Source organism: Equus przewalskii, chromosome 25 (genome assembly GCF_037783145.1).
Source record: "Equus przewalskii isolate Varuska chromosome 25, EquPr2, whole genome shotgun sequence".
Classification (NCBI taxonomy): Eukaryota; Metazoa; Chordata; class Mammalia; order Perissodactyla; family Equidae; genus Equus; species Equus przewalskii.
Window position 1 is genome coordinate 33982776 of NC_091855.1, and position 255946 is coordinate 34238721.

Consider the following 255946-nt stretch of genomic DNA (forward strand, 5'->3'; position numbering starts at 1 on the left):
TTCATCTTACTTGTTAACATAAAAGAAATTATCAACCAACGTTCATGTTGGAACTACACTCATTCCTCAGTTGCAAGCATAGGTTGGCTATAAAGACACAAGTTTGGCAAAAATAAATGACAGCCTTCTAAGAGAATCAATTGGTTGTATGGATTTTACAGTAGAAAGTATTACATATTTTATTATTTGTAACTTATGTTATCCATACTTTATATCAGTAAAACTTTATTATACATATTCCATCCCCTCCCCTCCCCCTGGTTGGTTGATAAACTGGCTGGATGTTTAACGTTGGCTGGATGCTTCCCAAGGTTTGTCCTATGCTTTCTAATTTTCTCTTTAATGTTCTGCCCAGGGTGAGCCTCTCTTGTCCCACAGGTGATCCCAAATCTCTCCCGGGCAGCCCTCACTCCTGAGCTGTGGGCATGAATATCCAGCGGCTGCTTGGGTATCTCCCAGACACCAGGTCACACATCTCCCAGGCCAGTGCAGAGAGGGTGGGGCCCTGGAGCTCAGGAGGGACATGATCTGGGACGCCCCCTCAGCAACAGGACCCCGGGGTACTGCTCAGGATAGGACATGGGGAGGAGGGGGGGATGTTGCACATATAAGGGGTTGGGGGAGGATGGTGAACTGTGGGTTGAGTTGGAGGTGTCTTTGGGACATCCAAGCTGGAAAGACAGATCTGGAAGTTCTGGGAAGAGGCTGGGGCTAGACGTATTTGGAGCCTTCTGGGAACACACTGTAATTAAAATTGTGGATGTGTATGAGCTCGTCTGGAACAAGAGGAGGAAGTGATAAGAGGGCTGGTGAGCCACGCAGAGAGGACCTAGTCCGCAAGGGGATGGGTGTGGCCAGTGTGGAGGCAGACGCAGGGGAATGTTTGAAAAGAAAGGTCACCTGGGGCCATGAGAGCTGAGAAGTTGTCTGAGGCAGGCAGACTGGTTGGCAGGCTACTTCCAAAACCCAGGGCTGTGTGTGTGTGTGTGTGACTGATTGGCAGGCTACTTCCAAAACCCAGGGCCAGGTGTGTGTGTGTGCGCGCGCGTGCGTGACACCTAGGAGGGGAACAGGTGGCCAAGGTGAGGGGGGCCAGATTCCAGACACGTTCTCAGGTCAAGGATGTGACCTGTAAAATGTGGGATGTGCAGAGATGGGGGGCTCAAGCCCGCATCACAGGCTTCTGTGATTGTGAGACAGCGCTGTCCTTGGATGAGCTGGGGAGCCTGGAGGAAGCCTGCAGTCAAGGCACGGGGGTCTGACGGGCAGCTGTGACTTCAGGCCTGAAGCTCAGGAGTGGTCAGCGCTGAAGGGGTGCACGCAGGGAGGGGCAGCCTGGAAGCTGGAGCCTAGGACTTGGCACACAGGAAGCTTTCAATGACCGCTTGTGGAAGGACTGAGTGAATGAATGAAGAGCCGCCCCAGAGGGAAGGGAATCATGAGACAAGAGGCTGAGAGTTCAGTTCAGCTCAAACCATGGTGGATGGCAGCTCCCGCTGAGGGGTCGGATACGACAGATGGCAGAGCCTCGGGAAAGGACTGGCGAGGAGGCAAGAGGAGCCTCTTTTAAAAAAGAAGTCTGATGAGTAAGGAGGCCCTGAGGCAGCTGGACAGAGAAGCATTAGAAGAAAGATTTTGTCGTGTGTGGAAATTTATATGCCTCCCTCTCTCCCTCCCTTCTGATCTGTGGCCTGAGATCTAAATTCCAGGTCTGGCACTTGCTAGTTGAGGAGCCTTGGGAAAATACAAAGGACCACTTTAAGCCAAGCTCCTGTCATGATATGAATCCCAACTCAAAATGGGATTCAACTTATACTAACTTAAAACACATGCAAGTCTGGAGCAAAGTTGTTGTAACCAGGAACCTGGCTCTCACATTCTCTGACATAGTGGCACAGGGAGCTGTGGGTGCCAACGACCGGGGATGACTCTTTGGGGCGCTGAAGCAGGGAGCCTCGAGATCCCCCTGACGGCCTACTCAAGGCTGCCAATAACGTGCACTGAGGAAAACTAGGACTCGCTTCGACTCCACTTCACTTTATTACAATCCCGTCCTTGTGTTCCAGCATGAATGGCTATTTAATACACAGCTCACAGCACGGCTAAAATTGATCTTGTTAACATTCCCATTTCTTTCTCGGTATATTAAATCAAAAGGAGAAAAAATCTTAAAAAACCAAAATCACCAGGTTTAGTACATCTCAGGAAGAGCACCTTTCCTAGAGAGCAGGAAACCAAGTGTCAGGAACGTGACCAAACACAAAAGCAGCAGGTGCGGTTCCTGACGGCAGAGAACGAGTCCCGGCGGAACATAAATAGATCCCTCTCAAAGGACGCAGACTTCACACGAGTGTGGACATAACATGTGTAATATATTAAAAGAAATTTGGTTTCTACTGCAAGAAGTTATTCAGAAATAATAACATCTCATCGGAGATGGGAGAAGTCGGGGTGCAGCGGCCACATGAGAATCAGGCCCGCACCTCACTCTCGCACACGCCTCCCCTCTGTACACTATGTACACTTGCCGGGAGGGGGCACGGGCTTCTCTCTGCCCCATCCCCCCAGGCCCGGCAGATCCAGTGTTTGCACAGAAGTGAACCAGGGAAGGCAGGTCCCCGTGTGGCCCTGGAGCCCAGTGTGCAGAGCCCAGGAGCCACACACGGGGGAGGAAAAAGCCCGGGGCCACCTGCCACCTGCCTGGAAGGCCACCCTGGCCCTGGGGTGAAGGGAAGTGCTTGGGACCCCAGGAACGGCACAGCAACGCTCCTGGTTTTCTGGTTTTTAACAGCGATCTGACCCTGGGGTCCACCCAAGGCCCCCAAGATCTCTGTAGTTTGGCCAGTCTGGGCTTCTCCCAGGGTCAAATGGCTTTGGGGAGAGGGAGTAGAGTTTCCAGACCCACTAGGGGTCAGCCCTGTGTGTGTGTGCTTGCACACGTGTGCACACACGCAGGCTTTAGTGGAGGTCAACAAGTTGCAACAAGTGTTCTATAGGGGCACGCGCAAATAGTGTCTGCTTTGGGGTACATCAGTTCTGTCACTGCATTCTGACTATCCCCACGCCAAAGTGGATTTGTTCAAAAGATATCAGTCGCTGGAGGCTACAGATACGGAAGACACGTTCCACACCTGGGCGTGTAATCCTCTTAAGGCTTGGCACAGTGTTCTCATTAACAAAACAAACAGGAGAGGTGCATGGGAACCTCTTTGCTCATCCTAAAACCCTTTCCTGGCACCACAGGCAGACAGGAGAAAAGGCCACCAAAATGAGGAGGCGCGTCAGGAGTTTGAAGATTCAGGAGGGGCTGGCCCAGGAGACAGTCACACGCAGCCGTACTCGTACCACACCGTCTGCTGGTCCCCACCTGGATCTGGGGACGCCGGTGTGCTCTTTGAGCCGCTCCCACGACCGAAGTCCTCAGGGCCCCGGCTGGCGTGGGGGGCCACATCGGGAGACCTGCCCGGGCTCTTGGCAGGGAGCCCCTCACCGTGACCCTGCCCTGGGACCCTGTCACCCTCTGAGAGGCTGAGCCCCACCCGGACAGGGGCCACGGCGGCCACCTCTCCCGAGTATGGGGGAGTCTGGGTCTTAGTCCTGGCGGCCGGGGCCGCAGCGGATGAGAAGTGCTGCAGCTGGGAATTGCTTCCGCAGCCACCGCCACCTCCAGCGGCAAGGGCAGGGACCGTGGCTGACTGCTGTAGGGGGGCCAGCCTCTCCTCCTTTGGGGGAGCCAGTGAGAAGCGTCTCATGTCCAGTGGCCGGCTCCGGGGACCTGGGCCATGACAGGAGCCACTAGCCTTTCCCACAAGTGGGGTCCGCTCCCGGGCCAGGCTGTGGCAGCTGGGGGGTGTGGGGCTTTGCAGGGTGTGGCTGCCTGTTTCTCTGCCCCCCGAAGCCTCAGGACCCCCAGGCTTCTGAGGGGACTCCTGTTTGCAGGCCTCTGGCCCACTGGCCCGGAGAAGGTCAGCTGAGGCCAGGCTGAAGGCCCGGCTCAGGGACGCGCTCCGGCTGGCAGGTGTGTGGGAAGTCGAGGGCATTGTGGCCTGCCGGGGTCTGCCCAGAGACAGGCTCTGAGGAGGCTGGGCCTGCCTCGGGGGGGCACTGGGTGGGGCCTCGGCCTCAGCAGCTCTGAAGTTTGGCTTCACACACTGCCCAGGCTTCAGCACCTTCCCCTCGGAGGTGTTGATGGCCATCTTAATGGTGGGGGCCACAAAGCTGGTGGGCATCTTGGCTCCTTCTTTCCTGGTAGGTGGTCCTGACTGGCCTCCGATGGCCGGGAGCTCAGTGGCCTTTCTGAAGTAGTCACTTAGCAGCTCATCCCGGCAACCAGGAGTGTCCTACAGAGAAGAGAGGAGGGACTGAGAGCCAGGTGGGTCCGGGGAGTCCCCCTCCCACCCAGGATGTCTGTCCCCTGTGCAGCCCCTATGGCCAGCACCGGTTTCCCACTCCTGCTCGGCCTCTGCAAGGCATAATGTTGCCCCACGACACACACCACCCCTGGGTCAGGACAGTGGGGGGCAACATGCGGGTCATCAGGGAGAGAACCCCAGACGCCACACAGGCAGCCCCCTAACTTTGCAAGAAAACAGATCCAGAGGAGACAATGACTTCCCACAAAGCTCCTCCACTTTACGGAAGCTTTCAGCCCTGACCACAGCCAACTGTTTCTGTGTCGCACTTTCCCACCAAGCAGAACAAGAGGCAGAATGCTGACTAGTCAGACCGAACCTCCTTTCCCTTGTCTGTCCACCATACTCAGCCATATCACAAGCAAGGGCTTTATCGGGGCCACGGAGAGGAAGAGAAATGAGACCAGCTTCTGAAAAGCCAGAACCAAGCGCACTCAGGACCCTCCGTGCCACTCAGATCTTTCTCCTGATGGAGAAAGGGAAGAAGCAAACACAACGGGGGCGGGGACCAGAAAGGTGGACGCCCAGGAGAACAGCGAGGCTGCACGGGGACTGGAATACACCTGGTGGCCCAGCCCACCAGATTGTCCCCTCAAGCAGCTGCCCTAGCCAGGCTGAGCTTTCCCTGGCCAGGGCACCTGTGTCCTTTGCCACCACCCTGGGGGCAGGCAGAGCCACCAGAAGCTGAGGTCTATGGCCTGCTTGGATAACTTCTGCCTTCTGCCAGCACCTCACAGCCCGGGAAGCCAGGCAGAGGTTTCTCTGGAGGCTGCCAGACACTGCAAAAAGGAAAGGAAGTGGGTTCACGCGGGAGATGAGAGTCAGGGCCTGAGAGTTGATGCACTTGGACCCCCACCCGCTGTGACCTGTCGGGGGTCAGTCTGCAGGACGGGTCAGCAGCTCAGGAGCCGTCTGCACCTGCCATCAACTCCTGGCCCGTGAAAACAGCTGGATGCTCTCCTTGACAGAGATGTGACCTGCTGTTTCATGCTAGTTTGAAGCCACAGGTCTTGGGTGGGTGTGACGTAAGACCTTCGGTCATTAATATCCACAGGAACCCTTACTGAGGGCTTCCCATGTGCCAGGCACTGTGGCAGCAACCACAGATGTAATCACACACACACACAAACACCCCACCTAAACCTCATTTGATTGTTAAGCAATCTTGCAAGGTTGTGTGAGGTTGTATTAAAACTACCTCTACAGGGCTGGCCCTGGGGTATAGTGGTTAAGTTCGGTGTGCTCTGCTTTGGCAGCCCGGGTTTGTGGGTTCAGATCCCGGGTGTGGACCTGTACCACTTGTCAGCCATGCTGTGGCAGTGACCCACATATAAAATAGAGGAAGACTGGTACCTATGTTAGCTTGGGGTGAATCTTCCTTGGCAAAAAACAAAAACACCCCAGCTTTCCTAGGTAAGGAAATTTAGGTCATAGAGGTTGAACAGGTCCTATTTCTAGAGAGTGGTAGATTGAGGATTAAAACCCACAGCTGTCTGACCCTGGAGCCGTTTTCCACACCACCTGGCTCCTTTCTGCACACTTCTGAGTCTCTGACACCCACCTTCAGGAGCCACCCTCCCTGCCACCCAGGGAACCCATCCTGTGACCCCCTCCCAGCATTGTCAACACTCAGGGAGTGGACACATGGCGGCGGTGGGGGGCCATGTGACTTCTCCAGGCCTGCTCAGGGGAGGGTGGGAGATGGCACTGTGTGGGGTTAGCGGGGTGGGCACCCTGGGCTGACGGAGAGGTGCGGTGGCTTTCAGGGGCTGAGCATCAGCTTCCAACAGAAATTGCTGCAGCGAGACAATTTTGGTCTTGTGGAGGCTGAAAAGGGACAGGTAATGATACAGAGCGTGAAGAACGGTGACTACGATGACAGGTTTGAGCTGGGCAGGGAGGGGCCCTGCCCCTTGCTCAGGCCTTGTCCCCCAAGATCTGCAAAGGGAAAGGAAGCCCACTGTGACAGGCATAGAACCAGAAAAGGACTGAGAAGGAAAGCCTTCCAATTGCAGGCACCCTGACTTCTGGACCGTTCTCACTTATTCCATCAGATCGTGCCTCTCGGTGTGTGACGCCTGCACATGCTGACAGCAAGGGCATCATCTGGAAACTCAGTAGAGATGAACATTCTCAGGGAGCCCCCCTCAAACCCACTGAGTCAGAAACTCCGGGGTCCGGCCTGTGTCCTGGCAAGCCCGCCAGGTGAGTGAGGCACGCTGGCATCTGAGGACCAGCGCGTCAGGCCGCAAACTTCTTGAGGGCAGGGCTTCATCTTTCTCAGCTCGGTTTCTTCAGCTCCCAACACACAGTAAGGTGCTTGGGAGACAAATACAAACGAAGGGAGGGCGGGGACCGTGTTTTTATTTCCTTTCGGTGCCAACTCCAAGACTAGGCACCTAGCAAGGATGTGACACAAACCTGGCGACTCACTGGTTTGCTTTTTCTCAAAAGCAGGCACCATGCCTTCTGCAACACACAGCAGGTGTTAAATTAATACCCACTGAACCAATGTGCTGTATTCTGTGTCATGGTGGGCTAGGAATGTGGGTCAGCATTTCCCATACGGCTAGAGAAAGTTCAACTGTGTTTATTTAAGGGGAATGAGATGGAATCAAAGCATTAAAAATCCTTACACAGTCTCAACTGCAAGACGGTGTCCTTGACCTGCTCCAGAACCCAACAGCGGATACGAATGAATTCAGACAGTGCGTAAAAGGCGCACAGGCAGCTTCAGAAAAGCTAAACTGAGACACTGGAAAGGTGACAGAGGAGGGGACCCCAAGACAGGTGACGTTGGGGGGTTAGAGCTCAGAACAAGGTCAGCCGATTAGAGCTGTGGGCCGACTCAGGCTGCTGCACGTTCTTGTGTGGACTGTGGGCTAAGAATAATTCTTACGTTTTTAAACGACCGAAAAACATTTTTTAAAAAGAATAACCTTTTGTGACGTGACAATGGTACGAAATTCGAATGTCAGTGTCCACAGGAAAATTCTATTGGAACAGTCAAGTCTGCTCACTGACAGAGGGTCTGAGTCCACTTTCCCACTAAAACGGCAGAGCTGAGTAGCTGCGACAGCAGTTGCAGTCATGTGGCCCTGAAAGCCTGAAATATTTACTATCTGGTCCTTTCCAGAAAAAATTTGTGACCTCTGCAGATGAAGGCTCAGGGTAAGGGGATATTCCGAGCTCTGCCACGAAACCTAGTGTGAGATCTAAACCCTGCAAGTCGGGTGCTGGCCACACTGTCTGGAGAAACGCCCAGTGTTGCTTCTCCACCACCCCCACCCTCCATGTCAGCAACAAATTTCCGCCCGCTTGCTTCACAGATGGAGAAAACAGCCTCCGAGGTCTGGGCTGGCCGCCAGCACCTGGTAGTTTGCTGGCTACTGGCTATGCTCCCCCATGCAAGCCAGCTCTGCACCTAGGCCACGCCACGCCCGCCCCCATCCTTTTCTGTGACTTTGCTGCCACGGCCCCTGCCTACAGTCCTGGTGCGGGGGGGAGAGAGAGAGAGAGGGAAGAAGCCCACCACATCTGAGCCCTGGGCCACTCACGGGGGTGGGGGAGCTCCGGTTGCTCTCCTCTAGGAACTCCTCCAGGGTGACCATCTCGCTGCTCGGGGAGGCGGAGCAGGGCCGTGCTCCGGCATGCGGCTGGGCCACGCCCCTCTTCTGGACGCCCTCCTGTGCAAGAGGCCCGTTCCGGGGTGGGGGGTACTCATGGCGGCCGAGGGCAGTGCGTCCCGGGGCGCTGGCATCCCGTGGCTGAGTGGCTGTGTCCCTGCTGGGGATCAGGTCTTCACTGCTGAAGCTCTCGGACCTGCCGTGGAGCTGGTCGGAGGAACCTGGGTGTTGCAGGGCCGACATAGAGGAGCACACATCAGTCCCCCCCCCACCCCCGCTCACCTGCTCCAGGGCTCTGCACTGTCCTGCACTGACCGCAGAGAGAACCCTGGCTGACAACACAGGGCGTGCTTCTCCCAGGCGGGATTCTGGATATTAACGGCATTTTGGAATACTTCAGAATTGTACTTTGGCATTTAAAAAAAAGAACTAGAGGTAAAAGTGGAAATCTTCTGCTAAACCTAAATTATTAACAGCTGTAAGGCACACACGTCATCCATTCATGTATTCAAGGTCTCTCTAGAACCTGCCACATGCTAGGTGTTCTTCTAGGGGCTGGTGTGTGGACGCTAAGAAGAAAAAATCTTCGGAAGAGTTTACGGTCTTGGGACAGTACGCACATGCTTCTCAAGTGCACAGGAAGCATTCATTAAATAGACAGGCCATATTCTGCCCCGTAAAACAAACTTAGAAACATTCAAAAGAATCAAAGTCATCCACTATGTTCTCTGACCACAACGGAATGGAACTCCTGTTACTGCCCCCATTCCAAAGACGAGGGATCTTGGATTCAGAGGATGGGTGCCTCGCCCAGCGCCCAGAGCTGGTCAGTGTGGGTGAAGGGGGGCGAACACAAATCCCTCCAAACTCGCAAGCCTGCGCCTGAAACCGCATGCTGCGGGCTCGGAACGCAAACGGACAACACGCTGGGGGCTCTTGTGAACTGTATTTTTTAAATTATAAAAGTAATATGAGCCCAGAGCCAAAGATCTAACAACACTGAAAAGTGCCCAGAAGGAAAGGCCCACGTACCTTTGAGGTTAAGAGGGGAGCTGTCACTGGACGCATTTCTGCTGCTCTCCAAGCTCCCCGGCCGGGACGCTGAAAGAACACGACCACATTTAACCTGAAGGGCCGAGGACCTGGGACACCCCGGACGAGCGCATCTAATCTGAGACAAATCATGTAACCGGGTAACCCTGTGCCCAAGGCAAGGCGAAGGCCCTGAGGAAGGGCGGACTTGCGATTCTCTACACGCTCCCACGAGGACGCCAGGCTCCACCAGCTCAGTGCAGGCGTAGCACACAGCAGGCTGCCCCGAGATCACCATCTGTGTTAGCTATTTCTATCAGGTCTAGGGCCGGGGCTTAAAACAATTTTGTTAATGAAAGAAATGTCATGCAGAACTCCAGTAGAGAAAGCAGACAAGAAAAGGGTGGCTCTTGGTCAGCCAGTGGTTGGGGCGGGGCTGCCCACACCTATTACTACATAGAACTTTCTGGAACATGCAAAAACCCCCTGCCTAGACCACATCAGTGCAACCTGACGAGGGTGGGAGGGAGGAAACAGCAGTGTGTGCCACACGTGTACGAGGGAGCACGTGCAGCTTCACTCTGGTGAGCTGTGGGAGGGCATGTGGGGACCCTCAGGAGGAAAGGGAACACTCGCTCTTCCTGGTTGTTTGCTGTCCTGCAGCTTCTGTGCTTGCTCATCTCGAATTTACATCCGCCCCAAAGGGAAACATCGACCTTCACGGTGACAAGCGCTGGAGGAAACGAGTCCTCCCAGCCTCGGTGTGTGTGGCCTGAGGGTGTCTGCGGCCACTCTCGGATCAGACGGTGAGCACTGGCTGCAGGACCGGGGGCCCCACCCCTGCAAAAGGCAGGCCGTCCCTGCAAGGCCTGCAGACCCACCTCTGCTGGTCCACGCTTCCAGCAGCGCTCAGCATCACGGCCCTCGCCAGCCTCCCCGTCTCAGTGTTTGTCCTGCTGCACCATGAACCCCCGAGGGACAGGGACTGTGTCATCTCTGCATCCCCCCAGCACACAGCTGGTGTGGAGCTGAACGGCACTGAGGACTGGAGACACACTGGGAGACGCTCTGCTCCTCCCCCCTCCCCCCGCCCCCCAGGAAAGTCTGTCTTGATTTACTGGGTCTATAGGGCAGCCGGTTCCCAAGAGCTGGTATGCTGCAAATAGCAGGCATCTGGAAAAGACCTGTTAGCAAACGGGGGCTGCAGACGGGACAACAAACACTTGGTTTTCGTAAACAGTGTAAAAGCAGAATGAATCCCCTCTTTGAGATGGGAAAATTTGAAATAAAAAACACATCTCTCTCTCTCTAAAAAAAAATAAGGGGCCAGCCTAGGGTCATGGTGGTTAAGTTCACGTGCTCTGCTCTGGTGGCCGGGGGTTCACAGGTTTGGATTCTGGGTGTGGAGCTAGCACTGCTCATCAAGCCACACTGTAGCGACATCCCACATAAAGTAGAGGAAGATTGGCACAGATGCTAGCTCAGGGCCAATCTTCTTCACCAAAAAAAACTTCCACTAAAAGAAAATTGTGATACAAATCAATGGGATCCCAAAGCAGGTTTATTCAAGTCCTGCATTGAAAACCCCTTTGTCTTCTTTTTTCTGATAAGAGAAGCTCGAGGAATCAGGATACTTAGGAAGAAAATCTCTTTGGTCAGCTGACTTAAGCATAAATCTGGCCGCTCAGTGACTTACCAATGCGCAGCAGACGCCTCCTGCTGCGTTATCCTTCACTCCCTCGTGCCAAACTGTTTCACCACAGAGCCTGTCTTTACTCATGGAAATTGTAAATGTCTGCATTTGTGTGAATGGACGTAGCATCATGAGACTTTTTAAGACACTGGACAGGGCAGGAGACAATGCTGGCTCCTACACTGACTGCTGATGCTTCAGAAGTAAACTGAATTTGATGGAAACTTTCTGAGTTTGTTTTTTTTTTTTAAAAGAATTATCTTCCCATCCTTCTAGCATTTTTGTTTCTGAAAAACTACAAAAACCCAAAGCAGCTTTTAGTTTTTGAGAAGCCTGGTACAATTCACTGTTTCCCTTCTACAGAAATTGACACCATGCCTAACTCAAATGGCAAGTGTTTTTAACAATTGCCAGGACTAAATACAGTTTGGCGCTACTCTGGGCAACTAAAATCCAAGTGAGGACAGTGAGAGACCTTCCCGCAATCCATGCTCCCTGTGTGGGTCACCAAAACATCCAGGCAAACCTGTGGGGTGCTTTAAAGCAAGGGGAATCAGAGCCTGTAGAAGTAGGATGCTTGATAGGTAGTGACTTCCCCATCACTGGAGGTATGTAAGCAGAAGCTACATGCTGAGACACCTGGGGAGGGCAAGGAAGGTGGCTGGAGGAGCTGTGGGGGCCCCCATGTTCACTTCAACATAACCACTCCACTTTCACCTGTTCTGTGTGTTGGATTTCCACACAGGACTCAGACTGAAGGAAAGGTACCGTGCACAAAAACAAGTCTGAGACCCCACGCCCAAGGGCACAATGCACTGACCACTCACCGTACTGCCTGTGGTTGGTGAACTCGAGCTCCAGGGACGGCTCGCAGAGGCTGTCATCCGAGTTGTAGCCTACCAAGAAAACAAGGCTGGTGAGTTAGGGGTTCCAGACACCCATAGGGAAACCTGGGCCCTCTGCCAGACGGCTACTTCTGACCCTTGCCAGGCACCTGCGTCATGGCAGTGTCCAGCTTCGGGGGTGAGGGAGGGGCATGGGGACAGTGCCCTGAGGGTCTGCCTCTACCATCCCTCCCTGTTTCTCCTGCTGGAACAGTGCTCACATTCCCGACTCCTATCGATTCAACTTTGAATCCCACTTCTGCCTGTGCAGTCAGTGAGACTCAAGACTACAGCTGTGTTCTGGCCTAAGGATAATGCAGCAAACAGAGCTGAATATTTAGTACCCCGGGGAGCCCCTTCCAAGCTCAAGGGCCGGCCACACTAAAAGCAAAGGGCCGTGAAGCAATTCTCTCCCAGGGGCCGTGCTGTCTTCAGGAGGCGGGAGGAAGGAAAAGGGGAGAACGCACCAGCTGAGCGGTGATGGTGAGCCCCAGGAGACTACAGTGCACACCAGCAGCTCCTAACCAGGAACGGACCTGGGAATCCACGGGCCACTGGTCAACCGCCCCCTCCCTGAGAAAGAGGGACTGGGAAACGCCCTGTGCCTGAAGCCTGCTGCTTCCCCTCTTACAGCAGGCTCTGCGTCCCCTCCAAAACGACAAGAGGGTTTCCATTCTGAAGACATACATCCACTGGCAATGAATGCCCCGAGCATGAGAACTGGGCTCCTGGGAACTCGCCGTGAACAGTGCTGGGTTTGCAGTGGTGACACACCCTCAGGCAGGCTCTGCAGGAGTACAAGCCGCCAGTGATGTTTCTAGGCTTGGGCTCTGGCTCAGTGACGCAAGCCAGGCTGAAACAACCCATGGGTTAGCCTAGAGGGTCGGGCCTTGAACCACACAGGCTGTTGGAAGTTTGAGAAGAGATGGTGCTCCCAGCTCCTTCCCGAGACCAGGCAGAGCTTCTGCACCCCAAAGCCTGGGAGCCTGGGGGAGACTGCTGACTGCCTACAACGAACACCCTTGCCATGCTGGGCTGAGCATGCCTGTCCCAGCCAGCACATGGCTCAATTCCTGACATCCAACAGTAAGTGACTGCCACTTTCAGTGTCTGGCCAGGAGGGGAGAAGGACCACCTGGCTGCCCTGTGCCCACTCAACTCATCTTTTCCCCAGGGTGTTTCCTGCTTGTAAGTAACTGGGACAAGTCATGAAGCTAACCCAGGCGCACGATGAGGACAGGGACCCTGTCTTTGCTTTGTTTTGTCTGTCAAATCAAGGTTATTTAGGTATGCCCATGGTTTCAAGAGCTGAGTGGGTGGTGTTATGAAAAATAACCCATTCCCATTCTCTCCAATTTCTAACACCCCCAAAGGCGAGTGCTTTCAGCTCTTTCCACTGCTTCTCTGGATCTTTTTGTATCTCTAAATCATAAGCAGAACGTCTTTTTTAGTTTTAAATTCTATCTTTTCTTTTCTGTTTGCGTGTTTTAAATTTCCAAGTGTTCTCCCCCTCACTGCTCCTTTTTACAGCACCCTGTTCTTGTTTCATGGGTACAACAGCTTTTCGCTCATCCTTGACTATATTAACGATGGGCATTTTAAAGCTGTCATCTGTTTAAAGCTTAGCGTCTGTCTGCTCTGTTGCCCCTCCCACTGCTCCTGGTCTCTGTCTGCTGTTGGAGGCTCTCCTCAGGTGTCCGGGGACCCCTGAACTTCCACGGGCTTCCCCTGGCAGGATCTGACTGAGCCGTTCTGCTGGGAATTTCTCAAGCTAATCTTATGGCGTGAATATCTTAATCTTGAGTCTAAAGTGTGAACATGCATGGTTACTGGCATCCTGGGAGACATTCAGTTTGTGGACCCCTCACTGAATCCCCTGTTTTTCAGTTTAGGACACCTGCCCTTCACTCTACCACTGCCCTCTAGGTCAGAGACCCCCTCACGTATCCTCTCTCGAGAATAAACCCCAGACTTCTACAAAGTGGGGTGAGGGAAGGTGCCTACTTTTAGCCCCAACTCTGGTTCTCAGCTGCACCTTCACTTCCCCCTGGAGGTACCTGGTGCCACATTCCTGAACGGTGGTGGCGGCGGCACTGGGTTCTGGGGCTTTCCCATTAGCAGCTTAGGATTGGGCCTCCAGATGGGCAAGCTCCCCGCCCAAAGTCACCCAGCCGGCAGGCAGAGCTGAGGTCTGTACCTGCATCTGCAGGATGCCTAGGGTTGCCCACAGCTTGACCACTCTGCTCATACCTCTCAGCCCAAGAGACCCCTCCTGCCTCTGAGAGCCCAGGGTCTTCAGGAGGACCCTGGGCCCCAGATGCTCATCCCCCTTGGCTCTGGAGGGCCGGTGACTCACCTTTGGTACGGCCTGGGTGCCGGGAGATGGGGGTGGAGCTGGAAGGGGTTGTAGTGATAGCTGAGGTTGAACAGGTCCGGGAGCCCAGCTCCAAGGGCCAGGGCTTCAGGGTCAGGTCAGCGGACGCATCCGTGCGGTCAAGGCTGCCACCGTGCGGGGACCCTCGCTTTGGTTTTGGGTCCCCAGGGCCTGGAGCAGAGAAGGACATTGAGAAATGGGGCTGTGCAATCCTGTGCCAAGGCTGGGCTACCACACTGAGGCCTAGAAGCAGGGGCAGCAAGGCACACGGACCACGGGACAAAAGCTGGGTGGCCGCGCCTCCCGGGCTGTGGTTGAAAGAGGAGGGGCCCTAGTGGCAGGCCGGTGTCGGAGGCCCGGTGAGGCTGGCCCTGGCTCTAACGATGGGTCACACTGTGAGCCCTAAAAGGCTGGGAGAAAATAAAGGGAGAACCCAAGAGGACAAACAAAACGTTGGTCACTGTCCAACATAGTAACTACAGGGCACACTAGCTGTCTGTGCAACACTATCTCTAACTCCAATCCCTGATTTAAAAAGATCCTCACAGATGTCTGCTCAGGATTACCCTGGACCTGCAGCCGAGGCCCTGAAGGTCTGGGATGTGCAGCCTCCAACTGGCTTCACTTATGATTCGAGGAAGAGGGTTAACCAGCGCCCTAACACTAACTTCAGAAGCCTCATCACACGGTGAGGCTGACGGCAAGAATAACTTTTACCTCGTAGCTTGTGTTTTTCCACAATCTCTAAATTTTCTACCAGGAACATATACTTTTGTCAAAATTAAATAAAATCCTACATAAAAACATTAAAAAAAAACCAAAACCCTAACTCCAACTACCTAGTAGGAAAAGGGATGGGCTCTCCAAATACAGGATAAACACTAACGCGGCTGGAATTCCTAACAGCATTAGGGCAGTGCTGTTGTGCACAGCGTCCCGCTCCAGGCTCCCCGAGGCTGTGGACGTGGAGACTTCAGCCCTTCTCCACGCTCTCCCACGGACCTGCCCCACCTGCCCCCGCAGCCACTCAAAGTCTGGACTCACTGTGAAGTTCTAGATGCCCAAATCTTACGACTTGAAATCAAGGGAAAATTTGGATTTTGAAAGATAACCTTGATGAGAAGCAAGACTCAAGTCTGGTGGAATGAACTGGGACAGGCATCCAACAGGTGGAGTTAAAATGAGCAGCAGAGGGGAGGCGGAGATGAGCAAACAGTTAGCACGGACGGCAGAGGAACAGCACGATCCCAACAGCATGCTCTGAAGACAGAGGCCCGGAGGCCCAGGGTGCCTGAAGCGCGTGCACGAGATGAGGTCGGCGCCACGTCAGCCGACTTCAACATTGCCGGAGTTCTGGATTAATTTCTACAGTTACCTTGTTTTTATGGTGATACTGGTTTTCCATTTACAGTACTGACAATAATCTTTCCTTTTAAAATAAATTTAAGTGGAAATGGTGAGTCAATTCAAGAGAAAATATGTAAGTAATCATACAGGTGATATAAAGATATGGCAAACATCATGAAGATGGTACACGAATGACTGGAGAGAGAAAATACGGCAGTAGCTAAAGGCCTCTAGCGACCCGCCCTGGGTGTCACCGTGTGCTGACGTTCTCTTTGTCCACTACTGTATTAACGGCAGCATCCAAGAGGTCAGAGACCTACAGCACAGCCACAAAACTTCATTCTGGGCTGAACTCTGGCTCAGCAACATTGATTCATTTATTCAAAATGCTTGAACGGAGCAATAAATCCTTCCAGACACAGAACACATCTAGAAAGGGCCTTATTAGCAAAAGCCAACAATTCAGTGCTCTGACAAAGAAAGAGGAGAAAAGGGCAGCAGTTTTAAATTTAGCTGCTAAAAAATAAGTCTTAAAAAAAACCCAATCTCACTTGAGAGGCCGTATATTGTAGGCAGCGAAGCGACAACGGACCAGTTCGGCTTTACACACGGGCATGACATAAGCCTGCAGGTGCGAGAGGGCGGGCAGCACACGGCCCCTGGACTTACTTAGCACGGACATCCTGGCCCAAGGACCTGTGCATGGATGTCCCGAGGCTCCCCTAATACTGTGCTGCGCTGGAGAAACGGTCCAGAGGGTGTGACAACTCATCTTCTCTTTTGAAATGAGAATCCACGCTGGCTACTTTAAGCTTGGCTTGGAGGTGGGGTCGGGAGAAGGGTCCGCTACAGTGCATCTGGCCTTTAGGTACTGTTTTTGGTTTGTCTGAGTTTCAGAAATGAAGGAGGACACAGGATGAAGACACATGGTAAAGGGAAAGGACTAGAAGTCTCCAATCTCTGAGAAAGGGACAGGCTCGTTAGGAGAGGATGGGATGTCAGAGGAAGACCAGAACCGCAGGCGTTTAGAGAGAGCCGGGTGGGCCGTTGGAGACTTGTCTTTGTCCTTGCTTTTGCTTCTCAAAAAGGGACTCTTTTTGCGCTGAGTTGCTAAATTGTTATCACCCGGATAACCCAAAAGAGGAAGGAAAAAAAAAAACAACAACAAATAAATGAAATGAATAACAACAAATGACTCTAAATCAGCTACACGCACTTAGGGAATCAGAATCCTGTCCAGCCCGGGAAGGATGGAAACAATACCCAGGACAAGGCCGGAATCAAGACTCGGTGAATCATTTATGCTCAGACTCAATTTAATTAATTTAGCGGCATCTTAGTGTCAGTGCTTTACTTACTCAGCTTGTGAGGAGAATTATCTATGGCTAAAGGAGCCAACGGCTTGGACTGTTTTTCAATTTAAATGTGTTGAATTATTAAGTGAAAATGTTTATTAATTTAGGACCCGGCTTTTCTTACTCATCCATTTTAATGACAGGCTCCCTGACAATTCGGCTCCCACACTCCTCCTCCTCCTGGTTCTAGGACCTTGGAAATACTTAATGACGTGTTTCTGGCCGGCTGTAATGAAATGGTCTCCCTGAAGTATTTGCCAATAATATTTGTACATCTAAAATAACCTCTTTTGGCAGGATGAGTTTAAAAATAATGAAAATGCCTCTTTTTCATACCAAAAACCCCTCAACACCAAGAATTACATCCTTTAGACTTCCTACGCATCCTCTACTACAATCCTACACTTCACGGCCTTCAAATTAGAAAGCCTTATCAGAGCAGATAATTGGTCTAACTTGCTGAATGTGTCAAACATTAAGCTAGACGATTTATCCAATTTCGGATTGAGGATTAAAGCTGAGATCAGAACCTCGGTTATTCCTTCCTCCACAGCGCCACCTGGTGGCCGTCACTCACACCACAGAATAAGGGACGGACTTAAATTCAACGCAGACCTGTGTTCGGATCTCAGCTGTACTACTTAACGTATCAGCAAGCGCTGAATCTTGTTGAACCTCACTTTCTCAGCTCTAAAGAGGATAATTATCACTTCACAGGATAGTTAGGACTAAATGAGACAGATAAACCATGTAAATTAGTTAAAAGGGTGCCGAGCCCAGAGAGCCCATCCAACACATGGCTGCTGTTATTAATAATTATCACTGATGTGCTCATTCACGGGTTGGTGCGACAGTCTGGACCAGTAAATCATTTTTTTCCTCTGAAAAGTCTTCCCAACTCAATTAGGCTGCTTATAGTTAATTAAAAAAAGTGAACGTAAAGAATAATTCAAGTTGAGGTGATAAATGTTAAAAAATTTAAATAGCTGATACGAAAACCCGAGGCAAGAGAAGCCCTCCAGGGAAACGCAAATGCTAAACTTCATCATCGTTTACCTGCACGAGGCTTTTCCCTAACTTCATTCCCCATAAAGAATAGGAATGCAACCATGCCTCCCCGAAAATGTGTGCTCGTGACCATATTTCTTTTATGCATTTGAAATGACAGGACAGGATTTGAAGTGGTGAATGTCACCCCTGAAAGGCTTGTCACAAGTCACACTCAGAGGGTGGCTCTGTCACTGGCTCTTAGTGCTGTAACGTCAGCCCCCAAGAAGACACGCGTCTCAGGTATAAGTGATCTTCAGAAAGTCCTGGCGTCCTTCATAAAAATTTAAATTACTCAGGGTGCAGGTTTGGCATAAGTAATCCATAAGCAGCATTTAAAAAGTAAATTTGAAAATTTAACGACATTTAAGGCATCTGCTGTGTTTAATCGATTCTAAGATGCACATTCCCCCCATACCTTAACATCTCTGAAATCAGGACGCAGCTTTCACGATGTCTTACAGTGACCGTTGGCTGGGTGGCAACTGTGACAAAATTGTCCCTGTCACACCAATTTATTCTGCTCATATTTTCCTTTTGTGTGTGTGCACAAAAACCTAATTTGGTCTTTTAGAAGAGCTCTTCAACAAGAGGCCAATAACAGTTCCACGGGGTGCACACTGCATCATTTGCCTGCCAGTGTTTTCTCCCTAGTGAAACGTGAAGCAATTGTGCATCTTATATTGACAGCCTCTTAGATTCCATGAAATACACCACATACAACTAGAAATCCATTTCAGAACCTCGGGCAAACCCCAAATGACAGCCCTAAGTGAAAAGGTAAACTGCGCCCTGTGGTGGGAGGACCTAAGCCCAGATCAGGTGGGAGAAGAAAACCTGACCTGCCTTTCAAAGTGATCAAAAGACGAGAGCCACAAAAGACCTGCTGAGGATCCTGCGTACGTACAGGATGTATAAAACCACCAGGATCTCCCTACAGAAAGAGCTTACCCTACATCTTTGACACACACAAGGAGACCCCAAAACATACGCTACTGAGCTTGTCTCTATGGTGCCTACGTGGCTATCAGCTTTGGATATTTGAGTCCCAACCACATCCACGTGAGGAGTGATGATTGTCGTTGTAAAATAACAAAATGGTTATGGCATGAAGCTGCCACAACACTGACTTGGATGTATATTTTCTACTTGGTTATTAACACACCTAAGGAGACAGATGTGCATGTATGCAGTACACCCTCACGCCCTACACACACATGTGCACATCCACACCCCGTCGCATCCTACCCAGTCCAACGGGGGAGTCCTTGAGATCGTCCCCTCCACACCCTGACTGCGGCCAGGCCGGCCCCCCTACCTTTCCCCACGGGCCCGTTGTGGGGGTCACGCTCTTCTGCACCATTTGAGCCTGATGGGCCGGTCTCGGGGTTCTCTGACTGCGATCTGAGAGGCTGAGAAGCAGACGGTGAGGCCGGGTCTGGGGACTCCGACGGCCAGGGAGGGCCATCTGTGGTTGACCTCAGTCGTTCTCTGGAACCCTCTTTCTTTGGTTTGATAAGCTTGACTAAGGCTTTGGCTCCAATCCAGTGGTTTTTCCTAGTGAGACGTAGATTTTTAGGACACAACCAACCCTCACTGCCCCCTCCAGCAGGTCACTGGGTGCCCTAACGTGGCCTGAGGTTGCCATCACCAGCCTGGGAAGCTGGCCATTAACTTGGGGTTCAGAATGATGGTACTCTCCACAACCCCCATGATCACTGCAATGGGGGCTCAGGAGGTGGAAGGTAATTCTCAGTTACACACAGGCCGAGGGATGGCAGAAGGGTGCATCGTGGCAGAAACGCACACTAGTCTCTCAGGAAAACAGCTTCCAATAGGCCCGTTAACTCTTGATTATCTTTGCGAAATAAAGGAGGTGGTACAGTGCTAATCGGAGCTGTGTTTGTGGGCAATTTTTCTGTCAAAACGCCACTTTCAGGAACAGTCACTGACCTCCTCCTGTTCTGCTAAAGTGAATAAGTGCGTAAGCTGGCATTCGTTGACTGCAGCCTGGCGCTGAGGAATCGGGCGAGGGGAGGGGAGCAGGGGAGAGTGAGTCATCTGAATTAAAAACGGCGAATTTAGAAGGTAAGTGATGAAGCTGTAGTGAACTGGCAAAGGGAGGCATTCCAACGTAGCGAGGAGACCAGCCCGGGTTCGAACCCTGGCCCTGCCACTGCACAGCACTGCGTTTCCACCCATCCCTCCCTTTCCTCACCCGGCTCAATCTCTCTGTAACAGAAGGCAGAGGCGGAGGTTCTGAGATTCTGTGGTTCTGGGATTTCCACAGAGAGGCCTTGAAGGATTCATGGTGATTTTGACTTTGGGGCTGGGCTAGAACAGGACAACCTGAAGGGCCAGTGCCTGGGCTCAGAGGAAGCCCTGTTGGACAGATGCCGGTTGTCTCTGGGGACAGCCAGCCCACGACCCAGGGCTGCTGCTCTCTGGGGAAGGGAAGGAGTCTGTGAACCCGCCCCAGGGTCCCGTGAATCCAGAGGGATTTGTGTAAGGCCAAAAGGTTCCTGTGTTTGAAGACAGTGGGTCCAGGCGTCCTACCCAAGCTTCCTTCCCAAAACAGGAATGTGGCTTTCTACATCCTGTTAAATCCTGAGACAAAACCTGACAAGGCAACCCTTCCATCCTGCTTTAATGGCTCCAAAACCACGACTCTCTGCCCCTTAAAGGGTTCGCGGCTCAATTAGGCCTTGGTGTCATGGGGTCAGCTGTTACCTGCCCTCCCTCCCAGGAGGGGCTGGAGTATGGAGGGCAGGGCTTAAAGAAATTCTAATCTCTTTTTGCTGTGGGAGATGACCTCCCAGGTAGTGGAGGATACGGGCCCTACAAGCTGGGCACTGCTCTGGAAGGCTACAGATTTCCCTCCATTCCTGAAAAAGGAAGCTTTTCTGTTCTGTGTTTATGTCCCTGAAACTTAAATCAACTCACTTCTTTGGAGCAGGATCGTAGAACTTGTACTGATCCATGATTTTTTCTTCCAGTTTTTCCTTTTGTCTCCGTAAGGCATTTAATTTGTCTCTGTGAACAGAGCGGAAAGAAAAACAATCCAGTTTTAAATAAAACAAGTGAATTGACTCATCAGCCCAGCCTGGGACCCGGCCCAGGGGAGACAGGCATTTTTCTGGGATTCAGACGTCACGTGCTCATGACGAGCATGATCACTGAGTTGGGAATATGTGAATGGAAGCATCCAGCACGGCTCCAGAAAGGTTCAATACCTCGAGGAGACTTACGAAAGATCTAGGATCTTCTGTAAGGGAGCAAAGCCCTGACCACCTGGGAACTCAAGCCGGGAAGCTCCAAGGACTTTCCAGCCAGGTCATTCAGGACACGGGGCACTTGGGGTCAGACACTAGCACTTGGGCTAGCTCCTGGGGTGCTCAATGACAATATCTTTGGTCGGGGGGAGAGGTCTGCTCTCAGGGAGTTGGGTGGGCACCAAGGTTGAAAAAAATCAGTTCAGCAAAGTCAGACCTCTGACCTTGACCCATTCCAAGGTTGAATTTCTGATAACACTTCCACAGGAACAAACTCAAAAGCTTTCAGGGGACAGCCAAGAGATAAGGAGCAAGTGGGCTTGGAAAGACCAGAGGGAGTAGTGGGGACTGTGGCAAGGTCGAATGCATGGTGCCAGTTCCAGCAGATGGCTGCCACATGGGAGGGAATGCAGACCCGGTGGGGGCAGATCTTCCGATTTTTCCAGAGAAGCCAGAAACCTGGGCTACGAAGTGAAATCTCCTGATTTCTAAATGTTGGAAACCACTTCACATTTTCCGTGTATTTCACAAATACACAGAAAGGACCAAACAGAAACCTCTTGAACCTTGGGGCTGCCCGAAGTGCGGCACCTCTGCTGACGGGGAGATTCTGGCCTTCCTGATACGAAGGGTGTGTTTTTATCTCAGGGCATCATGGGGGTGGTGCACATGGTAGACTCTATACAACATGCCGTCAGGGCCACCAGACTCCTGTCCTGCACCCACCTCTTGCCACCTGTGTGGCCTTGACAGCCCAGACTCCTGGATTCCTTGTATGAAAATGACGCCTCTGGACGAGAGGCAATTGTTCAGGCTCCTTCAGGTGTGAAGCTGCTGCAGCTCCACCCAAACCGAGGACTTTCCCAAGAGTTCCCCATGAAGTGAGCGCCTCATAAAAAGCGACAGCTTCACGAAATACTGGGGCCCCACCACCAGCCTTGCTCTGCTCCTGGCTCCCCTGGCTTGACATCTGTGTTGTTACTCTGTGCTCACAGCTGTGCTGCTGGGCCTCACGCTTCGTGGTTGTGTTTGGCCCCACAGATGCACACAAACTCATGGAGTGTAGGCGCCGCACCCCTCCCAGCACCCGGTGCTCCACTCGGAGCAGGCTCCGGGAAGCTTGCCAACTCCCTGGCCTTCTGCAGACACTCTCTAATGCAAAACCATCATCCAATCACTCCCCAACCCCCAGGTGCCAGGCTCCTACTCGTCTAGTTAGCACCTGCTCAACCTCTACTGGCAATTTTTATCAGCTGGATTGCAGAAGGCCAACTTGGAGCAATGGTCATTTCTAGCCCCAAATGACAGCGTGGTTTTCAATGTAAACCATCCTTTGGTGGGTGGAGAGCCAACTCTAGACGAGCAGATGGAGCTGGGAGGAGAACAAAGGAGCACTGTTACATCGGAGAAAGCCAGGACAGTACGCCGGCATCTGCTGTGTCCACGGCCCTCTGCCAGCGGGTCTGCTCTTCCCCAGCCTGGCCAGCCACTCCTGGTCACGTGGAAGGACAGTCCAACCAGCACAGCGCGGAGTGGTGAAAACCACTCTGGATCCACGAGATGCACGTTGGATTACTCGACTTCCAAACCACGAAGTTTCCAGCACCACGGCTCTTCCTCCAGACCTCTATGTCTGGCAGCTTCCTAGGCCTCAAACACTTCCCAATGAACCCAAACTTGTTAGCCGGGCATGGAAGCCTTCCACACTGAGCGCTGGCCTCCTTCTCCGGCCTTCTCTCCTGACGCTCCCTGCACCCTGCCTGCACCCAGACCACTGCCGTGCTCCACCACACGTCCCTCCACCTGGCCTGCCTTCTCCCCATCCCGTGTCTGCTCAGAACCCCAACTCCCACCACCACGCTTCCTTCCACACCTCCGTGTGGCTCCTGAACATCTGTCTGGTATGGACACAGCTGTGCTCCACATCCCACCAGCCCTATTCTAGTTCCTGGCCATCAGGGGACTGGTTCTGTGCACCTCCCAGGGCCTACGCTGAAGCCAGCACTCCATAAATACCAGCTGAGGGAGGACAAGTGTCACATCAATAACCCACTCCCCAGGTGATCCAGGGGAGAACAGACACAGGAGATAGAAAGAGATAGGTTACAGCACCTAAGCTCAGTCTTTGATTTGAATTCTTTCCCTAAGATACTTCTCATTAGCACTATCATATTTTTAGAAGTGAACTTAATTCTTTTGTTTTTTTTTTTAAAGATTGGCACCTGAGCTAACAACTATTGCCAATCTTCTTTTTTCCCCCCCCACTTTTCCTCCCCCAATCCCCCCAGTACAGAGTTGTATATTTTAGTTGTGGGTCCTCTTAGTTGTGGCATGGGGGACACCGCCTCACTGTGGCCTGATGAGAGGTGCCATGTCCACGCCCAGGATCCGAACTGGCAAAACGCTGGGCCACCAAAGGTGGAGCAAGCAGACCTAACCACTTGGCCACAGGGCTGGCCCCCAGAATTCTAAAATTCTAAAAGCAGATTAAGAAGCTTCTGGCAGTGGGCAGTGTCTTTGCAAAGCAAGCAAAAACTAACCACTACCACCTGCGGAAATCTAGAACCATTCCAGGGAAACCAAGAGAAGGATGAGCTGGTAGGATGGTCTGTCCCCTTGCCCTCAGGACGCCAACGGGCCCAGGGACAGTTCTTTGCCCAGAACATCACCGGTCTTGGTGTGAGGTGGGGAAGCCAGGACCCCTCTGTCGACAGGCATCACCCCCAGACCCCCTTACATGTACTGCTTCTGCTCCTCGTGGTACTGCTCCTTGCTCTCCATGTTCTGCTCGAGAAGCATCTGGTTCTGTTGGCTCAACAGCTGGATCTGGCTCAGGAGGTGATGATTTTCTTCCTCCAAGTTCCCCTTGAGACGGGCGAGCAGCTAAAACACAGATCAACAACGTCTCAGACTGTGACCCCGTGGTTCCACTGCTGGGACTCTAGCTTCTAAAAGAAGGGAAAGGCCACGTGCACAAAGATGTCCATCTCAGTATTACCTACACTTGGAAGGCCCAATACAGCCCGTAACACGGGAACAGCTGAGTTCCCTCTGCACCTGCCCTGTCCAATCCGGCAGCCACTGGCAACATGTGGCTGCCAAGCACTTAAAACCCAGCTACTCAAAACTGAGATGTGCTACGAGTGCAAAACACACAACAGATCTGAAGATCTTACTGTAAGAAAAAAAATATGAAATACCTCATTAATAAGTTTTTTGGGGTTACATGTTGAAATGGCAATATTTTAAATATACTGCCTAAATAAAATAAATTAATCCCATCTGTTTCTTTTTTAATGTGGCTACTGGAAAATTTTACATTATGATTGTGGCTTGCGTTGTATTTCTATTTTTTTTTTTTTTTTAAAGATTTTTTATTTTTTCCTTTTTCTCCCCAAAGCCCCCCGGTACATAGTTGTATATTCTTCGTTGTGGGTCCTTCTAGTTGTGGCATGTGGGACGCTGCCTCAACGTGGTTTGATGAGCAGTGCCATGTCCGCGCCCAGGATTCGAACCAACGAAACACTGGGCCACCTGCAGCGGAGTGCGTGAACTTAACCACTCGGCCACGGGGCCAGCCCCCGTTGTATTTCTATTGAACAGCTCTGCTCTAGAACAGGGTCAGCACGCTTTTCTGTAAAGAGCTAGACGGTAAATATCTGAGGCTTCCCAGGCCAGACGGTGGTCTCAGTTGCAACCACCCAGCTCTGTGGCCGCAGGAGGAAAGCAGCCACAGACAACAGGCAAACGCATGGGTGTGTCCACGTCTAAAAACAACCTTACTTATGGATGCTCATTTTCACTTGCCACAAAATATTATTCTTTTTTTGATTTTTTCCCGACTATTAAAAAACATAAAAGCCATTAAGTTCACGGCCGTATAAAAACAGGCACTGGGTGGGATTAGACTTGTGGGCTGAAGTTCACCCCTCCTGCTCCAGAGAATGCCACCATGGTTGGTGTGGTGGGAAAATCACAGGCTCTGGCTTCAGACAGACGGGTTCCAACCCACTATTGTAGGCCCTGGTCCCTGTGACTGCACAGCCCACGGTGGGAAAGGCATCCTCTCTGCCTTTGTCTCAGCCCGATCTCCTCTGTGTGTGTGCACCAGCCCTGCACGGCCTTCAGGTATCTTGGCACCCCAGACCTCGGTTTTCCCATCCGTGTTGTTCCACAGAGCCCCCTCAGGCTCAAAGGAAAAGGCTTCTCAGAGCACTTCTCCATATCAAAAGGTGAGAGGAGCTGTGTCCCGGGGTGGGTGGGTGGCTGTCCTCAGGGCATCTTGGGGCTGGGGTGGGACCTGGCTGCTCTCCCCTGCCTGATCCATTTTGCCCATCTTACCTGTCCTGGGGTCTGCTTACGATTTCCTCTGAGAAGTTCTGCTGCTTAAGAAGATACTTTCTAGCCTAGTGCCCCAGAAGGGACAGCCCTGCCCCTCTGGAAACCAGGGGACTCCCAAGTAAGCTCCATCCTGACTGCCCCAGGATCCAGAACCAGGCAGCGAGACCCAAGAATGGGGGCAAATTCATGCCGTTTCTCCAGAACAGCGCAGCTAATGACAGGAAAGAAATGGAAGGCAGTGCAGACACGGCAGCGAGGACAGAAATAAAACAGCCGCTTCCACGCGCCTCCCCTGACCCTACAAGAGGCAAAGGTCAGACGGGAAGTGTTTTCTACCGGAGCCCTACAATCGTGGTGCCCGCACCCCTTCCACACGTCTCTGGCTTCCTCTTGGCCTCCATGCCGCCCTCACACCCAGTCTTCGAGCAGGCAGCAACCAGGACCCATCACCACCCTGCTGAGCCCAAGCCTGTGGGCCCAGGGGCCTAGCCCCCGTGTCCTGAGGCCCCGCCCAGCCCCAGGCCTCACCTCGCAGTGGTTGTCCAGCTTGGTCAGCGAGATGTCCATGCTCTGGTGCTGCTCCTTCAGCTCGTCGAACCGGGCCTGCCAGCGGTTCAGCTCCAGCTGCGAGTTGTTCAGCGAGGTTTTCAGCTCCTTGGTGTGGGCGTGCAGCTCCTCGTACTCCCCCTTCAGCTGGTGGTGCAGGAAATTGACCCTGCGGGGTGGAGAGCCATAGGGCCAAGGGGCTGAAGAGAGCTCCCAGGCTCTGTTCCAGCTGTGCAACCTTAGACAAAACCACAACCTCTCTGGGCCACAGTTTTCTCACATGTCAATGAGGAGGCTGAACAAAATCGGTGGTTTTCAAACTGTGTTCTTGGGGGTTCTATGGGGGTACCCCTGGTGTCCCGCGTGGAACCAGGGGAGACAGAACAGGCAGGCTCAGCCACCCACTTCAATAGGGCATCACTGTTACGATCTCTTATATTTAAGGCTTTGAGATACTCACCTACTTGGAAAAAAGGGTTCTGCTGTTAAAACATTTTTTTAAAACATTGAACCAGAACACTTTTGCTCTAAAACTCTACGTCTATGCCCAGCTCTTCTCCCTAATTCCAAGCCCTTTTCTAATTCCAACTCCCGAGATAAATAAAACATGAGCTGCTGGGGTATTACATAATCCACTAAAATTATCACCATCATCATAACTATTATCCAATTGGGGTTTCCCAGGGGAACATTTATATCAGAAAGCTCAAATTACCAGAGGCTCACAGACTCAATTTGGACACAGAGGTATCGTTTGGCCTGCATAGTTTTTTTTTTTTAAATGAATTAGTTTGTCAATATTTAAAAATTGGAAATTTTCTCATCAACATTCAGATGTCCAGCTTCTCTTAAGAAAAAAGCATAAACTAAAGGATGACCTGGAAGCCCCAGGCTGGCCTCCCAGCTGACGACCTTTAGACGTGTGTATTCTCCATGTCACTGTCTGGTCAGTCGCTGGAACTCTCCCCATGTGCCTGACCTGCCTGGACACTGGAGGCACCTGAGTTCGTGGCCGTGGGGACACGTCAACACAAGGACCTGGGGAGCAACCAGCTTCATATGGTTGTGCCTCTGGGATGAGTCAAGACCTGGATTCAAATCCTGACTCTGCCATTAACTAGGAGCACCAACCTCGAACAAGTCAGTTAATCTCTCTGAGCCTGTTTCCTCATCTGAAAACAAAAAGGGGGTAATAACAGTCCAGTTGATTCTCGTTATTCACGGCCGTGACGTTCTGTAAAGCTGCTGTGAACAAGCAATTAGTGACAGTGAACCCCTGCTTGTAGGGAAAACACAGCAGGAGATTCCTGTGAGTCTGTGGTCACAACATTCCTGTCAACTGATCAAGACATGGCTCGTTTTATGTAGGTTTCTGTTTAAAGATACCTAATGTAATAGACTCATGGCCAACAGCACCATCACTCACGCCCGAACAAAGCTCACTGTCTACCACCCGTGTTTGATCCATACGGCATATCACAGCCTTGCGCCTAGGACACCAGACAGCCCTCCAGCACTCCACCTGGGGCCACTTTAAATAGCAAAATCGCCACCAAAAAGCACAAAAATACAAAAACCACGGCAATAAATAGACCGCGGAAAGGATGTTTGTTTGTAGAATGAGGGCTGAAACAAGGCAGAGGGTGAGCGCCTGTGCAACCTCAGCTGCAAATGCGTGCATGGAAGACGCAGGTATCTCACCACTCTGGGCATGTTCAGGACTGGTTTGGGGGTTGCAAATACATTTCAGCAAGTGAATTCACAACTAGGGAATCTGTGAATAATGAGGATCGACTGAACCTCCTTCAAGAGATCACTGTGCAGCTTACTTTACATGATGAATGGACCTGTGCCTGTAACAATCGTCATCATCACGAGGGGGGATGTGAGTGAGGACCGCCAAACTTAGACAAGGCACTGTCCCAGGTCCCTCCATCCCAGCCACCAGCTGGAGCTCCCTTCTACCTCACCACTATCCCTGTTAACATGACAGCATTTGTAGAAACATACAGTTATCAGGGGACTCATCTGACCCTCTCTCAGTGGGGCTAAGTGAGTTAGTGTGAATGGACGCCTGGACAGCAGATGCCGCCGCACGCTTACCTGTCCAGCTCTCCTCGCAGCCTCTGGTTCTCGCTCGTGGCGATGGCGTTTGTCCTCTGCTCTTGCTGCAGAGCCTCCCTCTCCGTGTGCAAAACCTTCTCCAGCTCGTCCAGCTCTGCCTTGTGTTTCAGCATGTCATTGTGCCTGTTGGTGGGGACACACCCGCTGGGAGCTTGTCCTGGGCCCTCTTTTCCTACAGGTAACACACACCCCAGAAGACTGCAAAGCCCCCCACGAAAAAACAGGGTTCCTCAGGTGGCTTCTCTCCGCAGAGCTGAGGGGGATGGGCAGGGAGTGAGGCTGGACAGCAGTGTAATGGGAGAACGTGGCTGGGAAAGACATATGGGCCAGCTCTTGGGGGGGGGGTCTCCCCAGCCCTGGAGCCAGGAGTCTTCTTCCTCCCACCCGACACGTCTCCATGGTCCCTTCGATTCCCTGTCAAAGCAGCCTTCCTCCTTGAGCCACCTGGGAATGCCATGACTGTTTGCTGAGATCCACACCCGTGTCTCAGGGAGTTATAAATAAGTTACAGGTGGTTCACTAAGCACAAATACATCTAAAAGAAACCACAGAATAAACAGCTGAACTCCACTGCACGGAACAGCGAATACAATAGCTGATCGAGCCTCCTCACCAGGGGCTGCGTAAGCCATCCACCCTCCCCTTAGGAACTGAATCTCCCTGTTCTTGGTCTGGCTTTGCAGGAGGGACAGAGGCTTGCCTGGTGGGGCCAGAGCAGCTGTCAGCGGCCAGTTGTTCACCCCTCCTCTCCTCCCCCAACACACAATTTTTCCTCAAGCCCTCCCACCCAGTCCTTACCCTCCCCCACAGTTTTCCCCCTCCCCCCGGCCCTTTGATTTTCTTCTCTGTTCTCAATCTTTATAGGTTACTGCACAGCCGCCTCTGGAGGGCAGCAGAGCACAAGGATGGAGTCCCTGACAACCCCAGGCTGTTCCTCCCACCTGCTGGAACCTTCTGTGTTCACGGACGACTCCCAAGCTCTGCCAAGTCCAGGCTGTGACTGAGGCACCACCTTTCAATCTTCCCTATTCAGGCAAATCGCTCTCTCCAGACCCCCTTCCCGAGTTTTTCACACTCAGAGACAGTTTGACAGAGACCGCCCAGCATTCCAGCTGTCCAGGCTTAGGTCTTCAGACCTTCTCCCTGCTCCCCCGACCATCACGCCCACCCCTGGCCCCCATATCAGCTGTATCCGCACCATGTGACTGAGCCAAGACTTGTAGGGAGGACGTTTGTGCAGTGTTAGCCACAGGGCAGAGGCTGCCCCAGGGTAAACCTGGGGGTTGGGGGCTCTGCCAGCTTTCAGGGCAGTGACCTTTCTCATCCAGGTTAATGATTCTGGAAAAAATCACCCAGGTTTGACAAATGAGGGCCACAGGCTGACCATTAGGGTTCCCAACTCCTGCTTCCCTGTTGGAATGTCTTGGAAAAGCACACTGGTGAAGCACACCTCCAACCATTAGCAACCACCCCACCATAGGGCGGAAACCGTGCGAGTCTTGCTCCCCACTGAATCCCTGGTACGAGGCACGGCGCTCAGTCAACATGTGTTAAAGGAAGGAATGAGTGCGTGTCTCATTCAAGTCTCCAATGAAACGCAGTAAGAACCATCATCCCTGTGTTCCAGGTACCTACACTTCCGAACCCGCAGCCCTCCTGCAGACAGACCAAGGGAGCCTCCGGTCATATGTCCTACCAACAAAAAATCCCGAGTACTCCAGGACACTGTACTGGGCAAGGAATCTAGGCAAAACAACAGTGAACGCTTCCTTCAGAGCCAGGCCAAATTCCACCTGCCAAAACCTTCCCCCACTGAACGGAACTGAGAATATCAAAAGACGTTATCATGTACAACAGGATGGAACGAGTCAGACACAGAAGTGTGTGCCAAGTGTGGGCATCACGCTAGTTTCAGAGTTGTGTGAACACTTTTTTTGCTCTGCGTCTTTAGTCCACTATCCTGGACTATCCCTTGCCGTGTCTACACACAGCACCACAGGTACAGTAGACACTCACTAACTGTTGCATGAATACAGGTCGGGTGCAGAAGGAGACAGATGAAATGCCAAGAGGCAGAAGAAACAGAGTAGACAGAGGGATCAGCAAGTCTTATAGGAGCAGGAGTCTCAGCAGCCCCTGAAGGATGGAGATCTGGGTGGGTAAAGGGGGCAGAGGACTCTAGACAGAGGCCAAAGGAAGTCTTGCATGAGTGACTGAATGAATGTCATCACCCCCGAGCTCACAGCACCATCAGATGCCCTCAGGAGTCTTCACTGGGTCAACCACCTTCCTGGGTCTCTGTGATGGCAATGCCCTGCACCTCAGCTGCTCCCAGCAAGACATGCCGTTTGCTCAGCATCTTGTGGAGGCTGAGTCAAGGGGAACACTGTCAGCAGGGACAGCTCCCAAGCCCAGGAAGGGGTAACCACTCCCCCATGCCACGCCACGTGTTTGAGAGCCTCTCTCCCCTGCGTTAGAGTCACGTGCAACCATACCTCCCCCCAGACTCTGGGTCCTGCCACACCCGCCCAGGGACCTGGCACAATCAGAGATCTGCCTGGACAGCAGCTCAGACCATGCTGGCTGCCTGAATGCGTGCAAAACCTAGGTCGCTGATTTGTCAAGAGTGCAAAGGTGAGATTTGTGCATTTCAATGTATGTAGATTTTAAAGGAGCGTGGCGGTGGAGAGTGGGAGGTATAGATGGAACTTGAGGATGGCAGAATATCGATAACCGCTAAAGCTGGGTGATGGGCACATGGGGGTTTCACTATCCTGCTCTGTTTACTTTCCATATATTCAAAAGTTCCCATAATTAAAGGTCAAAAAACAGCAAGCAGCAGCCCAGACCTTGATAGGGAAGAAAAAGCCTGGGAAACAAAAACAAAGCACATCATTGTAAACTGGCAGCAGGGGTGAACTTCCTCCTGACTCTTGGCTTGGAAAGGAAAGAGAGGGGAGGAGGGAACCCTGAGGGGAGCAGGGACCGGCCGCGGTACCCCCTTCTCCACTCAGGGCCCTCCTGCCTCTCCAGCTGCACAAACCCCAAGGCGCTGAGGGTGACGTTTGAGTTACTTCCCTTCGGGAAAGTTCAGGTGCCCCAGACAATGCAGAGCAGTGGGCCAAGAGGAAACGCGGAGGGAGCAGAGGCGGGGACAGGGGCCCGGGGGAGCCCTCCCACCCCACCTCTCCGAGAGCTCCTTGTGCTCCAGCTCCAGGTTCCGATGCAGCGTTTTCAGGCAGCTGTGCTGGCGGATGAGGGCCTCGTACTCGGCCGACTGGCGCTCGTGGAGTGCGCCCAGGTGCTCGTGGTCCTGAAGCAGGGCCTCGTAGGCGGCCGACATCTGCTCCTGCTGCTTCTGCAGGGTCTCGTTCTCGCTCTCCTTTGCCGTCTGCTGGTTCTGGAGCAGCGTGTACTGAGCAGTGAGCGAGGCGCTCTGGGAGCTCAGGGTGGAATTCTCCACCTGCGGAGAGGCAGAAGGAGATGCCCCCTCACTGTGTGCAGTGGGCAGGCCCCAGGGAGCCACACCAGGGACCGGGGCCAGGTGCTGGAGGCAGACGCCGAGATAACAGGGACTCTCAGGGTGGCCAAACCCCACTGGGAGCACAGTTCTCCCAGAATTTAAAGAACAGCTCTGGGAAGGGGCCGAAACAGCATAAAGGGACCAGCAAATGGGGCTTGAGTCCTGAGCCGCTCTGCACAACAGGACCTTTTCTGGGCAAATTATATTCTTTCTCTGGATAAGCTCCCTGGGTACCCTCTTTGAGTCCTTTAAAAGCCTATTTTCTAGAACAACTGGAGAGCAAATCAGTAAGGATATAGAACCTGAACACTGCCAACCAATTTAACCTAATTAATATTTATAGAACACTCACCCAACATGCAAAATTGTTAGAAAACTGGAGAGATGATTCTTCCCAACTCATTCTGAGGCCAGAATTAGCCTGATACCAAAACCCAAGACATCACAACAACAAACCAAGAAAAATAAACTGCAAACCAATATCCTATTTTTTTGTTTTAATAGAACAAATCCCAACCTCTCTGCCAAAAATTTCCTTTATTGTCCCTGACTCCTCAGTTATATATTTTCAAACACTTTTCTCAGAGACTGCCTTAATAAATGATAATTCATTTTCCTACAATCTATGAGCCATAAATAAAAACCAACATCCTAAAAGAGGTGGCACAGACCACTGGTTTTGCCAGATGCTCTCAACCGCCTGGAAGTCACTTCGTACCCCACTGTCCCCATGGAGATAAAAATTCACAGTAGCTTAAGAAAGGCTCTGTTGAACCAAATTTATTTGATCTCAGAACCTCTTTTCCAAGTCATTCCTTAGAACACCTCAAGGAAGATGCTTTTGGGAAAGAGACAAGACCACAAGTAAAAGCAGAGATATGACGTTTTAGCCCCTGCAGGTATAGGCTCCATCACGTAAACAGCTTATAAACCACCGTCAAAGACCCTGAGGCTAGGAACCCTGTTCACATTGAGCCTATTAAAGATAAAACAGAACAAACCCCCAAGCTCTCCCACGCTTTGTCCAGCTCGCCTGAAGAGTCCGAGAGCTCCCGGCTGGTCTCCAGGAGACACAGAGAAACATCCCCCCCCCCCCCCCGCCCCCCGCCACCCCCCGGGCTCGGGACCCGCTGGGCCTGCGAGCCGAGCCCTCACCTGCAGCTTGGCCGTCTGGGTCTGCAGCGCCGTGTTGTGCTCCTGCAGGAAGGCGCTCTGCTTCTGCAGGGTCAGGATCTGACTGCTGAAGGCCACATTCTGGGTCTCCAAGTGCTGCAGCTGGTCCTTGAGCAGCTGCTTCTCAGCCTGCAGGGCCGCGTTCTAGGGAGAGAGAGGCATGAGGTCGATCAGACTCCGGCTCGGGAAACACTAACCGGCCACAGGGACTTGAGCGGCAAGGAAGGCTCAAGAGGTGACGCTTGGGGGGCCAAAGACAGAGTCCGCCAGGGCAGAGAAGTAACACATCCCTTTCTTGGAAAAGATAATCAACAGAGGTGGAAAAAGAAAAAAACCCAACTTTTTTTTTGTATGTGCTTTCAAGATAGAAATGAATACAAATAATGGAGAAGCTGCATCGAACCTGAGTGAATGAGTGTGAGCCACAGGCAAGCTGGAGTTAAAGCCGCCTCGTCCTTTCTCTAATGCTTCCCTTTGTTTTCTGCTGAACACTCCCAGAACGTATTTCTGTGGGATTCTAGCACAGGACAGGGAGTCAAAACCTGTGGCAACAGCCTCACCCTACTCAGGAGTGACAGCAGGTGGAATAAGGCAGTTCATGTTCCATTGGACTGATGAAGACCGTGTAAAATATGCCACGAATTGGGCTGGGGGCCAGGACACGGGCTTGCAGTCTGTGCCACCCCTTACTAGCAGGGGACTCCGGGTCAAGTCTCTCAAACTCTGTCTCAGCTTTCTCATCTGTCAAATAATGAAAACCATCACTATCTACTTCATAAGGTTGTTGGGAGAGTCAAACAAAATCAGGGGTTTAGACACGCATCGGCAAACTTTCTCTGTAAAGGGCCAGACAGTAAATATTTTTGGGCGTGCCAGCCATGTGGTCTCTCTCCCAACCACTTACCTCCACCAGCACAGCGGGAAGACAGCCCCACACAATACATACACAAAGGGCGTGTCTGTGGTCCAATAAAACCTTATTTACAAAAACAAGTGGCAGGCTGTGGTTTGCCAACCCGTGGTACTGAGCACCGGAACACAACACTGCAGAAATAGAGTGCTGGTGTACAGGCTACAGGCCGAGCCTGACGGGTAGGCAGCGAGGTGCCGGGGGAAAATGTCCAAATACCCCTTTATGTTAGAAACACTGAGGGACCTCAAATGAAAAGGAGCTCAGAGGACTTGCTGAGACAACCCAAGAAGCAGTCAACTAGATCTGCATAAATCTCAACAGATTCTGACATCCCGTATCCTTTACAGTAATGGCGTTCTATGAGTGGGACATTAATAGGATGGTCTCTCTCTCTCTCTAAGTGACCACGGCTGGGGCAGCCACTCACATTCCGTTCCAGCTCGATGACCCGGTCCTTCACTCGGAGCAGCTCCATTGTGGCTTCCTTGTGGCTGGGCCCCCAGGGCTCCTTCCCTTGGTGACCAGTGACCAACGTGCCCACAGGGTGCTTGAACGAGTTCTGCAGGTGCGTCCCCTCTTGCTGGTTCTGTCTGAGCATCTCACACTCCTTCTTCACCTGCAGGGATGAGAACATGGAAGTGGGCTTGGGGCAGGAAGAGGCCAGCTCAGAGCCCCACATGAGTGGCCAGAGAACAGCCCTTCACCAAACCCATCTCCTCAGCAACACCCACGACTGCTGACAAGCCACACACTCGGCTTCTGCTTTTGGGGGAAGCATACATAACTTCTGTCCTGCGTGTTTCCCCTCCTTCCAGAGATGACAGAAACGGCACTGGCCTGGGACCCATCTTGCCTCAGTCCCAACTTTAGCCACGTGACTGTGGCAAGAACTTCTCATTTCCCTGAGCCTGGGCTGTCCGCTCCATAAAACGGAGGTAAGCCTCAGGAATACGGGCCAGGCGATGTTATGAAGCCCCTTCTAGCTCTAGGACCCCCTTTGCTCTAAATTCCTTCTTCAATCACGTAGCCAAGAAACACGTGCCAAGAATCTGAAGATGGGAGATGGAAAAGTACCTGTGGAAAGCACGTGTGTGGAGAACACACATGTGGAGGGCTCGTGTGTGCAAGTGTTGGAGGACATGTGTGTGCTGAGAGCAGACACGTGCACATCCTTGCAAGCCTCTGTGCACCTGTCTCTGTCCCATCTGAGGTGCCCATGAGACTCTGCAGGCCTCTGCTGGGTGCCCAATGCTCACACTTTCATGCGGGGCTCTCAGCACTGTCCCCAGATCCCGCCCAGCACACTCGGCACTGCTCTGAGCTCCCGCCTCCCCTCCCCCAGGCCTCTGAGTCTCACTCTGGTTCTGTCCAGCCCTGACATGTATGGGTCCGATGGTGGCTCCCTCAGTACCCGGCAGCTCATCCACACCTGCTCCAGGAAACCAGCATCCAGGCCACCCCCTGCTACCCAGGTGAGGGGCTGGAAAAAGCGGGGCAGGGACCTCGCAGCTGGGACCAAAAGCCTGTCCCTAAGGGGCCAGCTCTTACCACTTGGAGCTCGTTCTGTAACTGGTGATTCAGGTTGGCTTTCTCTTCCACCTGAGCTTCTAAGAACGCAATCTTTTCTTCTTTCTGGGCTAGTGTTGTTTTTAAAGCTGATTCATTTCTGCCCTCCAAAATCTTGTATTTTCTGAAAAATACAAAGATACAGTATCATTTATCTGCCTCTTCTACCCACAAGCTCCTGATCTCCCAGCTGACAACACATCCCTCCCGCATCAAGCTGGTTCCTTTCATCACTCTGCAGCCACTGGCCCAGAAGAACTACAGGAGCCAAAACGCCATCCAGAGCCCTCTCCCACGCAGACCCGCTGGAGGCACCTTCAAATGAAACATCACGGCTGCAGCTTTGCAGCCATCGTCTTAGGGAGGTATGACTATGGCCCTCTTGCAGATGGGGGAACTGAGTCTCAGAAAGGTTAAGCAATTTGCCCAAGGCGATAGTGCTACGCTAGCTGGTAAGTCCATGTGGCCTTTTCACCACACCACAAAGGTGTCACGTTATCTGGTATGTGGAACTTGTCAGTCACAAGTCCAGCAAAGTGCAAGACATTAGATTTCCTTGAAAAATGAGATCATTTAAGAAAGCAGTGCAGGCAAAGGCTGCAATAGTTAAATTAAAAAAAAATTAACCGGCTGGGGTGAGGGAGAGAGGGAGCTAAAAATAGGTGGAACAGAGGATTTTTAGGCAGTGAAAATATTCTATGTAACGGTGGATACCCGTCATTATACATTTGTTCAAACCCACAGAATGTGCAACACCAAGAGCGAACCCCAATGTAATCCATGGATTTGGGGTGATGATGATGTGTCAATTAGGTTCATGGAGTCTGATAAGTGTACCACGCTGGGCGATGCTGACAGTGGGGGAGGCTATGCACGTAGAGGGGAACCCTCTGCATCTTTCCCTCAATTTTGCTGCGAACCTAAAACTACTCTAAAAAATAAAGTCTGCTTAAAGAAAAAAAGAAGGCTTTTTTTTATCGGAGAAAAGAATCTCTTCCCACTCTTCCGTGGGAAGCTCCAGGAAGAAGACCTGGAACATCAAGGACAACAGGCCCTCAGCTGTGAGGAGAGAACGGAGCTCTCAGCTGAGGGCGTGGAGCACGTGGGCCACGGGGTGTGAGCTCTAAGAGCCTGCAGACCACACAGGGGCGGGAGGTCTCACGTGTCGCTGTTGCTGTTGTCATCCTGCAGCAGCAGCTCCTTGTGGAGGCCGACTTTCTCCAGTTCCTGGCTCAGTTTGTCCAGCTCACTGGTCAGCTGCTGGCTCTTCAGCTTCTCCAGCACCAGGTCCTGCAGGGACAGCGAGAAGATGCGTGTGGGACGGGATCCCAGCAGAAACCACAGGGAGGGCAGGCCACAGACCCTCCTCAAGGCCGGGCAACTGTCTTCTCACGTCACAGCTGACTCAGGTGTTCTGAGGGCTGAGCAGGTGGATCGATGGGGATGGGTGGATGGAACGTCTTCCAAAGGGAAGGGATATATGTACTTTTCCAGCCCCCTGGAATTGTGTCAGGATGGATCTAATGTGCTCCAAACACATCCAAAACGTGTGTTTAAAATACAGTTTTGCTGACCTTTGAGTAGCGGGTTTGATTTGTGATAACATGACTGCTGTTTCCATGGAGTAATGTAATTAAATGCTCGTTGCAGAGAATTTGAAACAGAAAAAAGTATAAAGTGGAAAAAGATTTTATTTTAAACTCTGGTTTACTTTGCAAAAGTGGGTGTTGATCTCATGTAGGTGGTTCACGTACTCTCGTCCACTTTCCTTCCATACCTCCGTGGCTTTCCAGGTAGTGACCACTTTGTGCCTGGTGTCTAGTCACACACATGCTCACCCCTACCAAGTTGTCAGGCCTGGAATGGCAGTGTGACAGACAGTGGTGCTCGCCAAACATTCTGTCCCTTCCCCCTAAATTTCCCAGACATGCTGCAGTTAGCAGAAGCCAGATGACTTGTTCTGGCCAATGGGCTATGGAAGCGAGGTGGGTCACTTCCTGCCTGCAGTTGGTGTGTAACCTTGAGCTGCCTGTCGCCTGCCATAGCAATTGCCCAGACCTTGTGTTGAGATGGTGAAGCCATAAGTTCAGAGAGTCCAGACTGCTGAGTCACAGCACAGAGGACAAGCTCCCTGGAGAGTCACCTGGACTGTCATAAGAAGTGAGCCTTTGATGTAGTAAGCTGGCGGGCTTCCGGGGTTGTCTGTTACCGTGGCATATCCTAACCTATGCTTACAGAGGCAGGGGCTATATGGGTCATAGTCATGTTTTCTCTCTCTCCCCCACAACAAGCTGACCCGCCTGCACTGATAATCTTTGTGGAACATGGAGACCTCTCAGTGTTCACCAAATCTATTTGCCTGTCTTCCTCAGCACCCAGCTGGAACAAACTTCCCAGCCTCCCTTGCAGCTAGATGCAGCTGTGCGACTGAATTCTGCCCTGCAAAGTGCGGTCCTTCTCATTCATTCTCTTCCTTGTCCACCTGCCACGTGCAGAGGAGCCACAAGAGGCCTCCACTATGGGATGGCTGAGCCACAGGATGGAAGCAGCCAGGTACCTGAATTATTGTGCTTAAGGTGACCCATGGACAGCCACACAGATGTCCCACATGTGCAAGACACAACTTCTGTGCTGGCTACTCAGGTGCTGAAGTTGCTGACTAGAAGAGTTATTCATCCTCCGTACTGAAGGAATGCCAGATGACCCATGCAGAAAGTACCAGGGAAAAGGAGGACACCCATTTAGCAAGAAACTGTAAACCGTTCATATCTCATAAAGTGATCTTGTAATTCTACTTCTGGGGTTATATCCAAAGGAAACAGATATACTCATGAAGGTGGATGTGTGCAAGGATGTCTAATGTTACTTAAAATAATGGAAAGAACTGGAAACAGCCCAACTACCCAAAAAATAATCAAAGAACCTATAGGATTAAATACCTTGCAGCCATTAGAAATGGTGGCTTTGAAATCTCTTTAACGTAATGAGAAAAGACATAAGTAAAAAATAGAACAGGATTAGGGTGTAGAAATTAGGATATCAAGCATGTGTAGACACAAGCAAGGGGAAATGATCGAATAAGACAAGCAAACCATTGGTAGTGGTTATCTCTGGGCAGTAAGAGTATTATAATAGGTGATTTTCACTTGGTTTTTCATACCTGCAGGCATCATTCTGTTTAGAATCAAGAAAACGTTCACAGAGGACACACACATCCCTTCTATTCTGGGAGCACACACTATGCAGTGCCCGGCTTCTGCAGGCAAACACACCAACCCCACCGTTTGCCCGCAGAGGCGCTGCCTGCACCCAGCTCACCTCTCTTAGGGTCGTCAGCGTCCTCGTATGCATGGTGACTTGCTTGGTGAGGTCCCTGTTGTCCTTCTCCAGCTCCTTCAGCTTGCTGGCCGCGTCCCTGCAGCGGGCCAGCTCCTTGTCCAGGGCGCGGCTCTCCTTCTCGGCGGCGGACAGCTTCGCGGTGCTGTCATCCAGGACCGCGTCCTTGAGTTCCACCTGCTGCCACAGCCGCTTCGTCTCCTTCTCCAGCAGCTTCTTGTCTTTCTCCAGCTGGGCCACCTCCTGCTCCAGGGCCTTCCTGTCCTTCTCAGACCTCTCCAGCTGCTTGTTGGAGAGCCGGAGGGCCTCCAGGTCCCGCTGCAGGACCTGGTTTTCCGCCTCCAGCTCCCCGAGCTCCTGCTCAAGGGCCTGCGCCTTCTGGCCGCTGCTCTCCAGGCTCTGCTGCAGCCGAAGGTTCTCGGCGCTCACACTCTGGTAGCTGAGCTCCAGGCGCTCGGACTTCTTGCTCAGCGCCTTCAGCAGCTCCACGTTCTTCCTCAGCTCCTCCTTCTCCCGCTCCAGCTCCTGGTTCTCCCTCTCGATCTGAGCCATCTTGGTGCTGGTGAAGCGCATGGTCTCCACCATCCTGCGCAGCTCCAGGTTCTCCTCGTCCAGCTGCTTGTTGTCCCGCTCCAGACCCTCGAGTTGCACAGACACGTTCTGCAGGGTGTCCAGGGACTTCCGCAGCTTCCGGTTCTCCAGCGCCAGGCCCCGGCTCTCGCGTTCCAGGGCGTCGACCTTCTCGGTGGCCGTCTTCAGGGACGTCACCTTCTTGGCCAGCTGCTCGTTCTCCTTCTCCAGCCGGCGCAGCTCCCTCTCCAGCTCCTCCGCCCGCTCCACCTTCTCCTTCACCTGCTCCAAGTCCCTGTGCAGCTGCTGCTTCTCGAACTCCAGCTTGCTGAGTTTGCTGCTGGTCTCCGTCACCGTCTGGTGGAGGACTTTGTTCTCCTTCTCAATGTCTTTCACGCGGGCCTCGCTGCTGACCTGGGACCTCTCCCGCAGCGACCACACTGTCTGGTTGAGATGATCCTTTTCTTGTTCAAGATCTTTGATCTGCGGGAAAACAGCAGGAATGACTCGAGCTGCTGCATGAACATATTTCAGTGGTTTGGGTCCAAATGGGAGACTAACATTTAGGCCCCGAAAGACCATCCCACGGTACACCCCAAAACCGTCCGAACATTTTCCAGAGGCCTGATGCATAAACAGGTGAAGTGCACGGAGTCAATACTTAGTTCAAGTCAAAACACATTCAGAGCCAGCATGATTGAGAAACGTAAACCACATCTCTCCCTCTTCCTTAAAACAAGGAAACTGATGTCCCTCGGTACTTCGGTACTTTTTATCCTGCCGGCAGGACCCCTATGACCTGGCAGCCCATCTCTGTGGCCTCCCCCTTACCCCACTTTCCCCCTGCAAACATTGCACATGGACTTCCCTTGGCCTCACCACCCTCCACCCTGCAGCCTTTCGTATCACTGGCTCCTTCTCATCCTTCAGGGCTCAGTGTGAGCATCAGCTCCTCAGAGAAGGCTTGCTTCACAACTAAAGCACCCTGCACCCAGCAGGATTCTCTCCCTGGGCACCACGTTTATTCCCTCAATAGCAGAAGTCTGAAATCACCTTGCTTGTCACCTGTCAGAGTACCTTCTAGACCGTAAGTCACAGCTGGGGAGGGGTCCTGGCTGTCTTCTCACCATCTGTAGCACCATCCCAACTCCCTGTGCTCTACTTCAGAAGCTGAAAAACTAAATGCTTGGGGGCTGGCCCCGTGGCCGAGTGGTTAAGTTGGCGCACTCTGCTGCAGGTGGCCCGGTGTTTCGTTGGTTCGAATCCTGGGCGTGGACATGGCACTGCTCATCAAACCACACTGAGGCAGCGTCCCACATGCCACAACTAGAAGGACCCACAACGAAGAAATACAACTATGTACCAGGGGGCTTTGGGGAGAAAAATAAAAAATAAAATAAAATAAAATCTTAAAAAAAAAAAATTGTCTAAAAAAAAAAACTAAATGCTTGGGTATCAAACACTTGATACCCAGCCTCTTTTGCAGCTAGGGGTGGTCATGTGGCAGATCTGGCCAACGAGATGTTGACAGAGGGTCCTGTGGGGGGCTTCCCTTGCCCCTTTGCTGTCCACCTTCTTCCTGTCCATTCCTTGAGCATTTTCAGCAGCCGCTGCTAAGACTGGCAGAGCAGGAAGAAAAAGGCTTGTCTCCTGGCTGGCATCACTGCGCCACTGCACCAGCACTGGAGTGCCTGCCCAGGACTGCTGTAGTGTGAGGCAAATCAACCCTGGGGGTTGGCCAGGGTTCTCAGAGTGACACCACAGATGTTTGGAGCTGGATCACTCATTGTCCTGTGGGGCTGTCCTGTACATTGCAGGATGTTTAGCAGCATCCCTGGCCTCTGCCCTCCACATGCCAGGAGCATCTCCTCTTTCCTCTCCCAAGTCATGACAACCAAAAACATCTTTAGGCATTGCCAATGTCCCCTGGGAGGCAAAATCCACCCTCCCCATCCCATTCCCTGACTGCTGGTTGAGAATTGCTGGTCTGAGCTGCAGCTAAGCTAGGGAACTGGTAAGCTACGTATCATTGATAAACCACCAGGAAATGGCTATCATCCTGGACTCTCTCTCTCCCCCAGGAGACGGCTTCGCTCTGGAGCACCTACCTGCCTGGCTCTGTCCGCCTTCAGGGTCTCCATGTCACTCTGTAGCTGTTCTTTCTCTTTGATCAGCTCCTCACTGAGGGTCTCCAAATCCTGGTTGCTCTGCTTCTCTCTCTCCAGCTGGGTCTGTAACTTTTCAATCTGCAGAGCCAAAAGACGCGCCCGTGCAAAAGTCAGTTCCACAAAGTAGCTTGTTTTAAAACAAAGCAAAAACCTGTCAGCCCCACAGAACACTTTAACAGGCCACTTCTCAATGTCCCGGTATTGCTCTGTAGTGACCTCCCCACACCCCTGACCACATCAACTCAGCCCACGACTTGCACTTCCAGCTCCTCAAAGAGAGGAAGGTCACAGGCACTCATCGGTCAGCCCCTCTCCCAGCCCACCTCTCCTCACCCTCAGCGCCACGTGCTCAACTGCTCCTGGGTCCCTTGCTTCTATCTCAGGCCTCGTCTACTTTCCTGAGGGTCAGACCACATGCCCCAGGGCCACCAGCCACCACCACTGGACGCCCTGTGTGGACTTGGCTTGGTTGGTGACATTCCTATTCAACCAGGTGCTCAGAGTGGTCTTCTGATCTGTCTTGCCTTCCTTTCACCCTCCAAGTAAACCTGTCACCAAGTCCTGTCCTCTCTACCCATTCTGCTCCCCTGCACCCCCAGTGACTCCGGAGCCAGAGAGTATCCTGTGTTCCTGGACGACCGCTCAATCACCTCTCTGACAGCCAGCTACTTTGGCTGGGATCAACCAGTGCCCAAGCTTCCTAAAACACGAACTACTCAGCTCAGTGCTTCTCTCATTTTGTTGTGCCTAACCCCTGGACAACACGGTAAATGCAGGTTCTGACTCAGTAGGTCCAGGGCAGCGCCTGAGACTCAGCTCCCAGACGATGCCCACGCTGCTGCTGTTTGAACTGCAAGGGCTTTAAGGCTGCTGCTGCCCCTTCCTGCTGACACCAAACTCCTTAGCACAGGGGACAGGAGCTGGGACAAAGGCATGACTCTGGTGTCAGAGGGACAAGAGCTCAGAGTCTGGTCCCTTGCTACTAACAACAAGACCACAAGCAAGTTTCCATAACTGACATGGGGCCAGCAGCACATACCTTCATGAGCTTTTGTCAGTGTGAAGTGCTCAGAACATGCCTAGCAGGTGGCGGGTGCGGCAATGTTAGCCGACCCTCCCTGGGAAAGTGCTGGGCCCACCCACCCCGAGAGTTTCTGACCTAGTCGGTCTGCATTTTGACATGGTCCTAAGTGGCCCTGATGTCCTGGTTCAGGACAACCGCTCTAAAAAGATGCACCTCAAAGATCAGATGGTTCTCAAAGAAAGCTTCAAAGATCCCGGACCTCAGGCTGCCAATCAGAACCTCTGGGGGTAGGACCCAGAGATGCGCAGTGATCCCAATAAGCAGCCAGAAAGAGAGCTTGCTCTACTCCAACCTGTCTGGGCTAGGGCCTTGCACGGAGAGGTTTACAAATCTCCTGGACAGGCTCCTGCTGAAAGCAGACAGCCTGCTTCTCCTCGGGTGAGGGCCGCCCCGCCTGCCTGCCTCACAGGTCCGAGCAATGTCAGAAACCTCCTTGGGAGGAAGCAGCCGGCCAAGCTTCCTCCGCCATCAGTGGGGAGAGCTGGGCCCAGTGGGGCTCACACTGGTGTTCTCACATCACACCGTCAGCACATCAAGCCCCCTGCCCCAACCTGGGGTCCCCAGGACAGGTGAGCCTCACCCAGCCGGGGCCAACAGGAAAACGCACTATAATGCACCACGTGTCTGAGTCTTTTTCAAAAGCAACAGCGTCTTTCTTATCTTTATCTGGGCCCCCTTCCTAGCACAAGGCCTGGGACTCAGCAGGAACCTCCTCTGAGGGTGGGGCCTGCGCCCGAGAGACTGGTCACAAGGTGTAAAGGCACTAAGTGGTTATTACTGACTATGGCACAGAGAACAGAGGGCCCAGAGGGGCTCGGTGCTTTGCCTAAGGCCTTTCAGTGAGGACGAGGCAGAGCTGGAGGCACACTGGTGGGCCGATCCCTAGCCCCGCTCCCTCTCAGTGTCAGGGGCCTGTGGTGTGACCTTCACTTAATACTTGACCCTGCTGCCCCTTCTTTTCCAGAGAAAGAACTGTTAACTCAACCGTGGCATTTCTGATCATTGTTCCTTCTAGTCTGAAGACGTGATTTCCTCATGTCCCACCCCCCACTGCTGGATGCTCCCCACCCCCCATCTTCCTCCTTTTCTGGTTCTTTTTGCTGTGCAACTGAAGCCCCTACTCCTGCCCATCCCTGAAGAACCTCGGTGCCCCCTGGGTGAGCTCGCTGGGCTGAGATGTGGGCTGGTTATAGCCCTTCTGGCCCTGGAGGGTTTGCCATCCTCCTTAAGGCACCTGGCTTGGGCTGCGGGCTCATGTGGTGCACCTCTGGGTTCCCAGGGCACGTGGGTGCCAGGGTCCTGCCTCTCTGCTCCTGGGCTGCTCTTGTCTTCTGATGAAAGGCCCCAAAAGGGCTGCCCCCACTTGCTCTGAAAATAAAGATTCTTTTCTTCTTGGCTCAAGGAATGAACTCTCAGGATATCAACGCAAAGTTACAGACACACGAGCGGGCAGCTTCTCTCAGGTCATGGAAGTTTTGTGAATTAGAGGAAAGGATACTGACTTTGGGGAACTATGGTCCTCACAGACACGTCAGACCTAAGCAAGCTTGCAGCCTGGGCTACGCTCAGGGAGAGCAGGCTGGCCCCAGGGCGTCTGGGCCTCCAGGCTCATGTGTCCTGGCTGACCCTCGTCTCTCCTTCTAAGACACCTCACAGAGTGGCTGGGTTGTTTAGACTTGTCCCAAGACAGTGTCTGTCCTTGTTCCAGGAAAGTCAGTTTTGAGGCTGACTGTGCCTGTCCTTGCTCCAGGAAGGTGTCAGGGCTGTGTCTCCTGTGGGTTCAGCTGGCCCAGGGGGTTCACCAATTGTCTGAGAAATGTCAGCTAGTGACCCAGACACACTACATGGGGAGGAGCGGGAGGAGTGGGATGGCTGAGGCTGGAGAAAAGAAATTCAGCATGAGCCGAGCTGGGTTAGAGTCAAAGGAGCCTGGAGTTGACCTCTCCTGCTGGTGCTGAGGTCTGCATCCATCGAATGTTAGGGAGCACCTGTCATATGCCAGCCTCTGGGAGAGAAAGCAAAACCATCTGTGCCAGTCATGACAGACCCAGCCAGGCCCTGGGTGGGCTGAGCAGGACAGGTTGGAGAGGCACTCCACTGGGCAGGAGGGCCCCATTCCCAGGGCTCCCAGCACTGGACACAGGACAGCTGTGCTCTGGGAACTGCGGCATTTCCCTTCTACTGGGGACTCTGTGCTAAGACATGGCCTTCCGAGGGCTGCAGCAGGAGAGGCTGGTGTCCCACCAGGGAAGCAGTCCAGAGAGGAAGCAGGATGTTGGGACCCAAGGCAGGGCGCTAAGGAGTAATGCCGAGCAGGCAGCACCCAGCGCCAATCCTGTCTGTGCAGAGGAGGGGCTGGAGTGGACCACACGGTGGGAAGAACAGCAGTGGTTACCTCTGAGGCCTGCCGGGAGCTGGGCCAGTGAGGTTATATTGCAGGCTTTCTGTGGCAGACCCGTGAGGACCCACGGAGTCAGCGGCTCTCATCTTTCTAAAGGCCAATTCCTTTTGATCTTGCCAGAGGTCAGGCTGCCATTTATAAACACATTTCCTGTGCCAGGCCCACATGAACCGAAAAACCAAACCGTCTAGCCGCCTTCCCCATGCTGCTCACATCGAGAGATGTAGCGTGAGATGCAGGGTTTCTATTGTCCTACAAAGAGAGGACAAACTATTTGGCAGCTAACATGCTACAGGGCACACAATGCTTCAAAGGGACGAGAAGAGTGAGTAACTGAGCCCGGGAGGTCCCAGGAGGGGACTGGAGAGACCACTTCACAGGAGGAGGCAGCTGTCCCACGCCTCGCCCAGAGACAGGACCAGCAGAGGCAGGATCAGTCTCATGCTGCAGCCCATAGTCCCCCCACAGCCAATGCAGCCTCAGCAAGTGACACTGGCAGGACTCATGGGCAGGCTGACAGGCACTCAGACACCAAAAAGTGCCAGTCCTGCCTGGTGGTCAGCAAGCAAGAATGCTGTGCCCTCTCCCTCGGCTGGAACCTGGCAGCTGACACGTACACAGCCCACAGCGTAACTGCTGTCCACAGTGTGGGTGAGGTGTACTAATGCCCTATGACCTGGAATAACCAAGACACGGAGACGATCCCAGCCTCCTGATGGCCCTTCCTGCACCTGAGACTGCATCCCTGTGTGAATGGGGGTCCTCGTAAACACGGAATGAAGACTGTTGGTAAGCTCTGTCTGTTCCCCCAGATGTCTGAGTTCCACTGTGCTACTGGGAAGACCCAGCAGTTGTCCTGAAGCAAAGACAGCTCAGCCACCTCTTCTTCCCCATCCCACAAACCGAGAAGGAGTAGAGAGCACTGGTCTTGTTTTACCACTGATGCCCTAAAATGGTCCATTAATGGTCACACACATATATGTGTGTAAGTCTTACACGATCGCCTCCTCTCCTGGTGCCCCATCCCATGCCTCTTAACAGTGCACTGCTCTTTTCTCATTGAACACTTACTATGCGTGATGAACTCTTTATACACATTAACTCATATAATCCTCATAACACTTGTTAGGTGGGTTCCCCATTAATCCCATTTCATAGATGAAGACAACAGTGCACACGGAGGTCAATCATGTCTGGGTCACACCCTCAGACAGCGGTGCAGGGACACACACGCTGCCTCCTGACTCTTCTCAACGATCACTCTTGTTCCTGTTATAACTAACTGCGGCTGCCCTGGATTCTGCGTTTCTCCCAGCTGGGCATCCTCACCGACACCTGAATGCTCTGCCGGGCCACCTACTTGCCTGGATACCGCAGACCAGGGCTGGGGGAGCAGACTGTGCAGCTCCCTGCCCTCCCGGCAGGGTTACCTTCTTGCTGAGCTGCTGGTTCTCCTTCTCCAGCTCCCCGCACTTGAGGCTGCTCTCCTCCAGCGCCAGGGACGCGTCCCGCAGCCCCTGGATGGTGCTCTGGAGGCTCTGGTTCTCCTTCTCCAGCTTCAGGATGCGGCTGGAGGCGCATTCATTCAGCTCAAACACAAACGACTTCCTGGAGGCTGAAGCACGAAGTCGGGTCAGAGTCTGGGTTCCAAGAGCCTCTGCTCCCTCTCTCTGCCCCCAGCCATGAGATGGGGCCACCGGCCCCTGAGCCCTAGGTTTGAGGGGCCTGGGAAGGGCTCCCACGGGTCAGCTGGGTGCCCCCCGACACCATTTAATTGGGTGCTGTTGCTGTCCATGCCCAAAGGTTCCTCAGGCAGTTATGGCCCCTCTGCTGGCTCAGCTGGGGTCTGCCAGGGGAGCCACCCAAAGCTTAAGAAGAAGGCAAGTTACGGTGGAGAAGCTGATGCAACAGTGAAAGATTGTGCCACTGCTGGGAACTGTTTTTCACCAAGCTGCTAACCTGACTGTAGAACTCAAGGACTGTAGAGACTAAACAGAGACGGCAAAGAGGTGACAGTTTCTGTGCCAGCTCTGAGAGCAGTGGGACTCTGGGTGGCTCAGCTGGGGCTGGGGGCAGATAACTGACTGGTTATGTGTGCCAGGGGTGGTACGGCTGTGTGGGTATGGATGCCTAACACTCGCTACCCCTGGATAAGGTCCTTTGGACACAGATTTCATTCTGTAATTTTGCAATTATATTGGAAAAAAATGAGATAATATGTAAATTGCTTTAAAAATTCTAAGTGAGATGAAAATATACGCTAAAGACAGACAAAGGTAAAGTATTTACTACGCTTTTAAATAGCTCGAATGCAAACAGAGAAGTGAGTATAGACCTGAGAGGCAGGAACAGGCGTTCTTGGCCCCATCCTGCCAGGAGCAGGTGCATGACTTTGGGTAAGTCATGGGGCTTTTTAGGGAGGAAAAAAGAACACATGTGAAAGCCCTCCAAAGAAGGGGTCGGGGTTGTTTGGTCCCTCACCTGTCTCACCACAGTGCCACCTACTCAGCTCCGGGAGCCTTATCACCCTGTACTACTAATACGGCTGCATACCCACCTGCTCCTCATTCGTCACCCCAGGGGCTGGAGGCACACGGGCTGGAGCAGGGCATGGCTTTCACAGCAAGCACATTAAGCTGGAAACCTGTGTTCAGACCCTCAGGGTGATCCGAAGGCCTCAAAGGCATCTGCACCCCGCTTCGAGTTCTCACCATGCACCAGGGACAGCAGTACAGAAGGTCCTAAGGACCCCAAGCAACAACAGGCAGCACAGCGGCGGGGGCGGATGGAGGGTCCGCGGGCCCGACCCAGTGCCAACGCTGACACACCATGAACACACATGCTCTCAACATACAAAAACACGCATGGAGGGCTTCGTCCCAACCGTGCTACGAATGCAACTAACCTAAACTAAAATCCCACTAATTCAGAGCCTGTGATCGTCCGGAGGGTACCTCTGCAGCATTCATGAAAAAAAGAACACTTTCATTTGTAGTGGTGAAATATACATTAAATTTATCATTTTAGCCATTTTTAAGTGTGCGTTCTGTGGCATTAGATACACTATGGTTCTGCAACCATCACCACCATGCACCTCCAGAATTTCTCATCATCCCAAACTGAACCTCTGTACTCACAGAGAATAATTTTGAAGGCTCTCCAAGTCAAACAACGGAACTGATTGCAAGCCTCAGTTCCTTTTCCACAAAAGCCAGTGCCTCAAAGGCTGTTACGATGACATAACAGTTTATTCCAAGACAGCCAATGGTTCTTTACTGAGTGCTACGCTCATTAGCACCCCAAGCAACCAGAGGAACTGGATGTGTTTTACTAAGACAAGAGCAGTAAGAGCAGCCGTCCTTCACTGACGCCCTGGGGGCCAGGCGCCGCGTAACATTCCTCTGTCTCCTCTCCCTGGGCACTCACAGCAGTCCTGGGAGGCAGCTCCATCACCCCTATTTTGCAGATGAGAAAACTGAGGTTTAAAAGACGTCACCTGGCTGACGAGTGGAGGAGTCTGGACTTAAGTCAGGTCTTTCTGACTCAAGAACCAGCATACCAAATGTGCAAAAGTACACTTAAGCTTTGCTTGCATTATGCCATCACTCAAACCAACGCTCATTAGCAACCAGCTAAGCGCTAGGAGCTGGCAACACCAAGAATAAATAATGGTCCCTGAGCTGAAGGAGCTCACAAAACATACTGACGGTCTGAATCGGTGAGGCTTTCTGACCCCATGAGCCACCCTGGCCTCTAATGGAAACACTTCTGGTCTGAGCCTGTCCCGGGCAGCCCCCATCACTTCTCCACTCCTCCAGGGGTCAGTGGTCCTCCCCGGTGGACCTGAGCTTCCAGAGCAGGCATCGCCGCACCTTCCAGAAACCCTTGGGCCCCAGCACACCGCCCAGGCAGCAAAGCACAGACACAACTAACCTCTCACACACACACAGAGTATTCGTTTAATGAACTGACTTCAGGTGCAGAACTGATGGGATCCCTCAAAGAGAAGAAATTTCCAGCTGCTTTCAACAGTCTTTTCACCATTCTTGGGGATGTTTCTCAGAATTGAAAAAGCCACTCCCACCCCAGCCGAAAGCGCAACCTTGCTCTGTAAAGCTCTAAGTAAACAGCGACTCGCACTGGCAGGCGCACGTGGGCTATTTCTGAACACAGGAACCGGCCTATTGTTTGCGGGGCCCTGAAGCTTCCTGCTGCAGTGCGGCTGCTGCCCCGCCCACCCTCCCCTGGCCACAGCTCCTCCCTGATGCCGGGCAGGGACAGCGGTGCAAGCACAGAAGGGAGAGGAAGAGGCCTGAGAGATGCAGCCACTTAGCACCCACCCAGGCAGACAGGGAACAGACTGCATCCATCTTGCCCAATTATGCAAATGAACGGAGGCAAGAATGCCCAGGGTACATTTATAGTGGGCATTAGTGACACTGGGGACGTCTCCTGCCATCCAGAGCTTTCAACCATCCATAGAGAGGCCTATGATGCCCTCTGGGTGTCAGCGTGCTATAATTTGGAAGCTCCTGAGACTGTCCATATGGGAACTGAGAAACCTGGCAACACTTAATTTGTATTTTATGTACTGACATCAAGGCTGCCAGACACCTCGTGTTCTCCTTGGGGAGAACTGCCATGAAACAGTTCCAAATGGCACTTGAAGGAAGGAAATCATATTTACTTGGGGTGAATGGATGGGCTGACATGGAAGGTCCAGAGCCAACGGCTCAGCTCCCTGGATGAGGAAGCAGCCGCAGCCAGGCTGGCTCCCGGGCACCAGGCGCTACCCACCGTCTGACAGCTCTGCATTCTTGGACAGCTGCTCCAGCTCCCAGCCGAGGTGGGCGGACTCGTTCATGCTCTGCTTCTGTGCGATCTCGAGGACCATGTTTTCTTCCAGCAGCTCCTCAATTCGCTTCTTATCTGTGTCCCGGTCCTAGTACAGGAAGAGAGGAACGAGGATGTGGCTGGGGGCACCCCCTGGACAGTCCCCGGCCCCCGTGCATCCACCCTCATTCCCCGAGGATGAAGGGACTCCATGCACCTGCTCACTTCCAAAAAAAAAAAAGCACAGCTGCACAGAAATGTCTCCAATACAGGGCCCAGCCACGAAAAGATACTCTGACCCAGCGACCTAGGTGATAGAAACGTGAGGTCTCTAACCAAGTGCTGTCTGAACAAAGTGATGTATCACACAGGGCTTTAAGGCAAGTACTACAGTGATGGGCAGCTTCGTGGCCCAAGAGCAGACCTAACACACCTTGAAAAGGCTGTAAAGAGCTCAACCTACACCATAGGCTCCAGGAAACACCTGCCTGGCAAAAGACACACGTGCACACCCATCCTTACAGAAAAGCAATGCAGCATCAAGTCCTATCTGTCTAGGGGTGTTCAGTGGGGCCACTCCAGCCCACTGAGCTTATTAGCAAGCTACTCTCCGCAGTCTGTGAATCACATGGTGGCAGGAGCACCAAACCCAGCAGCGAGAATATTGGAGGAGAGCACAGCATAAACCTGAAACCGCCCCAATCGGCTTTAAATGTAGCGACAACAGCCTACAGTACCAATTCCAGGTCGTGAAGCTTGGATTTCAGCTGCAGGTTCTCCTTCTCCAGCTCGTGAACTTTATCGCCCCGGGCCCGAGCAGCCGTCAACTGTTCCTCCAGCATGGCCTTGGTCTCAATTAAAATGATATTATCTTCTCGCAGCTCCTGGTCAGCAGAAACACACATGAGAACCATCAGATAGAGGCAGCCAGTTCATGACGACAGCATCCTAAGACCAAAGCTCCTCCAGGCACCTGGACCAAAGCGGCCTGGGGAGAAGGCTGCTGTCGGGGGAGTTCTGTCTCCACTTTTTAGCACCTCTGCCTCTTGCATTAGGCCAGGCCAGATGGACTCTCTCTACTGAAAGAAAAAATCCACCAATCAAGAAAATATTTAAATGCATGGAGGAGACACTTCCTCAGTGTCTACCGTATGCCAGGCACAGTGCGAAGAGGTTTGACATTTAAAATGTCATCTGGTCAGAGAAGTGGGCCCTGCTGATGTGTGTGTGGGGCCTCGCTGAGCCCCAGTTTAACAAGGAAGGACTGGGGTAAGACTCTATTCCAGGGTTGAGGGCCAAGTCCAGGCTTCTCAGTTCAGCATTCGTTCCACTGATGAGGGTCCTGGGAAAAAATGGCTACTTGGACCAGCCTTTGTTCACCACATAGTTCCTATGTGAACATTTTACACACGCACTCTTGGAAAAACGATGTTTCTCAGAAGTTTCCTGGAAATGGGGAGCCTTTAAGACAGTTAAGTCACAAACGAGTGTGAACCCCATAAATAAGTACCGCGAGCCTACTGTGTGTCAGGCACATGCTGGGTGTGTGGCTGTTCCCCTGAAGACTGCCCTCACGGTGAGGGGCCCGCGGGACTCCCAGCCCCGTCCCGGGCAGTCCAGCAGCCAGGAGGGAGGCGGCCAGCTCCTCCATCTCATCTCTGCTCCCCATCTTGTTAAGGGGCTGCTCGGTTTCTCTCCTCCCCTGAGCCCTCCCAGTGCCTCGAGGGGACTGATTCTCCCCCAAATGCCTTCACAGTTTGCGAACATGCACACACAGGAAGGTGTCCCTTTCTCTCTCTGGGCAGTTTTCTAAGGCTTGCCCCACTCACGGGTTCTAACAGCTGGAAGCAAGGCCAGCAGCTCCTGCTCACGCACCACAAGTTCATTTTCCCTGCATGGGCTGGAATCCAAGACTCCTGGTGGAGGGGAAACCACCCGCCTTCCGGTCAGCGGACACGGTTCTGATCAAAGCCTGGCTGCCAGGAAGAGTCCATCATTAAGGTTCTGGACTCACCTGGGTGCCCCTTGCTGCTGGAGACAGTGGCCACTATGTGGCTGGCCCTGCACCAGGCGCTTCCTCGTCCCTGCCTCACTCACTCTTCACAACAGCCCCAAGAGGAAGGCAGAGCCGGTCCCTTCCTACAAGTGAAGAGGCTGCCTTGGGTAAATCAAGGCAGGAGCCCAAAGTCACAGCGGCAGCAAGGGACGAAGCTGGGTCTTGAACTTGGGCCAGAGAGCTCTGGACCCGTGTTCTCTTCTCTGCCCTCAGCTACCTGCAAACTATTCTCAAGGGTATGACGCCCAGACTACCAATAACAACGGGAGCCAGGGCATGCAGAAGGGTTTCAACCAACAAGAAGGCCTGGCTCTCCCCATCTCTGGCCGCTGCCCCCACTGTTCCACTCGGTGTTCTAGCAGGTCTACCCACCAGCACTCACCAGTATCACCATCCTCTTGGGCCCTGAGCTCCCACAGCACATGCTGCCCCTTCATCCTCACAATGAACTTCTATTCAGCCTTCAAGACCCAGCCTGAATTGCCCCTTCTGAGAAGTGCTTGCAAATCCACTTTGTCCTGTCTGCTGAGTTGGGCACTTGGGCTCTCAGAGAGCCCTGGGCACACTGTGAGGCAGCAGTGAGCTGGCCTGTCCTCCTCCCCGAGACCACGAACTCCTGAGGGCAGGAGTGTTCCACTTCTGCTCTTGCGGGCCTCACAGAAGTGTTCCATAACACTTGTTGGCTGAATCGTGGCATGAGGGGGAGTGAGGGGTGGCACGTGAGTGGGGCCCAAGGACTCAGAGACTTCCGACAGGCATGGACGGACGAGGGTGTCCAGGAGCAGAATACAGCACGGAATATAATGACTTCTAAGCACTATCCAAATACATCTCTATTTTCTGGCAGTGTCACCCTCCACCACAGATGAGGGAACAGAAAGATCTCAACTTGCCTTGTGTACCCCACCACCTCAGAAGTGAGAAACCGGATCTCAAGAAGCCTTGCCCAAGCTCCTAAAGCAGGCCAAGGGCTCAGCCCGGGGGAGCGGGAGGCCGGATTCCTCACCTCTGGGCTGCTGCCCGAGGCTGGCCAGCCTGCCCCCGCACACCTGATCCCAAATGAACCCAGAGGCTATTTAAAGGCCTGATCCAGCCCAGCCAACAGCCAAGGGGCCACATTTAGGAAGTCACAGGCCAGGCCTGATGGCTGGGCCCTAAGTGGCTCAAGAGCTGCCACTACTAATCTGCCATGGTGACCAGGAACAGCGATTGGGAACGTGGGCTGACAGGCTCCAGTTGCCAGGCCTGCCACATGCACTATGAGCCATGGGACCCAAAGCAAGCGCATGTCCCTCAATCGTGGATCCCTCCTTCCTATGACAGGCACAAAAACAGGGCTGATGTGGGGATCAGACATGACGATGTATGTGAAATACCCACGTAGGGTGCCTGACGCCCAGCGAGGTCAGCTGCCACGACCATCATCTCTTCAAGTCCCTGGAAGACACTGCTCAGTCCAGCACTCACTGAGCATCCACCAAGCAACAGGCAAACACTCATTTCCAAGGGGCCCTCCTGACCCCAACAAGCACCAAAACACCAGAGGGGAGGCGAGGGGAGGGGAGGCAGAACCAAAGAACCAACTGGCTCCTCCCCACTGCCCTCAGGACCGCAGCCCCCAGTGGGTCTCTAGGGTCCAGAGCAACAGGAAGCCCGCCCAGCAGCGTCCTCAGGAGGAGGGAGGCTGGGGGCCACTCACTCCAGGCAGGCAGATGCCCTATGCACTCAGCACATCGCCCCCCGCTAAACTCTGCCTGCTCCTCCGGCTCTGCTGTGGTCTGTCCAGCTTCGCAGAAGACCCGCCTGTTTTTCAACTTCACCTGACTGGAGGAGGGTGGTGGACTGAACCGTGGACCAAACGTCAGGTCTGTCCTGCTCTAACTTCTGCATGTCCTGAATTTTATCTAAACTCCTTAGAAGTTATTAAGAAACCCAGAGAGACACAAAGTCCAAGCGGGAACGGAAGATCGAGGTACTCCAGGTGTTCCTAGTCAATTCCCCGAACTGTGATGATCCCCACTCACCACGTGACGTCTGAGGCCTCGCACGGCGCCTGCACAGCATCCAGGGCAGTGGCTGCCAGCACACCCCTCCCTCGAGGACCCCCATTTCACCTCTCCCTGCACCCCCTTTGTCTCCACGACCCCACCCCTTTTATTTCCTCTTTCCTCGTCAAGGCTGAGGTCCTGGAGGCAGACAGAAGTGTTCCAAAGCCAGATCCATCTCCTCACCAACTGGGATGCTGGACAGGTCATTAACTAATCCTCAGCTTTCCCATCCGAAAAAATGAAAGGAACAGTGGCTGCTCAACCTCGCAGGGCCACCAGGAGGCTTAAACGTGATGCAGCTGGAGCTTACCACAGTTCCCGGCATGGGGAAGCTGCTCCGTACACACATGGTTATTCCTGCTCGTTTAGCAACCTCACTGTGCACTTACCATGGGCCACATCATGGGTGTGTGAAGGGCCAGACAGTAAACATTGTTGGCTTTGCAGGTCCTAAGTCCCTGTCACAACTACTCAACTCTGCAGGGACAGCAAATCAGCCACGGACAACATGTGGATGGATCGGGGTAGCTGTGCTCCAGTACAACTCCACTTCTAAGAACCGACAGTGGGCTGTCTTGGAGCTGAACACGGTGCTGAGCACCGAGGACTCAAACTCGAGGTCATGAGGCACAGCCCGTCTTTAAGGAGCTCTCAGTGTGGGTGGGAAGCATGTGGGAAAATGCACCATCACAATGCCACGTGATAAGCACTGCCTGCGGGTAAGAAGGGGTCTAAAGAAGTGTACGAGAGGCTGGGGACACCGTCCGTAGAGCCTGGCCTGCCCACCCCTCATCCTGGCCCCACGATGGGGGAGATGTCCCTTGGAATATGACTCCTGAGCTATCTTACTGAACCTGAAGTTGCGAGCTGGGAGGAGAGAGCTCCACGGGGACCAGAGTAGGGTGAGTGCCAGATGAGGGGCAGAGTATGGGTTCTATCCCAAGAGCAATGGAGAGGAGCCTGAGGAGCTCCCAGAATGGCCACTCTGGCAGCAGGGCAGAGGGATGTGAATGAGGAGAGATGGAGGCAGAACGGCCAGTTCAGACGTTTGTGGAGGGCATTCTGGAATAATCATAATATTATTCCTGTGCAGGCACTGGAATGATATGAGCAAGCAACAGCAGAGAAGGCCAGCACAGCAGTGGCTCTCACTCACTCTACCACCTGCCTCGGGCCAGGGACATGCTGGGAGTGGGGAAAATGGGCCCTAGAGGAGGGGGAGTGCCTGGGGCTGGGCGGGGTGGGGAGAAAGAAGAATCAAGGTGGACCAGGCTCTGGCTTAGACACCTGAGTAGGTGGATGGTGACTCCAGTCTAAAGACAATACAGGCAGGTCTGGGGGAGGAAGGAGACCGTGGTTTTGGACACAGTGACCTTGAGATTCCTATGGACTATTCAATGGACTGAGGTCTGGACGGCAGGAGAGACTTAGCTTAAAGACTAAGATTTGGGACTTGTCAGTCCGGGTGGGTTCACTAAAGGAAGGAGGCAGGAGGCAGAGAAGCCATCAAGAGGGGAGAGCAGAGCCAAGGGCTGGATATCCAGGGTGGGCAGAGCAAGCTGATCAGAGAAGGCATAGTCAGAGATGCAGGGAAGCCAGGCCAGTGAGAAGAGAGGGGTGGCCAGAGGAGGAATTAGCCAGAAGTGTATGGAGGGCCACAGAGAGGGCGGGCAAAGGCACGCAACCCTGATTCTCCAGCACGGTTTTGGGCTGGGCGGGGGGTGGAGGAGGCGGGTTAGAGGTAAGACCACAGCTGGTATTCTCCTTCAAACAGGCTGGGCTGTGAAGGGGAGGAGGACAGGGTAGCTTGAGAGGTGTGGGGCACAGTGGGAAGGGTTTTGTTTTGTATTAATTAAAGGTGGGAGCATCTTGAAGATCCTAAAGATCAGACTGAAATCAACACACCTTTCTTGAGCACCTTTTCCTACTGAACCTGAGCACTGTGGGGGATGTTGTAAGGGTGCAACACGTGTGCGTGCGTGTGTGTGTGTGTCTACATACTGTACTCCAGGACCATAATTAACCCAGCTCCTAACTGCCTTGCCAACAACTCACCCCCACACTGCATGGATCGGGTCCAGGGGGTCCCCTCTCTGTGGACAGGGGCTCGCTGGATAAGCTCACTGAAATGTGATCCTAAGCCACACGATGCCAGGGCACAAGGGTCTCAGAGACCCCCAGACTACCCATCCTTCTACAGATGGGGACAGGGCTTGCCCAACACCCAGAAAGTGGCATGGCAGCTAGGACTGGGCCCTGCTGGCTCTCCATCTCTCAGACTACCGTTTATTTGAAGCCAGCACAGCCCGGAAAGCAGTAAGTCACAGAAGGGCGAGACAAGGCCCACCCTGTGCTCACCCTGCTCAGGACACACACAGCACCCACACACCTGCCCTTTGCTGCTGGGAATTCCAGCCAAAAATAAACCACGGGACAAGAGGAACCTCTAGGCAATCTCTTTCTGCCATTGTCCTGCCACCTCGCAGCCCTCTGGACAGCAACCCCCACAGCCTGGCAGCAGGGAGGTGGGACAACTGTTTGCAAAGAGAAGCCAAGGACCACCCGGTGCAACCCCCACACTTCCCACTGTCCTGAGGGATGCCCACAGCACTCTCTTCTTCTTGTTGTTTTAACTCTTATGTAAACTAGACTAGGAGCCACACAGAAGCTGCCAGAAGTTTAAAAACAAAACATGGAAATTTGTGTTCCATATTTTTCTAACCAAAATTAACCTCGCCCTAGCCCTGAACCCCAAGCCCTTTATCTTTTCCTCCCACGTGGCACTCACACACTCTCCCTTTCATGATATGCATCTATGTGTTTTTCAGTGGTGAGAATGGATAGGCTCTTGGGCCACCTGTCACTCCTCCTGTACCTAGAAAAGTGTCCCCTACACAGCACATGTCCACAGTGTGAGCTGGCACCAAAGTGACAAACACGCCCCTCTCTCTGCCCATCACAGCTAACACTGTCTCAATTCCGGAGGAGACAAACATCACGATTCGTCCCCATTCTTCCCCCCAGACCAGAAGTCTTTTCATTGCTGAGCGATGGGTTTTCAGTTGACTTGCAAGACGATTACCAAGTGCCTTGAGTCTGCCAGGCCCCGGGCACGCAGTCAAATAAGACCCAGTCCCTGCCATCAGGGGCACGAAGTCCACGCTACAAGCCTCTGGCCACGCTGTGCCCACAGCCCTGCATCAGTCCTGCAAACCACCCCCTTTCACAGGGGGAAGCCAGCAAGAAGGAGCCTCAGGAGAAAAGCACCCCATCCACCTCTGACTGTGGCCCTCAAGCTTGGCAGTGCATAAAAGCCACCTGGGAGAGAGCCTGTAGAATGCAGAGTTCCAGGGCCCACCCCCAGGGTCTAGGTGGGCCCCAGGAATCTGCATTTCGAACAGGCACCCTCAGTCATTCTGATACGATAGATACAGACCACATCCTGAGAAACGATCTAAGACTTCCAGGGAGCTGTTTCACGGCTTTAAGCTCATTAACATTTTCAACTGCTTCATTGCTAAATTGATGTTAATCAGGTATCAGCTTATCCAAAACATTTAAGTCCCCAATTACCTTTTCACCTGGGACTTTGTCCTCCCCCCAGTATTTGATCATGAAAAATTTAAAACATACTGAAAAGTTGAAATAAATATATTGTGAACATCACGTACATACCACCTGGATTCTACAACTAGCATTTTACTGTGCTTGCTTTATCACAGGTGCATCCATCTATCCAGCTCTCCATCCACTTTATTTTTTGGACGTATACACATCATACTTGGGTCTTTTCTCATCTAAGGTTTTATCACGTGCAGGTCAATCTCAATTCACAGACTCATTTCTGCACGGCACTGTGCTTTTAATTGCTTAGCAATGATTCCTGGAATCTTGCGGTGAATCCCTTGGAAACGTCGGTCAATACATCCCGGAAAATCCAGTTTTTCATATAAAGCTGGGCACATTTATTTCCTGAAACACAAACACGGGCCCATCAAAGTCACCTGTGCGTCAAGACAGTGCTGCCCCTGAGAGGGGTCCACTCGGCACTAGAGGGACTTGCCGGCCCAGGCCTGGGCCCCTGCGTCTGGGGCTGGGGGGGGGGGCACCTCAATCCTTGAAGGCCCCAAACACTCCCTTGGTCTCGTCCCAAAGCAACCTGTGTCTAGGTCTCTGAGCTGCATGCCAGGTTAACTCCAACCCACACCTGCATGCTCAGGGAGGCAGCTGGCCAGGGGAGGCCCGTGCAGGTTCCTGAGAGGCGCGGGCTCTGGCACAGCACAGCAGCAGCCGCCAGCTCTGCAAATGCTGCCCAGTGAGAACCCCAGATATAATCCCGCCAGTAAGTGTTTATCCAACACCTCCTACTGGTGGACGCTGCTCTAGGTGCTGAGAATGTGTCCACGGCCAAAGTAAACACAACCCCTGTCCCAGGGGGCCTGTGCCTGTGAGTGCAGGGAAGCTGCAGGAGAAAGTGAGGCTTGAACGGCAGACTCGGGGCTGCATGTGAAGCCGGGTGACTCTTGACGGTCAACCTGCCCGAGCTCAGCTCCTCCTCTGCATGGCAGGGAACCTCTACCTGGCAGGGCTGCGAGGCCAAACGAAAGGGCCTGCACACAGAAGGTGCTCTCCTGATGCTCAGCCCCTCCCAGCCCTGGGGCAGGCAGTGGGAGTAAGCTCAGTCAGGCTGACGGAGCAGGGCCTGCCCAGGCAGATAAGAGGGGTGCTGGTTCCAGGTGGGCCCTGGCTCGCTGGTAGACCGCTGCAGCCCACAGCATCCTGACACCCCTTCTGACCTGTTCCCCACAAGGCAACCCGAACAAGCTTTCTGAAATACAAACCACACCGCTCCCCTCATTAAAACACTCTCAGAGTTGGGGCCTATGACCCCCTCCAGACAGCTGGCAAGGCTGTTGAAAGTACTCCAACCTAAGGATGAGTGCACAAGCATTCCTGTCCTCCGCTGTCATCTGAGCCCTGATGTTACAGGCATCTGAGAAGAGCGTGCCTCATCCTCTCTATAGTGGCCTGGACTCTGTGGCCCAGGCCCAATTCATCAGCCTGCCTTGGCCACGAAGTGTCTGCAAACCCACGTGTGTCACTGCCTGCCCCCGAGGAAATGTTTCACGCAAACACATGCCATTCCTCCTGTGATTCATAAAACTCAAGCAAAATGTAAGGTAACTTTTCACTATGAAAATTATTAACCAATATGAAAAACATTGCTATTACTACACAGAGGCATGGAATTTGAGAATATGGAAGAGGAGTCCCCCTGGGGAAACCCCTCTAAAAGTCAGGAAGCTCCCTGAATGCAGGGAGCACGTCTCGTGTCTAGAGCCCCTACTCTGGGTACAGGGCCTGGCACCAGGCAGGTGTCTGCATGACCAAGCGAGTTTGCTTGGACAAGGCCAGGAATGAACACAGAGACTAGAGACTAGATCCTGAAACCCACCCCCCTCCATGGGACAGAGTACTGGGGTGAGATGTGGGAGGCGCGCTCGACCTGTGGTCCTGTCTGGGGGCTGCATAAGGTCCCGGATGTGCAGGAGGGGCTGCTGAGGCTGCAGGTGGGGGAAACTTGTGCATGACTGTCCCTGATTCTCCCGACTGTGGCATTTCCAGGAAGCGATGAAAAGCCCCGGTATGGGTCCATGCCCCAGAACCTGTGTGCACTGGGGATTTACACCTTTCTCCAACAGCAGGGCCAGTGGACCATTTCCAGGACAAAGCCCAGAGCTGGTCTCCCACCCCACTCCTTGCTGAGGCTGCTTTCTCGCAGCACCAAGGGCACCTTCTCCACAGGGAGTAGGGCAAGTGACCTGTCACTGACATTCCTAGGGGAACAGACACTCCTTGAGTAGTTGGAGGAACAAACAGACCCTGGACCACAACCTTCCCCAACCCGTCTCCACCTGGCCCAGGGACCCAGGGCCCACCTGCAGCAGGAGAGCACGTGGAGGTCTTCGGCCCAACAGCCCTCCCCAGGCACGCCTGCCAGCAGCTCGGCAGGAGGCCAGAGCAGGAGGGGGCAACATTATGCTCCCCAGCCCTGTGTGGAGTCCCCTTGAAAGCCTCCTGGCCGGTAAGACGACGTGGGGATGACTTCTCACCATCGAACACGCCCACTCGGTTTCACCCAGCTCACTGAAACCACCCCCAAACCTCCTGGAATTGGCAACAGGGGCAAAATTCCCAAATCCTCAGAAAAGAGGGTCCCGGAACCCATTGCTGACATGAGGCAGTTGAGGTAAGTGGTCAAAATATCATGACCCCCTGGGGTTTTGGTTTCTGTCCCTGCTTAGCCCTGATGCCCTTCCGTGCACCTACCCAGAACCTCGGTGTCAGAGCAGGCTACACAACGGAGGGCTTACTATGCGACTTGCCCAAATATTAGGTATTTCACCCCTTTCATCTTAAAACCTCACCAAGTAGTACAATTATCTCTGTTTTACAGATGAGGAAGCTGAGTCCTGGCAAGATTAAGGCACAGAAATGGCAGGAAGTCGGAAAAAAGAGATCCATGAACAGAAGGTCATCAGGGTGGCATGAAGTGGAAGAAGGAAAATCCTAGAAGGAATCAGTGTCCTTCTTCCCCTAACCACATTGCTTCTCCGCACCCACATGGACACCTCGGGATGGACGAGGAGCAGAGGGAGGCAGACGTGCAGACAGGCCGAGGTGCTGGGAAGCCATCAGCTGTGGGAACCTTGGGGCTCCTCTCCCCAGAAACCTCCGAGGGCAGAGCAGTCCCTGCGTCCTTCCGGGGAGTCCGCAGTCGCCCTGCCCTGCCTGCCCCCGGGCTCACCTCCATGCGGGCCTTGTAAAAGTCCACATCGTGCAGCTTCTCCTTGCAGCGCACCAGCTCCATCTCCAGCCTCTCCACGCGGTTCGCCTTCTCCCTCAGGGAATCCAGCTCGTCGCGATAGGCACGGGCAGACCGGGCGTCAGCCGCCAGCTGGATGTTCTGGGGGGTAGGCAAAGGCAGGGGACTGGCTTAGGGCATCCCTCTTGGGGAGGAAGAGAGAGCCAAGTGCCCACATTGTGGTGCTTCCTGGATGTCCAAGGAGAAGCCAGTTTCCAGTGGCCAAGTGGCTCCATGTGCAGGCCACTCTGTGGGGTCCCCACATGCTGTCACTAAGACACCTGGTCATCCCCACCACAGTTCTCAGGACGACTGGCTCTCAGGCAGCGTTGCTTTGAGCAGGAAGGAAACAGAGCTCTTTCCTGGAAGCTCCCCATGTTGCATTCCTGAACCTCCGGACCAGTTACCGGGGCATCCCAGCCGCCACCACCCCCTCCACACACACGCACAGGCCTTCGCGCTCACCTCCTGCTTGACCTTCTGCAGCTCCAGCACCAGCTGATCCACCTCATGCCTGGTGTCCACAAGCTGCTCTGTCTTCTCCTCCCTGGGGGTGATTCGGGGGACGCGTGGTGAGAGGGCTTCCTTGACGAGCACCTGGGAACAGCCCACCTTGCGAGACCACAGCCACGGCAGGCAAAGAAAAGGGAACCTGGCTTCTGGGCTGAGGAGGGAATCTGGATGTGGGGTTTGCAAAAATGTTCCCGACTCAAAATTTTTCCTGTTCTGTTTTTAAGTTTTCAATGACTGCCTCAAACTACCTCCACCAGACACCGGGTTTCCTTGTGAGGGTGCGGGACAGACAAGGAGACCCCAGGCGCAGCTGCATGACTCCACAGCCAGGCAGGCGCCAAGGCCCACTGGTGGGGAGGTGAGGCGGGCAGCTCCCGAGATGACAGGCAAAGTGACATTCTCCAGCTGCAGGAAAACGGGGGAACAGGCTCACCAGATGGGGTGAGCTGCATCCTCCCTCCGCCCAAGAAAACATACCAGTACGTGGTCACTTGAGGCCCAAACTGGGCTTGAGTGTGGACGGCAGAAGCCCTAAAGACCTGGTAGATCCCCTCCTCATGCAGGCTCAGGAGGGAGGTGACTAGCCCACGTTCAAACAGTGACGGAGCCCAGAGCAGAGCCCAGCTGACTCTGGGGCCAAGTCAGAGCTCTCCTGCTAGCGAACCACACGACAGACACATGTCTGAGACACACCACACAAAAGCAAAAAAAGCCAGCCCGGGGTCATCGGAGGACTCACAGCTCCTGCCTGACGCGGCGCAGCCTGGCCTTGGTGTCCGCCAGCTCCACGGCCAGGTGCTGCTTGTCTTCACTGGAGAGGCTGCTGGTCGGGCTGGGGGTGGACTCGGAGCTGGACGACTTGACGGGGCTGGGCGGGTGCTGGGCCTGGAGGTAGTCCCGCTCCTGAGTGAGGTCCACGATCAGCTACAGCAGGGCAGGAGAGAGGGCAACGAGCCGGGGCTCAGCAGTGGGCTCCCGTGCCCAGCACAGTGCCGACACTCAAACTCGGTGGAAAACGACCGAAAGACAAGAAGAAAGTAAAAGAGAAGACGTCAGCGAGACAGAAGTCAGGAGGGAGGCAGGAGAAAGGTGGTGCAAGTTTTCAAAAAGAGATGAACTACTCAGTGGGAGAGAAAGGAGCACATGAATGGAGGAGGGCCCCATGCCGGGCATTTTGAGGTGCTTCTTTCCTCCCGCAGGTGTCTCTGAGCAACGCACCTCCGTGCACTCGTCTCGCTCGTCGATGAGTCTCCGCAGGTGAAACACCATGTTCCTGGAGAGGGCCTCCAGCTCCTCCGGGGCCACGTCCGGGAGCTCCAGCCACTGCAGGTCAAACACGTTCTCCTGGTTGTGGGTCACCTGCGGGCGGGCACACACAGCAGGGCGCTTCAGAGGCAGGGCAGGGAGGGCTGGGGGCCCCGAGAGCACCCCCTCCACATGCCTGGTGGCGGGGTCCCAGCTGTCTCACTCCACTGACAGGATGAGCCCCTCACTGACATTTTCTGTGACAGGCAGGGGGCACCTTAAGCAAGCGCAGGCAAACCCTCTTCAGCCGGCCTCCACTAATACAGACCACGGGCTCAAAGAGGACATCGATGTTTTTTTAAAAACCAGAAAGCACTCCTTACAACAGAGCATTTCCCTTAACGGTCTGCAGATACGTTTACTGGAGCACCATCAATTTACAACACAAAGAAGGCAGCCCGGGTGGTGGGGGGGTGGGAGGGTGAGGAGAGGGACCTTATGTTATTTCTTAAAATAAAATCTAATGCAAATATGGCAAAATGTTAAAAATCTTAAGGCAGAATGTTGAGTACGTAATAATCTTGTTATTTGGGGAGGAAATATGTTATAATCTACAACAATTCTCATCTTAGCCTGTATCTCACTCCCACGGGCCACCTGAGCACCTGGTTTTCCCCTTTCTGTCCCCTGTGGGCGGAGGCCCGTTGCTTTGGCCACACTGGGCAGCCTCTTGATGGACTCTGCCAACCTCACCTTCTCAACTCGACCCCCTCTGATCTGCCATAGGGGGCAAAAGATCCAATTTTGAGTCCTCACCCTCTCAGTTTGGGAAGATAAATACTAGCAATACGCAGGCTTCAACAGGGAAAAACAAAAAAAAAAAACCCAGGGCTATCCACTCAGTAGGCACACCAACAAAGTTCGCAAATTTTTCAGTAAATGGAGGCAGAGAATAGCTAAAAAACAAAACAAAAAACCAAACAACCAAAGACAGGGCCCTTCCATTTCTTAGAGGACACTCACTTTTGACACAGGGATCATTCAACATCCGCAAGCCAATCAACATGATCCACCACATCAACAAAACGATGAATAAAAACCACACGATCATCTCAATAGATGCAGAGAAAGCATTTGACAAAATCAAGCGTCCATTTATGATAAAAACTCTCAATAAAATGGGTAGAGAAGGAAAGCACCTCAAGATAATAAAGGCTATATATAATAAACCCACAGCCAACATCATACTCAATGGGGAAAAACTGAGCATCATCCGTCCGAGAACAGGAACAAGACAAGGATGCCCACTCTCACCACTCTTATTCAACATAGTACTGGAGGTTTTGGCCAGAGCAGTTAGGCAAGAGAAAAGAATAAAAGGAATCCAAATAGGCCAATGAAGAAGTGAAACTCTCACTGTTTGCAGACAACATGATTTTATATATAGAAAATCTTAAAGAATCCATCAGAAAACTATTAGAAATAATCAACAACCACAGCAAAGTTACAGGGTACAAAATCAACTTACATAAACCAGTTGCACTTCTATAATAACGAACTAACAGAAAGAGAACTCAAGAATACAATCCCATTTACAATCACAACAAAAAGAATAAAATAGCTAGGAAGAAATTTAACCAAGGAGGTGAAAGACCTATACAATGAAAACTGTAAGACGTTATTGAAAGAAGTCGATGATAACATAAAGAAATGGAAAGATATTCCATACACGTGCACTGGAAGAATTTTTAAATACAGTTAAAACATCCATACTACCTAAAGTAATCTACAGATTCAATGCAATCCCAATCAGAATCCCAATGACATTCTTCATGGAAAAAGAACAAAGAATTCAAAATTCACATGGGGCAACAAAAGAGTCCGAATAGCTAACGCAATCCTGAAAAAAAAGAACAAAGCTGCAGGCATCACAATCCCTGACTTACAAACTCAAAAAAAACTACAAACAGCATGGCACTGGTACAAAAAGAGACACACAGATCAATGGAACAGAATTCCAAACCCAGAAATAAAACATACATCTATGGACAGCTAATCTTCAACAAAGGAGCGAAGAACATACAATGGAGAAGGAAAGTCTCTTCAATAAATCGTGTAAGAAAAACTGGACAGCCACATGCAAAAGAATGAAAGTAGACCATTATCTTTGGCCATACACAAAAATTAACTCAAAATGGATCAAAGACTTGAAGGTAAGACCTGAGACCATAAAACTCCTAGAAGAAAATATAGGCAGTACACTCTTTGACATTGGTCTTAGAAGGATCTTTTCGAATACCATGTCTTCTCGGACAAGAGAAACAAAAGAAAAAATAAACACGTGGGACTTCATCAGACTAAAGAGCTTCTGCAAGGCAAAGGAAACCAGGATCAAAATGAAACAACAACCCACCAACTGGGGGAAAATATTTACAAAACGTCTATCTGACAAGGGGTTAATCTCCAAAATACATAAAGAATCACACAACTGAACAGCAAAAAACCACCTGATCAAAAAACGGGCCAAGGTTGGGCCGGCCCACTGGCATAGTGGTAAGTTTGCATGCTCTGCTTCAGCGGCCCAGGGTTCACTGGTTCGGATCCAGGGCACGGACCTACACACCACTCATCAAGCCATGCTGTGGCAGGCGTCTCACATATAAAGTAGAGGAAGATGGGCACAGATATTAGCTCAGGGCCAATCTTCCTTAGCAAAAAGAGGAGACTGGCAGCAGATGTTAGCTCAGGGCTAATCTTCCTCAAAAAAAAAAAAAAAATTTAAAAAGGAAAGAGGATACGAACAGACATTTTTCCAAAGAAGATATACAGATAGCCAATAGGCACATGAAACGATGTTCAACATCACTAATCATCAGGGAAATGCAAATCAAAACTACACTAAGATATCACCTTATACCTGGTAGAATGGCTATAATCACCAAGACAAAAAATAACAAATGTTGGAGAGGGTGTGAAGAAAAGGGAACCCTCATACACTGCTGGTGGGAATGCAAACTGATGCAGCCACTATGGAAAACAGTATGGAGATTTCTCAAAAAATGAAAAACAGAAATGTCATATGACCCAGCTATCCCACTACTGGGTATTTATCTAAAGAACTTGAAATCAACAACTCAAAGAGATTTATGCACCCCTATGTTCATTGCAGCATTATTCACAACAGCCAAGACGTGGAAGCAACCGAAATACCCATCAACTGATGAATGGATAAAGAAGATGTAGTATATATACACAATGGAATACTACTCAGCCATAAAAAAGACAATACTGTCCCATTTATAACTACACGGATGGACCTTGAGGGTACGATGTTAAGCAAAATAAGTGAGAGAAAGACAAACATGGTATGATTTCTCTCATATGCGGAAGATAAACTAACATGGACAAGGAGAACAGTTTAGTGGGTACCACAGGGGAAGGGGGCTGGGGGGTGGGCATAAGGGGTGAAGGGGCACATTTATATATTGACTGATAAAGAATAATGTTGAGCTGAAATTTCACAATGTTATATAAATTATTATGACTGCAATAAAAAAAAAAAAGACACCCACTTTCTTAACTCTCCCCGTCTTACAAAGGAAAAGTTGGGATTCAGCTGATCTGGGATAATCAGGAGACATCTGATCCCATGGTACAGTGCACCTAAAGGCACAGAGCTAGGGCCTGCTCCACATCAATGCTTGGGAAAGGCCTTGCATGTCTCAGGGGGTTCAGGGGCGCAACACCACCCACACAACAGTCACCCAGGGAGCTTCTAATTAAAGGCTCGTGCCCTCCTCCCCTGATTCTGACTCAGTGTGTCTCTCTTGTGGGGCCCGGGCCGCTGAAGGTTTAAGAAACAGCCAACTAATTCTGAAGCCCAGTTCCCACTGCCAGCCACTGAATTTGATCATCACGTAGGACTCTTGGCTGCATCCCTTCTTGGTTGTTTTTTTTAAATCCTGCTGGCTGAGTAGCAAAGAACTGGCTAGTCTCAAGGACCTAATCCCCAGATAGATACAATTTCAATACACACAGACACGCAGGCAAAATGAAAAGGCAGAATGGCTCTTAGGCTAACAGGTGGCCGGTCACCGACAACGAACGGTGGAGAATATTTACTACAATATTGACTTTCTCCTGATGCCAACGTTGCTGGACCCTCTACCCACAACAAGCCACATCTACCTCCTGCTTCAAATCGTGAGTCAGAACCCACCACCCCACGGTGCGCTGGCGGCTGTGCAGGCCCATCAGCCTAGCCGCAGCCCGTCCCTGCACGGGTGTGAGAGGGTCTGTGTTCAACTGCCCCTGCCAGTTCCACACCTGCTCTTACGTGCTCCTGCTCACGTCCCTGTCATGCATTTATCCCCTCTGGCCAATCAGACTGAAGGCTGAACCAGATCTCCTAATTAAAACACACACGCTTCCTTTTGGAGGGAGGGTGAGGGCGGAAGTCAGCGGAGTAAATTTTCAGGTGGGTGCTTGCCCAGACAGGCTCAGTTTCCAGGGCAATCACCTTCTCAGTTCATACCACCGCTGCCAAGGTCAACGCCAGGGGCGCTGCCCTCAGTGCAAAGCCCTTCTGACCCCTCCCCCGGGGCTGAATCTCTGCAGACAGCCCCCTGGGACTTGTCGGTTTTTTCAAGTGGTGTCAGCTTGTCTCTCTGCCATGTCACTGAGAGAAGCAGAGACTCTCTCTCCATAAAGATCAACCATTCGAAGCAGGCTGACATTTGCCAGAATACATTTTCAGGGCCTGTAAATCAAATTCTGAGCCTAAATCACTTGACAGTTTTTAAAAATAGTCTCAGTCCATATTAGGCAAGAAGAAGCGGCAAGAGAAGACTTGATTGAGGTGTTTTTTTTTTAAATCTTTATTTTTACTCTCATTTTATTTTAGCTTGCTGGTGGCTACACCTTTCCAAATAGAATCAATTTTTCTGTGGAGTCTGAAACCCAAAATTAGCAAAATCGTAAAGGGGTGATGTATTCTTTAAACTTTTTGCTGGTGGAGAGAGCCTGCCAGGGGAGTGCCGCCCACAGCCAAGCCCACAGAGCCACACACCTACCTCCTGGATATGGGCCACGATGCCGGCTTGGGTCTCAATGTCCAGCTGTTTGATTCTTTCAATAAATTCCTCTTTCCTCTCACACTGTGGAGGGTCACACGTGTTAATCTTAGAAGCATTCTGCGAGTGAGGGCCACCTGTGGCCGCCACAGACACGCAGTTTCAAAATGAACCACCCAACTCACCCGGGGCTTTCTCCTTTATAACCGAGAACACTCTTGTCCTACCAGCCCTTCTACTGAGGTTTCTCTGGAGGTTGCTCAGACCGCCTACATCTGAATCACTGGGGGATTTGTTTTTAAAAAGCCCAGCGACTGAAAACACAGGGGGTGGGACACACAAATGTGCACTTTGAACAAGACCTCCAGGTGATTCTTGGACATGTAAAGATGGACAACACCTGGCTTAAGACAGGAGCGGCAAACTTCACCTGTCAAGGGCCACGTGGTAAATTTTAGACTCGGCGGCCATTCGGTCTCTGTTACAACCACTCAGTCCATTGCTGCAGTGTGAAAGCAGCCACAGATGAAACTTTACTTACAGAGATAGGTGGCGGGTCAAATTTGGCCCACAGGCTGTAGTCTGTTGATCCTTGTTTCAGATGTTCCTATACTGGGGACAATTTGCTGATGGCACGTTGGCCTGAGGGAGCCCCACCTGACCTCTTGCCCAGGTGCCCTGGTGCTAGAAAGCTAAGACGCCACCCTAGATGGTGGTCATTTCTCTCTTGGGAACACAGTGACCTTCTGTCATGTGGGGCTGAAGGCAGCTTCACTTAAGGGGCGTTTTATCCCCGGAAATGCATACACATGATGGCCAAGCCCCTGTCCAGCCCCCGGCCCCTACCTGGACGGCGCAGCCCAGCACCAGCAGCAGCACCTTCTTGATCTCCTCCATACTCTTCCCTAAATCAAAAGAGCAACGCATTTAATTACACACAACTGTTCATAAAATTTCAGCGACACATGTCTGCTGTGAGGGAAAAAAAATGATCAGATAAGCTAAAAAAAACATCTCTCTACCCAGTGGTATCCACTTAGGTATACACACGCCATCTGTTTTCTACATATGGGCTTGTTTACTTTTTAAACCAAGTGAGAATTCTGTACATAACTATTTGTGGCCTTTCCATTCAACAATATCAGAAATATCTTTCCACGATAATCAATGAACATCAGCATCTCTTTTTAGCGCGTGTGGTACACAAGCACAGTACAACAGGACGGATAATTCCCATAGGAAATACTGAGTCGACTCTAACACAAGGCTGTATACACATGTACCTCTTCCTAACACAAAATTTCAAACAGAGAAGGGAGAAGAGTGTCACGAACCCCCATACGCATCAGCCAGCTTCATGTTATCAACCTTCCGCACATCTTACTTCATCTCCCTGCTCCCTCTTCCTCAGTTTCTCTGTTTGGCTGGAGTATTCTAAAGCAAATCCCAGACAACGCATTCCCATCATTTTCGATGGTCCCATGTTTTGTACAAAGGCCACAAACTTATACAACCAATTCCCTTCCAGAGGTTCAGTTTTTCCATATTTTAATCTAAATGATGCTACAAAGAACATCTTGGAGGCTAATTCTTTATGCACACTCTTATTTCCCTCTTTAGGAAAAACTCATCTTTTAAGCTTTTCCTATGGCCAAATTACCATTTTACTCTCACAACCATTATACAGACAAGCCCCACTGCCACACACCCAGACCAACACCGTCCTACCACTCTTTCTCAGCTTTGCCAGTTGGATAGCCCAAAGAACTGTTTCATCATTTTACGTTGTGTCCCTTTGATTACACTTGAGGCCGAATGTGTCTTCATCAGTTTATGAGTCTTGACCACATAAATAAACAAGAGTCAGGATACCAGGGCTCCAGACCTGGCTTGGTCACCAGGAGCCCCATGACTAGGACAAGCCATACACGCTGTCTCCCAGCCTCAGTTTCCACATCCAGGAAATGGAGGCAGCTGGTCTGAGTGACATGCAGGACAGCTTTGAGGTGAAAAATCCTGTGGCTTTGTGCACTTTTCATTATATGCTGCTCTATTTGGTGGAGAAGGGACATGCCAGAAATAGCATCGTTTTCTCGAAACACTCGCCAATACCCACTTGCACTGTGTTAAAATGGCCCAGAGTATCACCAATGACCCCTGGGATGGAAAAAACCCAAAGTCATGCCCCAGACGCTAGTGCTGTGGTTCACTTCGGGTCCTTGGGTGTAAGGCATGAATGGAGTAACGTGTGACCTCGGCCTAACACCTCTCAACTGAGAAATAGCTAAAAACGGCTCTTCCTGAGATGATGACGGCACGGTCAAGTCTCAGAACGGGGACTGGGCATTCGCTCGACTGAAACCGCATCCCCCTTCCCGCCTCCCAGCCTGAGGGTGGGCGGGAAGGGACGGGGTGCTGGAACGCAGGGTCCCTGCAGAACATTCAGATCCCACGCTCTGAGGAATAAGGTTCAGTCTTGCGCATCAATCTACTGTGGTCAAACCCTTCCCTTTACTATTAAGTGTGGAGCATCATCAGTGTTTGAAATGCAAAAACTTCTGAGGTTTTTTCTCTTGAGGCCTTTTATTTGGCCCGAGAGGCTCTAATCCATAGACAGAAATACATCCCCACAACACTCACTTCTCGATGAACGCTGAGCTGACCATCAGCCACATTTTCAGATTTGACAAAAAGAAAAGGCAACGCCCATCTGAGTACTAACAGCCTCCAATCGGTCTCGCCAAAATCTCCGCCAGCCATGGCGCTCGCGCGCGCCCGCCCACGTGACCGTCCTCCCCTCAGTCAGTCCCCAGATGACTGGCAAGCGCGCTGAGCCCCCGGAGGACGGAATCGCTGCAGACCCCTCGGAGCGGCCGCCGCTCCTCCTCCTACCGCGCGGTTCACCTGCAGAGGCCACGCACCTGGGGCTGCAACCAGCGGAGCCGACCCAGGAGGAAGGCGCTGGAAGGGCCTCAGACGAGCCCAAACATCAGGCAGAGTTCACATGGTGAATTTTGTGCACTCCGTGCACAGCAAAGCCCAAAGGATCCAATTATATCATACTTTAGATCAATTTAAGCAACTGATGATCCATTTCCCCAGCTCACAGCAGATAAAAGAGCAAATTAAAAGTGGGAATGAGTGCTAGACAGGCCTGCTGCTAGTGGAGAGAGCTTAAGCCAGTTAAACCCTGTGAGCGCTCGCGCCTACACACATAGACACACACAAACACACACACACACACACACTCGCGCTCCAAACTACATTCTGAGGCTCTTCAGTGAAAGAACAAAGGGTTCTGCTCCCCCAGCACCCTGCAGTTACACACAATGACAACCGTGATTCATTCATTCATTCATTCATAAACACACATCCGACATCAAGGAAAAACTAAACGTGACCCAGAGGACTGCTCGAAAAGCATGGAATCCCTGTTTGCTAAGTTTTGCAACAGAGCAGGGAAAAAAGGTTTTAAAGGTAGGGAATTACTTTGAGAAACATTTTCATGGAGAAAGTTATTCAAAATAAACCTTTTGGGGATGAACGAGGTACTAGGAAATTCACCTCCGCCCTCCTTCACATGAAGCAGCGATGTACGTGCTGGTGCTCACCAGGCTAAGCGAACAAAAACATTTGCTGCTAACAAACGCATCCTGTGATTTTTACACCTACACAGATTCCTAGGAAACTTAAAAAAAAAAAAAGAGAGAGAGAGAAGCATAATTTTCCTCCTGTCTCACGGGAAGCTGATGCCCAATTTCTCAGGATTTCAGTAGAAGAACTTCCATTATTTTCCTAAGTCTTCCAGACTGCGGGTTTTGAGTAGTTTCAAAACATATCAGAAGATTCTCCGCTGGGTGCCTGCCATCAAGATCAGCTCAGGGACACAGTCAAGCAAGGAAGAAACAAACCCACAGAAACTCCCTCCCAAGCACCTTCTATGTGCTAGGTGCCTGCTGGGAACGTAACCGTAATCAACACAGGCCCCTGAGCTCAGACAAAGAAAACCAGCAACTGTAAAAGGCTGAAGACGCTACGGGAACGCAGAGGAAGGACGTCTAGTCTGCAGTGAGGATCAGGCGAGGCTTCCCCAAGGAAATGATCTCTGAGCTGAGGTCAAGGGTGAGGAGAGATGTGCGGGGTAGGTCAGCCAAAGCTTTTCAGGCACAGGGAACAGCACTGCAAGGCTAGAGGTAAGAGAACGTGGTGTTTGTCAAATTATAAATGCTTTGTGGTTAAGCTTACTAGAGCGGGTTTTCAGAGAGTAGGGGAGGGGAACGAGGCCCTGTGGATTTCTGCACTGAGTGAGTCACAAGCAACCAATGGGTCGGGGAGAGTCAAAAACATCAGACACCCTCCTCATCCACCCACAACCCCGGGGGAATCCCACAACGGCCTGAGCTAATGGTTGAGGCTAAGAAAAACCTTACTTACTTCAGTACCTGCTTCCTGGAGTCTTGACACAGAGAAACCCACGTCAGCCTTTCTTAGCAGAAATGGAATGCACTTACGCTGATCTAAGCTAAACATAAAGCTACGGATGTTTGCAGCCATCAGCTTCCAAAACAGAAGGGGAACTATCTGATATCGCACGTGTTAAGGGTAGACACGGGGATAGGAATGTAGATGGACAATTAAAGTAAACCAACCTCTAAAATGTGCAGGTTGGATTAGATCAGAGTTGGAAAATTCTCTGCCTTTCTAGTCTCGTGTCAGTGGCAGACACGGCTAGTCAATCACGACACTTTCTTATTGAGCCTGGAATGAGGCCTCAGAATCCTTCTGAACACAGTCCTCGATGGCCACTGCCAATCAATGGATGTTGGCCCATGAAACAAAACCTAGATTCCATGTCTGGTACATGATCTCTAGGGTCCTTTGTCGCTCTCCTCTTTGATTCTCTAAGATGTAGCCATCTGAATGTTCACAGTTCCTGGTCTCCGGATAAGGAAAATAAATCTTGACGTCCATAAATGATCACATAGGGATGAAGGAGGGGGTCCATGCAAAGGCAGGCAAACAGCCCTCCCTAAGAGGGAGCTCTTTCTGCCCCAGACTGTACACCCTCTGCCTTCCTGAGGTTGGAAGGCACAGTGATTTACCGTCAGAGCAAAGCAGTGACTGACTCCACTGTCCTGCGGTCTCAGCTCTGTACAACCACAGAGGCCCCGGGTCCCCAAGTTGCCACCCAGGCTGACGGGTTAAACCTCACAACCTGGAAGGACTGACCCAATTCAGCAATTAATTCGCCCAGCCCACGTGCCCTTCATTCCTCACATCATCACCACCCTCTAACATGACATGCTACCGCTGGACTGACTCCCCACGGCAATCCCCAAAGGACGGGACTGCCTCCAGGGCACAGACAAGGAGAGGCTCAGACAGGCCGAGTCGCAGAACCAAGACCTGATCCGAGGCCCGTCATCGAACGCATCTGCTCCCGCATAACTCAGTACCACCCCGTCCCCCGGAAACCATCATCACTTATTCCATTTCCTCCCAGGGCAGGCCTCGATCCTATGGAGCTTCTCATCCCAGCACCACAGTGCAGTTGTTTAACCAGTGTCTGCCGACTGAACAAGTGACGGCAACTGTCAGCATCAGGTCCCCGGGCAGAACAAAGAGAACCCCTTTCTTGTTGGGATGGAGATTTTATAGGTATACGTATATATAAACCATTTTTTCTTAATAATTCTACATTCTACTGACCTCTGACTTATGTGCCAGAGTCAACTACTAACTGTACTTTCCCTGGCTTCTTATTTAAAAACCAGTCATTTCATAAAGGTGACTATGGGGCTGTCTCATTGATCTGAAAAGAGAACTGCACTGAACACGACCCCGCTTCTCCTCAATGGGTGATGACACCCCAAGGCTCACCCACAGGGGTACAGCTCTGTGCGCCCTCCTCGGGGCTCTGCTTACACCCAGAACAGCTGGTTATTATTATTTTAACAGTCAGGATCACCTTGGGTTCCAGGGGCACTGCCAAGGAGCAGTGTGGACAGTGAATTCCTCGGGGTGGGCACACAGGGACCCTCCATCATCCCTGTCCCAGTCCATGGGATAAGAGGCTGGCACCTCTACACGCCACCTCAGCCTGGAGAGCAGCTCCTGTAAAACCCTCACCTCGATTTCTTACACCAAAAACGTTACAGATGTGGCCCCCACCAGGCATTAACATAACCAGGCACTCTCCCATTTGTTTAATTAGTCATTCAACAAACGTTTATGAAATGTGGACTTGGGCAGGCATCTAGTCACATATCCGTGTGAAACGGTGCAGGGGTTTTCCGAGTTCTCTCTTGACTTGACCAGTGGCCCCCTATCCTAGCATCTCTCCATCACCCGCACCAAATATGGCCCCACCCCCGGGAATCCCAGCACCGCTGTGCGTGGGCAACGGGAAGCCTGTGCCCAGACGACAGAAGGCAGCTCTCCCACGTTAAGTAGAACAATTTGAAACAGCCACCTCAAGCCCCTCAGACAGTGTTACCACCAAAAATGACTCATCAGCCTGCCCAGGCCGCCGACGCTGAGAGCTCATCCGTTCCCCGCCACCAAATAAGCAAAGAGCAGAAAAGATGAACCAACCACAAGAATTCAGCTTGCCACCCAGCGATGGCACCGACTCTAGGCAGGTGGTGGCACAGGCAGGCTGTGATCTGAGAAAGGGTCCCTCCCAACCACCAGGCGGAAAACTCAATGCCCCAGATCCCACCAGTGAACACAAAGACCTTTGACAAACAACATCTCGTCCCTCCTCCTCGGGCGGCCGCGGCCACAGAGAACAGTCCTGCCAGAAGCCATGGCGTGGTCACCGCAGCCAGGGGAGCGTGCTCTGTGTACAGACCATCGCTAGGAAGTTTACGAAACAGAGCCTGGTATCCAGGCAGATCCCCGGGCTGTTCAGGAGGCCGGCAGCTGGCCATGCTGGAAGGCTCGCCTGTGCTTGGTGTGAACCAAGCTTTTCACGGTCCCAGAAAGGCAAAGTGCTAGCTTTCAGCTCAGGGCCCGGCAACCCCCTGCATTCCAGATGGACTAGAAAACTCATTTCTGAGTCCAGCAAGCAGCACAGAAGGAAAGGAGCAGCCCAGAGGCCACGTCATTTGAAATAGCGTTTGAGAGCTACTTTTCAATTGAGGTAACAGTTTATAACTTTACACACATTTCAGGGGCACATCGTCATATTTTGATTTCTGTGCAGATTACATCGTGTTCACCACCCAAAGACTAATTACCATCCATCATGTGACCTGTCAGCCCTTTCATCCTCCTCCCTTCTCCCTCCCGCTCTGGTCAGCACCAAGCTAACCTCTGTACCTGAGTGTGTGTTTGTTGTGGTTCTGAACCTGCTCCCTCGAGGATGAAACAGGAAATATCAATAGGATCAAATGCCTGCAAGATTAGGTTTTCTTTACTTTTTCCCTCCTCATTCAAAGGACCTAGGGTTTTTGCAAATGCAAAAATAAAAATATATATCAACAAGATTAGAGCATTAAGGAGAAATGAAAAAAATAAGGCCGGGAACAAGAACACAAAAATGGCTCATCAACACCTCCTGGCAGCCCCTCGACCCACCACGTCCGCCACGGGACGAGCGGCAGGGCAGGGAAGATAGCGCTTTCATTTTTTGACAGAACAGCCTCAGTGGCATGAGGATTAAGACTGTTCCTGAGAAAGCAGGTTCTGTGCCCTCCTCCCCGGCTGCCACGGGGGCGGCAGCGAGCATCAGGCACGCCGGCCTCAGAGGTTCCCAGTGGGTCATCCAAAAGCAGAGCCGTGTGGCGTGGACTGTGAGGGACGGTTCCCACGGGACCTGGAAAGCACTTCAAAGAAGCAAGTAAACACCGAGAGGGTTAAATATTAAATTGCAAGGAGCGTTAGGAGTTTCCCTCCGGCCTTTGAAACCTAAACTTGAGCTGTGACAGAAGACTTCCGCCCTGCGCCCTGACCTGCCACTCCTCCTGGGACGCCCTGCACACCTCCACTCCTCTGAGCGTGACCCGCCTGGGACACCTTCCCTCTGCTTCTCTGAGAGTTCCTCAAGGCCTTGCCCGCACACCGCTGCCTCCTCCAGGAAGTCTTCCTGACCTGCCCCAGCTGAATTTGTCACCCACTTTGCACTCTGTGGAGCATGCGTACACCGCTTTTCATACCGGACAGACGCAGTTAACAGATGCTGTCTGTCTTCCCTGCCTGCCTCAACGCAGATTAGGGGCTTCTTGTGCCTATTCATCTCTGGGGCCGCTGGACCCGGGATGGTGGGCATCTGGCAACAAAAACTGGAAGAGAGGCATGGGCTGAGCTCCTCGGTGAGCCTCTGGCCAAGGGGCAGCCAGCTCGGAGGAGGAAGGGTGCGAGGGCATTCCGGCCTTCTGTTTGGGAGGGTGAGGAATTGGCTCTCTGGTTTCCTCAGCCAGAGCAGCAGACAGAACAGTGGCACTCAGCTGAGACATCGGAAGGACACCTGCAGCATCTGTGGGCACAGAACGCGCTGACTCCTCACGCTGGAAGGAAGAACGCGCTGACTTCTCTGTCGCTGCAAGTCCCTTCTGTAACCACCATACGAGGAAGAAAACCAAGGACTGAGGGCCAGCCCACTGAAGAGCAGTTAAGAAAATCCCCAAGGCTCTTCTCAAAGGCTCCAGCTGGGGGCCGGCCCGGTGGCACAGCGGTTAAGTGCACACATTCTGCTTCAGTGGCCCGAGGTTCTCCGGTTCAGATCCTGGGTGCGGACATGGCACCGCTTGGCAAGCCATGCTGCGGTAAGTGTCCCACATAGAAAGTACAGGAAGATGGGCACGGATGTTAGCTCAGAGACAGCCTTCCTCAGCAAAAAAAAGGGGAGGATTGGCAGTAGTTAACTCAGGGCTAATCTTCCTCCAAAAAAAAAAAAAAGCTCCAGCTGTCTTCACAGACAGGACCCTGTAGCGTGTGCATATGAGGTCAGCCCCTCCACGGACCTGGGAATCTTGCCTGACATTTAGAATGCAAGGAACAGCAGGCAGAACAATGACAGTGGCCTGTCCTCCTGCTGGGGACCAGAGACTGACTGCCTACATATACAACCATCTGCACAATTTATGATGATAAACACTTCTCTTACCCATGGGACCACATGCTGTGTGCCTCTGAATGAATTCCCTCCCTCTCTGGGCTGGGTTTCTGCGCCTATGTGGCTTCTTCCCTTGTGTTCTCAACAGCTGAGGTGGCACCAGCGATTTCCAAGTCTGAAAACCACTACTGCATTGGCTACAAACGTTGGAAGAAAAACCCTCGCTCTCTTCCAGCGTAACTGTTCTATGATTCATCGCAGAAATTAATTTGCTAACACCCTGGCTTCCTGTCAGACAGATCTAGTCTTCTCTGTGTGTGTGGCACAGTGACAGGCCTGGCTGCTGAGAAAGCAGAGCTCAATGGACCGGGGAGCTGGTCTAGTTCTGGGCAACACCCTCCCTCATTCTACAGGTGAAGCAGACATCGCGATCTCGTGGTTTCATACGACTTCCTATAGAACATACTCTCCAAAAAGCCACATAAAGATGTTTAACGGATGTGCCGCTGGCAAGATGGTGGGTGAGCACGGTTTTCTCCGGCCTAGGGGAGCCACACACACGGTGCCGGGCAGAGATCGACTCTTACTTGACCTTGACCACTGACACCTAACCTCTGTAGCTGTGAGAGCACGTGGTTAACACTGCAAGGAGCACTAGCTTGAAGGAGCAGGGAAGCGGGGAGAGGACAGAGAAGGAGACAGAGGTGGGTCTCCAGCACTTCTGTTACTTCACTGAGCGCCCACTATGTGTCAGGAACTACTCTAGACACTTGGAAGACATGGGCAACAATAAAAAAAGGAAAGCCAAGATTCCTACCCTCACGAGAGGTTACATCCTAGGAGGAGAATAACAAGCAATGCAACAGACATGAAAACATAAGTAAATTACATAGCGTACTGGAGGGTGATCAAAGCCACGAAGAAAGGGAAGGCCGAGCAGGATGAGGACTGCAGTCCTGAGGGACAGGCTGCAGCCGGAAACAGCAAGGTCGGGGGCTGCACTGAGAAAGCAAGCAGCATTTGAACCAAGACCTGAAGGAGCTGTTCCTGTGAGTATCTGAGGGACAAGAGTTCCAAGCAGAGGGAACAGCCAGTGCACAGGCCCTAGTGCAGGGAGGGTGGGGACAGAGAAGTGACATAATCTGACTAACTTTAGAAGAGCATTGCTCCAGGGTGCTGTGATGAGAACAGTCTGCAGGGGCAAAGGCAGAGCGGGCAGCAGGTCAGAAGCTACGGGGGTTCGTCAGCAGTAAAAGACGGCAGTGGCTGGACGCACGGGGGCAGCGGGGGCAGGAGGAGGAAAGAGCTCAGACGTCCTGAGGTAGAGCCTGAAGGATCAGGCGTGGGGTAAGAGAGAAGGATGAGATTTGGCCAGCAAGAAACAAAACAAAGGTCACCCTACAATACTCAGTGCTTGGAGCCTGCACACGGCCCAGCGACCAGGGAGCAGGCTTCCGGGCCAGTGCCATCATGTGAAAGTGAGGGAGGGGCTCAGAACAGGGTCCTGCAGGACCCCAGGCCTGGCTCCAGTAAGAGGGATCTGTAGTAATGAGGCAATGGACAGACACTTCCCCAGGATGGGGGGTCCAGTTCAGAGAGCTGAACCATGAAAATTCAGAGAGACGATCCGAGGCCTAAAACAGAAGATAAGAGAATGAGGATTTTTGACCCAAAGGGGTAGATTTTAAAACCAGGAGGAAAGGTTTAAAAACCAATTTAAAGTCTGTGAAGGGCTTATCTCCCATTCATTGATCTGTCACTGAATCTCACCCAGGGCAGAAAAAGAGAGAACATCCTTTTGTCCGACGGGTGCAGGAGGTCAGCAAAACATACAGAAAACCTTCATAACAGTACGAGTCGTGACAGGTCCCTATTTTAGATCAGAGGAAGGGGAACAAATGGTTGGCATCTCAGGATCTTTTAGTGTCATGTGTGTTGTGGGGGGGGGCGGGTGCATTAGATGTTCTCCTGGGATCTGTCCAGCCCCTGGCACCTGACTCCACTGTGCTTGCTGCATTTGCCAAGGCCAAAAAATAACCCAAAACTGTGAAACGTTATAAATAACAGGACAGTGTCAACATCAGCCAAAAAGAGCAGAGGCGTGCTCCTGAGCCGTGTATGGCAGAATTAGTTTAAAAAAAAAAAAAAAAAAAAAGGCAGCCTCCTGGCATTTCCAGGCAACCACACAAAAAAGAAACCAACTTTGTTCTTTATTTAAAAAGAAACCCAAGTGCTTCACACATCTATTTTTAAAATTTAAAACAGAAAACACTATTCCATAAATACGTCTCTCCACCTCTGACATTCATGTTTGCATCTTCTTGCTGGCGGATATCGCCTGCCAACATCCTCTGCTCCCAGAGCCCCCTAGGACCGCTGTCAAAACCCACCCATGCGTGCACCCAGCTCACATCCCTCCAGCCTTGACATCGCAGTGAGGCAGCCCCTCCCCTCTCTGCACAGCCTGCCGAAGACACTGCCAGTCAGGCCCTGCCTGGGCTCTCCGAGCTTGCTGTGATGGTGGGATTCTCGTCCTTAACCTTCCTGGTGCTCACTGTCTCATCTCTCCAACTTCTTCAGAGCTGGGGCCAGAACCTCTCTGATTGACGTGTATCGAGTCTGTATGATGCCGGGTACCAGGGGGCACTCTAGTCACATGTCACAGTTTAAAATCAGCTTCTTCACTCTGTTCTAAAACTGGATTATGGTGAAGGCTGCACAACTCTGTACATTTATGGGGAAAAAAAAAATCACTGAATTGTATGCTTAGAATGGATGAATTTTACGGTATGCAAATACCCCAATAAAGCTGTTAAAAACAAATCAGCTTCCACATCTCTGCAGATGTTTCTGTTCAGTGTCAGACCCGAGGTGGGGACCTGTGTTCTTTGCATAAGGACAGTCTCTCAGCCCCATGTGGTTCAGAGAGGCTGGAAGAGAGACTGCTGAGGGGAGTGCTGGAGCCAGGGTTCCAGCATGTGGAGGTGTCTGGTGGAGGAGGGGCCCTGGAGGGCAGGTTTCCAGATGGCAGCAGGAAGGTAGGACACCGACAGGGACAGGGAACTGACGGGGCACCAACAACAGGAAGGTGAGCAAGCTAAGCAGTACGATGGGGTGACAGGATGGCTGAGCGGGGGAAGAGGATGTGTTTAATATTCAATTGAAACATACGCCACCACCATTTGTGCAGGTCAAAATGGTTGAACACTGGCAACCACCTATGGTTCACCTAACACAAGTCGGCGTGTGACAGGATGGGGAGCCCGGCTCGGGTCGGAAGGAGCAGGCTTCCAGTCAGCCCCTCTGCTTGTAGGCTGAGTGTCTGAGGGCTTGTCACTTAAACCCTGTGAGCCTGTTTGCTCATCTACAAAGGGGATGGCCCAGCCGCACCCCAGAAGCACATTTTCATTTCCATTTTTTAATACATGCACAATGCCCAGCACACGGTGGGCTCACCAAGGGCTGTAGGAGGGAGCATCTTTCCTTGCTGCTCCTCTGCCTTCCTCTCATCACCATACACAACTGTCTCCAGAGCAGGTAGAATACAATAACTAAGCTCGAACCACCAGCCTCTCCAGACATCTCTCTCCTCGCTCCCTTTAACAACAGCCCCCCAAATAAATGAGAGGCAGCACAGCTCTGAACAGCAAAGCAGACCCTGCTTTCCTGATGTTACTACAGAAATCACCAGTCCCAACTGTCCCTGGGCTCAGGGAGGTGCCTGGGATGGGCTGCATCTGGTCCCATCCGCATCCTCTACCTGATGGAACCATGAAATGAAGCCAGGAAACAAATGGCCCAGAGGCAGAGCCGGGGGTAAGGTGAACCAAAGGCTCCCTCTCATGACTCTACAGAGTGGGACAGCGCGGCCATGGCCAGGAGCCGCCAGGAGGGCCTGGCTGGACTCCGCAAAGCCACCGTGCAAGACTGCGCATGCTCACGGGCCAGCTGTGCTGAAGACGCACGGGAAGTCAGGGAAATATCTTCCTCAAGGAGCAAAAAGGTGGACACATCAGCCAGTTGGAGCCTAGGAGGACCCCTACCACAAGCAAAGTGATTTAATGCTCAGCTGCACCTGGCCTGTACCCCCAGAAGCTGCTGCTCTCAGACCACGGCACTAAATGAGAATTGCTCCCCTACGAGAACAGTCAGGTGCTGCACAATGATGTTTCAGTCAACGATGGACCACACATACAACAGTGGGCCCGTAAGATTAGTACCATATAGCCCAGGTGTGTAGTAGGTCATACCATAGAGGTTTGTGCAAGAGCACTCCATGATGTTTGCACAACAATGAACTCGCCTGACAATGCATTTCTGAGAAGGTACCCCGGTCGTTAAGCAATGTGTGACTGCCATGTCCTTGATGGTCACTTGCTGTACTCTCCCTTTGGTCTCAAGGCAACTTTGGCTCTTGTCATATGGACAGGAACCAGGATGCTCCGACTCCAGTGAGAGCAGGGCAAGGAGATGCCAACAGAAGGAAGCTTCAGTCCCTTCTGCAAAAGCCTCTAATGTGTGGGATCCTTACCGCATTCCTTGACCCCTCACCTATTCCAAGGGGCCCCAGACCCACGCTAACAAAGTCTCCACCGGAACAAGGGGAGTGCACGCCAGTGAGGGCCTGTGAGCTTACATCCATGAGCCATAGATGCAGGTTAACGCACACAACGGTGGAAGGGAGGATCTCCAGTGCCCAGTGAGTTAACTGACAGGTGTTAATTAAGCTCCGACCTTCTGGAAGATGTCCAGAAGCAATGTCATTCAGTCTTTCAAAGTCACACCTGGTCCGAGACCAGGCCTTAGAATTCCTGCCTACTCGGGCCCCAGAGCCCAGCGGGAGACGTGAAAACAAATACATGACAGGACATGCTGGTGAGACCTACCATGGTGAGAATAAAGCATCACAGGGTCCCAGCAGAACACAGACATTGGTTCCCTCAAAAGATTCTTACTTTCTTTCCAATAGGTACCACACCCCATGATGGCATCATCACTTTCGTGTTTACTGAAAAGGAGAGACCCCATGGTAGTGTCATCAAGTCCACATTTACTGAGGGGGAGAGACTCCCGAGAGTTTGCCATACAGCTGAAGCCCCTAAGCCCAACAAAGCAGTGGCCTCGCTTGCCTCTGCACACGCATCCGAGAGGTCAGGAGCATTCATTCTTAAGGAAGAAATGTGTTCTTGGCGTAACGCCTCCGGGTAATAAACCTACCCTTTAAAATCTCACCAGAACGATCATGTGTTTCCACTGTGCTGGCTCCAAGCTAGCTGGCAGCCAGAGTTGTGTATCCAACAGCTGCCCAGAGCCGATGGCACTGCCCAGGCACCACGGGGGGCCAGGGGGCCGGCTTTCACTCACCAGACAGCGGGTCTCTGCCAATCATCAAAACATTGGGCAAATTCATTACGATCAGCTGCTGGAGAACTTCCTACAGAAACAAAGGGGGAAAGATCCCGTTAAGAACAGGAAACAAAAATAAAGAACGACTAAGAAAATTACAGTTTATCAAGCCACTGGATGAGCATGCAGCCATTAAACGGTAACTATGAAGATACTATATAACAGGAAGGAACATTTACGATATAAATAAATGTGAAAAGTCAAAGTGAATTGTGCTTCTGCCTTCATCGCTAACAAATAAAAATGATGTCTGCCTGTATTCAGAGACCTCGGGGAAAAAAAAGAAGATACGTGACATGCTAGGAGAGCGGATTAGGTGTAAGCTTCTTTTTAAAAGACGTCTTTAATTATTTTTTTACTGTATGGTTTGCTTGTGCAATTAAAAAAATACAGAATCAAGATTAAAGAGATACTCCTGAGTCGTCCTAATCTGATGATTCAGAATCCCAGTCGGAAAGGAGGGGATCTCTCTCATTTACAGCAGCAACTTCCGTGGGAGAGGATAAATGACAGCAATCTGTGCCCGTGTGAGAGAGGTGGAGCAGGGGAAATGGGCGGCCTCCTGGCCCTCACACCACAGGTCTTTGAAAGGAGGCCCAGCACCAGCCATCGGTCATGCACCCCGTCTGGGAGCCTTTTCCCAGCTCTCCTCGGAGCGTGCCAGCTCATATGCGACCACCACTTAGGCTTCCCAGAGCACTTCTCGGGGCAGGTCAGCCTTCCCTGCCCAGATGTGCCTTGTTTTTCACCAATCAGAAGCTAAAAATTCCGTTTTACAGAAGACAAACAAGCAAGCAGTTTTCCTAAGTATTCTTGGTCTTACGAAAGTGGTCATTATAGAAATTTACCAACGAAGCTCTTCTTACGCCTTTTAAGAAATGTTCCCACGCAGACATAGCTTTTTTCAGGAGTCACTATTGCATGTGTGAGGAATCTCTGCATTCAGTGTGCTACCAACTAGCACTGACGAAGCAAAGGGGGACAACTACCCGATCAGCTAAGCCCACAGGGCCCGGGAACATCTCAGAAATCTCTCTGAATTGTCAGTCAGAACGGAGGCCCAGGCCAGCACGCCAGGAGAGGCCAGCACTGTCAAAGAATATATAAAATGGTTTTATGCTCCCTCTTTATTATCTTTCTATGGCTCCTGTCCACACCAGAAACTGAGCAGAGGGGATGCTAAACCACAAGGTGGACCCCACTCTCAAACCCACTGGCCCCCTCTCCAGTCAATGTTGGAGAACATCTTTCTTTATCATCTGGGGTCACGTGTCACCGCATCAGAGATGGCTAATGTTTTCTCAAGCGTGACTCAGTGGGTAAATATCTGTGTGGGACAGAAGTCTGAGTTGCGTAACAGCCTCAGCCCTCCTTCAGGGCTTGGAAAAAGTCAACACGAAAAAATTATCTCTCGAGTGAATGCGTTTCACCAAAGGATTCCACGGTCCCACCCTGGGGCAGAACACACACCACCAGTAAAATCGGCGAAATCCACTTGCCAGCTCACTCATGCGGCCAAAGGAAGGACTCCCAGCCAGACGAGCCCATTGTCATGGAGCCCCTACCCTGCCCCAAGAGAAACTCAAGTGCGCAGCCCAACTTCCAGGTTTACTTATAGTCGCTGTTCCCTTTGGTCTTGGCTGGCTTCTTCTGCCACTGACCCAGTGTCTGGAGCACCAGCCCTCTGAACAGGGTGGAAGGGTATCCACCTTTATAAAGGACATACAGAATGTGAAATCGTTTTGAAGGTCTCTGCAATAACGTAGAGCGGTATTTTTATGCTAAATCATTAAGCAAAAGACCACTGGGAATATTGCTAGAAAATACTGCTAGAAAATCCATGAATTCCCTTTCCAAAACAGGATGCTTAATTTTGCCTTATCAGTACTTTCTAATTTTCCCACAAGAAATATGTGTCACTTGTGCAACTAAGAAATGATGCCTTATAAACAGATGATGATTTTTTTTTGAGGAAGATCAGCCCTGAGCTATCTACTGCCAATTCTCCTCTTTTTGCTGAGGAAGACTGGCCCTGAGCTAACATCCATGCCCATCTTCATCCTACTTTATACGTGGGACGCCTACCACAGCATGGCGTTTTTGCCAAGTGGTGCCATGTCCGAACCCAGGATCCGAACCAGGGAACCCTGGGCCACCAAGAAGCGGAACGTGAGAACTTAACCGCTGCGCCACCGAGCTAGCCCTGATGATGATTTTTTGATTTGTTTCTTTCAAAACACCACGTGTCTCCTAAAGACCTAATCCTGTGGCCACAAACAATCTTGAACCATTAACTGTTTCCTCTAAAAGACCATCAATCACATTTGCAGCAAAGGCGGGCTGAGAGCTGTGAGTGTGGACTGAGTTCCAAGCTGTCCAGGAGAAAAGCAACACAAGACACGCATATCAGATTTTCTACAGCCCCCTTAAGAAAAGGAAAAAGAAACAGGTGAAAATATTCTAACAATAAACTTTAAGGCATTATATCCAAAATAGTATCATTTCACCACATAATTGACATAAAATCATGAATGAGATATTTCACACGCTTTTTGCATACAAGTCTTTGAAATCCAGGGCGTAGTTTACACTCACAGCACATCTCAATTCGGATGCTAATTTTCACTGGAAACACTTGATCTGAAAAAGTACATTCGCATACCCAAGTTGTTCCAAACACACTTAAAAAGTTCTCCAATAATTGAATCAAGTATGTTTTTAAATTTAATTAAAATTAAAAATTCACTTTCTCAGTCACACTAGCCACATCTTGGAGCCCGGACAGCCACATGCGTCTAGTGGCTGTCATGCTCTCCAACGCTGGTGAGGAGGGGACTCAGTGGCCATTGGTCCCTGAGGAAAGGCAAGCAAACTTGTCCCCTCTGGGCGGTGGGGCCTCCAGGGCGACGGGCCAGGCCCTCCATCTCTCAGGGACGTGAGGAGGTTATTGATGAGTAGACCCTCCTGCTTGGCACTCAGAACAGAAAGCCACTGTGGAGACCGCAGCTGACACTGGCCTGCTCGGCGGGCACCTGGTCACACCCCGGTGGGTTGTGTGGGGTGGGACCAAGCAAGTCTGGGGAGTGCAAGCCCAGTGGTGTGCTCTGAGCAGTCCCCAAATTTGCCAGCGAGCCCCCCTGGTGCAACCTGGACCTTCACAAAGGCAGAAGCAAAGGCCACGGTCACACCTCAAGGCAGGGATGAGGGTCCAGGGCAGACGCAAGCCTTGAAGCAGCCTCTGTCTTGTCATCTGATCCTTGTGGCCTGAGAGGCAGGAGAGAAGAGTCAGGCTTGGGCGTGGCCCTCCCAGAGACCACCTCCATCCCCCTCCTCAGAGCATGCAGGGCTGGAGGAGTGAGGAGTATTAAACTGTGATCCAGGGTGGAATCTGCACCCCTTCAGGTTTGCTCTCAGATCCCAAAATAAGATGCTGGGGAAACGCCCAATTTCCTCTTCATCAATGAAACTGCACTAATTGCGTCCTGGAAGGATCCCATTGGTAGGTAACCGCTTTAAACAAACCAAAAGTCACAAAAACAGACCAGAGGAGGGTGGGTGGCTTTGGATTTTCAGCGGCAAGGGTGCAGGAAAGCACTCTGTAACGTAAAAGGGGAGAGAACCCCCCTGCCACCACCCAGGCCGCAAATCCAAGACATAGGTCTTATCCGTTCCAGCCTTCCCGCCAGGGCTGTCACCACATAAACAAGGCCCTACATGCATTTGGGCATGGGGTGGGACAGGCCAGGACACTCTCCAGGAAGCGTCTGTCACCCGAGTGGGAGGTCCCAGGGGCTGCATCTGTGTTTGCACACAGCATCAACAAACCCAGCGAGTTGCCTGCCCTCAGATTCTCAGCTTCCTGATTCAGACCCACAGGTGGCAAACTGAGGATGACATGGTTCATGGGGAGTACAGGGGGGCCAGTCTCGAGGCCTGTGGCATTGACTCTCAGAGGTCACTGGTGGAGAGAAGTTGTAAGAACAGAACCAGGAAGCTGAGTGGAAGGAAAAAGCTCCCTTCCTGTTAGAATCCTCTCATGCAAGCACAAATGTAGTCAGCGGGGAAAGATACAAGACACAGAGGGGGTGCCCCATTCCAGGCTTCCCAGGGAACTGAGCTAGTCCGCTAGCGCCAAGAAGGATGGTGGAGGAGGGTGGTGAGCAGATTCCAGAGGCACCCAGCTATGGCGCAAAACTCACTTGATTACAGTTGAGCAAGCAGCCTCAGTGGATGGCGGGACCTCTCGGCCACCCTACAGCAAACAAGACTGGCACCCAGGCGCATGGCTTCACTGAGCCCATGAGGCCAATCGCTTGTCCCTGCTGGCGGGTACTGCTCCGTGTCTCAGAACCCAACACGGGGCCCAGGCTGCAATTCTAGGTTGGCTCTCGGAGCACACTGGGTCCTTGTCATCCCCTCCTGTCACCAAAACTTTGCACAGGCCAGCCCCCCAGCCTAGACGTTCCTCCCCTCCAAAAAGTCCCTCAAACCTCCTTCCTCCCCAAGAAGCTTCAAAGTTTCCCAGGTGTCTGCACCTTGCAGGTGTGGGTGGTGCTAAGTCTCAGGAGAAAAGCTCTGGAGGGCTCAGTCACGGCCTCCTGGAGAGGCAGGAGGACAGCGCGAGGGGAAGGCAGAGGCCTGGGGCAGCACAGCCAGGGGATGGATCCCAGGATGGACATGGATGCCTCAACCACCTGGTCTGCCCCTCGGGCCAGACGTGACCCCATGGCTCCCAGGGCTTGTAGGTGAAACATTTTCTGCATTTGTCCAGTCACCTCCATTGAACTGTCAGGTCCCTGTGGGGGACACGCCTCCTAATTCCTTTTTAGCCAGTCTCTATCCAGGACTTACCAACAGTGCACCCACTCAACCACGGCAGCCCAATGTCCTGGGAGCCCTAAAGTGAGCCCATGCTTTCTCCCAGGCTTAGCAACAAGGGGGCTCAGCTCAGGCCTCTTAAACGACCCCCTGAACTCACCTGAGAGCAAGTGTGCGTACCCCAAACTCCCAGTAAACTGTCTACTTCACAGTAAATGCGTCAGCAGCACAGTATTAAACAGAGGCCCTAAAACATCCCTACCACACCCTCCAACCACGGATGTGAGCACGACAGGGGCGCGTGGTCAGTGAACACCACTTTGACATTCTAGCTGCAAACCGAATGGTTAGGTAACGAAGATACGGCCACCCATCCTGGTCAGGGAGACAGACAAAAAGTGCTTCAATGAATAAAAGAATACCTAATTGTACGTATAGTATTAAAGATAAGCTAAAAAAAGAAGAAATCCTCAAAGGAAATATACACAAATGACAGAACATTTTTTATTACAGTGATCGGGACAAGAGCAACTTTTCCCAACATTTTCTAAAGGTTCTATAATGTGGTTATATGACCTTAAAATATTTTAACGCTTTATGCACAGCTTCCTACACAGAGAACGTATAGTCAGTGGCATCTATTTACCAGACATTGAACTGTGAACGTGTCGGGTCCACTGAAAAAAAAAGGAAATTATGCTTTCCTCTGAGACAAGTCACCATGTATCCAAGATGAAGATGAAACAGATTACCTCTTTTTTTAAAAAACACTACCCCCAAAAAATCAAACTGCACTTGGGCATCCTCCATCAGGAGATGCAAAGCCTGCATCAGCTGGGAAGAACAGCCGCCAGCCAGCCCAGCCAGCCAGCCCAGCCGGGAGAACGGGCAGCTGAGCACAGATGGGGGAGGGGCTGACTTACAGCCTCAGGCCTTGCGCAGGGGCCCAGGTGGGAGGCTCTGCGGGAAGGGGTGGCGCCCGGAGCACCAGCCCCTTGAAGAGGAGGCTCAGGCATCCCAGAAAAGTTTCACTCACTGCTGAAGTAATGCAGGCTTCAGTGAAATGGCTTAAGATCCTGCCAGGGCCCATCTAGACATCCGTGGCTGCTCAAACAGAAAGGTCATTTTCTCCACTGGTGGAAGAGATATGAGGTCCCAGAGAAGTTACAGGGTGGAAACAGTTGCATGCCTGTGTGTGTGTGCATGTGTGTGTGCGTGCGTGCGTGTGTGTGTGTGTGTGTGTGTGTGTGTGTGTGGCAGAGGTTATCTTCAGTTTCCTTTGAAAACACTGGGGAGGTTGGATTAAGAACAATGATTTCGTGAAGAAATAGGAAGAATTCTTTTCCTCCTCCCAGATGAGACTGAATTTTATGACTCAATATTTTGCTGGAAGGAAAAAAATAAATGCTGCTAAAGGCCAAGTTTTTAGGTGCACAAATGACCCTCCAAAGCGGTCTGACTATGAGCTATTAATGCAGAGTAAATGAGAGGGAACTCCCAGAAAAGTTAAGCCGCTCACTCAGCAGAGGCATCCAGGCGGAAGACGATGCTCACAGCTGCCAAGGAGATCCGGACCGTCCAGACAACAAATGTGCCTTCCACAAGGCCAAAGAAACACAAAGCATGGTGCTGTGGACCTATCCACATTCTCAGAGTCAGCAATGAACATCAGAAACAGGAGTGATATCATCAGCTTTGAGTGTGCACCCAGTACACCCCTGGCACACCTTTAGACCCGGGGTTCAGATATTCAAAGAGACACACTGAGCACCACGCTGGGAGCTGAGAACTCTCAGCCTGGCTGGAAAAACAGGGAGGTAGACAGGCACAGCACAAATGGACAGGTGTCAGAGCAGCACAGCACAGGGAGCAGTGCCAAACTCGGCCAGGCAAGGCTGGGAAGGCTTCCCAGGGGAGGTGGCTTCTGAGCTGGGCTGTGAAGAATGGTTAGAAGTCCCACAGGGGAAGGAGAGAGCCCAGAAATGTATTAACTGCTAAATATGACCATCAAGTCAAGCCCTTGGGTACAGTGTACTACACAGCCTGCATTTCCTTTTGGGGCTCTCTCTCCCTCACACATCCCCAGCCCGGAAGATCAGCGGTCAGAACGCTACTCACTCTCCTAAGTTCACAGAAAATGCCACCTCCACCATGCAGCCACCCTTGATGCCCTTAATCACATGATTTCCTTTCCCTTGAACTCCTAATGCTTCATCTGGCCATTTCTGTGACACTTTCCCATTTTGCCTTGTCCCTCAACTTCCCACTGAGAGGCAGCACAAAGCTGCTGGGTTACTTCCTATGCCTCGAATCATGGCAAAATCAGCTGCCATGTGTCTTCAGATTTTGCAGCTTGTAGATGTTAACCAAAGTTAAAAACATTTCAGGGGCCGGCTCCGTGGCTGAGCGGTTAAGTTTCTGCACTCTGCTTTGGTGGCTGGGGTTTCACGGGTTCAGATCCCGGGTGCAGACATGGCACCACTCACCAGGCCATGCTGAGGCGGCGTCCCACATAGCACAACCAGAGGTACTCACAACTAGAATGTATGACTATGTACTGGGGGGCTTTGGGGAGAAGAATGAAAAAAAAAAAAAGATTGGCAACAGTTGTTAGCTCAGGTGCCAATCTTTAAAAAAAAAACATTCAAAGTGAATTTGTGATGCTGGTTTGAATACACCATGCTTTCCAACTGTAAAATCCCAAATGTCATAGTTTTAAGAGCAAACAAAACAAGGTTCATTTAAAATTCCTAAACTACAGAAGTGACTCCAACAGAAAAGGTACTCCATGAATTTCGATGCTTCCAGCGTCTATTCCAGTGCCCTAAGGAACGAGGCAAGACTTCCAGACCCCAGGGCGGTAACTGCACAGCACTAGCTATGGTTCACGCAGGCGAGATGCCTCTGGGACTCTGAAAGGCTGAGACCCTCGCAGGGCACGGCACAGAGAGGCCTACAAAGTCAGGAGGAGTTCTCCAGGGAGCCTCTGCACACGCCACGGGGTTATGCTCATGCCATCAACAAGCACTCCTCCACGTGACACCTGGAAACCTCTCAAGTGGGTCTGGCCGGGCAGGGTTCCCAAATGCCCTTCGACAACATCTTGGCCCAAACAAAAGCTGCCTGACAAGCTGGCCTTGGCAAACACACACCCAACCACAAGGAGGGTCCCACCCTGGGAGGGTCCCACCTCTTTCCTCCCTACAACACTCATGTGAGGTGGTCAGGATACTAATCACTAGCATTTCCAATCTGAGGGCACCGTGGCACAACGCTTAAGACGGGGTTTAATAGCAGGATCCAGCGGAGGGCCAGGGCTGGACGCTCCAGGTTGGTGAGCCGTCCCCTGTACTACGCTGACTTCCCGATGGCCCAAACCCGGGCACCTTCTACAGCTGATGCTGGCCTCATACCTTCCATAGTGACTCCTGGTACTTACAGCCTGCCGCCAGCCCCTCCCCCAATCGTGCGCCACAGCCCACTTTTTGGGATATTACGGCCAGGAGCGTGACTTTCTAATTGAGCTGCTCAGCGGAGATGTAAGCCTGACGATTTATCCCCGGCCGCCTGTTCAAAGCCCGGCCCACGGGCCACGTGCTTGTAATTCCATCTGGACAAGGGGCTCCGGTTTCTGCCGCGTTCCCGCCTCCACAGGGGCAGGGGGCCTGCGGAATGAAGTGCTTTCATGTTAAGAGGCTGTCACGTAAAGCTGCTGATAGACTCAATCCATCTGTTCCACCTCGTTTCAATTAATCCTGGGGTCCCCAGGGCCTGAAACCAGCTCGGATCTGCACCGGCTCCCCTAATTAGGCCGCATCGTGCCTCAGGACCCAGCAATGTAAGGCCACCAACTCAGGCTGTCCTCGGTTACCACATCATCAGAATGCCCCTCCCCCGAACACTCGTAACTGCCCGTCCGCACGGCTGTGTGCACAGAAGCAAACCAAGCCCTTCTTTGTTCACAGAAGGGAAAACAAATATCTCCTCTGAGCCGACCGAGGAGGAGCAGACCTGTGGGAAGGGGCACCTGGAACTCAAACACCACCATGTGAGGGCAAAGCTACTTGCTGTGTGGCCTCAGGCAACTCACAGTCCCTCTCTGAGCCACACCCTCATCTGTAACAGGACTAGGACCATCTCTAAGGGATGTCTGGCTCCTTCAGAAGGTGGGGAAGGGGGCCTGGAAAAGGAGACACGGTGCTGGCACAGAGGAGCACAGCACGTCTTCACGGAGGTACTGACTCAGGGCTGCCAACTCTGAAAACAGGCAAGTGCCCACATGTCCCAGAAGAACCGAGGGGAAACCCAACAGGGATGGGACTGGAGGACACTTCAAGCGTCCCCACAAACGCCTGTCACCTTCTTTTAGGGCTCGTACGATGCCTGGGGTTGCTCTGTGGGTGGAGTCGTCTTATCTGATGCTAAGAAGTGCCTGTTCAGAGCCCCTGGACCAAGCAAGGCGGTGGGGCAGCCCCAGAAGCACGCACAGGGCACTGTCTCATCTCTGAGAAGAACTCCTGCCCATAAACGGTACTTCAGAAACCATTTTACATGCTGCAGACAAGCCAGGCCCCCAGCAGCCAAGCGAAGGTGGGCTCAGGGGCAAGAACTGTGGTGATGTCATGAGCAACCACAGGCGCAGGAGGAGGGGGCGGGGACCCAAGATGGACTAATGGATGGACACATATCGTGCACAGGGATCCCAGCCAACAGCAGGGAGTGGTGAGACTCAGCATTTTAAAACTGGAAGAGCCTTACAGATTACCTACAGAGTGGGGAAACTGAGGCCCAGAGAGGAAAATCACACGGTGCGGCATTGCAGCCTCCTGGGACTCCGCCCTAGGGCTCGCTGCACTAACCAAGCAGCTCACCTCCACTCACCAATGTCTCCTGAGGGCCTCCCACGCACCAGGACCGAGCTCCAGTGGGGATTCTGGGGGAGGAGGAGGAAGGATTCTGAGGATTCGGGATGAGGAGGGAGGGGTGGCCCTGCCCTCACACCTTCATGCCTGGAGAGGCTCAGGGCTGCCCTGTCCTCTCCTCCCGGTTAAAACTACAGCATCCGTGTTGGGGTGGATGCCAGGAATCCTATGTGATGGTAGTGAGGGATCTTACAACTGTCAGCAGCTGTAGAGCCCCTTTCTTCGAGCTTCTTCGAGTTTTTGTTGATGGGCAAGCAAGGAGGGCATGGAGCTCAGGGGCAGAGGCGTGGCCTTCACGTCCCAGCAAGTAGCTGGGCTGGGGGAACAGCGTCTATGCAACCACTGTGTCCCACTCTGTTTCACCCCACCACTCACCCCCCAGGTGGGGCTGGGGTGGGCACCACACCCTGGCAGCCCTCACCCGCTACCTGACGGCAGGGCACTGGTTCCCTCACTCCCAGGGTACAAGTCGGAGCAGGAGCGACAGAGCGTGCCTGGGAGCCTCCAGCTGCAGGTGGCAGCCTGCCGGGACCTGCGAGGGCAGGGGAAGGCAGGCAGGAAAGCCACCACCTCACAGCGTGAGTGTCGCAGGACGCAGGGCATCAACGTTCCCGAGTCAGCCAGGCCTCCACATCCATTTCCCCAGGGCAGGAGGATGGCAGGCAGGGAGAACAGAGGGCAGCCATTCACTCTCTTATTTACATGTACACCGTATTTCCTGGGCTCCTACGGGGTGTCAGGCGCTGTGCTGGTTCGGGGGAGGGGGCACACACACAAGACCTCTGCCCTCAGATATAGGGAACGCAGACAGACAGGCAGGCTCAACCAAGGGAGCAGTGAGGGCGCCCAGGTGTGTGCATGGGGCAGGCCCCTGTCCTTGGGGAACCCACAGCCTTGCAGAGGACAGACCCACTGGCAAGTCCAGCACCCTAACAGAGTGGATGTGAGCCATCTGAGCTGGGGGACAACAGGAGCACACCAGAGCGGCTAAGCCAGAAAGGCTTCCAAGAGGAGGTGGCGCAGAGCTGAAACGAAGAGGAGCAGGTGCTATCCAGGTATGTGTGTATCGACCTGGGTCGTGCCGCGGCAGGAAGAGGTGGCAACAAAGGCAAGGGAAGCAGCAGAAGGCGTTCCCCCACCTCGTGTCTCCCAACACAGGTGCAGGAGTCACCCCCACTGCAGGCCCACAAGCAGCGAGAACCAGAATCTCTGCTCAGGGAGTCGGGGCCGTGCCCAATCTGGGCTTATCTCCACGGAGACAGCCGTGGCCTCAGAGTCCCCTAGCCAGGTCCACCACCAGCCTGTCGCTGCTGGGCCTCAGCTTAAACCCCTGCCAGGTGGCTGGGCGGGTGGGCATCACACCTAACCCACGGGAGCCCGAGGAGAGCACCTGGCACGTAATCAGGCCCCAGCGGGCACTGCTCCAGCTGCACTCAGGGAGAACACACAGCCGGCCTCCCACTGCAAGCGTCCCACTTAGAACAGCTGCGCGGTGCACGAGTGCAGGAGGCCGACAGTGCCCGAGTGAAGCCATCCAGGACGGCACCACAGCTACTTGGGGGTGGGGGTTCACCCTGGAGACCCCAGGAATGGAGAGATGCTCCCCACTCCCCGGCTCACCCCACACCACCCCTTCCCTTCTCTATTGCTCGGAGCTGAGGACCAGACAGGAAGGACTGAACAGGACCACCGGAAAGCCCCCTCCGTGCTCTTCCTTTCTTCTTTTCCCTCTGGTCTCAAGAGAGAAGCACACACACCCACCCGTACCTTGAGGGTGGCAGGGGTTTCAACTCCCAAGGGCTGGCGGGGTACTACACCGAGAATTCCAAGGGCAGGTGGGGGTCTGAGGGAAAGCGTGCACGGTTGATTAGTGACACCTGCCCTGGGCAGAGCCATGGAATTTGCCCCTCATCTGAAGGCAGAGGGACCTGCGAACTCTCCACAGAGGATAAGTGAGTGAGGTGAGACTGTCACTGCCTCCCTCGCCCCCACTCGCCCCTCTGAAAAAGCTGCAGATGAAACAGACGGAACGGGAGAAGAAATCTTGCAAAGCAGTCGCTTCTCATCGTTACGGGAGTTTGCCACAAATGATCAGACTTCATCTAGAGAGCAAGAAACTCTGGAAGGTTCTTTATTCTATCACCAAGAATTTATTCTATAGCAGGAAACTGGGGGAGGGCAACTCAGGACACAGCTGAAAAACCAGGGAGGAGGAGGGTTAAGAAACAACGAGTTTGTAATGACTAACATCTCAGCAGGAAGTGAAAATCTCAACAGATGGTATCAACGCCAAGGCAGCTGTCCACGTTGGGGGTGGGCAGGGGTTGGTGGTGGCCGACCCCCCCCAACACCTGATGCAATCCTCCCCACCCTGCAATGCTCACCTCCATCCCCTTCCCGGACCCAAACCCCTTAGTCGGAAATGATCACTTCTGCGTCTTTGCCGCTGGAGCCCCAGCCCAGTACTCCACATTCGAGGTGACTGGGAACCTCAGGGTTCTGGAGGGAGGCGCTGTGGCGTGCTCACCTCTGAACGCCCCCCAGGCGTCTGCACATGCTGCCCACAGCAGATGCTCACCAACTGCTGGCCAAACTGAACCGGCTGACCACAGGGAGGAAGGGTCTGGTGACAACAGAGGCCTCAGGACCTGGGACAGGCCACTGAACACACCCTCCCCCATCCAGAGTGCATCGTTCTTTTGAATGATGATATATCAGAGCGCCTAACAAGCCAGGGGCTGGGCTAGACACCTAGCGTGTATCATCTCATTTAATCCTGACTGGCAGGCGGTACCCCCCAGTCCACTAGCCATCTGCCAACACAAGATCCATTTGATCAACAAAGGTTTTTGACTGCTGGGGATACTGTAGTAAACGAGGGGGACAAAAAGGTAAAAATATGTCATATGAATGTGCCAGGAAGTCCTAAGTGCTTAGAAAAACAAAGCAGGGTCGGATGATCAAAAGTGATGGGCAATGAAGCTATTACAGACAGCGGGTCAAAGAGGGCCCCCCATGAAATCACAGTTGAACACACATGAGTGGAGAGAGGATGTGAGCCAAGTGGACAGGTGGATAAGAGAAGTCCAGGCAAAGGGAACAGCAAGTGGGAAGGTCTTGCAGCTGGAACATGCTGTGCAGTCCTACTAAGCACGACACTGGTGGTGGCCCAGCCTCACCTTTGAGGCCATTTCTAGCAGTGCCTGCAGTGGGCTCCTATGGTCAGATGGCCCATTCTGAAGCCTCGGGAGGCACAAGGAGCTCTCATGGGAGTAACTCATTATGATACCAGGGGTTCTAAAGAGGGCTCAAGCCTGGGCACCAGGTGACTGGTAGTGGCTATCTGGAGCACTGTGTTGAGATGGATTCTGAGGCCAAGTCTGGGCTCAGAGGCAGAGAGTGCCACGATCGATAAGTGATGTCTGCCTGAGCCAGGCATTAAGACATGGTGGCACTCCCTTGTGTAACAGAATGTGCTAAGCGCTGTCACACGCTTGTGGTATAAAATGTTGAGGGGTTGTGGGGAAGGGACCTGTAATCCTCTGCTCCTAGTTATAAAGCCACAGACGGAGTTTCCTCTGCTAAATGGGCTTCACTTTTCAAGTCTCCGTACCAGGCTGCGGGCTGCCAAGGGTGGAGAACCGGACCATCTCCCTCCCCACTGCTCCCAGGGGCCTGCGGCGGGAGGGGCTCCCTCCACAGTCGTCAAAGGAGCTAATGAAGGGCCAGGGCTGGTGCGTGGTTCACTGTGTGAACAGCCTGAATGTGGATCCTAAGGGACAGGGACAGAAACAACGCCCTTCAATGAGACCAGCTGGGCCCCCACTGTGTGAGGCTCTGAGCTGAGGACCAAAGAAAAAAAACCCCATTTTTCTTTTGAAAAAGAAAAAGGAAGCTTTTCTTCAGATGTGGGTAAGTTGCGTTGGGGGGGGGGGGGCGGTGAGAGGATCACCAGAGTCCAAGAACACGAAGGAGGAGGTGGGAAAGTGAAGGCATCCAGACTTACCCCGGGTCACAGGACAGGCCAGAGGGAGCGTATGCTCCAAGCAAAATGGAGGGACCGGCACCAGCTGTTCCTGAGCCCAAATGGAGCAGGGTGACAGTCTGTGCCCACTCTGCCACCATGGCAAGTGGACTCTTCCAGCCCGAGCCAAAACAAGATGAGAGAAGACTCAAAAATGCACATTAACTGTGCACCTACTATGCGTAAGGCTCTGTCAGGTAGGGGGTGGTGTGGTGCGGAGAAGCTCTCACCTGGTCCAACCCTTTCCAGTCTGTACACATCCTCTGATGGGCAGTGGGGCAGGTGCTTGAACTGTGCCTCCTTTACAAAGGAACAAACCAAGATGCACAAGAGGATGTGCCTCAGGCCACACGGCTACTCATGACCAAGCTGGGGCTGGAATCTAGATGTTCCCACGCTCGGACATCAGAGTGTGGTCGGCGAGAAGAGGCATGAACACTGCAGCCTGCAGCCCAAGGGCCAAGGAGTTAGGAGGAGGAGAGGTCCCTGGAGGCTGCAGGGCCAGGAAAGGCTTCACTGGTCACTCAGGCTGGTGCCCAAGGAGAGGCTGTCAATCAACACGTCAAGCTTCTTGCTCTGAACAACTCGTCCTGTGCTCTCAGAGGCTCAAGACACAGCAGTGCTTCTCTTAGGGCATCTGCACACCTGCCCTGTGGGAGGGTTCCCTGTTGCATCTGCCTCCCCAAACTCAGCCACGGCCCTCCATGCTTTTACACTCAAGCTGCCTCACTCTTATATTCATTTGTTCACTCACTCACTCAACAGGTCTTTACCAAGCCCGAGTCTATTCCAGGGGGCCAGGAGTCGGAGATGTGATGGCGAGTGAAGGCCGACAGGATCCTTGCCCTCCTAGAACTCAGACTCACAGTGGAGACGAGCATTTATCAACCACCCTCACTGGCAAGATCAGAGTCAGGAACAGGGCGCACATGGGGGTGGGGTGCCCTAAACAAACATTTCCTAAATGAACACAAAGAAAAGAAGGAATGCTGGATACCCAGCAGCTGGTCATCGTAAATCCCACTTCCCATGCAGGAGCAGAGAGGAAAGATGCAGGGATGTGGGAGGTGCTGTGCTGTCTCACCTGGGGCCACGGGCCTGAGGCGAGAGAGAAGCAGGCGGATCAGGTACGGCCCTAGGCCGCCGAGGTAGGAAAGGCCTTTTCTACCAATAGCCACACTGCCACGCCCTTGGCCACTGACACCCAGGGAAAAGAGGCCAGACGCCAGGCATGGTAAGGCTCTGCGCAGCCCGGCAGCCACTCTGGCTGCAGCCGCCCCACCACACAAGCTGCCCCGACTTACGCTAGCATCACCATTTACCCCTCTGCAGAATGGCTCTCACCTTGTGTCCACCAAGACACTAGTCTTTATTAGAGGAGAAAAAAACAAAGAGAAACAGAAGCCATGAGAAAGCGCCGCCACCTGAAAAAGCAAGCTCATCTCATCTCAGACTGTCTGCCTCTATCTTTCTCTAGGGAGCAGAGGGGTCACAGTGACCACGGAGGGCCGCAGCACCAGGCCAGGATCAGGCACCTTCAACACGCGCAGGTGTGTCACGGGGCCCCTAAGTCCCTTCCTGGGGAGCGGTGCCCTGCTTGGGACAGGCCACCAGGGGAGTTGACACCTCTGCAGTGGAGCTCCCGAGCTCGAGGGACTGCTGCGAAAATTACAGTTCACGCAATCGAGCACCTGGGGCGCACAGCACTGCATGGCTGACAACCAATGTGGCTCAAGGCTGAAGTCAGCAGACACGGTCCCTAACTCCCTGAACTAGTAGGGCTCAGAGGTCAGGGAGTGACCTCAGAGGTCACCTGCGAGTGAGTGGAGCGTGGGACCCAACGCCAGCAACTTGGAGTCCAGATGCCAACTGAAGATCCTGCTGCCCTTTTTAATCCACAGGCCTCGTGATGCAATCATGATGCACCCCAAATGGCTGAGAACCATGTGGATGCGGGGTGGTTATGTGATACATCCCTGAGAATTACAGTAATCTGTGAGCAACAAAAACCTGAAAAGAGTGACTTCCACAAGATTCAAGCTATCAGAAGACAGGCAGACCACGAGAGCCCCAACCCCAGGGTGTCAGGGACCGTGGCATCAGGCTGCATTCCGGGCAGTGGGGAGAGAGACGGGGAAGAAAGGCACGTGGCCACCTCCCTTCAGGAAGGCTTCCCAGAAGGAGCACTCGACACGGCCACTTCATCTCCCTTGGCCGCAGGGCCATGCCTAGCTGGAGGGGAGGCTGGGAGTGCTTTTATTAAGGAAGGAGGGGAGAGTGGACGGGAGCTGGGGAGTAATTGGCCACAGAAGAAGAGATAAAACACGACCTCTGGCCTCGGGGAAATCAGCATCTCGTTAGAAAGATACACACGTGTGGAAATGATTAGTGGGCAAGGCCATATTTAACAAGGCACTGATTGTGGGACACAGATAGGCAACAAGTAGTTAGGGAAGAGCAAAGCCACAAGCTGGTGCGGTCACTACAGTCACTACAGCCAGCAGGCACAGCAGAGGAGGGAGTCCTGAGCTGGATGGACAGGCGGCGGAGAGAGAGGCGGGAGGCAGTGGGCCGCTATGGGAAAGGAGACTCCACCCCACCCGCAGTGAACACTGGGCCATCACGGCCTTTGCTAAAACTAACTTGGCAGTGTGTGTGTATGCGGGGGGAGTGCTGGACCTGACATGCACAGAACTGGGTTAATTATTAATCATAATCCTTGGCTCATGATACTCCTCTGTGGTCACACATGGCTCACTTTCATTTAGTTACTTTCCACAATGGAATAACCACCTGCAAACCCACCACCCCAAACAAAAGCTAGGACCTTGACGAAAACCAACATGACCAGATGGTGCCCCGTCCCACCTCTGCCTCCTCCCACCCAAGACACCACCAACCTGAATCACAGGTGCACGTGCCCTCACTCCTTTTTTTACAGTTTTAATGCATCTGTAAATATTCCTAAAAAGAACAGTTATTTTAGTTGCTTTTAACTCGATAAGAAAAGGAATAGTGCTCTATGTAATCTCTGGGAGTACACACTCTTTTTCCCTAATATTTATGATATTGCTAAAATTCATCTACATCAATGCCCGTTGCCACAGTTAATTTGTTTGGACAGCTGTATAATATTCCATTGTGCGGTCACGTCTCGGTGCATTCATCCATTCCGCTACTGATGGGCATCTGGGCTGTTGCCAGGTTTTTGCTGTCGTGAAAAGAAATGCTGTGACCATTCTCGTACAAGTGCCCGGAGTCCATACGCAGGAGCATCTCTGGGGTATACACCTAGGCGTGAAACCACCAGGGCTGTAGGGTAGGTGTGTGGATGTTGAACTCCAGGCGTTAATGCCACACAGTTCTCTAAAGAGACTGCACCATGTTGCAGTCCCCCCGGCAGGGGATGAGAAACAGAACAGCGAACACTTGCTTGCAATACAGCAGAGTTCACCAAGAGCTTTGATCCTTCCAGCTCCCTGTGGCGGCCGGCGCCCCGTTCACTGGGAGCAAACATTACAACCCAGCAGCACCAACTAACGTGGAAGAGCTGAGTCTTGACCCTTAGCCAATGTGACTCTAAAACCCAGTGCTCCTCCCACCAAGGCCTCCCACCCAGCAGGCTCACTCTTGCCGGAGGCAGAGGGCCAAAAGGGCAGGGATGCAGGCAGAGGATTACATCAAGAAGGACAACGCAACAGGGTCAAGTTCAGGGTCAAGGGCTGAAACACATACACCCCCAGGCCAGTCGGTACAGGATCCAGCCTGTGTCTCCCAGGGCTAGGGAATGGGCCCACGGGATGAGCTGTTTTGAGGTCTGACTGGTCTTGCATGGCCAGCATCTTCTGTCATTTACGGCTCCTGACTCACAAGCCTCCTTGCAGCAAGCCCATGTGAGCAGGATGGTGACCACGCCACACAAGAATGGACTCCGGCGTGAGTTCGCCTCCTTCCACTCCATTCCAGCACGCACTCTCCTTGTTGGCTCCAGGGCCAGGTGACAGCAATGGCCTGCCACAGCCAGGTCTGGTACCTACACTGGTGCTTGGGCCTCCCACTGGAGCACCTTATTCGTTCCCTATTTCCAGAGGGCCTGCTTGAAACCAACACAAAAAAACCTGAACTTTCTCTGCCCTCAGAAGTTTAATTAGCGGAGAAAGGGTCTACCCTGAGAACAGGATGAGAAAATTTAAGGAAAGGCAAAGGGGTTTGGGGTTGAAAACAGCAGGTGTTATGGGATAGCAAAACAGGGCGAGATGGCTGGAGACTGGACAAGGGCACTGTGAGAAAGCACCTCCATGCTATGGGATGGGACCCTAAATGGACTCTCCTCCTCCCGGGGCCTTATCTATGGGCCTCTAGTGTGATCTTGAGACTGGCAGGGCCCCTCCCCCACATCACTCATTTCCTCTTATTTGTTTTGTCTTCACACATAGCTGCTCAACAAATGTCTGTCCAATAAAAACAAAACTCACATTCCTATTTATATAAGAGGACCCAAAAACTTTTGTAAAATATTATTGATAGAATTCTGGTCATCTTGGGTGGTTGAATGCCCTGCAACTTTTTGTTTTTGAGGAAGATTGGCCCTGAACTAACATCTGTGCCCATCTTCCTCTATTTTGTATGTGGGATGCCGCCACAGCAGGGCTTGATGAGCAGTGTGTAGGTCTGCGCCTGGGATCCAAAACCATGAACCCTGGGCCACCAAAATGGAGCATGCGAACTTAATCACTATGCCACCAGGCCGGCCCCTGCACTGCAACTTTTCAGAAAATATCACATAAAGCAACACATCCGTGTTCAACAAACAGGAGCGGGGAGCAAGGACAGAAGAGCAAAGCGCAGGCGTATGAGGGAGACACGCAGCTCGCAGCAGGTCAAGCGGTTTCATGGAAGAGCCCCAGAAATCATACACAGGCCAGAAAGTTTTCAGTAGAATCTGATACACTTTCATAGCATTTTTATTGTGAAAAATGTCAAATATAAATAAAGAGACAACAGTACAAGAAGTCCCCATACACCCATCACTCCGATTCAACAATGAGCAAGATTTGCTTCATCTCTTTTCCCTCCACGATAAAACCAAAAGAGTTTTAAAGCAAACTCCAGCACCATGTCCTTTCACTGCTCTGTCAGAAGGCATCTCTAAAGAATACTGGCATTTTCTTACATAACCACAAGGACATGCTTTAATTTTTTTTCTCTGTGTTTTTGGAGGTCAGCCCAGCAATGGGAGAGAGGGAGAAGGGGCGGGTAGAGCATGGATGCAGAATTGGCGTTGGTGAGACCTGCACAGGCTCCAGGAAGGGGTTCCAGGTCGTGTGCCCAACAGGTTTCCGTTTTCTCCTTTCTGTGACTCTAACCACGGGCCAAGGAGAATGTGAAATTGGTACAACACACACGGGTGTAGCACCCTGGTTGGTGGAGAAATCAAGCAACTCTTCTAAGTGCCTTGATCCACCCTTTGTTTAAACTGCTGCTCCCATCATGGAAAACATCCCACGTGCATCACAGTGCGGCTCCTGGAGGAGCACCTGGCTGGAGGAGCACCTGGCTGGGAGAAAGTTAATGCTGCAGGGGCTTCCCCGTGGGGAGTCCCAGTCTCCAACCCCACCAGTCCCATGAAGGGAGCTGTGACACACCAGACCCATGACACGTTACCAAAGGGGCCGCACAAGGAACAACCCCAAACCTCAAAAACACCAGCACACAGTGCTGGGGACACAGGGGGTGTGACAAATCAGCCAGCAAACCTGGGGAGAATCTTCTGGGTTTTGGAATTATCTTCTGTGCATTCTCTATGCCCATGGAGTTACACACTCTTCCCACTCCTGACAGACAGTGCTTTAAAACCTGACAGAGAGAGGTGAGGGTGCATGTTCTGCCAGGTGTAGTTTCTGAACAGCCCATCTTACCAGGGCCAGTCTGACATTTTTTCCTCATCGTTTCACACTTGTATGTCTGGCCCCTCTAGCTAGGATGGGTTCTTCAATGTCTGGGCACTAGAGAGAGCACCTGGTTGAGATTGAGCAGCCTGAGGTTCCAGTTCCAGACCGCCATTAAACACACAGACAAGTCACCACTGCTCTGGGCCTCAGTTTCTTTGTCTACAAAAGTAAAACAAACACTGTGTAGGGAACACTCCTATCCTCCCCATTCAGCTTCCACGGCAGACATCGCTAACCGATCAAAGCACTCTTTCCCAAAGATCCAAGTCAAGGCCTCCTAACCCTGCTCTGGGCAGCCACAGCTAATCCATCTGCACCCAAGAGTAGATCTATCTTCCACTCCCTGGACTAGATGTTTTTTAAGGACACTGTAAATGTGGTGGGCCCCACAACACAGCACCTAAGAGAAGACCGTGCAAAAAGCAGGAACAATTAATCCTTCCCCAATTTACCTGGCTCTAAACTGGCCTTCTTTGTTAGGAATAACAGACTCTGAACGGTTCCTCCAATCAAGGGTCAGCCTCTGCCGCCCTACGTCCTAAAGTATCCTAACCCTCAGCTCTTCCACAGCAGAGGTGACTCTGCCCATCCCTCCTGGGGGCGCAGGGCTGAGCCTGATCCACGCTGGGCCCTGAGCGAGCCATCCAGCAAGTGAAGGAGAGAGGACAGAGAAGATGGGGAAAGACACAGCCACCAGGTTGGGGGGTAAACTTAAATCTGACTGCAGCCTGAGGAGTGGGTGCAGGCACAAGTGGACACTCCTCGGTTCCACAGGCTGTCTGGTCTCCTACAGAAAATTCAAGGGGAGACCAGCCTTCCTGGACACGAGGCACAGACTCAACCACACCCTCCAAACCCCGCCCGTGCCGCCCGGTTTTAAATCCTGACTTCTCCAGCTCAGGATACACGGCATCACCTCGCTGTGCCTCTTTACCAACCTGTGGCACAGGCCAGAAACGAGGTGGCCACCACCGCCGAGGGGCCTGTCAGCCACCCAAGCCCCTCAAGGAGAGAATGAGGACCTCACTCCCGAAATCCCTGCCCTCTACCCGCCAAGGCTGGGTCGTCCGCCCTCCTGGCAGCTCCTCCTGATTCTGACCACAGACTCCAAGGTTAGGTTGAGATTCCTACTGAAGGACCCCAGGGACCCGGCTCCCCTGCTCCCCTTCTCAGCTCCTGTCATGCTCCCAAGCCCCAGGGCCCTCCTGCCAGGTCGCACAAAAAGCTGAAAAGCCCACAGCTGCCTTGCAGGAGTCCCCTTCTCTTCACCATCGGCTGCGAAGTTGGAGATGGGGTCAAAGATTTGCCCCGTGCCCTGCCTCTGCCAGGCCCCTGTGCCTGGAGCAGTCAGGCAGAAAGCTCATCTCCCAGTGAGGTTGCATAAAGCCCAGGCCAGCCTTGCTCCAGCGGGAGGGCCGGCCAGGAACCTCAGGGGGCCATAAGGGCTCCTGGCAAGACTGGCTTTGTTTGACCGGCCCTCTGCCCCATCACCAGGGAGGGGAAAGGCCCTCCCTCATTCTGCTTGCGCACTCAAGTGTTAAGGAGCAGGAGGAGGGGGCGGGGAAGAGAAGGTGAGGAGCCGGGGTCATTCTGCCTCCTCCAAGGCCCGCCCCATCCTAATTCCCTGAGGATACCCACGGAAGTATCAGTTTACTTTGCAAAACCAGTTCTTGCAGCTTAAGAATGGTGTGGGGCTTGGTGAATGGCGGCGGGGAAACCGGACACCCCTGGGAACAGCGCCGTTCTTGGGGAAGCGAAGCGCTGGGAAAAGACACAAGCACTCCCGCAGGTTATAAACCATTTTATTGTCAGCTCCGTGCTGGACAGGGACCTGGAGCCTCCAATGGAGAGGATGGACCACCGAAATGCAATCACCTTAACCTACAAGAGGCTCGTTTTTCTCACAGTGAGACAGAAACAAATTTATCTGTGTGTGTGTAAACTCTTCCAGTAACGGGTGACGCTGTGAAACCTGTACAAAGGCAGCATCCCTCTCCTTCCACTCTGAAGGCCAATTCTGCACCCCATGTGAGGGGAAGGCCTTCTGGAGACCCAGGCCTGGGAACTACAGTGCACTGCTGCATCCTGGGAAGACATTCCAAGGGTACCACACACCTGGAGATTTACTGTGCACTGGCACATCCTGGGAAGACGTTCCGGGAGTACCACACCTGAGGACTAAAGTGCACTGCTGCATCCTGGGAAGATGTTCCGAGGGTACCACACCTGGAGATTACAGAGCACTGGTACATCCAGTAAGACTGAGGTGAGAGAGTCAATGCATCAAAACCCAAGCATGAGGACCACCCGAATGTTCTCAGAAGGAAAGACCCTGACTTCCACTGCTGTGCTGTGGACGATGCACTGGCACAGGGAGGGAAGGGCAGCCTGCTATCCCCCACATCACACCTTGGACCCCCATCGGTCACTCTCTCCTGCACTTTTGGCTGCTCCACGGGCCAGCTGGTAAACCAGGCTCGTCAGTGTGATGCTAATGAACCACATGCTGGACTCTGGGCCCCGGCAGTCTCCCCTCCCCTCCCTCCAACAGACAGCCCCAGGTGGCTCCAGGCCCACTGGCACACCCTCGGTCACCAGATAAGCCCAGGGGAAGGACACATGGCTGCATCTGGTGATGCCCCAAACCTTGCCCCTCAAATCCACAGCATGACGGTGGCTCTCAGGTCATCATCCACCCAACAAAGGACAAGAAGGTCCCTACTCTCTAAAAACAACAAACTTGTTTCCTTCTTGTTTTCTCTCAAAGCAACTTCTCCCCATGAAGCAATGCAATGTCATCTTGTAGACCACCAACAACCCTTTCTAACGAGCTACATGGTGAGACTAGCACCCACAGATCCTCCTGTTCTGACACAGAAAGGGGTCACCAGGAGCACAGTGCCTTGGCTGGCTTTGCTTTAAGGTTTAGGTTTGCAGGTCTGCAGGACCCCAAGGCATCAGAACCCAGGTGAAAAGTGCAATCTGTTGGCCAGGGGTTTTATCTATAGGACTCTGGATATTTCTAATGATATAGGAAATAAAGAACTCTACCAATGAATGTCACCCGACCACAGTCAGGGTCTCAACATGGTTTTCTGTCTCTCTCTCCTATCCAGAGTGCTCTTGCCCCACTGAAACGAGTAACTTTACCACCAGAAATGCCCCTGTGGCTGCACTCCCGGCCACCCCTACCCCATCAGGCCCACAGCCCACACCGCCTCCAGTCCTGACCAACAGTGGTACCCAGGCACGCATCACGAAGGCGGGAGCCTCCCGCAGGCTTGATGAGAAAGGGAGCCAACGGGCAGGAACCAACAAGGTGCCAGGTGTCTTGTAACTTGCCCAGCCCTCTGAGGTGGGGGCTGCCATCCCCACTTGGCCCACAGGAAACCTGGGCTTGGAGACAGCCTTCAGGTCACCAGGTGATGGGTGGCTTTGAAGCCAGAAGCTGGTGCCCTTCCTGGATAGTCCAGAGTGTGCCAAACAGGGGTCTGAATATTCTGGGGTTTTAAAAGTCTGTTTTTGTCCTGGATGGGGAACAGGGCTCGCTGCTTATGGCACATCTCCATCGACTTCCTCCTCTCCTAGAAAACTACCCACATGTGTTTTTATTTCAGAGGCCACACAGCACAGAAGAAACACTGCACCAGGAACAGAAAGGCCTGGGTTCCAGTTTCAGGTCTGACACCCACTAACTGGGTATGACCCTGAGCAAGCCACTTAACATCCCAGGGCCTCATTTCCTCCTCTGTAAAATGGGGGTAATAATGACTGAGCCATCTACCTCATACTTTTTATAGATCCTTTGATGACTGAGCTCGCTCTCTCTGTCCGATGATGAACACACAACTAAAAAAGTAAATGCAGCCAGCAGACTCATATGAGAACCAGCAGGGTTTGTGGATGTTTGCACACACGTGCACACACACACACCCTCATCACGGTCACATCTCCATTCCTCACTGCTCTAGTAGCTGACCGCTTCTGTTCCAGAGGCCAGTCTGTGTGTTTCCTGCCCATGCAACCCGCATAGTAGGTTGCAGACTTCTTATGATGTTTGTATCACAGGGTGGGACATGACTGCTCAAACGGGACAGAACCTCGCCCATCCCCCAGGCTGGCACCCGCCCTCCTCATGCCCAGTGCTGCAATGCCCTGAGGGATCCACAGCTCTGCTGTCGTGGACTGTGAACCAGCCTAGTCCCCGAGACCACCTCAGGGGCCTTAGAACCGAGGACAGCACCTCTGCCAGAGAAGGAGGCCAGAACCTCCACTATCCAATGCGATAAAGGCCGTGACTGCCAATACTGACATACTAAGTAGCAGGCACTCCTCCAAGTATTTTAAATACACTGACTCATTTATCCTCAGTCCAACTGTGCTGTGATTCCCACCTCATAAAACACAGAAACTGAGGCACAAAGAAGTCGAGTGGCCAGGCCGAAGGTGAGAGCAGTTTTTGGTGCAACCGTTCGCATCAAAAAAGCACGGCCTCTAACACGAGGACTTGTGTGGGAAGAGAAATGAACGGAAGGGTTGGAAACACACAAAAGGTTGATACAAAGATCATTTAAGTCGTTTGTGGAATTTGCCATCAGATGGTTTGGGCCCTGAACCTGGTGACGGCATTTCCTTGGCTGAGTGATGTTACTGAACCTCTGAGCCCCTCAGTTCCTGCATCTGTAAAGCCTCCCGGGGTTGCCGTGGAGAGGGGGGGCACACAGTGGGCACTCAATGGAGGGAGGGCCTCAATGGAGAGGCAGCCAGCCTTGAGCTGAGTGGTGACTGGGGGGCGAGGTGCATCCAGGGTTATCTGACAAAGAAGAGGGTCAATGGGACCAGAAGCATCTAACACTCTGGAGGGCTGAAGCTTACAACAAGATAATTACACCATGCGGCAACCAAACCAGGAGCAATAAACTTGCCTAACACCAACCGGTGTGTCTTCCAGCTATACTGTTGGGGCTCTCGGACAGGCCAGTCAGGTTCAAAGGCCCCGTGGGGATAAGGCATGCACCTAGAGGCTATGCCTGGGCTCCCGACTTAACAGCTCCTTGCTTTCCTGAAGTTGCGCTGAGACCAGGCAGAGGAGGCCAGGCCCCAGCCCAGGTCACGTTTACAGCTCCACTGCTCCTTCTCCCACAGACCCGGCTCAGGCCAAGCCTCCCGGGCAGCATGCATTGTAGGAATCACACTCTAGACAAAACGCTCCCAGGACGGCGCTGACAGCTGCCACGTGCCTGCGAGTGCTCTCTATCTCCCCCACAGCTCCAAAGCCAGATGCAAACTGAAACACCGGAGCTCTCTTGCCCTGCCTTGTGAGGCTGGAAAGAGGCACGAGGAAGCAGGCTCAGGGTCTCCAGCTGGTCTGTGCACAGGAAGTACGCTGAGCAAGCGAGAGCCGCTCCAAGGACTTCCCACAGCTTTCTGCAGCCTCAAGAAGATCCCTGCCTGATGTCTGACAGGGAAATGGGAGGAAGTGACCTTAGGGGACAGGAGCTGAGACCTCAGGTCCTGAACCCACGGTGGCCGGCTGCCTCTGAATGGCTGAAGGGAAGAAAATCACTTGGGGCCCTATGCCTCTGTTTTCCTGTTTGCTAAGTGAGGAGCAGGCTGAACAGGATCAGTGGTTCTCGGCCTGGCTGCACATCAGAATCATCTAACTAGAAGCATCTAAGAGAGCTTTTAAGCTATACTGATACCCCCCCACCCCCAACCAGTTAAATCAGAATCTCTCACTTGGTGGGACAGGGTCCACACAGAGCATTTCAGGAGCTCCCAGGTGGTTCTGCTGTGTGGCCTGCGGACCACCCCACTGGGCCCCTCCTTATGTCCCTTCCTACTTTAACATTCTACCAGCCACACACCATCAGGACCTGTGAAACAACCCCCCATTAGGGTTACCTGAGCCTCACACCACAGAGGATCATCTGTCAAGGCTCACACCACAGAGAAACATTATCAAAGGGAACATTATCAAGTCTCAAGGATGTCCCCACCAAGCCTCTAGTCAGCAAGTGGGAGAGGATCGGGGTGGGGAGTGAGTCCCAACCAACGTAGGACCAGATTTCTGTCCTGTCACAAGGGAGCTGGGTTCCAGCTCTGCTATTAACTCATCGTGTGGCCACAGCCGAGCCTCTGTCCCATTTCCCCACTCCCCCACCTGTTTTTGTAAAATGAGGGAACTGGGCCTTGCAGCTCTGGGCCACCACGGCCCGGCTTTGCAATGCTCTTGATGCTGACTCTAACCCCTGGGCTTCATGCCCTCTGAGGTGTAGGCAGGTGCCAGGTAGTGCCTGCTCTGAAAACACCACAGGCTAAGGAGTCTGCCACGCCCTGCCACAGCAACTCTAGATCCCGCCTGAGGGCCCCAGCCTTTCCTGTGCGACACCAGCCATGGCAACCTCGAACAACAGACCGTGACTGCATCTGCTGCTGCCCGGGGCCTAACTCAGATGCTCAGAGTACGCTCCCGAACGGATCTGTAAACAAGAAATACACATGGCAGGCTGTCAGCCTCCTGTGAAACCCAAAAATGACTAAAAAAGGATCGAAACACTCCAACACGTGACGTTTCAACCAAATAAAGACTGAGATCTGTTCTCGCAGTGGGCTGTGCCTCAGAAGCACGCCTGGGAGAGAGATGTTGACTCCTCCCCTTCGGGGCTGGTGTAAAGGACTTCCTCGGGTATTAATAGCCCGCAGCTGTCCCCACGAAAGCCACAGATTCCCTTCCCAGGGAAGAGCCACAGGACATAGCCGGAAGGACAGAGAACTATGAGCCACTTTAACGTGCTGAGGTGGCAGGATAGCGGGGAACATCTGCCTTCTCTCTTTTTATGCAGTTTTATTGGATTCCTATCATTTATGTGATAAAAATCAAAGGCAGAAAAGCAAGCATCCAGGTTGCCAATTCTACACAGTGGCCAAGGTCTCCTTCACGGGGGGGGGAAGGCTCACTTTCGGATAGAAAAGGACCTCTCCCCCAGCCACTGTTCACCAGTCCAGGGCAGGATAAAGTCTGGATGCCAGACCAGCACCAGATCCAAGGAAAATCGAGGTTCGCAGGGAGCACCCCTATCATCCACCTGGATGAGGGTCAACGGAGTTTACTTTAAGGCCTCAGCAGCTGAAAGACAAGTGCAGTGGGGCCTTCACAGGCCAGGTGGCAGCAGGCAAGGTGAGAGAGAAAAAAATGGCTCTATATGCCCTCCCTCCAAGTCCAGACACTAAAACAGGAACAGAGGGACTGTGTGCTCCCTGACCTCGGCCACACCTCCCTCCTCACCCTCCCCGTCTTCATCAGGGGTAAGTCACCAACTGCTCTTCTAGACAGATGTGGTTCCAAGTTCAAAGCGGAAGTCACTGACCTAGACCCAAAAGACTTCAAGGGGAAAGAGATGCCTCCACGCCGGACAGTTTAATCTGGTTTGATTTAAGTATGAACTTCTAAGGAGTCTTCACATCCGAGGACTATCCATCAGCAACAGGAGTATCTTGGCGGCTGGGGCTTAAGATTAATTGCTTTGATGGGGAAAAGGTTTTTCCTTTAAAATAAACAAGAAAAGGAGGGGGAAAAAAAAGGAAAAGGAAAGAAAAGAAATGCTGGCTGATCTTACCCAACTAGCCACACATGGTCATTTAAGCCACGTAAGTTGGGCAGAGACACCACTTTTTAAGCTGGGGCTGGGGTTTCCAGCCTTTTCTGATTAACATCACATACATTCTTATTAGATGCTCTCTTCATTCCTTCCAAAAATATTTGAGATCAACGTCTGGCACATAGCCATATGTTCCACAAAAAGCTTCTATCTTCCTCTTAATGTATGCTTTTAGCATCACTACCTCATTATCAGGTTAGAGAGGGTGAGGACCCATCTAACTCAGCACAACACCCAAAGGGTGCCACGTGCTCTGTGCTAAATGCAGAAATAATATAAGCTGGCATCTCAGAGGTATCAGCGTTAATATAAGCCCCTCAACACAGAAAACCTTGGGGCTGTAATACAGAGGCTGTCCTGGGGCACTCCCTCCTCCAATCTCTCGGTTTTTCTATCTGGCTATTCTAAATTCTCACTGCCAGATGCCAGGAGGTAAAGGCCACCTACACCTGCTGCATCCTCCTGAAGGTGTCACCGAAGCCACCTTCCAGGTACCATATGCAAAAAGCCAACAGTGGTCTCATTCTATTACAGGGTTCCCAGGGCCTGAGTTAAAAAAAGTCCAAAACAACATCCACCATTCTACCTGCTGTCTGTATGATACTGACTGCTCTAGGCTCCTATAAAATATATATATATATATAAACATATATATATTTATATATATATAATTAATAATATATTAATATAATATATATAATTACATATATTATATATATATACACATATATGTGGAATCATACAGTATCTGTCTTTTTGTGATTGGCTTACTTCACTTAGCATAATGTCCTCAAGCTTCATCTGTATTACAGCATGTGTCAGAATCTCCTTCCCAGACTGAATAATATTGCATTGTATGTATGTATCACATTTTGTTAATCCATTCACCCACTGGTGGACATTTGGGCTGCTTCCACCTTTCGTTTTTTGTGAATAACTGCTATGAACGTGGATGTTGTTCCTTTTATTTTTTGCTGAGGAAGAGTGGCCCTCAGCTAACATCTGTGTGAGTCTTCCTCTATGTGGGTCACCACCACACGGCTAACAAGTGATGAAGGTGTGTGCCCAGGATCCGAGCCTGTGAACCCAGGCCACCGAAGTGGAGCACACTGAACTTAATAACCACTATGCCATGGGGCCAAACCTGGGTACTATTCCTTTTTAAAAGTCAAAGATGATTTATAGGGCGCCGGCCTGGCCTCATAGGTTAAGTTTGTGTGATCTGCTTCAGTGGCCCGGGGTTTGTGGGTTCGGATCCCAGGTGCAGACCTACACCATTCATCAAGCCACGCTGTGGCGGTGACCCACATACGAAATAGAGGAAGACTGGCATGATGTTAGCTCAGGGCCAATCTTCCTCACCAAACAAAAACAAGATGATTTCTAAAGTCAGGCAGCTTCCTAAAAGACTAAAAGTTGAAATTCCCTAAGTATACCATATTCCTTTTTTATTTTTGGCCTACTCTGGAGTTTAAAGTCTAGTTACCCTTCATACTTTCTAAATTCTTTCCAACTAAATCTGAACATACACTTGGATTTCAAAATCACATCAGCACATTCACTTTCCAGCTCCGTCTGTCTGCTCCCAATCCCCTGGGGGCTTAGGGCAGCAGCCACGAAGGCCACCACCACAGCTGCTCTCAGGGGACCCTATTCCTGCCAACCTGGCCATGTCCAGTGGCTCAAGCTCTCCTTTCCTGAGGTCATACCTAGGAGGTGTTCAAACACACTGGAAATTTAAATGACCTATGAACTCTGGCATCAAATCACCCCTCCCACCAGGTGCACCCCCCCCAAAAAAAACCCAACCTGGTGAATTTGGAGGTGGGGGGTGGTCATGGCCGTGGAACTCCAAGGTCCTGACTTCGACCTCCCAGAGCAGGGGAGGAAGGTTTCACTGGTCACATTTCCAATTTTTTTCTGTTTAAAAAGGTGGTTGCACCGATCAAAAAATGGGCAGGGGACATGAACAGACATTTCTCCAAAGAAGATATATGGATGGCTAATAGACACACGAAAAGGTGCTCATCATCACTAATCATCAGGGAAATGCAAATCAAAACTACACTAAGATATCACCTTACACCTGTTAGAATGGCAAAAATAACCAAAACAAAAAGTGACAAATGTTGGAGAGGTTGTGGAGAAAAAGGAACCCTCATACACTGCTGGTGGGAATGCAAACTGGTGCAGCCACTACGGAAAACAGTATGGAGATTTCTGAAAAAATTAAAAATAGAAATACCATATGACCCAGCCATCCCACTACTGGGTATCCTAAGAACCTGAAATCAGTAATCCCAAGAATCCCATGCACCCCTATGTTCATCGCAGCATTATTCACAATAGCCAAGACGTGGAAGCAACCTAAGTGCCCATCAACTGATGATTGGATAAAGAAGATGTGGTATATATACACAATGGAATACTACTCAGCCATAAAAAAGGATAAAATCGTCCCATTCACAACAACATGGATGGACCTTGAGGGTATTATGTTAAGTGAAATAAGCCAGATACAGAAAGACATCTCTGTATGAATCCACTCATAGGTGGAAGTTAAACATGTAGACAAAGAGAACAGACTGGTGGTTACCAGGGGAAGGGCGGGGGGGAGGGCACGAAGGGTGAAGTGGTGCATCTACAACATGTTTAACAATAATGTACAACTGAAATTTCACAAGGTTGTAAACTATCATAATCTTAATAAAAATTAAAAAAAAAAAAAGGTGATTGTGGAGTTTAACAGGACGAGATGAAAAGGCTCCTCAAAGTGGATTTGCCTCTGGAAATCGCTGTAGCCCACCTTTTGAGCCCCGGGGTTGATAAGGACCCAGGGTTTCGATACAGGCGATGCATTAAAGTAAGAATATTAGTGCAGCCCATCGCGTAAACCTGCCTGGACTCGGGCCGGGAAGGCACCGCCAGGTCTGCTGCCCTGCTTGTCAGACAGCTCCTGGGACCACAGCACCGCATCCAAGCCCAGTATGAGCAGGCCTTAGCCCTCAGCCAGTGTTTACTCTGCCCCTCGACCCGAGGGGGCCCAGGCCCCCAGAGTCCCCACCCTGAGGAGCCTGCAAACCAGTGCAGGACAGAGAAAACAGGTGAGAGCTGAAAGCTGTGACGGTGGCGGTCATGTACATTCCAGTCCAGAGCATCTGCATGGGCTTCCCAGTGGCTGACAAAGGGAAGGTGCTCCGGGCAGGAGAAAGGGCGAAGGCAGGACGCATGAGTGCAGAGGGGAGCAAAGACAGGACCACAGCCTGGTAACAAAACAGCCCATCCTCACCAGCTCCAGCTCTGCAGTGGGTAACACTCTAGGCATTTCACACGGACTCTCCCTCTCGGAACCATCACAACACTGGGAGTCGAGTTCAGTCATTATCCCCAGTGGACAAAGGAGCAGCCAGCTTGGAGGGGTCACAGCCCAGGTCACACCGGTGGGGGTGGGACTCCAATTTACGCAGGGGAGATGAGGAGCCCCTGGGGAGGCTGTGCAGGGCAGGGGATGGAAGACCCAGCTTCCTGCTGTGTGTGGAATGATGAGGAGGACCTGTCCTAAGGCCCCCCGGCACGCAGGTGAGGAGTAGACACGGTAAAGGCAGCCTGAAGGAGTGCACCTCCCACAGGAGGACACCAGGGTCAGAGTGGGTGATGAGAAGAGAGGCAGGACAGATCTAACCACCTCCATCCTCCCAGGTGACCCTCACCTCAGCGCCCATCTGCTTTCCTCTGAAAGTCTGGACAAGCTGTTTGGATTAACTGACCCAGGCAGCTAAAGCAGAGCCTGGAGTTATCAGAGACCACCAACTCTTCTTTCTTTCAGCATCTCAAGCCTGGGACATCCACAGAAGTCTGTTCACTTTCAGCTGAAAAATCCGATTTCGTAAGCCCGACTCTATAAAATTCGAACGTCACAAATTCTCACCCCGACAAAGTGGGGCAGGGTAGAACACAGCCTTAGCACAGAAAGTGCCCAAACTGCCTCAGAGTTTCTGATACCTTAAGCAGCCATAATTCCACAGTCTAAAGGAAAATAAACTATTCTGACCGGTCACAAGAACAGGAGGATGAGCCTGTTTGGTTATGGTGTGAAAAGGAGGCATTTATTTTTAAAGTTTTAAAGTCATTAAGCCTCAACACTGGAAAGCTCAAGGGAGCCAAGCTGGCTAGACAAAGTTGAAAACAATCAATTTCATTTCCACCCCCCCAGGGACTGAGCTCCTGGGTACCTGACATATGGCATTTCCATCAACAAAGCAAACGCCACATGAAAAGCCTGCAGGTTGGCGTGAAAGCAGCGGGGGTGGGACGTGGGGCCCCTAAGAGTGGGATTCAAAGGCTCCAGGGGCCTCCCCACTGCACAGCATCTCTGTCCTGGTTTGTCCCCACTGACCCCCTGAACAGTCAGGTCCTGAGTCCCTGCTATGTCTCAGGCACTCAAGGGAGGCAGAAGGAACAAAGTAGGGCCCTGTCCTCCAATTAGTCAACAGTATAGAAAGGGGCAACAGGGTCAGGGACCTTTGTAGGGTCATTTTAGCCTAGAGATAGGATCCCGGGCCCGGTGCAATGGTGTGTTGCCTGAATGCAATGACTTATTCTCTGACTCCATACTCCACTGAGTCATGGCTTCTATTGTTCTGAATCTTGTCACTAACCTATGCTGACAAGAGACATGTTTCCATGCTGGTGCGGTGAGAGACAAGGATGCAGCACCTGCTTTTGAGGCATTTCATTGTTGGTGGCAGTTCAAATTGTGAGGCTTCCAAGAGTCAGGAACACCTGTAAGATGCTCAGTACTGGAAGCACACAGTAAGCTAAAAATAAGATCATACAGGAGAAAAACGTGTAGGGCAAAAGTCGAGCACATATGTGCATACCTATTGGACTAATGCAAGCAAATGAGAGAGTATAACCCATAATCTGCTCACTAATAAATGAACAAAAAATGCCCAGAGAGGCGGGTCTGCCACGACCTCCTCTGCTGGACCCGTGGCATCTTACCCTCACCGCTGCATGGTACCTGTACAAGGCCCTTATTCATCCCCGCCTACAATCCTTGAGGCAGGCACCATTCATATGCCCACTTTTCAGATAAGACACACTCTGGAAGATGAAGTTACCCAAGGCCACAAATCTGAGTGGCGAGCTCAAAGGAACCTGCGCCTGCCTGCAGCTTCTGCCTCTGCATACCCTGCATACCGAGAGGCCTGAGCTCCATTTTCTTACTCTTTCTATCTGTACTCGGATTTCTGTCTCCTGTCTCCCAAGTCCTGCATCTACACCAGTGACTTGGCCCTTCCATCTGCAGAACCCAGAGTAAGAAGAGCAGGCCCTCAAAGCCGGCCAGGGAGCGTGAGCTTTCCCTATTAGTGTTCAGGGACTATGAAACTTGGTGTTATTCGAGTCTGACAATAACCTATAATATGGTATTACGTACGTTTTCAAGTGAAGTTAAATAACGCACGCTAAGTCACAGTGCTAGCAACAGCGACACACAAGTTTCCAGACCCTCAAAGAATTAAATGACCCAACCTGACCAAGCAGGGGAGCTCGCCCTTGTTTCTGCCCTCCCACCTCCCACCTTGTTTGTGCCCCTCCGGCTTCACCTTCCCGGCCTTCCGGGAACCAGAGGAACCCACCCACGGAGCTCACTCATGCACTCGCACCGGGCAGTGGCTATCCTCCTGCCCCCAATGAGCAAGCACACCCGACAACTCCCTCTGGAGCCAATGCCAGGGCCAGCCTGGTGAGGGAAGCAACGTGAGGCTCCTCCCACGGAGAGTCGCCCTATATTTTAGAACGCCATCTCGCTCCCCTTGACCTGCTGAACCCAATCCCAAAGCAATGGAACCTTTGGCGCACAGCTGGCAGTCCCTTTACCCTTCCGAAACCTCCACCTCCCCTCAAAATATCACCAACCAACTCAGAATCAAGGGTACACGGTGTGGCCTCTTCAACACCTCCATAGTCCTGGCTGAACCCACCGATTTAGGACAAGCACTTCCTCATCCTCATTACTTTGTCTTTCTCCTCATTACGAGAAAAACAGAACTGAAAACATATCGGATAGGACCGAGGCCCTGAATGCCACAGCAAAGTAGCAGAAACACTCTGCCTTTCCAAAAAGAACACTGAACAACACAAACGGTTATTAGCCCTGGACGTGAGCCACGCAGCCGGCTTTACAGAGGGGCAAAGCCTGCCCGGGCAAGTTCTTCCGAGTCCCTCTGACAAACCAGTTATAACATCAAACATGCTGATCTTGGCATTTAACACCAAACCCAAGGCAAAGGACAGACTTTTTTTTTCTTTTTAAAAACTTGAGAAATCCGTTTCCCTCCTTTTTGTCACAAGAGGAACTGGAACCTCTTACTGCTTCCCACCTCTCTGGTGTCAGGGTCCCATAACGTAAGCTGTGTTTCTAATTTCATTCGCCAACACTACTTGATGCTCATGGCCTGAACGCTGGTAACTACAGTTCTGAATATGCAATGACAAGATTTAACTGAAGAGGGGGCCAATTTGCTCTAACAAAAAGCAGCAGAGGGGGCCGGCCCCATGTCATAGTGGTTAAGTTCAGTGCGTTCCTCTTCAGTGGCCCAGGTTTGCAGGTTCAGATCCCAGGTGTGGACCTACACACCACTCATCAAGCCGTGCTGTGGTGGTGACCCACATACAAAATAGAGGAAGACTGGCACAGATGTTAGCTCAGGGCAAATCTTCACCAAAAAAAAAAAAGGCAGCACAGCTCACTCTGGGCATCTGAAGGTTTCACAGTCACAGTTTTAGCTGATATTCTGCTGGAAGCACAAATTCAGACCTCTTGCCCAATAATGGGGTGACCACCCAGCTTCTACCCCCAATACAGGCTTCCCATTCTCTTCTGTGCAAGGACCCTCTGGGAAAAACCCAAAAACACAATGCTTTTTAAATGAATGGCCATGAATTAGGAGAAAACCCAAGCAAAAGGGGAAAAAGTAAATACAGGGTGAGAGAGCACCTATCAGACACACAAGAAAGTCCAGATTTGTGAAAGTAAGGATTTGAGCAGGTCATTGTGTGAATCACGTCCCGGGCATTTGGGCTCAGTGCTGTGCAGAACAGATCCAAGCAAGGTGGCAGCCCACAGGGGCCTCGGGTGGCATTCTCTGCACCTGGGAGCAAAGGTAAGCCTCTGAAGGCAAGAGCTGCTTCCTTTCCGATAAGGGTCCGATAAAGCAAAGGCGAGTGAGGCAGCTCAGGGACAGAAGGGAAACCACGAGCAATTCAAGTTCTGGACTCAAGGCCAGGAGCAGGAGCCCACACAGACCAGAAAGATTGCGTCTACACACACAGTCTCTCTCTCTCTCCCTCCCTCCTCCCTCCCCTCCCCCCCCCATCTCCTTGCTTTAAGCCTCCATGGCTGAATTCCAGCTCCACTAATTACATCAGACCCACCTTTCACCCCTCCCACCCCCTGCTGCAATTAGCCCCATTCTCTGCTTCCTGCTACACAGGGAGGTGCAGGATAAAGTCTGGGGCCAGCTGCTCCCTCCACGTCAGTCCCACCCACCCACCGCCCAACCCCGGAAGTGCTGGTTTCAGAGGTGCCTGAAGCAACCCAGGCCCTCCCTCTGGGGCTCCCCGCTGGTGTGAAAATCTGGTTAACAAGGGGTAGCACGCCCAAGCAGGGGACCCTCGGGAAGCAGCAGTCCCAGCCTGGCCCACCACGGGGGCTTCTGGCCCAGGATCCAGCCCACCCTGCTGTCGGTGCAGATCCTGCCAACCTTCCCAGAAGGCAGTGCGCCCACAGGAAGTCATCTCCCCACACAACCGATTGTAGAAAGCTTGATTTTTAGAAAGAAGTTTCCCCAAGCAGCTGATGACTAAGAAACCCTGCAGCTCTCTGGGGCTCCTTCTTCATCTCACTCAATGAGCCTTGCTTTCCTCATCTGTCAAATGGGGAGAGCAATGTCTTCCTCACACTGACGGGACTAGAAAGCTCCTAACTAGAGCCGGGCTCACAGGAGGCACACAGTCATTCCTCTCCACCTTCTGATTCAGGCACAGAGCTCAGCCCCAAAGGCCCTGGTTGCTGTTCGACAGGCCTTGAGAGCGGTTCTTCTAAAAACAAAAAGGAGAAAAAAGAAAGGAAACCAAGTACAACTGGCACTTGGTCTCACATCTTGCAGAGACAAAACCTGCCTCTGGCAAGGTCTGGGACTATGGGCACCAGACCAGTGTCCTCAACTTGGTTTCCCCCATCTCTGGCCAGCAAGACACCAGGGTCACTGGTCAGGAGTAAGTCAACGCCTTCCTTTTACTATGGAAAAGGGAATTCTAGTGGTCCTAAAAGCTGCTGCGCTCCCACGGCCCCTGTCCAGCTGACCCGGAGCTGCTGCCACTCAAGCCCCATGGCCCTGCCCGGAAGCCTGGGGGGCAAGCAGATTGGCTCAGCTTTCCTGGGCCTGGGAAAGCGTTAACCCCGAGATGGTTGCTCTGGGCAGGGCACCCAGCAAGCTGCAGTCCACAGCCCCACTCGAAACTCGTCCCCTCTCTCCTCTGCGCCTGCCTTGGTCCAGGCCCCCACGACCCGCCCTGACTCCCCACTCCCTCCTGACACCAATCCATTCTCAATATGGCTGCCAGAGTTTTCTTTTTTAAACTTTCCCTTGAAAAATTCTCCAAAGCCTCCCCAGTCCTCCAGGATGAGTTCAAATTCGTTAGCATGGCACCCACCCTCTGGCAGCTTGCCATCTTCCCAGACTCACGTGTCACCACACCCCACAGACACTCCAACCCTCAGCCACCCCAACCCTCAGCCACCCTGAAGTGACTTCATCAGTCCTCAGGCTGTTTTCTGCCTCTATGGTTGTACAGGTGCTGCTCCTCTCCCAGGACACCCGCCAGGTACCCCATGTGCCGCCAGTCCAGGTCCTTGCCAATCCCTCAGGACCCAGCTGAAGTGCCACCCGCTTCGGAAAGCTCCCAACGAGCTTCGCTCATGCCCAGGCTGGGGAACCCCGTCCTCGTCCTGTGCACACACAGGTGTTGTCGTGGTTGGTTTACCCTCCTCTCTCACCCCACCAGATGTGAGCCTCTCAGCATGGAGAAGAAGAAGAGAAACAGAAAGCAACCGAACCAGGTGACCCCTGGCGAGTCACATCCACCACTCTGGGCTACCAGAGCTTTCTCATCCCACATTTCTTCACACTACGCTAGAGAGGTGGAGGGGACAGGAAGTGCGCAGAAGGAAAGAGGAAAGGAGGGGTCCACACAGACCACTGGCCTCCTCAGGCTCACTTCTCAACAGTCTGGAAGGTTCTCTCCTGAACTTTGGACTGACAGCAAACATTGACAGGGAAGCTATAAGCCCCTGGGTCAAGTTGGTGGCAGACACACGTCTCCGTCTCCCGCTGGTGATATGAGGGGCAGGGCCCTCTCTGATGATGGCTTCCCTGTCCTGGGGCTGCACCACCCGCGTTCTGTCACGCGTTCTGTCACCGTGCCACAATGGCCTGTGGCTGTCCTGCTGGAGATTCCAAACCAGCATCCAACGGTTCTCCAACACAAGGAAATTCGCCCAGGAGAACGATAAAAATAATCTCAGACCTTCACCCGCATGGCAGAGACACGAATCGTCAGCGTTCAACAGCAATATGGAACACTGCATTTTAACAGACACCTCACAACGGGGGAAGGGGGGGCACAAACGGGCAATTCAGCAAAGAGAAACAAAAGGGCTGTAAAAAAAGCAATTTTGGCAATAAGTAGCAAAAGTCCCCCATGTACTCATGCCCTTTGACCCAGGAATTCCATGTGAGGAATTTATCCTAAGGAAATAAGACAAGTTGTTGAAAGACTTATGTACCAAGTATATTCACGGCGGTACTGTTATAATTCTGAGACAGAAATAACTCAGTATCAGCGAGAGCTGATGAAGTGCCGTGTAGACACTAAAATTCATATTATGAAAGAATATTTAACCACCTGGGAAAATGCTCACGTCGCAGTAAATGAAGACAGAGGTTACAAATAGTATGAATGATATGCTCCACACCTTAAAACAAACATAAATGCAAACACGAAGTCAGAAAGCACAAATATCAAAATGTTAACAGTGTTACCCCTACATGAGATAATGGGCAAATTTTCTATTTCCCAATCTGCAATCAGAAGATATTTTTATAATCCAAAATAATTACTTTTCATTTCCTCAGAACATAGATAATAAGCTACAAAATCGAGACTATCCATCTCACAGCCCTCCTCCTTAAAGTCAAAAGTGGAGACAGTAATTTCTCCCCTGCGAATTCAAGACAATGTGTTATTCATACAGCAAATTCCACTTGGACCTGTAGATATGGCCGGAGCCAACTATAAGTTCCCTTGCTATATTACTACGTTCCCACCAACAAGGTCAAATGTACATTTCCTTCTATTCTTACTTTTGACAAAAGTCTTTCATTTTCCAAACTGAGCATGCACATTTCTAAAGATAATGCTAATTTTTAGTAGTCAGTCCATGCTTATCTAATACAACTGCCACAGAGAGCTACCAGATGTCAAAAACAAGGCTGAGTGGGCAGAAGGTACTGGTAGCATATGGAAGTTTTATCTAAAGATACCACACAAAACCACATGTGTGTGTGTATACAGATATACATACATATATACACACAGAGCAAAAGTATAAACCTGTCAACTAGATACTCACTAAATTAATGACAGGGCTTCCCTCCAGGGAGGACACAAGGGTAACTGGCCTCAGGGGAGGCATACTGAGGACTTCCATGAGAAAAAATTTCTTAAAAAAAGGTCTGAAGCAAATATGAAAAATATTCACATGTGTTCATATTCATTTTGAACAACAGAAATACAAGTGTCCATTATAACCATTTGTGTTTTTTTTGGTTTTTTTTGCTAAGGAAGATTGGCCCTGAGCTAACATCTGTTGCCAATCTTCCTGTATTTTGTATGTGGGTCACCACCACAGCATGGCTGCCAACAAGTGGTGTCAGCGTGGGTCCACACCCAGGAACCAAACCTAAGCCACCGAAGTGGAGCATGCCGAACTTAACACCCAGGCCACAGAACTGGCCCCTTGTATTGCTTTACTTTTAATTTTTCAAAGCAATGAAGGAAAAAAAGAGATTACAGAAGATAAAGCAAGCCCAGACTATTTCTTTGGCTGTTTCTTCTGAGATAAAGAACAATATTCTGGTCTGTTCTGGCATTCTGACCTTGGCGTGAGACCAGAAGTCAGAAGAGCTGAGTTCAAGGAAGTTGTAAAACCAACCTCCTCAAGGTGATCTTAACCTCTCAATCTTGGCCGTCTCTGGCCATCAGGGTTCTGCAGAATTTCAAGCCCACAAGGGCCCATCCTCTTCTTGAGAGATGAGAGCTCAGGGGCCCCAGAGATGGAAAGCAGCCTGTTTCAGTGCTTGGTCAGTGAGAAGAAAAGCTCAAAGCAGCAGCAAATTTCCCCTTTCGGAGTCAGTCCTGCAGGCAGGTCCCCACATCCACCCCAGGGTCCTGATTCCAGGATAGATATCCTGGACCTGACAACACAGACGCAGGTCTCCATCAACACACACTGAATTTATCCAGGCCACTGTCTGAAGTGCTTCCCACCAGCATGAAGCCACAGAAACCACACACGACAGTGAGGCTGTAACTGTCGAGAGAAGGAGCAAGATCACAGGTGACCAGGGCAGGAATGGCAGTGGGACACCAGGCACAACCCCCAAAGAATAAACACGCACCAGCCAGTTGCTGCACAGGAGACTTCTGCTTAGACCAGTCTTGTTTTCCCACAGCTCCACTATCAAACGAACAAGTATCTAATGTAAATACTCGAGGCTCTGAATGTAAAAAATGAGCCATGCTATAAATCCAAATCTTAACTTAAAAAGAAAAAAAGACTCAGATGAAAAAGAGCTTGGCTCTTGAACAAGTAAAACAGGCATCAGGTGACACTGGGCTCAGAGCTGACCAGCCAGGCGGCTTGAAGCAGCACACAGTTCTGGTCCAGGCTCGTCTTTCCTCCAGGCCTCTCAGCAGATGTCCGTCTGCAGATGCTTGTCCTGGGGCTGGTGCCCCGACCTCGAACTGATCAGCCTTTTCATCTCTGAAATGCAGAGACTGAACCAGGCGCCCTCCGCAAGGCCCTGTCCAACTCTGGCTTTCTCTGCCCCTTCCCAGCAACTCCCTCAATGACCACCCTGCTCCCTCTGGTCACCTTCTCATCATTGCAGCCTCTCCTCAGACGGCTGCCAGGACCCTGCCTTTCTGTCCCGGGGAGGATGAGGTGTGCACGTCTGCTGTGCGCGATGGAGAGGAGTCACCTGGTAAGCACTGAGCACTCTGCCCCAGGAGACCTGGCTGACGGTGCATCCTCTTGACATCACTGGTAACGCTCTAACCCAGTGGTTCTCACTCTGAGGAGTGTGCATCAGTCACCTGGAGGGCTTGTTAAGACACGATTACTGGACCTCCACAGCAGGTTTAGGGAGCGGCCCGAGGGTCTGCATTTCTAACAAGTTCCCAGGCGATGCTGCTGCGCTGGTCTGGGGACCACATTCTGAGAACCACTGCTGTAGCCCACTGATTCCCAACCCTGTCAGAGGATGAGACTCAAACAGTTGGGCAACTTGTGAAAATGCAGACTGCAGGTTCCCACCCCAGAAGAGTCCAAGTGGCAGGTCAGGGGGAAGCCTGAGACCTGGGTCGAGACACTGACAGTCAGACTGAACCTGGTACGCCGGTTTTCACCCACCGTCTGTCCTCTGCCCCAGAATAAGGTCAGGGACCCTTTGTCTCACCGGTTTTGAGAGGCAAACTTGAGCTTCCTTGTGAAACAAGCCCATGCCATTCAAGAGAGGCCCCTGTCCTTCCTAACTATCCCTGCCCCATGGAGCCTCAGAAAAGGGGACAGCCAGGGGCACAGAACTGCTGCTTGGCAGACAAGACCCAGGGCTGGATTCCGTGACCTCGACGCGTCTACTGAAAAGCCACAGGCGAAAGGGAGTCCCACTCACGCGGGGGGTGACCTCTCACCCCCCGGCCACCCCAGTCAAAAGAAGGAATGACATCTGTCTTGCTCATTCCAAGGCCTCCCACCCTGCAAGGCTACTTTCACAAGGAGATGTTGGGCGGGACTTCTTTTGGAAAACTTTCTTGAACGTCTCTTACAATAATAACCAGTTATGTTTATGCTATAATGTCAGGTGGGAGGAGAAAAAGGCAGGATATGCAATTGTATATAAGGCATGACTGCAACGGTGTAAAACAAAAACTATTCATGCAAAAACTGGCAGGAAACACTAAAAATGTTAATAGTGATTGTCTTTGGGTGGTGAGATTATGGGTGGTTCTTTCTTGCTTGCTACTTGTTTGTTTTCCAAGCTGTTTATAAAGAGCACATGTTCATTATATGACCAAAACTTAACTTTATTTTACAATAAACTGGAAGGAGGAAATACACAGTGGAACACGGCCCACACCTAACCTGTGTCAGCACCAAAGGCGAGTGTCCTGCCAGTTTTCTCCAAGTAAGCAGGACTGACTGAGGGGCAGGGACGGCTGTGCAGCCTTTAGCAAGTGCTTTCAGCAAACCCTGACTCTGGGCCAGGGCTGAGGCTGCCAACACACCCCAGCCCTCCCTCAAAGAGCTAACAGCGCAGAAGCAGAACAAGGATGTAGGCTCCTCTCTTCTATCTGTGAGTCGTTCTGGGCCCTGAGAATGGACCAGCCCTCTTTTCCTTCCTGTGATGGTTTCCCATCTTCTGGAACACTACACAGTGCCCCAAGAGCAACAGACCACCTCTGAATCAACAAAATCTCAAGCCGAGGTCGAGCCCCCCTTTGGCCAGCCCAGACCAGGACCGTCAGTGCTGCCGATGACCACCGGCGTGTGTCCGACTGGACTGGCAAGACTGGAGGACAGCATCTGCCTGGCCAGCCAGCTTGCAGCAAGAGCCTGACTGCTCCACGCTGCTCACGGAGAGCTGCAGAAACCTTCCCTCCACCTGAGACCGTCACCTCTGCCATCAGGGAGAGGTCACCACCTCCCAGACACACCTGTCGAGAGCTCTCATCGCTGGTTCTGGCTTGCCTGGCAAGCCTGTTTTGAATCTGAATTTCTTTCTCTCTCATGTTCACACCTCCCCGGTTTTGATTCATCTGAAACTTGGTGAAGGAGACCCTCATCCAAGCCGCTGTGGAAGATGCTGACCCTGACAGCTGGAGGACAGAACTCTGTCGTGCCTCCATGCCCTCCTCCACCTCGAACACCCTTTCCCCCTCTCTCCTTCCCATGACCCTCTACACATGGAAACTCCTACCAACTCCACTCAGGGGTCCTCTCCTCCAAGAAGCCTTCCCCAGCCACCCTCCCCGCCCCACAACACAGCCTTAGCTTTGTGGCCCCTAGGACACAGCATCGAAAGCACCTGCCTAACATGAACGGTGCCCGCAGATAGAGATCAAGCCCTGAGCTCTTGCTGAACAGCCAGCACAGCCACCAGACAGCGCCCTCCGCACCCAGACCAAGTTCACGGGCAGCACTATTCTCCTTGCCCAGCTTCCCCCGCATGTGGGTGTCATGAAGGAAGGACTAGCTGAGACCCACTGGCCTACAGCATGCCCGTCCCTGAGTGCGGCTCCCCTCAGACAAGGAAATGAACCCACTTCAGCCCCAGATCCAGCTCTCTCAGGCCTCCCCCTGACCCCCAGCCCCCTCCTCAGTGCAGCCTGCACCTGTACCTAAAAGGATGCGGCTGGTTCTAAGCCTCCCAGAGGCTGCTCAGAGCCCACGGTGCTGACTGCCAACGGTCCAGGGAATGAGCAGAGGTGGCCTGCTGAACTGGCCATGCAGGCAAAGTGTCCCAGCACTGCAAGCTCCCTCTCATGCCCCAACCCCAGTGGGAGGAGGACGGAAAACCCAGGACACTGTCCACTCCCTCCCTCTCCCACCCTTTTTCTAATTACCGTTGAATCAGATGGGCTCCTGCAGCCTCGGCAGGAACATGGCCCAGCACACAGCCCAATGCCACAGCACAAACTCAGCCCAACAGCCAATCCGGCAGTCCCTCGGCTGACCTCAGAGCCAGCAACCACTGCATGAGGGCAGAGAGGGGAGCCCTGGCTGGCCTGAGGGCTTCCTCATGTTCGCAGGGACCTCACGACTCTGAAAATGCTCCCAAACCCCAGAACCAAGACTAAGTTACACCCCAGGAAGCTGAGTGCTAGGAACAGGTCTCAAAGGCAGTCTGGCCAACGGGTCAGTGAAACCCCAGCATGAATCTGGAAGGGACTTGTTCTTGAGCAGTGGTGCCCAAACTGTGTTCCCTGGGGTCCTGGGAACCCATAGAGATGCCCTGGAGGGAGAGGAGGGAGCTGAGCAGAGGGCACTAGGGCTCCCCAACCCCCAAGTTAATCAGTCATGAGGGCTTCACCTGACATTTCAAGAAAACTTACATTTGGGGAAAAAGTTTCACTGCTAAGAAAAAGTCTGAAACCCAGGGCTCCAAGGTACACAGCTTAAGCCCAATTCCCACCAATGTGGCCACATGAAGATCATGAATATCCTCAAAGATTCTCACCTGACCTTCCCAGGGCTGGGATGGGGATTTTAACAGCCCTTCTCTATCAGGCCCACTTGCCTGACCCATCAACTATCACTGAGACACAGCGAGCACTTGACAAGTGGACACTCCACACCACAAACCCCGATGCTCCCATCAGTAAGCTGGCGGCTCATCAATTACATTCTTGGGCCAGATGTAACCCTTCTGTGCTCCCTTTCTCTCCTTCAACCCTTTGAATTCTCCTGTACAGACACACTGAGCTGTGTGTGATACCACATCAGAGTGCCCCTCACGGAGCGGCTCCAGCCAGTCCCCATTTGACTGCACGTTTGGGGCCACAGCTGCGAAGTGAGGCTTCACTCTAGGGCCCTCACAGCGCCAGGCACGATGCTTTACACATAGCTCAAAGGACAGTCACTGGACAAAGTAAAGTGATCCAACATCTGACCCTTCTCACAATGCCAAAAAAAAGGATGCAAGTGAAAACACACTGAGCATCCGCAAGCAGATGCCTAACCGTGAACACCATTTCCTCTCGGCTTCCTGTGGGGAAACCGTTCGAGTGACGATATTGCCAGACGCACCAGAGGAACTCTGGGGGAACAGAAAACCGCCTTACCTGGTAGTAGGTCTTAATGTTTCTCACCAAGATGGTCAAGTTCTGAATGCGAAGGTTCACGTCGTTGTTGACATGCTTGTTGATGCGTTGATTTGTTGGCCTGGGATCTCTGGCGGAAAAAAGGTGAAAGTGGAAATTACATCTCCCAGCATTTGTCACATCTTCTTTCCCAGAAGAGTTGGAGAATTTGGTCCTCTCCAAGCCTAGGTTACTATGAGGCTGCGACAAGTGTGACTTGAGTCAAATCCTAATTCTGCCACTGCTAAGCCGAGGCCCTCAGGGGAGACACATCACCTTCCCACTCCCCAACCCCAAGTCCCTAGCCCACCACAGTCCCTTTATCAATGTTATTTCCGTTCCGACTGCTGGCATCACCCATAACAACCACCAAATGTCAACGCAGACCCAAAAAGTTACACTGTGTAAAAATCAGTAGTCTCCCCAAAAACATATTTCAGGATTAAAAGCTGAACAAACCAAAATATGTGAAATATCAAGAAAGATAGAAGAGGGGGGGAAAGGGTACATTTCTGACTTAATAAACCAATAAAATCATTAATGTTCCATTTTACGTGAGTCCCCTCCTTGCCACCTGAATTGGTCTTGGGCTGGTCCTGCTTGTGCTTTACATTCCAGGGACACAACTCTATCTCGAAAAAACCGACATCATCAGTCTGTGACACTACGGTCTACAACCTCCCCTAAGAGAAATGCTAATAGAGACACAAATAACTCATGTAGGAAACCCCCAGTGTCATTTATTTTCCAATCTCAGGCAAAAGTCAGGACTGGTTGTGACGAAACTAGAAACTTTAATCAAGCGATATATAATTTCATTCATCTATGTACAGGACATTTCTCAAAATTCTGTGTCCAAAAAGGTTTCCTACTTAAAGAGAACAGACTCAAGAGAATGGATTTAGCTTCCACCTCCCTGTGTAGTGCACGCTGGTTTTCCTAACAAAGCCCTCCCTCCCCCGTTCTACTGTCCCAAGACACCAGGAAGGACGTCTAATTCAAATGAAGGCCATCTTTACGGTTTCACGTGTCATCCGAGGCCTGTGATAAGGGCGCTAAGCCTCCTGGGGGCTGGTGTGACAGAAGACAGGCAGCCTCTTCCTCCTTCCTCAGTAAGCAGGTCCCTCTACAAGGAGGGCAGCACAGGAAGGGCAGTTTGGAGAGTTATGGGAAGCAATCGCAATGCCATTTGGCTCATTCAAAGCCAATAATTAACAGAAAATTGACAAACAGAAAAAAAAAATCTACACATAGAAATCATTTCAAATGTCACTGGAAGTACAATTTTTTTAAAAAACACAAGCTGTTTAAAATTCAACCGTTAAAGTAAATATTTGATAGATACACTATGAGTCCCTACACTGTACTGTGAGCATGCAAACCCCCCTTACACATTACATGCAATCATCAGCCACAGATCTTATGTCGGTCATCCTGTATTCCCTAAAATAGTCACACGGGTATCTTGGGGCAACCAGAGGACCGCTTTTCAATGGTCACGTGACAACATTTCTTATTGGCCCCACAAGGTAATGAAATCTGGCCAAGCCATCTACATGTTACAGGCTTCTCTTGGAGCCATCCATGACAGAGAAAATAAAGGTTAGCACTTCAGTGGAAATTAATTTAGGAATAGAGGAGGCATTCAGAATTTAAACCACAAAGGCATTTTTAGCCGCAGAAGTGTACCTAGCCTTACAAAATAATTTATGCTAAAGGTACAATTCTCCTTTTACGGTGTATAACTTAAGAGATAAGAAACAATTTCATCAAGTGACAAATGTGCTTCTTAAAATAGCAGAACTCAGAGAACTGTAGAGCTTTCCGTTTTATTGTTATTGTGGTCCCAGCTTTCATTTAAGTCAGCCGGGACCACCCCAGGAGGGCCTCGGCGTACACGGGGATGTTCACTGCACGTGCACAGGAACCACACACACCCAGGGTGGGGACCTGGGCGTCTGTAGGTGACAGCAGGGAAGCCTCTGACCATCCCTGCTTTTCATCTCCCCAGTTCTGGGAAGCAACAGCTAACTGAAATTGTACTCCAAAAGAGCCTTGACAATTACTATCTGAGGAATTAGACTAATTATCATGATCATTAGTGCTCCCTCCTCTAACTGAGGCTCTCAGGGTAAAGAGAGGTTATTAGGAAACAAACCTAAAGAAAAGTCAACTACAGTTGAGGAAGGCCTATCCCCACTCTGCCCAGTGTAATCCCCACCTCTCCTTGTGGCAGGAAATGGATCAGGAGCCACTGATTCTGGTCTGGGTCCCCCGACTGGTCAAAGTTCTTTGGGCCCAGTATGCTCATCTGTCACATGACTACAGGATGCTCTCAGCCCTAATAAGCTATCATGCTATGAAGGTCAGGTCTGCACTGGCAAACTTAGACTGCACCTGGTCCTATATCCCAGGAAGAGGACATCACAGGACCTCTACACAGCTGCACCTTCCCCGAAAGCCGACACTGGTAACAAGGATCCCCTTTACCTGACAGCCCAGGAACGTAAAAGCCCAACAGCCCTGCACGTTCGAGGACAGGGACAGACACGGGTGCAAGCATCTGATAACTTGTCCAAACTTGGAGAGTTCCCAGTCCAAAGTGTGGGGCCCCCAGGGCTGTCTTCATAAAAACTTCTAACTAGAAAAAAGGAAAACAGCTCTCCCTAGAACTTTAAAGAGAGACTTATAATTTGGGTTTATAGCAACCTTGCTCCCCTCCTTTGTGAAAAAGCTGGCCCCTAACTTTTGGTCATATTCCAAAGACTTCCTAAATTTAAAATTGAATCAAGAAACTATGTCTTGGGGGCCAGCTCCATGGCTGAGTGGTTAAGTTCGCGTGCCCTGCTTCTGCAGCCCAGGGTTTCGCCACTTAGGATCCTGGGCGCAGACATGGACCACTCGTCAGGCCACACTGAGGTGGCGTTCCACATGCCACAACCAGAAGGACCTACAACTGAAATATACAACTATGTACCTGGGGGCTTTGGGAGAAAAAGGAAAAATAAAATCTTTAAAAAAAGAAAGAAAGAAAAAGGATGTTAACAGTATCATGAGCCCAATTTATATAAAAACACAGTAGGAACACATATTAACATAGATACCACAGACAACACCTGGAAAGCACCAGAATATTAATACTATTACCTCCACATGGTAAAATTATATTTTGGCAATTTTTATCTTGCTCATCTGCATGTTCCTACTCCCCTACAATGAACATGAATTTTTTGCATAATTTTTAAGGACTCAAAGTCCCCAAGAAGAGTATCATATGCTACAGCCAAAAAAGGAAATTCAGTTCATGAGTAAAAATCTTTTTTCGCTCCAACGCTTTTGCACCAACACAAATTCATTCAACTAACAAGTGTTTGCCCTTTTATCCTCAGCTTTCACTTTTGCAAAATGGAAATGTAACTCCACTTCCAACAGGTTGGGGAAAAAAGACTATCCTTCAAATGCTTTTGAGAAGCTTAAGAAATTTTCCCATTGGCCTGAGGATATTTCCAACCTCTGAATAATGAAAATAGTATCTGGAATATTGCACCAGGGGTTAGAAAGGAGTCTGAAAAAGCAAACTGTGCTGGATTTACCGCAGGCCTTGCACAGGCACAAGCTCTTGGCCGCAGTCCCAAGTCCCCAGGTGCGCTCAACACCACCTCATCAAGTGAGCTGTCCACTCTCACACGTGCAGTTGTACACGGGCAGACACACACAAACCCAGCTCTGGGCCTCACTCTTACAATAACGATGACTGACCATTTGTTAGGCATTTTCTATACGCATATTTAATCCTCCCCAAATCTATAAAATACCATCCCCTTATTACAGATCCGGAAATTGAGGCTTAGGGAGTTGAAGTAATTCACCCCAGGTAACAGCACTATGAAGTGGCCTAAGGATGGATTTGAACTTGTCTGCGTGATGCTAGAGTCAAAGCTCTTCAATAATTTTCCTAGGAGACAGTGAAAAAGGCGCCCACAGTGAATCAGACACCTCGGGTTCCCTTGGGTACCAGGAGCACCCAGAGAAACTGCATTTACACAGGAGCCATTCAGCAAGCTTTCCCATGCATCTCCATCCACACCACTCAATGCTCACTTTCATTCAGGAATTGTCCTGGACCTGGGCCTCCCCTGAAAGCTGAGCTCACAGGGCTTTCCTGCCTCCGGGCACTGATGTCACCGGGAGGCCAGGGCCAAGAGACTACTACCTACTACACAGGCTTCTTCAGTTGCCAGAGACAATGCCCAGGTGCAGTCACGTGACCCCCAGCCAGCCTCCATATGGCTCTGAAGTGTTAGGTAACAAGGCTCTTATCCGAGCTCCAGCAACCCAGTAAGCATGCTGCTGTCTGCAATTTTCTCAGGTCCTACCAATTTGGGGAGAATTTATCAAAATAGGTGACTAGCACCCAGCTGGAGCTACTAGCATGGGACATAAGCCTTATCACTTATCTGCTAGCTAGCCTGACGCTCCTCCATTTGGCAGAAGTGAAAACAGAGGCTTAGCTTGAGAACAGCATTAGACTCGTGGGTCCCAGAGTCCAGTTTTACTCTAGATTTTCTTGGGAGAGGGCTAAGGCTAAGGATTATGCAGTAATCTAGGAGACTAAGAATGCGGGAGAAAGGCAGACTGAAGAAAAAAAAAAAACTTTTATGGGGTGTCCCAAATCCTTTCTGGATTAAGATGGTATATGTATAACCGACACCAACACCTGTTAAGTGGCAGGCACTGCGCTAATTGCTAACACATCATCCCATTTAATCCTCACAACCATCTCTTAAGGGAGGGACTTGACTTCCCATTTTACAGATGAGGAAACTGAGGTGTTGAGTGATGTGCCCAGCATCACACAGCTGGTAGGAGAGAGACCTAGAGTTCGAACCCAGGCTGGCTACCTAGGCTGTTGACGCTAGGGTGGAATTCTTTTCTTTTTCCTAATTGAGATATTTTTATATAGAATAAAATGCATATATCTTCAGTTACAGCTCGATGAGTTTTGAAAAATAAAATATACGTCAATCAATATACAGAACATTTCTTCCTCCCCTCGAAGTTTCCCTGTGCCTGCTTTCCAGTCGATCCCCATCCACTTCCAGGAGCAAACAACGTTCTGATTTCTATCCGTGGAGCAGGGTTCCTCTGGTCACCCTATCAGCAAGCTGTGTGCTACTGGAGCCACTCTCTCCTTGATTTCCTCCTTCTGGAAAGCCACCCAAACAGCTTCCCCGTAGTCCCTTCCTCTGTGCCTGACCCCGGCCAGAAGGACCCAGAGCACTGCTTGAAGCCTCAAGCGCTGCAAATTTATCAGTTCCCACTTCCAGAATGATCACCTTGGCATGTCCAAGAGGAGAAAATAACATTTAAAATTGTCAAGAGGAGGAGAGAAGCCCTTCAGACTGAATGTAGCCACCGGCCAAGAGTGAACAAGAGATGAGCTGGCATTTCTCAAAGGAATGGTCCAACAGGCTCTCCTGATTTACAAGCAAGTGGTAAACGCTTCAGGAATTCCAAAGGTCAGGGGAGAAAGAGAAACAGTCTCAGGGCTTTTGTTCTCCCCTTCGCCTGGGTGTAAAAGCTGAATGAAAAGGCTGGGGATACTGCTGGCTTTTTTAATTAAACAGTCTTGGGCTTGGGGAAGGACAGGTTGAAGTTATAGTGGTCGCTGCACCAATGGAATCCAGTAATTTTGGGGGTCTACCAGAATGGGGGGGAAGAGTTGCCAGAACTTGAATATGCCACCAGACAACCCCAGGAAAGCTCATTTTCATCAATGTTCTCAGAGAAGTGCTGCCAAGGCTGACAACAGATCTGCCGTTTCAGAATCTAATCAAACACCAGATTGGTAGTGACTTAAAAAAAAAAAAAAAGACATTAAGACCCAAGTGTCTCTCCCACAGCCTGACACCAAATGACTTATTAACACAAAAGGAGCAATGTTCTCAGGGTAATTTTTTAAAACAGGCCTTTTTAGGTAGATCTATTTAAATCACTTTCTGAATATGCCAAAGCTAACTGCTGCTCCTCCTGCGTGGGCCACAAATGAAGCCGATTCTCATTAGCTAATGGGTTCAGGCTCAAGTAGGACAACTTGCTTAGTCGCAGGTGAGCATAAGGGGATGATCCAGAGAGAACATTAGGATGTTTTATTCTGCTTCAAGCGCCTGTGAATCATACTGACGCTCAGTTCCAATATGTTCCCTGCAGTTTCTGAGTTAAAAACAGACTACAGTGGTAGGAGCCAACACCTACATGTGGCAGGCTGTCAATCAGACAGATAGGCCCAGGAGAACTCAGCAACAGGAAAGGATGTGGTCAGACATACACGCTAGCAAGTTTAACTTCCACCAAGACCCTGTTTAAGCTGCACGCTTCAGAACCAACAGCACCACAGCCTTCTGCCTCCCTGTGCCTCTCCTAACAGTGACTTGAAATCCAGTCCCTAAGATGGGACTTAACCAATTGCACTTGCTATGGGGCAACTGAAAACGGAAGACGAAATGAAAGAGCTCAGAACACAGCCGTCCTAACCTAGAGTGAAATGTTATAGTCACTCACCGATGCTTGCCACCCACCCCTGACACTTCCTGTAACCAAACACTCTCCGTTACAGTTCCTTGCCCCCCAAAAGAAGGTTTTTTCATTTCATGGCTCAAACCACAATTAAGTATCGGAGTTTGAAGTCAACGGCACTGCCCACCATGTGGATGACAGTCATTCAATCCCAAATTTCCTTCATCAAACAAGCTGCCGATCGGCTGTCCTGGCCCTGGAGTTCTTCAAACGCCCACGAACCCCCCACGAACGCCGAAAAGGCACCTTAATATTTACTGTGGCTCCACGTGCAAAGAACCCTCCTGTTGTAACCTCACATTCCATTTCCACAACCTCAAATTAAACTTTCTAAAGCACCACTCATTCCTTCCTCCCTGAAGAGAACTTACATTTGTAACATGATTTGGTTCAAAAAGATGCCGTCCGCTAAATCCATGTACATTGTCAGGTTGTCCTGGCTGCCGCTTCCGAAAGGGCCAAAAGTTTTCACCTGCGAGGGGACGCGGAGAGAAAAGCAGGAAAAGTCACCTCCACGCGCACAGTCTAAAGCTCTCCAGGGCAAAGGGCGGGCAGGGCCCATGTGGGCACAAGGGGTCCCCCACGCCCAGCCACCCTTCTGCAGGCACCAAGCCCAGCCTTCGCCGGGGCCCCTCTCTCCTCCCCGCGCCAGGCAACAGACGCGAGACAGCAGGAGGAAAACTTCCTCGCCACTTTCCTCCAGCTTCCCAAGGCGGAAAAAAAATAAAAGGGACTTTTCAATAAATTTCTCACGTCTCAAATCCATTGGAAATCGCTGCGCTCACCCCAGTCTGTACACGTTCCCACTCGGAGTCCCCACCGCCATCCACCCGCTGGTCACAGGGGTTCAGGAACTACACGAGGGTACTTTGGGGGAGTGGGTCCTTCTCGGAAGTGATCAAGTCCTGGGGGTCGGGGTGACCACTATGACCCTGTCGCTCCAGGGCCGCCAGCCCAGCGCCCCGGCGGGCACAGGTGTACCCGCTCAGCCCCTGGCCGGGCCGGGAGCGCCCGCTCCAGAGTTGGAAACACCTCCGGACCCCGGAACGCGGACCCCGACCCCGGCTGGGAGCCCTAGCTGAGGCCCCCGCGCCCCGGGGGCTGGTTACCCGGGGCCCCGGGCGGATCGGGTGTGCGGCGACCGCCGGCGGCCGGGAGGGGAGCCGGTGCACCAACAATGGGGCGGGAGCCAGGCGCACTCACCCAGGTCACCAGCGGGCTCTGCAAGAAGAGCTCCATGAGCTCCGAAACGGTCACGTCCATGCTGAGGCTGCGCCCGCCGGCTCCGCGCCCCGCGCCGCGGCACAAAGCGGCTCCGGCGGCTCACGGCGGGCGCGGGGCTGCGGCGGCTCGCGCCCGGGAGACAAAGGCGGGGCGCGAGCCCACGTTCCGCAGCTTCGGCGGCCCCGCGCCCCGCCCGGGGCTGGGGGAAGGGGAGGGCCCGGCGCTCGGGGAGGAACAATGCGGGCGGCGGCCCCGCCCCTCGGCCGCCCGGGGCAGCCGGCGCGCCGCCTCGCGGGGCCGGAGCCGGGAGCCGGGGCGCGGGCGCGGCTGCGCGGGGCGGGGGCGGCGGGGCGCACGTTGGGGTGGGGGCGTCGGTGCGGCGGGTTCCGGCGGCCCGCACGTGGGCCGCCCCGCGCGTCTGGGGCCCCTGCACGTGGCGTCTCCGTGCGCGCGTGCGTCCGCCGCGGAGCCCCGGTGCCAAGTGCGGGCCAGGGCGCGCGGGCGGTGGCCTCTCCCTGTGCCTCCCCGGCCGCGAAAGGGGTCTGCGCCGCGCTGTGTCCGGATGCTGGGGCCACAGCGGAACCCGCCCCCGAGACTGCGGTCTCCGGGCAGGTGCAGCCCCCCCCCCAGATGCCGCCGAGAGGCCCCGCCCGGGCCGGTGGCAGGAGAGCCAGGCCCGCGCGCCCCACGTGCCAGAGTCGTCTCGCGGGCAGGCGGGGCGCAGGCCCGGAGGTCAAAGGAGGAAACTTTGTGTTGAGTTTAGACCGTAGGAGCGCGACCTCTTGCGCCCCACTGTGCCGCCTCCCGGCTGCTTGCCTTCTAGAAGTTCCCGCAGGAAGCCCGTGATGGGGCCGCAGCGACCTGGGCCCGCCCCAACGGTGACACCAGTCCCCCCACCCCCAACACCACCGCCCATTTGCCGGAGAGGAGCCAAATTCCGGATTCCAACTTGGAGGACATAGCAGCAGGCGACAGGAAAAAGGGCAAGGGCCCCAACGGCATGGAAAACAGCCCTGGGCCCAGACCTCCCTGCTGGCAGCTGCGGTGGACCCGAGTTCCGGCCCGTCTCTGCCACCTCACCTTGGGCGGGTAATAATTTCACGCTACGATTCAGTCGTTGTTCAAAGCACTGTATACGACTTATCTAATCGAATCCTCACGCGTTTCCCAGAGAGCCAACCGCTGCGGGGTTGACCTGAAGGCCCAGCGCCATGCTTGGCAAGTATACAGTAGGCACTAAAAGGCTGCCAGTTGGGTTCGTAATTTGAAAGTTGGCTCTGTCAAGTGTTGGGGCTGCGGCATCTGCCGGTGGAGTGTGGCATTGCAGCGGAGTTCTGTCGCACCTTGTGGGGCTGGCGAGGGGGTGAGATTGTGGCCCAGGAGACAACTGGGCAGTTAGGGGTCCCTAAAGAGAAGTGTGGAAGTCAGGGTGATAGAGAAGAAGGTGGGAGACTTCGGAGGAACTAAAATGTCTAGCCTATGTGGTTTTCTTGTGCACCAGAAATTCATTAATTCCTTAATTGCCCATGTGGGAGAATCGATTGGAAGATAGGTATAATGTGTATGCACACCATATTTGTTTAGAAGGCCCCTGTTTTGTAAAGTAAGGGGTGGCTGTGCGGCCAGGGTTTTTTTTTTCACATTGACCCCCAGTCTTTTGGAAAGACAAGAAGGAGATCCTTAAAGTTATTTATTTGATAAGCGTCGTCTTTCACGCTAAGAAATACGTTGGACAAACGCTTTCTGACAGTTGTGGTGAGACATCTCATCGTGGTGAGCCAATTTGTCCCTGGGGACATTGACAGTTCCTGGGCCACAGCCAGGTCGGGAATTTCTGTTTTGGGGTCAGTTTGCCGCTGTGTTGGTTCGCGATGGTTGATGTATCAGCGGTTCACTGGCTTGACCCACCTCACCTGATTCAGAAGGAGCTGTCTCAGCATCCTTGTTCCCTGTGAGGCAGGGGGTTGGGTAGACTGGGTGGTGCCCAAGTGACAGGCTGAGAAGGCTTCAAAGGGCTGGATGACATGGACTAGTTACTTGCAATAGAATCTCTTAATCCCTTGGATCAGAATAAGAACATTTTCCCTCTATGGCTTCACAAGATAATTTAGAGGTTCACGATGGTACATGTAGATGAGTTTGTAAAGGGAGGTAGTCACTGTCTCTTCCTCATCTTCTGCCCCGGTTTTACCACTACTTAATAAGCATTGTTTCCCCTATGTCTGCATCGGTGGGGGCGTGAGCTTCAGGGAGCACACACACAGACCATCTTACTAACCCCTCGCCAATGGCCCTCCATCCCCCCACCATGCCCCTTGGCTTTCACTCCATCTGTCTGAGACCTAAGTCTTCATTTTAAATTTTTTTCTTGTTCATCTCTACCTAAAAAATAATTTCTCTGCTTTATACATTGCTCTCGACTGCAGTATTTTAATTATATTCTTCATTCTGATAAAAGAGTTTTCTCCCCCTCTCAGAAAATGCTGGCTCAGCAGTGTAGGCTACTGGCATCTCTGTGTTACCCGATAGGAGCTTAAATTATCTGTACAAGTTGCGGCCGGAGGGAATGGCTATTTGTTAATGTGTCTCTGTAGTTGATTTTTGTCGTAATAAGCATATATTATGTTCACGATTTGAAATTCTTTTGTTGTGTTAAGATACATATAACATAAAATTTACCGTCTTAACCATTTTTAAGTGTGCAGTTCAGTAGTCCTAAATACATTCACGTTGTTGTGCAGTCATCACCACCATCCATCCCCATAACTCTTTTCAACTTGTAAATCTGAAACTCTGTGCCTATTAAACAATAACTCCCCATTCTCCCCTCCCCCTAGCAGCCCCCATTGTACTTTCTGTCTTTATGAATTTCACTGCTCTAAGTACCTCCTGTAAGTGGAATCATACAATGTTTGTCTTTTTGTGACTGGCTTATTTCACTTAGCATAGTATCTTCAAGGATCATCCATGCTTGTAGCGTATTGCAGAATTTCCTTTTTTTTTTTTTTTGTGCTGAGGAAGATTTACCCTCAGCTAACGTCTGTGTCAGTCTTCCTCTATTTTGTATGTGGGTCACCACCACAGTGTGGCTGCTGACGAGCGGTGTAGGTCCACGCCCAGGAACCAAACCCAAGCCGCTGAAGTGGAGCATGCCAAACTTAACCATTACGCCACAGGGCCAGCCCCAGAATTTCCATTTTAAGGCTGAATAATATTCCATTGGATGTATAAATTGCATTTAGCTTATCTATTCATCAGTGGATGGACACTTGGGTTGCGTCCATGGTGAGTAATGCTGCTATAAACGTGGGTGTACAAATATCTCTTCGAGACCGTCTTTTCAATTCTTTTGGGTCTGTACCCAGAAGTGGCATTGCTGGATCATATAGTAATCCTATTTTTAACTTTTTGAGGAACCTCCATGCTGCTTTCTACTGGGGCTGTACCAGTTTACAGTCCCGCCAGCGGTACACAGGGCTCCCTTTTCTCCACATCCTCACTGGCATTCGCTCTTATCTTTGATAATAGCCGTTCTAACAGTTGTGAGGCTATATATCTCATTGTGGCTTTTTTGTTGCTGAGGAAGATTGTTGCTGAGCTATCATCTGTGCCAGTCTTCCTCTATTTTGCATGTGGGACACTGCCACAGCATGGCTTGATGAGCAGTGTGTAGGTCTGCACTCGGGATCCAAACCCGTGAACCCTAGGCTGCGAACGCAGAGCACTCAAACTTAACCGCTACACCACGCTCATTGTGGTTTTGATTTGCATTCCCCTAATGATTAGTGATGTTGAGCATCTTTTCATGTACCTGTTGGTCATTCAGATATCTTCTTTGGAGAAATGTCTATTCAGGTCCTGTGCCTATTTTTTAATTGGATTATTTGTTTTTTTGCTGTTGAGTTGTATAAAGTTCTCTATATATTTTGGATATTAACCCTTATCAGATATATGATATGCAAACATTTTCTCCCGTTCAGTAGATTGCCTTTTCATTTTGTTGATGATTTCCTTTGCTGTGCAGAATCTTTTTAGTTTGATGTAGTCCGATTTATTTGTTTATTTTAAAGATTTTGTTTTTCCTTTTTCTCCCCAAAGCCCCCCAGTACATACTTGTATATTCTAGTTGTGAGTCCTTCTAGCTGTGGCATGTGGGACGCCACCTCAGTGTGGCTTGATGAGCAGTGCCACGTCTGCACCCAGGATCCGAACCGGCGAAACCCTGGGCTGCCACAGTGGAGCGCTTGAATTTAACCACTCGGCTACAGGGCCGGCCCCTCCGATTTATTTTTATTTCCGCTTTTGTTGCCTTTGCTTTTGGAGGGAGATCCAAGAAATCATTGCCAAGACCGATGTCATGGAGCTTACCGCCTGTTTTCTTCTGGGAATTTTATGGTTTGAGGTCTTAGGTTCAAGTTTTTAATCCATTTTGAATTAAGTTTTTGCATATGGTGAAAGATAGGCATCTAGTTTCACTCTTTTGCATGTGGCTGTCCAGTTTTCCTAACACCATTTATTGAAGAGACTTTCCTTTCTCCATTGTATGTTCTTGGCTCTTGGTTGTAAATTAATTGGCCACAAATTATGGGTTTATTTCTGGGCTCTCTATTCTGTTCCATTGATCTGTGTGTCTGTTTTTATGCTAGTACCATACTGTTTTGGTTATTACAGCTTTGTAATATAGTTTGAAATCAGGGCACATGATGCCTTCAGCTTTGTTCTTTCCCAGGATTGCTTTAGCTATTCAGGGTCTTTTATGATTGCATACGAATTTTAGGATTGTTTTTTCTGTTTCTGTTAAAAATGCCATTGGAGTTTTTATAGCAATTGCGTTGAAACTGTAGATTGCTTTGGATGGTGTGGAAATTTTAGCAATATTCTTCCAATGCAGGAATATTAATTTTTCCAATCCATGAGCATGGAATATCTTACCATTTATTGCATCTTCATTTTCTTTCATCTGTGTCTTATAGTTTTCAGCATACAGGTCTTTCACCACCTTAGTTAAATTTATTCCTAGCTATTTTATTCTTTTGGATACAATTGTAAATGAGATTGTTTTCTTTCTTTTCTTCTTCTTTTTTTTTTTTTTTTGATGAGGAAGATTGGCCCTGAGCTAACATCTGTGCCCATCTTCCTCTGTTTTATAAGTGGGTTGCCACCACGGCATGGCTTGATGAGTGGTGTAAGTCCACGTCCAGGAGCTGAACCTGTGAACCTGGGCTGTCAAAGCAGACTGTGCTGAACTTAACCACTACGCCCCCAGGCCGGCCCCATGAGATTGTTTTCTTAATTTCCCTTTCTGATAGTTCATTATTGGTGTATAGAAACACAACAGATTTTCATATGTTGATTTTGTATCCTGCAACTTTACTGAATTTGTTTATTAGTTCTAAGAGTTTTTGGTGGAGTCTTCAGGATTTTATCTATGCAATATCATGTTATCTGCAAATACTAACACTTTACTTCTTCCTTTCCAATTTGAATGCCTTTTCTTTCTTTTTCTTGCCTAATTGTTCTGGCTAGGACTTGCAATACTATGTGGAATAAAAACAGTGAGAGTGGGCATCCTTGTCTTGTTCCTGATCTTAGAGGAAAAGCTTTCAGCTTTTCACCATTGGATATGATGTTAGCCATGAGTGTGTCATATATGACCTTTATTTTGTTGAGGTACATTCCCTCTATATCCACTTTGTTGAGAGTTTTTATCATAAATGGAGTTGAATTTTGTCAAATGCTTTTTCTGCATCTATTGAGATGATCTTATGATTTTTATTCATTTTGTTAAGGTGATTATCACACTTATTGATTTGTAGATGTTGAACCATCTTTACATTCCTAGAGTAAATCCCACTTGATCGTGGTGTATGAGTCTTTTAATGTATTGTTGAGTTCAGTTTGCTAATATTTTGTTGAGGATTTTTGCATCTATTGGCTGTAATTTTCTTGTGGTGTTCTTGTCTGATTTTAGTATTTAGGTAATGCTGGCCTTGTAAAATGAGTTTGGAAATGTTCCCTCGTCTTCCATTTTTGTAAGAGTTTGAAAAGAATTAGTATTAATTCTTTGAATATTTGGTAGAATTCACTGGGGAAGCCGTCTGCTACTGGACTTCTGCTTGTTGGGAGGTTTTTGATTACCGATTCAATCTTCTTACTAGTAATCAGTCTATTTAGATTTTCTATTTCTTCATGATTCAATCTTGGACTGTTGTATGTTTCTAGAAATTTATCCATTTCTTCTAGGTTGTCCAATTTGTTGGCGTATAATTGTTCATGGTGATGATCCTTTATCTTTCTGTGATATCATTTGTAAGATCTCCTCTTTCATTTCTGATTTTATTTACTTGAGCCCTCTTTTTTTCCCTGGTTAGTCTAGCTAAAGGTTTGTCACTTTAGTTGTCTTTTCAGAGAAACAGCTGTTAGTTTCATTGATCTTTTCAGTCTCTGTTTCATATATTTCCACTCTGATCTTTATTATTTCCTTCCTTCTTTTAACTTTGGACTTTGTTCTTCTTTTTCTAGTTCCTTGAGGTGTAAAATTAGTTGAGATTTTTCTTGGTTCTTGAGGTAGGTATTTATCACTGTGAACTTCCCTCTTAGAACTGCTTTTGCTGCTTTCTATAAATTTTGGTATGTTGCATTTCCATTTTCATTTGTCTCACAGTATTTTTCAGTTTCTCTTGTGATTTCTTTGACCTATTGGTTGTTCAGTAGCTTATTGTTTAATATCCATATATTGGTGAATTTTCCATTTTCTTCTTGTAATTAATTTCTAGTTTCATACCGTTGTGGTCAGAAAAGATGCTTGGTATGATTTAAGTTTTCTTAGATTTATAAAGACTTGTTTTATGGCCTAATGTATGTTCTATCCTGGAGAATGTTCCACGTGCATTTGACAAGAATTTGTATTCTGCTTTTCAATGGAATGTGCTGTATATACTAGTTAAGTCCATCTGGTCTGATGTGTTAAGGCTGATATTTCCTTATTGATTTTCTGTCTGGATGATCTATCCATTGATGTAAGTGGGGTATTAAAATCCCCTACTATTGTATTGCTGGCTATTTTTCCCTTTGGGTCTATAATATTTGCTTTATATATTTAGGGGCTGCTATGTTGGGAACATAAATATTTATAAATGTTATATTCTCTTGTTGGATTGACCCGTTTATCATTAAGTAATGCCCTTCTTTGTCTCTTACCATGGTCTTTGTTTTAAAGCCTATTTTGTCTGATATAAGTATAGTTGCCCCAGCTTTCTTTTGGTTTGCATTTGCATGGAATATCTTTTTCCATCTCTTCCCTTTCAGTTTGTGTACTTACATCTGAAGTGAGTCTCTTGTAGGCAACACATAGATGAGTTTTGTTTTTGTATCCATTCGGCCACTCTATATTTTTGATTGGAGAATTTAGTCCATTTATACTTGAAGTAATTATTGGTAGGTATGTACTTATTGCCATTTTGTTAATTGTTTTCTGTCTGGTTTCTAGTTCTGCTCTGTTCATTTCTTGTTCTCTTGCTCTCTTCCTTTGTGGTTTGATGGCTTTCTTTAGTGTTATGCTTAGATTCCTTTCTCATTATCTTTTGTGTGTCTACTGTAGGTTTTTCCTTTGTGGTTACCATTAGGCTTACATATATCAACTTATATTTGTAACAGTCTGTTTTAAGTTGATTACAACTTAAATCTGAATGCATTCTAGAGCTTTACATTCCCCCCCCCCCCACATTTATGTTTTGATGTCCCATTTTACGTCTTTTAATCTGGTGTATCCCTTGGCTAATCATTGTAGTTATATTTGTTTTTGCCACTTTGATCTTTAGGCTTCGTACTAGGTTTATCAGTGATTCATGCACTACCTTTTCTATAGATTTACCTTTACCAGTGAGATTTATACTTTCATATGTTTTCTGGTTAATAATTAGTGCCCTTTCTTTTCAGCCTAAAGAAGTCCCTTAACATTTCTTGTAAGGCTGGTTTAGTGGTGATAAACTCCTTTAGTTTTTGCTTTTCTAGAAAACTCTATCTCTTCTTCAATTCTGAGTGATGACTTTGCTGGGTTGAGTATTCTTGGCTGGAAGTTTTTTTTTCAACACTTTGAACATATTGTGCCACTCCCTTCCGGCCTGCAAAGTTTCTGCTGAAAAATCTGATAGTCTTATGGGGATTCCCTTGTGTGTAAAAAGTTGTTTTTCTCTTGCTGCTTTTAAGATTCTCTCCTTGTCTTTAACTTTTCACATTTTAATTATGATATGTTTTGATGTGGGTCTCTTTGGGTTCATTTTATTTTAAACTCTAGGCTTCCTGGACCTCGATGTCTGTTTCCTTCCCCAGGTTAGGGAAATTTTCAGCCATTGTATCTTCAAATAACTTTTTGCCCCTTTCTCTCTTTTCCTTCTGAGACCCCAATAAATTGAGTGTTAGTGTGCTTGATGTTGTCCCGTAAATTTCTTAAGCCATCTTCACTTTTTTTATTGTTCTTTTTTCTTTCTGCTGCTCTGATAGGGTGCCCTGTCTTTGCTTTCACAGATCCTTTCTTCTGTTTCGTCTTGTCTACTGTTGAACTCCTCTAGTGTATTTTTCAGTGCAATTAATGTATTCCTCAGTTCTGTGACTTCTCTTTGGTCCTTTCTTATGTTTTCTCTCTATTTTTTGAAGCTCCCACTGTGTTCGTTCATTCTTCTCCCAAGTTCAGTGAGCCTCTTTATGACCATTACTTTGAACTCTTTCTCAGGTAAACTTCTCATCTCTATTTCATAAAGGTTTTTTCCTGAGGTTTTGTCTTGTTCTTTTGTTTGGAACATATTCCTTTGTTTCCTCAGTTTGCTTGACTCTCGGTGTTAGCTTCTGTGCATTGGGTGAAGCTTCCACCTCTCCCACTCGGAGGAGTGGTCTTACGTAGGAGATGAGCCTTATCGTTCAGCCCTGCCTCTGCTCTTGGTTGTCTCTCAAACCTTTGTGATTGTCCAACAGCCTATTTTATTTTTAATAGCTCCGAGGATTTGAGTGTATGCCAGGACCTGTCAGTGTGCCACAGGGGAGGATCTCAGTCAGCACCTGTGTTCAGGCTCGTTGGAAACCAGACCGTCAGGCAGCAGCTTTTAAAGTATGCCAATAGGTACAGTCGTGCAGGACTGCAGGTGTAAGCCCTGCTGGCCACTAGAGCCAGGTGATCTGGAGGTGTCTCCTGGGTGACAGTCACAAAAATCAGAGCTGCAGACAAGTGTAAAGCTCCTATCTGGGAAATACTGGAAAGCTGGAGTGAGGCAGAGGGCAAATGTAAAGATGGACTCTCCTGACCCATGTTCCCTGAGATCGTTTTCCTAGGCCTCTAGATGTGTGCCAGATCTGAAGCCTGCCCCTTGGGACAAAGCTCCAGGACAAAAGAATTGGCCTCTTTCTCAGAAAGGCTGGGACCGTGTTTCAGTCTGCCATGTGTGCAGTGCCCTGGGGTGGTAGCCTGCCAAGAGCTGTCTCCCTGATTGTGGTGCGCTTGTGGGACCCAGGAATGCAAGGCCCCTGGCCACCAGAGCCAGGTGATCAGGGGCATCCCCTGTCAGCAGCTGGCAAAACTGGGGCACCATAGACAGATAAGAGCCCCCCTGAGAGATACGGGTGCTCTGGAACGTGGCAGCGGAAGAGCTTGAAGATAATAGCTGTACATTCAATTAGAAGCCTGCCCTCAGGCTGCAGCTGTATAAGCTATATAAACCTATATAAGCTAATAGGCTCTCACAGAAAGACTGAGCTCCTGGGTCTGTTGCCTCTTGCTGTGCCCTTAGGGTGGTAGCTGTTTCAGATCTCTTTCTCCATTGGTTATGGTCCTGTGGGACCCGGGAGCATAAGCCCCACGGGCCACCAGAGCCAGGTGATACAGAGGTGTGCCCTGGCCAGCAGCTGCAAAAATCAGGACACCAGACAAGGATATAAGCTCTTTTCTGGGAAATAGCAGTGAGCTGGAGCAAAGCAGAGAGAAAGCTCCAAGATGGTGTCCACCAGCCTTGGTTCCCTGATAGCACTCTGTATGCCCTAGAAGTGTGCCAGACCGGAAGCCTGCCCCCTCAGGCCCAGGTCCTGGACAAGCAAATAATCCTCTTTCTCAGATTGCCTGGGAGTGTGTTTCAGTCTACTACCTGTGCAGTTCCCTGGGGGTGGTACTCTACCAAGAACAGTCTCTCTGATTGTTACAGTTCCCTGGAACCCAGGAATGCAAGCCCCCTGGCCTCCAGAGCCAGATGATCAAGGGGTGTCCCCTGGGTGGCAGGTGCAAAAACCTGGGCACCAGACGTAAAGACCAGGGCAACAGACACGTGTAATCTCCCTCGGGGAGATACGGGTGCTGTGGAGCACGGCAGAGGGAGAGTGTCAAGATGGTGCCTGCCGACGGGGGCGGGGGTGTGGGAAGAGGTGGCACCCTCCAGCTTTAGCAAGGCAAAGAGAGAGCACAAAAATGGTGCCCGCCGGCCTCCATCTCCAGAGTACCCCAGTAGGCCTCTGCCCCTGCCCTGGGGCAAGTGAGTGTATGCCTGAGCCCTTTAAGAGGCATTTGTCAGTTCGCTGCAGCCCTTTGGGTGTCATGGATGTGAGCCCCATTGGTTTTCAAAGCCAGGGGTTTTGGAGGCTTGTCTGTCAGGTGCAGGTCTCAAAAGTAGGGGTGCTTGGGGCCAGTGTAGTGGTTAAGTTCACGCGCTCCACTTTGGCAGCCCAGGGTTCCTGGGTTCAGATTCCAGGCATGGACCTAGCACTGCTCATCAAGCCATGCTGTGGCGGCATCCCACATAAAATAGAGGAAGATTGGCACAGATGTTAGCTCAGTGACAGTCTTCCTCAAACAAAAAGAGGGAGATTGGTAACAGACGTTAGCTCAGGGCCCATCTTGCTCACACACACACACAAAGAAAAGTTGGGGTGCCTGGTGTGGTGTATGAACCCTTTGCTCCTAAGGGAGAAGCTCCGGGTTTGGGAGTTCTCTCCCAATCGTGGGTCACCATGCCAGGGATGGAGTTTATGGCAAAACTGTGTCTCAGCCTTTTCTACCTGCTTCTGTCTGGCATCTTTCTCATTTGCCTGATGCAAGGGAGTTGCTCAGCTCGTTTTCAGAGGAAATTGCTCATATGTGGCTGTAGATTCGGTGTGTCCACGGGAGGAGGTGAGTTCAGGATCTTCCTATGTCATCATCTTGAACTGCCTTCGAGTTAATTTTTGTGAGTCATGTAAGATAGAGCTCTAGTTTCGTTCTTTTTCATGTAGGTGTTTAGTTTTCTTAGCACCATTTATTGAAGAGATTGTCTTTTCTCCTTTGAGTATTCTTGGCTCCCTTGTCAAATATTAGTTGACCGTATATGCATGGGTTCATTTCTGGGGTCTCAATTGTGTTCCATTGGTCTGTGTCTGTTTTGATGCCAGCACCACACTGACTTGATTACTATAGCTTTATAATGTAGCTTGAAATCAGGAAGTGTGATGCCTCCTGCTTTGTTTTCTTTCTCAGAATTGCTTTGGCTGTTTGGGGTCTTTTGAGGTTCAACATACATTTTATGATTGTTTTTTCCACTTCTGTAAAAAATGCCATTGGAATCTTGATAGGAAGTATATTGAATCTATAGATGGCTTCTGGTAGTATGGACATTTTAACGATATTCATTCTTCCAATCCATGAACACAGGATACCTTTCCATTTATTTGTCTTCTTTGATTTCATGCATCAATATCTTTCTTGTAGTTTTCAGTGTAGAGATCTTTCACCTCCTTGGTTAAATTTATTCCTAAGTATTTTATTGATTTTGGTGCTATTTAAAATGGGATCATTTTCTTTCTTTATTTTTTGGATAAGTCATTGTTAGTGTATAGAAACACTATAATTTTTCTGTTAATTTTATATCCTGCAACTTTACTGAATTTGTTGACTAGATCTAACAGTTTTTTGGTGGAGTCTTTAGGATATTCTGTATATAATATCATGTCATCTGCAAATAGAGGAAATTTTACTCCTTCCTTTCCAATTCTGATGCCTTTTATTTCTTTTTCTAGCCTGATTTCTCTGGCTATGACTTCAGTACTATGTTGAAGAGGAGTGGTAAGGGTGGGCACCATTGTCTTATTCCTGATCTGAGAGGAAAGGCTCTCAGCCTTTGACCATCGAGAATGATGTTAGTTGTGAACTTGTCATGTATGGCCTTTATTATGTTGAGTTACGTTCCTTCTTTACCTAATGTTTAAAGAGTTTTTATCATGAGTGGATGTTGAATTTTGTCAAATGCTCTTTCTCCGTCTCCTGAAACTATTGTATCGTTTTTTTTCATTCATTCCATTATTGTGATGTACCACATTGATTGATTTGTGTGTGTTGAACCATCCTTGCATCCCTGGGATAAATCCCACTTGATCATGGTGAATGATCTTTTTAATGTGCTGCTGAATTTGGTTTCCTAGTATTTTATTGAGAATTTTTGCATCTATATTCATCAGAAATAATTGACCTGTAGTTTCCTTTTGGTAGTGTCATTTTCTAGCTTTGAGATCAGGTAATGCTAGCCTTGTAAAATGAGTTTGGGAGTGTTCTCTCCTCTTCTGTTTTTTGGAAGAGTTTGGGAAGGATTGGTGTTCATTCTTCTTTAGATGTTTGGTAAAATTCACCTTTGAAGCTGTCTAGTCCTGGGCTTTTCTTTCTTGGGGGGTTTTGATTACTGATTCAGTCTGATAGTGTCTGGTCTGTTCAGGTTTTCTGTTTCTTCCTGGTTCGGTCTTGGTATGCTCCGTGTTTCCAAGAATTTTTCCATTTCCTCTAGGTTGTCTAGTTTGTTGTATGGGTGTTCACAGTAGCCTCTTATCCTTTATATTTCTGCGGTATTAGTTGTAATGTCTCCTTTTTCATTTATAATTTTCTTGATTTGAGTCCTTTCTCTTTTTCCCTTGGTTAGTCAAGCTAAAGATCTGTCAATTTTGTTTATCTTTCTAAAGAACCAACGTGTGGTTTTGTTATATAAGAGGGTTTGAAATCGGGAAGTGTGAGTCCTCCAGTTATGTCCTTCTTTTTCGAGATTGTTGGACTCTTTGGAGTCCCTTGAGACTCCGTATGAATTTTAGGATGGGTTTTCCATTTCTGCACAAAACGCGATTGAGATTTTGAGAGGGATTGCATTGCATGTGCACATCACTTTCAGCCCTCCTGCTGTGTTAACAGTTAAGTCTTCGAATGCACGGACGTGGATGTGTTTCCATTTATTTGTGTCTTCTTTACTTTCTTTCAGCAATGTTTTCTAGTTTTCATTGTACAAGTCTTTCACCTCCTTGGTTAAGTTAATTCCCAGGTATTTTTTTCTTTTTGATGCTATTGTCAATGGAACTGTTCTCCTAATTTCTTTTTCTGGATTATTCATTGTTAGTGTATAGAAACACAACTAATTTAGTTTCATGTCCTACTACTTTGTTGAACTCATTTATTAGTTTCGCTTTTTTTGTAGCATCTGTTTTCTCCATTTAAGATCATATCGTCTGCAAACAGAGAGAATTTTACTTCTTTCTTCCCAGTTTGGATGTCTTTTATTTCTTTTTCTCGCCTAATTGTTCTGGCCAGAACTTCCGGTACTATATTGATAAGAGTGGTGAAAGCAGACATGCTTGCCTTGTTCCTGATCTTAGAGGAAAAGCTTAAAAATATTTTTTAGGGGCCAGCCCGGTGGCATAGTGGTTAAGTTCACATGCTCTGCTTCAGCAGCCCAGGGTTCACAAGCCCAGATCCCAGCACAAACCTACACACTACTCATCAAGCCCTGCTGGGGTGGTGTCCCACATACAAAATAGAGGAAGATGGACACATGTTAGCTCAGTGACAATCTTCCTTAAGCAAAAAGAGGAAGATTGGCAACAGATGTCAGCTCAGGGCCAGTCCTCCTCACCAAAAAAAAAATACATATATATTTTTAAAAAAAATCAAACCACGTAAGAACTTGATCTTAAAAAAATTAATTGAGGAGCCAGCCCTATGGTTGAATGGTTAAGTTCATGCGCTCCACTTCTGTGGCCCAGGGTTTTGCCAGTTCAGATCCTGGGCGTGGACCTAGCACCGTTCATCAAGCCATGCTGAGGTGGTATCCCACATAGCAGAGCCAGAAGGACCTACAAGTAGAATATACAAGTAGATTCTGGGGGGCTTTGAGGAGGAGGAGAAGAAGAAGAAGAAAAGAAGAAGAAGAAGAAGAAGAAGAAAAAAATTGGCAACAGATGTTAGCTGAGGTGCCAATCAAAAAAAATAAATAAATAAGTTGACTGCAGTTTGTCGCAAAGGTCCTTTAAATGGTCAGTTCTCAGTTGAATTCATTTAACTGTCATTTCATTTCGAATTTTAAAGGTTTGATTTAAATACAACTTTTTAGGAATACATTTTTGCATAAATCAGTTTAAAAAAATGAAATATAAACATACAACAAAAATTATATTCTGATAGTTTTATATTCTGTCACAGATCTGACATTTTGGAACATTCTTAAAATATTGAAATAAGTTAATATTATTGTCAAATGCAGGAACGAAATAAAAGATTTGGGGTCCTTTGGGATGTGATGCATAAGAGAGCATCTGTTCCAGCCAACCCTTTGGTGATGTCACACTGCCACTTGGGGGAAAATTTCAACAAAATTTTTTTCAGAGAACAGGAAATAATACACTAAAACATGGCAATGCTGAAATTTAAATGTTATGTTGAAAACCAAGAAGCCCAAATAAACGTGTTTCAACTAGTTTCTTTTTCCTGTAACTTTCTTTTAAAGGTATAGGTTGAATCATATGAAATTGTTGATAATCGTTAAATTTTGATTACAAAAATGACAATTTTGTATGATTCAACCTAAAGAATAACAATAAGTTAGAGTGAATACTTCCTGAGTACTCGCTCTGCTGGCCAGTGTTCTAAGCACTTTACATTACTCATTTCAGCCTTACAGCAACCCTGTGAGATAGGTACTGTCATTATTTGTGATTTATAGTCAGGAGACTGTGTTTCTGATGGATGCATTTAATAAACATTATTAACCCCCTCCTGAGAGCTAAACACTATGAAAAACCCTTTGAATAAGACATGAACCTTTTCTCAAGAGGGAGTAAGGAATGAACACAAGTCAAGTTAAATCTGTAGTTTTTTTAAAAGCTGCATATAGACCAATAAAAATAGAAGCTGCCATTTATTACAAAGCTGGATTATTAAATGATGCAATATACTTTAATGAGAAAACCCTACATGAAACCTTACTAGAAAGTGCATATATTTGGGACCAACAAAGATTTGGGTTTGAGTCCTGGCTCTGCCAAATCCTAGCGGTGTCACTTTAAATAAAATTCTTAACTTCTCTTAGCTGTGGCTTGCCTGTCTGTACAATGGGCTCATGCTGCCCTCCTCACAGCAAGGTTGTGAGGGTTAGGAACAGTCAGTGTAAAGTGGGTTTTTTAATTGGTGGAAACAGTACTCGATACTCTTCAAAGCATTCTCTCATATATTGTTGTTTATCATAGCCTATATCCCAATGGAGGAGACAGGTTAAGTGATCTGCCTAAATTTGCTGAGCATTGGCAGATTCGGGAGTAAGTGTCAGGCATCGTGAAGAGTCCCCTGCTCTCTCTTCCTGAGTACGTTCAAGACATGCCATATCGCAAAGCTGCGTGTCCACTCAGAGCTCTGTGTTCAGTGAGAATGTAATGAAGGCTAAGACGTGGTCCCTGACCTTAGAGACTTACGGTGAGTAGGAGGGACAGTATGGGAATAAAGCAGTTTAAAAGAATGTCTTGGGGGGCCGGCCCCATGGCCGAGTGGTTAAGTTGGCGCACTCTGCTTCAATGGCCCAGGGTTTTGCCGGTTCGGATCCTGGGTGCGGACATGGCACCGCTCATCAAGCCATGCTGAGGCAGCATCCCACATAGCACAGCCAGAAGAACCTACAGCTAGCGTATACAACTATGTAGTGGGGGCTTTGGGGAGAAGAAGAAAAAAATGGCAACAGATGTTAGCTCAGGGCCAATCTTTAAAAAAAAAAAAGACATAGCACAATATGAAGGTGTCCGGTGGGTCTGGCATCAGAAGTATATGGGTAGTGGCGGAGAAACAAGGCTGAAACATACAGGGCCACCCAGTTGTCACAGGAGGAGTAGATAGATGGCAGGAAGAAGCAAAGAGGGTTGTTTGTTTGAGTCCCAGACTGGGCTGGTTCACCTCCAAACTCCAAGCCTACAGTACGTTTTCATTGGGAACAGTGTATAGGTGAGACTAGTGTTTATTTTTGTTGTTCAACACCTAAGAGTGAGTGTATATTTAACAAAGGCTTACTTGTTTAAGGGGATTTAAAAAGAAAAATCAACCAGAAAATGACTTCTCCACCCTCCCTTTAAAAAGTTACCTGCACATCTCTGCTCCTACGGCCGGGGCAGAACAGGACAAAGCGTTTTTAGGGCCTGTTGTAGGCTCTGACTGGTACCCTGACTCTGGGGTTCTGAAATCACTAGTTTATGATCAGAAAGTGAACCCCCAACAATGTGTAAGCAGTGCCTGTTTGCCCACCAGCAAAGGCATTGTCAAGCCTTTGAGTCTGCAATCTGATCGATGAGAAATGGAATCTCAGTGTATTTTGAATTTGCATTTCTCTAATTATGAGTGATCTTGAACATCATATCTTTCAATATCTCTATTTGTGAACTGTCTGTTCGAATATCTTTTGTCTATTTTTTCCTGTAAGGTTTTTGGATGGCTTAAATTTTTTTAAAGTCTCTTCATATAAATTAGGGGTTTTGCCCCTTTGTGATATATGTTGCGCATATTTTCTGCCAGTTTATCATTTGTCTTTTCACTTTGTTTATGATGTTTGTTTTTGCCATGAAAAAGTTGTGTATATAGTCACTTTTATTAATATGGTAGATTACACTGATTGATTTTCAAATGCTGAACCAGCCCTGCTTTCCTGGAATAAACCCTAGTTGGCTCTGATGATTGATTCTTTTTATGGGTTCTGGATTCAATTTGCTAGTAATTTGTTGAGAATTTTCACATCTATATTCATGAGGGATCCTGGTCTGTAGTTTTCTTTTTCTATAATGTCTTTGTCTGGTTTGCTGTCATGTAATGCTGACCTCATAAAATGAATTGGGATGGGCACCTTCCTCTATAGATCCTCCAACAGTTGGCGTTATTTTCTCTTAAGTATTTGGTAGAATTTGCCACTGAAGACATCTGGGCCTGGAGTTTTTATTCCTGGAAGGTTTTAAACTACAAATTTAATTTCTATAAGAGATACAAACTATTCAGGTTATCTGTTTCTTCTTGATTAAACTTGGGTAGTTTGTGTGTCTCTTAAGGAATTTCTTTATTTCATCAAAATTGTCAAATTTCTGGGCATAGAGTTGTTCATAGTTCCTTATTATCTTTCTGGTGTCTGTATTGATGTTCCTTTCCTCTTTCATTTTTGCTGTTTGTTTTTTGTGTCTTCTCTCTCTTTTTCCCTTGGTCAGTCTGGCTAAATGTTTATCAACTTCGATTTTTTCCCAAAGAAAAAATTTTGTCTATTGTTTTTCTGTTCCTAATTTCATTGATTTCTGCTCTTTATTTTCTTCTTTCCACTTGATTTGGGCCAAATTTCCCCTTTATTTTTCTAGTTTCTTAGAGTGGAAGCTAGATCATTGTTTCAAGACCTTTTTTTTTTCTTTCTTTCTTTTTAAAAATAGCTTTATTGAGATATAATTCACACACCATACCATTCATCCATTTGAAATGTACAACTCAATGTTTTCACGGATATGTGTAATAATCACCACAATTTTAGAACATTTTCATCCCTTCAGAAAGAAATCTTGTATCGTTTAGCTGTCACCTCCTTATTCCACACTTCCCCCAGCCTTAAGCAACCATGAATCTACTTTCTGTCGCTATAGATTTGCCTGTTCTGGGCATTTGCTATAAATGGAATCATGTAGTTTGTAGTCTTCTGTTACTGCTTCTTTCACTTAGCATAATGTTTGGAAAGTTCCTTCATGTGGTAACATGTATTAGTACTTCGTTCCTTATTCTGGTTGAATAATTCCATTGTATGGACGTGCCACACTTTGTTTATCCATTCATCAGTTGATGAGTGTTTAGGTTGTTTCTACTTTTTGGCTCTTATGAATAATGATTCTATAAACATTCGTGGTTTTTTGGTATGGATGTATGTTTTCGTTTCTCTGAGGTATATACCTAGGAGTGGAATTGCTGGGTCATGTGGTGACTGTCTTTAATTTTAGGAGCTGCCAGATTCTCTGCCACAGTGTATCATTTTACATTCCCACCAGTTATGTACGAGGCTTCTGATTCCCCTACATCCTTGCCAACACTTGTTATTATCTGACTTTCTGATTCTAGCCATCCTATAGGCGTGAAGTATCATCTCCCTGTGGTTTTGATTTGCATTTCCCTGATGGCTAATGATGTATAGCATCTTTTCATGTGCGTATTGGCCATTTGTATATCTCTCTTGGAGAAACATCTGTTCAGATCCTTTGCCCTTTTTTTAGTTGGGTTATTTGTCTTTTCACTTTTGAGTTGTGAGAGTTCTTTATATATTCTTGATACAAGTCTCTTATCAGGTATATGATTTGAAAATATTTCCTCCCATTCTGTGGGTTGTCTTTTCACTCTCTTGATAGTGTCCTCTGAAGTATAAAAGTTTAAAATTTTGATCAAGTCCGGTTTATCTATTTTTTCTTTTGTTGCTCGTGTTTTTGGTGGCGTATCTAAGAATTCCTTGCCAACTCCAGGATAAAAAGATTTACCCCCATGTCTTCTTGTAAGAATTCCATAGTTTTAGCTCTTACATGTAGGGCTTTGATCCATTATGAGTCAATTTTGGTATGAGGTAAGGGTGCAGTTTCCTTCTTTTGGATGTGGGTATGTATTGCTTCAGCACCATTTGTTGTAAAGAGTGTTATTTCCCCCATTGAGTGATCTTGGTACATATGTTAGTCAGGGTTCTCCAGAGAAACAGAACTGATAAGATGTGTGTGTGTATCTATATTTATATCTATGTATCATATATATATGTATCTATATTACGTTATATATGTATATATATTATATATGTGGAGAGAGAGAGGGATTTATTTTAGGGAATTGATCCATGCACTTGTGGGGCCTGGAGAGTCCGAATGTGCAGGGTAGGCAGCAGACTGGAGACCCAGAGAAGAGCTGACGTCGTAGCTCAAGTTGAGAGTCTGGAGGCAGAATTCCCTCTTCCTGGGGGGCCTCAGTCTGTTTTCCTTGAAGGGCTTTAACTAATTGCACGAGGCACACCCACGTTATGGAGGGTAATCTGTTTTACTCAAAGCCCACTGATTTAAATGTTAATGTCATCTAAAAATACTTTTATCGCATCATCCAGATGTTTGATGAAATCTCTGGGTACTGTGGCCTCGCTAAGTTGACACATAAAATTAACCGTCACAGGTCCACCTGTTGTCAACTTGGCACCCAAACACATTTCATTAAAGCGTACTTGATCTCTGAATAAGGACAGTAACAAGGTTATGCTTCCACCAACATGGGAATGGTTATCCTGTGTACAACCAAAAATGTACCAATCCTTTCCCCAGAAGAGGGTGCCAAGTCCTTGGGTGACGTTCACTCTTCGCCTTGAAATCCTGTGACTTAAATACCGCGGTGCAGTTAGCAACACTTGAATGTATAAAGTCAGAACATCTTACGTTATATGATAAGGAGATAAAAAAGGGAAAAAAACCAAAGCTATTTGAGATGTGTACACACACGTACACACATACATACATACACACATTCATAACAAACTAAGGAAGAAATACTCATGACAGTTAAGGTCCTCATTTTGGTAACTGGTCACATGGTCATAGCTGGTATTTATAAGTATCTTCTTCCACTACCTGTTCCATATGCCCTCTGCCCTCAGCCAGCACCTCAGGTGGTCATGGCTCCTTAGCTTTGTTAGTTGGGTGAGGTGACTCAGACTTTGCTTCCTGAAGGGTCTAGGCCATTAGAAGTCCTGCCCAAACTGGCTTGTAGTTTTCCATTGACTTTGATCACAGGGCACGGTAATAAGAGATACCCTAAGGGATCTCCTATATTCCAGACATTCTCTTCCTTACATCCATTGTGGAGTAATAGTCCAACGTCCCCTTGGTAATCAGGCTCAATCACCCCAGCCAGCAAAGAACTCCCTTCCTTGCCTGTTGATTCAGAGGCATAAGGAGCCCAGAGTGACCGGGTGGCAGTCTTAACTTCCAGTTGAATGATATCATCTCTGTGTCTCTTGGCAGAAGCTTTCTTCCCTTTGGAACTAAGACCTCTAGGCCAGCAGAGAATAAGGTTGTGGGGACAGGAAGCAAACATTTTGTTAGTGGGTCCCTAGGGAATAGCAAGTTTCCATTTCCCATTTCCAGTCCTTGATTCCTGGAGCCTTGAATCCTGACTATGGGAGAAACAGTACCATGTATTGGACGCTGATTCAGAGCATATATAGCTTGCGGGAGAACCTTGCCTCACCCCTGCAAAGTATTGCCACCTAGCTGATCCTGTAACTGAGTCTTCAAAAGGCCGTTTCAACATCCTATATTGAGCCCGCTGCTTCAAGGTGATGGGGAACATGGTAAGACCACTGAACTCCATGGGCATGAGCCTGTTCGTGCACTTCGTTTGCTGTGAGGTCGGTTCCTTTATCAGAAGCAATGCTGGTGGATATCCACTGTAATGGTGGATAGGCGTTCCCTAAGTCTATGGATGGTAATTTTGGCAGAAGCATTGTGTTCGGGGAAGGCAAATCTGTATCCAGAGTAAATGTCTGTTCCAGCGAGAACAACACATTGCCCTTTCCATGATGGAAGCGGTCCAGTGTAATTGACCTACTACCTGGTAGCTGGCTGACCACTCCAGGGAATGGTGCCACATCGAGGACTCAGTACTGGTCTCTGCTGCTGGCGTATCAGACGCCCTGCAGTGGCTGTAGCCAAGTCAGCTTTGGTGAGTGGAAATCCATGTTGCTGAGCCCCTGCATAACCTCCGTCCCTGCCACCGTGGCCACTTTGTTCATGAGCCCACTGGGTGACAACGGGGGACTGCAGAAAGATCGGTATCCACAGAATGGGTCATCCTATCCGCTTGATTAAAATCTTCCTCTGCTGAGGTCACCCTTTGGTGAACAGTCATATGGGAAACAAAATCTTCCTGTGATTGCCGGTTCAGAGAGGTCTGCCCACATACTGCTTCCCCAGACTTCCGTGTCACCAGTTTTCCAGTCATGTTCCTTCTAGGTCCCTGACAATCCAGCCAAACCATTGATTATAGCTCGTAAATTGGGATAGAATCGCACCCTTGGCCATTTCTCCTTCCAAGCAAAATGAATAAGCGGATTAGCTGCTCACAGTTCTGTCCACTGTGAAGGTTTCCCTTCCCATGCTGTCACTGGCCTCTGCCACCCCAGGATCCAGTTACTCCTGTTGCATTTAGGTTTCCCAATTCAGTGGCAGCAGCTCCCACTGGAATTTCTGACCCACAGAAGAGTGATCACACAGCTCTTCAAGGATGCTGGGGCTGCACTCACAGATTTCTCATAGATGTGGTGAAAGTTGTATCTGCCCGGGGTGGATGCACAGATCTTAAATGACAAATGTCTCTGACGTTCCACTTTCCCTAAGCTTTTGAATCCTTCCGTCTGCCGTATACGAAGGCGGGTCTAGCATTTCGCCTTTACTTACTGTAATCACCTTCTGGTCCGTGTTTCAGCCCACCAGACTGTTAGAACCCTTTCTAACCCCCTAAGGTACAGCATTAACTGCAGAATCTCTGCTTAGGGGGCCCCATAAGTAAATTCAGCTTGATCCAACTTTATGTTCCTTCCACCGTTATCGCATACCCTCATATCCATTCTCACACATACTCCCTGGATTTCTGTCTGTCTGACTTGGAGAAATCATGTAGCTCTTTTGGAGTGTGGTGTACCTCCTCCTGGGTCACACTGTGGAGTGTGGTGTACCTCCTCCTGGGTCACACTGTGTACCGCGCCTTTAGACTCGAGTCTAGTTATAGATCTAGAAGCAAAGGGGGCTGGTGGGGTGGGGGTCCTGAGTTGAGTCCGCAGTGTCTTGCAAGGCGGGTACCTCAAAGGAGAACATTACAGTTTTCTCAGACGAAGCAGGTGCGGGTGGGGCGGCTGCTTCTATTGCCAGAGAAGACTCGTCAGAATTAAGGACTTCCGTGTCCCCAGCTTCATCAGGATCTTCGCATGTGTCCCCATTCCAGTTTTCAGGATCCCATTCCTTCCCAATTGTCTTAGTCTGCTTGGGCTGCCCTAACAAAATACCACAGCCTGGGGGGCTTACGCAAGGGAAATTTATTTCCTCACAGTTCTAGAGGCTGCAAGTCCAAGATCAAGGTGCCAGCAAATTGGATTTCTGGTAAGGGCTGTCTTTGTGGCTGTCTTTGTCGCTGTGTCCTCACATGGCCTTTCCTCTGTGCAAGTGCGGAGAAAGCTCCAGTGCGTCTTCTTATAAGGACATCAGCCCTATCGGATTAGGGACCTACCTTTATGACCTCATTTAGTCTTAAATAGCTGCCCAGCTCCAAAAGCAGTCACACTGGGGGTTAGCGCTTAAAATAGGAATTTTGAGGGGACAATCCAGTCCATAACACCAATCAGTGCTCTCACTTTCACAGTAGGTGCCCTATGAGGGTGGGAATTCAATTTGTGTTGTAATTCAGCCACTCACAGGATGAAGTTCTGAGTTTTATTTTTAGCAGTATTAGCTTTGCAGCTACAGGAAATAAGGATCTGTTTCAGGGCAGACATAGAAGACTTTGGATTATTTATGTAGGGTTTGAGCTGGCAATTTGAATCCCTGAGCTCACGCTTTTCTTTCCCTACTTTGTCCAGTAAAATTAAGAATAACCAGCCAATCTCAGTATACTCATTAGTTTGACAAAAATCTTCCAACGGATCACCTACATGGTTGTCCACACCTTGCCTCTCCTCAGTATTTGATTAGAAGTATCCACTGGTGATATTTTGCGTGTCCCCATGCCACATCACACCATGGACTATTTGTGCTTTCTTTACTACTGGAAATAGAATCATGAGTGCCTTTAAGTCTAATCAGATTAGACAACCAATTCCAGAAATCTCAGGACCAATTAGAAAATTCATTCTTAAGATTCTGTTCTTTAGAGACACTCTTGGCACCAAAACCTTTATTAGTTTGTTAGGTCTGCCATAGTAAAGTACCACAAATTGGGGGCTTAAACAGCAGAAATTTATTTTCTCACGGTTCTGGAGGCTCGAAATCCAAGATCAAGATGTCAGCAGGGTTGGTTCTTCTGAGGCCTCTCTCCTTGGCTTGTAGATGGTTGTCTTCTCCTCCCAGTGTCTTCATATGGTCTGCCCTCTGTGTCTTTCTGTGTTCTAATTTCCTCTTATAAAGACACTGGACATATTGGATGAGAGCTTACCCTAACGACCTCATTTTCATTAAGTTACCTTTTGAAAGACCCTGTGTCCAACAACAGCCACAATCTGAGATGCTGGAGGTGAGGACGTCAGCATGTGCGTTTTCGGGGGACACAGTTCAGCCCATAACAGCATCCTTGTTGAAAATCAGTGGACCCTAGATACATGGTTTTATTTCTGAACTCTCCATTTTCTTCCACTGATCTGTATTTCTATGTGCCAGTACCATGCTCTCTTTTTTTTTTTTTTTTTTTTTTTTTTTTTTAAAGATTTTATTTTTTCCTTTTTCTCCCCAAAGCCCCCCGGTACATAGTTGTGTATTCTTCGTTGTGGGTTCTTCTAGTTGTGGCATATGGGACGCTGCCTCAGCGTGGTCTGATGAGCAGTGCCATGTCCGCGCCCAGGATTCGAACTGATGAAACACTGGGCCGCCTGCAGCGGAGCGCGCGAACTTAACCACTCGGCCACGGGGCCAGCCCCAGTACCATGCTCTCTTGATGACTGTTGCTTTCTAGTAAGTTTTGAAACTTGGAAGTGTGTGTCTTCCTCCTTTATTTTCTTTTTGAAGACTGTTTTAGCCATTTTGAGTCCCTTGAAAGTCCATTTAAATTTTAGAAGCAGCTTTTCAATTTCTGCAAAGAAGTCAGCTGAGGATTCTGCTAAGGATTGCCTTGAATCTGTAGATCAATTTGGGGAGTATTGCCATTTTAGCAATATTGTCTTCCAGTCCATAAATATGGAATGTTTCTTCATTTATTTAGACTTTCTTTCTTTCAACAAGGTTTTATAGTTTTCAGGGTATAAATTTTGCATTTCTTTTGTTAAATTTGTTCCTAATTTTATATGCTATTGTAAATGGAATTGTTTTCTTTCATTTTTGGGTCATTCATTGCAAGTATATAGAAATACAATTGACCTTGTATCCTTAAAGTTTGCAGAAACCATTTATTAGTTCTAATAGTTTTGTAGTGGATTCCTTAGTATTTTCTATATGCAAGATCATGTCATCTACGAATAGTTTTACTTCTTCCTTTCCAGTCTGGATGCCTATTCTTTTCTTTTCTTGGCCAAGTGCCCTACTTAGACCCTCCATCCAGTGCAGTGTGTTGAACAGAAGTAACAAAAGCAGATATCCTTGTCTTGTTTCTGCTCTGAGGTGGAAAACATCCACTCTTTCGTCATTCAGTATGATGTTAGCTGTAGGTTTTTTGTAGATGCCCTTTATCAGGTTGAGGAAGTTCCTTCTCTTTCCAGTTTGTTGAGTGTTCTTATCATGGAAGATAGTTTAATTTTGTCAAATAATTTTTCGGCATCTATTAGGATGACCATGTGGCTTTTGTATTTTGTTCTTTTGATATGATGTGTTACACTGATTGATTTTCAGATATTAAACCAACCATGCATTCCTGGGATAAATCCCACTTGGTGATGGTGTTTAATTCTCTGTATTTGTTGCTGGATTCATTTCTTAGTATTTTGTTGAGAATTTTTGTGACCATATGCATAAGATATTGTTTTGTAGTTTTCTTGTGATGTCTTTTTGTCTAGATTTGTTTTTCAGAAATACTGACCTGACAGAATGAGTTGGGAAGTCATCCATCCTCTTCTGTTTTTTGGAGAATTTCTGAAAAGTCAGAGAATTTAGTGCTAAAACCATTTGGGCCTGGGCTTTTCTTTCTGGGTAGTTTTTTGATCACTCATTCAATCTCTTCACTTGTTATATAGAGCTGTTTAAATTGACTATTTCTTCTTTTTTATTGAGATATAATTGACATATAACATACTAGTTTCAGGTGTACAACATAATGATTCGATTCTTGTGTATTTTGCAAAATGATCACCACAATACATCTAACATCCATCAATACACAGTTGCAAATTTTTTCCTTGTGATGAGGATTTTTAAGACCTACTCTCTTAGCAACTTTCAAATATAATACAGTATTATTAACTATAGTCACTGTGCTGTACATTACATCCTCATGATTTTATTTATAATTGGAAGTTTGTACCTTTTGAGCCCCTTCACCCATTTCACCCACCCTCCACCCTTTGTCTGTGGCAACCACCAATTTTTTCTCTATGAGTTCAGTTTTTTTTGTTTGTTTAAGATTCCACATATGAGTGAGATCATATACGTATTTTCTTCCTCTGTCTGACTTATTTCACTTAGCATAATGCCCTCGGGGTCAATCTGTGTTGTTTCAAATAGCAAGATTTCCTTCTTTTTTGTGGCTGAATAGTATTCCTTGGACATATGTACCACATTTTATTTATCCCTTCATCTATCAGTGGACACTTAGATTGCTTCCATGCCTTGGCTGTTGTAAATAATGCTACCATGAATATGGAGGGTGCATATATCTTTTTGAGTTAGTGTTTTCGTTTCTTTTGGATAAATACTCAGAAGTGGAATTGCTGGATCATATGGTAGTTCTATTTTTAATATTTTGAGGAACCTCCATACTGTTTTCCATAGTGGCTGCACCAATTAATATTCCCACCAACAGTGCACATGGGTTCCCTTTTCTCCACATCCTTGCCAACGCTTGTTATCTCATCTTTTTGATAATAGCCATTCAGGTGTAAGGTGATATCTCATAGTAGTTTTGATTTGCATTTTCCTGATGATTAGTGATGTTGAGCACCTTTTCACCTGTCTGTGGCAATCTGTATGTTTTCTTTGGAAAAATGTCTGTTCAGGTTCTCTGCCCGCTTTTTAATGAGATTGTCTGCTTTTTGCTATTGAGTTGTATGAGTTCTTTATATAATTTGGATATTAACCCCTTATCAGATGTAGGCTTTGCAAATATTTTCTCCCACTTGGTAGGTTGCCTTTTCATTTTGTTGATGGTTTTCTTTGCTGTGCGGAAGTTTTTAGTTTGGTGTAATCCCACTTGTTTATTTTTGCTTTTGTTGCCTTTGCTTTTGTCAGATTAAAAAAATCGTCACCAAGACCGATGTCCAAGAGCTTACTGCCTATGTTTTCTTCTGGGAGTTTTATGGTTTCAGGTTTTACGTTCAAATCTTTAATCCATTTTGAGTTAATTTTTGTGTCTGATGTAAGATAGGGGTCCAGTTTCTGTCTTTTACATATGGCCATCCAGTTTTCCCAGCACCATTTATTGAAGAGACTGTCCTTTCCCTGTTCTATGTTCTTGGATCCTCTGTCTTAAATTAATTGACCGTATATGTGTGGGTTTATTTCTGGGCTCTCTATTCTGTTCCATTGATCTATGTGTCTGTTTTTATGCCAATACCATACTGTTTTGATTATTATAGCTTTGCAATATAGTTTGAAGTCAGGAAGCATGGTTCTTGCACCCTTGTTGTTTCTCATGATTGCTTTGGCTATTTGGGGTCTTTTGTGGTTCCATACAAATTTTAGGATTGTTTTTTCTATTTCTGTGAAAAATGCCATTGGAATTTTGATAGGGATTGCTTTAAATCTGTAGATTGTTTTGGGTTATCAAGGACATTTTAACATTATTATTTCTTCCAATCCATGTGCACGAAATATTTTTCCATTTGTGTGTGTCTTCACTTTCTTTCATCAGTGTCATATAGTTTTCAGTGTACAGGTCTTTTACCTCCTTGATTAAATTTATTCCTGAGTATTTTATTCTTTTTGATGCAATTGTAAGTGGGATTTCTTTTTAAGTTCTCTTTTTGATAGTTTATTAAAAATGTATAGAAACTCAACAGAGTTTTGAATATTGATTTCGTATCCTGCAGTTTCACTGAATTCATTGATTAGTTCTAGCAGATTTTGTGGCATCTTTAGTTTTCTCTATATAATACTGTGTTATCTGCAAATAGTGACAGTTTCACTTCTTCGTTTCTGATTTGGATGCCCTGTCTTTTTCTTGACTAATCATTCTGGTAAGACTTCCAATACTATGTTGAATAATAGCGGTGAGAGTTGGCATCCTTGTCTTCTTCCTGAAAAAAAGCTTTTAGCTTTTCAGCATTGAGTATGATGTTAGCTGTGGGCTTGTCATATATGGCTTTTATTATGTTGAGGTAAATTTCCTCTCGACCCACTTTTGAGAGTTTTTGTCATAAACGGATGTTGAATTTTGTTAAATGCTTTTTCTGCATCTATTGAGATGATGATGGGATTTTTATCCTTCGTTTCCTTAATGTGATGTGTTATATTGATTTGTAGATGTTGAACCATCCTTGCATCCCTGGAATGAATCTCATTTGATCATGGCATATGATCCTCTTAATGTATTGTTGAATATGGCTTGCTAATATTTGGTTGAGGATCTTTGTGTGTATGTTCATCAGCGATGCTGGCCTGTAGTTTCCTTTCTTGTGGTATCCTTGTCTGGTTTTGGTATTAGGGTAATATTGGCCTTGTAAAATGAGTTTGGAAGTGTTCACTACTTTAGTTTTTAGAAGAGTTTGAGAAGGATTGGTATTATTCTTTTAAATGTTTGGTAGAATTCACTGGGGAAGCTGTCTGGTCCTGGACTTTTTTTTGTTGATTACTGATTCAGTCTCCTTATTAGTAATCAGTCTGTTTCGATTTTTGTTTATTTCTTCTTGAGTTAGTTTTGCTAGTTTGTCTTCCTAGGAATTTGTCCATTTCATCTGTTATCTAATTTATTGGTATACAATTATTCATAGTATTCCTTTATAATCCTTTTTATTTCTGTAGGTTGGTAACAGTGTCCCAACCAAAAGTCTTTCATTTCTGATTTTAGTAATTTGTCCTTTTTTTTTTTTATTGGTCAAGCTGTTTCTGTGAACAACCAACAGCTCCAAATCAAATTGGCCACTTCCAGTAGTGAAACTGCTTGTTCTCACAGCTGTCCTGCATTGACAGAACTACTTAGCCAGTGGAGCTGAAGAAGGGAGGGGGAGGTGGGGAGTAACCCCACCCCAAAATGCCACAGACTCATTGTTCTTACCCAGATTCTTGAACGAACTCTTCTCAATTTGTTATGTGCCTTTGTCTAATTTCCCGGGTCCTGCAATGGTTGGTTTTGACAATTTTGCCCAGTTTTTAATTGCTTTTTGTGGGGAGGATTTGCCAGACTTCTCACTGTGCCATTCTTGGATGTCTAATTTTAATCAATATATTGTATATTGACTCCCACTGCGTAGACTATGAGTGACTCCTAAAAACAGATCGTTTCAGATTTTTCGGAAAAAGTCTCCCATAGCCATCTCCCTCCAGATTTGGACTATATTAATATGTTAACTTAATTTCTAGCATCTTCTGAGTGTCTACCATTGGGATAGTTGCTTTGTATATACGTCTGTTCTACAGTGCTCACACTTGTCTTGTAACGTTACTCCCATTACAAATGGGGAAACCAAGGCTCAAGGAATTTGCCAAAGGTCTCAGTAGCAAAGAATTCACACCCAGGCAGTTCTATGCTGTTGCCATTATACTTTGCCCATAGCTTGTCCCCACTTAGCAGGAAATTTGTTCTTAGAATCAGCTGATCAGCCAGCATGCATGGAGCACACCTTCTGAGTGAGGTTTCCTGAGTGCTCATTCAGTGTCGTTTGTTCTGTCCCCTCTCCCCCATTCTAGTCTTCCAAAATAGGCCCCTCAAAAGGCTCAAATGGGGGGACTTTGGGTGAAAGGTGTTCACTAATAACAGTTCCTTACTTTCTATACCCTAACTTTTTGAAAGCCACCCAAAAATTCAGTGCCAAATTTTTCTGGGCTCTTAGTTTTGGTGGGACTCCTCTCAGTGTGAGCCAAACAGAACCATCTTGGGGGATGCGTCATAAAATGTCGTTATTTCCTCATTTTCCTTCAGATTAGTGCTTTAGAAGTTAGGATGAGAAAACCTGAGGTAGCAGTTTATGAATTATAGTAGCATGGAAGTAAAATTAATTCATCTGTTTTTCTGCCAGAAAACAGAAATACATTCCTGTATAAAGGTATTTAATGCTAGAATGAAGTGCTGTAATTTTTGAGGGATCACATTTTTCAGGCTGTATTGTGAGTTATTCTTTCAGAAATGAAGAAAATGCATCCCTTTCATCATTCCTGTGGAAAGTGTCTATTGAATCTACATAGGAAGTATATCTACCCATCTACATCTAACCACTATCTATGTTCTTGTGCTGACAGCTGTGCAAAGAGAACCCCATAAATCAGGGCCTGTTTTCTGGGAACTCACAATCCGGGAAATATACCAAAATGTCAAAGTTTAAGAGTATGAGATTTAATAAAGTAAACATCAGCCCAATAGATGAGTGGTCTGAGAATCCATAGCTCACGGCTGGGTCCAGCGTTAAAGGCAGTGGTCTGTACTTCAATGTGACCTATGACCAAAAGAGCAGTAGGAGAGTCAAGGAGTTGGAGGCGCTGCAGCCGGGCGTGAATAGACCAGGGAAGCTGAATTAAGTAGAATTTTAGGAGTTGTTGAAATGACTCAAGATAGGGTAATTCTATGAACCGAAAATACCCCATTCATATTACTAACCTGAGGCTCAAAGGTACAAAGGACAGGACAGAGGTCTGGAGTCCTCCATTTATATTCACAAAGAGGGAATTTTATGGCCCAGAGTCAAACTCTTGACTTTATAAGGGTCTCAGCTAAAAGATTTTCCTAGTCTGTATACTGTGTGCACATCACTCAGTCTTTCCTTCCTTCATCCAGTAACATTGTGGAGATCCATCTGTGGGCTAGGTAGCACGCTAGATACTGGGGATACAAAGATGAAAAGGATATAACCCCTTCCTTTAAGGAAGGAAGGGTCAGGGGGACACTTCTGAATGTTAAAAGATGAATGAGTTCGTCAGCAGACAAGGCAGGAAGAAGAGCATTCAGAGGCACATGACAGGTTAAGGCAGGCTTTTAGGGCACGGCCTGACTGGGTCAGGGACATACAAGGAATGTAGTGCCCAAGATGGAACCCTAGCGAATGCCAGCACTGAAGGAGGAAAGAAGGGAGCTATCAGAAGATAGAAAGGTCAGAAATGGTAAAGCACATGATGTTACAGAAGCCAACAGAAAGTTGTCAAGACAGTGGATAGTAGCAAATGCTGCCTAAGTGTTGAGTAATGTAAGGATGGAAAAGGGTCCATTGAATTTGCAGGTAGGATGTGACCTATACCAGGGTAGTTTCTTTGGAATGGTGGGAATAGAAAGAAGTTAAACAAAAACCCATTTAGCATGATGTTGAAGAAATCACTATGACCTATGAGTCCATGGAAGAACTCGCCTAGGAGAGCAAAAAGGTCAAGGAAAGTTGTCTCTCCAACCAGAGCTATTTTAAGGACTAAGATATCTGATTCCAGTAGCTAAGACATTTATCCATCTGAAGAGAGGCTCTCTAGTTTCCTTCTAGAATTATCATTTTAAAGAGCCAAGATGAAGCATTAAGGCCAAAGAGAGAAAAATCAAACTGATTTAGCATTGGGTATCACAACATACCGATTGCCCAATTTCCTCATGTTGTCTCAGTGTCCCAGTATGACACACAGTAATCCATCATATAAAATTTGTTTTTATAATCCACTTGGTCAGAATGGATGTTGTGGCAGAAAAAGTTAGTATTAACCTGTTGTATCTAAGAATTTAAGGTCCTAAATTTTCATCCAAAAGGGATTTTGACAACACTGTTTAATGGTAAACACTGTTTGTGGTAAAAACTAGAGTCTGTTCACAACCTGAAAAGTTTTCCACTTAAAGAAATCTTCCTTAAACTCCTTGCTGTTCTAATCTTGGAAACTTTACAAAGACCACTAATAAATCAATTAAGAACAAAAACAGAAGGAATGTCCCTGCTCCATGCCTCCCCTTTATTTCCAAATTCACAAAAAATTGACTTGCAAATGGGAGTTGTGGAGAAAATCATGTGCTGGATCTGAGTAGTCAGGCAGGGAAAACTGTTAGGCTTCAGTCTAGCAAAAAAATGCCAGAGTAGGGGCCAGCTCAGTGGCGCAGCGGTTAAGTTCGTGACCTCTGCTTCAGAGGCCTGGGGTTCACCAGTTCGGATCCCAGGTGCAAACCTACGCACCATTTGTCAAGCCATGCTGTGGCAGGCATCCCACACATAAAGTAGAGGAAGATGGGCATGGATGTTCAGGGCCAGTCTTCCTCAGCAAAAAGAGGAGGATTAGTGGCGGATGTTAGCTCAGCGCTAATCTTCCTCAAAAAAAAAAAAAAGCCAGAGTAGCATTTCTGGACAAGACAGGATGTCAAGATGTTTCCTGCAGTAATTCTGTCTTTTCCAGAAATTGCTGGGTAATCACTATGGGAAGTGAAATTTATTTTTCATTTAAAACATTGCAAAATAAGCCAAAGGAGCAATAGGTATTAAAATGGAAAATAATTTATAACTATTCACATCAGTTATCAGGTAGTGTCTGTGCTTAAGAGCATGGACTTTTGAGTCAGATGGAACTGTGTCAATTCAAGTGGTGTATTTCTTCTAGTAATTTATTGCTAACAGTCCTCCTCCATGAAATGACAAGTTACTTTAGACCTCATTTCTCCCATTATAGCAACTTGTGTCAAGTTTCCACTTCAGTAACGATAATCACTAATAACTAAGGAAATGCAACAGGCCATCAATGAAAGGGCATCTCTTAAAGATCAAAGGCCAATAGTTAACATCTTTTTTCCCCCCTATACTGGACCAGTTTACAAAGGAAAGGGATTCATCTTCCCTCTCCCCAAGAACCCTCAGAATACCAAGACACATAAGTGTTCCCAGAGTCAGTCAAAAAGATCAGTTTAAACTGGATGTTTAAGGCACAAACATTTCACATGGGACCTTCTAGGTAACAGAGGGAGACAGAGAATTAACTTAGGTCCGTTAAGTTTTTATTTGCAGGAACTTCAATAGTCAGAACTTCTGACTCAGAAGTAGCTCTACACTGTAGTGAAATCACTTAAACTCTCGTAGTTAATTATGTACCCAAAGTTTGTTAAAAAAATAACCAGCCAACACAATTCTCTTCATGGCTGTAGCAAGCTGTCGCTCTGTTTTTCTGCCACGTCTTCAACGTAACCTTGTTTTTGGTACACAAGTTACATTTACTGAGGGTAAGAGAGCACACAGTGCTTGTTTGACACTCAAAGTATATGACACTTAAAATAGTATCCTTTCTTGGATATGAATTTGTATGCACATTTGTAAATACCTTCTTCATTAAGTTCTAAAATCTTAAGAAAAGTGAGGGTGTGTGGAATTAAGGTATTTATTTTCATCTCCTTAAAAGCTTAGCACACCTAAGGCAATAAAAAGAACCTATTTAAAAACACTGTTTTAATAAGGGATATCTGATGGTCCTCTGGCCGGGTATATTATTAGGAACCACCACTTACAACTCCAACTTGTATTCCAAAGGGAGAAGTTAAAAAAAAAAAAAAAAAGAAACAGAAACATACAACTAATACAATTTCTCTTACTCTTCACTTTTCTTTTTATTATTCAAAAGTCAAATGTTATTTTTAAATCATCCATCCTCAATTTTGATTTAATGTACCGTCATTTTCCCAAGATATGAAATTTCAGAATCTCTTTGGAATACTAATTTCACGTTTCTAGGTTTAACAAAACTGTTGAAATTTTAAATTCCACCCTATTTCCCTGAATTCTCAAGACAGTTGCTGATGTAAATTTTAATATAAAATATTTAGTCACAAAATAGTATTGCTTTTGTATGCACATAGTTGTAAGATTACTTTGCTTTTGTCAATAAAAACTATACCATCTTTCATAAAACTCTAAACAAATTAAGAACTGTAATGGAGAACAAAAATTACACATGGTCAAACAGGTACCAGCACAACGTTAGGTTATATTACATCCAAAAAAGTTTTAATGGTCCCAAATATATATACGCAACAACTAAGCATACACTCAAGGGAGAAAAAAAATCAAAAACAAAATGAAACAAAAAAAAATTATGACACAAATGACCACATCTAGAATTCCACTCAATCTTTAATCAAGTAGGGACAAATCCCCACTTTAAAAACAAAACAAAACAAAACAAAAACAAAAACCTGCAGTTTGAAGGGCAAAGGGAACAGATAAAAAAGAGGAAACTTTATATTCGCCCCTCCCCCACAGAGGTTTTCCAAACCTGTTGTAGCTTGACTAAAATGTTTAGAATGTACGATTTTAAAGGCAGGTCTCTTTATACAAAGAAACTGCTGGCATTCTTAACTAGTGAAGAATTATGGCAAAAAAGCCTATTCTTCTGAGTCTCAAACATGGTCCGAGAAAGCATATTCTGATTGTAGCAACTGACCAGTCAATCCAGGTTCCACTTACAAAACCCCTGCCCTGTTGGCTTTTTGTTTCCATTTCCTTCCCTGAGAAAAGGGCAATGTGTGGTCCAGGCTGGAGAGCTCAAAGGCTTAAGTCTTTCCCCTAAATGTATAACATCCCCTCCTCCTGCTCCATTGAATTGGCACTTGATGAGCAGAAGTCAAGTGTGTGAGCTGAGCTGTGTCAGTCATTCACAAGAGACCACTGCTTTGTTGTGGATTTTGTAGTGGGGAGGGGCAGAGAACCAGTTTTCAACAGGTACTGGTCACTCGGAGGCAGCTGCCATCATTAGGACTCAAACTTTGCTTTCTTTGACAGTGGCAGCGTGTCTTCCTTGTCTTCATCCTCATCGTCATCTTCATCATCATCGGGATAATCTACCAGACCCACGAGGCCTCCCTGTTCAGAAATAAGGATCATTTAAAGAAAAGAAAACACTAGATTTCCAAATACACGTTTTCAGTCTGGGTAACAGATATAGACCCCCTGCCCTATACACTAACTCTGGTTATTTCTAGGTGATGAAACTGCATGAAATTGAAATTCATTATTTTTATTTCCTGAATTTTCCACGATAAAACAAAATTTTAAGTAGTTTATAATCCTAGCAAAATAACCCGAGATAGAAACATTAATTATTGAATTTTAAATGTTTTAAGACTTAATGAGTTAAAATGTTTTTTAACATAAAGTCTAAACTATCAACATGAAAGCTACAGAAGATAAACACATCATTAGAAACGAGGGTAGGGGCCGGCCCCGTGGCTGAGTGGTTAAGTTCGCACACTCCGCTTCGGCAGCCCAGGGTCTCGCCAGTTCGGATCCAGGGCGTGGACATAGCACGGCTCATCAGACCATGCTGAGGCAGCATCCCACATGCCACAACTAGAAGGACCCAGAACTAAATATACAACTACGTACTGGGGGGATGTGGGGACAAAAAGCAGAAAAAAAAAAAAGACTGGCAACAGTTGTTAGAAATGAGGGCAGACAGACTACCAGAGGTTTTAGGAAGGTGATTGTGCCCCGCCCCTTCCTCCTCATTTCATCTGGGCTTCCTTCATAGTTCTGTTCCTTCAGCAGAAACCACTGCAGCACATTTAGACGGCCATGGAAAAATTCACCTGGCTCTGTGCTCAGCTTGCCCCTTCATTTCAGCATTTCTCAGGTTCACTTCTTAGCCCTTAGGGGTCTCCAGTTCATATCAGAGGAAAAGGGACAGTGGATGGGCATTACATTCCTGATTTAGAGCAATGAATCCCAAATACCAGCCCGTTAACTGCTAGTCCAGGACAGCATAAGACAGCCAAAAGAACTGGTTTTTATTCTTAGATTGTCTTTCTTACATTTGGTGTTAAAATTTTGATCCTTTCCTAGATGAAATGTTAGTAATAGTAAATGGTTAATTCTTTTTTATAACCCTTGCTTGGCAAAATAAAGCCAGCATTATTTTCCCCGAAAGTCTTTATATGGGTATTAATTGGGAAAGTTGATAAAAAGAATAACCGAAAAACTTTAAAATTTCTGTAAATGTTGTGACACATACAAATCTGAACCTGAGGATATGAAAATAATAACCTACTCAGACTTCTGTACTGGTCATAAAAACTTTCGGAAATCTCTCAACTTTAGGTATGTTCAGGTGGTGGTGGGAGAATTATTCTCTAGGTCACGAATGTTCCAAGAGACAGTAACCGAAGTCAGTCTCAGCCACAATTACTGTCGAGGAAGCTTAAACTAGGTAGGCCCAGGAGTCAAAAATGTACCTTGGTAGTAATAGCTGCCGTCTGAGATGTATTTTTAGGGACGGATCCAGGAGAGCCTGGAGACCCTGGGGATCCAGGGGATCCTGGAGACCCAGGCAGATTTGTTGCAGGTGACTGGCTGGTGAGGGTAGTCTTTGTTCCACTAGAGAGGGAAAGCTTGAAACTTGGGCTCTGCCGACCAGAAAGATTCGTTTTCAGAAGCACCTCCTTTTCCTCACTTTCTTTTACTAAAAATGAGAATATTGTCAATAGCTGTCACCCATACTCATCTTTTAAAAATCACCCCAAACGAGGTGGCACTAAAACACAATTAACTAGCTTTCCCCTTTGTAGGGAGAAACGCTGCTAGCAAAATACTCATTATCCACGGGATTTTACTTCTGAGAAGGAATGAAACCTTAAGTATTATATTCAGTGTTCCTACCCTTCCTGAAATAATGGATTTTTCTTTACTTTCTCAAGTTGAATTAAGAAAACTTAGCCTATACTTTCACAACAGAGCTATTAATTCACATTCTATAAAGCACTAGAATCTTTAAAATCTATGTCATGACATACAGAAAGTAGATACTAATCGTTTTGTCAAGAAATAAAGAATAAACCTAGAGTGAGAAAGCCCTCATTTTCCCTTGCCCATCTTTTCAACATACATTTCTTCCTTTCCATGAATTTACTTATTGGATCCATAATATCGTCGTCATTTTTAGTTTTGTCAGATGGAGACACCACAGCTTCTCCATCTTCCATGTCATCTTCATCTGTGTTAAACCACATCTCCTCTTCATCTTCTAGTGTTCTGGCATCTCTTCGATATCTATGATTCCTCAAAATGGAACGCATACTATAAGAGAAGAGAAGAAGGTAGACTCATAAAGACTTCTTTAGTCTTCAAGTAGTGCTCCAAATTAGATATGGTCTTAATAGATTAATGGGATAAACAGAATTATACAAATAGAGGGTGACAAAAAAACAAATTTTACTTCCTGTTATCAAAACTGTACTATTATGAATCAGTTATTAAACTTAACGTTGGGGATAGTCATAATTTATGGATTTTAAAATATAACCGGAAGTACGTGAAATCAGGTCTTTAGAAAAATGTACAAGATTTCTTAAAATAATCTGTAACCTTAAAGTAATTCAAAGCAAATAAGATAATATTCTGATTTTACTTTCGACATGGGAAGAAGCCTCATTGCCACATAAGCGTTTTTTCCTTTTTCATTATCTAGCTTGATACATGCCTGAGGAACAATCTACCAATCATACTAATAACCAGCTATACCCGTAGGAAGACATGGGCATTGACCATTACAAAAAACTACACACTGGCACTCGCTGTCTGCTTGCTTCCCCTTTCCCTGCTAAGCGAAACCATACCAACAGCAAACCAGAGCTACCACCATACAACTTGCCAGTGAATGAAGAGATTCAAATATGTGGTCATTTACCTGTCAAGTTTGGGATTATCTTGCCTCTCTCTCTGTTGTTCAAATCTCAGTTTCAGTCCTTTAAATGTCTGTACATAATCTACATCTTCCAGTGCTTTCCAGTAATTTTCAATTACATGAGCAGTTAATGATTTTATATCTTCCTATAGGAAAAAAATAAATATGATAGGCAAAATACTTTTAGCAAGATATGAGGCTTAACTGTAGTGAATTCATAAACCTGCCCCAAATAGTTTAACTTCATAATATTCTCCAATCTTAGAGATAATCAAACAATGAACATGGGCCTAACATATACTGGCTACTTCAGTCTGATTTTCGGTGTACCTCAGAATTATCTATGGATCTTTCCAAATTAAGCGCCCAAGCCCCACCTTAGCTGATTCGTATTCAATTCACTCCATCTGGGCATGCACATTTTGAAATTACACTACAGAAAAGTGCTGGAGATACATGGTGGTGATGGCTACATAACAATGTGAATCCACTTAATGCCAATGAACTGTTCACTTAAAAATGGTTACAATGGCAAATTTTATGTTACGTATATTTTGCCATAATTTAAAAAAGCAAGCCACAGCTAATTCTGACACACACCAATCTTTGAGAAGCACTAGCTTACTATGTTATTACAGAATCAAGAGTTTGTTATGAAATTTATACACTATTTATACAATAGTAACTGCTCTTGTCAAGAAAAATTCAGAAAACTTCAGAGTTAAAAACAAAACACATCCAAATACTTATCTGTTAACTGTAATTTTACTTTCTTAAAAAGATTACCATGACAGTGTTAAATGAATTTTCAAACTGTCCTACAAAGGATTCATAGCTGCTGAGAGAGAAGATTATTTTGGTTTTTATTAGTTTGAATCGAATCTCTCACGAGCTTTTGGTAACACTGGTTTTCTTTTAAAATTTTTCTCTAAGTATTTAATCTCAAATGAGCCAAAATACCCATAAGGCATATTCAGTTTTCTCAAACAAAACCAAAATTCTAACTAAAAAAGTACAGAACCTACCACTCTAATAAACTCAAACATCTCTATTATGGCAGAGTTCATCAGATTGTAGCGGGATCCATTGTTGAGAAATGCTTTGACTACTGGTTCAAACAAAAAACTTTTCATTATGTAGCGGTTGTAAAACTCATCTTTTAATCCAATAATCTTTCTCTTAAAACGAAGAGCACCTGAAACACAGAGGCATTGTTGTTCAAATTACATACCACACTTTCATATTTTAGACTTACAAAAACACCCAAAAAACCCGTAAATGTAAATTCTTCATGCAGTGATATGTTACTGCTTCCAGAAGTATGAACCTGAAGATAAGGATCAGAAAGGGTTATCAGAAAAATGTATTCTAACCAGTAGTGTATGTCATCATAGAACACAAGTCTTGGAGAGCCAGAAGAATGCTAAACTAAGTCACTAATGACCAAAGTGTACTTTACATCTGAAATAAGAGCTAAAGTAGGGCTAATAAATTAATTAACCTATCAGACTACTTTAACATATCTTTTTATATAAACCTTCAAAACAACAGAAAAAAGCACTGTTTTATTAGGGCAATCCACTGTATAATTTCATCATTATTTTTGGACACTCTTATTTTTGCATCAGAGTTCATGGATTTACACTGGTTTATTTGTGGATGTGTTTGCAGAAATGCTATAAACCCACAAAAATCTGCATGACCCCAAATTTGCCTTCCCACAGTTTAGAATAAATTTAGAGGATGTTGTTTTCAAATTGTGGTCCTCTATGCTTACTGCAGCGAGTATGCTTTTTAATTTTTTTCCTAGTTTTCCTTTTTACAATTAATTAGGCTTTAACTTACAGATTAAAAGGTATATTTACATCTTGAGGTATGGGGAGTTACTTAAGTCACCATTCATCAAGATCCAAATATACTCAGACAGCTAGACTTCAACAAAGCCCTCTTCACCTAAATGGAATGATCAGTAAGTTAATGCCCCAGTTATTGTAAACAGTTCAAAAAAGCATACTCACTTCATGCAGTCACATCGTCTTCGGTTGGCAAGATTAAATATTGTGTTTGTATTTTGGTTTCTTTGGAGATCATGGAAGTGGCCCGTTAAATTGCCAATTTGTTATTAATCAAGTCCTTCATGAGCAGGTAGCCAGGCAACCATGCTGACACGGTTTCTGGGTGGGAAGGCAGAGGAGTAAAGCAGCTCAATTTTTCTTTAGTTGGCAGAAAAGAGGTCCACAAGTGAATGCCCAATTAGGTACAGTTGATTATAAACTGCCTTAACAATCCAACTTATTTAAGAGTGTCTCTTTCTAAAGAGACACTCTGGGCAGGGAGGTTCAAAATAGTTTATAGAATAGTAATTGCATTTTATTTTTTAAACTACTGAATATTTTCAAATACATAAGCATGGTGAAATAAGACATTTTGAACAATAATAGGCATCTTTCTGTGTGATAAGTCAAAGGCTAACAAGGGTTTGGTTTCCCAAAACAATGATTTTAGAGGTTTTTTTTTAAACGTCACTTGTCAAAGGAACGTAGACAGTTCCATTTGTTAGAATAAAAATCAACACTTTAGAGCTCATGCTAATAGGCCACATTTTAAGCTTTTAGTAATTAAGGCAAGAGCTATTAAGAGCTACCACTCCAACTTTGCAGGCTGTGTGGAGACTTGTGTCATACTGTAACACACACTAGCTGAAGCCTGTGGTCCGCATGCAGTGCCCAGGTAAGTGAGAACTCCCTTCCCAGAACTCACTAAGACTAGGGTCTGATGGGGATGGGCGCCGCTATCTAAGAGCAGTTCTGTTCACAAAGTGCTGACGTCGACAGAAGGTGGTTTTGCTCATTTCCATTTGGCCTCATTTAAATAAAAAACTGTGTTGTTTCCATTCAAACCCTTCCCCAAAAAGAAATTTGCATCAAAAATATCCAACCACTATTCTTTGCTATTGAATAAAAAGTTGCTTGGAAAAATTTACCAGTGCATTCTATGAAGTCAAGTTGCTCAAAAGAGATTAGGGAACACTTTTGGGATGGGTCAAATTGGCATAACCATAGGATTTTCCAGGTAAAGTGCACTCTGCATCCACTCACATCTCTAACTTTAATTAACATGCCAGGAATCTCTTGTGCTTAGTTTCAATCGTCTCTAAAACATAATTTGTCTTTACACAACATGAGATATCACGTATTGAGATTTTTTGCCTCATGTAACTAATGATAGCTGAATAAAAGCATCTACAACAAAATTATTTTATTCCTCTTATAGATTTCCGTATTTTAAACAAAAACAACCAACCAGACAACAAAAAACATGAGCTAAAAGGATACAATGTAAGATCCAAGAATCCTGAAAAGGCCAAGGAAATAAGACTGATAACACTAGTGTGTGTATACAGACACACACACACATCTATCTAACATATAAAGACTAAGTTTTGAAAGGAGTGCTAGTCTCACCTACAGACTTAATTAGTTGTCTTTAAATATGATAAAAGTATATGGTTAAGCAGCAGCACATGTAAAAAATTAAAAGTTCCGTAAGCCCCCAACTGTTTAAATTTAACCACTCATTATCTTTTCTCCTTACAAGTGAGCATCAAAATTTACTTATAAACTCTCCCTTAAACAACATTATACCTAATATTTTATTTCAATGTACTCTTTTCTCAGAAGACCAAAAATATCTTAAACCTCCTCAAATTTATACTTAGTTCTTTTAGAAAGTCTTGATAAAAACTCCTCCTGTACGCTGTAAAGCCTGTCCTAGAGAGCTCATTCCTAATGACTGGCATCTTTTCAGAAGCTACTTGTATTCTCAATCCTGGGAAGAGAGCCACACTGGGAATCATTTGAGAAAAAGTTAAATGATAACCTAACTTAGTTTGGAATATAGTAACAATAATAAAGCATAACTAAGATTTTGTAGGCATGCTTGATTTCCTACAACATAAACTTCATTAACTTGTAATGATTCTCTTCATAGTTCTCATTAAGTTATGAGAAATCTTCTTTGTAATACTACAAGCAAAATAATGAGATGAAGAACTGAAGGGAAGGCCTTTCCTTTCCTGCCACTCTCCCACTAGAACACTTGGGTTCTCCCCATACCAAACCACCGCACACCACGCCTTTGCAATCTGCACGTGAACTGTCTGTCTAACCAAGCAAGTCACAATCTCCTGTGACCAAGACACAACTCAATTTACCTCTTTTGTGAAATTTTCCTCATGTGCCTCATTCATGTAGAATAAATTCTTGCCACTGTACTTCCAAACATACCTCAATTAGTGCTTATGTTGTATTTTGACTTTTACAGACTATCTCCTCCTAATGCACTCTGATCTCCTTGAAAGCCAAGTCCAGGTCTTAATCATCATTATTTTCCTAGTACCAGGTATATACTGTACTTCATCAAATCTAAGATGCCAGTGATTGCAAAAAACTTTATTGCATTTTTTCTACTAAGAAAACAAAAAGAGCTATCATTCATAATGACATGCCATTAACTACGAGACTCACCTTGATTTGAGAGATGATAAATGCATAAAAATGCATGTTGTAGAATCAATATGGTAGTAGGTGTTGAATAAATTTATTGAAATAAAATTGTTTATTCGTTTATTCAGTTTTTCCATTCTGTCTCACCTGCTCATAAAACTCCCTTTCCCACACTTAAACAAAGCCTTCCATGTTGACATGAAAGAAAAATTTAAAGCATTTGTTATGAATTCCCTTTCAACTTGGTCTTGGGGCTCTCACTTTTGTTGATAGGTATATAAGGAAACTGAATATGAGTTTGAAAGTCCTTCTTTTGTATGTGCTAAGCACATATAATAGTAAGGCAGACCGAAATAATGAATTTATTTTTTGTGGTCCTTAGCAGTCTAGGTTAATGCCACAGATGCTACCTGTTACTTTTGGCTGAAAAAGATTACTAAGGTAAAATCAAAGGTCCTGGGTAATCAGAAAGTAATTGTACTAAACATCTCAAGGTTGGAAAATGAAAATATACTCTGATCACATGTATTCTCAGTACATACTGCAGTGTGTACATTAGCCTGAGAAACTAACTGTAACAACTGACAGAAAAGTTTAATGAACTGATAACTTTTAATGAATTTTCTAAGAAAGAAACCTATTTCTAATACTGTTTTAAAGATAAAATGTTGACAGAATAAATCAACGAGACACATCCTTATAAACAATTTTTTTTTATAATTTAAGCATATTTAAAAAACCAATTATGCAAAGAATTTAAATGATGCAAAAGCAAAAAGCAAAAATGGACGTGTATGTTCAGCCTCTAATTAGTGGATGATTATGATGCTTTTAAACAACAATAAAACAACCAAACTTACCTATAAAAGGCAAAAGTTAGTTACCAGCAGACCTCTCTTACTGAGCCTCTAGGGTACCCCTAAAATTGGTGTGCTAACTTACCAAAGAAGGCTGGCTGCTACAAGAGCAATATGCTGGAGTAATTTATTTCCAATTCAAAAACATGTTTTACTTCAACAAACTAGGGTCTTAAGGATACAGTTAAAGTCAGCTTTTGAAAAAACATACATAACTAAGAACAACTTTGTTAAAAGACTATCTGTTGCTCTAAAACAGTTAGCCGCCTTTTCCCATAAAGGTCTACACAGTAACATTCTAGGCATTGTGGGCCACATATGATCTCTCTATTTTTTTTTAAACCACCCTTTAAAAACACAAAAGCCATTTTTCAGCTTGCAAGCTGTATAACAGACCAAGGGGTCCAAATCCATTTGGAGACAGCTGTAATCTGCCACTCTGGCTTTAAAATATCTCAGATTAACACAATGTTATATGTCAAATATTATCTCAAAGCTGGGAAAAAAATTTTGTGGAATTAATGAATGGACCATCTGTAGACATTTGTGCTTGGCATTCTGTAACTTAGAATGTGTTTCGGGAACTCAGAGCTATTAGCTATAACTTTTCCAAATTACGAAAATATTCTTCATGATTTACTGTGAGACTCCAGTCTCATAAGAACGCCCAATTTGTAATTAGTAATGCTGTACTGAAGTAAAAAAAAAAAAATAAGAGAGGTAAAATGATCTAAGGTGGCTTTTCAATAATGGAATATAATACTTTATTTTGTAGAGGCACTCAAACACTATATATCAAGGAGAAGGGAGAGAGTCACGAAAATCATCTGCTCAAAATGTGCCAAATCTACACAATGAATGTCGTTTTTTTAGTATTAGAACCTATGTCTCCTGACCTGAAATCAGTGATCTTTTCTTCTCAGACAGTAAGATCTAAAGATACCAACATGATAATATGCAGATCATAATAAATAATTCTACCAGAAGCAACACTTACATAATGCCAAGAAAGCATGCTTTGAGGCCATAAGAACTAGCACTCTCCGGAGGATGTCCTTATTAATGATGTAGTTCTTTATGTGGTAGGTATGGTGCTCCACACAAAATGTTAACAATTCCAATACAAGTGCCAACAACTGGGCAGTCTGAAAATCATCTAAAATAAACAAAACACAATTGTATTTAATGGCTAACATTCTTCTCCTCCCCAAATCTAAGAATCCAAATTGTAATCGAATACAATCCCGTTATTAACCCAAATATTTTCAAGTTAAGGAAAAGGGAACTAACATTTACTGAAGGCCTACCATGTGCCAAAAAATGGTTTACATTTTTTCTTATTTAATTTACACAAGTCTATGAGGAATTGGTTTCAGAAGACCCAAGTCTGAAGAGTTAGTAAGGCAGAGATGGGATACCAATCTATTAGGTCTGCTTCAACACAAAGCGCAAGAACGCTCTACCATATCATAACACATTCTTCAGCACGGACACACACAGCACAGGAGGTCCTGCCAGGCACCACCCGGTCTTTGTGGAATTACTCTCTCTGCTCCTATGACTCCCTGTCTTCTGTGCCTCCTTTACTACACCCAAGTCCACACGGAATTATGATTATTGGCTTATCTCCTTCACCAGGCAGCAAACCTCTGAAAGTGTTTCTCATTTCTCCTATTTAGCCCCTAAAGATTATATATGGTATGGTGCCTTCCATACAATGGGTTCTCAAGAACCCTCAAGCTTTACCTAATATGGATAAAGTAGATAGGAAAAATGAATATCACATTTCCAAGACTTGATTCCAGAGTCACCAAAAAAGGAAATTTAACATTTATTTTTTAAGTGGCGTTATAAGTTAAATATACTATATTGATAATTCATGACAAAACTTCAATAAGGGATTCCCAATGAAGACCCTAAAACTACTTTCTGAATTTCACACACACACACAGATTAAGGCTAAAGGAATAAAATGCAGAAATAATAAATAATCCTAACATAGCAAGAATCCTCAGTGCAAATAAAAACAGCTGAATATTGAGCACAAGCTTTGCTCTGTCTACAGATCGGGAGTACAAATAACTTAAAAAGAGTTGTTTCATAGCTTTCTTCTCCTATTTATTTCACTTATGTAAATACAAACTAAATACAAATATTGCTTTAACTTTTTTTTTTTTTTTTTTTTTTTTTTTGCTGAGGAAGATTGGCTTTGAGCTAAAATCCATCGCCAATCTTCCTCTATTTGTATGTGAGTTGCCAGCAGGGGATGGCCACTGACAGACGAGTGGTGACTGGTGTAGGTTGCACCCAGGAACTGAACTAGGGCCGCTAAAGAGGAGTGCATCAAACTTAACCACTAGGCCATCAGGGCTGGCCCCAAAAAAAATTCTTTTAAAATGCCAAAACACAAAATTATCTCATAGCTTCTTTTGCTTCTATTATCTGATCACAGCACTTGAACCCCTCTTTTGAAAATACATTATTAAACTTCTATGTTAACACCAACTCTGAGTTTCAGAATTTGAGAACAAAGAACTTAACTACCAACCTGAATTATCTTACCTTTGCTAGGTTTGTCTTCTGTTGTATTTGCCAATAAGGGAGCAGTGAGGACATGCATACAGTGCTTATAGAAGAAACCCAGAAATTCAGTCTTTTCTGTTTTCTAAGGGATCAAAAACACTTCCATGAACTTTAACTGCACTGGTTCCTACCAGTAATAGACAATATACTAGTATGAAAAAGAGAAAAATGCCCATGGCTTACATTGGCAGTAGCTAACATGTTCTCTGGGTCAACTAAAGTTCGAAGCAGGCCCATAAGTTGGACTGCTCCTCCAAGTTCTGGGTCTGTATCACAAATCATATGTTCTATAATGAGGTTGATGAGCAAAATATCCTGGTAAGAAAAATACACACAATAAGGATCACTTATTACACAAAAGAATGGAAAAAGCACATACTACGAACATATACTATAGCATTATACCTAGCCTAGCTATCTTGGTAACTGCAAACAAAATGAAATGATTGACTGACTAACTTCTTTAATAACATATATGGCAGTGTTTCCTTAAAGTGTGGTACAGGCACATTACAGTAAATAGTACCGAAAAGAAGAAAGTTTCTTTCTCTTTCTACTATTTTTAAATCCCTCTGATTAAAGGAAAAACAAAGTTTCAGTTTGGTGCTACAGATCTTCACACCTCTTGATAACGAAATCTCCCTTCTAAAGAAAGCTAATGAGCCTTAGGTTCATAGCTTTAATAGTAAAAATATTTAGCTAGAATTTATAACACTGTTCTACTTTCACTGCATTTTATAGATTCCTTCTATTTATGGCAAATGGTATCTGTATCTGTTCTCCATTTATGGAAATGATACAAAATTTCCATTTAAAATAAACTTAAAAAATTAGTTGGTACCTGAATGTCTGAAATTGGAGAAAACGAGATTATGGTATTTAGAGAGCACACAGGAGAACAAATGCATTATATAGACCCCAAGTGTCATAGAAAATTGACTGCTAGTCTTCCTGAGGCTCTACTATGACTGGTGTTCCTGGCCCAATGAGTAAATAAAAACTGAGAGGAATTCAGTGAGAAAATCCCCGCTCTTGCCTATGCATGCAATGGTAGGATGGACAAAGAGAAAATGCAGAGAGTATATGGAAATAACGACGAAGACTGGGAATCAAGAGGCCTTCTGGATGTGAGTGAAGTTCGTCAATGTATGTTCAACTGGTGGGTTACAGGGTTAACGAGAATAACCTTTATTTTTAACAATACAGTTATTTTGGTTTTCAAGATAGGACTATTTTTATAAAAGAAAAGCATGGCATAATATTCAACAGTTCAAACTGCACCTACCCCAATACTACAATTTTAAAAACCCCAAAAACCTTAAGTATAGAAGTTACAAGGGATTCCACTTCATTTTGACATGACAACACATTAGGATCTCTTAAAAAAGTAAAAGTCTGCTTTCTCATTTTGTAAAAATTTGATAGAAAAACAAAAATCTATGCAGAATTCCTGCCTAAGAGGATCTCTTTTTCCTTCATCCCTTAAGAAGGAGTTGAGGGCAGAATATCCTGGTTTATTCTTAAGTAAAAAGTTACTTCCAAAGTTTTATGGGGGAAAGAGGAAAAAAAAATCAGAATCATTGGCTTAACTATCTGATAATAAAACAGAGCACACACATTTAGGGCTGTCGCATATGCCATGTACCACATACTCTGGAAGTGCCCTTCACATCACCAGGATGTATTCTCTTACTTTGAAATTGGTGTGTGTGTGAACAAGACAATAGCTTGTTCCTATGGCTAGGCAGAAAAGCAAGCACCCTAAATACTTTCCAAGGGACCGTGCTTAATTTCTTCATTCTTGATGATTGTGAAAATCTATCCCTAACAAAGTCAGTGTTTTCCTCATAATTCCACATATAGAAGAACAATTTATTGACTACATGATTTAAATAAGACAATACAGCAAGTTAACTTCAGAATTGAGAAACTTGAACTCAAAAATTTAAAAAGAAATTTAAGTTGAGCATTAACAAATAACTGCTGTAAGACAATTTATCAACTGAGACCAGAGCCAGTTTAGGGGAAGAATAAGCCATTTGATATTATGGCTACATGTTTCCCAAACATAACTATTTAGATCTTAAAAAACGAATAATAAATACAATTAGAGCTCCCCATGTATAAATACTTACTGTTAGTGCAAATAATATTTACCTTGTTGGTTATTTTTTGCTCTGTTAACTTCTTACTTACATCATCATTCTGTTGTGCCTCCTGCATGACAAACTCTCGTACCATGGATGGATTATATTCAACCAAGTATGAGAATATATCAGTAGCAGCACTTCGCACCTGTGTATCATCCATGCCCTACAGATAAAAAGTACTTATTTCTCCCATAACTATAAAAATATGAAACTTATAGCTATATAAGTCCAAAACCTAGCAAATTATAAAACACTGCAATAAAAGAGGGGTAAAAAATTCTGCTGCCATGTAAAATTCTTGTTCTATGGTTAAAATTATACTTTCTTTTATTCCCGTTTACTTTTCTATTTTAACATTTCAACTAATAGGCTACCAATTAACAAATTATTAAAAATATGGAAAATACCTAAGTATTCTTTCCAGTACTGTATAAGGTCTCTCTAATACTAGACGTGCATAGCCTTTAAAATTTATGTAATACACAGCTAACACTAAATATTGGCTATAATGAAATACTTGCATGATCCATAAAAAATATATTACTTTCGTGGATTAGAAATATAATGGTAATTAAATATAAGGAGAAACAAACTTACAAGGATGACTTCTAAAGCTGGTAAGATGCCCATGTTTGACAAAGTCTTGAAAAAAGCATCTCTGTTTTGAGGTTGTAGCGTTTGGGAAAACGCACAAAATTCTTTTAAAAAGTTAACCTGAAATTAGGAAAAAGGATAAATAATATAAAAAAGTCTGTTATTTTCGCTTCATGCCCTTCCTAATATAAAATTTCTTACCAATTCCTGTCTTTTTTCTTCATCCGTTGCTTCATCTGTTAGTTGTGCAAACAAATCTGTCAGAAATTTTTCATCTTCCTGTGAAATGACAGGATAAATATAATGATGCTAATAGTAAGAGTTAATAAAATACAATTTCAAGGTGCTGTAATAGAAGATATAAATTGTAATAACTAGAAAAAGGAAAGATGGTGTTGGCAATGCTGGGTTTTTAAAGATTGGCACCTGAGCCAACATCTGTTGCCAATCATCTTTTCTTCTTCTTTTTCTTCTTCCTCTCCCTAAAGCCCCCCAGTACATAGTTGTATATTCTAGTTGTGAGTGCCTCTGGTTGTGCTCTGCAGGACGCTGCCTCAGCATGGCCTGATGAGTGGTGCCATGTCCACACCCAAGATCCAAACTGGTGAAACCCTGGGCCACTAAAGCAGAGAATGCAAACTTAGCCACTTGAACACAGGGCCAGCCTCAATGCTAGTTTTTTTTCTTTTGGTCCTGAGATAACATCTGTTGCCAATCTGCCTCTATATTGTATGTTGGACGCTGCCACAGCACGTCTTGACAAGCAGTGTGTAGGTCTGCACTGGGGATCCGAACCCTGGAAGCCCAGGCTACCAAAGCAGAGTGTGCAACTTAACCACTACACCACTGGGCCCGCCCTGGCAATGCTGTTTTTGACGGGAGAGAAGGAAAAACCAAACTATTAAAGGATAAATTAGGTATTTATAAAGATTATTCTTTATATTTTGGCAAGGTTGTATTTCCTAAGCCTTTTTAAAGGCCACACTGTAAAGGCTTTGTGGACCACATGGTCTCTACCACAACTACTTAACTCTTGTTATAGTAGGAAGCAACCATAGACAATAGGTAAATGAATGAATGTTCAAATCAAACTTTATTTACAAAAGCAGGTCCGGGCCATAGTTTGAAGACATCTCGTTTTCACAGGGTTTCATAACCTTAACTTTAGAAGTTCTCTAACTTCAAAACTTCAAAAGGGTCTGCAACTTCTCAAATGAAAATAAAGCTTCCTTCACATTTTAAAGACACAGAAAATGATTCAATTATTTTAAAAGCGAAATTCAGAGCTTTTAAAGAAACATTATTTGAAAATATACATATACACACGACAATTTAATATACATTAAATTATTTTGAAAAGGATTCAAAAGATACTCTCATAGGTTATTAATCTGGGTAAATAAGTCAGAGTAGAGAATTTGGGAAAGAACGTCAGATGTTATTTTATCTTACACCTCCTTATTTTATATTGAGACAGATTAAGAAACTTACCCAAAGCCCACACACAGCAGGTTGTAGAATTTGATTGCCTGTTCAATTTTTTCCATCACTATTGTTAATTAAGATTGCTAGATTTTAATTCCATATGACCTCAGCTAGAAGTAAATTCAACCCTACTTCAGCCCTAGAGACATACCTAAGTCTCAATATATATACATATGTACGTATATATGTGTGTTTATGTAATCTCCCACTACACTATCAACTCCATATTCACTATTGTAAGTGCTCAAGAAACATTTTCTGTGATATTAAATTAGTTTTGTTATTCCCACCTTTTCTTTTTCTAAAATGTACAAGTGGCCATAACTCAAATGGCATCCAATTTCAAGATGCTTCCCAGATATAATCTAGTCCACCAACTGTAAATCAAATGATTAAAAAAGATTCTCTGAACTGCTGCATTTGGGGGTACAGAAGTATAGAGAATAAGAATGTTTAATACTATTACACAGAGGGCAATCCATGCTCATGGGTGTGATTGTGTACACAAAGTAGTTAAGAACCTGCTTTAAATTATACCTCAATCACTCCTCAAAAAATTTGTAAAATTCTTCTTCCTTGACACCAGCGCTCTGGATGTTTAAGTGCCCAGCATCAACAGAAACAGACAGAACTGCAGCATGGCAGCTAACATCTTACAAAGCACGTAGGGAAGCAAAGACTTAACAACTTCAAATCATATTTAATGAGTAAAACGGGCACTTGACAGGTATGAAGCCCAGGAAAATAGAGCAGCAACAACTCCCTGCATAACAAAATAAGAACCACGTGGAGATAAAGAAAAGGACCAGGAGCACTCAGGACTATAGAAGGAAACCAGGAAGCAACACTGGACCAGAACAGAGGCTTTACTAGGTAACTGGCAAAAACTAGTTCCTTATCAAAGAATAAATGAAAATTGATACTAAAATCCATCTCTATTCTCAATCACAACACACTGTTTAGAGGATTACTATTATATTTATCAGACTGTACTGCCTATATTATGTGTTTACGTCTGTCTTAAATGAACAGAAAATATGTCAAATTAGTCAACAGGAACTGGAATTATTACTAGCTCCAGGAAAGAAGCTTTCGTAATATTGACTTTTCTATTTGAATTCATACTTTCTTTTTTTTAAAAGGTGACAAAGGACACTAAAAATAAAGCAATTTTCTAAAAAAGAACAGACATGAAAATTAAACTTACTGCTTTATTTCTAACATGCAGCTCTTGCTTTCATTTGCCTCCTTTATTTAACAAATCCGGGTTTCAAATAATTATTTTACTTGTAGATTTGAGGTAAGGTCTTATAAGATAATATCTTTCAATTCATATTACCTGTTATTCTTACAATATCATGGGCATCCAAGAAACAAAAAACATGGGATGTGTGCAACTCACAAATCTGTGCCCCATGCAAACTTCTATTTCAGTTAGAATAGACTAATTCACACTATGGGATCATCCACTGAGAGGTTCTATGACTTTGTGGGTATTACAAATGCAGATTACAGGCCAACTCACAGAGATTTTCATTCTATGTTTTATGCAGAATCCAGGACACTGCATCCTAGGCAATTCTGATACAAGCACCCTAAGACACCAGACCTGAGAGACTAGGCATACTGTAAAAAGAAAATTTGGAGTTTAATAAGCAATTAATTGCTTAATTAATTAATTAATTAGTGGGGCCGGTGCAGTGGTTAAGTGTGCATGTTCCACTTCAGCAGCCCGGGGTTCACCGGTTCAGACCCCGGGTGCGGACATGGCACCACTTGGCAAGCCATGCTGTGACAGGCGTCCCACATATAAAGTAGAGGAAGATGGGCACAGATGTTAGCTCAGGGCCAGTATTCCTCAGCAAAAAGAGGAGGATTGGCAGCAGATGTTAGATCAGGGCTAATCTTCCTCAAAAAAAAAAAAAAGCAATTAGTAATAGATACTCAAAGAAATGCTCGAGTCTTGCATCACGTTCAATGCTTTACAGGAATGATCTTATTTAATCTTCACATGACCTTATAGGGTAATTACTACCATCACAATCCTTCAGATCAGGAAACTGAAGCTTTAACAGGTTAAGAAAGCTGCCCAAGTCACATAGCTATTAAGTGACAGGTGGAGCTGAAACTCCTATTTACATCTAACTTCCTCATATTCTCATCCATTACAGAAGCATGCTTTTTGGTAAGGAGACACACAACTATAATTTGCCAACATCTGTTATAGTCCTTTGACCTTAAAACTGGGCCTTTAATATATTATTACTTGGGAGTTCTATAAATCCTATAGAATTTATATTCTATATTTAATGACCTATTTCTTGGCTGCCTTGTTTCATTTTTCTTTCCTCTTCCAATATATTCTATGCATAACTGATAGACTAATGTCCCTAAAATTCTACATTCAATCATTTCATTAAGATCATTCCCCTATAATTTCTCCAAGCTGGACTTTTTCTTTTCTAATCACACTTACCTTCCCTAACCCAAACACAACCACCTTCTGGTCCCATAGTATATTATAATCTCTTGTAATAGCCCCAAAATACATACCTTTAGCCAAAAATTAAAACTCAATTTAGGTATTTAGAACGAACATAAAATTATTTCTGCTAAAGGCAATTAACAGCTTAAATGGTATCAATCAAGTAGAAAAAAACGAATGATCTAACTCACCTGTAACATACCAACAATTTCTACTTTATTGAAAAAGATAAAAGAGTGAAGTGTTGATAACATGTTTTCTTCAAAGACTGAAGGGGTAGGTAGAACCATATCTTGTATATACTGTACTCTGTATGTCTGATGAATTTTTTGTTTCAGCTCAGGATCTGATATGGGAATTACTTCTTTAAACTTGGCTGTTTTTGTTAGAAATTCCCTGTGTTTTCGTGGTTGTGATAAAGCAGGATCATATTCTAAGCATCCAATGACGTCCATTATACATTCCTCAGAGAACATAACTTCGAAAAGAGCAGTTCGATTCAAGAGGAAGATGCCTTTGATAATTTCATACAAGTGGTGCAGTCCTTCAGTATTTTCCAAATCCTCACACACATGAAAAAGCTCTAAGAGCTTTTTAATATAACCCTCATTTTCCAGTGCTAGTGCAAGTTTTTCACGACGCAGGGGAGAAGGTAAAGATGATGCCACAAGTTCTGCAATTTCCTCAAGGCGACTTAATTCACAAGATGGCAATTCTAACCCTGGCGATGACATATCATCAAAACGCTCCTCTTCCGATTCATCTACAAGGTCCTGAGTGATGTCCACTGAAGGGTCCTTTCCTTGAACCTATTAAATAAGATTTATGACAGCTGACAAAATATAATCAAGCAAATCTAAATGATACTCTTAGATGAATACAAGAGATGCTACAAGAAAACTATAGTAATTTTCAAGTTCAGGACTCCTCCTTCCAACCTGACATAATCGCCTACTTTTCTAAGTTAATATTTCTACGAATTACACACACTTTCAACTTTAAGGAAAGAAGTTCAAAGTTCAGAGATGGAGTGAGCTTCCTCATAAGTGCAAGATTTACCAGCAAGAGAAGCACTCTAGGATATGCTAAACTAACTGTGACTGTGACCCACATTGTAGAGACCTGATGCTAAAACATCCACTTCACATCTTACATCCATGGCAAGTCACAGAAACATTCCTAGCACTATGCTCTATGATAGCCACCATGAAACCTCAAAGTTTAACTTTAAGTAAAATTCAAACAAATATCATAATGCTGTGACCATAAAAAATATATATGATTGTAAGCAACAAGGAAAATATATAATCTCAATCAAGTCTAGAAACCAAGGGCCAAAAAGCATGTACAAATTGGCTTGGGACCAAAGTGTGTCACTGATTTCCTAGAAATGCTGGTTGGCAGCCCAAAAATACTAAGAAAAACTGGGTGGGAAATAAGTGCACTCCTACAAAAACAAAACCACATAAAAAGTAGCTGCAACCTATATGTGATAGAGCTATCCCCCAAGAATATCTGCTAAAAGTTAAATAACCAAACCATGGAAAAGTTTTCCTTTCTACACACCGAAACCTGCAGCTCTCATGATGCCCCAGAAGCCCTAAAGTTTGCCATAAACCCCAACATTATGTTTGTGTAGGGGCTCTAATTATAAAAAGATAGTCTTCACAATTAAATATATTTTATGGCAAAAGAATATTTTTACAAAACGTCAAGGACATATTCTGAAATGAAACAAGTTTTGTTAGCTTGGCCCTATAATTTGAGACACTGCCACTAAAGCAGCTCAATAGGCCAAGCTGAATGGTAAAGGAATGGAAAAATTAGGCCTTATAGGAAATGGCCAAGAAACTTAAATTGTTTAGCATCATTAAGAGATACTGTTGACGGATACTGGAAGGTCTGGAATATGTCTTGAAATATGCTGCAAAGTGATATCGTCTTGGCCTTAACCCACTGGAAGGAGGCTAGGCACATTCACAGCTTGTACCTGGCATGGTCTCCAGTTGGTTCTGGATTTGTTAATAAGCTCTCATTATAGCTTTATATTCCCAATACTCAAACTATGGCTTTACCTATAGAAAAAACAGTAGCATTTGATTTAAAAAACATGAAAAGGGACGAGAGCCCTAATGTAATGAAAAAATGCTATCTTCTTGAATTAATTTGCAAATAGGAAGGCTAAGAAGGTAAACAAAAAGTCTTGTGTTTAGGAAACTCTTGGAATCTGATCTGCTCAGGGAATTACAGGTGGAATTGTAATGATCTGACAAATGTTTCAGTCTCACTTTCAGAACAGGAGCAATGGAAGAATGAAAACAAAAGAAAGAGATGTAGACTAAGGAAGAGAGAGCCATCCATAAGAGAAAGGATAAATCTTAGCAGTCACTCTGGATAGGTATGAAGAAAATGAGAATGTGAAGGCCATGAAAGACATAAAAAGGAAAAAGAGATTCAGCGAGACATCATAACAGCTATCAAAGAAGGTACTGGAAAATGGGGACATTTTTAGCTGTTTCTAGAGCAAAAAATGGTGAGTAGAGTTTAAGAAACAGAGCAAAATGTAATGAATTCCCTAGAACAAGCCAGAATCCAGAAATTGATTGAGAACTACAGACAGGATCATAAACGATTGAGAAATGACCCCTTGAACATACACTATGTAAACGTTGGAGGGGAAGATCAGAAAGGAACAAAAAACAGCCTGTGATTCCTAGGAAAGTTACTGGAGAGAAAGCAAACAAGTACTACTACCTGTGTCCCAAGTGAAGATGACAGAAAAATTTATGGTATTATAGACTAAGGAAAAGTACAGTAAAGATCTGACAATATTAAAGGAGTGTCAGGCATGACAGTAACAGAATGAGTCCAGGCCTGAGTTAAACACTGGCCTAACAGAAGACTGTGGTTGGGGGGGCACTATTCAACTCAGAAAAGTGAAGGAGAACAAGACTTGTCTGAATACTGGGTGCATTTAACAGATTCCAGGCTCATTAATCTCATTTCTCTTTCTATGGGAGAACTCCACAGGAGAAAAATTTAGAGGAGTATGCTGTAAAAATAATTGTATGGGACAGAAAGCAAAGAAAAAGTATGGCGAAAGAAGGCATTCAGATAGAATGTTAGTCTTTCACATGATAAGAGAAGAGACAGCTTAACAGCCAGGTTAATTTATGAAAAGCAGCTGAGTAGAGTATACAGCAAAAACAGATTCTACCAGTTAAGCAAACACTGTGCCTCAAGGACACTACAGCTCCTACTAAGGCAGTGGCTCTCAAACTTCAGGGTGCATCAGAGTCGCCTAAAGCCAGGCATGGTAGTATTTTAACGTTTACCCCCTAAAGCAGGGGCTGACAAACTATAACCCAACCTGGCCCACCACCTGTTTTCGTAAATAAAGTGGTACTGAAATAAAATGACACCCATTTATTTGTTATACCTATGCTACTTTCGCACTACAACATCAGAACTGAAAAGCTGTTAAAATGTATGGCCCACAAAGCCTAAAATATTTACTATCTCGCCCTTGACAGACAAAATCTAACCTAAGGGGCTTCTTAATATGTAATTACTGGTACCTACTCACAGTTTCAGATTCAGTAGATCTGGGATGGGGAATCTCAGAATTTGCATTTCTATCAGTTCCCAGGTCATGCTCCTGCTGCTGGTCTGAGGACCACACTTTGAGAACCACTCAATTAAGGAATCTGCTGAGATTATTCTCCAGCTAAAGTAAATGTGGAGCTAGAGAAACTGTCCTTAGGATGCAATGGTCTAAATGAGTCCATAATAAGAGGCTCTAGCCACTAGAGTGCATAAAGACATGCACATTCACGAAAGATGGTAGAGATTATGTCATCAGACTGAGGTACAACAGTCACTGGGAAATTTCAGAACCAAATGAGAACACGCAAAGTGAGGTTGAAGAGAAAGTCAACAGCCACAAGAAGATACTGAACAGAGTGATATGATCAGGGTTGCATTTTAAAAAAGATTACTCTAGCTGTGGTATAGATTTGGGAAGACCAGGCAAGATGAAAGCAGTAAACCAGGCAAAAAATCATGGTGGCTTAGTAAACTGTGATAGCACTGAAAATGAAGGTAAGTGAATGGATTTAAGATTTATCATAATCGAGGGACTGAATGGATATAAGGGATGAAGGAAGGATAAACACGACCCACAAGTTTCTAGTTTCAGCAACTGGATGGCATTTACTGAGATGAGAGAATGAACAGATGTAGGTTGAGATTATGTTTGGTTTTGGACTATTAAGGTGAGATGCTAGTCAGCACTCACAGAGGAGCACTAACAGGCAGCTGGACATGTAACTCCATGTTCAGCAGAGGTCTGGGCTGGATAGCTTGGTGTCAGTAACTTTGTACTTTCCTTTAAGTCAAGGTAAGTCACAGACTTCTAAGTCCTGTAAGTCACGGACAGCAGCGCACTTAAGAGATCTACATGAAATGCCTGTCTATTTAAAACCTTGGGCATGAGCTGAAAGCACAGCAAAAAACAAAATACTTAAAAAGAGCATGTTGATTTTCCAATTTTTAAAGTTACCTGACATATTTTCTCCCAAATTTCATCACATCCAGCTTTTTCTTGAAAGCTAAGGGCCAAGTCATAATTTTCTGCTTCAGACCACACAATCAAAGTGTCCTTGAGAGGAAAAAAAAAGATCTGAATGATTAATATACCATATCACAAACTACTTCAAAGTATAAAGCAAATAAACAAAGCAACAAGGAATCGAGAACAGTACTCATTTTTACTTTTTGCAACATTAATATTGGTCATTACCAATGCCTTTTTACACTTCACTTTATCCAATCTATAAAATGAAAACAATGTTTTCCTTAAGAAGTTTAACCAATATATGAAGAGCACTACAAAATGAGCACACAATCTAAATGTACTAAAAGATACACACTAAACATGATATCAACCCTATGCTTGCACATTAAGTTATATTTTATGCTCTAGTCAAAATACCCAAAGAGGAAGTCAGAGCATTCACTAGCTGGGGCATGTTAGGAGGATGAGATTAATAAACAGAGCTCATTCTATTGTCAACATCAAGTGTTCTTTCCCTGGGGGGCATGAGGCCCATGAAGCCCTTGAAATTACTGGCTAAATTTGTAATATGTGAGCATTTATCTGGGCAGAGGTTTTTTAACTTTCACCAAAGTGCCGTGGTTCAAGAAGCAAGAAGCTCCTACCACCTACCATCCTTTTACTTCCAGTCAAATTCTTATTTTTTTTAATGACAGTAAGTTTAATAAACAGTTTAACCATTTTTATTAAGATGTAATTTCAGCAAGACACTACACTCAACAATACTGAGACCATTTTACATTCCCTGTAGTAAAAATAGTCTGCATTCTACAATATGCATGGTATAATAAAAATATTTCTAAGATCTAAGGTATCTTTTCAAACTTTCAAATCAACCATTTCAAAAAAGAGCCCTCTCGAGAGAAGTCTATGAATTGTCTTACATATGAAATGTTGAATGGCACTAGAGAGTTATGTCAAAAAAGAAGCCCAACATGACAACTATCAGGGAGCATTTTTTCAAGCTGGTCCAAACAGAAGAATTAAGAGTTAGATGGATTTGAGTACAATATAAAGAGAAAAATAGTTCATCCTGACTAATAAGTAACTGTAAGGAGCCACACAAAGGCTGGCTGAGCATCTATGGGGATGATAAAGGTTCCTGAAGTGAGGAGGAAACATGACTAGATTATTTTTGAGATACCTTAAAGGATCTGTTTCTACTCCAACAGCTTCTAATACTTTTAACTACCAAGGACACCTCTTATTGTACACAAATGGATCCCATGTTTAAAAATTTGTCAGCTAAACTGTATATTAACTGTAGCCATTCAATCATATAACTGTTAATCATGAGACAAGTAGTCTCTCACTGAACTAAAGTGATGCCAGCCAGAAGTAAATTAATGATCATTTGATTAGGCTGTACAGCATTACTAACAGGATAAATCTACAGTTCTTATTCAGAATTTTAAAAAAGAGCTCAAAGACCCCTTTTACTATTTCCTTTATTTTGAGGAAGATTAGCCCTGAGCTAACTACTGCCAGTCCTTTCTTTTTTTTTTTGGCTGAGGAAGCCTGGCCCTGAGCTAATATCCATGCCCATCTTCCTCTACTTTATATGCAGGACGCCTACCACAGCATGGCGTGCCAAGCGGTGCCATGTCCGCACCCGGGATCTGAACTGGCAAACCCAGGGCCACTGAGAAGCAGAATGTGCGAACTTAACTGCTGGGCCACCAGGCCGACCCCCACTTTTACTATTTTTAAGGACTTCTAGAGATCATAGATCTCAGGCAGGCAATCTGTTCCACAGTGAGTAGCTGTTCGAGCTCAAAATAATTTACATTAACATTGTAAAATCAACATGCCAGAAATTAGTCAGTTGGGTAACTTCCCTGAGCCTCAGTTTCTTTGTCTTTAAAATAAGTATAACACATACTGTTATGAAAACTGGTGATAATATAAGACTCACTGGATCAAGTCTAAAACCAGTATCACATTAGTAATAAGAAAGATTTAATACAACTGTAAGCCAACTGCTCTGCTACAACGTATACAGAGAATCATTTGGAAGCTCAAATCAGGGCATAGCTAGACATATGCTTTTAATTACCCATTTCACAAATTTACAAGTTTGAAATTTTTAGGAATTGCCCTTCTGTTTTCCTTGAAAAGCCTTATTTTCAACCAGATCATCTTGCTTATCATCCAAGAACCTACAGGTTAAGACATATGGATTTGTTGATTTAGCCTCAAAATAGACTCGATCTTTTCTTTTTCTTAGGATTGCTTTTACTCTTCAGCAGTTTGAAACCTCAAAACATGAATTTATGTATTTAAGTACAAAACAGCAAGGCCAAATACTCTAGTCTCCAGCCATTCCAAACAAACCTAAAAATTTTCTTAAGAACCCTAAATGCAACAAAGTATTAACAGACCATTAAACTATCAAGAAATGATTTCATATTACACCAATGTTTGCTGGACAAATAAATCACCATTAAATAAATTTAGGCATTACTATCAGCTTTTTTATGTACTACCTCTGTGACCGCCAGCAAGTCACAACCTTTAGGCATCATCTAATGGGCAAAATAAAGCCAATATTGACTTCCTTCTCGTAATATTTTAATGATTAATGATGAAACAAAGCATTTACAATGTATTTATAAAGTAACATATATATATATGACTGTTGGTAATATTCTTTATTTCAAATTATTTTATATCTGCACCTTCAGGGCAATGAGGGGACTAATAGTGATTTCACTGGCTTTGTAGAGCACTGTGTGTGTGTGTGTGTGTTCTGAATAAATACCATTTGATGACAATGCTAGTAGGTACTAAGTGAGAGAAAGATTTACTTTCAAATAATCTCCTGCACATCAGAAGGGTACAAGAAAGAGCGTGCACTCAAATTGAAAGTTGCCTTAAAAAACTAACATCATTATAAGGTCCTATTCAGGCTGTGTAAGAAATCAGATTCTTATGTACACTGAGTTGCCGTACAGGGATACAAATGTTCCTTCGGCAGCAGCATCTACAACAGCAAAGGAAGGAGTTTCTACCATTTAGTTGTGTCACTGGCTGATTATTACACATCAGCGGTCACTTTTTTCCTTCTTTCAGTAGAAACAAGAAAACTGTGTTGTTTTAGTTTTAACTTTTGAGAATTTTAAGGCTCAGCTGCTAGACTATCTGGAAGATATACTTAGTTTAAGCAAGGTTTTTTTTTGTTTAAAATGATTGCTTTACACACCACAGAAATGGGAAGAAATCCTATTTTGGAATTAGACTGGCAAAGTATGCTGCAATCTGCTCTAAATTTTTAATTCTAAGGAGTCAGATGGTAAATTTTCATTTAATCACCAAACTGAGAGGATAATACGCAAGATAAAACACAGCTTCAAAATGTTACCTGTTGTTTCTGGTATGCAGTGTTAGGATTTATTTTGGACTCTAACAGTAGAGAACCTAGGAAACAGAAAAAGACATTCTATCATGTAATTGCAAAGCAGCAAAATTATATTCCCTTACATATACACATTACCTTTTCTGAACATTTGATGCGTATACAACTTCACTTAAGGAGATATTATTTTAAAAACAAGTTTAAATACAACAACTTGTAACCTAAGAAATGCTTGCTTTATACATGCTTACTTTTAACAAGACAGACATGATCATCTAAAGAGTGAGGACCGGATGGTAATAGAAATCTAACAATTGATGAGCAGCACAAGGTAGTGAAACAGCACAGCATGAAGCCACGTGGTCTAGGTTTAAATCTCTGATATACAGCCTTACTTAGAGAAATACTTTAAAACACGCAAATTAAGCATTATAATAGAATCTGGTCTCTCTCTCAAGACTGAAAATGAGAATTCAAATGCAAAAGTCTGAAAACATCAAGGATATGATCTATTGCCCAAGCACATCCCCAAATTATGCTTCACCTTCAAAAAGTCTCATATTTCTGTTTCTTAATACAGGAAATACTACTCCATCTTCAAATAATCAGTTTATTTCTCACAGCAAGCTAAGCTGCACATTTGTTTTTTCCCTAATATAAGACTCATGCTTTGTGACAAAATAAAATTATATATATATATTTTTAAATAAAATGTTAAGACTAAACTTACACCTCTCCCCTCAACCGGTTCCAGTTTATCCCCCAACGCGCTATCTAAAGACAAGTTCTGGCCCAAAATGCTCGAGGAGCAGTTTTCTTTGCAGCTGTCTCTCATCCAAAGCTTTCATTTCTTCTCATGTTACACTAACAGTTGGTTTACCCATTGCAAATAGTGGCTAGTCAGTTGAGAAAAGGGTGCTCTTAACAGTCCCAAATTTAATTAGTTTGCTTTTATGTTAAAATTTCTTGACTAATTTTATGATAGTGTCCCCATGTTAGTGATTTACTGACCATTCACTACTATGTACTCATAACAGTGCTAAGTGATACTGAATATAGTAAGATATCAGCATTTACCAAGTTGTGATGACAATTTTCAAACATTCTGTGCATGTGAACAGCTTCCCACTTCACGTGAATCCTCTCGCTACGTCTAGCACAGGTGAACTGCTCAACCCCAATCTGTCTCTTACCCTTTCTGTACTTAAGGTAACTAAACAGTCTCCATCTTTTTCCCACCTATACCCCCAAAACCATTTCTTCAGGCTCTTTTCATTATTTTTCGCTCACTGAGGTCAGACAAATATTCTCACATTCTAGAGGAAACTGCTTAATGTTCGTCCTCTTTTTCCAACTTTTGCCAGAATAATCAAAATAAAATTTCCAGTACCCCTTCAATTTTCTTTATGCACAATTATTGGATTTTTATTTTGGTAATTACTAAGAGTTGTCTACTGATACATTCATTAACAAGAAAAAGCAGCAAGTGAATTAACTCAATATCTAGAGTCCTTTAATAAAAGTCTCCAATTATCTTTATTATTTTTTCATTGTTTTAACTACTAGAACAAAAATTGCATTGTATTATTTCCCAGTGAAACCAAAGAGTATGTCAGGTACATTATGGATTAAACTTACTTTTTAAAGACAAGTTGTAGCATATAATTATACTCAAAACATGCTTTCTATGAGAACATACATTCCAAAAAACCTACTTTGAAATATATCATGTCCTCAAAAACAAGCCATTTCTTGAAAACTACATAAATAAGATAGAGTGAAACAACTGGATTACTTTATATTTCAGAAGATGCAAGAGGTCTAGTGCCATAGAATCAAACTGAGTAAGAAATGCCTCTTTAAAAGTTAAAGGGCACAAAAGCACAACCTACCCAAAAGAAAAAAAACTGGCCATCATTGATAAATGACAACTGGACATAATCAAAATTAAAAACTTCTGTGCTACAAATAATACCATCAAGAATGTGAAAAGACAACCCACAGAACAGGAGAAATTATTTGGAAATCATATATCTGATAAGCAACTTATATCCAGAACTCTTACAACTCAATATAACAAGACAATGCAATTTAAAAATGGGTAATGGATATGAATAGACATTTCTCCAAAGAAGATATACAAATAGACAATAAATATATGAAAAGATGTTCAATGTCATTAGTCAATAAGAAAATGCAAATCAAAACTACAAATAAGAAACCATTTCACACTAGCTAGGATGCCTATAATCAAAGACAGACAATAACAAGTGTTGGCAACCACGTGGAGAAATGGGAACCCTCGTATTTTGCTTGTGGGCATATAAAAAGGCATCCACTTTGGAAAAACAGTTTGGCAGTTCCTCAAAGTTAGAGTTGCCAGCAATTCCACTCCTAGGTATATACCCAAGAGAAATGAAAACACATGCTCATACACAGCAGCATTATTCATAATAGCAAAATGTGGAAACGATCCAGATGTCCAAAGGCTGATGAATGGATAAATAAAATGAATTATTAAGCTATAAAAAGAAATGAAGTTCTGATACATGCTATAACATGGATAAACGTTGAAAACATTATAAGCAAAAGAAACCAGTCACAAAAGACCACATACTGTATGACTGCATTTTTATGAAACGTCCAGAACATGCAAATCTACAGAAAGATTTGTAGATTAGTGGTTGTTTTGGCTAGGAGGTAGGGGAAGTGAATGGGTAGTGACTGCTAATGGGTACATGATTTCTTTTAGAAAGGGCAAAATATTCTAAAATTAGATTGCAGTGATGGTTGCATAACCCTGTCAATATACTAAAATACACTGAATTATACACTTTGGATGAATTATATGGCATGTGAATGCTATTAAAAAAAGTTAAAGTGTAAATATGCATACAACAGAATACCATATAGCAATGTTAATGACTGAACCAAACATTTGTGAATGCGACATTTATGAATCATACAAACATGAACGAAAGCCTCAGACAAAAGTATATACCATATAATTCCATTTATATAAATTCAAAAGGTGGGAAAAGTTAATCTATGGTGCTACTGGTTAAGTTAGCAGTTGTGGGAGTGGGGAGGGGAGTGGGAGAAGGGAAGATAGTGACTGAAAAGGGACAAGAAGGAGGTGTCCAGGGTGGTGGTTACATTGTTTCTTCATCTGTGTGCTGGTTATTCTGCGAAAACTCACCAAGCTGAATATTTGTGTACTTTTTTGATGTATTGTACTGCAGAAGTTTTTTAAAAAGTTTAAGAGAAAGGGTAAACAACACATGGCACAGGGGGCTGGAGTTATCACTTCAAGTTGTGCTTTCAAGAAACAGACCTGACCTGGTAGCTGCTAAAACAAAACAAAAAACCCACAATGGTCTAACTATTATTTTTCGAGTACCAGACCCTTCTGCATTGCTTCAAAACTTTCTCAGTGGTGTTACATGGTCAGGGTAATTAGAAAGGAAAAATAACAAGTTGAAAGTCTGAAATGTTCCCTCCCAAAACTCTGACTAAGGCAAGAATTAGGCACATGCTGGAGGCTTCTGGTGTTGGGAAGTTTTTCTTTTTTCCTGGGCCATTCAAGATGTTAGGGGGGAAGTATCTCTCCTGTAACCCATTTCAGCCATATCCCATGGCTTTGGTCTAAGATGCCACTTTAGGAAGCCCAGCTCTGGTCCTCAAATACCATGTTCCCTAAGAGAGATCAGTAGGCTGTAGAAGCTGGAAGATGGGAAACAGTCTTTCAGTTTGGGACTTAAGTGAGATAATAATGAAAAACATTTCCGGTTTTATTTCTACTCCATCTATTAGGTTCCCCACCCCATCTCTCAGGTTCTATTAGCTCAAGCTATGAGGACTACTCCAATCAACTGAAAAAGATCCAGCTGAATGTCAATATGTATTAACACAATCCTTCCCCCCAAGTTTATTTGTATCAGTTGCTATAGTTACAGTACCGGGAACAGTAATTCCATCCTAGTAATATGTGGGTATAAATGGGGCTGTAGAGTTCAAGTGTAGGTGAGAGGCATTTATCATGGTAGCAGAGTCAACAGGGGAGAAATGAAGATGACAATCCTTCGTAGGAGATCGTAAGCAACATCAGGGGAGGCAGAGAAGGTTCTCATTAAAGGGAACACATGCTTTTGATAAGAGGAAGGTGGAGTATATCTTAATAACTGAAGCACATATGCAAGACAGCCTCCCGCCCCAACTTATCTGAGAAACATATTCATCCTCTCCAATTAAATAGACACCCTTATCCCCCAATAATTATTCACTCTCACCCTCCCCATGACACCTCCTTCTCACACATGTGAAAAGACAGTGTCACACAGACCAGAGAAAGATAAGCCTACACAGCAAACCCCAATATCAAGACTTGAGAAAGGTCTTACCACTTCCACCCTGAACAACTGAGAAGGAAACATGGAGACACAAAGAAAAATCAAGAGTGATCAAGCTAAGGAGAATGCATCAATACATGCAATTAAATTTGTCATCGCAGAATCTATCATTCAAACCACTAAGCAAAATCAACCATCCTCAGTGGAATGAAAGAGCACTGTAAGTGCACAGTAAATGCTCTTCAGAGTCCCTTCCAAGGAAATTCTGATAGGTCTACAAGTCCGTATTTGCACATACACTTCTTCAAAAAATAGAGTTTTTAATTCTCAGTTACTATCACCAAGACTGAAAATCAGCACAACTTTTTTGGAGGGTCATTTATCTTTACCTACACCAAGCTTTTAAACACATAGTACTCTTTGGTCCAACAGTTCTTCTTCTAGGAAATTATCTTACATCCTCACACAGGTGCCAAATACATGAATAAAGACATCAGTGGCAGTTTTTTAATGGTAAAAAAAACTAGAAAAGTCTCTATGCCAGCTGTTCTCAAAGTGTGGGAAGCTCAAGGGGTATGGAAAATCAAAACTGTTTTCATAATATTACTAAGAGGTTATTTGCCTTTTCACTCTTATTTCTCTCACAATGTCTACACTGACACTGCAACAGATTGAATGCAGAAGCCGATGAGAATCCTACTTTATTAAAAAATTAAACCAGACATTAAGAAGATTTATAAAAATGTAAAACAATGACACTCTTCTCACTAAATTCCTGTTTTAGAAAAGCCTTTTAAAGTCTTTGTTGTAATTTCTAATATAGTAATTATCAATAGGTACAACCCACATAAACAAAAGTTTTGGGGGATCCTCAATCTTAAGAAGATAAAGGTATCCTAGGAAAAAAGTTTGAGAAATAACTACTCTATGCCACCAACAGTCTAGAGTGAATTAAATATATACAGTGAATAGTATGCCACTTTTAAATGAGATCGATCTGTGTACCCTGACACAAATAGATACCCCAAATATACTGATAAAAAGGAGGTCTGTACACTCAGGAAATAGGGAAACAACGGTATGGGAGAGGAGATGCCACTCAGAACATCACAAGAGAACTGCAGGTAGAAGCTATCAAACACTGATAGCAAAAGTGATAATAAAATAGTACAATTACGAGCATAAATAATTAGGTCATTAAAAATATTCCCTCCCTGCTGCATGACATCTTGATTCTTCCTGTAAAATGAAACGTGAGGGCTTTTCTTGTATCCTGCTGCCAATCCCCAACACACCTCTATCAAAACCAAAACCCCTCCAGGGAGGGAGGTGAGGGTTGTTGGTGGTGCAGTGAAGTATCGTTAGAAGAGAGTTTAAATCAGAGGAGTCAAAATTAGTGCCTGCAGCCTAGATACATGGGTGAGAAATGGGCATCAGATTTTGATTCCTAGTCTAACAAACATATTCATACACTGAATTCATGCAAATACTTTAAAATGGAAAGAGTTTACATTTAAGAAAATCTAGATTTCTGGCTGGATACATGAAAAAAGACCACAAAAACTAAACTATCCATTCAAAGAATCAATACACCAAGACTTATCGTTAGAAAAATATCATCTCAGAGGGTTGCTGTAAGTATTAACTGAAAATTTATATTAAAATGCCTACCCAGTATCTGCACATAACCAGCACTCAATATTTCTTTTTTTAGGTCATGATCAGAATATCATTTAGCATCACTGTACTGTTGAATAGCAGGAAAATTAGTATTGATGATGATGATCCAGACCGACATTACAAATGAAAGGTTAACCAACACAGGTTCATTACACTGCTTAAAAAACATTCTAGTATATAATATTTAGGAAACAGTCCATGAAAATTGTCGAGATTTTTACTCTTCTGGTACACAGTTTTATTTAACTGGAAAATTCACTTGTTTAGATATCATTTCCTTTCACTGGAGAATGAGATATAGAAAGTTTCTGTAACTTTTATGGCTCTATTTTCAATATCAACCAACCAAACAACCAGATTCAGGTAGTATGGGAGTATCTGGTTCCGGGTTAAGAAACAGGTCAAGGACTTAGTTCACATTTGGATAATACTTAAAGATTTCAGAAAGAATAGCTCCAGCTCTGTCACTCTCAACAGTTTAACCTCTAGGTTGAAGGCTCAAGGCTAGGGGCAGGGGCTTAGGTGCACGCTTCATTAGGAAGAAAATGCCATCAAAAATGAGAAAACGGGAGTCCAAAATCTCATGCTACAAACAATAGCAGTTCTGTGTTCCAAGTCTCTTCCAATTTTGTGGCCCAGAGATTACACATGGCATTTAAAAACTCAAATGAAGACTCACGGGGAAAAAATTACATTAAAAGGTTCCACACCTGTGGTCAAGCTTTCAGTACACTCCAGCCCCATCAGCTATACCCAATGTAGCCGATGGCCCTAAAAATTCAGAAGTAATCACATGCAACAGATGATAAATAAGGGTCCAGTTACCTTAGGCCCATTAATTTTCTACAAAGTAGGTCTACACAAAAAACAAAGTGTTTAAATCCACTTTTCAAAGTGAAATGTTTCTCCCAGTACTGACACTGAGCTCTTTTTGCTGGCTAAATCTGGAGAGCTTACTGTATGCAAGATTCTATTCTACTTACTGATTTATAAGAATAGCAATAATAAAAAAGCTAATGCCATCTCTACTCATTTCTCTCACCACAGCCGCCAAAACAAAACAAAACAGACCTCCCCACCGGAAGCGTTCAGACCTCCTTTTGTAACTATAGCAGGGGTAGAGGCAGATCTACCTACAACCAAGTTCTACCAAGAGGCAGAAGCCCAGCATTCCAGTTCTTACCACCAGCTAGCAGTGCTACCTTGATCAAAACATGTCCCCACGCCTCATTTTCTTCATGCCTCCAATAACAGTGAGAACTTAACTTCCTAACTCTCAAACAGGCAACTCAGATAACAGATAAAACTATTCCGAAATGTAAAAAACACTTTATAAAACTTATGTTAAAAAGCAAATAGAACACTATTCTTGATACCTGGCAAGTAATCAAGAATAGAGTATGGATATGATTTTTATGTTCAAAGACAGTCATCAGTGTGCAGAGAAATTCCAATTTCTTTACTTGATCAATCCTAAAATTGGCAGGTGGAGGTGTCTGGTAAAACCCACAATGGAGAAAAGCAGTAGAACAACTTGAACATAAAGTGAGAGCATGTAAGGGATGTCATTATCATCCTAACTTCAGCACGTTAACAGGTACAGCATAAACTGAAAGGAGAAAAAATAATACTAAGTAATCTTTATCGGAAGATGGAAGTTTGCAGGTACACAGCTACAATCAAATGTGAGAAATGAGATAGTCTATTTTCATTAAAGAAAAGGCTATGTTCCTACACATTTTACCAGTAGGAACCTATCAAATAAGGATGCAATGCAGAAAATGGGCTCAGTAGCTTGGTGGGATATCTCTCTCCTCCAAGGCAAGCTAGGCTACAGATGTGCCAGGCCCCAGCTTCAGAGGGGAAGGGCGTACTTACCCAGACAGACGTGCCCTCTAACAGGGCAGCCACAAGTACTTCCATTCAGAAATCGCCTTCCTGATTTTCAGGTAAGTGTGTAAGTTCCTCTAACAAGATACATGACTCATTTTATGGAAAATCAAAAATACCTTCCATTTTGCTTATCCCAATAAAAAGGAAATTCTCAATTATCCTATAAAGGAGAATAGAGGAGGCACACAATAATGGATAACCCAAACTAGCAGTCAATACAAAAGCTCCCATGTGTGGCTTGGAGATAAACTATACTTTTAAATATCTTTAGCCTAAAAATTGTTTTCATTTTCTTTGAAATAAACCTTCAGTCTAAGTATAAAGCAGCAAATGCCAGTAGACAGCAATATGGGAGTTCAAAACACACTGTAAACACAATCATAATAATTAAATAACTGACAGTCCTAGTTCCAAGCCAGGCTAGATATCTCACTCAAATCCAGACACCCTTCCCCCACCACAGCCTGAACAATTACCGTGCTCCGTAACCTAGCTGTGTGATCTTAAGTTACTTAGCTCTCTGGGCCTCAGTTTCCCCCATCGTAAAATACAGCTAATAATAGTGCCTACACCACCAGATGCAACTAAACAGTCTCTGGCACATGGTAGGGACTCAGTAACTATTTGACTATTATTTCTAATTGGAGTTTTTCTGTTAGAAAAAACATTAATCATCAAACTAAAGATTATCTACAACAATATTTCAGAAGTATCCTGGAATTTCCTAAGCCCACTCTTTGGATTTAGTTTTCCTTACAACTTAAATTTAACAAGGGCACACAGTTAATTTATTCCAGCTCTTTCATTACATAAAAACTAAAGCCATTTTGCTTTAACCATTGGGGCTATTTCCAAAGTGGTAAAAAATAAAAATGGGAAAGAAACATTCCTATATTACTATTTTAGAAGAGTATGATTCCCTGTGATAGTATGACATTAAGACGCAATGCTTAAAACTCTAAATAAAGGACTTTGTATAGTAAGTTCAATTAAACACATGATGTGAAGGTTTACATCTTTTAATTATGAGACTTCAAAGAACTGATCTCAAGTCTACCTGCTTTCATTTCAAAAGAAGTTAAATGAACCTACACACAAAGCCTACACTTTCCAACTCACTATGTAAAAAGTTTCCCAAACATCCAGAGAGGTACAGATTACTCGGTTACTATTTGATAGTCGTATACACAAACCCACTAACACTTGACATTCAAACTTGTAATTTAAGAGTCAAATAATATGCCTCAGAAAAATGTACCCAATGTATTCAAACCCTTTAAGTGCCTCCAAAAGGAAATAATTTTTCTCCAGGTTTAAGTTATTTTGGGAGGCCTTATAGAGATAACCTGTGGGCAATATACCCCAATTACCATTTTTCAACTCAAACTGAAAATCAACATCCCTAGAGTCTTCAATTACACAAGAGTGAATCTTGTTTGTTTTTCATGGAACTGGACTTCTGCGTAGAGTCCAATTAAAATTCACTGAGTGAGTCTGTGATAATTTAGATACAGAACTACAATCATCATAAACTAAAATACCTACTGTTAAATTATAGACTAATGTAACAAGACAGGTCTTCAAACACAGAAAAAACAATTTGAAAGTAGTTTTACCCGACGTGAACTTTTTAAGTGAAATTCAGGGTATGCCACGGAGAGAAGTGGCAATCCCATAAATCTTTAAAAACGTGAAACACCTATTTTTAAAACTACTCGATCTTTGAACCTTGAGGGCTCTTTCGAAATATATGAATCGTCCCCACTGTTAACTGAACCAAATTATGAATATACGTTCAAACAATCAAAAAGCTCGCATACAATGATTCCCAACTTACAACAGGTTTACACAGTGAAACTACACACAAAATCCTGCATTACAGTGAAAAAGACAACCGACACTGGGAAACACGGATCTATGTTCTCTGCCGAGCGTGGAGTTGCCAGATCCGTGAACCAGTGCTGCCAACCTGCAACAGGATCAGAAAGATGTAGCAAAGAGGTTTTTTTAAAAAAAGAAGAAAAAGCACCGCAAAACGTTCTCCGAAGAGCGACCCAGCCAGGAACTTTCTAAGCTCCGAGAAGTTTCGTGCCTGCTTTCCAGATGGGTGAACTAAGGCCGGAGATCGGGTTAATCAGTGCCTTTCTCAAGGTCACTCTAGTGCGAAGGCACACTCGCGGTCCCGGGTCCCCGGCCTCGCCACGCTCCCCGGCGGCACAGCTCGGACCCGAATGAGACCCGGCGCTCGCAAACAGGAAGCCTTTCGAGCGCTCCCCGCGCAGCTCCGGGGGGACCGGGTGCCGGCGGCCCGCCCTCCCCCGAGGCGGCAGCCGCCCCCTCCGTCCTTCGGGAGGGGTCCCCCAAGAACCAGGGAGGCGGCCCGGGGCCGTGGGGGAGCGGGGGTCCCACCGCGAGGGGCCCCACTCACCGTCGCTCTCGGCCCTGACAAGCAGGGACATGCCCTTCAGCCGCTCCACGTAGCCGGACGACACATGCCCGGTGCCCCGGTCGTCCCACTGCCGGTCCTCGTTGAGCGTGTAGACCTTCACCCGCCGCCGGGTGTCGGTCATCGTGCCGCCCGGGGCCGGGGCGCAGGCCCCGCCGAGTCGCCCGCGAAGGGAGTCCGGGGCGAGCGGGCGGCCGAGCGCCGCGACGGGAGGACGCCTGCAAGCGGGGAGCCCCCGGCCTCACTGCCGCCGCTGGCCGCGGGGCCGCGCCGCCGCCCGCATGGCCCGCTCCGGGCCCGAGCCCTGGGCCGCCGACTCGCCGCGCCGCCGCTCCTCGGCGCTATTGTCCGCGCCCGCCGAGCCCGGCCGCCGACGGGGCCGCACAGCGCTTCGCGGCCGCCCGCGCCGCCGCGGGAGGAAGTCGGGGCGCCGGTCACTGCTCCGCTCCCGCCTCCGCCATGACCGCCGCGAAGCCGCTTCCCGCGCCGCCGCCGCCTCCTCAGGCCGCCGCCGCCATGTTTTCCTCCCTTCTACCTGGCCCTGCCGCGGCAGCCCGCGGCTCCGCTTCGCTCCCCCGCTTCCAACGGCCGAGGCCGACGGGCGCCTGCTCCTGCTGCCGCTGCCACCACTGCACGGGAGACTCCGAGAGCCCCCGGCGCCCGAGCGCTCCGGGCTCCTGGACGTGCCTTTCCCTTCGGCGCTGCCGCCGCCTCTTCCGTCTTCCTCACAGAGCCAAAGCCGCCGCCATCTTGGCTCGCCCTCAATAGCGGCGCGCGGGGCCACCCAGGCAGCAGCTGCAGGGGCGGCCCGTTGGCCCCACCATTTAAAGAGACAGGAACGAGGCCGGGAGCCTCGCTGCGGCGGAGGCCTCGGACGGAGGCGGGAGGCGGGCGCCGAGCTGCCGAGGTGGCGGGAACGCAGGGAGCGGAGGAGGCGGAACGCTGGTTGCGCCGGTGACGGCCCGGGGCTCCCTCGCGCTGCCTGCACGCACCGTCGTGCGAGCGCGGGGCGGCGTGTGCGTCCGTCGCGCCCTGTGTTCGTCATCACCCCCGCTCGGGGATTCGGAAGGGGCGTGGAGCCCGCTTCCGCGGCCGGCCGGCTGTCTGGCCGCCGGGCGCTGGCGTGTGGGGCTCGGAGTCCGGCCGCCGCTGCCGCTGCCCTGCAGGTGCCGGGCCGCTTCGGCCTGGGCTCCCCCGCCTCCGGGAGGGTCCTCTCCGGGCCGCCTTTGGGGCTGGACTGGCCTCCGGAGCCTCGCGGACTTCAGGCGGTTCTCCTTTGGGTGAAATTGCAAAGCTTACGGGAAAGGCTACCGGTTTGGGCCGCGAGGTCAGCCTCAGGTCTTGGGAGGTGCCATGGGGCATGGATGCGGCGAGTCTAGAAACTTGGGACAGTTTTCGTTTTCTGGACCTGGGACCAAGCCCAGAAAGTGACAAGTCTGAAACCTCACCGTACAGTCCAGCTGCTACCTCCATTCTTTCATCAGAACTATTATTTTTCTAGCCCTCAATGTTCCAGAAAGAACTTGAGGGGCTTACAAGAACAGATCCGATACTGTATAATCCGGATGAGTAATTCTCAACGTTAGATGTTGAGCGCTGCTAGACCTCACCAAGGAATAACATTCTCATTCCCATCATGCAAATAATAGCCACCATTTTGGGGGCTTTTACTATTTGCCAGGCTGGCTAGGTCATTGCTGTCCACTACAAATAAAATGTGAGCCATACAGTAGTTTTAAATTTTATAATAGCCATTTTTTTTAAGTAAGAAGAAACTGCTTAAATTTAACGATGTGCTTTATTGGATGTAGTATCTTTGAAAGGTTAATAATCAATATAAAATTATTAGTGGGATTTTACTTTCCTTTTTTCTTACTAAGTTCGAAATGCGGTGTGTATTTTACTCAGTCTGTTTCCTTTTGGATGCTAAATTTTCATTGAAAATACCTTATCTGTGTTTAGATTTACTAAATTTACAACTGAAAAAGTAGATTGAAGTACTCAAGTTCTTTCAAACATACCTAAAATTTTTCCAGAAACGAAACAAGTATCAGTTTTTAAATTTAAAATTAAGTTTAAAAATCAGTTCCTCAGTCGCTCTAGCCAGATTTCACGTGCTCAGTCGCCACACGTGGCTAGTGGCAACCGTTGTGGCAGGTTCGGTGCTTAATTTAACATTACCAGGAATCTCACCGCAAACCTGCAGTGTAGTCTGAGTTATACCCGCCCTGACAGCATGACCAGGGCTGAGTGGCTTCCCAGAATGTGGGACTTTCAGTTTTAAAATTAGAAGTTGGGGCCTTCCTCACCACGTGAATACAAAGAGGTGCTTGCAAAGAACAGCCTGACACTTTATCATTTACAAACAAAACTGAAAAATTATAAAAACAAAGCGATTATTTTTTCCCTTTTTTGAGGAAGATTAGCCCTGAGCTAATTGCTGCCAATCCTCTTTTTGCTGAGGCAGACTGGCCCTGAGCTAACATCCATGCCTATCTTCCTCTACTTTCTATGTGGACTTCCTCTACTTTCTATGTGGAACGCCTACCACAGCATGGCTTGACAAGCGGTGCCATGTCCGCACCCAGGATCTGACCCTGCAAACCCCGGGCCCCCAAAGCAGAACGTGCACATTTAACCGCTGTGCCACTGGGCCGGCCCCGCAATTATTTTTTCCAAAAAGTAAAATGCAGTAATTTCAAGCATTAGAGCGTGACCGCAATTTTCTCCACTTTTGATACAGTAAGACATCATTAAATTTATTTACATGTTATTACTTATTTCATCCCCAAGCCAAACATGAAATAATTTATGCGGGAAGAAAAATCATATTTTTTCTTATAATATCCTTTTACAATAAGTTAAACAGCAGGAATTATTTATTAAATGGAAAGAAGATTTAAAATTACATAGATGTTACAAGTAACATTAGCGATTATGTTTAAATGAACTTTTCAATATAATCTTAAATAACAGTTGAGTTGTATCAGTCAGGGTTCTGCCAGAGAAACAACCAGTAGGATGCATCTACACAGAGGTTTCAAGGAATTTGTCTATATGATAATGGGGTCTGGCTAGGCAAGTCTGAAATACGTAGGGCAGGTCAGCAGCAGGCTAGAAACTCTTGGGCAGGACCTGACACTGCAGTTCACAGACAAAATTTCTTCTTCCTCAGGGAAACCTCAGTTTTGGTTTTAAGGCCTTTCCACTGATTGGATGAGCCCCACCCAGATTACTGAGGGTGATCCCTTTTACTTAAAGTTACGTCTACAAAATACCCTCACAGCAACACCTAGATTAGTGTTTGATTGAATACCTGGGTACTATAGCCTAACCAAACTGTCCTAAACTAACCATCATAGTAAACAAATAATTTATAATCACTTAATCATATGCCATGCACAAATAGTAGTATAATTTAAGAAAATTCCTTGGAGCCGGCCTGGTGGCGCAGTGGTTAAGTGCGCATGTTCCTCTTTGGCGGGCCGGGGTTCGCTGGTTCGGATCCGGGGTGCAGACGTGGGACCACTTGGCAAGCCATACTGTGGTAGGTGTCCCATGTATAAAGTAGAGGAAGATGGGCACAGATGTTAGCTCAGGGCCAGTCTTCCTCAGCAAAAAGAAGAGGATTGGCAGCAGATGTTAGCTCAGGGCTAATCTTCCTCAAAAAAAAAAAAACTCCTAATGGAGTTCAATAAGGCAGGTTACAAATCACAAAAGGTTGAGATACATTATCTTAGTGGTCAAGAGTGCGGATGTTGGATTGTAAACCCTGGTCCTGCCTCTTAATAGCTGTGTGATATTTGCAAGTTTCTTAACCTCTCTGTGCCTCAGTTTCCTCACCTGTAAGATAGGAATAATACTAACTTCAAAGGTCATTGTAAGGACTAAGTAAGATACTGATTCCTCCTGTGCTCTAAACATAGAGCTTTTCCCCTGTACCTTCACCTACATGCGTAACATAAACTTGTAAAATTTGCAGTCGAGCCAACTCATTATGCGATACTTATACCTACGCTGTGTTACTTAACTTTATCCATGTTGCGGTCATCATTTCATAATGTTGCCTGCCTTAAACTAAAAACCCAGGAGGGAACACAGATGAAGATGCTGGACTGTGCACTGCCCAACTCCAGAATGTTCCATCCACATAGGTGACTTCCAGTTTGACCTTGAAGATAATGGTATCTCTGTGGGGGGAAGGGCATAGCACCGAATGTTAGAAGAGTTGGGCCCTAATTTTGGTCCAGCCACTAAATTGGTGGTCTGGGATAAGACACTTAACTTCTTTGGGCCGCAGTTTTTAATCCCGATGAGATGATTCTGAAGACACTTCTGGCTTTCACATTCCATAAGTGTGCAGCAATGATGGTAAGAAGAATAGAAATCATTAAATTCTCCCCATAAAGGCAGATGCCAGTAGACCATACATGAGCATTTTCATGACATTCATAAGCTTTTTATTACATAGCACCATGTAATATAAATAGGTGAAAATAAAAAAATAGCAGAAAGATATTCTAGCAATCATCCCTTTTTGTTTTAAACTATTTTCATAAGTTATGTAAATATTTAATTTGGTATGTAGTCCTTGTGAAAGAAAATGTTAGTTTCTCTTATGCTACACTTAACATAATGTAAACATGAACAAATTGGAAAATGAAGGTAATTTTAGTTAAAAGTTGGAGCAAAAACAAACTTACCAGCTTAGAACTCACTACTACCCACAACTCATTTCTTTAAATATAAAAACTCTCACAAAACGCTGACTAGCAACTCTTCAGGTGTTAACTATAAGTACAACAAGTGGCAAATATATTTACAAAGAACAAATTGAATTGAAAAGAAATTCCATAAGTCTGTCATTCAACTAGCATGCTTGGGAATTTTTAAAGACACTTGTAGGGAATGGGAAGCACAAGTGGAATTGCTGTGATTTGTTCTCTGTTCTTTTCATCGTGCAGGTTTCTGTAAAAAAAAACTTAAGAGAGGAAGGTAGTTTGTCCTTTCTCTTGAGTATCTTTTTACATGGATTCAACATGTGTTTAACATTTCTTTGCATCAAAAATGTGTTAAATGCAAGCTCTCCTAAAAGGGCAGCTTGTACAGTTGTAGTAGCGATAAGCATTCCTACTGGAAACCCAATTGGTACTTCATCAATATAGACCTATAATAAAAGGAGCAAAAGCTGTGATCTTGCTTGACTTTTATTAACTAACCAAGAGCTTTACTCATGTTCAACTGTCATAATAAATCTATCACCATAGTCTTAGAAATAGTCATTTATGTGTGTGTCCCAGTGAATAATGATATTGACAAATAAAAACGGCAAGCAATAGGATATATTGGAGTATATGAGGAAGCCATTTTGTGTAAACCTAATTCGGCCTGAGCCCGTCTTTCCAAAAGGGCCTGACTGTGGCTGTTGAGCATGCATTGTATATCTGCTTTAGATATTCCCTATGGCAAGAGCAAAGGCCCTTGAGATAAAGGTGCAGCTTCCCACCCCCTCCCAACGTTGGCATTCCCTTAAGGATTAAGCATCTTTCCTTAGGCTAGGAATTGATTGCTGAGCTCACCTGTGACCACCCAGCTCGAGACAATAGACTTGCCTCCTGCTACGCCCACCAAGATAGCTGACCCACTGCCTGCTGTGTCCATCAAGCGCTGTGCCGACAGGGCAATCTTGTGACTATTGTGGGAGGGACATTTCAATCATATGTGAAACAGCCTGTTTGGGGGTATATAACGACTCTGTATACCTGACTTCCTTGGTGCCCTTTCTTCCTTTGGGAAGAAAGGCCCCGGGCCATGGTCCTCAGATTTCAGCTCAGAATAAACTCTCCCAAATTTTCATTTATAGATTGGTTATGGATTATTTTCGTCGGCAATATAAGCAGGATATAGTCATTATTTTACTAATGATGTATATTAAAAGGAATAGGTGGGTAGCTTAAATATTTGGGTAATTATTTGTTTAAACACTTCTTCACTCCAATCCAGGGAATGCTCTCCTATCAGAATTATTTGTTTTTGAAATATGTATCCCTATGAACAGTGACGTGCAGTAGATGCTACAAACCCTTCAACAGATTCCCATTTTACCTAAGATCAAAAGCCAAAACAGTCAGCCTCTACCTTCATAATCTATTACTTGCCCCTTGGATTTTACACTCCAGGGATGTTGACTGCTTCTAGTTCTCCAAACATTAGTTTTTGTTTTGTCTCCAAGTTTAGTGCCTCTGTCTGGAATGTCCCTTACATCTTGTATCCTTTAAAATCCTGCATAGGCAGCATCTACTGTGCTTGGCCTTCCCTGACAGCTCCCATCCTAAACAACCTTAGTCATCCCCTCTTTTATAACACTCCCATGTCCTTTCAATACTTATACTATCACCTGTACACTATTGGTTTATTTACATGCCTAATTGTTCTACTAGTTTATGAAGCTCCTTGAAGGTAAGACTTGCTCTTATTCTTGTGTGTACTCAATGTCGTGTATTGCCTGGCATTTGGTTAGTGTTCAGTAGATATTTGTTGAACTGAATGCTAAACTGTCTAATTATGAAGGTGACCCAGTAATTGACCACGGATTAAGCTGCAACAAAATAAGTGTTAAGCTGAGGCAAAAGTCATGCTGAATGAACACAGAAGTTGTGATGAAAATGATGATTGCAGGGATCAGAGAAGAGTTTTGCAGAAGAGGCAGCATTGGGATGAGACTTGAAGAGTTTGATGTCAAGGGAATGGGGAAAAGGCATTTGAGGCTGCAGGATTAAGAGAAAGAAATAGCAAGGAGATATGAACATGTATGGAAATTTAGGAAACCATAAGCAGATCAGCGTGGCTGGAGACTACAGACTGAAGAAAAGTAGGAAATTAGACAGAAAAAGGAGTTTGAGGCAAGATTGTGAAAACCTGAAATATCATTCTAAAGTGTTTGGATATTATTCTGAAAATGAATGGAGAGATATGTAAGGCTTCTGGGGCAGAAAAGCGACACAATAAAAATCTGCACATCAAGAAAACAATTCCATTTATAGTATCATCAAAAAGACTGAAATAGGAGTAATCTTAGCCATGGAGAAGATATACTTGTACACTGAAAACTACAAAATGTTGCTGAATTTTAAAAGACATAAATAAATGGAAAGACGTCCCATGTTCATGGATTGGAACACAATATTGTTAAGGTGACAGTACGATCCAAAACAATCTACAGAGGCCGGCTCCGTGGCCGAGTGGTTAAGTTCACGCGCTCCGCTGCGGGAGCCCAGGGTTTGGATCCTGGGCGCGGACATGGCACCACTTGTCAGGCCATGTTGAGGTGGCATCCCACATCCCACAACTAGAAAAGGACCTGCAACTAAGATATACAACTATGTACGGGGGCGGGGGGGGTCAGTTTGGGGAGATAAAGCAGGAGGAAAAAAAAGAAAAAAAGATTGGCAACAGTTGTTAGCCCAGGTGCCAATCTTTAAAAAAAAAAAATCTACAGATCCAATGCAACTCCTATCAAAATCCCAATGCCTTTTTTTGCATAAATTGAAAAATCCATCCTAAAATGCATGCTAAGCTCAAGGGACTTCAAATAGCCAAAACAGTCTTCAGAAAGAATAAAGTTGGAAGACTCACCTTTCCTTATTTGAAAACTTACTACAAAGCTACAGTAATCAAAACAGTGTGGTAGTGACATAAAGAGAGACATCTAGACCAATGGAATAGAAGAGAGAGCATAGAAATAAACTCCTGCATATATGATCAAGTAATTTTCAACAAGGATGCCAAGACCATTCAGTGGGGGAAAAGGACAGTTTTTTCAACAAATAGTGCTAGAAAACTGGATATCCACATGTAAAAAGTATGAAGTTGATCCCTTACCATACACCTATGCAAAAGTTAACTCAAAATGGATCAAAGACTAAGCACAAGAACTAAAACTATAAAACTCTTAGAAGAAAACATAGGAGAAAATCTTCATGGCATTAGATTTAACAGTGATTTCTTGGATATGACACGAAAAGCACAGGAAACAAAAGAAAAAATAGATCCATTGGACTTCATGAAATTTAAAAACTTTAGTGCATCAAGGGATACTATCAAGAGGGTGAAAAGGCAACCCACAGAATGGAAGAGAATATTTGCAAATCATGTATCTGATAAGGGATTAATATCCAGATTATAGGAAGAACTCCTCAGACTCAAGAACAAAAACCAAACAACCCAATTTAAAAATGGGCAAAGGACTTAAATAGACATCTCTTCAAAGAAGATATGAAAATGGCCAATAAAGACATGAAAAGATGCTAAACATCGCTAATCATTAGGGAAATGTAAATCAAAACCACAATGAAATACCACTTCACATCCAGATTTGTCCAAAAAACAGAAAATAGCAAATGTTGGCCAGGATGTGAAGAAACTGGAACACTTGTTGTGCGTTGCTGTTGGAAATATAAAATGGTGCAGCTGCTATGGAAAACAGAATGTCGATTCCTTGAAAAGTTAAACATACAACTACTATATGATCCAGCAATTCTACTTCTAGGTATATACCCAAAAGAATTGAAAGCAGGGATTTGAACAGATATTTATGCACCCATGTTCACAGCAGCATTATTCACAATAGGCAAAATGTAGAAACAACCCAAAAGTTTGTTGATAGATGAATGGATCTTCTCTTTGTTCCTTGTGTTCTGAAATTTCCCAATGATGAGCTACAGGTCTGTTTTCATCTATTTTTATGGGCCCTGTGAGATCCTTTATATTTGGAAACTCACATCCTCTAGTTCTGATCATTTTTCTTGAATTATTTCATTAATGATTTCCTTTTTTCCATTTTGTCTATTCTCTCTTTCAGTGATATTATTATTCAGATTTTGGACTTCCCGAACCACTTCTCTAATATTCTTATCTTTTCTCTCCTATTTTCTTTCTTTCTTTTTTTTTTTTTGAGGAAGATTAGCCCTGAGCTAACATCTGCTGCCAATCCTCCTCTTTTTGATGAGGAAGACTGGTGCTGAGCTAACATCCGTGCCCAACTTCCTCTACTTTATATATGGGATGCCTACCACAGCATGGCTTGCCGAGCAGTGCCATGTCCACACCCGGGATCCAAACAGGTGAACCCCTGGCTGCCAAAGCAGAACAAGCGAACTTAACTGCTGTGCCACCGGGCTGGCCCCTCTCCTATTTTATTTTTCTTTGTTTTCCCAGGAAGTTTCCTCTCCTTTTTCTTCCAGCTCATCTATTGGATTTTTCACTACTGCTTACATGTTTTTAGTTTCTCAGAGCTCTTTTTTATCGTTGTCTTGTTCTCTGCATATTCTTTTTTATAGCATCGAATTCTTGTTTCACAGATACAATATCTTCTCTTCTGAGGACATAAATGAGAATTTAAAAAATTTGTCTTCTCTCTGCATAGTCTCCGTATCCTCCAAGGTCCTGTTTTCTATTTGTTTGTTTGGACTGTATATTCTATAGTAGAGACCCTGCTAAGATCTTTCATTTTTATGCTCACAGTTTAGAGTGGCAAGTTAATTGATTAGTGGGCTAGAAGGACAATCAGTGAAGAGGTATCTTGATAACAACAACAACAGCAATAACAATAACTATAATGGTAGTAATCTTTATCAAGCCTGTATTCCCGTAGCCCTAGGCCCCAAGACTCTCCCTTCCATCCTTCTGTAGCCAACTCCTTCCACAGGGACTAGAGCTTCCTCATCCAACAAAGACTTGACTCCCATAAACCCAGCTGGACTCTGAGTGACTCCCTTTCTCTCATTCCATCCATAAGATTAACTGTCCACATCCACTATGTGACACTTCCGTATTATGATTATTCTTGCTCACCACTCAAGATGTTAGCCTTCCTGTTATCTATTCTTCTGCATACTCTCAGCTCCATATAGGTTTCTCTTCCCTGACTCAGTCTCCCATAACCCCCAACTCTCCTTGCCCTTTCCACTGTGTCTCTTTGTAAATAATAACACAATTCTACTCTTCGACTTCCTGTTTACTGATGCTTTACTTTCATTGGAACTGCACAGAAGATACCACTGACCTGCAGCCCTCCCAAGTAGGTGTTGCTTTTCCTAGAATGCCTTAACCATGTCAGGTTCTGCCCATGGGTAAAGACTCTTGCTCTTCCAAGGTTCGTGCCATCCAATAATACCACCTTCATTTCATGGTAATCATGATTACACCTCTCCTTCCCCCATTCATTGAAAAATTTGGAACTTTGCTCAAAATCTTTTCTACCTCAAGATCTTGGGTATCTCCCATGTCCTTTTAGATAACATTCCAATATAGGTATTTGAGTTTCTTGTCCTTGACCTCTATATCTCCAACAACCTTATCCTTTACCCCAGCCACTTACTGCCTTGGCTACATCCTGGAACTTGTCAATCTCTTTAAGTAATCTGCCTCTGAAATAACCTACCCAGTCACCGTACTTTCTCTGAATGCAACCACCTACCCTTCCAGCTTTCTCATTCAATTAACCTTAAAACATCAGCTCTGAGAACCCATTGAAATTCCCTGTATGTTTTCCCTATCTGCCAGACCCCTACTGTCTTCGCATTTTTGCTCTTCTAACTTAAATTCCTGAACCTGTTGCTTTACTTTTTCTGATATCTTCAACTTCATCACCCTATTGTCTTTTTGTCTCATCCACCTTGAAAAAAATCTCAATCTTAGTTTATTCCAACTGTCCCCCTTTTCTGTGCTTGCCCCCAGGCAGCATTGCTGGAGATAATCCCCAAATTGTGAACATTTACTTTAATATATATATATATATATATATATATATATATATATATATTAACACTTATAAAGTAAGTAAGACCTTATAGCTGGTCTCACTGCCCTCACTCTCACCTCCCTTCTGAAACACTCTCTACCTTATAGCTTGTGGTACGTTGGTACTAGTAAATACAATCTAGCCGGGCAAAATGTTTTTATCTCTACTATTTGCATTTTCCCCACTCTAAAGCAAGAGAAAGAATTTGCGCCATTGAATGAAACCCCCCACCCTTCGGAAAGGACCAGTGAAAACCAGACCTTGCTGTGATGGCAGGTGTTGGTAGGAAGGAAACCGTAGGGTGGAACACTATAAGACCGGTGTCTACTCGGGAGGCAGGTGCTGCGGTGGCCTACATCATGCTGCTTTGGTGGATGCCTCCATGCCCAAGCCAACTTCCTAGGTAAGAACAGGCCAAGCACCTAAAAATGGAGGTCTAGAATGAATTAAATCATGGTCTGAAATGGGCGATTAACATCCTGTCTCTCTTGAAAAAGGGCCGTGCACATCCATGTTGAAAAAGAAGACCCAGTTCCTGAGAGTGCTTTGGGTGTAGGGGAGGGAAATTGGGGGTAAGAGTGACTAATGCTAATATATCCTTGCCTTTTTCTCTACCACATCTGATAAATAAGTGTCCTCTCTCACGCTGTTTTAGAGATTGGTGTTAAAGAGTGCTTTCTTTGGTTAAGATGCACAGGTGAGTAATGAAGATTCGAAACAAGGTTTCTGTAAAACAAGTTAGTCCAGAGCCATTTTCGAACTCTTCTCGAACTAAGTTACAAAACGTGACTCAGAGGGGCTGGCCCCGTGGCCGAGTGGTTAGGTTCGCGCACTCCGCTGCAGGCGGCCCAGTGTTTCGTTAGTTCGAATCCTGGGCGTGGACATGGCACTGCTCATCAGACCACACTGAGGCAGCGTCCCACATGCCACAACTAGAAGAACCCACAACGAAGAATACACAACTATGTACCGGGGGGCTTTGGGGAGAAAAAGGAAAAAATACAATCTTTAAAAAAAAAAAAAAAAAGATGACTCAGAAACTGTTGATACTCTGAAATGGCATTGCTCAGAAGCCTGTGAAAAAACACTCATAGTCACTAGCAGAAAGTAGCAGCATTTATGACATCAGCATTTATATTATTTACAGGACAAGGAAGAACCCAGAGACTTCTTTCAATCCGCATGCTGCAAAGAGAGTTTCCCATCCCCCAAACTCTCGTGTACTACATTCCAAGCACCCAGAAGTAAGAGCAAGGATTCTTGAGAACTGGCTAAAAGGAAGTCATTATAGCAATGGGGAGAAAGAGGAGATGGGCACTGGAATTATCCAGGGAATGTCAATGTACACATGTTTTCTTAGTTTTGTCCATTTCCCTGTCTGCGTCCCCTTGCTAGGTGTTCAAATAGCTCTAGCCCTCCATGTTACTCAGCTGATGGCAAATGTGGCGGTCAAGACAACATGCCTCACAGACCTCCTTTTACAGAACATAATTCACCAAAGACCCTGTCTGCTGTGCTCTGAGACCGTCACTGTGCTTATGTACAGCATACCTCCCTAGGCTGCATCCTGCCGATGACTGCATTCAGCTGGATACTAAGCCAGACATCTTCCTGGGAGACAGGCTCCTTTGTAGGCTGACTTTGGCTCAAGGACTCCCTGCTGGCTTTGTTAAACCTTCCTTAGAGTGCACTACAGTCTAGGATGTGTCTCCCCGACCGTCTCTCGCCCTTTCCTGCACTCAGAGTTGGACTGATGCCTCTCCCAGCCATTCTGGCTATTTCCTTTCACACAGGTGTTTCATCTAATACAATCTTTACTTGTTTAATCCCCTCTTAGTGTGTGCTTTTTGGAGGATTCAGACTAACACAGCAGAGTCGGGCTAAATTCAGCTCTTAGATGCAGTCAGTCTTTAAATATAAAGAGATAAATCTTGATTTAGCCATAATATAAGATTTTAACTAAAAATAAGAGAAAACTGAAATTCACTCACAGTTATGCTTATGCTGAGGCCAGCAGGATTATATACTGAAAGTTGATATTTATGATCTTAATGTTTTTGATTTTGTTTCCTAGAACTCTTCTATAGAATGAAAAGAATCATATTTCTAATAGAACTTAGACTGTTCTTTCTCAGATTTTTTCTTAAGAATTCTGATTTCTGGGGCTAGCCCAGTGGCATAATGGTTGAGTTTGTGCACTCTGCTTTGGTCGCCTGGGGTTCACCAGTTCAGATCCTGTGTGAGGACCCAGCACTGCTTGTCAGGCCACACTGTGGTGGCATCCCACATAAAATAGAGGAAGATTGGCACAGATGTTAGTTGAGTGACAATCTTCCTCAGGCAAAAAGAGCAAGATTGGCAACAGATGTTAGCTCAGGGCCAATCTTCCTCAAAAAAAAAAAAGAAAGAAAGAAAAGAAGAGAATTCTGATTTGTAATACCAAAAGTTTGTGATACAAAAAGAGATTCTCTCTTTTCAAATTTACATTTGCTTGAGTTTTGAGAAGAGCTTCAGGTCAAAATCTCCTATGCATCCTCCTTGTCCCCATCTGAGTAGATAAGATCCCTTTCAGGTCGTGTCAAACCTGGATTTTCTTTTCAATGTCTGGCACCCTATTAACCCCCAAACCTGAGTTGTATTTGGCTTCATATCTTTGGTGTCCAGATCACAATGGCTTCTTATTTTCAAGGAGTGCTTTGTGATAGATAATTTTTTCAGATTATTGGCAAAGAGGAAATAATATAAGTATATTCCGAATGTAAAAACTCATCCAGGCATTCATTATTCTCAATTTCTTTTTCCACCTTGTAATAAGCAATAAGATGGTATAGGTGGCCAAGGATGATGGCGTCAATACGAAAGTACCAAATTTGTTTATTTATTTAGCTCTATTTAAATGAGAAATCAAATGTTTGATTGTGACTTAGTATCTGTCATTCCAAATATTCTTTCTAACTCTGCATTTGAGAATTATATGGTTATACTTAAACGAAGCAAAAATGCTGTACCTTACCCCCGGACCACAGTGGTGAGGTTAGTACTTGACAGAAGTCAGGACAATCAAAATATGACCTGGATTTTTCAGACTATCATTGGGTGAGAAATGTTCTCACCTCCTGAACATCACAGTTAGAAAGGTGTTGGACTGGGCTACCTTCACACATGTGCTCCCTGCCTCCCCACCTCCACCCCCGATGTGGGCAAATATGTCTACATCAGAGAGAACAAAGTGGAACATTCTGTGGGGAGTCCAGTTATCCCCCAAACCAGAGCAGATCTGTTAAGGTTCTGAGGTCCATTAAGAAGTGAGATGAACTGGTCCTTTCATCTATATGCCAGCTAGACCCCTGAAATTTATCTTGTATTGCTGGTCATAAATGCCATCTCTTTCCTTAGAACTCCATGAGTAAACATCCTCTAAGGTAGTCTCAATTTCTTTGACATTTCTGCCATCAAAAGCAGTCTCTGTCCACTCCTTTTAAATCTGGGCTGGCCTTGGTGACAGGTTTGTTATCAACAGAATGAAACAGCAGTGACGCTGTGTGACACTGGCGGCTAGGCAGAAAAGGCCATGCAACTTCCGCCTGGTTCTCTTGAAAGGCTTTCTGCGGGAGGAACCAGGCACCAGGTAAGGAGTTCATTTCTCTTACTAGGCCATGTGTAGCTGCTCTGGTAGATGGTCTTGGCTGAGCCCAGGTGACAGCCAGTATCAGCTGCCAGCCATGTGAGTGCTTTATCTTAGACAATCACGGCCCAGTTGAGCTTTCAGATGACAGAAGCACAACCAACATCTGACTGCACTTGCATGAGAGACTGCAATGAGAACTGCCCAGCCAAACCCTTCCCCAATTCCTGACCCAGCAAATTGGAAGCCAAATAAAATGGCTGTTTTAAATCGCTAAATAGTTCTCTTTGTCCACGTGTTTGTATAAACACATATATGTTCCACATATGAGTGAAATCATACAGTGTTTGTCTTTCTCTGTCTGGCTTATTTCGCTTAACATAATATCCTCAAGGTCCATCCATGTTGTTGTGAATGTGATGATTTTGTCATTTTTTATGGCTCAGTTATATTCCATTATGTATATACCATACCTTCTTTATCCAGTCATCAGTCGATGGGCATTTAGGTTGCTTCCACGTCTTGGCTATTGTGAATACTCCTGCAATGAACACAGAGGTGCATAAGGCTCTTTGAATTGTTGATTTCAAGCTCTTTGGATAGATATCCAGTAGTGGGATGGCTGGGTCATATGGTATTTCTATTTTTAGTTTTTTGAGAAATCTCCATACTGTTTTCCATAGTGGCTGAACCAGTTTGCATTCCCACCAGCAGTGTATGAGGGTTCCCTTTTCTCCACAACCTCTCCAACATTTGTTATTTTTTGTCTTGGTGATTATAGCCATTCTAATGGATGTAAGGTGATATCTTAGTGTAATTTTGACTTTCATTTTCCTGATGCTCAGTAGTGTTGAACGTCTTTTCATGTGCCTGTTCACCATCTGTATATCTTCTTTGGAGAAATGTAACAGTTTTGTGTAGCTTTCTTCTGATATGCTCCTTATCTCTTATAGAAGTCTTTACTTAAGTAGATATAATGACTACATGAAATGGATTTTTGAGCACAGTCTAGATCTCAAATGTCTGACTCTGGTTCCAAGATTTGATTTGGGAAACATAGATCAAATCTTACTAAACCAAACTTAGAGGGACTGTATAGATATTTTATAGAATTCAAATTCTGTCTGTGTGTGTGTTTTATATAGGTGGCCTCCAAACTTTTGTTTAAACTTAACTTTTACTTATAATACTATTTCTCTTTGAAGTTGGATCAAAGGAAAACATGAAGGGAGCGATGATGATAAAGAATGAGGATAGAACCTCCCTTTGATCAATGACTAAATGGGAACACTGAGTTTTCTCTGAGAGGCAGTTAAAGGTCAGTGTTACTTTCTCAGACTCTATGCAAATTTGATTAAAACTGAGAGCCTGGGCTTGCAAGATTAGTGTGGGAAAGGAGAGAGTTGAAGCTGAGATGTCTTAACTAAGGCATCCCAGAAAGCAGAGCCTAAGACAGAGATTTGAGAATGTGTATTTTGTTGGGGAATGTGATCTCATGGAGGAAAGCAAAGAAAGGGGGTACAAGGCAGAGGAGGAGGAGCCAATACATGGAGGTGTTAGCAAAGATGGCCACTGCCATTGGTGGATGCTTGATCCTACAGGACCACTAGTATGGGGGGAAACGCAGAAGCATTTTTCCATTAGTTCCCATGTCCATCAGTCAAAAGTTTACCCCATGGCGTGTTAGTTTCCTTGCACCTCTGGGTTTTGCATGCATGGGCATGGAGCAGGGTCTCACGGCATCCCACACTATAGCATCAGAGAAGCCCTGGGGTGGAGGGGAGGTGAGAAGCATATGGGACAGGGCTATGGGAAGGTTGAAGAGCACCTGTATGATTCTGGTCTAAAACTTCTTGCTTTCAAGTTTATTGACAATGTAAGTACTTAATCTTCACTTTTTAAATATTGAGTTATTTTTAAAATACATTTTTAGTATTTACTTAACAGTATCCAAAGCATATAGTACAAGTCACTCTACCTATGGATTCTAGCAGCTGTGGTGCAGTGTATAACTACATATAATGGCAAGGATATCTATCTGTTTAAAAGCCCATTGGGTAGATTTAAACTATTCTGCTGAAGAATAACATTTTTCCTGGAAATTATAAAAATATTCTATTTGGGGTCTTTTGTTGTTCCATATAAAATTTAGGATTCTTTGTTCTATTTCCGTAAAGAATGTCATTGGGATTCTGACTGGGATTGCACTGAATCTGTAGATTGCTTCAGGTAAAATAGACATTTTAACTATGTTTATTCTTCCAGTCCATGAGCATGGAATATCTTTCCATTTCTTTATGTCTTCTTCGATTTCTTTCAATAATGTCTTATAGTTTTCAGTGTATAGGTCTTTCATCTCCTTGGTTAAGTTTATTCCTAGATATTTTACTCTTTTTGTTGCAGTTGTAAAACACATTGTATTCTTGACTTCTCTTTCTGCTAGTTCATTATTAGTGTAGAAATGCAACTGATTTTTGTATGTTGATTTTGTACCCTGCAACTTTGCTATAGTTATTGATTATTTCTAATAGTTTTCTGGTAGATTATTTAGGGTTTTCTATATATAGAATCACATCATCCTCAAACAGTGAGAGTTTTGTTTCTACCTTTCCAGTTTGGATCCCTTTTATTTCTTTTTCTTGTCTAATTACCCTGGCCAAAACTTCCAGTACTATGTTGAATAAGAGTGGCAAGAGTGGGCATCCTTGTCTTGTTCCTGTTCTCAGAGGAATGGCTTTCAGTTTTTCACCTGAGAAAAAAGAACAGACCTGGAGTTACCACAGTCCATGACTTCAAAATGTAGTACAAAGCTACAGTAATCAGACCGGCATGGTACTGGCAGAAAAACAGACACACAGATCAATGGAACAGAATTGAAAGCCCAAAAATGAAAGCACACATCTATGGACAGCTAATCTTTGACAAAGGAGCCAAGAACATACAATGGAGAAAGAAAATTCTCTTCAATAAATGGTGCTGGGAAAACTGGATAGCCACATGCAAAAGAATGAAACTAGACTGTTGTCTTACACCATACACAAAAATTAGCTCAAAATGGATTAAACACTTGAATGTGAGACCTGAAACCATAAAACTCTTAGAAGAAAATATAGATCGTACACTCTTTAACATCAGTCTTAGAAGTATCTTTTTGAATACCAAGTCTAGTCAGGCAACAGAAACAAAAGAAAAACTAAACAAATGGGGCTACATCATACTAAAAACTTCTGCAAGGCAAAGGAAACCATGAACAAAATGAAAATATAACCCACCAACTGGGAGAAGGTATCCACAAATCACATATCTGACAAAGGGTTAATTTCCAAAATATATAAAGATATGAAAAGACATTTTTCCAAAGAAGATATATAGATGGCCAACAGGTACATGAAAAGATGTTCAACATCACTAATTATTATGCAAATACAAATCAAAACTACAACTTGATATCACCTTATATCCAACAGAATGGCTATAATTAACAAGACAAAAAATAACAAATGTTGGAGAGATGTGGAGAAAAGGGAACTCTCATACACTGCTGGTGGGAAAGCAAACTGGTGCAGCCACTATGGAAAACAATATGGAGATTTCTCAAAAAATTAATAATAGAAATACCACATGATCCATACTGGATATTTACCCAAAGAACACGAAATCAACAATTCAAAGAGATTTATGCATCCTTATGTTTATCACAGCATTATTTACAATAGCCAAGATGTAGAAGCAACCCAAGTGCCCATCAATGGATGCATGGATAATGAAGATATGGTATATATATACAATGGAATACTACTCAGTCATAGAAAAAGAAAAAATCATGCCATTTCCAACAACATGGATGAACCTTGAGGGTATTATGCTAAATGAAATAAGTCAGACAGAAAGACAAATACTGCATGATTTCATACATATGTGGAAGATAAACACACGGATAAGGAGAAAAAGATTAGTGGTTACCAGAGGGGATAAGAGTAGGGGCAGAGCAAAAGGGGTAAAGGGACACATATGTATGGTGATGGATAAAAACTAGACTTTTGGTGGCAAACATGATGCAGTTGATACAGAAACTGATATACAATAATGTACACCAATGTTACAAGCCAATAGGACCTCAAAATAATTTAAAAATATTCTACATTTTAAGCAATGGCTATTGTAAGTGGAATGAAAAGATGTTTGGATCAGTGAGAATAGTTGGGCATATGTTTCATCATCTGTATTGTACCAACCAGATTCTGACTATGGGTATGATTATCTAATTCCTTTTTGAACGATGAAGAATCTTTAAACCATAAAGAGCAAAGTAATGGTTCTATTCGTAACATTATTTGAATTGAGACCTGGATGCTGGTATTCACTCATTGATGAACTCTTGTCAGAAACTTTCATGGTCTTGGGGGATAAGAATGACATTTGGCAAGATAAGACTTTTGGTTCATGGCCACCCTAGGACTTAGGTTGGCTTGAAGTTTAATGTGCTTATTCTCCATTTGGCTGCCCCTCTTGGCCACATCCATTCTTTTCCCTTCCCTGCCCGATCTGTAGCCTAGGAACTGATCTCCATGGAATGTTTCACCCAGGCTCTCTTGCCCTGTGGCTTCTTGCTTCTAGTTAGGGTCAGTGAGTAGGAGGAATGGCATGAGATGCTGAGGGGGAGGAAATGGGAGGAGAAAGTGACTGTGGCATTTTTCTCTTGTTCTCTATTTGGCTCAGGGCCTCAGTTCCATTAGGGCCTACACCCCAGGACAAATAGTTTGATGTGGCTGGAGTGCAGGGGTCCAGTGTGGACTGAGATGGTGCTGGAACTTGGTAGGGACCAAATTCTGAAGGCCTCTCTTTGTTTTGGATTTTTATTCTGGAGGGTATAGGGACTCATGAAAGGGTTTCAAGTAGGGGAATGTGATGACTGGATTTGTATTTTTTAAAGATCATTCTGGAAGGATTGTGGAGGAAGGATTGGAGAGAGGCAATATGAAAGTAGGGGGGGCCATTTATAAATTAAGTGTCCAGACCAGGCAAGAAATGACAAATGCTTGAATTTCCAGTGAGTAGTTTCCAGTTCCAGTGAGGAGAGAGAGAGGAGGAATGGATTTCAAGTATTCCTTCCCTTCAAGGTATCCGTGGAGGCCTGCTAGGGTGCTGCAACTCCGTTCCCCATAGCAGTAATGAGAAGTATCCCAGCTGGATGTCAGAGAAGGCCAAGTGGGAACCTGGACTTTCACCCTACCTGGCAGTAATGAGGCAGCACTCCCTTCCCTTGCTGGAGTGATGCCAGAAAAAGCCAGACAAAAAGAGGGTTTAAGTAAGATCCAGTCTCATAACATATTACCCAAAATGTCCCAGAATAAATTGAAAAATCACTGTCATCCCAAGAACAAGATAGAGCTCAAATCAAATGAAAAAATATAATCAATAAGTGGCAACATTGAGATGATAGAAATGCTTGAATTACCTGACAAAGATTATAAAGCAATCATCATAAAAACGCTTCAACTAGCAATTGTGATTACACTTGAAACATGCGAAAAAATAGTAAGTCTCAGCAAAGAAATAGAAGACACAGAGAAGAACCAAACAAAAATTTTTAGAAACGAAAAATATTATAACTGAAATAAAAAACTGTATGGATGAGCTCAATAGCAGAATCTAGGAGACAGAGGAAAGAATCAGTGAACTTAAAGATGCAACAATAGAAATTACTCAATATGGACAACAAAGACAGATAGGCTGAAAAAACGTGAACAGAGACCTGTGGGTCTATAACAAAAGATCTAACATTCATGTTATTGGAGACCCCCCCCCCCCAAAAGAAAGCAGGAGTGAAAAAGTACTTAAAGAAATAATGGTTGAAAACTCCCCAATATGGCAGCATACATAAACCTACAGATTCAAGAAGCTGAGTGTACTGCAAACAGGATAAACCCGAAGAAATCCACACCACTTATATGATGGTCAACCTTCTAAAAACTAAAGACAAAGAAAAAATCTCGAAAGTAGGGAGAGAGAAACAACACCTTAATTATAGGGGAAAAACAATTTGAATGACAGCAAATTTCTCATCAGAAATCTCAGAGGCCAGAGGGAAGGGGCAAAACATTTTTCAAGGGCTGAAAGAACTCTTAGCCCAGAACCCTATGCCCAAGAAAATATTCTCCATGAATGAAGAGGAATTACCGCATTCTCAGATGAAGGAGAACCAAGATAATTTGTTGGCAGAAGACTACCCTAACAGAATGACTAAACGAAGTTCTCTAAGCAGACAGGAAACAATAAAATAAGGAATCTTGGAACATCAGAAAGAAAGAACATGGTGAGCAAAAATATGGGTAAATATGATAGGCTTTCCTTCTCATACTGAGTTTTCTAAATTATATTTGGTGGTCAAAGCAAAAATTAGCACACTGTCTAATGTGTTTCTAAATGTATAAAAAGGAAGTAGTTAAGATAAATAAATTCAGGAGGGTAAAGGGATGTAAAGGGAGGTAAAGTTTCTATACTCCTCTTGAACTGGTAACATGATGACATTGGTAGACTATGAAAAATGTGTCCACACATACAGTTATGTGCCGAATAATGGCGTTTCAGTCAATGATGGACCACATATAAGACGGTGGTCCTATAAGATTAGTACCATATGGCCTAAGTGTGTAGTAGGCTATAACAGGTAGATTTGTGTAAGTACACTCTACAATATTTGCACAGTGATGAAATCACCTAACAATGCATTTCTCAGAACATATTCCCATTGTTAAGCGACACATGACTCTATACATATATATGATTTTATTTATATTTATGTATATATACACATACATAAACAGAGCAGCCACTTAAAAACTATACAAAGAGATATACTCAAAACAGTATAGATAAATCAAAATGGGATTCTAAAACTATTCAAGTATCCACTGAATAGCAGGAAAAAGAAACAGAAAACGGAGAACTGAACACAAAAAATGAAATAGCAGACTTAAGCCCTAACATATCATTAGTTCTTAAATACATATGGTCTAAATACACCAATTAAAAGAGATTGGCAGAGTGGATTAAAAACAGGCCAACTATATACCATTTACAAGAAACTCACTTCAAATATAACAATATGGTCAGCTCAAAAGTAAGAAGATAGAAAAAGCACTTATCATGTAAACAGTAATCAAAAGAAAGCTGGAATGGCTAAAACTCAGAGCAAAGAAAATTTCCAGAGACAGAGAGTGACTTAATACAATAATAAAAAGGTCAATCTATCAAGAAGACACAGTAATCCTAAGTGCATGCGATCCAAACAAGAGAGCTTCAAAACATGTAAATAGAACTGAAAGGAGAAATAGGCAATTCCACAATTATAGCTGGAAACTTCAACACCTCTCTCAAAATCGAGAACAACTAGACAGAAAATCAGCAAGGATATAGAAGAACTCAACAACACCATCAACCAACAGAATCCAATCGACATTTATGTAACATTCTACCCAAGAAAGCACAATAAACTTTCTTTTCAGGTGCCCACAGAGCATATACCAAGACAGACCATATCTTGGGCCCTAAAACAAACCTCAACAGATTTAAAAGAATTGAAATCATACAGAGTATGTTCTCCAACTACAATGAAATCAAACTAGACATCAATAACAGAAAGAGAACAGGAAAGTCTCCAACACTTGAAAATTAGACAACACCCATGTGTTAAAGAGGAAATTTCAAGGGAAAAATTTTTAAAAATTCAACTGAATCAGAATGAAAATACACTATTTTAATAACACATTAAAAAATGAACTAGGGGCTGGCCCCGTGGCCTAGAGATTAAGTTTGGCATGCTCCACTTCAGAGGCCTGTGTTCAGTTCCTGGGTGTGACCTACACCACTCATCATTGGCCATGCTGTGGTGGTGACCCACATACAAAATACAGAGGAAGACTGGCACAGGTGTTAGCTCAGGATGAATCCTGCTCAGGGAAAAGAAAATGAACTGAATGAAAATTTAATAAACCATTAAAATTAGTAGGACGTAGCTAAGGCAGTGCTGAGGGGAAATTTATAGCACTTAATGCTTATGTTAGCAAAGAAGAAAAGTCTCAAATAAATAATCTAACCTGTCACCACAAGACCTAGAAAAAGAACAAAATAAACCCACAGCATGCAAGAAAGAAGAAATAAGATTAGAGCAGAAATCAATGAAATTGACAACAGAAAAATAATAGAGGAAATCAGTGAAAAAAAAAGAGCTGATTCTTTGAAAAGATCAATAAAATTGACAAACCTCTAAAAAGACTGACAAGGAAAAATTAAAGACACAAATGATCAATATCAAGAATGAAATGGTGGATCATTACAGACCCTGCAGGCATCAAAAGGATAACAAGGGAAAACTATGAACAACTCTACACACATCAATCTGACAACTTAGATGAAACAGGCCAATTCCTCGAAAAACACAAACTACCACAACTCATCCAGTATGACACGGATAATTTGGATAGCCCTGTGATTGTTCAGCCCTATGAATTTGTATTTAAAAATCTTCCCCAAAAGAAATCTTCAGGCCCAGATGGTTTCACTGGAAACTTCCCCTCAAGAGCCTTCACTTAATCGCATCTTTAGTCACATAAAATAATATTCACTCTTTTGCCATATATTATGGTGATATGCATGGGTTCTGGGGATTAAGATATGGGCATATCTTTTTGGGGACCACCATTCAGCCTACTACGTATAGCTACAATAATCAAGATTTTGTGGTGTTGGTGAAGGAATAGACATAGAGATCAATGAAGGAGAAGAGAGGTGCAGCAGCAGACCCATGCAGATATGCCCAACTGATTTTTTACAAAAGTGCAAAGACAAGTCAATGGAGGTGAGCTAGTCTTTTCAACAAATGGTACTGGAGCCTTAGAACAGCCATAGACAACAAAGTAAGGTAAAAGAACTTCTGTCTAAGTTTCACACCTTCACATCTTAAAAAAAATTAACTCAAAATGGATCATGTCCTTAAACGTAAAATGTAAACCTGTAAAAAACTTTTAGCAAAAAACGTATGAGAAATTCTTCGGGACCTAGGAGAAGAAAAGAATTCTTGGACTTGACACCAAAAGCACAATCCATAAGAGGAAAAACTGATTAATCGAACTTCACCAAAATTAGAAACTACCTCTGTGACAGATTCTTTTAATAGGATGAAAAGATAAGCTACAGACTGGGAGAATTTATTTACAAGCCACATTATCCAACATGTGATTTTTTCTGAAACATATAAAGAACATTTAAAACTCAACAGTAAAACACACAATCCAATTAGAAAATAACCAAAGGTATGAACAGACATTTCACCAAAGAGGATATATAGATGGCAAATACAAACGAGATTTTCAGCATCATTAGCTATTAGGGAAATGCACATTAAATCCTCAATGAGTATCACTATACACCTAACAAGGGCTAAAATGAAAAAACAGTGACAACAGCAAATGCTAGTGAGGATGCAGAGAGAGAGGATCACTCATACATTACTGGAGGAAAACAGTTCGTTAGTTTCTTAAAAAACTAAAACTAAATATGACCCAGCAGTTGCACTCCTGGGCGTCTACCCTAGCGAACTGAAAACTTATGTTCAGATAAAAACCTGTACACGAATGTTTATAGCAATTTCTTTGTAACAGCACAAAACTGGAAACGACCCCGATGATCTTTTACGGGATAATGGTTAAACAAACTATGGTGCATCCATACCATGGAATGCTATTCAACAATAAAATGGAATGACCTCCTGATACACACAACAACCTGGATGAATATGCAGAGAATTGTGCTGCGGGAGAAAAGCCACTTCCAAAAGACTGCATACTTTATAATTTCATTTATCTAACACTCATGAGATGATAAAATGATTGAAATGGAGAACAGTTTGTGGTTGCCAGGGGTTAAGGAGGTGGGGGTGTGTGGAGCTGGAGGGAGGTGGGTATGGTTATAAAAGAGCAATGGGGGGGATCCTTGTGGAGTGGAAATGTTCAATATCTTGACTGTATTCATGTCAGCATCCTGACTGTGATATTGTACTATATATAGTTTTGCATTGTTTCCTTGGACAAAAGTGGGTAAAAAGTACATGGGATCCCTCTATATTATTTCTTACAACTGCATGTAAATCTGTAATGATCCAAAATAAAAATTTTAATAAAATATTATGAAGCAAATAACTGTCTAGCCACCATATACAGTTGGTCAGCACCTCAGAAGCCGTCTGCACGCCTCTTCCCCTTCAAGAGGACCCCTTCTCCTAAAAGTGACCTCTACTCTCACTTTTTATGGTAACAGCTATCTTGCTTGTTTACAGTTTTACCACTTAAGTTTGCATCGTTTAACAAGATAGTTCAGTTTTGCTTGTTTTTTTCTATTTATTGTACTCTTATTTTCTGTTTCATTTATTTCCACTTTATTTTTAAATTATTTCATTCCTTCTACTTTATTTGAATTTACATTGTTTTCTTTCTCACTTCGAGAGATGGACACTTATCTCATTTATCCGCAGGCTTTGTTCTTTTCAAACACCAGTATACACTTTTGAGATGAAATGTTTTCCTCTAAATACTGCCTCACCTGTATCCCCAACCAAGTTTGATATGAAGTATTTTCATTACCATTCTGTTAAAACCATCTTATAAGATCACTGTCATTTCTTTTTTGACTCCTGCACAAAGGGATTAGCTTTTATCTTGTCCTTTTTTATTGATTTCTGACGTAACTGCAGTGTGATGAGGGAAGATGGTCTGATTAATTACAATCCTTTGAAATTTGCTGAGACTGCTTTCTAGTCAGTATACGGTCAATATTCAAGCACACAAAGTATGTGCTTTAAATGTATCTGTAATATTGTAGTAGTTATGTTCAGTGTTCTGTACATGACAATTAAGATACGCTCATTTTACTGTTCAAATCTTTTATATCCTTACAAACTTTTGCCTGTCTGTTCTTTCAACTACTAAGAGTTTGTTCAAAATCTCCCATTATGCTGGTGAATTCTTCTATCTCTCAACTTTCACTTTATATATTTTGAGGTCATATTATTATTATCACTATTATTATTATTTTTTTTTGAGGAAGATTAACCCTGAGCTAACATCTGCTGCCAATCCTCCTCTCCTTGCTGAGGACGACTGGCCCTGAGCCAACATCTGTGCCTATCTTCCTCCACTTTACATGTGGGACGCCTACCACAGCATGGCTTGCCAAGCGGTGCCATGTCCGGGATCTGAACCGGCAAACTCTGGGCCACCGAAGCAGAATGTGTGAACTTAACTGCTGCACCACTGGGCCAGCCCCTGAGGTCATATTATTAATTATTTACACATTTTAAATGGTTATACCTTCCTGGTTAATTTACCTTTTATTATTACAAAGTAACTATCATTATCTCTGATATTGCTCTGGCATTAAAGTCAATTTCATCTGATATTAATTTGGCCACACCAGCTTTCTTATTGTTAATATTTGCATAGTATATCTATTTACAACCCTATAAGACATTCTTATTATTTAATATACTTGGAGTTATCCATCTTTCTATTACCTTTTTTACCCTTTATTTTTTCTCCCAACTCTCAGACCTTCCATCTGAGACTGTTTGCCTTCCACCTGAAATGCATCTTTTATAATTTCCCATAGTAAGAGCGTCATTTTGGCAAACTCTTGGTTTTTATTTGTCTAAAAATATTTTAATTTTTCCCTCATTCTTGATAGATATTTTTGCTTGGTTTAGAGCTCTAGGTTGACGGTTATTACCTTTAAACATATTAAAGATATTTTTCCGTTGTCTTCTGCCTTTAATCTTCTGCTGAAGAAAGCAGTTTCTGATTGCTACTAATGGTTGCTACTTTGAGGATAATATATTTCACGTTCTCTGGCCACTTTTTTTTAATTAAAAAAAAATTTTTTTTATTAATATTATGATAGTTTACAACCTTGTGAAATTTCAGTTGTACATTATTGTTAGTCATGTTGTGGGTACACCACTCCACCCTTTGTGCCCTCCCCCCACCCCTCCCCTTCCCCTGGTAACCACCGATCAGTTCTCCTTGTCTATATGTTAACTTCCACCTATGAGTGGAGTCATACAGAGTTCGTCTTTCTCTGTCTGGCTTATTTTGCTTAACATAATACCCTCAAGGTCCATCCATGTTGATGTGAATGGGACGATTGTGTCCTTTTTCATGGCTGAGTAGTATTCCATTGTGTATATATACCATATCTTCTTTATCCAATCATCAGTTGCTGGGCACTTAGGTTGCTTCCATGTCTTGGCTATTGTAAATAATGCTGCGATGAACATAGGGGTGCATGGGACTCTTGGAATTGCTGATTTCAAGTTCTTAGGATAGATACCCAGTAGTGGGATGGCTGAGTCATATTGTATTTCTATATTTAACTTTTTGAGAAATCTCCATACTGTTTTCCATAGTAGCTGCACCAGTTTGCATTCCCACCAACAGTGTATGAGGGTTCCTTTTTCTCCACAACCTCTCCAACATTTGTCACTCTTGGTTTTGGATATGTTTGCCATTCTAACGGGTGTAAGGTGATATCTTAGTGTAGTTTTGATTTGCATTTCCCTGATGATTAGTGATGATGAGCATCTTTTCACATGTCTGTTGGCCATCCTTATATCTTCTTTGGAGAAATGTCTGTTCATGTCCCTGCCCATTTTTTGATCAGGTTGTTTGATTTTTTTGTTGTTGAGCTGTGTGAGTTCTTTATATATTATGGAGATTAACCCTTTGTCAGATAAGTAACTTGTAAATATTTTTTCCCAATTAGTGGGCTGTTTTTTTGTTTCAATCCTGTTTTCCTTTGCCTTGACGAAGCTCTTTAGTCTGATGAAGTCCCATTTGTTTATTCTTTCTATTGTTTCCCTCATCTGAGGAGTTATGGTGTCCGAAAAGATTCTTTTGAAACTGATGTCAAAGAGTGTACTGCCTATATTCTCTTCTAGAAGACTTATTGTTTCAGTCCTAATCTTTAGGTCTTTGATCCATTTTGAGTTTATTTTAGTGAATGGTGAAGAAGAATGGTCAATTTTCATTCTTTTACATGTGGCTGTCCAGTTTTCCCAGCACCATTTGTTGAAGAGACTTTCTTTTCTCCATTGTAGGCCCTCAGCTCCTTTGTCGAAGATTAGCTGTCCATAGATGTGTGGTTTTATTTCTGGGCTTTTAATTCTGTTCCATTGATCTGTGCACCTGTTTTTGTACCAGTACCATGCTGTTTTGATTACTGCGGCTTTGTAGTATGTTTTGGAGTCAGGGATTGTGATGCCTCTGGCTTTGTTCTTCTTCTCAGGATTGCTTTAGCAATTCGGGGTCTTTTGTTGCCCCATATGAATTTTGGGATTCTTTGTTCTAATTCTGTAAAGAATGTCATTGGGATTCTGATTGGGATAGCGTTAAATCTGTAGATTGCTTTAGGTAGAATGGACATTTTAACTATGTTTATTCTTCCAATCCATGTCCATGGAATGTCTTTCCATCTCTTTATGTCATCAATTTCTTTCAAGAAAGTCTTGTAATTTTTGTTGTATAGATCTTTCACTTCCTTGGTTAAATTTACCCTGAGGTATTTTATTCTTTTCGTTGCGATTGTGAATGGGATTGAGTTCTTTTTCTGTTAGTTCACTGTTAGCATATAGAAATGCTACTGATTTATGTATGTTGATTTTATACCCTGCAACTTTGCTGTGGCTGTTGATTGTTTCTAATAGTTTTCCTAGGGATTCTTTGGGGTTTTCTATATATAAGATCATGTCGTCTGCAAACAGTGAGAGTTTTACTTCTTCATGGCCTCTTTGGCTTCCTTTTATTTCTTTTTCCTGTCTCTGGCCGCTTTTTGACTCTTTTCCTTATTTTTGGCTTTCTTCAGTTTCACTGTTTATTTCCCTTTTTATTTGTATTGCTTGGGATTTGTTGAGCTTCTTGAGCTAGAACTGCTGTTTTTCATCATCTGTATGACATTCTCAGCTGTCATTTCTTCAAATGTTGTCCTCTGCCCTCTTGTCCTCCCCGGGGGACCCCATCCGATTGTGTTTTAGATTTTCTTACTGCCTCTTCTAAGTCTACTATATTGTCCATATTTTCCATCTTTTTTCTCTTTAATATAGTCGGACGTTCTTTGCTTTTCAACTAGATTGCTTAGTTTTAACAACCTATGATCCATCTAACGAACCCTCTCTTTTCCCAGAGATATCTTCCAACTTGTTTCTGACACTTAGTTTGCACAGCTGTTTTATAGCATGTACCTGATGAAGCCGAGGCCTGAAGACCTTGTGGGTCTGTTTCTGCCCGTTCTTTCTGCTTCCTCTTGCTCATAGAGTCTGATGTTGGGGGGTTCCTGAGAGTCTTTGGCTGTAGTTTGGGCACTGTATTTGAAAAATTATTCCTGGCAATAACTTGAGGCCAAGAATGGAGGTACTTTACTTCAGAGGAGAGTTGGATTTGCCTCTGCCAGGTTCCTGCTAATTCAGAATCATTGTAAAGCAAGTTTCAGGCTTGAGATACACTTGTCAAACCAGGTGATTTGAAACTTTCTATAACTCTATGAGGGCTGTTCCACTTTTCGTCCATCCTGTCTAATGTCCTGGGCTTTGATTCTGTCCTTCTCTCCTGGACATTTGGTTTCTCTTCACTTTCGGCCTCATAATTTCTTACCGTATTATCAGTTTTTATGCTATTAAGATGTTTAAAAATGTTTTACCCACCGATTTTAGTTGTTTTCACCATATAAATTAGCCTCCCAAGACAGAATGACACATAGTATCTTCTTTTATTAGTAGCTACAAAGTTCTCAGTGCTACAAAGTTCTACATAGTTAAACAATGTGATCTGAAGAAATAATCCAGAATTAAAAACTCATTTGATAAGATCTGGAAATATTATGATTTGTCATTACAGATTAAAATATCTTTGAATCCAAAATATAATAATTCTTTCTTAAGTGCTCTTTTAAGTTTCTGTTATTAGAACAGATAAATATAAGCAACCGTGGAAGACCAGAAGATTTAAAAGCCAGTTGATATGCTAGAAACACACCAGAAAGTAGTGTAATTAAGGTAATGTATTAGTTTCTAGAGCTGCCGTAACAAGTTACCACAAACCGGATGGCTTAGAACAAAAGAAATACACCTCTTACAGTTTGGGAGCCCAAAAGTTCGAAATCAAGGTGTCAGTGGGGTCGTGCTCCCTCCGGGGGCTCTTGGGGAGAGGATCTGTTCCTTGCCTTTTTTGGCTTCTAGCGGCCGCAGGTGTCCCTTGCCTTGTGGCTGCGTCCCTCCAGGCTCCGCCTCCGCGGCCCCAGGGCTTCCTCCTCTTCCGTGTGTCTATCAAATCTCCCTCCGCCTTTCTCTTCTAAGGACACTTGTGATGGCATTTAGGGCTCATTCAGATAATCCAGGATAATCTCACCATCTCAAAATCCTTAACTTAATTACATCTGCAAAAGCCTTTCTTCCAAATAAGGTAACAGTCACAGTTTCCAGGAATTAAGACATGGCTCTATCTTTTCAAGGGCCGCCATGGAGCCCACTACGGGCAATAACGAAGCAAAATAAAATTGAATATATCTATTCTTGTGATAACATCTTAAGACGAATAATAGTCATTAGGGAACAATTTGGGATATTGTTTTATCCTTATTTCTGTCTAGTAAAATTGAAAATCTTTAAAAAGGTCTGTCTCTCTCCCTCCATATGACTATAGAATAGTCATAAAGAGTTTTAAGTATCTTCAAAGAAACTAAATTAGAGTTGGCTGGTATTTACATCACTAATAAACATTGTTTACTTGAATCTAATTTATTTAAACTTCTTACCTGCTATGTTTTGATCATACTGAAACCACTAGAGTCTTGATGTACTCTGCTATCCCAATCACTTAAGGAGAAAGAATATCCGGGAATGAAATGCAAGGTTTTAACACAACCACAGACGCTTTTCAAGTTCAAGACTCTTGTTGCTACAAGGCACTCAGGTGATGACAAGGCATGCAATGTTGAACCCTGGGAAAAAGTCGTAACTGAACTACATTTAATGCCAACTAAAGAGGAGAAAGTTCAATATAAACATTTTGACTGTAAGGATATTTTTAGGACTATTTATAACGAAAAAGTTAAGATCATTCTTTTTTTAGGAAAAACGATATTGAGTGCTAAACATTGGCAAATTGTAAGATCAAATAGAATGTTGATTAACTAGAAATTGAATGCTGAACATTAATTAACTGCTACGATTAAATAGAATCCTGTTTTCACAGGCACCATTTTATAAATATGATTTGTTAAGCGATATTAACATGTCATGTCTAAATAATATACCCATATTATGCAAATACTAATCCACTGATAGACCTAAATGAGAACCCCAATAGAGTGAATGAAGTTGTCATCTTGTTAATAGTCTATGAATGATAGAAATTTATGTTCAGCAATTGTTTGAATATTTGAACATTTTCATATTTAATTTTTAAAATTTGCTGTTAATTTGAAGATATTTAAGAAAAAAAAAAAACTCCCTGGAAACAGGCTCTGGAAATATTGTAACTTCTGAAGAAGAATTTGATTTATAAGTAAAGTTCATAGGATTCTTTCTAAGATAATCTTCTTCACATTCTGTGGGAATGTGATGGTTCACAAGATAAAGGGGTTTTCACAATTTCATATCCTATAGGTCTTCTGCTAAAATATGATTGGTATTTTATTATTTTACAGTTTTTATCAATTAGCCTAACAATATCTAGGAAGCACTCTTAAGAATAAAAATAAATATAAACATAGGTGGTTAGAGAAGGATCGAACCCCCAGAGATCATGAAATCCACGCCTCTCATTTTGCTGATGAGGAAAACGAGGTTGAGACAGGATTAGGACTTGCCCAAGGTTCTTCTAGCTGGCAGGAGAGAAATGAGGCTTGAAGGTGGGGCTCTGGACCTGAATTCAAAGTTCTTTCTACCATAGAAAGCTGCCTCATCAAAAAGATTTATAGCTTTTTCTCTTCAAAGAACAAGTACAATATTTCCACAGGAGCCATTTTATTAGGAGATATTATAATACATTCAAGAATGTTAAGTATACTCTGTTAATTTTTAAAAAGCTATAGTTTGTTTTATCATGATGTATAAATAGAATGTCAATTCTTTATTTTAAAGTTTTTTTAAAAAATGAATCACCCTACCATACAGTTTCGCAACAGATTTACATTCTAACAGAATATGGATTCAATATGACAATTTTGCTATCTATTTTGCTGTTTTGTACTAGATAATTTTAAAGCTAAACCCTCACAAATATTCCTAAAGAATGCAATATAAAATTGAAAAAAAAATCATAGGATTACAGCGTGGAATAGCACTTGGGTACCCTTTATTTATCTTCTATCTTTATGACAGAGATTGACAACTGATGGAACACACACTTAAGAGATTCACAGATAATTTGCATGACTGATCAGGGCTGCTGTAGGTCAAGTTATAAAGTGTTCAAGTTATTCTTTAGACTTTTTTCATTCTTCCACCTTTCCTCAGTGTCTCTTTCTTAAATCCTAACTGATAGAGCCTCCTCTCGCATCCAGTCACCAAAAAAAAGAAAAGAAAAAAAGAAAGAGAGAGAGTGATTACATGTGCGCTACGTCTTCCATACAAAAATAAATACGGCTGCATGGAAATTGGCCATGTTATCTCCGAAATCTGAGCAACAATTGCCCTAGGGAGAACTGGATATCCGTTCAGAATACACTGAGGACCCTGCTAGAGTGATTCAGATGTCAGTGCCCTCCTCAGAACTTTTTATGTAAGCAGTTAGTTAAAATGCATACATACTGAAATTCCAAGCAGTTAGTCAAAATGCATACATACTGAAATTCCAATTTTATACTCCTTTCAAAAGGATTTCAATCCTCGAGGGTTTCGGCATCGAGTGGCTCCCTCTGCTGTTTTCTGTTGCATTTCCTATCTCAGCCCGAAGGTGGAAGTGCTTCTGGGAGCGAGCGCTCACCCCTCAATACCCTCCACCAGCCCCTGACCCAGGAAGTTCAACATTCTCTTTCTGAATTCAGGAGCCAGCTTTTTGAAAATACATAATGGCATTTCCGTCTTGAGTTTTAAAACGTTAAATAATAGAGCAAACACTAAGAGAGTGTTGGCTCGTGAGAAAGCTCGGCAGAGAGCTGCATTTTTAAAAGACATTTGAAATTAAGAATATCTTTACATTTCTAAATGAAGAGAAGGGATGAAGCATAGAGTTTATGGTCCAGCGGACCACTGGGCCACGAATGTCAGTCGAAATTCTGGTAATCAACATGCTATGATTTCCACCTGCTTCACCTCTCCAGTCTCTTGCCAGGAGAACCTTTTAATCCTCTGATTTGAGGTTGCAAACTACTAATCTGAGGGTCAAATCTGGTTCACTGACCTATCAAGTTTGCCTGTGTAGTTGAAAAATTGGGAAATTTTCCGTAAAAGTCTGGATTTCTGATTCTTTTGAGGGATTGGGAAAACTAGCCGCAGCGCTTGCATTCCCACAGGATGACAATGGGCAGGTGAGAAACTCGCTTTGGAGAAGGCAGGCACCCCATGGCCCACAGGTTTCACTTGTCCTGCTTCCTTATTGATGCCTGGCCCCTGTAGGCTCTTAAGTTTCCGACTATTCTTACAAAAATCAGTAAGTGTCTTGCTGCCGACACATAACTATATGTTAGATGACCCAGCAGAACAGTTAAAAATTTTTTTCCCCGTATATCTGCAAGAAAACTAGGTTCCAAAAATTCAGCAGACTGAAAAAGGATGACAATTCCTCTAGGTTGTGTGATTTTTATATCATTTTGAAGTTCCTTAATTCTTTTGCTAGTTTATTCATCCATCCATCTATTTAATTTGTTTTTCTTTTGCTAAGAACATTAGAAAATTTAACTGAGGGACCGGCCCCGTGGCTGAGTGGTTAAGTTCACGTGCTCTGCTGCGGCGGCCCAGGGTTTCGCTGGTTCGGATCCTGGGCGCAGACATGGCATCGCTCGTCAGGCCATGGTGAGGTGGCGTCCCACATGCCGCAGATAGAAGGACCTGCAACTAAGATATACAACTATGCACCGGGGGGATTTGGGGAGATACAGCAGAAAAAAAAAAAAGAAAATTTAACTGAAACTAAAAATTAAACCAATAATCTAAAATCTTTACCAAGGCCATTTTTTTTCTTTCTGAAATAGTTAATAATTTTTTTCTTTTTAATATTGTGCAGTGAACCAGGCAGGCATGTTATTTGATGGTAGAGTTTACTAGAAGCTGTTATTTCCACTGTGTAGCTGTCACTATCATCCGAGGAATTTTTTTTTTTTTTATTTCAAGCACATTTAGATTTCTAACTAACGCTTCAATAAATGGTACATACAATACATAAGCAGCTGCTGTGGAACCAAGAACTACTAACATTCACCTGGTAAGATAATGAAAAAAATAACTAAGTTTAAAAAAAAGTCAAAGTTATGCTCAGTGGCAAAATTCTAGAGTAAAGGCCATAAACTGGCAACTTTGTCACTATACCTGGCTCATAACCTCTATCAAAAAAAAAATTCTGCGTTAGTTAGAATCACTGAAAATTGCAATGCCTCTAACGCAGCTTCCACAAGGGGGCGCTTCCAGAACACTCAACTGGGTTAGATGACACCTGCTGGCCCCTTAGACATCTGTTTGTGACCTGTTGCTCCAAAGCTATTCTTTTTCAACTCAGAAATATAAAAAGAAGGCCTATTTTCACGATTTTTTCCTGTTGTTTTAAAACTATTGATAATATAGTAAAACATGAAACAATATAGGGAGTAGCTGTTGGAAATGATGAGACTAAAATGTGACATTGTATGAGTATAAAATCCAAAGACATCAGCAAACTTCCAGAACTAATTGGGAGATTTAATAAGATGGCTTTTATAAATTTAACAAGATTTAATAAGATGGTGACAAAGACAGATATAGCTGTTAACAACGCCCAAGTATTTCAGCATGGAAAACATAATTTCCCCCTCAACTCATCTTGTAGAAAATGTGTACCAAATACAGTCAATTATGTGTGGTAGTTACGTTCTATAAAGACACTGCAAACACTGGATTAGCGAATACTGAGTCTTAGCTTCTCAGGGAAACACAGGGGTTGGTCCCCAAGCCTCTAGTCACAACATTTTTGTCAATTGATCAATACATAGCCTTGTTTTACGTGTGTTTCTGTTTAAAAACATTTTATTTAATATATATTGTTTACTCCTTAACATTGAACTCACAGCCAACAGCACTGTAACTCATGCCTGAATGAAGCTTATTGAACACATGTATTTTCTCTGAAAGGCACATCCCAGCCTTCCACTTAGGAACGCCAGACAGCACTTCAGCACTCTTTTTAAGAGTGCAAAATGACCAACAAAAGGCACAAAAATGTAAAAAACATGGCACTAACCAGACCTGGAAAAGGATGCTTGTTTACAGTTTGAGACCTGAAGCAAGAAAGCAGTGTCACCTTGTTCTCCCTCAGGTGGACACGGTGATTCCGGTCATCCCAAAAGTATTCGCCCGTCTGAGCACGTGCATGTCCACGAATGACCTTGAACGTGTCACAAGTATTGATTTTGGAGTACTTACTAAATAAATTTTTGTAAGTAGGCAAATTGGAAAATACAGAGTCTGTAAATAATGATAATTGGCTTTATGTAAAATTACAAAAACACAAACATAATTTTACAAAAATACATATATACTTCCTTAAAAAATGTAGTATTTTTTCTTTAGCTTTTTGGTTGCTTCCCCTTCTCATTCTCTTTCCTCTCCCCTACTGCATCCTTGCCTGCTCTCATACCACTCCCACCCAGGGCAATTTAAGTGGATAGCTTGATTGACATCACTCCATCTTTTCCTTATGCTTACTTAATCATATAAAAAATAAACATATGCACATAAACAGATACCGTTTTACAAAACTGGAATCATATGAAACACTCTTATCTCCATCTTGCTTTCCTTAATATCTCATGGAAATTTATCCAACTCAACCAGTATATCTCTAATTCAATGTTTATAATGGCTGTGTGATATTCCATGGTTTGGGGGGGGGTGTATCTATTTTCCTATTGATAAACATTCACTTTGTATTTGTTTTACTTTTGCTAGTACAAACAATGATGCAATAAAGTTTTGAGAACATATATTCTTTTATCTCTATGGGCTAGGTTCCCAGGAAAAGGATTGCTGACTATTGCCAGACTATTTTCCAGAGAGTCTAACAGCTGACATTTCTACCAGCAGTATGCGAGAGTTCTCTTGTCACATATCCCTAAACTTATCCTGTACCTTAAATTGAGACTGTTTTGAGAGCTCCCAGAAGCAGATAATGACATGAGACAGACTGCTTTCTCACAAATTCTGGAACAAGCAGATGACATCACAAGGAGGTCAGCTTACACCCATGCCACTGGGACATAATTCCCTAGGATTCTCCTATCTAGTCCCCTCCATACTCCTCCTTTATATCCTTCTCATCATTCTTTTATTTTTCTGTCGTCCATTAGTTTCAGGACTTCCCTTTTCCTTTCCATGTCTGCCCTGCTTATGATTTCCTTCTCTATTCCTTATTTACCTACAAACATTCAGGGCTCCTAATTGTTGCCCACTTGTTCCCCTAAACCTCTCTGACCCCTGCATCACAAAGAAGAACATTTGAGATGCTAACCAAGAAATTCCCTGCATTGCCACTACAGTCCTGACCACGTCATTGAAGGACCCCACCACACTGTTTCCTGGAATTGACTAGACTGGTTCCTGCTGGCATCCAGTCTTGGTTTTACTCCTTAATATAGCCTCTAATAATCATTTTTCTGCTTTCTCTTATAAGTAACTTCCTAATTAAAAGCCTTGCCTCCAGGAACCCTTTCTTAGCTTCAAACCACCATTGGAGCTCAAGAGATGGTTCAGCTAGTGCTGCAAGGAGAGTGTCAACTAGAAACTGCTGACTGTGTGGACAATTTCACTGAGCCTTGACCAAAAACTCCGCAGAAATTACTCTAATTCCTAAGATTGTTCTAAGACAGATGATGCTTATCTTGAACAAGAGAGGGCACTGACAAGGCCAAACACAGACCTTTCCCCTTTTGCCTGAACCTGATAACAAGGCCAGACACTGACCCTCCAAATTCCCATTCTTTGTCTCATGATTGATTTGCTAAGATTAAGACTGTTTGTCCCCTGAAACTAACTAACCCCAGAGAAAAACATTTCCTGTTCGCATAACTGACTGCGACGTCCCTTGCTTGAAAAACAGCCCCAACTATAGATCAACCTGTCAGTAACTTGTTTACTCCTTCCTGTAAAACTCTAAGGCAAGACCACCCTGCTGAGACACCCTGACCTGTGGATCTTGGACGCTCTCTCAGTGGCCTGAAAAATACCAGTCTCCTTACTGGTCTGATTTTTTTTTTTTAAAGATTTTATTTTTTCCTGTTTCTCCCCAAAGCCCCCCAGTACATAGTTGTATATTCTTCGTTGTGGGTCCTTCTAGTTGTAGCATGTGGGACGCTGCCTCAGCATGGTTTGATGAGCAGTGCCATGTCCGTGCCCAGGATTCGAACCAACGAAACACTGGGCCCCCTGCAGCGGAGCACACGGACTTAACCACTCGGCCACGGGGCCAGCCCCCTTGCTGGTCTGATTTTTGTCTTTGATATAAACCACATGAAAAAGTGATCAAACAATAGAGTGCTAGTGCAAAAACCAACAAAGGGACCAAGAAACAGAAATAAAAGCATGTTATGTAGGAATCTGATAAACAATACATAAGGCATCATAAAGGAATGGCCAAAAAAAATTGTTTAATCGATGCTACTGGGCAAATTAGCTCACTGTATGTAGAAAAATAAAAAAAGTAAAGTTGAATCCTCACCTCATGTTAAATAAAAAAGGTTAGTCTCAGACTGAAGTCCTGAATTCCAAAGATTACAAATCTAATGGAAGAAAACGTAGAATATCTATGTGAACTAGAAGTGGAGGGAAATTTCCTAACCGGGACTCAAATACTGGATAAATTGGAGTCCATCAAAATTAAAGATTTCTGATAAACAATGCACCCGTTGGCAAAATTAACAGGGACATGACAGACTGGGAGATCTTTGCAAATCTATAACCACCAGGAATTACATCAAGGGCTATTGATTTTAGATTGTGATTTGTAGACCACTATTGGCTGATAAATTCAATTTAGTGAATTGCAATCAGAATTTTAAAAAATAAAGTAGAATAGAATGGAGCAAATCTTTTACTTTTACTTTTAAGAATACTAGGATCAGGGCTGGCCCCGTGGTGCAGCGGTTAAGTTCACACATTCCGCTTTGGCGGCCCGGGGTTCGCCAGTTTGGATCCTGGGTGCGGATGTGGCACAGCTTGGCAAGCCATGCTGTGGTAGGTGTCCCACATATAAACTAGAGGAAGATGGGCATGGATGTTAGCTCAGGGCCAGTCTTCCTCAGCAAAAAAAAAAGAGGATTGGCGGCAGATGTTAGCTCAGGGCTAATCTTCCTCAAAAAAAAAAAAAAAAAAATAAGAGTACTAGGATTAATTTAAGGAGATTTTCTACTTTTTCAAGTCTGCCAGGAAGCTAAGAACCAAACGTGTGGCACATTTCCCCTCTCTCAAAGAACCTTAAGATCTTTAGGTGCTAACTTAAATCCTGATCCTGTATTTTTCTTTTGCTCTATTTTTTCTGTCTTTCTGATTTTCTCACTTTAGAAAATCTTTTGAAAGCAGCTCTTATCCTTTTGAAACTAATTATTTTTGGTGGATCCCAAATTATCTTCCTGTAAAATTCCACCAACTTATGCCCTAATAGCTGTGTGTGAAAGTGCCCATATCATTGCATTTGAACCACCACCAAGAATTTTGGGTCCCCTCCATGAAATGACACCATGCCTCAAATTCAACTTTGATGACCAAGAGTTTATTTTTCTCAAACTGGAAGAAATAACACCAGAAAAGTGGCAGGTTGGCCTTCAGTGCTTCCTGGGTGAGGATAATCCTGGAGGCTGCACTCTAGACAAGGATGTCTACCACAAAGGGCAGAATCAAGCTAGGATGGAGGGCAGTACAGTGCCACTTTAGGCACTGGGTTTTGGGAATCTGGGGACCACTGGATAGGATGACACTTCCATAGCTGGTTTTCAGTGGGACCGTCAAGGTGGATACATGGGGCATTCAACCAACGTAGTATCCTACGAAGTTCAAGAATCATTGAATATTGTGGGGTCTTTTGGTCTTGATGGTCAGGATATGTTTCCACTATGGAAAAGTGTGTCCATGATCTTCGGTGGAAAGTGGCACAGAAACTTGACACTGAAGTGGTCACTCTTGTACTTTTCAAATTTGAGAAATGATTGGTATTGATGAAGTTATCCTAAGAGAGTTCAGGTAATAGTGTTTTGAGATCTGGTCCAAGGAGTGTATTAAGATGATGCTGTAGTGGATAGTGAAGTCCAGCCAGTGATCACATCATCTCTCCAGAAACTATTGGAGGGCCATCAAGGCGTTGAACAGGCTGACATTTATTACCATGGACGCAAAATTATCTGGGTCTTCTTTAGAAGAAAGTCTTTTCTTTATCTCACCCAAGAATGGTAACTAGTGTTAGGCATTCATCCAGGAGACCAACTTTGTGAATATTTGAATTGGTCTTTGAGCTCATTTGGTCTGGGATAAGGATAGTGATAAGTGTACAGAGGTATCTCATTATGGTTTTAATTTTCATTTCCCTGATGATTTATGATGTTGAGAACTTTTTACGTGCTTATTGGACATTCTGATAGTGTCTTATGGAAAGTGTTTGTTCAAAATTCGCCAATTTTTATTGAGTTGCTTGTCTTTTCACTATTGATTTGTAGCACTTCTTGAGATATTCTGGATGCAAGTCCTTTGTATTGAGAATATTTTTCTCCTTGTCTATGGATTGTCTATTAATGTTGTATTTCGAAAAGCAGAAGGTTTTAATTTTGATAAATTCCAATTTAGTCATTTTCCTTTTTATAGTTAATGCCCTTTATGTCCTGTCTAAGAAATCTTTGCCTACCCCAAAGTCGTTAAGATAGAATTCTATGTTTTCTTCTAGCAGCTTTATAATTTGAGCATTTTGATTTAGGTCTATGATCCATCTCAAATTAACTTTTGCATATAGTATGAGGTGGGGGTCAAGTTTTGTTTTTTAATATATATATCCAGTTTATTCAGTACCATTTCCTAAAAAGACTTTGCTTTCCCCGATTGAACTTCATTGACACATTTGTTAAAAATCAAATGACTGTAAATGAGCAGGTCTGTTTCTGGACCCTCTGTTCTGTTTCATTGACTTCTTTGTCTATCCTTCCATCAGTATCACACTGTCTTAATTACTTTGGCTGTACAGGAAGTCATGTAATTTGGTGGAGCACGTTCTCCAATTTTGTCTCTTTTCAAGATTGCTTAGCTATATTTGCATTTCCACTTAAACTTTAGCACCAGCTTTTTGAATATACAAAGAAGCAATTCACTTTGCTCAAGGAGGTGGAGGGAAAAAAGCTTCACTTCCTAGAGGAGCATGTATCAAATAAGTCATAGTTCCATGCTTAAATCACCATAGTACTTAGTAAATTTGGGGGGAGACGCTTTGAGGCTTTCCAAATGTCACGTTTTCCCTTAAACTTTTGCCTGCTAATTTTAGTATTCATCAATGGATTATGCCATGGTGTTCTAGTAGTGATTTTCTTTTTTCCCCCACTTCTTCCATATATATTACTTGTAATTTTTAAAGGAAGGATTAATTTATTTATTCAATCATTTATTTGAATCAGTACTGACGCATGGATGTTTATTGGGCTATCATCCAATATTATTCTTTATTTTGTTGTTCAGATTGTTCCAGCTCTAGCCATTGGAAGCTATTTCTGGTTGGCGTCTGTGTCCTTTTGACGTACTCCTTTTTATTTTTTTGAGCACTTCCTGACTTTTTGGCACCACAAAGCACTTTAGGCTCCTCTGGTATTTTTCCTGACACAGCCCTTGAGTTAGCCATTTTTCTAAGGAGCTCTGGATTCTTATATCAGAGAATGTTATTTAGAAACCCAGATCTGGGCACTAGATGTGCTTGTCACTACTGGAGTATCACTGCTCCTAAGCCCTTGCAGAGGACAGAGATAGGGAAAGGGGATACACACACACATACACACACACACACACCCATGTGTATGCATGAATCTATATCTGTCTCTAGTTATCTATCAAAATAAACATGAGTTCATACTGATAGCTCCCACTTTAACCCAGCACCGCAGGGTTCGTTCTAGGCTCTCTTCCCCTGCTTCTTTGCAATGTCTTTCTCTGACAATGAGAAACCTGGATCCCATTATCTACCGTTTATTGACTTATTTGCTCAATCCTAGAACATACATAAAGTAGCTTCGGAATTTCTAATCTGTTCCCCTTTAAGAAACAAATTCAACAAGTAGAGTCCAAGGTCTATGTGCAGTTTATTATGTCTTTAGACTTACAGTACCCAGTCAAAACACTGTTTTTTCCCAGAGTTACTCAGGTTGGTTCCTCTTGCTCCACCATTTCATTGAAGTCATATCATACATTTGCAATACAGTTAGATTCATTTGTTACAATGTGCATTCCCTCCTGAGCTCCCTCAACATCCTGGATGATTTCTTTTTCAATTGCATACAGTTAATTTCACTCTTTGTGGTTTACATTTATAAGGATTTTGATAAATTCAGAGTCATGTATTCATCACAACAGGAACATACCAGACAGTTCCATTACTCTAAACACATCCAAGTATGGCCCCTTTGTGGTCACTCTCTCCACCTTTCCCCAACGCCTGGCAACCATCAATTGATTTTCTGCCCCTACATTTTGCCTTTTCCAGAGTGTTGTATAAATGGAATCATACAAATGTACAGATATAGCCTTTGGGGTCTGGATTCTTTTATTTAGCAAAATACGTTTAAGATTCATTCATGTTGTTGCATCAATTAACAGTTTGTTCCTTTTGTGTGTGTGTGTGTGAGGAAGACTGGCCTTGAGCTAACATCTGTTGCCAATCTTCCTCTTTTTGCCTGAGGAAGATTGTCCCTAAGGTAGCATCTGTGCCAATTTTCCTCCATTTTGCACGTGGGTCACCAGCACAGCATGGCTTGATGAGCAGTGTAGGTCCACACCCAGGATCCAAACCTGCAAACCCTGGAATGCCAAAGTGGAGCACTCGAACCCACCCACTATGCCACTGGGCAGGCCCCAGTCGTTCCTTTTTATTGCTGAATGGTATTCAATGGTGTGGAGGTACCACAGATCCTTTATCCATACACCAGTTGAAGAAAATCTTGGTTGCGTTCAGTTTTTAGTGACTGTGAATAAAGCTGCTATAAACATTTGTATTCAGGTTTTTGTATGAACAAAAGCTTTCAATTTACTTCGGTTAATACCTAGGAGTGAAATAACCAGGTCAAAGGGTATGTGTAATTTTATCTTTAAGAAAACTATCAAATTGCTTTCCAAAATGGCTATACTATTCTGCATTCCCACCAGCAATGAATAAGAGTTGTCATGACTTCGCAACCTCATCCGTATTTGACATTGTCAAGTACCCCCCTCCAACCCCAACATCCTAATAATGCTTATTTGCCATACATATATCTTCTTTTGTCTAGTGTCTATTCAGATCTTTGGCCCATTCTAGAGGTTTTTCATTTTCTTATTGTTAAGTTTTGAGAGTTCTTTATATATTCTGCCTTCAAGTTCTTTACTGGATATGTGAATTACAAATACTTTCTCCCAGTCTGTGGATTGTCTTTTCATTCTCTTAATAATATCTTTTGCAGTGCAGAAGTTATTAATTGCAGTAAGGCATGATTCACTATTTTTTCCCTTATAGATTGTGCTTTTGTGTTGTATCTAAAAACTCATCAGCAAACTCAAGGTCATGCAGATTTTCTCCTATGTTTTAGCCTAGAAGTTTTAAAGTCTTACATTGCCTGTTATGCATTTGAGTTAATTTTTGTGTTAGATTTAAAGTATGTGTTGAGGTTGATTTTTTTTGCACGCAGACATCTGGTTGTTCTAGCGCCATTTATTGGAAAGGGTATCTTTTCTCTTTTTTACATCTCTGTGAAAAATCAGTGGACTATATTTCTGTGTATCTATCTCTGAGCTTTCTATTCTGTCCCATTGATTGATGTATCTATCCTTTCACCAAAACCACACTCTTTTGATTACTATAGAATTATAATAAGTCCTGAAATTGGGCAACATGAGCCACCCAAAGTTTTTCTTTTTAGAATTGTTTTGGCTAATCTTGTTCCTTTGCTTTTCCATATAAATTTTAGAATCAGCTGGTCTATATCTATAAAAAAGTTGGGGGGCCAGCCCGGTGGTGCAGCGGTTAAGTTCACATGCTCTCCTTCAGCAGCCTGGGGTTCGCCAGTTCAGATCCCAGGTGCAGACCTACACACTGCTTACCAAGCTATGCTATGGCAGGCGTCCCACATATAAAATAAAGGAAGATGAGCACAGATGTTAGCTCAGGGCAGAAGGAAGATTGGCAATTAGCTCAGGGCTAATCTTCCTCAAAAAAAAAGAAAGAAAAAGAATTTTGTGGGATTTTGATTGGAATTGCACATATTTTATTGATCAAATTGTGGAGAACTGACATCTTAACAATATTGAGTCTTTAATTCATCAATGCGGCATATCTCTCCATTTATTTAAATTTTCTTTGACTTCTTTCATCAGTGTTTGTACATGTCAGCATGTAGATACTATATATATACATATATTTAGATTTGTCAATACACATTTCTTTTTTGGTGGGAGGTAGAAATTGAAATTAAAACAATAGTACCATTTACAATAGCACCCAAACCATGAAATACTTAGCTATAAATCTTTTAAATTATGTGAAAGTCCTATATGCTGAAAACTACAAAACACTGATGAAAGGAATTAAGGAAGATCTAAATAAATGGAGAGATATAGCATGTTCATGAGCTGGAAGACTCAGTATGGTTAAGACTTCAATGCTCCCCTAATGGAGAGATTGATTCAGCACAATCTCAAAATCCCAGTGGATTTTTTGCAGAAATCACACTAAAACCTGTATACAAATGTTCACAGCAGATTTTTTCCTACTTGCCCCAAACTGGAAACAACAAAAATATACTTCTATTGGTAAATGGATAAACAAACTGTGGTTCATCCATATAACAGAATACTATTCAGCAATAAAAGGGAACAAATTACTGATATGTACAACAGAGATGAATCTCAAATGCATTCCGCTAAGAGAAAGAAGCCAAACTTACAAGATTGCATGACATATAAGATTGTATACTATATGATTCCATTTATATGACATTCTGGCAAAGAAAAAAGCGTAAGGACAAAAACCAGATCAATGGTTCCCGGCGGGTGGGAGTGGGAGAGATGTTGACTACAAAGGGTCAGAAGGAAACTTTTTGGGAGTGATGGACATGCTCGACATCTCGATTGTGATGGTGGTTACATGACTGTTGACACACCTTTGTCAAAACTTGTAGAGTTGTACACTAAAAAGGATGAACTTTAGTTTCATGTAAATTACATCTCTCTAAACTGTTTTTTAAAAAAACAGAAATCACAGTAACAATATGAGACAAGTTTGAGTTCCTGGCAAAACATGAGTCAAAGTGATGTAATAATAACAAAGAGTATAATACAATATAAAACATCAACTATTATGAATATTTACACACCAAGTCAAAATATATAAAGCAAAAACTATGAGAAATACAAAGGGAAAGAAAAAGACAATACAGCTAGATGGCTCACAAAGTAGATAAACAGTAATAAGTATTAGGAGAATCCAAATAACATGACTTTCTAAATAAAACTGGTATAAGACATACAAACCAAACGCTATTCTCTGAAAATGCAGACGATGTTTTCCTTTCAAATGTTATTTGAAATCAATCTCTTTATTAGTCAATACGGAGATGCTGAATTAAAAACTTTTGAGAAGAGGGGGTCAGCTCTGTGGCCAAGTGGTTGAAGTACCAGGCGCTCTGCTTTGGCGGCCTGGGTTTGCAGGTTCAGATCCCAGGTACAGACCTACTCCACTCATCAGCCATGCTGTGGAGGCATCCCACATACAAAATAGAGGAAGATTGGTATAGATGTTAGTTCAAGGCAAATCTTTCTCAAGCAAAAAAAAAGAGGAAGATTGGCAATGGATGTTAGCTCAGGGCAAGTCTTCCTCACCAAAAAAAAGAGAAACTTTTGAGAAGAATAAATTGAAATATTTGGAAGTTAGGTTATATAACACTTTCTTAGTAGACATACTCTCAAGAAAGTATTGTCTGAATTTTTTTAAGTTCAACATTGCAAAGTGATTAAAACCAATGCTTAACCCTTTCATCAACTTTGAAATTGGTTCAAAATAGTTCAATTCAAAAACAGGTCTCCATATACGTATTATTAGCATTTGAACTATAACCTACTTGTAAGAGAAGTAACACAAATCATTTTTACCTTTATTATCATTGATGATTTCTTTTGGAATATCAATCAACCAGTTAACCTCATCAGTTTTCTTTAACAAAGAGCCCATCATAAAAAGGATTTATAATCTTAATGGCACCTGTTTAAAGAAAATCTTGAAAAGTAAATAAATCAGATTTCAAGCCCTACTCTTTTGTCCTGTATAAAGTGGGTGAGGAAGGGACATATTTTGATAAAAAATGACCAAAGGGGCCATGACAATGGTCAGCATTACTATGAATGGGAGGGCTTATAAACCTATGACCTCTTTATTTCTAGGAAAGTTGGCAATGCCCAAACATTATCTGAAATCTAACCATAATCTTGAAAAAGAACCATAGGGAAAAAGCAAAAACAATGACAATAATAACTTACTCTTCCTACATGTCAATACCCTTCTTTCTTCATATTCAAGACCCACCTCATATGCACACTGTCCCCTGGTAACTATAGATAGGGCAAGCCTTTTCCCCTACCCAACTCTTTGCTACTTTTATTGATTTTAAATCCGTATTTCCTTTAAATTTATTCGTGTTGGCAATCACATGATTACCATGAATATTTTTGGTTAAACTTATATGCTTTTCCCACCCAGTAGATTCCAGATTCTATAAGGGAAGAGTTCTCTGCATCTTTACAGCCCAACAGCTAGCACATGGCCTGGTACACAGAACATGCTAAGTAAGTAAATAAATAAATAAATAAATACTAAATGAATGAATGAATATGTGTGAATGAGTACATATTAATACTCTCAAATTAGGAAAGAAAACAAAGAGGAAATTATTTCTACCAAATTAAAACAAACTATTAGAATCCCAAAGTTTTTTGCTTCATGATGTATATGCTATTTCTAAACTCCAAAATGAAGGAAAATGAGCTGACATATGTATTACTGTATTAGAAAAAAAGAGAAGTACCTTTAGTACAGAATAAAAATAAAATTAAAGACAGAAAGGGCACAAATAAACGTATCTGTTCTAATATAAAACAGGGGCTCAGCTAAGGAACAGAATGTCACTATCGTCACTGAGAGAAAAAGAGCTATATCGTAGGAGGGAAAAGTCTGCTCCTTGGCCCTTATAAAGGTCCGCACAGATTAGCGGGTGCCTAGAACAGTGCCTGACGCTCAATACATATTTGTCAATAAGTCAATAATATCCAATCAAGAAACTCAATATTTTGGAATACGTGGTCAATTGATAGTTGAAGAAGAAAGCAGTAAGCTGGAAGATCAAGGGAAGAAACATTCCTAGAAGGCGTTGGGGTAGAAAATGGGGACAAAAAATATAGTACTCAGTAAAATTAAAAGTAAATAAATCCAAGAGGTTGTATAAAGTAGAAAGAAAAGGGAAGCCTGGTGAGGCCTACCATAGATAGTCTTACTAGCGAGTTTATAGAATCCTTATTTAAGTCAACACTCCCGTAAAAGGGAAGAGGAAAGCTGCCAAACTCGTTTTACGATTGAACTACTTTTATGCCAAAACGAGATAACAGACGGTACCAGAGAATTACAGGCTCATTTCACTCACGTTTATAGCTGTAAATATCCAGAATAAAATATTGGCTAACCAGACTTAACAGTGTATTAGAAAAATAAAACAACAGGATCAAGTAGGGTTTATTCTAGGAATGCAAGAATGGTTCAAGTCAGGTCAAATTACAAGTCTAGAAGGCAGGATGACTGTGGCTATAAGTTTTCCTCTGCCAGAAAAGAATTTTTCCATCAGAAAAATAAACCTTTACTTCAGCGTGCCCAAGAGCCTACAGTCAGCATGATTCATTAGTAACCTCTCCAAGGTCAGAAAAGAGGCCTCCCTCATTACAGATATTGAAACGTGATGAGCACGAGGAACCACCCTGAAGATCACTAGCTGCTGTGCTGATCCTTGTGAATCCACCAGTGTATTCACCAGGTCTTGAAGGGGGAAAATGTTTTGCCATTCCAGAAGGGAGATTACTAGTTGCCACAAACTGAATACAGTTAGCCATGCTCAAAACGAAGAGCCTTTCTATCTTTACTGGTATAATCCTAAAGATTTATCATTATGCTAAAAATTTAAATATCTCTAAATACTAGGTACTTGTATATGTTCCCCATGGATTTAAAGGTGTCCCTATGATGCTAATATCTTTTGCCTAGAATAATGTGTGTAACAATAAAAAATTGTGTGTGAGAATAGCTCTGTTTTGAATATGGAACTAACCAAAATTTATTTATAAAACTTAATTAAGAAATGTCTCACAGGCAATGATGTTGTCTGCCTTCTTTAATTTTCCCTACAGATACCAAAACAGTGCTGGGTGCACAAGTGGCTGGTAAGTACACGTGATCCCTGTCTTACGATGGTTTGATCCACGATTTTTTGACTTTACGATGCTGCGAAAATGATGTGCATTCAGTAGAAACAGTACTTCGAATTTTGAATTTTGATATTTTCCTGGGCTAGTGATATGTGGTAAGATACTCTCCCACGATGCTGGGCGGCAGCAGATCCCAGCCAGCCCCACAATCATGAAGATGAACAACCGATGCACTTACAACCGTCCTGTACCCATCCAATCATTCTATTTGTCACTTTCAGTACAGTATTCAATAAATTACGAGTCAACACTTTATTGTAAAATAGGCTTTGTGTTAGATGATTTTGCCCAAGTGTGAGCTAATGTAAGTGTTCTGAGCATATTTAAGGTGGGCTAGGCTAAGCTAGGATGTTCAGCACTTTGGGTGTTTTAAATGCATTTTCGACATAATATTTTCAATTTACGATGGGTTTATCGAGATGTAACCCCATTGAAGTTGAGGAGGATGTGTACTTGTTTAAAATTGATTTCAGGGTAAATTTGAATATGTTTCTAAGTGTAGGACAGCAGCCACTGTATTAGGAGGTTTAAATGTATAGGTCCTACTAAGAGTGTTGAAGCCAAGGTCTTCCACTTGAGTGAAAATTTGAAGCAATAGGGGCAATCTAATAGAGGTTGCAGTGCAATTTTTTAATTATAAAAATAAATCCTTGTTCCCACAATCACTCTTTCCGTAGCCATACAGCTCATTTATATGGAGGAGGAGAAAACCATATAGAAGCAGAAAGAAAGGCACAGATGGCTCTTTACAAGGTTGTTTACATTTACAATAGCAACAGGGGACAGCTCCTATTTCTATTTTCACCTGGATCCTTCTGTGTGGTTTTCTTCTTTCAGACATGCAAAGTGGAAGTAAACCAAGAACGCCTTTGGAAAGATGACCTGAGGGGCGCCATATTAGAACAGAGCTGGAGCAGCAGAGGAATTGCCTTGCACGTCTTGTTTTCTTTATCTTTCAAACTGGACCAAACCGCTAACATTCCAAGAAGTCAGTAAGGACAAGAATACCCTGTCTGTAAGGACTGATGAAACCGGACTTTGCTGATGATCGGATAGGTAAACAATCAATGAAATATAAGTCTCTCCTTTTGACTGATGACAGAATCTTGAGCCAATCTATGAAGTACAAACCTAGCCTTACTTCATCTAGCACCAGTGAACACTTCTTTAATACAACTCACCTCATCCTCCCTTTCCCCATAAAACCCTAAGACCCTTTCCTATAATTGGGACACCATTTAGGTTTCCGCCTGAGTCTGTGCTCCCTGAATTGCAATTCTTTGATCCCAAATAAACTCTCTGCCTCTTAAACTGATTCCCGCTTTTGTAGGTTGACACCTTTAACAGATTCAAATCCATACACAGCCTGAAATGTTTCCACACATCCTACCACGCTCTCCTATACCACACGAGGCTGTTCAATGTTCCATCAATTCCCTGAAATTTTTTCTTCTACTCCTTTGTTACTGATGCTTCTGCTGCCTGGATTCTGCTCTCTTTCTGGCCTCTCAAAACCTTTATCACAACCCCTCCTTCTGACTTTTTACTACTCTGAGCATAACTGTCCTATATGAAATTATTTTTGTGTGCATTTTAGTCTTCCACTAGATTGTGAGCTCCTGAAGAAAAGGAATCATGGTTTATTTATTTTGCATCCCAAGCATCTGACTCAGTACCCAACACATATTAGGCATTCAATAAATGTTTTTTTAATTGAATCACTATAGTTCTCTTTTTAAGCACTTATTTAAATCTTATCAAATTTTCCATTAAAAACATCCTTATGCTACATTTGAGAGAATACCTTCAGAAGTAAGAACAAATTATCAGCACAGCAGACTTTTGAAAAATAATTACCAAAGTCAAATGAAAATGGAAGACACCAGAATAAATGCTGCTCACAATTCTCAAACCAGGAGCAAGTCCTCTTGATATAAACAGGGCTATAAGCTTCTCTTTGTCCTCCGGAAATGCATCTTGCAGTAAGAAATAACAATTTTTTTTTAGGAGGGGAAGAAAAGTTAAAATAAATAGAGAGAAGAGTTTATCATATTTATCCTTAAGGGAGAGATTTTAAAGTACATATAAACAAAAGACAGTTATTGCCATTAAAACGTTTAATTTAACTTAGCAAAAAATAACTTTCACGATTATAGTTTCGGAATTATATATTATGTTACTAAAACTGATGTAGTGAAAAGACATGGACTTCTAGAACCAGGCAATCTCTAGCTCTGCAAGATGTGGGCTGAGGATGCTGGGAAAATTAGGTAACTTCGCTCCAGTGAAGGTTAAAGGCCACAGATATTTTTTGAAAACATCTTACGTGGTGTTTTTAAAACAAGAGGTGTACGACATGTGTCTGTCCTCTTCATTTACATTTCTATATAATGTTATGTAGTTTTCAAAGCATTATCATAGGTACTGTGAGTATTAGCGGGTAATATTATTCTCACGTCATGTAAGTAATAAGTGGGAGAGTTAGCTAAAGGAATTAGAACCTAGAGTTTTCTACTTCTAACTTCGTACAGCTGTCGCTATACCATGATATGATTCATGATGGAAGATTGGAAGTTGTAGTAAAACGCGCACATTTTATAGATGACAGGCTAGAGACCCAGAAAGTGACTTGCTCAAAACACACAGCTGGTTAGTGGCAGAACTAAATTAGAAGCAACAGGTAAAGTGTTAACAAATCCTTTCCTGTCCCGTTTGAGCATTTGCCCTTCATTAACTTTCTCACTCTCTTTCCCTGGTAACCTGATCAACAGGTTGTGTCAACTGTGTTCCTAGGCACTATTGCTTGTGGTAAAAACGATCCCTGATGGATAAACTGCATCCAGACTGGGAGAGCTATGAATACCTCGTACCCTCCGCTTCCCTGAGTGTGTGACTCTAGACACCTGGAAGTTAGGCCTGTGAGGTTGCCTCCAGTGACATTGCTCCTCTGGAACACGGGGCTTCTAAGCTAGGCAGCTCCACATCCGCCTCGTGTCATCTTACATCCTTGAACTGGAGCTCATCCTGGGGCCTAAAGAGAACCACTTCTGCCCGGGTGTGTGGACGGCTATGAGGAGCCCTCTTGAGAGCAATGCCTGATGCCGTCCTCAGGTAAGCTGGGGATCCCGTCCTAGATGCTCTGACTGGACTAGGGTGGTCTCATGAGTCTGAACGTTTAGAATTTAAACATTAGATAAACCTAAGACCACCCAGCATTTCAATTCTGGATTGCCACGATAGCATCCTAACAGATACTTTCTATCTTGCTCTTGCCTTTTCAAGAGGTGTGATGCTATTCCAAACATTACTCTCATCATGCTTTGAGAAGTTACCTGGCTACCGCCAACTCCTCAGATCCGTGTATCCAAGGACCTAACTATGTCTTTCTTATCCAACCACTATGCTGCTCTTCTCCTCTGCATCCTCCTTCCAGAAAACGTTTTTGAAGTCTTATTTAATCGATACCTAAAGCATAATGGACGACAGCACAGCAGCCAGAGCACATTCCATATCAAAAGAAGTTATGAAGTATGAGGAGGTTTCTATAATCTGTTTTCACTCTCTCTTTATCGGAGTGACGGAAAACAGGTGTTTTTCCAGGGAGAACCCTTCAGAGATGTTCGGGGCCCTAAACAAGTAACTCAACACGGAATCAGATCTCCAGGTCTCAGGGGGCGTGGTGGCCGTGAAGGTGGCTGCTCAGATCTCCCCTCCAGAGAGCTGCCGTGAGGCCTGGGGCTGGCCAACAGCCTCCAGCTGCCACAGCCTCTGCCCCCCTCAGCACTCACTGGAGGCAAGGCCCTCCCTGGGCTGCTCCCAACCAAGGACTGACACTGGAGGAACTTAGAACGCGGCCATTTCTGCTTGACATGAGACTTCTCTGATGGCAACCCCTGCTCCCGGGCTCACCGCTGATCACTCCAAAAGCAAGCTAAAAAACCAGCACTGGCACCATGCTTGCTGACAGTGCACTGCCCTCCAGCATCTAGGACCCCTGTGCAAGGATTATTCTAACTCAACAAAAAATCCACATAATGGCCATTATTGCCAATGAGCCTGTTTAATAATTGTAAGCTTCCTTATTAAAAGTTACATGGAATGAGGCTAGATGTGGAGGGTTTAGTTTCTGTTTTTGTTTTTTTTAGTTAGGAAAGACCTACATATAGTAAACTACAAATGTCATTTGACAGTAAGCCGTTAGTGGTCTTATCTTCCCTTTAGGCACGAATTTATGTTTATATATTAATGATGCTTAATATACATGTACAGCCATATCCCAAACATAAAAGATTAAGAAAATATACCAAAATTTTAAATGTGGTATGATTTTGATTTTTCTTCTCCATGCTTTTATTTTAAAAATTTTCCGGTTATTACTCTTAAAATCAGAGGGACTGAAAAACCCACTCCCTTTTAATTTTATACACATCATAATGAACCCAAAATCCTCTTCTTTGGAGTCTGTTCTTTGTATCCAGTTGTTTATTCACTTTTCAACAAATATTCATTGAACGCCTGCTTTGTGCTTGTGGGATGCTGGGAATTGTGCTACTGCTCCTTTACCCGAACTCCTCTTATAACAAGATGCTCTTGCGTCAGATTTAAGCTCTCCTATTCTCCCCGGAATTTGATAATAAAGTGCTTTTACTCATCAAGCACTTACTGAGCACCAAGCATGTGTCAGTCACTACACGAGACAGGCATTACAGAGAGATGGGACAGAAAATTAGCACCACACCTAGCGCAGGGGACAGACAAGCGTGGAAACAGGAGAACCAGGCTGATGAGCACGAGAATATAGAAACGTGCACCGTGTTGTGTTACTTAAAGGAAAAAAACCCTGATTACCAAAGAAAGCTTGGGGGAAACTTCTCGATAGAGGAGGCATTTTAACTGGGCCTTGAACCGTGGGTCAAGTAATCTTGGGTGAGACAGTAGCAGGAGGCTGGCAGGGCAGGAGGAGGCCAGCAGGGGAGGAAAAGGCTGGCAAGGAGGAGAAGGCTGGCAGGGGAGGAGGAGTCTGAGAGAGGGGGAGAAGGTTGACAGGAGAGGAAGAGCCTGCCATGGAGGGGGGAGGTTGACAGGGGAGGAAGAGGCTGGCAGGGGAGGAAGAGGCTGGAAGGGAGGAGGAGGCTGACAGGGAGGAAGAGGCTGGCAGGGAGGAAGAGGCTGGCAGGGAGGAAGAGGCTGGCAGGGGAGGAGGAGGCTGACAGGGAGGAAGAGGCTGGCAGGGAGGAAGAGGCTGGCAGGGAGGAAGAGGCTGGCAGGGAGGAGGAGGTTGACAGGGAGGAGGAGGCTGGCAGGGAGGAGGAGGCTGGCAGGGAGGAAGAGGCTGGCAGGGAGGAGGA

The 255946-nt window shown here is 45.8% G+C and overlaps 2 protein-coding genes and 1 long non-coding RNA gene across 11 annotated transcripts; 1 reads left to right on the top strand and 2 right to left on the bottom strand.

Moving 5' to 3' along the window:
- Nucleotides 1-2021: 2021 nt before the first annotated feature.
- On the bottom strand, nt 2022-134553 carry CCDC88C (coiled-coil domain containing 88C). 6 transcript variants are annotated; one of them, XM_070594429.1, is made up of 30 exons: nt 134349-134553; nt 132416-132516; nt 125451-125559; nt 81842-81911; nt 68266-68324; nt 67420-67503; nt 62321-62461; nt 61842-62026; nt 61055-61136; nt 60533-60691; nt 50358-50504; nt 49585-49729; nt 46218-46402; nt 41243-41380; nt 38547-39617; nt 36391-36518; nt 35211-35352; nt 34090-34278; nt 32732-32893; nt 31239-31516; nt 28033-28176; nt 25912-26098; nt 23780-23925; nt 20714-20803; nt 19089-19327; nt 14004-14192; nt 11591-11659; nt 9071-9139; nt 7970-8259; nt 2022-4340 (listed from the first exon to the last, which is right to left on the bottom strand). In XM_070594429.1, exons 2-30 carry the CDS (start codon nt 132466-132468, stop codon nt 3324-3326), a joined length of 5967 nt encoding a protein of 1988 aa, XP_070450530.1. In that variant the 5' UTR covers nt 132469-132516; nt 134349-134553; the 3' UTR covers nt 2022-3323. The 6 variants fall into 6 exon arrangements, with proteins under 6 accessions (XP_070450530.1, XP_070450529.1, XP_070450533.1 ...); XM_070594428.1 differs by lacking the exon at nt 134349-134553 and adding an exon at nt 133248-133542; XM_070594432.1 differs by lacking the exons at nt 81842-81911; nt 134349-134553 and adding an exon at nt 133248-133396.
- A 31566-nt stretch (nt 134554-166119) lies between these two features.
- On the bottom strand, nt 166120-203366 carry PPP4R3A (protein phosphatase 4 regulatory subunit 3A). Of its 2 annotated transcripts, none has more exons than XM_070594175.1 (15): nt 203196-203366; nt 192852-192907; nt 189437-189535; nt 185067-185684; nt 181107-181184; nt 180909-181025; nt 180358-180474; nt 178345-178476; nt 178141-178243; nt 176576-176734; nt 171242-171411; nt 170220-170362; nt 169419-169609; nt 168769-168995; nt 166120-167401 (listed from the first exon to the last, which is right to left on the bottom strand). In XM_070594175.1, exons 1-15 carry the CDS (start codon nt 203335-203337, stop codon nt 167291-167293), a joined length of 2463 nt encoding a protein of 820 aa, XP_070450276.1. In that variant the 5' UTR covers nt 203338-203366; the 3' UTR covers nt 166120-167290. The 2 variants fall into 2 exon arrangements, with proteins under 2 accessions (XP_070450276.1, XP_070450275.1); XM_070594174.1 differs by having other exon boundaries at nt 180319-180474.
- Nucleotides 203367-217506: 14140 nt separating this feature from the next.
- Nucleotides 217507-254918, top strand: LOC139079433 (uncharacterized). Of its 3 annotated transcripts, XR_011533097.1 has the most exons (6): nt 217507-217642; nt 248833-248915; nt 250521-250553; nt 251436-251654; nt 253370-253709; nt 253881-254918. It is a non-coding gene; the product is annotated as an uncharacterized lncRNA (long non-coding RNA). The 3 variants fall into 3 exon arrangements; XR_011533096.1 differs by lacking the exons at nt 253370-253709; nt 253881-254918 and having other exon boundaries at nt 251436-252316; XR_011533098.1 differs by lacking the exons at nt 253370-253709; nt 253881-254918 and having other exon boundaries at nt 217546-217642; nt 248830-248915; nt 251436-252316.
- Nucleotides 254919-255946: the final 1028 nt, after the last annotated feature.

Coding starts and splice junctions, on each gene's coding strand:
- CCDC88C (XM_070594428.1), bottom strand. CDS start 133,307: ATGGACGTGACCGTTTCGGAGCTCATGGAGCTCTTCTTGCAGAGCCCG. Junction 60,692..61,054: donor TGCAGAAGGTCAAGCAGGAG/GTGAGCGCGAAG, acceptor CCTACCCCCCAG/AACATCCAGCTGGCGGCTGA. Junction 28,177..31,238: donor CACAAGGAGCTCTCGGAGAG/GTGGGGTGGGAG, acceptor CCCCACCAACAG/GCACAATGACATGCTGAAAC.
- PPP4R3A (XM_070594174.1), bottom strand. CDS start 203,337: ATGACCGACACCCGGCGGCGGGTGAAGGTCTACACGCTCAACGAGGAC. Junction 170,363..171,241: donor TGTTTGAGTTTATTAGAGTG/GTAGGTTCTGTA, acceptor TTTTTCCTATAG/GAAGATATAAAATCATTAAC. Junction 167,402..168,768: donor CGGCAGCTATTACTACCAAG/GTACATTTTTGA, acceptor ATTTCTGAACAG/GGAGGCCTCGTGGGTCTGGT.